Source organism: Aphelocoma coerulescens, chromosome 18, assembly GCF_041296385.1.
Source record: "Aphelocoma coerulescens isolate FSJ_1873_10779 chromosome 18, UR_Acoe_1.0, whole genome shotgun sequence".
Lineage (NCBI taxonomy): Eukaryota > Metazoa > Chordata > Aves > Passeriformes > Corvidae > Aphelocoma > Aphelocoma coerulescens.
Window position 1 is genome coordinate 11,072,475 of NC_091031.1, and position 284,667 is coordinate 11,357,141.

At 52.3% G+C, this 284,667-nt stretch overlaps 1 protein-coding gene across 1 annotated transcript; it reads right to left on the reverse strand.

Annotated features, from left to right (window-relative positions):
• Window positions 1–24,350: 24,350 nt before the first annotated feature.
• SHISA6 (shisa family member 6) lies at window positions 24,351–207,822 on the reverse strand. Its single transcript, XM_069032748.1, has 6 exons — window positions 207,140–207,822; window positions 196,418–196,578; window positions 168,328–168,423; window positions 42,811–42,873; window positions 32,111–32,263; window positions 24,351–24,901 (listed from the first exon to the last, which is right to left on the reverse strand). The coding sequence occupies exons 1-6, from the start codon at window positions 207,820–207,822 to the stop codon at window positions 24,351–24,353; spliced, it is 1,707 nt and encodes a 568-aa protein (XP_068888849.1).
• Between the last annotated feature and the right edge of the window lie 76,845 nt (window positions 207,823–284,667).

Sequence of the window (284,667 nt, forward strand, 5' to 3'; positions counted from 1 at the left end):
ATGGCAGGAGCTGGGTCGGTTCCTGGGCAAATGGGGCTTTTCCTGGGGAAAGCTCCCGTGCTTGGAGGCACACACAGGCCCTGCCTCTGTCCAACATTCAATGCTCCTCTCCTCATCCTCCCAGCCCTCACCACACGAGCAGCCCTGGGGTTTCACCTCTGAGCTGGTGGCAGGTCCCAGGGAGCCTGGCAGGAGGGACGGGGAGGTGCCAGGGCTGCAGAGGGTTTGGTTCAGTGGTATCAGCATCGATGAGCACCCCCAAACCTTCCCACCCTGACCCAGTGCCAGGGGTGTGGGGACTTGGCTGCTGCTGGGGTTAAACCTGGACAGCACTTCTGTGGGCAGCGTTTGGTTTCTCGGAGCCTCGCCTCAGACTGAGTGGTTTTAGGGCTGGCCTCGGCACATGGCAGGAGACGTGGTCAACTCTCTGCTGCTCCAGGGGATCAGCTTTGCTCCCACTCACTCATCCAGGAGGGTGAAGCCCTCAGGCTTTGCAGGAGATCCACAGGAACTCTCCTGCCCTGAGCAGCACAGCAGCTCTCTTCCTGCAGGGATGAGAACATCCAAAATCCTTGTCCTTGCAGTCCTGGAGAACAACAAACTTCTGGATGAAGGTAAGGAGGGAAAGCTCTCTGGTAAGAACTTTGTTTAATTGCCAGGCAGTGTCTCCAAGGCACAGCCCCAAAAAATTAATGATGAAGGAGCTAGTTATGGCTTAGCAAAAGACATCTGCAAATATCTAATGAAAGGCAGAGAGCTGTCTTAATCTGGCTTTTTTAAATTGCCTCTAACGCATAAATGAAGTAACAGAGTCTGTAGAGTATCCCACATAATGAGTACCTGCTAGAAGAGGTCTGTTAGCTGGGGAAAGATTTGCTATTAAATTAAATCCCTCCCAATTTAAATTAAAACCTGCCAATTAGATAGAAAGTATAAACTGGTCACTTCCCACAGCTTTGCAAAGTTGGGCACATTAAATTCCCCGTGTATTTCACCATGCAGGAGGTTTAGATGCATAAACAGATGCTGAGTTAAACACAAGAGAGAAGGATCAGAAGTGCGTGCTCCAGATAATCCATCATGCTGCATTAGTCCTTCACTGGGATGTCTTCAAAGCTTCTTTTGCCAGGAGGGGACCTTGTGGCTCTGCACAAGTCCCTGACAGGAGGGGGCAAAGGGGGGGTCGGGCTCTGCTCCCAGGGAACAGGGACAGGAGGAGAGGGAACGGCCTCAGGCTGGGCCAGGGGAGGCTCAGGGTGGACAGCAGCAGGAATTTCCCCATGGAAAGGGAGCTCAGGCCTTGGCAGGGGCTGCCCAGGGAGGTTTGGAACCCCCATCCCTGGAGGTGTCCAAGGAAGGGCTGGAGGTGGCACTGAGTGCTCTGGGCTGGGGACAAGGTGGGGATTTGGAACAGGTTGGACTTGATGATCTTTGAGATCTTTTCCAACCTCAGTGATCCTCTGTGTGATTCCATGTGATTCTCGGTGCTCTGGATGTGGGATTTCCTGCAATTCTGGAGACTTTTACTGTTCTAAACTTCATTCTTCTTCTCTTTCAACACCTTTCCTCCTTTTTCCAGCACACCAGGGTCTCTCTCTGCTCAGTGTTGCCCTCCAAGATGCCCCTGTACACGCAGGAAAGAGAAGCTCAGCAATTCCCCAGGCACTGCCTGCTCTTTCCAGAGCCCCAGCCTGGGCTGTTCTCTTGTCAGCTGAAGAAGAATGGTCTGTTGACAACAAAATGGATCCGATTGTTTTATTATATATATATCTCCCTGCATAATTCACCAGTTGGGCAGGCAGGGTAGTGGGGAGATATTTATAGATACTAGAAATGTCACCAGGGTGCTCATTCTTCATCCTTTGAAAATCATCACAGGAAAGAGTTGGCTGCAAAATGCTACAAGAGGATGGTGAAAAATTTGATGCTTTAGGGGGTGGAAAAAAATCTGACAGGCGTCAGATTTTCCAGCGGTATCTGCCCAAACCAGGCAATTAAATCCAGCTGGACAGGCTTTTCATTAGCAGTGATTCATTAGTCAAAGGTCAACGTTTTCTGTCCACAAGCTCTTGGAGACAGCTGCCCACGTGGCACTGCCATGTGCACCTTCCTCTGCTCCCCTGGGCTGGCGTGGAGGGTCCCAGCACAGGGAGGAGCTGGAGCTGCTGGAGAGAGCCCAGAGGAGGCTCCAGGATGAGCAGAGGGATGGAGCAGCTCTGCTGGGAGGAAAGGCTGCGAGAGCTGGGGGTGCTCAGCCTGGAGAGGAGAAGCTCTGGGGTGAGCTCAGTGTGGCCTTGCAGGGCCTGAAGGAGCTGCAGGAAAGATGGAGAGAGAGGATTTCCAAGGGCTGGAGGGACAGGACACAGGGAATGGCCTCACACTGCCAGAGGGCAGGGATGGGTGGGATATTGGGCAGGAATTGTTCCCTGTGAGGTTGCCAGGCCCTGGCACAGGGTGCCCAGAGCAGCTGGGGCTGCCCCTGGATCCCTGGCAGTGCCCAAGGCCAGCCTGGACATTGGGGCTGGGAGCAGCCTGGGACAGTGGGAGGTGTCCCTGCCATGGCAGGGGTGGCACTGGATGGGCTTTAATGTCCCTTCCAACCCAAACCACTCTGGGATTCTGTGATTTTCAGGCAGTTTGACAACAGGGAACATGTGGTTGCTCACTTTTACATAAAGCTGGAGACGCTGGGAAGTGACTTCTCCATCACTGGAACAAATCTCACGAGGTCATTGTCCAGGCCCAGCTCTGAGGCTGCTCTCTGCCCTACAGCCCCCTCCATCCCAACCCCACTCCTTCACCCCACCTTCACCACCAAGCTCCCCAGGCCTGCTGAACCCCAGCCCTTCCTTCACCAAGCCCAGCACTGGTCAAGCTGAGCAAAGAAAGTTTTAAACAAGCAGGTTGGTGTTTCTGGATGCCCAGGGGACCCCAGCCTGGCTCTCAGCCTTCCTCTGCATCCGTGGGGCTGCTTTGGGCCTGACTCCTCAAACGGTCTGTGGTCAATTGGTTAACTCCAGATTGGTGACATTTTCCAAGGAGATGAAAGCGAGAGAAGGAAAATTGTGCTACTGAGCACTCAGTGTCAGGTGAAACTGAACTCTCCCAGGACACAGAAATGGCTTTTCCACAGCCTGGGAATGTTGTACCTGCTGCAAATTATAATTGGCAGAAGAGCACAGCTCAAAGTAGAGTCTTCACAACTGCTTTGTAATGGTGTCCCAAATTTTGGGGTTAACCAGCTCCATTTTACTGCAACTGTTGCTCACAGAGCAAAGGGAAATGTGGAGTAGGCACATAAAAGGAGAGCCTGGCGGGTGGGCAGGAGATTGGCTCCACTGGGGCAAATTAATTGCAGCTATTCCTGGGCACTGGCAATGCCCAGGGATGCAAATTCTGCCCGTGTCACTGCTCAAGTATTTACAGCACAAAAGTGGCTGTAACACATCAGCAAGATGCATTCATTTTATAACGTGGCATTAATACATTTAATTAGCAATGGCTTATTAGATTCATGTCTGTTATTATGCATTGTTTTTTAAATGACTGTAATTGCCCAAACAAATCTACAAATGTATTTACCTTGTTCGTGGCTGTGAGCCTCATTTAAAAAGATTTTAGGCTGTACAAGACGTTCATGGAGTTGTAAGCAGCCCCTCTAATTGGAGTGCTGGTGCTCCTGTTAGTGCAGAGGGAGGTTTGAGGCTGGAAACACCTTGTCCAAAGGCCTTGAAACCCACTTATGTGTGCAGACTTTAGGGGTCTCTTCTAGGAAACCCCTAAAACATTCATTTTGATTAGGGCCAGAAGCCGCAAGGCGAAACCCTGAGCCTGAATTCGGTGTTTTGGTTCAATGTTTCTGAGAATGCACTGGGAGCTGGGATGAGGGAGCTGCCAGCTGTGAGAGCCCCGGAGCCTGAGCCCCTCTGGTTCCTGGGAAGGGAACTGTGCTCCAGCCTGGCTGTGGGAAATGCTGCCTTGGAAAAAAACAGAATATCTGTAGGACTGTGGGAGGTTCGATGAAAGCCACACGGGGAGAAGTGGCTCGTGTTCATGAGGGAAGTTTTGCCCACATCAGCAGTCCCAGAGACCCTGGCACATTCAGGGCATTTGCACGATAATGACACAGAATGAGAGGAGAGGAGAGGAGAGGAGAGGAGAGGAGAGGAGAGGAGAGGAGAGGAGAGGAGAGGAGAGGAGAGGAGAGGAGAGGAGAGGAGAGGAGAGGAGAGGAGAGGAGAGGAGAGGAGAGGAGAGGAGAGGAGAGGAGAGGAGAGGAGAGGAGAGGAGAGGAGAGGAGAGGAGAGGAGAGGAGAGGAGAGGAGAGGAGAGGAGAGGAGAGGAGAGGAGAGGAGAGGAGAGGAGAGGAGAGGAGAGGAGAGGAGAGGAGAGGAGAGGAGAGGAGAGGAGAGGAGAGGAGAGGAGAGGAGAGGAGAGGAGAGGAGAGGAGAGGAGAGGAGAGGAGAGGAGAGGAGAGGAGAGGAGAGGAGAGGAGAGGAGAGGAGAGGAGAGGAGAGGAGAGGAGAGGAGCTGGCACAGCACCACTGCCAGGAGATGTGCTGGGGGCCACAAGCTGAGAGCCGAGAGCCTCATGAGATCAGCCCTCACTTGCCAGCACAAAAGGCAGCACACAGGGCACGAGGGAATGAGGATGTGGATCTGATTACAGTGGAGAAAGATGTCAGCCCTGGAAATTAATTATCTCCTTTTCAAAAGGACCAAGTTCTCCAAGTTAATGACAACTAGGAAGAGAAAATTGTAGAGGAGGAAACGAAAATGAACAAAAAGTGAAACATTCTCTAAAGAAAGGTATTGGGAGGTAAAAAAGTCACAAGCAGAGAGGCAGTTCTGAGGAAAAGCCTGGAGGGTGGATGGTGTTGGCAACTGCAAATGAAGCTGAATGGAGAACAACTGCAAAGGGAAAAAAGGATTCTTCACAAAGCAGAGCTGGAAGATGTGGGAAATTGCTAAGGAGAGCTGGAAACAGTGGGAGAGAGCCTGTAACAGGCAAAATTGCAGTCCTGGGATTCCTTCCCAGTGGGTCAGGTCCTGCCATGGCACGTGCTCAGCTCTAATCCCTGCTTTGGACAGATGGACTCCAGAGTCTGGTGGTTCTGAGGTAGACTTTGTGTGCTGGGAGATGTTTACCTCTGTTCCCTAAAGAAGCAGAAGGAATCCTTCCCTCTGTAGCCAGGCAAAGGTGTTGGTGCCTCCTGGGCTCATTGCTGGTGTGCCCAGGGCTCCCAGAGAGCTGCCCTGGAATCCCTGGGAATTTCCAGAGCCCCCAGATGTAAAGGCCACATGGGATGACCAAACTGGATGAGGTGCTTACAGGAGAACCTGAATGAAAGGCCACGTGGAATCCCTCCAATGCTGGATCAAAGGCCAGCAAGGCAATTGCTGGTGGGGTTTGAGGCTTTGCAGCACTTGGGTCTTGTCAAACAAACGAATGAAGCAGTTCCAGGCTGGGCTGACAAAGGTAACTGCACAGTGGGCTTAGTCCAGGGGAGGCATTTCATTTAATAATGCATAATATGCTAATTATAAATAAAATCGATAAAACTGTGAAGGAAATAAAACTTTCCTTTGGGAAATGCAGAGGGAGTGGGTGGGGATGGCTGCCTGGTACTGGGAGGAAGGACTCAGTCAGGGATTGTGCCTGGTGCACCCTCCCAGTGGAAGGGATCTGGCTGTGCTGTCAGCACATCTGCCTGGCAGGGCTGGAAACAGATGTGCAGAGCTCAGCAGTGAGTTGGGAACAGCTCTGATTTTGATGGGATTCCTGAGAGCCGAGCCCTGCTCCAGGGCTGCTGCCTTTAGTTCATGGCTCAGCTGAGAGCTCCCCATCCCCGCAGGCACAGGGAGAGCTGAGAGATCGTCTTCGCTTCTGCTCCTTATCTTTGAGATAAGTCATCATCACAGGGCGATTTCCAGAGGCAAACCTCATCCAGAGATAGAGCCCATGGGGCTGTGAGTGCTTCCCTCAGTGCTCTGCCCCCTCCGCTGCAGCCCAAGGGTGAATCAACTCCTCGGGGAAGATGCTTTTGGGGCTAATTAGGGAACCAATCGTGGCTCCACTCGGAGATCACAGAAGAGCTGGCATGGCCTGGTGTTCAGCAAGCCCAGCTGCCAGCTTTGCCTGCCCACAGGTCCCTGTTTGCATCATCCAGGCCACCGTCCTCATCTGTCGCCTCCTGGGAGTCATTTGTCCCCAGCTTGTTTGGTGTAGGAACATCTGGGCTGTGTCAGTGCCAGCCCCTGCTGCTGAGCCAGGCTGGGCTGGTGGGACAGGATGGACAGGGACCTGTGGCACGTGACAGAGCGTCCAGAGCCAAGGGTCAGCCTCGCTGCTCGGTGTGGGGACAGCAACGAGCGGCATCTCTGCAAATTGATGAGACATTGGACTGCCAGCTGGGATCTGCTCGACTTGAGATGACCTCTGCATCTGGGAGCAGAGCCAGGAGGCAGGAGGAGGGAGCAATTGATGCAGATAACAATAAAACACCTCTATTAACACTGACAAAGGATGAGAAGGGCTTTATCAGGAGCCACGTCTTCCCCCTCCACGTGCGCACAGCGCATTGTCTGGTTTAGTTAAGCTGTGTCTAAAGAATAGGCTGAGATTGCTGTGAGTGAGAGCTTCCCCCCACCCTGGCCATCGCCTTTGCTGGTTCATCCATGGCCTTGTGATGAGCTGATCACAGCACAACAGCTGCCAGGGTTCCTCCAAACATCCCTGGTGGCCCCGTCTCAGACCATTGCTGCACCCTTCCAGCCCTCTGTTGTGCTGCACACGATACATGCATAAGCAATATTTATAATTATTTTAATAATGTATGATCTCAAAGACATCATGGCAGCCAAAAGAGTTGCTCTGGGAAATCAAGATGCATCCAGTTCTTCCCTGGAAAAGAGAACAGCCTGAGGCAGTCCCCTGCCCATATCCATCTTCAAACAAGGCAGCAAGCAAATGCTCCCAGTCTTGCTGGAAAATTGTTCTGTTGGTTAAACCTGGATTTCGGGGAGATGGATCAGCAAGACATGAGGAAAAGGGCAGCCCACAGAGAGATCTTCCCCAGGCCCGTTTGTACTGGGAAGGAGCAGGATGTGTGCTGGCTGGCAGGTCCAGAGGAAGGCCCGGCTCACTGGGAGGTGCAGAGCTGGCAGGAGATGGGTGCAGACCATGTGCAAAGCCCTAGAGAGGATTTTGGTGCTTCCCCAGGTCATTGCTGCGTGAACACTTGGTTCCCCAATATTTTAGATTCCACAGAAAATCAACCTCCCTTTGGAAAGAGAGGCCAGAGCAGCATGTGAAGGGACTCCTGGAGCACGTGGGGGTCAGCTGGAGCATGAACATCTCTCTGCAAGAGCTGTTGGGGAGCTGAGGAGGCTCTGGCAGTGCTCTGGGGCTGCTCCAGGGAGCAGAGTGCTGGGTGGAACCACGCTGGACCAAGGACACAAGTCATACAAAAGACATATCTTTAAATAATTAAGAGTGAGTTTATTATTTTTATAAGTGCTTGTTCCTGTCTCATCCTTCCTGGGAAAGATCTGCATGATTTTTCCAACTCTGAATGTGCCTGGCTTCAGCTCCCAGCCCCTGCTCCTGTTGCTTTTCCGAGTTTATTGAAGAGCCTTTCAGAACTTGGTGTTTTTCCACATCAAGCCGCTCCGTGTTGTGAGCACATTGTCTTTCAAGTGTCTCCTCAATTAGCTAAACAGGTTGAGGTTTTAAATCCTTCACTTCAAAGTGTTCTCTTCCACCCTCAAATCATTTTTATGGCTCTTTTTTGCACTGGCTCCCTCTTTATCATCCCTCTAATGTGTGTGGATGGCCTCAGCCCGTCATCCCCAGGGGCTGGAGTCACCTCCCTGCCCTGGGCCTCTCCTCTGCTGGAACATCTCAGAGCAGGGTTGGCTTCCTCGCTGCTGAGTCACGCTGAGGTACAGTGCTGCTCTGACCCCTAAATCCAGGTCAGTGCTGCTACTTTTGGGATCAGCTTTGGTCAGGGCTGCGTCAGCTGCAGAGCCCTGCCAGACCTCTCTGCCAGAGCACCAGGGAGCACAACTGGGACTGAACAAACCCGTGTGAGGTGTCAATGGGATCTTCTTGCACTTAAAGGTGCTCACCACCTTTAAGAACAGCTGCTCTGGGTTTGCTCCAGTGTCCCACAGCCCCCCAAAGTTGTCACTGCCGTTCTCAGTGGGGCTGAGCGTGGGGCAGAGCAGTCCCCACCCCCAGAGCATCCTCCAGAGTATCCTGGCTTCTGCAGGAGGACAAAACCCCCAGATGACCCTGCCACTGCCCCCTACAAACCCCCACGATGCCCAGTGACCTTGGTTTTGTCCTACCTTGGGTGTCACCGTGCCCTTCCCCCCTCACAGCTGACCCTGCAGGACACCTGCCCTGCTGCTCCCCGCAGGCTCTGTGACCTCCCACATGCAGGGACGTGCCACTGCCTCTGCCCAAAACTGATCCTCAGGGCTCCTGGGAGGTTTTCTTGGCAGGAATCAGGGAAGACCAAATGCTCTGAAGGCACAGTTAGTGCAGGAATTGTGTGCAGAGCTCTCGGCTCTCTGTACTGCCAGGTGTGGGTACGTGCTGGGCAGTCACCGCCCTCCAACACCTCTAAAGGCACCCAGAGGCATCACAGACCTGGAGACCTTTGCATTCCTCTGGGAGCAGAGCCCAGCTCCCTGTGCCCTGTCCTGTGAGCTGCCAGTGTGCTCAGCTGTGGTGCTGCAGAACAGCCTGGCAGGACATGGCCCCTGCTCCGTGTGCCCTTGAGGTGGCACCACAACTCCTGGGGCACTCTGGTCCCACGTCCCCACACCCAGCACAGAGGAGGTCATGTCCTGCAGCCTCCAGTGATGTCCCTCCAGGGCTGTCCACGTGGAATCACAGAATCATTCAGGTTGAATAACACCTCCAAAACCAACCTGTGCCCCATCCCCACCTTGTCTCCAGCCCAGAGCACTGAGTGACATCCAGGAATTCCTTGGACACCTCCAGGGATGGAGACTCCAAACCTCCCTGGGCAGCTCTTTCCAAGGCTTGACCACCTTTTCAGTGAAGAAATTCCTCCTGATGTCCAACCCGAACTTCCTCTAGTGCAGTTTGGGCCCATTTCATCCTCCTGTTCCCTGGGATGAGGAACATTTTACATGGGATGATGAACTTCCTTTTAAAAAGAGCCTCACAGCACTTGGGCTTTGCAGCATTCCTGGCAATTTGATTCACAGCTTGGGACAAAATACCCCGGAGAAAAACCTGGCTTCATCCACTTCATCTGGGGAGAACTTCAGCTGTGCCCAGGTGTGCCTGGGCTTGGGAATCTGTCCTGTCCGTGTCAGCACCAGCCTGAGCTTCCAGGGGTGATATGACCATTCCCACAGCACCACCATTGCCTGAGTATCTCCTGCCAAAATCCCTCATCATTTGGTTTAGGGCTACTCTGTTCCAAGCAGCCCTTCTGTGAGGGGAACCCTACTCTGAGACCCAGCAACCTGTGGCTGATGGGAAGAGGCAGCCAGCGTGTCCTGGAGAGCAGGGCAGGCTGTTCAGGCTTGGGGACACATCTGGATGTGGTGGCTGCATGTTTGGGCCATGTGGAGTTTTTTTTAATTACAAAGCAAGGAGGTGGCTGCCAGCTGAGACAGCGAGGAACTGTCCTGTTTCACATGGAGAGCCTTTGGATTCCAGCACGGGAAGCTTTTGAATTCCAGTGCAGCAGAGCCCAGGCAGTGACTAACAGGCTCTTCAACAGGTGCTAACTTGAATTTACTTTGGGAAAAATACGTGCAGTGGAAGGCAGTTAATCAGATAATCCAACATTTGGCTAAATCCGTTTCTTGAAGCCTTTGATCTCTTCAATTAGCTGCTACCAGGCTGCCATGGAAAAATACCTTCCAACATAACAGGGATGCGTGAGAACCATGAATTAGCACCCCCAGTGCTCAGAGCTGGGCCAGGAAGGGGGGCAGCAGGTCAGGCACAGCCTGGCCTGGCTGGGGGAGATCGCTGCTGAAGGCTCTCCCTCTTCACCCACAGCAAGGCTCTGCTGTTTTCCTGCCACCAGGCTTGGGCACAAAGGTGTCACCGAGTTGGTTGTGCTCTGGAAACCAGCCCAGCCTGGAGGGACGGGGAGAGCTGATGGATGATGACCTCGCTGCAGTGCGCTGACTCCAGCACATAAACAGCCTGAGGGGGCTGTGTTAGTGCAGGAGATTTAACCAAAATCCAAGCCAGATTCCCCTGGTGGCAAAGCTTTCCCACCACGGTTGTCTGGCCCTACATTTAAAGCCAGCTCTGCATGTCCCCAGGCCAACCTCCCCCAAACACGGGCAGAACAGGGAGACCTCCCCATCCCCATCCCTCCTTCCCAGGCAGCCCTCATTTACCCACTGCATCCTTGGAGACTCTGCTAAAAGCAGCTCTTCAGCCCCATGGAGGGGATGTTTCTGTGCAAACACAGCCTCGAGGAAAGCCTGGGTAAATGCCTCTTTATTTTGCTCACAGCAGGCAGCGCAATTTGTCTCTAATGAGCACTAACAGGCTCTCTGCTATCACTCAGAGCAGTTACTCTGGACTCACTGCTCGCACACAGAGCTCGGATATCCAGCTAAGGGCCTGTGCCAGGCACTGCCCCAGTGGCAGCTCCTGATGGACGCCGTGACCAGGTCACCCTGCAGGAAGAGTCAGCGGCTCAGTGTGACCCAGAACCAGGCCCAGGGACATTGCCTCTCCTCGGGTGAGCCGGTTCCACCTTCTTGGAGCACCAGTGACAGGGTTTGGCTGCTCCAGGTGTAGCTGTGGGTGGGCTCGGGCTGCCAGACAGAGGAGAGACCAGCTGGGAGCCTGCGCTGGCCACTGGTCCCTGTGTGGTGGCTTGCACAGATGGAGACTGGCTTTTGGGGTGTGGCAGGAGACATCAGTGGCCCTGCAGGCTGAGGGACAGGCACTCTGTCTTCCTCAGTTAAGGATTCCTCCCCTAAGATTTTCCTCCTCCTCCTTCATGTGTTTCTCAGCCTATGCAAAGAAATTCTGTGGATGCCCGGGTCTGCAGAGGAGCAAACACGAGCTGGGGGCTCATCTTCAGCATGGAATATTGAGAGCCCTTCCTGCACAAAAGGCAAAACTCTTCCTGTGAATTCTCCTCGTGCCCGAGGGTGAGGTAGGACCTGGAGATGGAAAGCAAGGTCCTGCTGCCCATGGCCACGTGCGTTTCTTCCCCTCCAGTCCATGCCCTGTGGCACTGCCGAGGAAGCAGCTCTGTGGTGTCCCAAGGCCCTGGCCCCGAGGCACGGCACTGCCCTGGCTGCAGGTGGGAGCTGTGCCTGCTCCAGGTCTCACGGGCAGAGCTGAGAGCAGATCCCTGTGAGCTTGAACAGCTTCACAGTCTCTGTGGTTTCACCTGTCCAAAATCACCGGCTTTGGGACAAATCCCTGCGGGAATGCTGCCTGCAGGTTCCTGGGGAGTTGCTAATGAGTGTTTGAGGGGCATTCTGTAAATCCAGGGCATTAACCCCACAGGCACGGCCATAGGGTGAGTGTGGGGTGAGCTGAGCAGGACTTTCAGCCATGCAAACAATCAGGAAAGTGCTCAGAATCCAACTCGAGTTGCATTTCAGAGGTTTTTCTGTTGGAATCTTCACTAAAGGTCAGTTCCACTCAAGTAAAAATAGTATTGGTTGGTCCAAAACCAATAAATAATAAATTGTATATAATAAATGTATTGCTTGTAAATAAGAAAGCAGTTGGGACTTCTCTCCCAACCTGCTGTCCTGCCCCACCTCACAAAAATGGGATATAAATAAATCTTCACACATCCTTTTCCACAGACCAGGCAAGGGGCTCCGCTGATAATCCCTGTTCTAGTCAGCCCGCTGCTTGGACTGGTTTTTCTGCCTCCCTCTACACTCCCAAAAGGACACATCTAAAACTTTGTAGAACTTCATTTCCTGAAGCTCTTGGTTGTACCATACAGAGGAATGAAAATAGGAATGAAGTTGCCTCCAGCCCTGAGCTGAGCTCAGCACAAGAGGTTAACGCCAGCCCTCCTGCCCGAGATTTTTCCTGTCAGAGAATTGCAGCCAGGGATCCAAAGAATCCTAAATTAATCTTAATATTTATAATGGGCTTCAAAGGAGGTGGAGCAGAGCAGCCCCATATCAAAGGTGGCTGCTTTAACAAGAGGGTTCCTCGCAGAAGATCCCAAAATTGAGCACACAGCAATTGGAACAGAGCGATGGCTCCTGGGCAGGGACTGGACGAGCAGTGTGGGGGTTTTGTTACTAATTAGGTGCTGGCTTATAGCAGTGATAGCTCAGGATTTAAAGCTCCCTCCATTTCTTTCTGTGCTGCTCTGGCTGCTCTGTGCTCTGGTGGTGTCAAGGCAGAGATGGGGTGGGGCAGAGGTGGGATCCTGGCATCCCTGAGTGGAGAGATTCTCTTCCAGATGTATCCCAAACTCCACTCAGTGACAGTTCTCAGCGCCAATTCTGCATCAAACTGAAAAACTGGGAGCTGACACGAGAAAAATAGGGCAGGGTTGGAAGATGAAGCTGGGATTGCACTTGAGGAGCGTTTATTGAAAAGAATTAAACTGATTTCAACATAGCTCCAAAACATTTAGGGAAAACCTGAATGGTGCAGCCCAAGGATCCATCCATGACTGCAGCTCACATTTGTTGTGGCCCCACCTCATTCACTGCAGAGCCAGACCTGCTCCGGGGCAGCCCTGGGCTGGCTGCTGAAGGGATCCTTCCACCTGTAGAGCCCCACCCCAAATTCAGGAGCAGTTTTGGGCATGGAGAAGGGAAGAGCTGCTGGCTGATGTTGGGTGGGGTCGTGGTCAGGATGCTGCCTGGGAGCTCAGCTCTGTCTCCACGCACTCAGGGGATGTTCACACACTAAAGATGGTGTTGATTCAGCCCCATTCTCTGCTGAAGGTAATTTCCAGCAATGCTCCAGATTCAGAGCTGCAGCCGAGGCTTTTCCTGTAAGCCCAAAGGTGCTGTGTGATGGTCAATCTTCTCAAAATCTGTTCCTTTCATGAACCCAGCCCTCAGAAAGCACCGACACATTTGCTCTTGCCTTCCCAAGCCTCAGTTCTTTGTGCAATGAGGATAACACGAGCCCTTCATCTGGGTGTCTGGAGATAAACTCAGCTTTGCACAGCCTCGTCCCTGCCCGTGATGAATGGCACAGAAAAGGCCTCTGGAAGTGACTCATCCCTGAAATGTGGACAGCTGAAAAGGCAGCCTCCCTCGGGACCAGGGCTGGGAATTTGTCTCTCATCTGCTGTGAATGCCAGGCTGGTCATGGAGGGAGGACAACAATGGATGGGGTTTGCTCCCCCAGAGAGCCCCCAGTCCCTGACAGGCAGTGACAGACAGTGGCTCAGGACCTGGCCATGGAACTGAGCTGGAGGGAGGAGGAACCAGGGTTCTTGTCCTTCCCAGGACTGCAGAGAAAAGAAGCATTAGCCCAGGGACCTCGATCCAGAAGGCACAAGCCCCACCATTTGAGATAAAGGGGGTCCTCAGCAGCATTACGGGGTTCCGAAATGTGCCTCTGCCCCAATGGACACAGCAGGGCACTCAGAGGGGGGAGAGGAACAGCTCAGGCACCAGGGTCACAAGGGATTGTGGCCAGTAGAGGTGCTGGTGACAGAGGCTGGACGTGAGCCCAGGTGTGCCCAGGTGGGCAAGAGGCCAGTGGCACCCGAGCTGTGCCAGCCCTGGGTGGCAGCAGGGCCAGGGCAGTGCCCGTCCCCTGTGCTGGCACTGCTGGGGCACCTCCAGTGCCGGGTACAGCTCTGGGACACTCAGGACAAGAAGGACATGGAGGGGCTGGAGCGCGTCCAGGGCAGGGAACGGAGCTGGGAAGGGGCTGGAGCCCCAGGAGCGGCTGAGGGAGCTGGGAAAGGGGCTCAGGCTGGAGCAAAGGAGGCTCAGGGGGGACCTTGTGGCTCTGCACAAGTCCCTGACAGGAGGGGGCAGCCGGGGGGGTCGGGCTCTGCTCCCAGGGAACAGGGACAGGAGGAGAGGGAACGGCCTCAGGCTGCATTAGGTTTAGATTGGATCTTAGGAAGAAATTCGTCATGGAATGAGTGGTCAGCTCCTGATCTTTGTTTTGAGCACTACAGGCACTGCCATATAACCCTGCACAGTCCCCGAGCAGACCCAGCTCCAGAGGAGCTCTGAGGCAGCAGTGTGGCACTAAATCACCTGAAGTCAGCCCTGGGTTGATTTCTGACCTGATGCAGTCTTGTGTCAAGCAAGGAGAGGCAGCAAGATGAGCAGAGAAACCCTCCTGGCCGTGTTTGGGTGACAGGGACACGCACTGCAGGTCACCTGTGTGGTTTGTCCCCTGCCCTCCCCTCAGTCCCCTGTCCCACAGCAGCCCCGCGGTCACTGCGGAGCCGAAGCTTTTTTGGCAGCGGCCGAGCTTTGTCGGCAGCGCTGAAGTTCAAGTTAAAATAAATAAAAAAAGTGCTTCCCAAAGCTGGAGGCAGAACAGAAGAGCTGCTACCTGGCATTCCGACAAGGAAACAGGATGGGGAACTGCATCGTATTCCCAGTGTGCTCCTGACTCACTCCGTGCCTGGGGTGAGTCACTTCCGAAGGTCTCTCCTTCCAATGTCCTCTCTGCTCTGCAGGGAATGGAAATGCTCCTGAAAGCTCTTCCAAGCCCCATTCATTATTAAATGCCTTTAAGTGTGTGACTGCCGGGGGAGAAACACCTTGTGGGCACAGAGCTCTGCTCCGTGGGCAGAAACACTCCCGGGTTTGAAGGGAGCTTCAAGTCTCACAGAGGGACTGCCGGAGCTGCAGGTTCTGATGGTGAAAACAGCTGAGAGAAAGGTGGATTCCTGCTCAGAGAGCTCCTGTGTTGGCAGCCATGCAGCGTTTACTGCAGTGGGACACCTTCCCCATTCCGTGTCTCCCTGACTGTTCCATGGCAGTGGGTCTGGCCCTTCTGAGCCTGGATTAAAGAGTCGTTTAACACCCTACGCTTTTCACCCCCTAAAAGTGCTTATACACACTGACCCTGTCACCTCAGCCTCTCACGCTGAATTAAAACGCTGAGCTTTGTAAAAACCTCGCTGAAAAGCATTTCCCCAACTCAGTTTTGAGCTGGAATGCTTTTCCACTCGGGCATCCACGTCCACCCCAGCAGCCCTGCTCTGGTTCCTGCAGGTCTGAGAGAATTGGTGGCATTAGGACACCTCATCTTCAAAGGGACCCTGCCCACCCCTGACTCAGAATTTCCCTCTTTTGTTGCTCTTTGCATCCCAAGCTCTTTGCGCCTCCTGAAACTTTCAGCAGTGTGAATTTCATCCCTATTTCTGGAGTGCTGAGCTCAGCGTTGTAAAGCGTGTGTGGCCTTGCCCTGAGTTCTGCCAAACACCACTTGAGGTGGCACTTCAGCGGGTGAAACCCCTCTCTGAGCTCCTCCAGTCCCTCTGTGCTGCAGCCCTTTGACACCAGCTCCCTCAAGGATGTGCAGTGATAAAATTCTCCCTCAGTTTATCCAGCAGCACAGGCTCCAGTGCTGTGGGAAAGGAGGAATCATTGCACCTCCCCATCATCCTGCCAGCCCCAGCTGTAAGAACTTTATAGAGAACTGATTTTGAGTTTGTTTGACAAGATCTGCTTTTTTTAAACCCATGGCTGACAGGTGTTAATTATCCCGTAGTCCTTAATTTCCTCATCATTTTCCAGCATCTTTCTGAGGCAACAGGGAGCAGTGCAAGTCCTTCGGCTTGGGAAACATCCCCGTGTGTTTTGCTGAGGCCCAGGAAGAGTGGGAGAGCTGCTGGGAAGATGGGATGGATGGAGTGGCCACTCTCGCTTCAACAGCACCTTTGGGGCCTCCCAGCAGTTTTAGTGGATTCTGCCTTTCAAGGGGTGGGCCCAACCCTCTCTTTTTTCATGCAGGAGGATCCCAAGCCTTCCCACACGGAGGAATTGCTGCTTTGCCAATGGAATGGCTCTGTGCCAGCACTGATGTGACAAGGTGACACCAGGCCCCTGCTGTACGAGTGGCCTGTGGCCGAGGAAAATGGACAAAAACCCAGCTTTGTTGCTCCTCAGGGGACTCCACAGCCATCCCATCACTCCCACCCTCCAGTCCTTCCAGATAAATGTCCATCAGCTGGTCCTGTTCTCTGCTGCCTCCAGGCCCGCAGTGAGGTCCCCGCTGGGTCGCAGGGCCCTGCTCAGCCCGTCCCTCTGGTCAGCTCTGCCCTGTGCCCCATTCCCCAGGGAGGGAACGTGGGACCTGCCCCACACAGTGGGGATGAGCTGTGATCCCACTGCACCTCCCAGGGCACTGGTGGTGACAGAGCTGCCCTGGTGCTGGCCAGGGGCTCTTCCTGTCCTGGGGCAGCCACCAAAGTGTCCCTCCAGTCACACTTGGGACGTCCGACCCTCATCAGGGGTGATGCCAGGCTGCCCAGGCCACCTGAGCCACTTCTGGCCACCACCAGGGCAGCTGAAGAGGTCACTCAGTGAGGCCAGTGAAGGTGGCTTGAGGGAAGGCTGCTCAACAAACAGTGAGCTCTGCACCTAAGTGCTGGCATCAATTAGCACAGGGACTGGGAACAGTGGGATTTGCTGTCTTTTGAGGTAGGAATTCGTCCCAGCTTCATCTCTGTCACCACTTGCTCTCAACACCACAAATCCTGATGTTCTCCTCGATACCTTTTATGGGAAGTGCAGAAATTAGCTAATTCCCCATTGCTCCATCCCCACTTATTAATGCTACATGGAATTGGGTAATTATGAATAGAACTGCCAGGCAAAACGAAACTTCTCCTTTAAAAATGCATTTTAATTAACTCTGCTGGGTTCATGTGCTCCTTAGGAAGAGCTGACTGTGCCTTACTGACTGAGCTGTGCTCACACAGGAGACCACAAGCTTGGCCAAAGGGCTGCAAAAGGGCTTTGCCTTCCCTCTGGTCCTACCCTGGAAGATGATTGTGGGGTGTTGCTCCTCAAAGCTTGTTTGATCTACTGAAGTTTGGTCTACTAAAGTTGAGCAGCAAAGAAACAGAAAGATACAGAATCATTGAATTACAGACTGGAGTGGGTTAGAAGGGACATGAAAGATCACCCAGTGCCACCCCTGCCATGGGCAGGGACACCTCCCACTGTCCCAGGCTGCTCCCAGCCCCAATGTCCAGCCTGGCCTTGGGCACTGCCAGGGATCCAGGGGCAGCCCCAGCTGCTCTGGGCACCCTGTGCCAGGGCCTCCCCACCCTCCCAGGGAACAATTCCTTCCTAATATCTGATGTAAACCTACTGTCTCTGCGTGAAGCCATTCCCCCTTGTCCTGTCACTCCATCCCTTGTAAATAGTCTCTCTTCATCTTTCTTGTTGGCTCCATTCAGACATTGAAAGGCCCCAGTCAGGTCATCCTGAAACCCTTTTTTTTTCCCAGGCTGGGCAATCCCAATGTGCCAGATCAAAGACTGAAAACAGAGCTGGGGCGTGGTGAGTGAGTGGTGGAGAGGTGACAACCTCTGCCCCGCACAAGGCAGCGGTGGGAAGGATCCCTGGGGCACCAGCAATGCGAAATATGAAATTTTACATTTCCTTCACAAAAGGCAAGGAAAGAACCCCTGCCACGTTTCCCAGCTGGACAGAGGGGCAAGGAAGCCCAGGCTCAGAGATGGCAGAAATGAAAATGCAGTTTGCCCCTCCAGGGTGGCAGTGGGGGCTGCTCAGTCACACCCACCCTGAGCTCCCTGGCACTTCCACATCCTGGAAGGGTGATGGGGAATCTCCTGTGTGTGCTCCACTGCTGAGAGCAAAAGCAAGGCCCCTGTGGAAGCCTCACCACTGTGGGACATTCCACAAGGTCCAGCTTTGCAATCCAAGGCTTTCTAGATGGAGACAATTTCATGGATTATGGAGGCAAACTTAAAGAAGGGCAACTTTAAAATAAAATCCTCTAGGCTTGTGAGACAAAATTTTACAGCAAATGGTAATGTGTCTCTGCTCCTCCTGATTTTTCCTGGCACGATGATGAAATGCAGTAAATAAATACATAAAAATAATGAGTCTTCCAGACCTTGCAGCATTCATTTTAATAGATGCTATTTAACTACACATAGAACCACAGATATCTACCTTTCAAACGCTGGTTACAAAGATTGGGAAGGCTGCCAAGAAAATGGCTTTTATTTGCCCCCAATAGATATCAAAAAGAAACAATTTATATGTTGAAATTGCCTTTATTTTTTAATCCATAAATAGTTGTTACTGACAAAAGTGGAAAAATCCTTAAGACTCTAAATTTTACTAAACTGATAATATTTTTGTTTACAGTACATACAGAATGTGCTTTTACAGGTAGGTATAACAACAAGAATAATACAGAGAAAAACAGTCAAATACTGCTCATCTTGAAGCTTGTTTAATGGTTAACCAAGAGTCTGTGCAAAGTTACAGATACAAATGTACTTCCTCTTCAGTACTACTGTATAATAAACATGGAATCCATAAACTGGGCTAAAGCACAAAAAATATCCACTTAACCCCTCTTAGGAAATATTGTCCCCCAAACTAAAAATATTACAGTAAGAAGTGTCTTTCTCAGAGCCAAGAAATTCTTGCTACAAAAATGTCTCAGGGGTTTGCAGGCGGGCGGGGGCGGCGGCGGAGCAGAGGGGCAGGGGGAGCGGCTCCTCCTGGCAGCGGGGCGGGATGGAGACCTCCCGGCATGGAGAGAGACCTCCTGGGACAGAGAGAGGCCTCTTGGGATGGACAGAGACCTCCTGGGACAGAGAGAGGCCTCTTGGGATGGACAGAGACCTCCCGGCATGGAGAGAGACCTCCCGGGATGGGGAGAGACCTCCTGGGACAGAGAGAGACCTCTTGGGATGGACAGAGACCTCCTGGGACAGAGAGAGACCTCTTGGGATGGACAGAGACCTCCCGGGATGGACAGAGACCTCCCGGGATGGGGAGAGACCTCCTGGGACAGAGAGAGACCTCTTGGGATGGACAGAGACCTCCTGGGACAGAGAGAGGCCTCTTGGGATGGACAGAGACCTCCTGGGACAGAGAGAGACCTCTTGGGATGGAGAAAGACCTCCTGGGATCGAGAGAGGCCTCTTGGGACGGACAGAGACCTCCCGGGATGGACAGAGACCTCCCGGGATGGACAGAGACCTCCTGGGATGGAGAGAGACCTCCTGGGATGGAGAGAGACCTCCCGGGATGGAGAGAGACCTCCTGGGACGGGAAGGAGACCTCCTGGCATCGAGAGAGACCTCCTGGGATTGAGAGAGACCTCCTGGGACAGAGGGACCTCCTGGGAGAGAGAGAGACCTCCTGGCATGGAGAGAGACCTCCCGGGATGGAGAGAGACCTCCTGGCATGGAGAGAGACCTCCCGGGATGGAGAGAGACCTCCCGGGATGAGATCTCCTGACATGGAGTCCCCCTGGCATGGAAAGAGACCTCCTGGCATGGAGACCTCCTGGACATTGTGTGGCCACAGTGGAGACCCGAGGTGCTGGGAGCAGAGATCTCCTTCAGACTGACACCAACACACTCACATGGCCCCATCCAACTCTCCCCTCGCCCTGGGCAAAGCACTGTTGGCTTTTCCCAGCCAGGATTTTGGCTCGGGGAGGGCACCTCTCACAACAGAGAGAGCTGGGAATGACCCCTTCTCCCACCTGCCTGTGGACACAGCACAGAAGTGGCTGCTCCCCAAGGAGCAGCCCCAACATGGGCTTATTGCTAACAGCACTCGCTAGGAAAATATTTCAGCCCCTTTCTCACACATTTCCCTTCTTTCACTCAGCTGAAATACCCCTGAACACAAAATCTGTTCATGCTAAAGGTACTTCAGCAGAGCCCCTCCTTCCAGATTAAGCACTAAATCTGAAACCAAACTAAGACAAGCAGTTTCTCCATGAGCTGAGGATGGCAAATTGATCACAAAGAGAACACGTATTTCAAACACAACTACAGTTACCCTGGTTCATGGCGATTTTGTTTGTGGTGGTGGAAGAAGATGAAGATGTCTTCCCAGCTACCAGGAGCTAACCATCTCTTACAAAAACCTGATGCCAAGCTCCTGCAGATTCCTGGTGGGAATGCTTCTGATAGAACAGAAATGTGCATGTGGGAAGCTCAGGTTCCTGGGAGCAGCTTTGCAGCCAGCCAGGCTCAGCAGACAGAAATTAAATCCAGGCCAGGGAAGGAGGGCTTACTCCTGGACAGCTGTCTCCGTTTCTTCCCACCCACCCCCATCCCCAAGTAACAGCTCATCGTTTATAAAAGGAACATTAAAACATTGAAAAATATTTCTTTTTTTTTTTTTTTTCCTTAAAACACGGTTCACTGGCATTCGAAGGCTTTTTATGACAAAGTCTCTGTTGCATGTGGTGCTGTGTGTGGTTCATTAAAAACAGTTTTCCACGTTTCAAAGAATGATTCAACACAGTTTGGAAGCTTCGATTGCGACAGGGTCAGTCAGAACGTGTTGATTGCGTTTTACAGTATGTATGTGTATATAAATTTGTATCTATACACACACACAGAGTTGTATAAAACCCAGTGCAGCCACCCAGGATGTGTCGCTGCTCAGGGAATGCAAATCATTATCAGCTTGTAGGAAATAATATAAACTTTTCTACATCCCCCTGCCCCAGTCCCTGCACATGCGCTCTGGGAACTGGACACTGCCCAGGTGCGGGCTTGCACCTGTGGGTGGAGAAAAAGATCAATTCTGCAGAGTATGTGACATTAATCAAGGCAGGTTATATTGTACTGTACAGAGGAATGTGGCTGCTTCCCTCTTTTCTCCTGAGTGCAGGGTGTTGTGGTGGCTCAGACATGGGGAGGAGGAAGCAGGAAGGTCACAGTGCAGGGAACAGCATCCCTTAGAGCTGCTGCCTGCCAGGAGCCTGGCCAGGAGGAGAGCAGTGGGAGACTGGGCAACCCCAGGCCGGCACTCTCGTTCTGGGCAGACAGTGGATTGTGACACACCCCACACGATGTGTCAGGACAATGACAAACAAGATTCACAAAAACACTTTGCTGCTCTACAGTTTCTGTTGTGAGAGGGTCTCAAAGCACTTCACAGCTGTTATGGTCTGATCCCTCCACAGAACTGGGAATTCCCATTATCATCATGTGTGGGCCATGGGGAACTGAAGTGCTGGGGAGCAGGCTGTGGGTCACAACACTCGCTCCCAGGGCAAGTGATCCTTCAGTGACAAACTCTCAGAAGGAGGAATAAGGAAAAAAAAACGACCTAAGGACAGCTGTGTGTGCTGAAATGCCACTGCCCCATCTACCAACCCATTCCAGCACACAGAGCGAGCTGTGGGAACACATGGTGCCCAGGTGGTATCCAGGGCACGGTTCCTTCCCAAGGAAATCTGCTGAAAATTTTCTGTGGTGGTGGCAGAGTCCCTGAAGAGATTTGGCCTAAAAAGGCTCCTTGTGGGACACATCTGCTTGAAACAGTCGAGTGGGTAGAAAAAAGACAAGGAAATGAGGCTAAGACTTCTCTGGAGGATTCTTGCCCAGGTAGGGGCAGCAAAGGGCCAGTGGTATTTGTTAGCTAGAACAGGAGAAGACACAGAGGTCAAATGGCCCAGGCACAGCTCAGCACCTGCACGGGCTACTTGAACACAAAGTTTCCAAATTTGCATCTGGTCCAGTAACTTCTTAGGTCACAAATGGAACATTTAGATGAGGACTAGAGCTTGAGACACACAGCTATGGACATGGAAAGAGGAGTGTTCACCTACCCACAGCCTCCCACCGTCACCTCCTCTCCGGCTCTGCCACCACAGCTCCTGGAGGCTCTGCAGTGGACTCTGCTCTCCCACAGTGTTCAGATCTCCCTGGCTTTGCTTGGGCCAAGAGAGAGCGGAAGAGCCCCAGAACCTCAGCAGCAGCTACAGCCACAAGAGTTTCTCTTCTCTTCACCTCGGCCTGTGGGAAAGTCAGCAAGGGCAATGTTTTCACAGGGATTGTCTTCTGGGAGGAAATATCCAGGGGCTGAGCTGAGGAGCTTGGAGGTAGTCAGGGGAGAGTAGTGTCCATCAAGGGAGGGGAGCAGGAGATGAGGTGTGAGCCTGTTCTCTGTCATCCCTCCCATGCCATGAACTGCCACCCTGATCCACTGACAGCCCTGGTTGTTGCCCAGAGTGATTTTGCCCAAGGCTGCAGGATCTGACCCTGGAGACTGTTATTAGATTATTCCTTCCCAGCTCAGTTTCCGTCAAACAAAGCCCCAGTAACCTCTCACTGACGGAGCCCTTCTCAACACAGCCTCCATCAGATGGGGCAGGATAAAGCTCTGGAAATAGGACCAGCTCCAGGACAGTCTGGGAAGGAGAAAGGCCACCTGGACACCCCGCTGAGGCCCACCTGTAAGTCCCACTGGGGTAAGGACACATGCTCCTCCCGCCTACCCTGCACCAGAAAAACCCAGTGCTGCACCAAAGCCTCCACAGGAGACTCACGCTCAGGCCCCAGGATCATTGTTTGCTACAGGACTTGACACGTTGGACTGGGAATGTCATTAAGGCCAGGAGGTGGGAGGTATTTGAGGGGAGGGAGAAGGGCAGAGCAAAGTTCAGTGAAGCCTAATGAAGAGCCATGTAGGAAAAGAGTCAGTGTGGGGAGGTGGGACAGGAAGAGAAATGCACAGGGATGTGCTCACAGCCTGAAGTCAGTCGTCATCTCACCCGGAGGAGGGAGCCTGCCCGGATCCACTGGGGGGGTGTGTGTGTGGTGGGGCCTCAAGGGCACACCAGGGATGGTGTCCAGCACCCACAGCTCCAGCACCAGGTCTGGCTGGCCTTCAAACCCTCTGAGACCCTTTCCTGGCCGCAGAAGTGTGTTCCAGTGGGAGTCGGTTCTACAGAATTTGGTAGGAGCACAAGTCAAAGGGAAAAAAAAAAGGAAAAACCAAACCCAAATCCAACAAAAAAAAAAACCAAAGCAAAGCCCAATCTGCCTGGAAAGCCAAAGGTAAAACCCTCACAAATTCTGGACCCACGAGTCTATGTTTTAAAGATTTTACAAATATACAGTATCTAATTAGTATTATATCAGATATACAACATGCCCATTAATTATAATTATGCTGGATATATAATTTATATGCATGAAATGTAACTGTCTTCATGGTTAGGATTGGGACTCAGTGGAATTGGAATTTGGAAGGTTTTCTTGGGAAGCCATTGCAGGGAGAGAAAACCACGGAAAGTTACCGACCTGCTTTTCGGTAAACAGACACCCTCAGCTCTGTGCCTCTGCTAAGGGCTGGAAAAAGATTTGCTACATATGGAGTTCTAGGCTGTAAATGGGAGGAGAAAACGTTCAGAAACAGGGGAACTGGGCCATGGAAAAGGCTATCAGGAAAAGAAACTTCTGGGGAGAAATCCTGGCTCGGTGACAGGCGTGGTGGCAGCCTTGGCTCGGGGGGGTCTCGGTGGGGTCAGGAGCTCCCCCAGCACAGGTCAGCAGTGTGGAGCTGAACGGGTTCTGGTGCTTCAGGTTCAGCAGTGGCAAGAAGCTGGAGGAAGAGTAACCCTCTTCTTCCTTCCTATTTACATGTTGGAGACACCAAGATACTAGAATGAGTGGAGAAAAGGGTCTAACAAGCATTTCAGCGTATTTGTGCTTATTGAACACATCAACCCCACTACTTCCTACACTGAGAGAGCAGGCGATTTGTAGGCACTAGTATGTTTTTTATCTTATGAGTATATTTAATATAAACTAAAACTTTATTTCTCAGCCAGGCTATTCTTATCCCTAGATCTGCCAGTCCCGTAGGAAAGTCTGCCCTTGAACTTGCTCCAAGGGTGACAAAGAACAGATGTGTGGGTGCTGACGGGTGTCGAGCAGCCTGGGGGTGACCCCAGCAGCCAGAACTTCCCTGCTTGCTACAGAAAGGCCAAACATGAGGACCAAGAATGAGGCCCCTTCCTGCATTTCCTCCTCCCCATCTCAGGCTGCTTCTCCTTGGAGCAACTGAAAAGTCCTGAATTAATGGAAACTGTGGGATAATGCAGGTGAGCCCTTGGAAGGAGCCATCGATTACTATGGCTTTCTTTGACAGAAACTGATGCACATCAGGAAATTTCCTCTGTTATCCCTCACTAGTGTCTGACTGCTGCTTCAGCTCTTCCTGTGTCACTGATGAAGGGGTGGCTTTAAAAACAACGTGGATGGGACTGTCAGAGAAGTCTTTGCAGACACTGAGTTAGTAGAGGTTATCTTGGCCTATAAGGCCACTGCAGAACGGGGTGCTGTGGCCACCCCAGTCCTTAAGGAGTATCTACAATGCACTGGGTCATGTCAAACAGTCACCTCTGTTTTGCTGGCGGTGCGGTAGTGGTGGTGGTGGCCGGGGATGTAATGCAGCTGTTCCACCGTGTTGTGCCGGCGCGAGGCGAACGCTTGGCGCTTGGCCGAGGTCGGGTTCATACTCAAGGTATTGTACAAGTTATTTGAGGCACTGGGATGGGAGTGCATTTTTGACATCCTGTAGCGATCCAAGACCGGTGTTGACACAAAGACATCTGTGTGTGACAATGCCCTGGACATGGACTGCTCGGGGTACCCCGACCGCTCCGGCGACAGCAGCGGGTCCTGGGAGTGCAGGCGCTCTGCCGACAGGAGCTGCTCGTCTGAGAGGATCCGTTCATAGGACATGCTGAACTCCTCGGGCATGATCCTCTCAGGGGACAGCACTCTGTCCTGGGACATGGCGCGAATGGGACGGCGGGGCCTGTCCCGGTGGTTGCTCTGCTGAGACATTTTGATGACGTTGATGGGCAGCGTTCCCCGGGCTGCCAGGTCGGGCAGGTGTCTCCTCCTCATGTAGTACTCGTCAGCCTCTTTGTCAGCTGTGGGAAGGGAAAGGGAGAGGTTAGAAACGTCAGAGTGCTGTCCCAGGGGTGAAAAGGGGCTGTGCACAGCACACAGCCCTGGAGCTGCCTCCTGGTGACACCCATCTGCCACAGGCACGGACACCCTGCCAGAGAGACAGCCCGCTGTGGGTGGTGTCACCAAGGGCTTGTGGCAGACAGAGGAGTGTGCAATGCACGGGGACAGTGTAATCCCCTGGGCAATGCATCCCATCCTCCTGCACTGTGGGACAACAGACTCCATGTGCTGGGGAGGCCAGACCGTGGTGATTTACATGAAAGATGAGTTATGGAGAAATTCCCAAATGTCACCTTCACGGGAAAGAACAGGGCAGGTGACACGAGCAGGCGAGGTCCCCGTTTGGGGACATGCACATCTCACCTCTGCCCTCAGACATGGGAATTCCCCGGAGCCGTGAGTGACCTCATCACATTTTAATTACCACATTTAAATATTCAGAAATGTGACCACAAAACAGGTTTGGTGGTTGTGGGATGGTCTCTGAGACACTGAATCACCTGCCCAAGGTTTCATTTCCCACTTTTTCAGTCAGCCTTGGTTGATATAATAGAATTTATCCCATGGAACATTTCTTGCTCAGTTTGCTGCTCCTGCATCTTAAACGATCTCTCTGTTGCTCTGAAATGCAGCACACGCCCCACACACACACTCACCCTCCTTTTATTTTTTTGGCTTTGAGAGAAATGCTGCAGTCTCAGAGAGGATGTTGGCTACTGCAGCTGTATCGTGATAGATCTCTGGGATCCTGCAGCAGCTGCAATGACCTGATTCAACCAGCTTGTGACTCAAAGAAGCAACTCCACAATTGTTCCAGATTTTTTAAAAAGCAACAACAGAAACACAAAACCTTTCTGGTTAATCCATTGGATGTTCACATGCTGGGAACTGGGGTACTGGGATCACTTACCTGGAAGGAGGCTGCCCAGAACAGCCGTCCTTCCCCAAAATCCCACTGTCACAAGTGGGAGAGCACAACTCTGGTCTCCGTGAGTCAGGGGATGGAGTCACATTTAATGCTCCACACTGATCATCCTTGTGAGCCTTCTCCCTCATTGCTCTGTGTGTTTTCCTGATGTGTCCAAAAGCATCCCCCTTCCTTTCTGGCTCATCTTAGAGCACCTCAGAGTGAGACCCATCCCAGACACCCGGCAGGAGCCCCCCTTTCCTTGGAGAAGACAGCACTGGTGTGCAGGAAGGGATTCCTCATGCGAAGGTAAAGGAAATTTCTCCACCTTACAGAAGAAACGAGGCTTGTTGCAAAGTAACCTCGTAGGAAGAGCTTGGCACGGAGCCCCCAGAGCTGGGAACACACACAGGACCCAGCAGGGACTTGCCCTACCAGGCTTGAGCCAAGTGCTGATGGGCAAAGACATCCTCTCCTACACATCCTTAGCCAGATCCTGGGACCTGACAGAAAATTCCTTGGGAAAGTCATTTGTAGATAAGACATGATATGATGATAGATACATGGTGATGATAATAAAGAGGAGCCTTGTTTATTTTCTCAGCTCCAGTATTTCAGTCCGTGGCAGGAGAAGGAAGATGGGAAAGGATGAGATGGCAGAAGATGAAAATTTCCCATGCATGGAGGTTCTGAGGAGGTTAGAGTGACAAAAAGAGCAAAGCTCTGTTGCAGGACAGTCTGGGGGATCGTGAGGCAGGCGAGGTAGGTGCTGCCTCTTCCCACAGGCCTTCAGCAGGCCTGGTAGTTAAATATGGGTGGAAATTCCCTCTTTCTTCTGACAGAGCCATCAACCTGTAGGTTTTATGTGCCACATTGGCTGAGAGTTGAGACAACTGGCTGCTTGTCCCATGAGCCAGAGCTCATGTGGTGGGTGCTGACAACATCCCAGAGCTTTGCTCACAAGACACCGGTTCAGCAAACCCTGCAGAGCCGTCACCACCCTGTGCTGGGCCATGTCCCTCACTTATCTCCTCGCCCCCTCTCCCACACCTTCCCTTCACTTCTCCCTGGCCCCTGTGCACACCCTGGAAGATCCATGAGGAGGTGGGGTTGGTTTCCTGTCTCACATCCAGAAGCAGGAGCTGAGAACATCTGTGCCGTGGCCTGTTGGCACCACTGCTGCTGCCAACCCCTTCCTCACAGCCCACACACCCCCAAGGTGTGAGGGCACCCACGGCTCCCCTGTGCTCGCTTCCTGCCCGTGGGATTTGCTCTCCAGAGCACACAGTGCAGGAATGAGTCTTGATTTTTCGCAATCCAACGCTTCTTGGAAGGATGTCTCACTGCAAATGTCAGGCAGCAGCTCTCCTGGGCTCGAGCTCTCGTGTCTTTAAAATCACCTTCTAGGAAGCCTGAGGGCGGGGGAAATTCCATATGGCCCCAGGAACTGGAGGCATTTTCATTCTATATTGTGGCCATAGATGGAAATGCCACACTGGGTGTGCACAGGCTCGGTAACCACGCTGGAGGCTGCCTGCAGAATGGGAATGAAGCAATTAGCACTCTGGCACTTGGCCTCTGCTCTGGATGAGAGGAGTTCCGCTGGATTTGCCCAAGTGACTCTAAATAGATGTAATTAAAGCACAGAACATCCCAAATGGAGATGTGCTTGGATGCTCACACCTGGCTCTGGTAATTGCCAGCAGGAGCTAAACCAGCTTATGTGAGGTTTACAGCTCCGAGGCTGCTAGAGAGGTGGCACAATCAGCTGAGTGAAAGTGGTCTGAAGTTGTTCCTTGCTAATTTCAAACAAACATGCAGCATGCTCTACGCTTTAAAACGTTTTGTCCATTAGGAGCATTAAAAATACCTTTTCCTTCCCTCTCCCACCCTGTGACCGTTGTACAGCGTTTTCCTGGACATGGCCAAACCTTTCAGGGAGCTGATTTAATTCCAGAAGTGCTTCTAAGCTCACTCAAGCCATGTCCCCCATGATGCTGAGGGGGAGGAACATTTCCAGGTGTGGAAAAACTTCTCATCTCCATCTCAAAGGAACCAGAAGAGCCGGAACAGCCGTGTGTCACACCCAACAAGCTGCTCGAGGCAGCACCAGACAGACATTTCCCAGGCTCTTGGCTCTGAGGGGGTGTCAGCCGGAGCCAGGGATGGGGAATGAAGCCTGGCAGGAATGTGCTGCATCACACACGTGCCTGGTGCCAAGGGAGAGCTCAGCACAGCGCTGGAACCGCAGAATTCCTGCACCCAGGGGCAGCAGTGAAACAAATCCAGCTCCAGGCTGGGGAGAGTGGGGCTCCAGGAGCTTCGCCCACCGGCTGGGAAATGTGGAGGCCTGGTGGCACAGTTGGCCAAAACCAAAGTTTCTGCAGGGACTGAAAGCTTGGAATCATAGAATGGTTTGGGTTGGAGGAGATCTCAAAGAGATCTTAAATTTCCAACCCCCTGCCATGGCCAGGGACACCTTCCAGGCTGAGTCATGTCACCCTCATCACACCAGCACAGTCCCTGGGACAGTTGGGATCTGGTAACCCTGCCCCTTATCTTGTCATTGATGCTCACATGAGAGCAGACATTCACAATTTCAACCAAAATAAAACTCCAATCCAGTGTGTTTCTCCATCAGGGTTGTGCTTAAAAATTCAAAAATGTGTCTTAAGAGGATTCCAAAAAAACCAGAAATCGGGAGCAGACAAAAAGGAATCACGGGTGCAATTGCTTGACAGGAATTTTTCTATTTTTAAATCAATCTCATACTTCTGGGTCTTTCCTCATGTTTTTCAAACATTTGGAACTGGAATTACTGGGAATTATGCTTTTTGCACACTTTTTGGGCTTTTTCTCATTGGTTTTGCTTGGGATTTTTCTGCCCTTTCTTTGGCAGTTTCTAGAACACTGACCTGGGCTGGTCTCACCAAACCTCAGGGATGTCTGAGTGCTTCAACTGCCTTGGCTTCAGACTCAGCTGATTTGCCCTTAGACAGCTCTTTTCTGTGGTTTTGGGGTTTTTTTTATTCCCATTTGGAGGGAGATCCCCAAATGAGTGCTCTTAACCACACATTCCACCTCAACCTAAGGTGCCACTGCAGAAAGGCGGAGCAGAGCTCCTCTGGCGCTGGAGGTACAGAAAGGAGGCACATCTGTGGTGCTCTGGGAGGAGAAGTTGGAAAAGCCACGGGTGCTTTTTGTCCCCGTTGTTTGTTATCATGGTGAGGAGAGGTGCACGTGTGTGTGCACGTGAGGCCCTCCCAGTAATTCCTCTGCTTTTCCTAAAGGTGATTTTCCCGGCTTTCTTCCTCTGCAGCTCCAGCACGTTTCCTCTCTGGGCTTGTCTCTCCTTGTTTTAATTGGCTTTAACATTTCCGAGCTGCCCAGGCATTTGTGATGATTCTCCAGCCAGCACCAAGTGGTTTAATATGCCTGAAAACACGAGCTTCCTTCCTGGCTGACCTTTCTCACTTAGCTGGGAAGAGCAATTCCCTGGAGCACAGCGCAGGACGGAATTAATCCGGCTGCTCTTGCTCAGCCACGCTCTCACGGCCTCCCATCACTGCTTTTCCCACCTGCCAGGGCTGCCAGGGGGTGCCCAGCCCCTCAGAAACCCTCCCACGACACCCCAGGTGGGTTCCTGATGTCTGTGCCCTGAAGGAAAAGCCAGGGAGATCAAGAGCCCTGGTCTTTCACAATCTGTCTCTGCTAACTGGAGGAAAGTAAGTAACTTTTCCCTGCCTGGCAAGCCCAAAGAAACCCAAACAAGCACCTGAAATATGGATTTTAAAAATATCTAATGCTTTTTATCCTACCTGAATAGAAATGTTTGTTAATGACCTCTTCATAATTTTTTGTTTTATTTTTTTCTAACCATGACAGGGAATCTATTGGAAAGGAATAATTTTAAATAAGAAAAATGAATGCACAATGAGTAATTTTCAAACTCCTGCATTTAGATATTGCACCTTTTTTGTGTTGCCTTCAGCTCCTTCATATGGAATAAGAAAATTATCCTGCTGGCATTTTGCAAGGGGAGGTTTGGGCACTGGGTGCCTCTTTTCCTTTGGCTCTGGAGTAGAGCAGCTGCAAGAAAGTGATTCAGTGATTCTGGAGGTGCTGAGTGTATTCAGTCCCAGCAGGAGCAGGGAGGGCTTGGCATTTTCAGAGCCGAGATTATTTGGCCACTCAAAAACACAGAGTCGAGCAGCTGGTTTGGCATTTGCCAGGTGCTGTGCAGAAGGCTGGGGTGGTGCCCTGCAGAGACCACTGAAGCCCTGGGTGGGTAAATAGGTGGAGATGCCCTGCTGGGGTTGGTGGGGTGGCTATTTAAGGGTTTGACTGAACCCCTCTCCAGCCAAGAGCCAAGGACGAGCTCAGTGTCCTTGGGTTCCTGGTGACTGCCAGGTGTCCACTGACTGGGACAGGGACTGCCCAGAGGGGCAGGGAGGCTCAGGAGCACTGACTACACTCAGGACATTTAATCTTGGCACCTTAACACAAACCTGGTTTTGTCATTTTAGACAAATATCTAGGAAATCATAGGATCACACTGTAGAATCCCAGACTGGTTTGGGCTGGGAGGGACCCCAAAGCCCATCCAGTGCCACCCCTGCCATGGCAGGAACACCTCCCACTGTCCCAGGCTGCTCCCAGCCCCAATGTCCAGCCTGGCCTTGGGCACTGCCAGGGATCCAGGGGCAGCCCCAGCTGCTCTGGGCACCCTGTGCCAGGGCCTCCAGAAATTCTCATTTTGATCACCTCATACTGGGGACAATTTAAAGCAGAAATATTACAATGCTGTGGTTTCAAGGGGTTTCCAGTCTCAGGCAGTATCATCCAAGCTACCCATGAACACAGACTGTTCATCACTGGGAGGCTGAGGGGGGAGAACTCTTTTGGTTGGGAATGTGAGATCCAAGTGTTTCCAGGGAACAAAGCTCACGGCAGAAGCAGAGCTGTGCACAGGGAACATGGAACAGGGAGGAAGGCAGGCTCCAGTCCCCAAATACCTCAGCTCTGGGATCCAACACAGCTCAGCACATTCTTACTTTTAAGCAGATCAGATGAATTTGCCTTAATATTAAACAGGTACATAAGTCCCAAGTTGAGGTGCCGAGGAGTGGACTGAGATTCTTTTTTTTGTGCTACATTTTCATTTCATTGTCTCTTTTGAAAAATCTTCCACAGATAGTTCTTATGGACAGTCCAAGGGCTTCCCTGCCACTTAATTTGGTGTCTCCCTTAGCTGGCTAAACTGGGAATGCAGATTTTGTACGGACTAAGTCAGATCTGCTTCTCATCCTCCCCTGCCCTCCCCTCAGTGATCCATTGGAACACCTAAGTTATTTCTCTAAGTTCAGCACTCTGATTCCATGGCTGCATCCAGAAACTGCTCATGGAAACCACAGAGCAAGGGTGAGTCTGCAGAGAGCATTTCCTGCACAAAAATCACTCATTTCAGAATCCCACTGAAGCTGAAGAGTTTGTAATCGGCAAAGGGGATGAACGGGAGCATTACAGAACCATTGGCAGAACAATGCAATCCATAAAACAGCAGCAAAGGAGAGATGCTAACGAGTGTGAATAGGGCAAAGCTGCTGGAATACCCAAAACACCCTGTGGATCTGAGCATGGAACAGGCCAGGAGGAGCTCTGGACACACAGCATGGAGCAGAGCATGGATCTGCTGAGCATGGAACAGCTCTGGACACACAGCATGGAACAGAAAATGGATCTGAGCATGGCACAGGTTGGGAGCAGCTCTGGACACACAGCATGGAACGTGTGGATTGCAGCACTGCCCAAGGCAGGCAGGGCTCCTCCTGGAAAGGATGCTCCCAACCACCTTAGCAGCTTTCTGCTGTCATTTGGTTCCAGCTGCCCCTGGGGCTGGTGGGATCCCTTCCCTGGCTGTGCCAAGGGCAGCTCTGAGCACCCAGCTGGGCTCGGCTCAACTCCAGCAGAGCGGAGAAAAGGATTCTCAGATGACTCCCTCAGGAGCAGATCCGAGTGGGACAGTGGGAGGCAGCACAGCAGGGAGGGCAGCAAGCAAAGGACCACATGTGCTCTGCCAGTAATGAAATGACTCTCTACACTCATCCCTGGTGGGAGGCGACAGCCAAAGGAGCCATCCCGGGGATGCCATCCCGGGGATGCCAACCCGGGAGTGCCCCGGCAGAGGGAAGGGGGTTGCTGCCTCAACGCCGTGCCCGAGGACACACGAGGTACAGAGGGAGGGAAACGAGCTGACACCTACTGAGTCTCTTCAGAGATGAATATTTACTCGGGTTCGTCTTGACAGCAGACTCGTAGGACGGCGGGAGGTGGGAGAGGTTCTGGAAGGAGCGGGAGAAGGACAGGTCGTAGGGCTCGGTGGCTGAAGTGAGGATGTTGTTCATTCGTGGCTTGTCTGCAAGGAAACAGAGAGAGGCAGGTGTGAGGGGTGCGCCGAGGCGATGGAGAGAGGCAGCCCGTTCCCAGGGGCTCCAGCCGGGAGCAGGGCTGGGTCCGAGCCAGCCTCGGGGACCGGCTCTCGGACACGGTTCCAGCTGGCACCAGCACATCAGCGAGAACCGGATCCCGTGGCGTTGTTTCCTTGTCCACAGTGGTTAGGGAGAGAAGCAGAGCGCTGCCTCACCGTCACCCGGAGCTGTCCCACTGCGATGGGGGCCGGGCTGGCACTCACCCCCCGGCCGAGCAGGGCTGTGCCGGGTGCTCAGGCAGCATCACTCACCTTCACCCCCCACACGGTGCTCTCCCCATCCTCAGGGACACAAAACCAGTCTGGGGGGTTCTGTTAACTGGGGCTGATGATCCCACTGCCCTCTGCTTGTGCCAGATTCCTCATTAGCGCTCTGAACCTGGGGGCTCCGGGGCAATGCTTGTCCTTGGCACTGGGGCTGTGGGGCTCTGGAACCCTTCATGCTTCCTCTGCATGCTGGAGTGTGTGAAGTGAGGCTGGGGGGGCACTCAGAGGACAAGGCAAGGTGCTGGAGAGGTTCCTGAGGCAGGAAATCCCTCTCCCTGAGGGGTGGAGGATACCCCTCCACTGATGTTCATTTTGTTGGTCACTGAGGCAGTCCCCAGGCAGGGTCTAAGTGCCCTCTCTCACAATATCAATGCTGAGGGCACTCTCAGTAAAGATTAACACTGAGCCCAGGTGCTAAAATTGAAGTCCAGACTATCTGCAGAGTTTTGAAACCTTGTTCCTTTGCTTCAGGCTGAAAAATTGCCTTTCATCAGCCCAGCCCAGGCACAGGGACCTGTTGAACTGCAGTTGTAACTCCCAGGTGTTCAGATATTAAAATGGGCAGATATGAAAATATTTAACAAAGCAGGAACTTCAATTATTGGAAGCAAACCTAGAACAGACACCAGTGGGCTCTGTCAGAGAGCAGTGATGGGGTTCAGTAGCTGAGGCAAAGGACCAAGGAGGTGGCCACTTCCAGTATGGTATGAAAATGAAATCAGAGGGGTAAATTCTCTGCAAGAGGAGCAGAACTTTCAAGTCTTGGGTTCACACATTCCTGCTGTACACCCCTAAAGCGTCCCCATGAAGAGCAGGGCATGGTCAGTGTGCACTCACCTGCCCCAAACCCTCCTGCTGCCTCTGCACCATGGGCTGGTTGAGATAAAAGCACAAATTCTGCCCCAAAGTGCCAGAGCAGCAGGGGAATCTTCATGTGGAACATGTGTTGCTTTGTGCAGTGTCCAGACATTTGCTAACTTCTCCCATTTCCCAGAAAAAAAATCAACCCAAAATGCACCCAAGAAGAGGGCAGATATTTCACAGACATTTTTCTAGACCTGACTCATAAGTGAATCTGCTCCCTCCAAAAAACATCTGGAAGAGTGAGGCCGTCCCCTCCCCTGCTGCCTTTCTGCCCTCTGGAGCCCTGTTTGTTGGACAGCAGAACATTTTCCTGCTCTCTGCATTTTTCATTTCACCACGTCCTCGGTGCTCCTGCTGCCTGGAAATGAACCCAGCACCTCCCCTGTGTGTCTGTGCACAGGGATCCAGAGCTGCTTCCTCAGTTGTTCTTCCCCTGGATATTTTAACGTTCCTGACACCCACCCTCAGCTCTGCACGGTGTCAAAGACAGGCTGAGGCAGTCCTGACTTCCTTACAGAATTCAGCACTGTGAAAAACTCCTCCCAACAATGCCATAACCACCTCGGTTCATAGACTCTCCCTTCCCATGGCTTCTGTTCCTCTCTGCTCTCCCAGAACAGGGCTCTGCTCTGGCAGAAAGAGCACAGCCCCAAGCGAGCTGGAGCGTCACCTCTCAGAGAGCATCATTTCCTTGCTGATGACTTCAATCCATGTCTAATAGACTGGCTGCAGGATCAGGGAGTGCATTGCATTCATCAGGGGGCTGGAAACAATTGATTAGATATTATCCAGTAAACAGAGACTGTATCAGCATTGAAACCATGTCCCCACTCCTACTCGTGCTTGTGTGGCAAGGACCCTGGGGTAACATCTCGTTGCAAATTCCTCAGCCAGAACCTGGAGCTAATCTCCATTTTCATGGGTGTTTGGACATGCTGCAATGAGCCCAGTCATATGCTTGGAGCTTGTGCTCGGTGCCAAAGCAGGAGCATTAATTGACTGCTTGCATGAGGTGTGTGAAATTAAGTGCCACACGTTTATCTGATGGGCTGGTGCAGGATCAGTTCCTCTCCTTGCTGCGTTTTCCATCCAGTCACTCAGGAGCAGAGCGGAATGATTCTGGCAAATGAGAAGTCACCTTGAAATCCACTGCCCATCACTCAGCAAAATAAAGGATAAACTGAAATGACCAAAGCTAATTTCAGATGTCTTTGCATAATGTGGTTTGAGGGGGAGATCAGGGAACTGAGGCGCTCTAGTAAGGAGAAATATCTCGTGCAATTTATATTCCGAGGTCAGTTCAGCACAAGTTTCTCAGCAGTTTTTCACTCCTGCCATATATTTGAGTCACACTTGTCTCTGGTCTCTCTCCTCTTTGTTTGTGGTGTTTGTGGGCTCCTATGGGAGCTGCAGGTCATAACCAATAGTTATTAAATCAATAATCAATAAAAAGGTCTCCCACTGCCTGCAAGGCAGCTGAGGCTGTTCCCTGCTGTGTTCCCCTGCATTCCCTCTCATCCCAGTCCAGCTCTACACTCTGGGCAGCTGGAGATGACCACTGGAACACGAGCTCTGGCCCACGGTTACTGGGATTACCTCTGCAAGCCAGGTTTAGTCCCCATTTTCCTCAGCACTATCCTGCAGCTCTGTGCCCATTTTCTGACACACCATCCAGTGTGGCACAGGGATTTTCAGAGGAACAGGCAGGAGATGGAGCTCACCCAGCCCAGAGAACACACAGCAGCCACGGGAACCTCCCCCAGCAATGCCATTTCTCTTGGGTTCTAAATTCTCCTTGCTACAGCCCCACCTTGGCACAGTCAATGCAACGCTTTAAAATTCTGCCGATGTCTCTGATTAATTCAGCAGGAGAGGGCTCAGCTCTGCAGCATTTCCTCATCCTCCAGGCAGCAGAGGTTGCACAGTGCTCTGAGCAGGGATGCTCCAGCCCTGGCAGGGCTGGTACCAGGCACAGCCCAGCCCAGAAGTCACAACGCTGGCACGAGGAGCTCAGGAAGGGAGCAGGGAATTCTGTGGAGCTCTAATCTCTCCTCCTAGAGCCCTACCGAGCAAGGTGGGTGCATTTCTTCTGCTCCACGAGCCAGAATTGCCAGGCCAGTCTGAATCCTGCTGTGTTTCTGTGGGAACCAGAGCATCCCTGGGCTGGGCTCTGAGAGGCTCCTGCCCTGCCCACAGTGCTGTGCAGAGGCTGGGGAAGGGGCTGCCCTGGAGGAGGGCTGGGAGCACTGCCCGTGCTCCTACTGCACCCTGATCTAAACAGGAAAATGTCCTGGGACTGGCGTGGCACCACGTGCCTGTGCGTCCTGCACTCCAGCTGTGCCTGGGCCATTGCAGTGAAGGTGGACACACGAATTCACTGCTCTGCTGGACCCATGCACTCGGCTGCTTTTTCATCTAACAGGGAAACAAAGCCCCTCCGAGCTGAGGCAGAGCCTCCTCTCTCTGCCAGTGCTTTGCAAACTCTCTGCAAGTTCAGGGCTCAGAGAAGTTTCAGGATTTCCAGAGCTGTGGAGATTAGACCTGAAGTCTTCTTGTCACATCTCGCTCTGCCCCTGTTGTTGGAAGACAGTTTCAAAGTGTGTTTACACGAGGCACAAAACCTTTCATGTGCAGGACGGGAGCAGATGATACCCAAAACAAAAAAAAAAAGGAAAAAAAAGAAAAAGTGAATTGATGGCAAAGTTCTAAACAAAGCTCAAGTGGCAAAAGGGATGTGCTGCAGATTTGCATTTGAGTCTGCACATATGTTGTGCGAATTCTGCAAGACATTTCAACAGATGCCTTTTAAAACATTCACCCAGAGAAAGCAAACAATGTCACCTAGGAGAAGCTGCTACAACCCAGCCTTCTGCTGCTCAGCTTCAGCTCAGCACAGCTCCAGCCCTCTGTCAGAGCACCCCCTGCTCCCCCAGCACTGCCTTCTGCTCAGCCCTTTGAAGGCTCAGACTCAAAGCCTCGGATTCTGACGCAAGTCCTTACAAAGGGCCCCATTCCTCAGGAAAATCTGGTAGCACTGATGACGTTCTGGAGCCTTCTGTGCCAGGACTCAGAGTTCCCAGGCCATCCTGAAGTGACACGCTGTCAGAGCAGGCAAATAAATGGATGTTCGCAGACTCAAATTAAAATTTATAACAGATATCTTCAGTGTTTGTGTTTTCACACTTCTGTTTCTCCGTGTTACAAACACTGTTATTAATAGTGCTTTGCATTTCTCATGACTAATCTCCAGGAGGTTTCTACATTTCCAGGTCAGGTCCTCTGTGGTGTAAATCAGAGCTCTCCTGTGAGTAGCTGCCCTCATTTATATGAGCTGGAGATGGAGGATTTTGAATTCAGCCAGTGCTGAAAACCCTGTGCCTGTCAGGATGGTTCTAGGATCGGGTCCTGCAGGGCTCCTGGCTGAGAACTGAGCAGCAGCCTGCAGGAGGAACGTGCAGAGGGAAGGGGTGCACCACGCACTGCATGGCAATGATGACATCCCTGAGCGCTGCCACACAGGGGGATGAGCCTGGAAAGGCTCCTGGGCACACAGAGCATTGCAGTCACACCCCACAACTGGGCTGAGAGGAGCAACGCTGCCAGTTCCACTGAAAGGGAGAGCTGCAGAAATGAGAATTGCACCGAGCAATCAGAGCAAAGGATCTGCCCCTTCTCCTGGAGTTTGCCGCCTTTGCATGGGCTGCAGAACACCACACCTGGCTCTGGCACCAGAGCCGCCAGCACTGGGGCTGTGTGCAGCTGGGGCTTGTTCTTACTGGGTTTGAGACCATTGCAAACTGGTGCCTGCCCCCACCTCTGCAAGCGCCTCATGCCCAGAGCTCCTCAGGGCAGGGAGAGGGAGCTGGTTCTGAAGGGAAACCACACAGCCATGGAATGGTTTGGTTTGGTTTGGTTTGGTTTGGTTTGGTTTGGTTTGGATCATAAAGAGCACTCAGTGCCACCCCTGCCATGGGCAGGGACACTTTCCACTGTCCCAGGCTGCTCCAAGCCCCAATGTCCAGCCTGGCCTTGGGCACTGCCAGGGATGCAGGGGCAGCCCCAGCTGCTCTGGTTGGAAATGGATGACTGTAAGGCCCCTTCCAGCCCACACCATTCCAGGTTTCTGTGACTGAAGGGAGGGCAGCACAAACCTCATCCGGGGCGAGTCCAACCTCCCTCGGTCCAACCACATCCCCAGCAACCCAGCACAGCCCAGCACAGAGCGGGGCCCTGCACTGTGGGCACGGCCAGCAGCTCTCAGGGCACGGCAGGTGGATGTGGCCCTGATTCTCCAAGGAGCTCCATTTCCAGAACTGAGCCTGTATTGCACCACAGCAGTCTGTGCACTCTGCTGAGCAGAGCAGGAGTCAGGCCCTGGCACCCCAGAGGGCACCGTGGATGCACCAGGAGCTGGGGCTGGGTGCTCCAGCCCTGGATCTCTCCCTCCCACTGCCATCCCAGCCCTGCAGAAGGTCAGGACATCAAGTGTCTGTCTGTTCTGTGGGTTCTGTGCTGCACATCTGATTAACTTCTCATTTTCTCCCATATATTTCTACCGGGGATAAAGCTAATTTAAACAGTCCTTAATTGTTAGGATTTTGTAAACAGTGTCTTAAACACAATAGACACAAAACTCTCAACAAATTGCTGGAGGAGATGTGACAGAATTGGGAATCATTTTCATATCTTCTGGGATTGCCCCAAATTGAAGCTTCTGGTCTGATGTTAGAAAATTGATGCAAGGATTTTTTCAGCAATATATCCCCCAAAGCCCTATTAGTATGTGGGAAGGAAGACAGCCTGGATTTTTGAAATGAAGAAAATGGAGAGGAGAGGAGAAGAGAAGAGAAAAGAGAAGAGAAGAGAAGAGAAGAGAAGAGAAGAGAAGAGAAGAGAAGAGAAGAGAAGAGAAGAGAAGAGAAGAGAAGAGAAGAGAAGAGAAGAGAAGAGAGAAGAGAGAAGAGAGAAGAGAGAAGAGAGAAGAGAGAAGAGAGAAGAGAGAAGAGAGAAGAGAGAAGAGAGAAGAGAGAAGAGAGAAGAGAGAAGAGAGAAGAGAGAAGAGAGAAGAGAGAAGAGAGAGAAGAGAGAGAAGAGAGAAGAGAGAGAAGAGAGAAGAGAGAGGAGAAGGGAGAGAGGAACGAAAGAAAGAAAAGAAAGAAAAGAAAGAAAAGAAAGAAAAAGAAAGGAGAAATATTAAAAAAACAAACACCTACATGAGTACAGAGAGGAATCTGGTAAAAGCTCACACAAGTACAGCTATAAAATGAAATTTGCCTCCATCAGAGTAATCCCAGGCATCATCCATGGAAAAACAAATTGGCCACATTAAAACCTTGAAGTAATTGGCTGCTCATGGTGGTTTACCAAGTATTTTTTGAGATGATTGTCAAATGCAATTAACTGACATAAAAATCGTGCTATGAACTTCCTTCTCGCTGTATTATTTGGAAATGCGCTTGGTATTTATAAAGATGTAAAAAAAATTGTTTATTAGGTGCTCTTAAGGTTAGGATAATTATATATGCACTAAATATAATGAGATGAAACTTCAGCAGCAGTGAAAAATAAAGCAATAAGCTGAGCAGAAACTGAGCCCAGGCAGTCAATGTGTATTTCTGTTAGAGCTGATGCTCAGTTCTCTTTTGTGCCCCCAGCTCGTTTTTTTTTCCTTCATATTTTAATGTTTTTATGGGAAAATCATTTTATGTGCTTATTTTGTGTGAAGGCTGAATATCTAAGCGAGATAAATTAATGTATCAAAAGATTTAGCTGCATTTCATATGTAAAACTTGGTTGTGCTTAGAGCCTAATACTTGCTCCCTCCCACTCACATTTTACATACAAATCACTACACTTCCTAAAACTGCTGTAGAGTTCTTCATTTGCAGCTCAAATCTGCAGCTGAGGTAGAAATAAAGTCTAGAGTTAAGGAAATCCACAGGAAAATTCTGATTTCAGTGGAATTGAGGTCTAAAGTCTGTCACTGAAAGCAGATTCAGGCTGAGGTTTCTAAAGGGCTGCAGGTAGCTCTGGAATGGGACACTGGGTGTCCTGGGAGGGAATTTGGGGCAGGAATAGTCTGGCAGCAGGAAAAAACCAAGGGATTCCTGGCAGATGTGGGATGCTCCGAGGCAGAGTGGTAAATTCAGAGCCCTCAACAGCAGCAGAATTGAAATCCTGGGATTGCAGACCCTGGCTTGGGAGAGTCATGGAACTGTGGAGTCCCAGGAGGGGTTGGGCTGAAAGGGACCTTAAAGCTCATCCAGTGCCACCCCTGCCATGGGCAAGGACACCTTCCAGGGGCTCCAAGCCCCATCCAGCTTGGCCCTGGACCCTTCCTGTGACTCACCTGCCTGTGGTCACTTCTCCTGATCCCGTTGGGAATTGTCTTCCCCAAGATATCAGACTTTCCATCCCTCTGTGCCAGCCAGGCAGGGAGGGAAGGGAGATTCCCCCTCACAGCTCTGCGCTAACAAGGTGAGAGCAGCCTGACAGAGCAGATTAACTGTGACCCCTCTGTTAATTAGTGGTGATTCCTTCCTGCACAGGAAGAGCTCAGGGTAATCCCAGCTCTGTGGTGGGCAGCCCCTTGGCACTGAGAAGTTGTGCCCTGAAAATGCCACCCCCTGCCAGGTTAAACCAGAGCCCCTGGGGGTTTAACCCTGGGGACCTGCAGCAGAACAGCTCCAAAACCTAAGGTCAAACCTTCTTCTTCTTTGTTCTCCTCCTTCCTTGTGAGCATGGATTGCTCTGATCCCCTGGGATTTGCTCCTTTGTGGCAGCTGGAGGCAGCAGGACATGAGGAGCTGCAGAGCATCTGCCATGGAAACAGATGTTGGCCACCCTCTGCCTTGCTCAGCTGAACCATGGCCCTGCCAGGGCTGCAGCAGGGTCTGCCCAGAACGCTGCTTGGTGGAACAGCTGCCCCACTGCACATCTGGATCTCTCCTGCACACTGAGATCCCATTATGATTCCCCAACCAGGGAATGGCTGCCCTGCTGCACACCTGGATCACTCTTGGATGCTGAGATCCTGCTGTGATTCCCAAGACCTTTGGGAAAAGAGCTGGGTTGGTGCACTTGGCTCTGCTTTTCCAAAGGCCCAGCCAGTGCAGGAAGGGGAAAGGGAACTTGGCTTTCCTTCCTTCTCCATGAGGAGCTCTCCTGCAGAGCCCTGGGCTCGGGGTCTGCACAGCTGGGTGTGGGAATCCTCTGCTGCTCAGGCCCAGCACGGAGGGAGCTTGGAGACTCCAGGAATTACAGGTGAAGGCAGAAGAGCTGTGAAGACACCAGCCCACAGCAGCTGAGCTCTCATCCTGACAGGAATTCCAGGTTTCCAGCTCACCCTGCACACCCATGGAGTGCACCCCTGTGGGGTGAGACCCTAGGGAGCTGCTCCAGGCACGAGAGGGATTTTTGGCTGCATGTCACCCACAGCCACTGCCCTGCTGGCTCAGGCTGGCATCCTGGCAACCTTCAGCTGCTCTTTTACTGCACTTAAGGGTGAACTGAGCCCAGGCCCCTCACTCTGCCTCCTTCAGAGGCTGTCACAGCACGGGGGGTGCCAGGGACAGGCTGAGGGAGCAGCTGGTGAACGCAGTGCTCCTGTCCACCTCCAAATCTGCATAACCACACAGCAAATGCACCCCGTGCCCCAGCCGGGGAGGGAATTAAATTAAACCTTGGTCACAGTTTCAGCAGTAATTCTGAATCCCACAAGCTCTTCTGATGTCTTACTTGAAAAGTCCAAATATCACTTCAGACTCGCCAAGCAATGGCTCACCAGCAGCAGCACACACGAGTGGAAGGAACAAAAGCACCCATGGCCATATGGAGAACTCAGGGAGAAGATGAACCTCTGAATCACACAGTTATTTGTAGTCAGCTCATCCAAGCCACTCGGAACAACCACATTATTAAGACACAGGAAGCACAAGGAATCCAAGATCATGAGTGTATCTGCCTTTGTGGTTTTGTCTCTTAAGTACATGGAAAAGCAAAGCATCTGTTAGGAGCAGAGGGAAATTTAATTGTCTTAGCACATTCCCTGGAGTTCTTGGATGCAATGGGACCCTGCTGCTGGGGCTCCATTAAAGCTCCTGGGCAGACACAGGTTAAGGGCACTCTCCTGGGGCAGCTCAGAGCCCAGCAGGGGCTGGATTTTAAGAAGGAGTAGCAAGACCAAAGAGAAGAAAACACAATTTCAGCCCTATTTCTCTGTTTTCTCCTTTTTTTTTCCTCAGGAAGGTGAAGAAGTAAACAGAACAAGGAGTCTGAGGAGCACTGGAGGCTGTCAGTTCAGGCTCAATAAATACTGCTGTGGCACTGGTGAGTTTAGAGCTGACACTGCTCCTCCTGGAGTTTTTGGAAGACAGAAAATGAAGCCCTAATAACACAGTCTTACCATGGAAGCAACTTGCAGGCTGAAGAGCTGCCTGCCTCCGCTGGGAAGGAGAAACCCCGAAGGTTTTGGGTGATCTTTCCAAGAGCAATTGTTCTCCCACCCTCCTTAGCAGCAGGGAGATCTCTACACATGAACACAACTCACAATAAATCAGCTCCAGAATAGTCAGGATGAGGTTTCAGAGTTCAAAACAAACGCCAGGACAAAGAGTAACAAATACAGAGATTCAGCACTGCCAGAAGTGTTTGAGATGAGATTTACTGAGTGCTTCCAGCAGGAGGAAGGTCCCAGCTGCCAATGCTGGAGGAATGGATCCCATTCCAAAGGCAAAGGGTGCAGGGAGGGACATGGACAGGACCAAGACAAGGCAGCAGCAGAAGAGGGAAGAAAGCAGAGGGGACCTGAGGGATCAATCAGAAATTGGTCTGATTGCACAGAGACTGGGAACAGGGGTTTGGGTGGCAGGGACTGGCCTGGGGGTGGATGGAGCCAGGAGCTGCTGGGGTTTGACTGGTCTGTGGTGGCCCCCACGGAGGGGAGACACAGCCCAGGCTCCAATGCTGCTCAGGGAAACCCAAAGGAGGGGACAGAAGGGCTGGAGGACAGGGCTGAGCAGAGAGAGGCAGGTTCTGGCCATGGAGGAAGCCAAGAAACCTCTCCAGGCTGGGGCGAGGTGGAGGAAACGAAGAGGGAAACAGAGGAGTATCTTGGAATTAGACACGAGGCTGATCAGCACACCTAGAAAAGACTGGGCCATATTTCCCTGGGCACACCATTGAAAATATGGTCCTGTGTTTAACGTTGATGGGAACCATCAGCCATGCAGCATCGCCAGAGGAATATTTCCATTAACATCAAGCACACTTTGGTGCCAGTAAACGTTACTGGCTGGCAGAGGAAAGTTACAACGTGTGTAATTTTGCTCTTTGCTTTCTCTTACCATGTGTAGGTGTCTGGGTGGCACTGTTTAGTATCAGGTGATTATAATTTTGTTCTTGGTCATCTGAAATTCACAGAAAAAAGACAAAAAAAATCCCTTTAAGAACCAGCTTAGCACCGCCACTGATCTGCAGATGATAATTACAGCTCACAGTATCGCAGGAAATCTCAGCGTGATTAAAGGAAGGAGAAGGAAATGCTTAAGAAAGCAGAAGATTCTGTTATGCAGTTCACTTAAAATTCCAGATGCAAGGAGAACACGATAATGGGAATCTGCTCCCCTTCTGCTGAGCCTGCAAATGAGGGTTCTCTGCAAAGGTGAGAAACACGTCCAGGCAGGAGCACACCCAGCTGTGCCCACAGGGGTGGGCTGTTCCTGAGGCCCCCATCCCACAGCTCCAGCTCCATCCAGCACAGAGCTTTGGAGCTCTGGAGCTTTTCAGGATGTGAGCCCCAACCACCCAAACCCAGCCTGGGCCACTGTGAGCACGAGCACAAGCAGCACGTCGTGTGTGAGTGCAGAGGGCAGCCAAAGGTGTGACCTCGTGGAGTTTAACAGCTGCCCAGGGGCTGTGGGGCCCTGCCCAGGAAGGGGAATCCTGCGAGGCTGAGGCACCCCGTGCAGGGGAAACAATCCATGGCAGAGTCACTGCTGGAACTGGGGCTGGGAACCGCCCTTGGCAGAGGGAAACAACTCTGTCTCCTTCTCACTGCAATAAAAGGATCAGATAAGGGACTCCTGATAAACCTCCACCAGCTTTAGTTTCCACACCTACTCGAGTAAGGAATGAGCTCTTTGTCCAGACCTTTCCATCATGGATGGAGCTGTAGCAGTGTAGGATGAGAGGAGATCTCTAGGAATCTTTCATGTCCTGCTCTCCTGGTGCAGGGGGTTAGTCCAGTGCCTCCTGTACTATTCCCAAACCTTTCATGGATAGCTCACTTTCTCCCCTGAAGATCTGTGTCGCTGGGCCTTTCTTTCTGCTTTTCAGACCAGTTCCTTCTCTCCTGTCTTCCAGGGATGTGGAGAGAATCCCCCTTATTTCTGCCACAGCTCTTCATGACCACAGCTAGCATGTGCTCCTTCATCCTTCACGCTAACACCATTCCTTTCCTGTTTCCCTATAAAACTGGCTTTCCCTTGGACCCCTGTCATTCCAGCACCCTCTGCTCCCACTGACCCAGATCCTTCTCAAGTCTGGGACGTGTTTCTAACCAGGACAGAGTGGAATGCCTGGATTGTCCCAAGTCAGCTTCTCTTGTTCACACAAACTTGAAATACTTTTCTTTTCCTGGTTTGTGTAAAGTTTGTGATCCTTTGTGATTCCTTATTACGTTTCCAAGGAACTCTCCAATTGTTCTCCAACACAGTCAAGGCTTTTTAGTATTCCTGCTTCAGCCCGAGGCATGTCATTTTTCTCCATTTAATCAATTTATTTTCAGGCTATTTATCCAATTTGTCAAGAACATTTTAAATTCTAATCCTGTTCTCTAATAGACTTACGGTCATGCAAGCTTCATATCACCTGCAAATTTAATAAGCAAATTCCTTTTCCACCAGGAACAAAGAGACCAAATCCAGAACCACATCAGCCCATCCTTCCCCTGATATTTGATCCCTGAATGGTCACTCAGCCCTCGTGGCCTCTACCCCAGACAGGTTCATTAACAACCTGCTTCTCTAATTAATCTCCCATTGCTTTGCTAGAAACTGCTGGAAATCTTGCTAAGGTCACGATCCTTAATACGAATTATTCCTCCCTGGCCATAAAACACAGCAAAAAAAAAAAAAAGGTTAAGTTTTTAAGATTTGTTTCTGAGTGTTGGCTGCTCATTTATCTCGGTGGGAGCTGCTCTCCCTCACTGTGGCGAGTGTCTGGGCACAAACAGGAATAAAATCAGAGTTTATTTAGGCAACTTCACCTGCTTCCTGCTCCATCCAGAATCCAGGCACGCGGTGTACCCCGGACAGATGGGGAAATGAAAGGGTTTTAGCCTGGCTGCCAGCACGAGATGAGCAAACCTTGAGAGAAGCCCAGGTCCACAGGAACACCTCAAGTGTCCTTGAATAAGTGGCCCACAGGCTTCCCAGCTGCTGGTCCCCGGTGCTGCCGGACGCCCTCCGTGCCCGCTGGCCCCGCTGCCGCGGGTGCAGCCCGGGATGCTGGTGGCCTCCTTTGCCACAAGGGCGCATCGCTCCCTCGTCTTCATCCCGTGCCCGGCGCGAGTTCCAGCGGTTATTTTTCCCCCCGGTTATTCCCATATTAATACGTTATCCGAGCTCTTTCTGAGGCTGCAAAGCAGGTAGTGAGTAACGAGCCTGTTTTATTTCTCGATGGCCTCTCCTTGACATTTGCAGCTGATAAGTTCATCGAGCATGACTAAATTGCTCCACAGACACTTCTGTCCTGCAAGCCTGGGAAAGATGAATTTCCCCCGGAGGTCTCCATCCTTCCACACACTTTTAGAGGAGCCTGTGGCTCCTGTGCCCGTCCCTCTGGGCTCCAGCCAGACGTGGGCTGCAGTCACGCTAAGGAGAGCAAGGACTTCCAGCGTGGCTCCAGCAAAGCTCATTTACAGACCAAGCGGCAGAAAACACCCAAACCCCAAAGTCTGTGTGCGCTGTTCCCTGCTGGTGCTGCAGGAGCTGCCAGGCGAGAGGGGACACAGAGATGGGGACACTCGAGGTGTGAAATGCCGGTGTTTGGAACAGGAACAGACACAGCCTGAACACACCAACTGCTCCAGAAGGGAGCCAGCAGAGGTTTCTCTCTCCTGCGAACACTCAGGGGTCACTTACTCCCACAACCTCACTCCTGGGGGAAGTTGGGTCTTCACTGAGGACAGTTGCACCTGAATAGGAACCACCGTCTTCTGATTCCGAGCAACTTTTCATTTCACATCCAATTTCCTTTCCTTTCCTTTCCTTTCCTTTCCTTTCCTTTCCTTTCCTTTCCTTTCCTTTCCTTTCCTTTCCTTTCCTTTCCTTTCCTTTCCTTTCCTTTCCTTTCCTTTCCTTTCCTTTCCTTTCCTTTCCTTTCCTTTCCTTTCCTTTCCTTTCCTTTCCTTTCCTTTCCTTTCCTTTCCTTTCCTTTCCTTTCCTTTCTCCCCTCTAAAATCCTCTGGTGTTTTGAGGCTCCTGCTGAAGCAATGGCATCCAACCCCGCCAGAACCCGAACTATTGGCATTTTGATGTGGCTGAGCTAATCAAGCATCTGAATGCAGCGCTGGGCTTCATTTACCACTTCTGTAGCCCTTTGTAAACACTTTCTAAGCAATAAAACGCTTTAAAATGATGACTGAGCCTTCCTACACCTCTTCAGGTTTAACAAGATAATGCTGTTAATTGTGAAGTGCCAGTTAGGCAGAAGCTTATCTATTGCTGAGACAAGGATCTGAGTTCAAAGCCATTTACCAGGAAACTCCATTAGGGGAAGAAAGGACCCACAGGGCTCTGAATTGCCAGACCACAATAGGAAATTTCTGAGCGCAGCTGGAGGAGCGATCAGATAAAATAACCAGCAGAAAGAATGAGATGTTTCACTGGAAAAAAGGGAACCGGTGCTCCCATGCCTTTGCAAACAGGGGAAGGCACGTGCGCGGAGGACACGTTCCTTTTCATTTACAATTTATTATTTTATTTCTTTTATTAAACTGTCTCCATCCACAAGTTTTCTCACTTTTAGCCGCTGTATCCTGCTGGCGTCGTGGGGGTAAGTCCCCAGCTGGGGTTAAACCACAATCGCCACCTGAATTGTCTGCACCAAGGTGCAAAACCCTGAGGAACTGTTAAAGAATACTTTAAATAGCCCCCAAAGAGTTCCCATTGCACTTCCTGCTGGGAAATCCTCCTGAGCCACAACCTTTTTTCACAGATTTAACCTTTCCTTTGGTACTTGGCCTCAGTCTTCTCCAGAGCCTATTTTTTTTTTTCAGTCTCAAGACTTTCATATGGGAATATTACTAATAAAATTTTGATTTATTGTGTTCTGTAATGGGAAAAAAAAAATCAAGTGTCAGAATATGAAAAGAAAATGCCATATTTTCCAGCCTGTCTTTCCTAATAAAATTCCTTATGAAAACTGCAAAGCAAGGATATTTTTAATATATGTCAACGGTATTACAGATATATCTGTAACTGTAACACAGATAGATGATCATTCTGATGGTCGTGCTGTACTTTGCATTCGTTTTAGAGAATTTATTAAAGTACTGGAGGCTGCTCTGAAATCTGTAGTTAACAGGACAAAAGAAATGGCCTAAAGAGGAGCCATCAGCGCCCAGAGCCGTGGTGGAGTCGCCATTTCTGAAGGGATTTAAAAGATTTGGGGCCATGGGTTGGTGGTTCGACTCTCTGATCTTAGAGGCCTTTTCCAATCGAGATGATTCCATGAAAAACAATTCTTTGCCTTCTGCCCCTCTGGTCTTTCCAACAGCCTCAGCATTTGCCCAGCCCCAGCTGAGATCTCCAGAGCACGGTGGAAGGAGCAGTTGTTGTGCAGATGACAAGAAACCTCCTTGATAAGGAAGAGAAACCTCCTTGATAAGGAAGAGAAACCTCCTTCCCTAATGAAGAGAAAATCCCTTCCCAGGGCTGATCTTACTCGAGGCTTTAGGAACGGAGGGAAATGCAGAGCCAGAAGGCAGGGAGGGCAGGGAAGCAGCCCGAAACCTGCTGAGGAGAATGGAAATAACTTAGAGCACAAAGCTCCTCGTTCATCACCCACCGGCCCCCTCCGGCATCTCCCGTTCACTATTTGTATTCCAGAGGGGAAGCCTGGAGCAAACGTCCTTCAGCTGCTCCAGGCGATGGTCAAGCAGAGCTGAGCAGGGAAGGGGAGCAAGCACCAACCCTTTTCCCATTATTTTGGGCAGTGAAAGCAGCAAAGTGAAGCCCAGAACCCCTCCCGAGCCAGGTCTGCCCAGGCGGGGCTCAGAGGTGATGAGCACAGGAATATTTAGCCTAATAGATCGTTAAACCCCAGCTGCCTTTGGTGTACACGAGCCAATAGTTAATTACTTTGGACTTCTGTGCTGTGAATTTCCTGCTTGCAGAGTGTTTCCACACCTGCCCAGCACTCCCCCAGCACACCGACCCCTAAAAATGGACTGTGGCAAGACAAACCCAGGAGTTAAGCTGCAGGCAGAGTCAGCACGTCAGTCATCAGAGGGGTTGGAAATGCCAAACGAAAGGTTGTCCCCAAACCCTCCATTTGATATTCATCATGTCAGGTTTTTGTTCTACCATTCCAACCTATTTTTCAACTGTAATCCTGTGACTCATTCATTGAACAGGATGCTCAGGGAATAAGGCAGCTATTCAGGAGTTATTTTAATCCTCATTAAGCGGTGAATGGCCCTGTTCTTTAGTACCCCACGCCATCCAAATCCTGCACTGCTTATGGAACTGTTATTTTCCATGCAGGCTTTTCCTCTACACCCATCCAAGGCGCACAAACAGCTCCCAGACTCTCATGGCAGGCAGGCTGGGGGCTGTACCTGAGGCCAGAACAGGTGTGCTCACACCTGCCAGGCTGTATTCCTTTTGAGGAACAGCCCTGGAAAACTCGGGTCAGAATTTTCATATCACACAGGGGATTTTTAATAGGATTTTGCAAGCACAAATCAGCTGTTAATTAATCATGTCCTGTTTGTGGGGGAGGAAAGGCAGGTGGAACAGCTCCTGGTTTACCTGGGGGAAAAATAATGAAGGCGGGTAGAATCAGTGGCCACACAATTAGAGGAGGGGGACTGGAAAGGCCCCCCCAGCCCAATTCAACCTCAGGTTTGTCACTCTCCATCCCAGCCAAGGTAGGGAGGGCACAAGCTCCTGGTGAGGGGCAGCTGAAGGAACTGGGAGGGCTGAGCCTGGAGCAAAGGAGGCTCAGGGGGGACCTTGTGGCTCTGCACAAGTCCCTGACAGGAGGGGGCAGCCGGGGGGGTCGGGCTCTGCTCCCAGGGAACAGGGACAGGAGGAGAGGGAACGGCCTCAGGCTGGGCCAGGGGAGGCTCAGGGTGGATATTGGGGAATATTCCTTCACAGAAAGGGTGCTCAAGCACTGGAAGGGGCTGCCCAAGGAAGTGGTGGAGTCCCCATCCCTGGAAGTGTTCAAAAACCATGTGGATGTGGTGCTTGAGGATGTGGTTCAGTGGTGAACGAGGTGGAGGGGCTGGGTTGGACTCGGGGGTCTCAGAGGTCTTTTCTGACCTGAATGACTCCATGATTCTGTGCCTGTGGCAGCCCTGGAGCTCAGCACTCTGGAAAACCATGCTGGAGGTGCTGGAACTTTGGGGAGCAAGAAACCAAAGGGACTTTGAAAGGCTCTGATCAACTCAGGTTCCTCCAGGCCTGTCCCTGCCAGGGGTGCCCAGCACCCTCCCAGCGCGGTGGGTGCTCTGGGAGGTGCTGGCACGGCAAGGGCAGGCTGGAGGTTGGTGTTTCTCACACCTGGAGCTGCTGCAGGCTCTTCAGCAGGATCTGCTCTCTGGATTTGGCTGCAGGAACTCCCCAGCAGTGCCGAGAGGGATGTCAGGGTCACCTGGACACCGCTCCAGTGCTTCCCCTGCCCCAATTCCTATCCTTCCCTTGGTGCCTCGTGCTTCTGCTACAAGCCCTGAGCCTTCCCTGCTCTGTCCCAGCAGTGCTCAAGGCAGGGATTTTACTTGCAAAATATCCATCGAGTGCCTAAAGGGCGTGAGTGAACATTGCACAGGAGACTTCAGCTCAGTCTTCTGCTGCTTTTTGACCCCTTGTTTTTCCAGCTTGGGTTGTGTTTGTTCCTTATTTTAAGGCTATGGGAGATGAAGGCTTAAATGAAATCTAAGAAATTAAGTAGGAGGTGAATCACAGGATCAAGGGAGTACCCTGAGCTGGAAGGGACCCACAGGGATCAAACCCAGGCCCTGCACAGACACCCCAACAACCCCACCCTGGGCATCCCTGGCAGCGCTGTCCCAATGCTCCTGGAGCTCTGGCAGCCTCGGGGCCGTGCCCATTCCCTGGGGAGCCCAGCACCCTCTGGGAAAGAACTTTTCCCTCATCTCCAACCCAACCCTGCCCTGACACATCTTCACCACGTACAGCTGCAGGTGGAGAACACTTGGCTGCAGTGGGCACTGAAGTTCTGGAGGTCGTGGCTGAGAAAAATAAAGAAAAAACTAAACAATCAGCAAGGCCCACTGAGCTGCGAGGTGGAAAATAATCCTTCTCCCTCAAATATCTGAGTAAAAACGGGAGTGTGAGGAGGATGTTCTCGTACAACAGGGCTTGGGGTTCACTCACAAAAATCTGTCTCCTGCGTTGAAAGGCTGCACAAATCACACACTCATTCACAGTGGATTCTCCTCCTCCCACACAGCCCTCGTATCCACGATGGAACATGGAAACCAGGCCCACTCACGAGCTCCCTACACACCAGCATATGTCTCCCTCCCAGCACATCCCTGCAGCTCCTCACTGCCAAAGAAAACTGCAGGGGAGAGCTTGGCGTGAGGAAAATGCAACTTCTGTTTTCAAGCCACTACAGCGAGAAAGGGCACTTGCAGAAAAACAAAGCCACGAGAACAATATTTCCCAATCTCGGCTTTAAAATGATATTTTTAAAAACAGCAGCACCACGGTGAAGATAAAGGTCACAGAGAGCTCCAAATCTCTCTCTCCAAGGAAGCTGATGCCTTCTGGAGTGTCTGGCTTGAAGAAGAAATGGTTTTTCCTCCTCACGGACAGTGGAGTGTGAATTCTGTCACAAGGTTAACTTTAAGCTTTTCCTGCTCTTCCCACAGCCTGGCTGGCTCAGCAGTGGGAGGCTCTGGAGAAGAGACACCTCCTTCCTGGGGATGCCCCCCAGCAATGCCCCTTCTCCAGAGAGCAGCAACCACGGTGCCCCTCAGCCAGAGGGGAATGTCTGAACTCACCTGGAGCCGGAGTTCAGCATTTTCCATAGCATTTCCTGCTTTATTTGCTCTGATTTTCATTGTTTTCAATGCTGCCCTTCCTCACGTGTTCCAGAACAAAGCAGGAGAAAAAAAGTGGAGAAAGGGCCAGAAGAAGTCCAGATGAAGAGAAAGAACAAGGACTTTCAGTCTGGGAGAGAAAGCTCTGTGAAGCCCAGGGCACAAAGGTGGCTGGTGCTGACCATGAGTGCCTGGGATCCCCTGTGTGTCTGAGAACTTCGCCCTGCCTCGGAAACACAAAGTAATTGGATAAATATGGACTGGTTTCATCAGGAATCCAACAGCTGAGCAGGCTGCATGACTAACATCAGCCAGCACTGCACAACAGCAGCTGGGGGAGCAGCCCTGGATGGCAACCTTTGGAAACAGGTCCAGAATGTGCAGCTCACGGGGAAAACATATGGCCAGGAGAGAACAAAATGTGTCCTTTAAAGGGCATTTCTGGAGATGGAGTTGATTTGAGAAGGTATAAATAGTCTGGGTTGCTAAAGCAGGATTAGTTAAATGCAATCTTTGGTGGAACACAGCCAGCTCTTGCACATTCAGAGAGCAAAGATAATTATGCAAATACCTTTGGAAGTAACACACGGTCCCTTTTAACCCCATGGTATTGGCAGGAAGGAGAAGGGAAGGGAACACAAAGTCCTCCTCTTGTTTTTCCCTCTTCCATGAAGTATAAAGAGAAAAAGTTGAGGATGAAATCGCTGTCAGAAGGGCTCTCCAGTGGGTCCAGGGGTGCTGGGCCTCAGATCCACTTGGAGAGCAGAAGTCCAAGCTCTGGTCAGTGCTTTTGCTTAGGAAACACCAGGGCCTGGCTGTCCCATCTCACTCTTGAGACTGAAAAGAAACAGGAATCAGCAGAGAGCCAAAGCCCTTGCCTGCTACACTCCAAGCACAATCACAGGAAAAATAATCTTAGTTTTTTTCCCATGGGACCAAATGGCTTTGGACCAGTCCTTGTCCTGTCACCAGGTCCTTGTCCTCTCACCAGGTCCTTGTCCTGTCACCAGGTCCTTGCAGGAGGAAGCAGAGACTCTGGAGAGGAGGGTGGGTCCCAGCTTGCCCAGAGCCCAGCAGGGCTTTCCCAGCCTCAGGAGTGATAAATGTGTGGTGTTATAAGCAACACGACAATGCAGATAAATAGACTGAAGTCCTTAACTGCTTTTAAATCATTCTGAAGCCACAGAAATCCACTTGCTCCTCATCTGTCACCAAGGCATGGCCAGCCTGGAGGTGTGGGGGCAGAGAAGCAAAGATCTCTTTATGTGACACAGCAACAAGTGGCTGTGAAGGGCCAGGAACGAGGACGTGTCTGTTGTGATGGTGTGAAACCCATTCCACCCTTCTGCTGGTTCCCAGGTTTCCTTTTCCCTGGATGGAGGCTCGTTTGCATGCCCCTCAACTGCTAACCATGGCTCTGGGCCAGTGCTTTCAGGACGAGTAAGATCCAGATGCAATCTAACACTGATCAGAATCTTATCTTTAAGCATATAAAGAAGTCACCAGCACTAATCAAGCCCTTAAAATGAGCCATGGCCTGTAAGTGCTTTATCAAGGCACAATGAAAGTGGCTCCGCGTTAGGGAAGAACGGGAGAGCTCCAGTTAAATCCTAATCCTATCAGCAATTAAGCAGATGGTTAACTTTAAGCATCTGCTTAAGTCTAACTGAAGTCACATTCAAGAGAGGCTTTCAAAATAGCGATTCCATAGAAAGATCTGTGTGTGACAGTGTCAAAATCTTGCTTTTTACTGAGAATTTCCTCTCCTGTTCTGGCACTGCTTCAATTCCAGCAAAAGGGAGAAGGTGGCACAGACTCTTTGAAGGAGATGAGGACAGATCATGGAATCCTGGAATGGTTTGGGTTGGAAGGGATCACAAAGCCCATCCAGTGCCACCCCTGCCATGGGCAGGGACACCTCCCACTGTCCCAGGCTGCTCCCAGCCCCAATGTCCAGCCTGGCCTTGGGCACTGCCAGGGATCCAGGGGCAGCCCCAGCTGCTCTGGGCACCCTGTGCCAGGGCCTGCCCACCCTCCCAGGGAACAATTCCTTCCCAATATCCCATCCAGCCCTGCCCTCTGGCACTGGAAAGCCATTCCCTGTGTCCTGTCCCTCCAGGCCTTGTCCAAAGTCTCTCCCCATCTTTTTTGAAGCCCTTTTCAGGTACTGGGAGGCCACAACGAGGCCATCCCAGAGTCTTTTCATCTCCAGGCTGCACAATCCCAATTTTCCCAGCTTTCCTAATGCTGACCACCAGCATGTTCCTGGTATGAAGCACAGATCCTTGGAGAATATATACACTCATATTATTTTTAAAATAAATATTTAATTATAAAACCCTTTTCCATATGTTGTGATTAGAAATTTTCTGTTTGGCCAACTCCAAACTGGCTGAAATTACAAACAACTTTTTTTTTTTTTTTTAATAATTTTAATTTTTTATGTTTGTAAGCCTCAGAGCTACTTAGATATTGGGAATATTGGATTACTGCTAAAGGGAAAAAATACAGTTTAAAGTTCAGCTTTTCCAGGAAAGCTGCCTTGATTCCAGTGTCCCAAACTGCTTGGCACAGCCAACATCGCTGGATAATGAGTCTGTCTCTAGGGACAATAAGTTACAGTATTTATCATTATTTAGGTTTGCTCAAACAGGTCTTATTTGGGAAAACTCTGTAAAAACCACTGAAGTAACACCTTTAAAACCAGCAGTAGTGCTTGTGGCATCCTGGTATCCCTTTCCATGGGAAATGAGCATCCCCTGGGGAGCTGCTTGGATGTCCAGTTGTCCCAGGTTTAAAAGTGAAGCAGTTCAGCATAAATCTTTCAAGGCCCAGGTTCTGGAATCCTTTGATTATGTGGGAATTTAATTGATCTTTAATTAACGGAGATCACTGCCTCTCTTTTGTGCAGAGACAGCTCTTGGCAGCTCCAAGGCCCTGAAGGCAGAAGGCAAACAAAAGACATCAACATTTATTTATTTTAAACCTGTAGGTTTGGGTTCAACCTCAGGGGTTTTTTTAAACCTCATTTTGGTTTCTTTACCACGTGTTGGGGTTGAAACCCCCCTGATAACTCATGGAATATTTACTGCCCTGCATGGAAAGGATCTGGCAGAGGCCAGGATTTACAGCAGAGTGAGCTCTCTCCTGTAGGCAAAGCAATTCCCGTTTATTTACTCACTCCCTGCCTTCCATGGGAATAGTTTCGTTGGCAGATTTGATCCTCAGCTCCGCTTGCTGGAACACAAATTTATTGGGTTTTATCAGGGTTTATTTCATTTTATTTCTGCACCAAACTCACCAAGGCCAAGCGAAGCAGCTCTGTGGTCAGATCCACCGGGTGCCAGGTGTGATGGCACTGGGGGAGAAGGTTCTGCTCCCTCCTCAGCCCTCAGGGAAATGATTCTCATTCCTCCCTTGTGCCTGTTTTTATCGGATCTTGCAGGAAATTCTCTCTGCTTTTTCATTTGCCTGGTTTTGTCATCGAGTTTCAGCCAGATCGGGTTCCTGATCTCACTTTTGTACAAAGGTGGGAGGCAGGGTGAGGGGATGGGATGGGATCAATGGGATGGGATGGGATGGGATCAGATGGGATGGGATGGGATGGGATGGGATGGGATGGATCAGATGGGATGGGATGGGATGGGTGGGATGGGATGAACATGGGGATGCTGACAGAGTGTCTTCAGTCCAGATGCAAAGCCTGTCCCCTGAGGAAGGTTCTCCAAAATCAGGCTGCGGAGACTCTAGGTCTCATTCCATGTGGCCATGCCCCAGTTCCATATCAGGCTCCCCTCCCTCGAACACTGCTTTTGTTTAGCCCCATACCCATTTATTCTGGTTTCTTTACCCAGATCACGTGCAGGGAATGTGATTCCAGGGCGGAGGGGGGGCAATCCCAGCATTGCCCCCAGCCCAGTTAGGCTGGGATCAGCACCAGCAATCAGGACCTCTTTCCCTGAGGACAACAAGCCTCAGAGACATCATTTCACGCTCTTGCTGTCAGCTGCCTTGCACAATTTATCTTCTCATTACCTCTTTAACAGCACTGCTATTCAGTGGCTGATCGAGGGAAATAACTCTTGTGATGGAGACGTTGGCTTTGGATATAAAGCAGAGATATTATTATGCTGCAATATAAATGCTAAGTTCCTGCAGCCAGTGCCCAGAAGAGCTTGGGAAGGTGGAGAACCACTGGGCTGCTGGTATCCAAAGGTGTGTGTCTCTGGCTTAGGTAAAGTCACCTTAAGGCAGGTGGTGTTGTCATGGGAGCAAAAGGTGGTGGGCTGGAGAGAGGAGAGAGGAGAGCTCATCTGAAATCAGAGTCACTCCGCCCTCACATACTCCAGACTGCCATGCTATAGCAGATAATTTTTAAGGGATTCTTGTCTTTTGGGTGCTCCCTATGTGCCCTGCTGCCCTCTAAATGGAGCTGGAGGCCCCACTGTGGTCTCTAAGGAAGAAGTGAGAAGAAATGACCCTAGGGAAGAACACTGGATCTGGATGACTGGGCAAATGAAGCTATCAAAGGGAGCTTGTGCTGTGTGCAACATTTCCCCACAGCCACCTACAGCCACAGAATTCACCTGCAAACCTGCAGGCATGGGGAGAGCTCCCCGTGCTGCTCTCTCAGGTGATTTTTCCAGTCTCAAAGACTCTGCTCAGCCTCACAGCTTCTTGCCTGAATAAATCCCCAGCTCTCCTGGCACTCCCGGGAGCTCGGGCACACCTCAGCTGTGGCTCTGGGGTTGTGTGAGGACTTTCTGCTTGGACTCCTCGCTGCTTTCCTCTCCCTCCCACTGAGCAGGAGTGCTTATCACGGGAGTTCGTGGCTGTGTGGTTTGGCAAGGCACCAGGAATTTTTGATTCCAGAGGCACTCTGTTTTCAGCAGGAGCCTCAGCACTTTCCCTGGGCAGTGTCAGACACTTTCCATGGTAAATTTCCCTTTGCTGGGAATTCGCCTTCCAACAAAAACAGTGTTAAGAGAACTTTTACCAACCTAGTGCACGTCCAAGGCATGGGGGCTGGAAAGGGACACCTGTTTCCAGTGTGGGGAGCAGGCCACCAGCTCTTGGAGCTGCTCATCTCCCTCCAAGGGCACAACCTCTCTCAGCACAGCTACACCCAGCTACTGGTAGAGAATGATTAAAAAACCCCAGCCTACATCCTATTTATGTGTTTCCAACTCAGTCACCACTGCTTTATTGAGGATATTTAACGCTAAAATTCAAGATTTTCACTTTCTCTGTTGATTGTCCTGGAGAACTTGTCAGGAATTCAGACCTAGTGATGTGATACTGAGATGTCAGCTCCTGATCCGGTGGCAATCCATGCTGCAAAGGGAAAGCAGCCAGCAAGGTCCCTGGGAAAAGGGTTAGGAGCAGGCCCTGCCAGGTCCTACCAGCCCAGAGGCAGCCGTGGGCTGGTCTCTGACCCTCCTCAGTGGCCACCTGAGTCACCAGGGTACCAGAGCTGGGCCTTTTGGCCAACAATGCTTTCCATCAGCATCACTGCCACTGCAAAGAGGTCTGTCCAGGAGCCCTTCCTTTTCCAGGAGAGTGGAGGTGTGTGGGACGTGCCCCCCATTGCTCCGTGCAGGGGAACAGGGATTAGTTACAACCTTAGCCCAAAAAGCCACCAGCAAATTGCACCAGGACTGTGCCATACCAACCTTCCAGCCCAGACTGGTGCAACAGATGATGGGGAGTGGAGCAATGAGGATGTGAGCAGGTCAGAAAACCCTTCTGAGCCCAGCAGCTGCTTTGCTGGGTCACCATCCAGGCTGCAGCAGAGAGCAGCAGCATTGCCTTGCCAGGAGGGACGAGCCCAGACATTTTATTGCCACGTGTCTGAAAAGGGCATTGTCTCAGTGCCTCCAGCTTTCTACTTTTAGGAGGAAAAAACATATTGAATAAAATATAGACACATCAGCAGAGATGCTGTGGGCACAGGAGCTCCCTGGGCTCTGCTGGCTCCCAGCTCTCTCCCAGCCCACTTTGCTGGATTTGCTGCCACGCGCTGCGCACACGCTGGAGAGTGTCGCTCCCTGGGGACAGACAGGAGCTGTCACAAACCATTACAGCAGCTTCTCCAGACCTGCCTGCATCCCTGGCAGGGCTCTGAGCTCTGCTGGTCACTGGGCAGGAGCCTGCCCGTGTCCCTTTGGATTTCCCTGCCCGTGCTCCGTGCAGCTGCTGAGGGCACGGCGTGGGCTGGGGGTGCTCGCTGGAGTGGAAAGGATGGTGCTGTGAGAACACCTCTCCCTCCCAGATCCTGTGACAAGGCTCATTCCCCACTGGTTTTGCTCTCATCTCTACACAGAAGCCTGCAGGAAAAGAGGGCCTTGCCAAAAAGAGACTTTGCCACCTTGGCACGGTGTCTGCCTCTGGCGGGGTTGGACGCGGTCTGGCCAAAGGCCTCCTCCCTCCATGCTGTCAGCTCTTATCTCAAACTCAATCCCCCAAGCTTTCACCCCACATGAGGGGTGGGATGTCCCCAGCAAGGTGGGCAGGAGTGCCCCTTGCCCTGCTCACCCCAGAGCACGGGCAGAGCCTCCGTGTCTGGCTCAGGACAGGAGGAGGCCATGCAGGGCCCTGGGCTGGACCATCACTGCTCTGCTCCTTGCCTCAGTGACCCTGGAAAAAAACCCTGCAGGGCTCAGCTGGAGGTTGTCCTGGAGGGTCTGGGATGCCCTCCCAAGCCTGGTGACCCAGTTCAGCGTGGTGCCAAAGCACTGGTGCAGGCACCAGCCCGGAATCCTTGGCCAGCACCTCCAGCATGATCTTGCCCATTAACTCTGCATAAACAAACAATCACTTATAACGTCAGGGAAAATAACCTCACCCGTAATCACTGATTAGAAATGTTTGCTTATGGCTGGGTATTTATAGCCTACAAGAGGTAAATGTCACCCTCATTGCCGGCGTTCATGGGAGATATTGTTTAATTAGTGATCGCAGCCTCTGGGCTGCAGCTCTTTGGAATGGGAGATGAGTTCTGCTGTGCTTGATTTACCCTTCCTTCTGCTTTCCCTGCTCTTGTGCAGGAGTGGGATCTTGTTGAGGAGCTGGGTCTTAGCTGCAGTCACTCACAGAACCTGCAGGGAGCTGTTCTGGGCTGCCATCCCTCACTCTGCTCTGATTTACGCTGCATCTCATGACCCCTGAGCTCAAACCCTCAAGCTGCTCAGCCACAACACTCCCACAGTCCTGTCCTTCCAAAGGAAGGCAAGAGGGTGGAGGAGATGAAAAGAACAGTAGGTTCATACTGATAGAAATGTCTCAACCTTCCCAAATTTGTGGTAGATTTAAAGGTAGGTCGTTCCTTAAGAAAGTCCAGCCTAAGACATCTGAGATCAGTGGTTAGAGCAGACCACAGAGGAGAATGAGCTGGAGCAACCCCTGCTCATGGGAGACCAGTTGGGATCTGTGCTCTGCAACCCCAAATCAGTGGAGGGATTAAGGGGACTGAGGGAGCCTGGCTTGAAGCCAGAGACAAAAATCCCAGGTACCTGAGCTCCTCACACATCCAGAGTGTGACCGGACCTACAAGAGCGGGATGAAGGACCCCTGAAATCTCAGGGTAATCTCAGTTTGACAAGAGGTCAGGCAGGGCCCGCACTTTGCACTCCACCCACGAGTGGGATCAGTAGTGAACAGGCTTTGCTGATGAGCCTTTTTTCCACATCCCAGATTCACTGTCCTTGATGTTTGTTGAACATACTCAGAGCTACTCAAATCCCCCAGCAGCCTGTGATTATCTCATCTCTGCAGACAGGGAGTTTGTACATGCTCTGACAAACCAAACACGGGAGCAGCAATCTGTCAGGAGGAGTCTGCTTCACTCTCCCTGCACCGTGGCAGGGCTCTGTTGGTACTGCTGGGATGTGTTGTACAAAACAAGAAGACATCCAGGAGCTCCTAAACCCCTCTGCAATTCCTCTGTTTGTCTGGAGCAGCCAAACACGCCGTCTTCCCACGCTGCTCCTGCCGAGCCAGACATGTCCTCACAGCATCCTTATCACCGGGGCAGTACCTCCCTCACACCAGCCAGCACCTGAAAGGCCACTGTGTGTGACAGTGACTACTGGGAAGTTCATGGCACTCTGTCAGGCACCAGGACAGGAGTGATCCGAGCTGGGCACGGGGGACACCATCCCTGCTGCCCTGGGCTGGAGCGCAGAGGGGCACAAGGACCTGCTGCTGGCACAGAGGTTGGCAAGGTGAGAGCACAGCTGTGAAGGTTTTGGTGGGCTGCAGGGTGGGAAGCAGCACCCCCCGTGCAGGAGAAGAGGCAAAGCACCACAGAGGTTACAGCTGAAAACCACAGGGAGCTCCTGAGTGCTCCGGCCCTGAGCACCAGGATGTCACTGCTCTCTCTTCCTCAATGCATTTGGGTGTCTCCTGGTAGACAACAGTTGCCTTCTGTCTTTTAAACACGCTCTATTAACTGCCATCACATTTTATCACTCCTCTGGCAATATCCAGCAACACCTCTATAATTTATTGTCATTAGTTTTATTCACAGCCGTCACAGAGGTCACAGCATGGGGGGAGAAGAGGACTTCACCCATTTCACCACTGAACGTGCTGCAATAATAGCTTTTCAAGCAGCTGATGGTAGAGGGATGTGAAAAGATAATGAATAACGAGGAGTAAAGGGACTGACCTTTTTCCAACAAGAGGCTCTTTCAGCATCGTGACACTTGGAATTTGGGTGAAACGAACCCTGACTCCCAAGGCTGTGCGTTCTGACACCTCAGATGCAGACATCTCCCTCGGAGCTGCTCTGCTCAGACTCCCTTTGCAGGCAGGGGAGCTTTTCTGTCAGAGGTGTGTGGTGAATTGTACCTTGCAAACGCCTGTTTCATTCTGGAAAGGAGGAACTGGAGGGATTGTCCTGGGTGGAGATACCTGCCCATGGCCCCGTGCTCACTGTAGGGATCACCTGCTCTTAGAGGCTCCCAAGCTCAGAGATGCAGGTCCTGCCCCTGGGGAGGAACAGCCCCAGGCTTGGGGAACGGCCATGTATTGCTGGGTTCCTACACATGCCCAGCTCCGGGGTGGATCTCTTCAGACAAACAGCTTCCCAACCAATACACTGGGTTTCCTTTGAGCAGGAATTGGACAGGGAGGTCCACTCAGTCAGACTGGCTCGGCCCAGCTGCCTGAGAGAAGTGGCAACTTCAGAGTCCCTTAAGGAATCCTAAAACTCGTGTTGTGGTGCCACAGCTGAGGTGACTGTGAGCCTGTTTCCAGCAGTCACAGCTGCCCAGTCTGCCAGAAAATCCCCCTGTGAGGAGCTTTTTAGCCTCCAGGAGGTTGGATCTCCCCTCCTGACTCCAAGCCCCACAGCCCAGAAGGGAGCACACCCCACTGGGCCCTTCCCTTGCTGGGACAGAACATCCGCCCCAGTCCAGGAGCCCTGATACAGAAGGGCAAACAGTGGGGTTTGGAGCCTGAAGGAGGAGCTCAGCTTGGTGCAAGCTTTGAAATAGATTTTGAAGGCAGAAGTAATTAAAGCCGTGGCTCTGAGTGGGAAATAGGCTGGGATGAAGCATGGCTTTATCCAAGGGAGATTGTGGCAGGCTAATCCGATATCTCTCCCTGATAAGGTAATGGAGTTCTTAGACAAAGGGAACATGCTCGATACCATCTCTGGGGGCTGCAAGAGAGCATTCGATACGGTGTCACATGAGGGACTCATTAGCGATGCCGAGGAAAACGAGGATTACAGGAGAATTAAAAGGGGAGGGAGGAACCGAATAAAGACAAGACAGAAAAGATCTTGTGTTAAAGCCAAGAGTCAGGCTGGGAGGAGATGCCAGAGCTCCTAAAGGGCTACCCCTAAGGCCAATATTGTTCAATATTTCTATGGAAAATCTTAATAAAAGTACGTAGCGTGCTAATAACTCATGGCTGGGGAGCACTGAAAGGAAATACAGCCCCCACCTGGCTCCTGGGGCAAATACCAGACAACCTTGAGGAGTGGAGAAATTAAAACTGGAAGAAACATTCTCGCAAAGCAAATTGGAGCAGAACCTGATTGCAGAGGTGCCCTGGTGACCCAGGAGTCTCTCTGTGTCCAGGTCCTTCCCTGGGTGTAACTACTTGTGGCTGCTTTGGAGTTTTCCTGGGTGATATTTAGTTTGGCTCATTGTTACTCACCTCGGGGTTAAGCTTTGTGAACTCCACCATTCAAGAGACTCTTTTTTCCCCTTAATGAGCTCCCTGTAGATATTTTCAAATTTATCAGCAAGTTAATTAGTTTTGTAGATGAGGCTACCCTGCAGTTTTCATTTCCATGCAGTTAACACGGTGAAACTCCTGGACTTTTATTCAGGATTGACAAGCACGAGAGCACTGAGTCCAGTTTTGGCACCAACAGCTCCAGATAAAGTGTGCAGGGGTGAATTTTGTGGCTGTGTTTGGCCATGGCCCCTGGGGCTGAGTGGCTCTGACACAACCCTTTGCCTGAGCACCAACAGCTTTTGGAAGGAGAAAGTTTTGTGGAGCTACACAAACCTCAGGAATATCAATTGCATGATCAAGAGTGTCAGTAACACTTAATTCACTTTTAATGTTCTGTAGAAAAAATTCTTCATATTGGTCTAAATTGCTGCAATTCTGGGGACTGGTACAACCCAAACCACTTGGAGTTTGTTCAGCCTGCCCTCCCCATTTCTGCCTCTCAGTTACAGGGACAGACAGGCAGATTCCCAGGAAGGAAAAACTCTGCTGAAGATGGATCAGAACAATCAGATTTTTCATTTACCAAACTGCCAAGCTTTGTGCCAGGCTCTCCTTTCACCCTGGTGCATGGGAGTGCTGGATTTGAGCTGGCAGCCACTACAGGAATTACCTGAGGTGCTCCTTTTCCCTGTGAGTACAAAAGTGTGATTGCTCTCTGCAGCAACAGCTTGTTTTCCTCCTTCCTCCCTCCCTCCTTCCTGTTGTTCACATGGAAACAAACCCAGATGTGTTTAAACCATTTAATCATAAATATCTCTTGAAATCTGTATGACTGCGTGTCTTGTACCTCCCTCTTTTCTACAGGCTTTATACAAAACAAAAAAAAAGTCATTATCTGGAATTCTGCATCTGGCGGAAATTCCATTTGTTCTCTCACGGCGCAGGTTTAGGATTTTCAGCCTGACCTGGCCACATGGGAATCACTTCAGCACTGGGTCCTGGACAGTTGCATCCTGGCTGCACCTCAAGGGGACATTCAGGATCCCTGGAGCCTGAAGCGCTGCTGCTGCTCCCAGACCTGTGGTTTGGGGTTGTGCATCACCTCCTGCAGTATTCTGCTCTGTCTCTGTCCTTCTGGTACCCTGGTCCACATCATTAAAAATGGAAGACAAGTCCTCCTTTTGTTTCGGAGTCCTGCTGAGGATGGCTGTAATCTCACACCCCGCTCACTTCGCAGTAGTCTCCTCCTCATCTCATTTACATAACCAAAGAGCTTTTTCTCTTTGCTTTAACGTGTAACTCACTGTGACACTTGACAGTTCTCCCCCTTCATCGCTGCACTCCTTGACCTCTAAGTTGTATTCCTTTGCTGATCAATCTCCTTTAGCTTGGTTTCCTAAGGGGGGAAAAAACCCCACCAACCACTTTTTCATTCCTTTCACTTCTTCTCCTGCAATAAGTTTAAAACCCAATGGCCAATTCCAACCCCACCTGAAAGGATGGTAGAAGCACCTGTGATAATTAAGATTCTGAAAGCTTTTTTTCCAGAAATTGGCAGCTGAGTAGATGAGAGAGATTCAAATTAGTGGCTGCACTGAGGGAAAAGGAAGCATCTCCAAACCATTATAGATTCCTTTTGGCAGCTGCCTCCTTGTCAGTCAGCACCAGCCTGCAGCCAGCTCTGCCTGCAGGAGCCTGCGAGTGCCTCCAGGCTCCCCCAGCTCCCCTGGGATCAGGGAAATGCTGTGTGGGACTTAAGGGTTTGATGTTGGGCTCTCTGTCACTGTTTTGTGGGGTTTTGGGGGTAAGTGGAGTGCAGGAAACACAACGCATCCCTAAGCAACCCTACATTCCTGGCCGGAGTAAGTTGCTCTCCTTCCTTCCAGGCTCCGCTTATTCCTCAGGTGTCTTTTCTAAATTCAGTCAGTTGTGGGACCTCCTCCCCTGAAAATCCCAAAAATCCAGATCCAAATAGTTTTACACCTGGAGGCTGAGATGCTGCTTCTGAACTCAAGTTCTTGAGCTCCTCGGGCTTTGCTGAACACTTCCCTGAGTTTGTAAGAGCTTTCCTTTTTGCACTGAAGAGATTTACCCACAGATCCATCCTTTGTCCCGGTATTTCATTTCATCTGAAGCCTTTTGTGCTCATTCCACCCAAGGTCATTTTGGGAAGCCTCACAGCTCCTCAGTGTAAGTGGTGCCTCTTGTTCATCGAGTGGCTGTTGGGGAAAGAAGCTCACGAGATGTCCAAGGCACCAGAGAGAGCTGGGAGTTGGTGTTGTTCTGCAAACTGTTATTTTCTAGAGTATTAAAATCCCCCTGATGACAAAAATTCCTCCACTAAAACTAAATTTAGGGCATTTACCCATTTCCAGCTCCAACCCTGCAAATCTTCAGCTCATTACAAACATTCCTCCAGCAGAACCTCTTTTACCTTTATACTCTATTATCTTTATTCCATCCCAGACTGGCAGCAGCCATGACACACTTTCATTGCCACAATTTCCTTGATTTTCTCCTCATTCCATCACGTTCCCACCTCACCTGTACAGCCCTTGAAGGCTGCCCACCCCAGGCCCAGCCTCAACCACTCCCTGCCCTTAACTCTCTCAGCTCTTTCACATCTCCACTGGTTTTTGTTGCTGCTGTTCAGACACTGATGCCCCAGCCCTTCCACACAGACCCATTTAGGTGCTCTGATGTGTTTTCACTGCTCTTCACACTCCTGCTGGCTCCCATTTGTCCTTTCCTTTCTTCACTGCACCTCCTTTCCCTGACAAGAAATTCTTAACCAAGACTCTGACCACAGGGACCTTTCTACTGTTCTGTTCTCCAGTTTTTGCCCTTTGTGTCCTGCCTGAGAACAGTCTCCTTTCTTCTCTCACATTTATTTTCCTCAAACTCTGCCCTGCTTAACTTGGACACCAACTCCTCTTACTTTTATTGCCCTCCCTGCTCCACCTCATCTCCATCTGTGCTGATTTCTGTTGCATATTCATTGCTGCAGCAATTCAATCCCTTAGATCTCTTTAGCAGTATCTGGCCTCTTCCTCTTCTATGTGGCCTCCAAATTCTCCTGATCACCTCATTTCTGCAAATCTGGGATTTCTTGGATGCTCATTTCTAACCTGTCATTTCCACTTTAAATGTATCCATTTTTAATTTTCCTGTCTGGTTTGTTTTCATCCCTTGTCTTTCACCAGCTCAGTGTGTGTTTGACCTTGGAGAGAGCAAGATGTGTCCAGTGTCTCCTTTCTGGTGCTACAATTCTTCTGGATATGGCTTTAATCCATCACCACTGCCTTCCTTTTTTTGCTTTAATCCATGGAATACAGACTTCCTGAAGTTCTCGGAGTGTTTAACTTCCCAAACTTTTCTTCCAGTGCCAGCCTTAACTCGTTTTGGCTGGTCTGTGCCCCAGTGTTCAGTTCTCCATGAAATAATTCATCAATGACACATCCTGCAAACTCACAGGAGTGGCCTTTTCCCACTAGGGACAATTCCAGCACAAACAGCTGGGCCTGGTCACAGCAGAGCCTTTTCCACTGCATTCTCTGTGGAACAAGGGCTATAAATTGAAGGGAACACGTGACAAGGATGTGACAACACAAAGGCTGGACCAATACTCTGCAAGCTACAGGGAAAGAAAAACAAACCTGAAAAAACAGCTCCTAGTAAAAAGCACTGTCACATTCCATGGCAATCCTGGCTTCTGAGGACTTCATCTAATAGGAATTGTCTCATTCTGGGAAAGTGATGGGACCTGACTGGCAGCAAAACGTCTGCACCGGGTGGCAATGCCTTGAGTTATTCAGTCATCAGCTAAAGATGTTTTTCCACTGCTCACAGCTTTGTGGAGGACATTTGTCTCCAAACAGTGCTCCCAAAACCCAACCTGTCAGAGCCTGTACCCGTAAGGGTGGAACATGAGCACTGAGTGAAAATGGGATTGGTACTGCCAAGTTTCTCCCTGCTGCAGCCATTCCCTAGGAAGCACTTCCCAGCCCCCCTGGAATCTGGGCTTGCTGGGACACAGGAGAGAAGCCCAGGGCACGCAGAGAGCTAAAAGTGCTGTACAAGCAGCCACCAGATATTTGCACCTTCACTGGGGGCTAGCGAAGTCTTTACCCTGGGATCAGAGTGAGAATCCGAGCCAGCCTCGGTGATGGTTCTGTTATCAGTGCACACATCAGAAGCTGCTCTCTCCACCTCCCTTTGGATGCACAGCCAGCGACTGGGGAGGCTCTGGCATCCCGAAATCCCTTCTGGGGAGCTGCTGGGGCTGAGGGGCTCCCTGAACATCCCATCACACCCTTTGCTGCCAGGCTGGAGGAAGGGCCAGGCAGAGCAGAGCAAAGCAAACAACAGAGCCCATTTTTCATATAAATTTGCCTAATTCACACGCAGGATTTTCAGCCTGGGATCTTGTGGGCAGATGTGCCCACACGGGCCTTTTGTGCTTTGCTGCTGTGGTTGGTGGTGTGAAACCCAAGCCCTGGAGGAGCCTGCTGCAAGTAACTGCTCTCCTTCCTTTGCTTCGGTTTTTTAATAGGTGCTAAAATTCCCCAGAGCAGCAAACACAACTTGGGGTTGTACCTCCCAGCCTTCTCTCCCGGCTTCCAATCCTTGCTTACTGGGTGAGCAGCATCCAATGCCTCTGAAATGCCTCTGGCAGGTACCAGACAAGCCCTCGGAGAATGGATCTCACTTTCACTCCTCCAGCAAGTGCTTTCCTGGTGTTGGGTGCATTCAGCAGGCGAACAAAAGTGAGAGATAGGGCAGCTGCAGTGATGCAGACTGGGGAGGAGAGCGGAGGCCCTTACGCTGGAGACTTGTGGGCTGTAATTATTTCCCAATTGGTAATTGGGGTGTGCAGCCTTGGGAAGCAGCAGATGGTAATTAGGTCCCGTTAGATGTTTGTGTTCAGCGTGGAGCTGGTTCAGCCAGGGCTGTGCTGGGGGAGCTGCCCAACACCTCACCAGGCTCTGGGGGGAAGCTCCTGGGTGCTTCTGAGATGAATGAGAGGGAGGTGTCTTTACAAACAAACTGTGGGACTGCTGGTCCATAAAACCAGATGCTGATAGGTGAAAGAAGAGTGGGAGGACCCATAAATTCCAGAGGAATTCCGCTAATTGACACAGACTGCTGCTCGCCCTGGGCAGAGCAGCAGGCCTGGTGTGTCAGCACCACAAGGTCACAGGGGAAGCAGAGGGCCTTCAAAACAGCCCCAAAATGAGTGAAGGACAAGCTAAAAAGGAGAGATTAAAGGAATTAAATTATGCATGGCTCGGACGGACAGTGATTAAGTAGCCAGGCAGGAGGAAAACTGTTTAGCCTAGTCTGATAAGGAAGAGCCTAAAGTTAAAAGGTGAGACTGATAATGGGAAATGGGGACTGCATAAGAGGGAAACTTTCCTAGGAAAAACTCTGATACTGCTTCATACTGGGTTTCTGAAGGGGGGTGGAAATGCAATTATTGCAAACTTGGCAAAGTGCTGGAGAACCTTCAGAGGGACAAGTGTGCCCTGCCCAAGGCACAGGTACCAGCCCTGCTCTGGGAGCCAGTGGTGCCACTGCTGATGTGGCTCTCAGTGCTCCTGTGTTTTGTTCATCCCATCAGTGGAGGCTCCTTTGTGTGCAGAGCAGGGAAGGTTTTCAGAACGTGCTGGGCTGAGTTGTCTCACAGTCACCAACACAGCAGCAGGGAGCCAGCCCTGGCAGTGCTCAGGTGTTTCTGGTGTTGTATGGGCAGAGCTGGGATGCCCCAAGGATGGAGGGTTCTTTGTGAAGTAGATACATAAATACAATTTTATGGTGACTCCTAGTGATGCCCATTCTCAAAAAAAAGGCTGTTAAAATGGCAATAAAAGGTCCTTTTCCTAGGGAGACCTTTGGAGGGGCAAAATGTCCTGGGGTCCATTATCACTGAGTGTGGTGCCAGAGTCACTGGCCTTTGCAGGATGTGCCCTGCACTGAAGAGGATTGGAAAGCCTGTGGGGATCCTTTCAGAACTAGCTTTCTTTCTAAGTGTAAAATATTATTCTCATCCATGATAATTATTGGAATAACAAAGATCTCATTACAGAAGCAGCAGGACTGTTCTCAGGTACGGAGCCCTCCCTGGGAAAGGCAGCAGCGTGAGATATGCTGAGGTAGCCTTCTAGCAGACACATTCCAACAACTTGTGCTAATTACCATTAATAAATACATGCTGAAAGCATGACTGGGAACCAGGCACAGACACAGCTTTGGCTGCTGACTGAAAGCTGTCCCACCAGGTTGTATCGTCTGCTCGCTTTCATCCTAAATCTCCAAGGGACTTTTATTGTTCATGACTGCAATCAACACAACATTTGGGTTCTGCCATGGGCCGTACCCCACCCCGTGCAGCTGTTGGGATGCTCTGGTTTAACACCCACCACACCCCCAGGCTGCTTTCCTGATGGACACAAAGCTCTAAATTCACCAGGATGTCCCTTCCTCACGGGAGGTCATGGCTGTGGCCAGTGCTGATCTCAGCTGTTCCCTGATTTCTGTCTCTGCTGTCCCTGGCACACAAAGGCAATGGACGCAGCAGAATTTCCTTGTGCCAGAGCCACCAAACCCGTGGGAGCACTCAGCATCTCCCTCAGGACAAGTTCTCAAGGCTTAGGCTCCTGTATGGATCAAAGCCTGGCCTGGTGCCCATTTCCCAGCAGATACTCCATGGGTGGGACATTCACTTCCCTCCTCATCCCTTCCCCTGTGCCCCAGCCCAGGCTGCCTGAGGTTTGTGAGGGTCTCCTGTGTTAGCAAGACACCTGTCCTGGGCTGTGGGTGCTGCCACAGCAGCAACACCCAAACTGGGATCCCACAGGCCCTCCCACACCAGTGATGCAGGAACTGCTCTCCTAGCATTACACAGAATGCAGTGATGGAAAAAGGCAAGGCCCACTGGCACACAAATGAGGAGCAGGAAATTGCACCAGTAAGGCAGTAAATCCAAGAAAAGAGTTAATTTCCATGGCAGGAAAGGCCCTGGATCTCTGCCCAGCGAGTTGTTCTCAGGCACACAGTTGCGTGAAAAGATATTTTTGGTTGAGTTGTCCAGCAGTGATGACCCTGACAGGACAAACACCGGGCCCTCAGTACTCCCATTTTTGGTGGCTGCTTGCAGACCGATTTCCTTGCTCTCCTGGAAGTGCCAATTTCCGTTCCCTGACTGAAGAGAGAACCTCTGCCCCTCACACACAACGGGCTGTCAGAGCCAGCCACTTCAAACAAAAGCTGGAAATGGATGGAGAGGCCTTGGTGCCCCTCTCTCCCTGGGTGATGTGTCCAGTACACACCCAAGAGGTGGAACAGGGAGAGCCTTTCCAGGGGCAGGAAAGGACCAGGGGTGAGAGGCCGAGCATCAGCTCTGCAGAACACCCAACCAGGGCAGTATTTGACCGAGATCCCATGGAAAGGTCACCCAGCAGTGCCAGGGCTCGCTCCTGCCTGCCCAGGTGGGACACAGAGCTGGGGATGCTCAGGTTGTCACCAGCCTGCCTCAGGCTGCTGCTGAGCGAGGCAAACGTGCCAGGGACAGCTCAGAATCCTCCTAATTCACAGAGCACACACTAAAAGTTATAACCGCTGTTAGAATATGACACATCCCTGGCATTAGGGCTCGTTGGCATTGCCATTAAATGATAAACGTGCCCAATAACAAACACAATAAGGTTTTCCTCTGGAACTATCCTCGTGCTTTTGTTTGCTTAAGAAAAGGGACACAGCCGTGTTTGGGGACAGCATCTCCTGCCTGATGCAGGATCTCACCAGGAAAGCAGCTTTGGAGCACTTTGGAATCAAACACAGACGAAGGAAAATGAAAATTTCACTGCGAAAACTAATGATGAACCAATTTATCCAAGTTAAAGCAGAAGCCTGAAAACAATTCTAAGCAGTTTAATGACAAAATACTCTAATCCAATGCTGGTGTAAGAGTTTCATTTGTGGCATCTCCTATTAGAGAAACTGAACCCACAGGAGTATGGATGTGAATAAAACATTTAATTTATGGCTGCAGAAAGAGGAAAAAAAGAAACCTTTGAGGGGTTTATAAGCTCTTTCATCATTATGCAATTGTTCTGCAGGGCTTAGGAAATCCTCTAGATTCAGAATAACTTTGGAATCCTGTATCGTGTGTATGGAGGTCTCTGGAAGTGCCAGGGAGGGGTGGTTTGGTGCAATGACTCAGACAGATCCTGCTCCCAGTGCCCTGGGAATCACCCTGTGGAGAGCAGGCAGGGAGCTGCACGATCAGAATGAACATCAGCAATTGATTCCCCAATTAATTAATGAAATACCAGTGCTAAGGAACCTCAGAGACGCTCACAGAGTCACAGAGCACTCGCCCAGGCTGGCTCCTACAGCCAAAGGCCTCTGGTGGCTGTGCCCCTGCAGCTGACACTGCACAGACACAGGGCAGGCAGAGGGACACTGAATCCCAAAATCACTGAGGCGGGAAAAGCCCTCCAGGACCACCAAGTCCCAGCTGTGCCCGATGCCCGCCTTGTCCCCAGCCCAGAGCACTCAGTGCCACCTCCAGGAATTCCTTGGGCACCTCCAGGGATGGGCACTCCAAACCTCTCTGGGCAGCTCCTGCCAAGGCCTGAGCACCCTTTCCATGGGGAAATTCCTGCTGCTGTCCACCCTGAGCCTCCCCTGGCCCAGCCTGAGGCCGTTCCCTCTCCTCCTGTCCCTGTTCCCTGCGAGCAGAGCCCGACCCCCCCGGCTGCCCCCTCCTGTCAGGGACTTGTGCAGAGCCACAAGGTCCCCCCGGAGCCTCCTTTGCTCCAGCCTGAGCCCCTTTCCAGCTCCCTCAGCCGCTCCTGGGGCTCCAGCCCCTTCCCAGCTCCGTTCCCTTCCCTGGACACGCTCCAGCCCCTCAGCTCAAGCTCTGGGGAATGTGCCCTGTGCCACCTCAGGGAACTGCCAAGCACCCCTGGGCACATTTGTGATCTGGAGCTGGCACAGGGCTCTGAACCCAGAGGATTTCACCAGGAAAGCAGATCTGGCTGGAAGTCAATTGTCTTCCTGAGGGACAAAAGGTGAACAGGAATGAGGAGTCAACACCGCTCAGAACCTTTTAAACATCAAAGGACACTCATCCCGAGGAGCTGAAGGATGCTTCACCCGCAGCCTCAGACAGCTCGAATTCACAGCCACTGAAGCCTGGCCAGATTCCCTCATGGAGAGAGAGCCAGGGAGGAGAGACACAGCTCTTCCCGTCCTCTTTGAAACTTCATCTGCATTCAGCAGCAGTGAGAAACCCACGGATATGCCTGGGCAGGGCAGAGCTCAGCCTTCAGAGCTGGCCTTCCCTCCTACAGCCCTGATCTGATCCCAAAACCCACAGAGACAGGAGCTCTGACTGGTGGGGGGGCTCTAAGATTGCATTTTTTTTCTTATTACTTTCCTCTTTTACAACTGTACTCCCAATTTTGTAACCAGGAACCCAATCTTCCTCGTAATTCAGATAAACTCCTGCAAGAATTCACCTGCTATTTCGAGTAAGTACAGCTGGAGGGATGATGTCTGCCTGAACACAATTAACCCCCATCTACAGGTGAATTCCTGGGCTGCTGGGCTCCAGGATGAGCTGGGAAATGTCAGGATAGGGACATGTTTGGTGGCAAGCAGCAGGGAACATCTGGCAGACTGCTTATCAGCAGTGGGGTGGCTTCTGGGAGGCATCTGCTGATAAGCAGAGGGGACAATCCGAGTGTGGCAGGGACACCCTGAGTGTGGAAGGGACACCCTGTGTCACTCAGGGCACCTGGGTGCAGAACCGAGGCAGTATCACTGCTGTGGGGCTTGGGACACACATTCCCTGGGATAAATAAAATCTTCCAGCACTGGGCTGGGTTCCTTGTGGGTCCCCCCCAAACTTAGAGCATCTGGGGTGGCCACAGAGAGAGGAAGGATTGTCTGAGTTCTCACTAACAAAACACTCCCTTCTTTCCTTTTCTTTGAAGCCCACGAGCCGCAGATCCCCCTGTGCCGGACCCTCGGGATTCCTGGAACCACTGGGCTCCTGCCAAAGCTTGTTCTGCTCCGAGGTGTCGGATGAAACGCTGGTGGATCAGTTAGTTCTCTGATTTCTTCTGCAAGCCTTTATTTCACCGGGACATTTACAACAGGGACTGCGATACCCAGCTCCAATTCAAATTAGCTCGCTGGGCTGCTCCCTGTGTTCCCTGAAATCCTTTGGTGACTCACAGGAACAGTTGCTATCGTGACCTTTTTACTTCATTTTTTTTATGCTTGAGAGTGGAGATCAGAGCAAGCACCACGAGCTCACCAGCATTTTGCTATTCCTGCTGTCACATCTGTCCTCACGCTCCCTTTCCTCCCTCTCTTTGAGCTCTGGTGACTCTGCACTCAGGCTGTCACCCAAGGGGAGGGGTTAGACCCAGCTCAACCCAGTTACAATCTGCTGACTTCTGGTCAGGGTCAATCATCAATCACAGAATCATTAAGGTTGGAAAATACACCCAAGGTCATCAAGTCCAGCTCTCAGCCCCATAAAATGATGCATAATACAGTGCTGCAGTGGGAATCTGATATTCCCATTATCCTTCACGTCTGGTGGAGCTGCAGCCCAGGCTGATGGCTCTGCAGCTGGGCCTCCAGGCTCTCACCTTCTCACAGCTTTATGGATATTCTCTCATTTTTCTTTAAAATCCTTCTTTGCACTAACCTGAAAGAATGGTCTCTCCTACAGCAGAACAGGAAGGGTGTTGGCCAGGTCAGACCAGGACAGGCAGAGAGGGATATCACCTGTGCCTGGTGAGCCAAGAATTTCCCAGAATCGCAGAGGATGGTCCAGAGAGCCCCAAGGAAGCACAGCCCTGAGTCACTGACTGCAAAATCTATCCCAGCCCCGAGGATCCTCTCCTCAGGGATGATTGTGTGCATTCAGGGCTGGTTCCAGAGGAGCAGGAGGCTCCTCAGGCTGCACACACAGGGATGGGGCAGGTTCTGCAACACCTCCCCCTGCGTGGTCCTCCTTTGGTCAAAGGTTGGACTCGGTGGTCTGGGAGGTCTTTTCCAACCTCAGTGTTTCTGTGAGTCTGGGATTGCAAAACTGTGTGAGATCAAACCCTGAGCAGAACCAAAGCCCTCAAGCCACACCAGAGATGTTCCCCAGGCAGGTGAGGTCAGAGGGATGGGCAGGGCACCAGGGGACAGATTTTAGGCAGGTTTTAGACAAAGAGCACCCAACACCAGCAGCAGGTGATGTTCATCCCCTTTTCCTCCCGTTTGTTTCCCTTTCCCCCCGTGCTTGGAAGCTGCTGTCGGTGACTGAAGGGAATAACCAGACCTCCTGAGCTTTGGAAATTGTTCAGAAATTGTTTTTTCTGGTGTCAGGCTGTCTGCTAACCCTGATTCAGAGCCTGGCCGAAGGGAGGGGTTGTCTGGGGCAGGCCCCTGAGTGCAGTTGATCACTTGGCTGTTAATTAGTGCTCAGTGCTGGATCCTCCCTAATATCCTTCATCCTGCTGGCTGACACCACGACTGTGACACCAGGATTGCTGCAGTGATAAAGCAGGTGAGGGACAGCACAGGGACAGGCTGGGACCCTCCATATCACTGATCCTGGTTTTGTGCCAAATATTGTGCTCAGAAGCAGGAGCAGGCAGGGACCTGGCACCTCCCACAGCACCTGAGTCAGGTATTTCCACTCCTGGGGGCTACCCAGGGAACTGATGACAGGATTGTAATTAGTGTTGGCCAGGTGTGAATTAATCTGATAACTTCACAGGCTGAAACACCCCATGGATCTCAGGAGGGATCTGTTTTTATGGAAGATCTCCACAGTTCCTCTCCCCACAGGAGCTGTGGAGTTTTGGGGACTCGTGGCTGTTCTGAGGGTGGTGGTCACTGATGGAAGCAGGGGAAGCAGCAGTGCTGGGTGGAACAGGCAGTACCAGGAGCACAGGCAGCTTTTAGGAATATTCTTCTGTATTTCCAGGATGTTTCCCACGGAAACTGGAAAAAGGAAGCAGCCACTTCCTTCTGAAGTTTGATTCTGCTCCCCTTGAGCCATCTCAATTTGCCCTACACATTGCCATATTTTTGCACCCAGTTTCCAGTGGTTCTTTCCCCTCCCAGTCCACACAAATAATCACATGTACATTTATCCCCTCATGGCAGCCTTTCTGGTGAATTTGCCTCCTTGCGACATTGTCATTCCCCCACAGCCCAAAATTCTGTATATTTTCCAGCAGCTCTATTTATTCCAAGATAGTTTTCTGTCAATCTCTATTTACGCTGCGTTAGTATTTTTCCAAACATCTGATTAAGTTTGCAATAAAGTTTGGAATGTGAAAGAGACTCAAAAGAGGCCAATATAATTTTCAGCAGCCCATGCACAGAGCCCCCAGCTGGTACTGGTGCCCTTCACAGGGCTGTGTTCCTCACAAGAAGCCACCAAAATACTCTATTTATTTTGACATGAGCTTACAGTAGAAAGAGGAAATGAAACAGAAATAAACTTGATAGGTGTGGTGATGGGAGCTGGAGGGGCTGATGAGAAGCAGCCCCACACCCCAAACTGCAAATCAGCCTGCACAGGGTTTCATCAGCCCTTCAGCAAAGGGACAGGGACGTGTGGCTGACACAAAGGTCACATTTGCTCAGGGCGAGTTGATATAAAAATATTCCAATTAAGACAATTAGAAAACAACATGAATAATTAGGCTTAAATATGGATCCATCCAGGCTTGTGTAAACACAGGAATTAATTAGTGCCTGGTGTGGCAGTGGACATGCTGCTCCAAAAGCTGGACCCTGCTTTGTCCAGTAAAATCCTGACTTTACAAAGATTTAGGCACTGGAGGCAGAACAACAGGTCTCTGCTCAAATTTACCCTCCTGGAAGTCGCCATCCCAGATCCCCCATAACTCTCCTGACCCCACAGCACAGCGTTTGTGGTTTCCAGGCTCTCTGCAGAGCTGTCCCCTGCTCTGCCTGGGCCTCAGTTCTGTGCCCAGAATTGCACTGAATGAGAGCTGGACCAAACCTGAGCCCTGTGAGCAACTCCCTGCACCGGGAATTTCAGAACAAACGATTCCTTCCCACTCTTCCCTCTCTCCTCTGGGTGCTCTGAGGCAGCCAAACCCCGCAGAGAGCAGAGAGCAGGTGCAGCCCCCCAAGCCTCCTGCTGAAGCTGCCACGTAAAAGACAGAAAACTTTTCATCTGACTTGCCATTTTCACCCTTCCTGTTTTCTTTCTTCACCAGCAAAGCCAACATCCAAAACCTCCCAAGGAGTCCGCGCTGAACAAGAAGCAAAACTGGGAAAAGTCTCGCAGCTCCTTTCAATCACCCAGATAAAGGAGAAGAAAATCCCTGCCCGTGTCTGTTGTGGGAGGAGCTGGCTTCAGGCTGAGGTCTGGTCCTGGCAGGACAGCCCTCCATTCCCAGACCTGAGACAGACTTTTGGGCCATCCAGCAAATCTCCCAAAATTGATTTCACAGCTCTGCCATTCCTCCAACACTAATTACTAATAGAGACTAATTATCAGAACAGTGTGATCGCAGGCGTGGAGCTTTATCCTGTCGGAGTGGTTCCAATTACAGTGGCACCAGCAGGAGCTGCTTTGCCATGAGTCATGCAGGAAATCCCAGGATGGGAGTTCTCAGTCTGGGTGTCCCTGAGTGAAAAACACGGTTTGGTCCCTATCCCTCCAGGAAATCTGGGCCAGCAACAACTGGAAATCAAATTTCCTAAGAGGTTACACTGTCAGCAGAGGCAGCTGGAAGAGTGAAGGGCTGGACAATGCCAGGGACACCTCCCACTGTCCCAGGCTGCTCCAAGCCCCAATGTCCAGCCTGGCCTTGGGCACTGCCGGGGATCCAGGGGCAGCCCCAGCTGCTCTGGGCACCCTGTGCCAGGGCCTGCCCACCCTCCCAGGGGGGAATTTCTTCCTAATACCTGATCTACATCTGCTCTCCTTCATCTCAAAGCCATTCCACTTGTCCGTGTCCTTTGGAAAAGTCCCTCTCCAGCTCTCTGGAGCCCCTTTAGGCACAAGAAGGTGCTGTGATATCTCCCCAGAGCCTCCTATTCCCCCGGCTGGATCAACACTGAGCTGCTGAGACTCTGAGCTGGGACTGAGGGTGGCCCAAGGCAGCTCCTGCTGCTGTCCCAGGCACACACAGACCTGTGACGCACAGACAGCGACCTCCAGGGCCCCAAAGCACAGCAATCCATGGATAACGGGCATCTGGAGTGTTCCTGTGCACTCAGGCTCTGGAGTTATGGACCATCCAGAGCTGTCTATTAAGAGATTCCCTGGGTTCAGTGCTGATGGCATCTCCTGCACCGTGGTGTCACACACTGGAACCACTGGAAGGCCACGTGTCCATCAGGGACAGTCCCCCAGCACCCATCTGCAAGCCCAGCCATGCCAGCAACCTTCTCCTCAGCTCAGCTGAGCTAACAGACTGCAGAAAATACATTAGAACTCCCTAATAATAATAATAATAATAATAATAATAACAACAACAACAATAATAATAATAATAACAATAACAATAATAATAATAATAATAATAAATTAATCCACTTTGATTAACAATAAAGGGCTTTTCCTTAATTCTTAGTAGCTGCTAAATAATTTCCAACCATTTTGGCCTTGATTTCAATTCCTGGTGGACGAAAGAAGAAAAAAAATCAATTCCAGCTTAAGGCTTATTAAAGTATTATTCTATCTGCAGATGTGATTAGAATGAAATGCACGAGGCTGGGTTTAATGGTCTTGCTCTCGTAACATCACTGGTTAATTAGAATCCCTTGGGGTCATGGCTGTGCTTATCCTTCACTCCCACCAGGAGACACCTCCCCAGTGTCTCGCACCTCAAACTGCTGCCCGACTCTACTCCTTCGTGGATATTGTCCCAAAAATGTCGATTTCCTTCAAAAATTGCATTTCAGGCTTGGCAGAGCGATGGTTGTACTGAAATCTGAGTTTTCAGAGTGATGCTCCTTGTTCTTCATGGGGCACAGAACACTGGGAAAGGATGAGGCGTTGCCAACAGGGAAAATGCACCCCTCGAAACCCAGAGCTGTCTGTGAGGCCAACAGGAGGCAGGGTGGGACCCCTGCGTGTGACCAGGGGGCAGAGCCCGGGCAGCCCCTGCCCATCCCAATCCCACAGGTGGAGAGGGGCTGGGCAGAGCCCTGCAGGGAGTTCTCCAGCTCCCCTGCCCAGGGGTTCCTGTTCTCCTGGAACGATGCCACCGATTCCATGCTCTGTCTGACTCTCTCTGTGCCCTGAGAGGCTCTGAGCTCAAATACCCCACTGATGGTTCCTCGTGGGGAAGAGGGATAACTCTGTCCTGCCCTTCCTGCTGTAAGATGGGGAAGTCTGGCAAGGGGGTGACAAGATCAGATTTTGGTAGTAGCTAAATACATCCCATAGGTCTGAGAGGGTCTTTGAAAGCCCCTTGGACTAACTCAGAGTTACCTGGACTATTTATACAAAGACAGCTTGGGTGGAATCGGGTTCCTTGGCTGGCAGGAGAACCAGGCTCCCACAGGGACCTCAGAGTGCCAAGGCAGCCCCGAGGGCAGGGCCAGAACTCCTGCACAAGGGACGGGACGTTCAGCACCTCAGACAGAACCACGCATAGAGACCAGCACAGGGCAGAGACCTCCCCGGGCTGCCCAGGAGGAAATGCTGCAGAGGTGGCTCAAACCATCATTCTCTTTGGGAGGCAAAGGCGAAGGACGCTCATTTATAGAGAAAACAGCATCGTGTGAGCTGAAAATGAGGCTGAAAATGAGGTTGTTTGTGGGGTTCTGTCCCTGTCTGAGTTCAGACACTGCTCTTCAAACAGCAGCTTTTAAATAAAGGTCTCTGCTCTCTGGTGTGGGTGGAACCACACATCGCTGTCCAAGGCACTAAGGTGGGAAGCAGTCGGATCATTTGGGACCAAAACAAGGTTTTACTCACGTCCTCCTCCTGCTGCCAAACACAGGAGTCAAGCTCACCTCAACTTCCTCCAAGTTTCCTATAAGAAATATTAAACTTTGATAAAATCTACATCTAAATAAGAGTCCCCTCTGAAGGAAGAAGACTGATGCTGATGTGTGGAGCTGAAATAAGATTGACATTTGGAGGACGTGAAATCTTTTGGGAAGCCCTAAAATATCCCCTAAGTAGGTCAGCTCAGTGACCTGGATCTGTACTTTTAATACAGGAGTAGCCTACATTTGCTCCCACTGTTTGCTGAGGAACGAAGGTTTTTGGGCTGTGGGTTTATTTTTAGTAGTTAAATGTGAGCTTTGTAGGAGATCCTATAATAAGAACAACGACAGAACTGTCCAGGGGTGAGTCACACCACATGCTTTGATTTAGAGCTGATGAACACACATCATTTACTCCCTGGTCATTTCTGGGAGAAACTCTGGTACAGGCAATTTTCACTGGAGGAATCAAGTCAATACTCTCAAATAGGGTTTCCTTGATGGCAAAAAATATCCCTTGTCTTACAGGGTAATTAGTCATCATTTCCATCAGTGGAGAAGAGATTCTTTAGGATCTAAAATGAAAGAAGAAACCTGGGCAAGGCCAGATGTTTCCCACTGCCTTGCCAAGCCTAGCTCAGATTTCAGCTATCCAGGAGTTTTTCCAGTCAATCCCATTATAAACTCCCTTATTTCTCCACTTTCCCCATACTAAAACAGTCCAGACAAAGAAGTACAGAAAGGGTTGAGCTTCCTTCCTCCTTTGGGGTGTTCCTTACCCTGAGCAAACCCGCCTGGATCAGCACTCCAAACCACACAACCCAGCCATGGGAGAAACTGCAGCCTGGGCTGGGAAAAGAAAGCTTTTATTCCTGTCTAACCACATCAATAATCCCCATATTTCCCTGGGAATAAATGTGAGTTACCATCCGCATCACCCTGCTGATCTAAATCCATGTGGGGTTCATGGAAAATCAATATTTGTGTGAATATTCTTCAGGCGAGGGATGGAATTAGTCACAAGATATGAAGTAAAAGATACGTGAAGCGATAAACGGAGTGGCTTCCCAAAGGACATTTTCCCTTCAGGCCCTCAGAGAAGATCTTGCTGGCCCAGGTTAAACATTCCAGCTCAGCCAGGGAGGCAGGAAAGTTGCAGGGACCACGGAGCTCTGGACCTGGCCTGGATCTCCAACTCCTCCAGTCCATAAAATCCCTGCTGCACAGGGCTGCGAGGAGCACATTTCACCCTCATTCGTGGAATGGTGGAATGGTTTGGGTTGGAAGGGCCCTCAGAGTTCATCCACTCCCTGCCCTGAGGCTGCTAATCCGACCTCCAGGGAGACCTTTCACTGCACCATCCAACATTCACTGCAGCTGCCATGGAAAACACAGCTCCCACCTCCTCAGCTCTGGAGAAGCAATCTGGCACTGGTTGTCCCTTTCCTAGGCCACAAGTAAATGCCTTGAAGTGGGATGGGATCCATCAGAACTGGTTATTTCCTTGGATGACTCTGCCAGCAGGTCTGGCAAGTTTGTGGCAGACCACACTGCACGTCATCTCCACGCTGTTTTCGGTGCTATCCAAGGACTTTGCCATTTCCCTCTCTTTTCCTGTTTTTTCATTAGCTCCAAGAATCTGCCCTCTTTTCCTGTCTTTCCTTTGTCAGCCAGCTGGTGGCTGCCAGAGGGATGATGAGTTTTAGGTAAGGAGCAAACAAAAATAATCCCTCCTTCAATGTGTTCCCACAGCACAGACCTGAAACGTGCTTGAAACCTCTCCCTGTGCCAGGGGCAGCACCCAGGGAATGGCTGGAGCTGTGTCAGGGCAGGTTTAGGTTGGAGATCAGGGAAAGGTTCTTCCCCCAGAGGGTGCTGGGCACTGCCCAGGCTCCCCAGGGAATGGGCACGGCTGTGGCTGCCCCTGGATCCCTGGCAGTGCCCAAGGCCAGGCTGGATATTGGGGCTGGGAGCAGCCTGGGACAGTGGGAGGTGTCCCTGCCATGGCAGGGGTGGCACTGGATGGGCTTTGAGGTCCCTCCCAACCCAAACCAGTCTGGAATTCTGTGATTATGACATCAGAGAGGGAGCACTGGTGCCCAGTGTCGCCAAGGAAGGATGGGATTTTTCTCCACAGGAAAATTCAGATTTCGGGGTCAGTGAGTCCCACCCAAGTGACAGGAGGCAAAGGTTTGGGAAGGAAACATCACGCAGGATCAAGTCCTCTGATGCCTCTGGCCACATCACCAGAAAGGGTCCAGAATGCCCTCAGCCTTGCTCTGTTCCAGCATGACTCCACTTTGTCCTCTTCTCCATAACAGCTTTTTAATGGTCCATCAATTATCTGGAAAATCTCACCCTTGCAAGCTTTGACTTGGAGGAAAAATGCTGATGTATTGATGTTTGTTAATAGAACACATCAGATGAGTAAATCAGTCTGTTAAAGGGATATTAAATGGGAGAACGGTTTCCCTCATACTTTAAATGAAAAGTCTTTAAATGTCAATAACATTATGCAAACATCTTGGGAGTTGACTTAAAAAATGGATTTATTTGTGTATTTGATAGAAATCTATCCTAAGGTAATACAACCAAAACATGAGCTTACATCTGGCTTCACTTTTTCATTTATCCATGGAAAGACTGACAAAACAGGACCCAAAAGGGGTGATAAGGTGTTTCTTCTTTCCCCTCCCTGCCAGGCTTTTTTAGGTTTGCCCTCAGACTGCTTTTATCTTCAAAGTGTCCCAGAAAAGCAGAGCAATGTCAGAACACAGACTCGGTCCCAGGTAAACAAAGGCAGCCAGGAGCCTGACTCACTTCTGGCTGTGATGTGCAAGGTTTGTATTTGTGCTGGCAAGTCCAGGAGGAGCAGTCCTGCTGGTTCCAGTGGCACTCAGGGAGTCTCGGCGTGAACTGTACCACCCAAACGCTGATGCCAGCGTGGTGAGCAGGGTCTGGCCACGCTCTGCTGCAGCACAGGTGGCTGTGGTGCCCTTAGGGCTTCATTGGAGCTAAAGGCCAAAAGAGGAAATCTTTTGCTCCAACAAACACCTTTCCCTAAGGTGGACTGGGAGTGGACATCTCGGGTGATCCTGCCCCTCTGCCCAGCCCTGGGAGGCACCTCTGGAGTGCCCAGCTCTGGCTCCTCAGCCCAGCAGGGCCAGGGAGCTCCTGGAGCGGGGCCGGCGGAGGCTGCGCAGCTGAGGAAGGGCCTGGAGCAGCTCCGTGCCCAGCACAGGCTGAGGGAGCCGGGGCTGCTCAGCCTCGAGAGGAGCCCCAGCTGAGAGGGGCCCTCAGCCCTGGGTGTCCCTGGCTGCAGGGAGGGCTCAGGGCAGGGCCCGGGCTCTGCTTCGGGGCCCAGCAATGGCACCAGAGCCACGGGCAGGGCCTGAGCCCAGGGAGTTCCACCTGCACAGGAGGCAGAAGTGCTGCCCTGGGCAGGGCCCGGCCCTGAGCAGAGCCCAGAGAGGCTCTGGGGTCTCCTCCCTGGGGGTATTGCAGAGCTGTGGGCACACACTGCTGTGCCCTGTGCTCTGGGATGGCCCTGCTGGAGCGGGGAGTGGCACCAGATGGGACTCACTGAGGTCCCTTCCAGCCTGACCCATCCTGGGCCTCTGGGATCTGTAGCACACCCTATAATCTCAAAATATAACTTAATTTCAGATCCTTCTAATAAGCAAATTTTGTTCTGAATTATACTTCCACGTCTTTGTGTTTGAGAAATCATGGAACAACACCGTGGCTTCGAGTTGAGCCCAAGGTGAGGCAGGAGCCACCTCACCAGGAACTGCCTCTGCCAGGGTCGGCTCTTGTTCTTGGGCCCTCCTAGACCCAACCTCTTGTGAGGACAACCTGGGCTTCATCCCTGTCTTTTGTCATCTAAAAGTGAGGTGTCTCAAGGCGGTTTCTGGATCCCTCCCACCATCCAAGGAAAAAGAGAGGCATCTCCAGAGTACAGCACGGAAAGCCTCAGGGTGTGGTGCATCACCTCCTGGAGGTGCCCAGCCCCTGATCACAGCAGAGGTGGCTGAAATCTTGGATCCTGCCATTGGGATGACAGCTTCAGCCTTGAGCTGGGGCCAGAATTTCTTCACATATGTGGGAAATTGTTCATTTCTTATCTCATTTCTTAATGAAATGCTGTGACCTCTGGGTAGGTGACATGAAGTCAGCACAGACTTTGATTCCATGCAGTGGAGAGGCCACAAAGGAGTTGTGACGGTGCCTAAGGATCCAAATGTGTTTGATTGCTGCATTCCTGGGGCTCAGCACAAATCTCTGTGTGGAAATTAGGAGACAAATTATATCTCTCTGCTGCATCTCCACGACAAACAGAATTTGTGAATTGATTGCACCTTGATTTTGTTTGATTCAAGAGTTTCAGGTAAATGGGATCTGTTTATTTAAGTAAATTATAAATTTTTGGGAATGAGCTCAGTTTAAGAGGTATCTAAATTTAGCTGTAGTGGTAAATACGTCTAATAATGCCCCAACAGAAACAATTTTCTTCTGTATTCCCCAAACTCCAAGTTAACTTCTTCAGGAGCTCTTTGGACAGCCAATTTCTCAGGAGTTAAGGTTGTGACAGCCTCATAAGTGTGTTGATCACTATCAGAACTACTGATTAATCTTGGAAGTGGTGAGCAGTTCCAGCAGTAAACAGCAAAGCTCTCCCAGTAATCTGCTGACAACCCTGCTGCAGTGGTTGGGAAAGTCCCCTCGGAAACTAAAGCTGGATTTCAAAGCCACGCCATTCACTGAGGCAAATGTGACTTTCAGCTGGTTGGACTCAAGCTCTGGAGCTGCTGATAGGAAGGAAACCTAATTAATGGGGAGTTAAAGAGAGTGATAACAGTTGAAGTGGGATTAGTGGTGTGGGCTTTCACCCTCAGTTCTCTGTGGTCATCCCGGAGAAATAATCCATTATTGGAGCAAAAGACAGGACCCAGGCATTCCATTTCATTTGAATGAGACAGTTTGGAGTCTGCCCTAAAGAAATATCTGAAGGAATAGCTGCCAAAACTCCTGAGAAAACGAGTGTCCAGTGATATTGAGCATCGCAGGAGCTCAAAGTACTCAGGACGTTCTCAGCTCCCAAACGACAAGGTGCTTTCTCCCAGAGAGGTGGCTGGGAATCTTTTAATTGCAACGAGGGGGAATAAAAATGTTATGGAGTCGTAAAGCTTGCAGCTCCAGATGGAGCAGCTGGCACAGCAGGGACGGGGACATCAGGCACAGCTGCCACTCCCCAGCGTCCTGTGTGTTCAGAACCAGAGCCGGGGACGTGAGGCACCAGCCCTGCACGTACAGTCCTTGAAGGACCTACAGTGCTTGAGCTCCTTTTAACTCCCCTCGCAGCCAGGATGGACACTGGCCTCTGCACTAGAGAATTCCATGACTTTTTTAAGTGATTGTGGCATTACAGAAGGATTTTATAAACCCATCAACCCTTCAAAACCAATGTCCTGCAGAGGGTCACAGCCCTTGCTGTGGCCATGTGGTCGCAGGAGGGAAATGGCTGAAAATGCTGCACTCAAACCTTTCTGAAAGCCCAGTGCCTGTGCTCACTCTGGGAAGGAAGGGCAGGAAGGAAAGAATTAAACCCATTCCACTGTTTCCTGTCCAAGTTCTGATGGGAGAAGAGATGTGGCAAGGAGTGAGCAGAGGGCTGGTGATCTGCCCGGCTCCAGAGACCTTCACACGTCCTTGGAGTACACAAAGCAACTCTCCTGATTATTCTGGATAAATCTAAATAAATCAATACCAAGCAGCACACAATGACCCCGGGCTGTGCCAGGAGGAAAATTAGCAGGAGTCAGTGGGAACAGCCTCATCTTTGCTCTTTGCTCTTGACAAATCTCTGACAGCAGGCACCAGGTCCTGCCTGTGCCTCGAGGGGAGGGGACTGAGAGGAGGATCTGCCTGTTGCTAAACCTTCTGCCAAGGCAATGAGAGGAAATATCAGCTCATTTTCCTCAGCCGTGCCCCTGTCTGGGAGCTGAACATTTGTTTTGCTCGTAGGCAGCACCATGCCATGGCTCCCAGGCCTCACTCCCACTGCTGGGCTTTATTGGCTGTACCCACCCACTGACACCGGGACATCCTTCCCTTCCCTTCTCCTGAATTTCGAACGAGCCGAGCTCAGGGGGCTCTTTGGGCTCCTGTGTGACGCTGCAGCTGCTGCCTCCCGCAGGAATTTGGGGACAGCCCGTGTGACACTTCCACAGCAGCTCCTGTCACTGCAGAACTGCCCTTTCCCTTCTCCTGAGCGCAGTTTTGGTTCCACTGGACACCACTGCCACGAGACCCTCCCATCCTGCTGGCTGGGCAGCAAATCCCTCATTTCTCTTTCCCTGCTGTCTCTTTTCCCAGCTGGGAACTCAGCCCCACGCAGCAGCGGGATGCAGGAGAGAATTGGAAGGGTAAAAGTGAGAAAACTTGTGGAGAAAGACAGTTAATGAAAGAAATAAAGTAATAAATTGTAATGAAAAGGAAAATCATGAAGAGAGGGAAATAAAACCCAAATGGAAGCAGTTGCTCATCACCAACTGATGCCCAGCCAGCCCTGAGCAGAGCCTCCTCTCCAACTCCTCCTTAGTTTTGCTCCTGAACACGAGCTCATATTGCCAAGCATTGGAAGGGGCTGCCCAGGACAGGGGTGGAGTCACCACCTCTGGAAGTGCCCAAAAAAATGTGTGGATGTGGCACTTGGGGACACAGCTCAGTGATGAACACAGTGGTGCAGCTGGGTTGGACTTGATGATCCTAAAGATCTTTTCCAACCTTAACATTTGTACGATTCCATGGGGTCTGGGGTCAGTGGGGGTCAGCTGGGACAGCTCCTTGTCCCCCCAGCCTGGTCCCTTGGCCGTGTCCACCCTGCTGAGCAGGGACTGACCCCTCCCAGTGACCAGCACTGCCCCAGGACAGATCAGCCCCAGCCTGGGGCAGCTCCTGGGGACAGCAGCTCCACCCCAGCCCCAACAACACCCACCAGCCTCCTGAGACACTCGGCCCTGTCCCCAGGTGCCATTTGGGAACAAAAGGCTTCAGGGTTTGAGACACACCCGGAGGGATCTGCGCGGATCCTCCCGCTGCAGCATCAGCACGTGGAATGACAGGTACCAGGGTAAATAAATTGCCTGAAGCCAGGGCCTTGCCAGGGCTGTTCCCTATCGTTCTTTCAGATTTTGTGTATCAGGAGCTCGCAACTCTCACCCATTCAGTGTGAACCTAATGCATGAGGGACAATCTCTTTTCTTCCAGACACAACCTCTCCCATCCAGCAGAGGTGGCGGGACAGATTTTCCTTTCAAACTAGTCCAAGCCTCATGAAAATTCCATGGAAAAAGAATGAAATCACCACAGAATGATAGCCAATGGCTAGGAATCAAGTCCTTGCCCAAGAAGACAGAGCCAGTGCACAGTGCCTGACTGACTACGTGCCATAAACCCACAGCACTACATAAAAATAATAATTTTAAAAAATAATAAAAATAAAAATAATAATAGTAATAAAAATAATACCAACATCCTCTGCCTGCATTATTCTGTCTCAGCTGTTACAGACACTAACGAGGACTTCCAGTTGTATAAATGCAACGTGTTCTCTACTAAGTATATTATTTGTAGGTTCTCTAATAAATCAATGTTTTATGCAAGCAGAACCCTCAATGTTAGCAAAAAGTGCGCTCTCATCCCCAGCAGCTCCCAAAACCCTGCAATGCAGCCTTTTATTATTTCTGTAAAAGGAAAAAAGGAAATCAATAGAGATTCCTCGTGCGTAATCCTCAGCGAGATTAGCACTTTGTCAACCTCGGGTATAATCTCCTGGAAAGCAAAAAGGAGAAGGGTGAGAGGGTGAGGGGGAGGGAGAAAAAGGAAAGAAGTCACAGGGAAGCCACAAAGTGGGGATTTGTTGGGGGTGTTCCCTGGGATTCTTGAAAAGAATATTTCGAAGGTGACTCTGGTCTGCTCCCCTTGGTGCCCAGAAACCCTGGAGATGCCTCAGGCAGCTGTTGGAATATTTAGATCGTCACTGGAGGAGAAACCTCCCAGTTTAGCAGTAAAGCAGCAGAGTTCCCTGTTTTAAAAGGGGATTTAGGACCTAAAGGCTAAAGTCAGCCCAGGCTGCGTAGTGCTAAGCATCGTTGCCTCATGCCATGGTCGAGGGTGGCCAGTCCTGGATGGGGGCCTGGAGATCTCCGTGGGAACCTGCCAGGAGCCACAGGGATGGCATTCCAGGTGAAAAATCCACAAGCAGTGTGCAAGCTGTGAGTAATGGACCAAGGGAAGGACAGGGAGGGACGGGAATGCACCAAACTCTGTGTGAGGGGCAGAATCTGTCGTGTTGTGTCGTGGCAGCTGTTCCTCACCCCTCTGCAATCACCCCGGGGTTAAATTCACACGGGAGCTGCACCCAGAGGCAACCCAAACGTGAGAAAGAGGGAGAAATAATATGAAAGCATCAAAGACGTGGACAGAAAACAAGCGGAGAAGGTTGGAATCACAACAAACAATTCATTGGGAATCATCACTCAATTCAGGCCAGAATTAAAGAATGCTGCAAAATTGGGGCAGGAGAGAAGGGTGGGGACAATGCTCCATGGAAAGAGCTGGAATCACTGGCAGAGGGAGGAGCAGAGCCCATGGATGGCACCACTGGCATCTCGCACAGCTCAGCAGTGGCAGCAGCAGCAGCTCAAGTGCAGGTGCCCACAGCAGCGGCTCTGCTGCCGAGGAAGTTCCCCCTCCCAAACTGCGGTTCCTGGAAAGCTCGGGAAGTGCAGGAGCAGAGCTCCAAGGCGGAGTTTAAACAAACAATCCAGCAGCTGCTGCTGTTCAGCTGCTGAGATCCTCGAGAGGGGCCGCTGCCTTTTAGCCCTGTCTTCCTGATGAAACCATCCCTGGCTCGTGCTCAGCTCCACCTGACAGCGCAGAGCCAGGAGTTTTATCACAATTCCCGCTTTCCATGCATAATTTATTGAGAAAAATGTAAATGAACCTTCAGTTTTTCCTTGCAGTCCCTCTCACACGAGCTTCCTTTCGCTTACTGCTGTGGAAATGGCCTCCCAATAAAGCCAAGTAATCTCTTTGTGAATAAATAGATATTGCCAGTAACTCTCCAATCTCTGGGGCTGATTTTCATGCAGTTCCCATTTCACCTGACAAATGTAAGGCTTGATGTAAAACAGTCAGGCAAAACTGAGGGTGCTTCATGAAGAATTTGCATTCTGGAGACCTTCCCAAGTTACCCCTGAGGAGCTGCAGTGAGCAGATAACGAATACTGCCAGGTAATCATCCATCCAAGCCTAAAACTTCTTTCCAAAAGTTACTACAGCCCATTAATAATATTTAATAAGCGTGACTTTTATTGTTGGATGGAACTCATTTGTTCCAGGTAATAATGGAAAAATGGCTGTGCTGGTTTTGCTTCCGGTGCCTCTGTGCTGAGGCTGGAGCTGAAGGTTTAACGCACTCCACGGAGTGCTGATGCCACAGAAATGAGGCTCCACTTGAGACCTGAATTGCTAAAGAGATGAGCTCCTTTCTCTTCAGTGGCTGTGCAGAAGAATAAGCTCCTCACTGTTAGACAGCCTAGTGGATGAGTAAATTCTCTTGTAATTTTTGCTCCAGATCTGTGGAATTCCCCAGACCAACAAACGTTATTTATTGAGCTCCTGACGCCGGGGTTCTGGACTCCTTACATAAAACTAGCAATAAAATCTTCAAAAATCTCATTAAAAGATTAGCCTGCTATCACCAGCAGCTGGGGCATTGCAGAGGAGTGTGCTGAGCTCCCAGTGTGAGGAGGTAGAGGAAAACCTGGGCAAAATTCCGCTCCCAGCACATTCCATCAACAAACGCTGCACAGCTGGGACGAGGCTCCGAAGGGATGCACATCACCAGGTACTGGCTGTCTAAAAACCAGGAGCTGATGTTCTCCTTACAGCCTCCCCCAGCTGCCACTTCTGATTAGATGAACATCCCGTTTTTATCTCCTCACTGAAGGGGGCACCTCGGCTGCTGATCCAGCCTCGGCTGCACTTGGGCACATTGGGCAAATTCCTGCAGTTCAGTGGTGATCAGGCAGGTCCTGATCCCTGAGTCCTGCACAGCTCTGGCTACAGCAGCTGCGTTTGGTGTTAGTTCTGAAAGCCTCCAGGGATGGCAGAACTTCCTGGTCATGTAAGGTTTATTTATTTATTATATTAATTAATTAATTAATTCATGTATTTATTATATACCAGCCATTCCAGTACCTAAAGGGGCCCGGGAGGAGCTGTTAACAAGGGCCTGGAGAGACAGGACAAGGGGGAATGGCCTTAAGCTGGAGGAGGGCAGGGATGGATGGGATATTGGGAGGGAATTGTTCCCTGGGAGGGTGGGCAGGCCCTGGCACAGGGTGCCCAGAGCAGCTGGGGCTGCCCCTGGATCCCTGGCAGTGCCCAAGGCCAGGCTGGACATTGGGGCTTGGAGCAGCCTGGGACAGTGGGAGGTGTCCCTGCCATGGCAGGGGTGGCACTGGATGAACTTTAAGATCCTCCCAACCCAGTCAGTTTTGGGATTCTGTGGTGCTTTCCTGAGCTGAGCTGGTTTTTCTGTGTCTGCCTGGGCTCAGCTATCAAAGAAACTCTTTATTAGATCTGTCATCTCAGCTCAGCTCACCTGATAAGTGTGTGCTCTATATTCAGTATTTTCAGTGCTGTCTGAATCCCTGATTTCTTTGTGGAATAAAAGCAAATTTTCTCAAATCAAGGAATTATTCAACTCTTATATTCACAATTTTCTCTTCCTTCATGGCTGATTGGTTGAAATTCAGAGCAGAGCTGTGCTGTCTCATTGGGGTTGTTTGCACACATCTCCTGATGCACCACTTCAAAACCACAAATGAAACAATGAAGTTTTTGTCAGCACTGGGGTACCTCGAGTTCAGCAGTGAATGTTGATGTCTGTTCAAACACTGTTCCTTGTTTAGTTTCCTGTCCAATACTCAAAACCAAATTCTTAAAACCACTTTCCTATGGCTTCAGCTGATAAAAGGCAGGTAAAAAGAACACCTGGAAAACTGAGGAGAAGCGTTGTCGTGAGTACAGCTGAAGAATTTTAATTCAACAGTTCAAATAAATACCTGCAGGCACTTTGCTGTTGCCTGTCATTGCTCCCTGAGCTCAGTGCCAGCCTGCCTTTCATCCCCCTGCTCTGCAAAGGACTGGAATTTCTCCTGGGAGGTGTGGTCACACTTTCCAAACGAAGTTAAAGTTAGCTTGGACAACTTTTGAGGCTTATGTAAGGGAAGAACTTCGTTGTCTTTTCCTTGTTCTTAGCTTCTGCAGGACACAAACCATATCAACACCAGGATTCCAGCAGCATCTGTGTTATTGGTAGGATAAAGCACTGTTTTGGTAGGAATCTCAAACTCCTCAGATGATCCCCAAACCTTTGGGGTACAAGATTCACACAGAAATGAGCACTGGGCATTGCAGCGTGTCCTGGGTTTTTATGGGGTCGTGGCAAAGTCCCCGTGAGTCCCCTCAGTGACCACTGGGGCACAGCGAGGCTGCAGCAGATGGGGGGAATTACCAGAGGATTTTATGAAGAGACATGAAAGGGGATATTGGTGTGCCAGGTGGCTTTGTCCAGAGGAGAGGATACCTAAAGCCTTAAAATAAGTTTTACAAGATAACCTTATCTCAAGATAACCTTGTCTTGAGATAACCTCGAAGGGATCTCCTCAAACTCCTCCTTTGTGGACCGGTGGCGAGTTCCCCAATTTAACCTCTCATTGTAGCTGCTCCTGGGTCACTTCCTGCCATGCCAAAAAAACACCCAGCAGAAGGAAAGCACAAAGTGAACGTCAGTTTCAGCAGGTTTAGCTAAATTCTTCCTTAATTCTCATGCTTGGCCTGAAGCCCCAGTGGAGAAAACTCCAAAGGTTCTTAAAACACTTGGTGGGAAGGAGCTTAAGGTTTTAAGGTGCTAATAAATGTGGGATAGCTCCTGGCAAAATGGTGTTGTTTGTCCCCTCTACTCCAGCTGACACTGGCACTTCAAGTCAGGAAGTTGATGGATTAAAATCAAGAAATGCTCTTTTTTCATCCTGAGCACCATACCCTGCCTGTGGCTCAAACATTTTACTTACCCACCCTCTCTGCCCTCAGACAAAACCGACCCCAGCTCACCACGGAGCCACATTCATAGCACAGAAACTTGAGCCCCTCTGGGCCACATCATCAATTTAATCTGCATTCAGATGAGGGCTGGACCTTCAAAGGTCGAAGCAAACAGCTGCTGATGTGACTGAACATCTGGCTCGGGTCCCTCATGTTCGAGGGACCTCCCCAGCTCGCTCAGAGCTGTGCTGGCACCAGTCCCTGTGGGATCCCCAGCACATCACCAAGACCTTCGAGACCAAAGGCACCATTTTCCCCTCCTGAAGGTGGCTGTGGCTCCAGGACTGTGACTCATGTCTGCAAATTCCAAATAAACAGCCCTTAGGTCACCGTGTCCCTGTGCCCCCGCCAGGCACATCTGCTGTCCCTCACAGTGATGTCACTGAGGGTGACATCCACACCCAGCTCAACATCCCCCAAAGGACAGGGCTGCTCTTCTGCCCTGCCACACCTCTGTCCCTTCAAATGAGCGAGTTATAGCCAGAGAAAACTCACTCTGTTCCTGGGTACTCAGCAAGGCTCATCCTGACCCAAGATTCCCATGGTTCTGCAGCCTGGCTGATGGAAAATATCTCGGGAGACAAAGGACCTGCCAGTCTCTGGGAAATGACAGATCCTGGCTTGTTCTCTGGGTTACAGAAGGGAAGATGAGAGAGCAAAAACGCAGCTGTGTGTTAAACTAGGCAGGGAAATAGAAAATTTTAATGATTTTCTTGTCCTCGTCGTTTCTTTGCAGTCCCAAAAACATCACCCTCCATTTTATCCCCTCTGCATAAATCTCTCCTCTCTCCATCACTCACGTTCCTTTGCATCCCTAAATCACAGAACCTACAGAATCACACAAGGTTTGGGTGGGGAGGGACCTTAAAGCTCATCCCGTTCCACCCCTGCCATGGGCAGGGACACCTCCCACTAGCCCGGGGTGCTCCAAGCCCCGTCCAGCCTGATCCTCTAAACCAGCTGAACGTTGTAGTATGAACTGTTTTCCACTGCCAAAATTACTTTCATTGAAATCTTCATTAAAAACCCCAAGATTGACTAAGATTATGTATTCTTAATGTGGGCTAGAGGGGTATTTTGGTGTATCACATTTGTGGGAAAAGGAAAAAGGGACCTTTGGGCAGCTCAAAGATCCACATTGAACAACCTGGAGTTAAGGAAGGGGGAAATGATCCCCTAAACATGGAAAGGAAAAGCTGAATCCTGGACTCCCTGGCATCAGCTCAGGTGAGAACCAATGAGGAGAGAGAAAGAACAAACTTTAGGAGATAACAGACCACTGCATTTAACTTTGGGGCTTGCTAATTGGTGAGGGAAATAAGTTCAAGTCTATCATTAATATCTAGAGAAAATAACTTGATGAACAACACCGTGGGTGGCAATCCTGTCAAAGTTTTGATCAACGTCGATCAAAACCAATTTGCTGAGAAGAAGCAGCCAGTGTGGGTTTAGGAGGAGGAACACACCGAGCCATCGGTTGAAATTATGCCAGAAAAATGAAAAAACATCTTTTAGAGATGCCAAGGGCCACTCAGCCCAGCACTGAGAGCCCTCTTCCCATGGCTCCGAGGACTGGCTTGTGCCACTCCCTGCAGTGCCAGCAAACCAGGGTGGGATAAAGGTTCCTGCTGTGGAAAGGGAGCAGGAGTCCCATGGCAATGCTTGAATTGCTCAGTGCCCTCGGGCTAGACCACATCACATGGAATCCATTCGGTTGGAAAAGATTTCCAAGCCCATCAAGGCCCAGCTGTGCCTCATGCCCGCCTTGTGCCCAGCCCAGAGCTCTCAGTGCCACCTCCAGGAATTCCTCGGACACCTCCAGGGATGGGCACTCCAAACCTCCCTGGGCAGCCCCTGCCAAGGCCTGAGCACCCTTTCCATGGGGAAATTCCTGCTGCTGCCCACCCTGAGCCTCCCCTGGCCCAGCCTGAGGCCGTTCCCTCTCTCCTGTCCCTGTTCCCTGGCAGCAGAGCCATCACCGGTGGCACCTTCCAAAGCCCTTTCTGGCCAGAGATGGGTGCAGGACCCCATGCTGGAGGCAGAGCTGTGAAGCAAAGGGTGCTGCTGGCCCAGCTCGTGGCAGGAAATGTCACCCAGATGGCTCCAGACTGGTGTGGGATCACAGCAGGGAAGTGAGCCTTCCCAGAAACAGCTTTTCCTCAAAAAAACGTGGATGCCTTCAAACTGATGCTGCTCGTGGGAATGTACCAGTGTCAACACATTCCCAACTGGGAAACACCCTTGGCACCTCCATGGAATCTCTCGCCAGAAGTCAGAGCAAAGCTGAGAGCTGGGACTTGAACCTGTGGTGAGGACATTGACCCTCTGTGGGGACATGGAGGTCAGTCCTGCAGGCTGCACTCCTGCTGCCCCATCCTGGCAATTCGAAGGAAATCACAAACCCAGCCCAGCCTCGCCCCCTTTTGTGTTCAAAGTGAGAACAGCCCTTGCCAGCTCATTCAGAGGCTGAGGTTGAGGAGCTCAAGACGGGTCCATTGGGGAAAATTCTTCCACGTTGTGAATTTACATTTCTCTCCATTAGCAATGCCAGCTTCCCTTCATTCCAGTTTAGTATTCCAGATTTATGCAACCAAATTTCTTTGATCTTAACCAGCTCACAAAAGCTTTCAAGATGCTTCGCCTTTGGAGCCTTTGAGTGGGAGTTGCAGCAGACAAGTTTGGGGGATGGATGTGCATCTTTGAGCAGCTGTGACCGCAGGGTCCCTCACTGCAGTGGCTGCTGGGCCACTCCTGCTCCTCTGAAGGAGATCTCTGTCACTGGGCTGTGCTCCCTGCGGGGACCACAAACTGCTCAAACAAAGCTGCAACATCTGAGGATTGCTCACCACAGGAAGAGGCATTTTTTCAAGGAGGAGCCGTGTGTGTTTAATGAAAACCCCTGAAGAGATCTGGGGTCATTCCACAGAATGAGCGAGTTCAAACCCGGGAATAAAGGGATTAATTCACCGAGGAGGAAGTCAGAACCTTTCACAGTGAGAGAGGAACCCTGCATCACCCCTGGAATGCTAATTACACTGGGATAACTAACTTGTCAAAACACTGGGGGCAGACAGATTTTCAAAGCCAAGAGTTGGCCAAGGTCAAACATCTCGAGCCAGGTACTTTGCCCAGAAGCTGCAGAGGAAATACAGCTCTATAAATGCGGTTATGGGAGTGTTTGCACAGAAGTTGCAGAGCCATGGGGATTGTCCCTGTACTGGTGGTGCCTCGGGTGCCCTGTGGCTGCACTGGAATTAACCCTGCCTGTCCTGATGGATGTGGATGGGAGCACCAGCTCCTTGCACTGGTTCCATGTCTGAGATCTGCTCTGGTGCTGTGGAAGGAAAAGATGGAAAATATGACTGATGAATTCATTTATTCGGAGTCAAACTCCACTGTCACCTGTCCAGTGGGGTCAGCCAGCACCGGGCTGCGATCACAGACCAACAGCCAAGGTTAAGGTGATGTAGGGAGGAATCTGAGCTCTCACATCTGCATCCTTCAAGGAGTGTCCAGCTCAAGAGCAGCTTTACTGCTCAGCCTGGGTCTCACCTGCGCTGCTTTACACGGCCCAGGGGGCTGGGTGTGCTCTGGTCAATGTTTCACCCTCTCAGATTTATGTCCTTTGAACCATCTACAAGGGTTTTGCTTACATCCTCTCAGTTCAAGGACATTTCCTACCAGGTCCTTGCAGGGAATTTAAAGCCACAGGTCATGGTAGCTGCAGGGCAAATGTGAGCATCCAAAAAAATTACAGCAACATCAAGGAAACTCTGAATATTTCATGACTTTCTATGAGCTGAACAACGGAAAATGGCAAACTGGACCTCACACCTACACACCAGTGTGCTTAGGGAAGGCATGACCTGCTGTGACACAGGATTGCTATTTTCTAAATATTTATTAATATGGGCTGGAGGAGAAATTGGAACAGAAGAGGTGTGAACCTGTCCTCACTACAGGATCTGTCCCAGACATTGCGTAATTTGGTTTCATAACAGACTCAAGAACAAGTGTGGGGAAGAATAATCGCCAAGTCATGTGGGAAGGGTGCAAAAATGTAAAAAAATAAATAAAATATCCATGTTGATGGTAATAGCAATGACAATGTACACCAGCAGCCACGAAGCTGAGGGTGCCTGGGAGTCCCAGGTGTGCTCGTGGGGGCTACAGACCCTGTGCTCCAGCCCCTCTAACTTCATGGTCGTGAGGCTTTGATGATTTCTGCTGTTTGGGGGACCTTTTGCAGCCTGGCACTGAAGCAGATGCTTCAACACAATCCAGTGTTTTCTGGAGTAAATCCTACTGTTAACAGAGAGCCTTTATTTTGCCAGACCACCTCCCTAGATCACGACCAGTTAATTTGGTGGAAAGCCCATTCATTTGCAAAATTAGTGGCTAAGGCACCTCAACAGAAAAATAAGAATGTGGGCAATGAACTAAACAAAATGCGGAGCATTCTGCAAACCAGTAATCAAGGGATTCTGGAGCCTACTTTGCTGAAAAAAAGCACTTTATCAGTCAGGATATGCTTTAGCAATAATGACACTCTATGAAGCTCACAATATATTCCCAATTCAGACCATCCTGGCCAGCAGAGAGCCAGAGTATTCCAGAGCTCAGTGAGATTAGAATCCCAGGAATAGGAGGTGCTGAACATTCATTCAGCTCCATCTCCCACTCCTGACTGTGATCTCTGCTCAGATCCTTGAAGCCTACTTTTAATTGAGTTGTTGCTTAATATTCAGCCTGAAATTTCGTTGTGCCTCCCTCTTTCCTTTTTGGAGGCAGCTGAATATTCACTGCCTAATGAATTTGCATTAATCCAGGAGAAGTTTTTCTCATGAAATGAGGCTGGATGTGGGCTGGCATCATAAAGTCATCCCAAGACAGAGTGGCAGTGAGTGGAGCTGTCTCAGGAATGTGAGTGTCCTTTATTTTCTTTCTCCAGCAGCCCCAGAGCTCTTAGACCCTCCCAAATCTCTCTCCCATGGCAAATAGATTGTGACGATCTCTACCAGAAGGGGAAGGAAGGAGGCTGGAAAGGTTTCCATAGTGACCAGTCCATCACCAGAGTCCGTGGTGGAGGTGAAATCCCTGAGTTTCCACCACTGAGGATGTCCTGTGGTTATTCATGTTCAGGTAGCTCCAGTGCTGGGTGACAGGGGGGACACTGATGTGAAAAATCAAAGAACCTCACTGTGGAGTTCACTTCCACCTCCACAGAAAGGAAAGATCCTCAGTGAAACCAGAACCTCTCAGAAGATTCATATTTTGGTGTGCAGGGAATGAGGGATGAGGGACACAGGAGGTGCTGGGACATGGTCTAAGCCAAGCCCCCTCTGAGAGGAGGAAAAGTCTGAGTCAGGACTGCCTGGAAAGGGTCGTGGCAGCAAACAGGACCATCTTTTTCTTCAGGAAAGGTGATCATGTAGGATTTCCATTCTCTGAAATCACTGGATGTGATTCCAACAGGACTCCCTCCAGCTTGGCTTCCTGTCCAACCCGGGGCCAGGAACAGCTGAGGAACCCCATGGTGGATAATTATCAAATAAAGTGCCGGAGGAAAATGTTCTCTTGGAGCTGCATCAATTATGGGGAGTTGGCTTGAGCTCTGAGAGATAACAGAGCATGACCCAGAAACGCCTCCCATGTGTGTCAGGTGCAGCTTACATAAGCTTCCCAAGGTAGCTTGTAAACAAAAAAAAAATAAATAGTGGACACACAACATGTGTGGGAAGCACGGGTATCCCATGGAACAGGAGCTGCGGGCCAGTGGAGGTCACTCAGCTTCCCCTAATTGCCAGTTTGATCCCAGAGTGCACTTGCAGGAGCTGGGATGTGAATGACGCTTCCTTTCTCAGTCCTGACTCTTCCTGCTCCCCGTTACCCCACTTTAGGTGGTTTGCATGGGAATTGCTCACAGAATAATCTCCAGGGAAGCTTTTCTCTTGTCTGTGCTGATAAAAACGCACCATCTGCGAGTGTTGTGATGAGTCAGTGAGGGAGAAGGGGCTCAGATGGGGCCAGCACAGCTCCACCTGGGAATGTGCTACCCCAGGAGCGGGGACGAGCTCCGTCTGCGTGCACCCCTGGCATTTGCAGCAGGAAGTGATAACAGGCTGCATTGACAGCCCGCCTCGTGAAACATGATTTGCTATTCCTCCTGCTTCTGTAAACCTGGCTTACTGCTACCCCTGGGTCAATAAAGCTGCGTGTTTACCTCAGTGCCTGTCAATATTTGTGCCATCCTAGCGCGGCTCGGGGTCAATAACCGCGGGCGCCTGGGCAGCACAAAGCGCCGGGTCTGGAGCCGGGGAAGCCGTGCAGGATGGATTTGTGAGGCACAGACTCTGCGGGAGGCTGAGCAGTGCAACGCAGGGAACAGCGAGCTCTGCTTGGCAAATCCTCCTCCTCACAGCATCCCACCATCAGCAGAGGTGGGAAAGACCTTCAAGATGATCGAGTCCAATCTCTGATCAATGCCCCCGTGCCCACCGAGCCATATCACGCACGGTATCATCAACCGCGTCTGCCTGGGATTTGAACACTTCCAAGGATGGGGACTCCACCCCCGGCAGCTGTGCCAATATTCACTCACTCTTTTGGGAAAGAAAATTTTCCTGCTATCCAACCTGAACCTCTCCTGGTGCAACCTGAGGCCATTTCCCACTTGTTACCTGGGGGAAGACCCCAAATCCCCCCTGGCTGCACCCTCCTGTTGTAGCAGAGAGCAAGAAGGCCCCTCCTGAGTATTTTCTCCTCTTTGTGTATTGATCGTACAAGTTTTATGATTATTTTACATTCTTGCCTTTAGTTCTAAGTTCACATCCTGTCTGAGCTTGGAGTTTGAGTTGTTTCAGGCAGAGAGCAGCACACAGGGACATCTTTGTGTCTCCTCAGAAGAGGAGAGGCTTCAGGAACAGTGGTCGTGGAGGACCCCGTGATCTGAAACCACTGGAGCTGATTCCAACAGGACTCCCTGCAGGCAGCAGGGGAGGGAGATGAGGGAGGAGGCTCACAGCTGCTCCTTGCACCGGGACAGTGGCTGGATTCCCACTCCTGCAGCTGGCCCTGGCCCTGGGCAAGCTGAGGGAGCCCTGCTCACCTGGGTCAGGGTTATTCACACCCACAGAGACGCCTCCTGTGTGTTTTGGGCGCTGTGAGGAGGGGGTGATGAGCAGATCCCGTGGCACAGAACCCCCTCCCAGACATTCACACCCAGCTCTGAGGTGGGGGATCACCAAGGCCAACCTGTGGCCCCAAGTCCTGCTCAGTGTCACCTGTTCCTGGCAGGGAGGGAAGAACCTTCCCTGATCCCTGGGCGCAGATGGAGACCCTCAGCTGCTCCAGGAGCAGAGCCAGGTCACTGCCTGCAGTTAGCGCTCACAAATCCCTGCTCCTGGATCCATCCTGCATCCAGAGAGGAAAAACTGAGCAGCTCCCTCTGTGCTGGAGGCTCAGGGTGCTGGGCTGGGGCACAGCTGGGATTTCAGACCCTGAAATTCCTCATTCCTCACTTTATTCAACTCAAACTCTTTTAGTTTTGGTGATTTTGGTGATATCTTGGAGAAGTGAACTTCTCTGTGTTGTTGTGTTACAACAAATGAACACTTCCTTGAAATTAGGAACTGGGGAGGCAAATTTTATGTCTATTTTTAACTTGACAGAATTACCTGGGTCTGATTGGCCAGGATATCCAAGCCAGAGTAGGGTTTTAAAGCAAAGCAGGTTGGAAGAGACTGATTTTTTCCTTGCAGAAGCTGAGTTTTCCTCCAAGAAAATCAGAGGGGGGAAAAAAAAAAAAAAGAAGAAAAGGAAGTCCAAAGAATTTTCAATAATAATTTCTTTTTCAATTTCCAAAATTTTTTGCTGGTTGAAAATTCAATTTCCCCTCCACACAAAGCTGCTTGGATAAATGACTGAGCATCTGCCTCGGTGACACCTTTACCTGTCACCATCTATCATTGACATTCCAGCTTTGCAATCTGGAAATTTAACCAGAGACTCTGAGCACAGCATTCCATCCCCCTCACTCCAGCCAAGGGTGGCTTGAGGGATCCACTCTCCAAGGCAGGAATCAATCATGAGCTTTATCAGGTGGTTTTGAGTATTGTAGGGGAACAGAAACACAATTATTGGTACAAAAGAAGCTATCCTAGACTGAAAAAAGAAAAAGAAAGAAGACAGTTCCAGTCATTGGAAAATAAGCAGTATGAACAGTTAAAAAAACCTAATCTCTAAATTGTCAAGAATCCCCATTTTGGCATCTCCAGCTGGGCAAGTTGTTGGGTTTTTTTTTTTCCTAAGTCAGTGTTCAGAGAAGTCAAGAGATTTTAGGTCTCTTAGTTAAAATTATGTATTCTGAGTCAAAAAAAAAAAAAAATCATAAAATCCCAGAATGGTTTGGGTTGGAAGGGACCTTAAAACTCATTTTATTCCAGCCCTGTGGGCAGGGACACCTTTCACTGTGCCAGCCTCTCACCCAGGTATGGGGCCTGCAGGAGCTGTCCAGGCCAGGACAAGGAACACAACTGTTGTTTTCAGGCCTCTGAGGGGAAATGTCTCTTGTCCAGGGCAGATTTCCCTCTGCTATCACCACTAATCCTGTTAATAGAAATTGCATCAATAAATCCAGCTCCTTTTGATGTCTTCCTCCCTAATCTTCATGGTGGATTACTGCAGTAGGTCACCTTGCATCCTCCCTTCTCCCTGCTAGAGCATCCTCCTTTGAAATCTGCAATTATCTCTCCGAGATAATTGCCAAAATCATTTGCAGTCCTGGAGAGATCTTCAAAACCTACTTGTTTATGAAAGCAAATAATTCAGGTTAATCAAATATTGTGAGGTTTCCGCTCTGCCTGCCTAGGAGTGTGCACGTTTAAATCCGCACCTCGGCTGCTCCAGGAAATCCACCTTCACTGCAGGAGAGGCACGGGCAGGAGGGCAGCTCTGCAAGGCTCAATTCCAGGGAAAAGCCCTTCTGCTGATGGATGGATCCCAGGGAATGCAGCGGGGTTGCTGGTGATGCCCTTTTGGGTTTTATCTTTTTTTCTTTTCTATGTTCTCTGTATCCTTTACACACATATCTGTAGCTTTGGAACTTCTTATCGTAGCTTAGCTTCAACGTTTTCCTGGGCAGAAAGACAAAACACATCCCAGGATCCCTGTGCTGTCTTGGTTCTCCTCAGAAACCAAAGCTGAAACCAGCTTCTCGAGACATATTTTTATAAACAGGGCCTGGGTCTCTTCAGAAGGAGGGAGAATCTAGAAGGTACTGGAACTGGGGAGATGCTTCACCAAGTGGGTTCCTAATTGGGGAGTTCTTGTTTTTAGAATGGATAGAGTCTGTAAAATTGCAGAATCCATAAAAATTTACAGAATCTGTAGAAATTGCACACGCGCCTTCGGCATTTCCCACCCGAGGGATTTGTGCACCTGGGGATCCTCATATCCCTTTTATCACCCCAACTGTGGCTGGCTCCTGTTTTTAGGGCCAGAGAAAAAGGCATCACTGGAAGAGGAAGTGGAGAGGTTTGGGGAAGCAGAGCTGAGCGTTGCCAGTGCCACGCTGGAGGCTGCAGGAGGGCTCGGGGGGGTTTTCTGCATCCCTTGCTGACAGCAGGAGCAGGTGGCACAAGGAGTGAGCTGCCCCTGCAGGGAAGAGCTCTCAGCAGGAGGAAATCCCTGCTCCACCCCAGAGGAAGGGTGACTCCAAAGGGGGATGGACGCTCCGAGAGATCCCTGCCGGAGCACAGCTACAGCCAGCAAAGGGATTTCGGGTGGCTGGGGCAGTGTGTGCTCCCAGTGACACCGTCTGAGCTCACAGCCTGCCCTGGATTTTGGCTCCCAGCGTGGTCCAAGCTCATCCTGAGGCTGCCCAGGGCAGCACCGTTGGTCTGCAGGGGGCACCTCTGTGACCCCACCAGAGCCACCAGCTCGCCCAGCATCCTCTCCCTCCGAGCACGGGCTCACCCTCAGCACCAGGGCAGCTGCACTGACACCCACCACTGAGGATTTCCAAGCACAGACACCCCAAATTTCACAAACAAAATGGGCTGATCTGGGTGGGCACTGCCCACATCCTCCAGGGCACCTGGTTGTGGGTTAGAACTAGAAATAGTATTTTTTTTTTTTTTTTTTTTTTTTTTTAGGAAGTGGTAATTAATTTCCAATTCATTTCCAGAGTTTCACATGGATTTCTACAGCTTGGCTTCAAATTCCAGATAAGGAATTCCACTTGCACCAGTTGTAACTCGTTACTTTTTAACAGTTTAGGGATAATACTCAGTGAGTCCAAATTCCTCTCTCATCATTTGCTGGAGGTGACAAATAAGAGTGGCCTGAAGGAATAATTAGCTACGAGAAGAACCTGGGATAGTGGAAGGTGTCCCTGGTGGGGTGAGATGAGCTTTGAGGTCCCTCCCAACCCAACCCATTCTGTGATGATTTCCTGACAAATCAGACAAATCCAGATCTCCCATTTAAAAGTAAATAACCATAAATTCTTCAAATGTCTCTCCAGATTTTGAAAAAGATCTGTGACCGGGGGGGTTTTTTTTGGTTGTTTGTTAGAGGTTTTTTTTTAAATTCTAAATGACATTTATTTTAAAATTTCACTTACAGTCTACAAGAGAAATCTTCAAAGATTGAAAGCGAAATGGAAACGTTGCAAGATCTGTCCCAAATTTCTGTTATCAGAGTGTGTATTTTTAAATATCTTTTTTTCTCCCCTGCTTTCAGTAAAGGAAAAACAAGACATCAAAACATCAGCATTTCTCATCTAAACTTCACTCCCAGCTTCAGTTTCCTGTCTCATCTTCTCTGAGAGCAGCCAAAATTGCAAGGAACGAGCTCCGAGAGGGGGTTTGTGGCTGTAACAGAGAGCCCCAGGAAGAGCAGCAATTCCAGCCTGGCTGGCCCATGGACAGGAATTTATAAAAACACTCAGCAGCTCTGGAAGCTCTTCTCTAATTAAGATGCCATAATATAAACTCTGTTTTTATAAGGCCTATAAAATTCATCCTGGGAGTGGACTTGGCATCCCCACGGGACCAATCTGCCGCTGTTTGTTTATTTTTTTATTGATTTATCAAAAAAAGTAATAGACATCGTGTTCTTCCCCTGCCATGCTGCTGCTTTATAATTGAAGGAGGCCCTTCTGCTCCGAGCCCCCATTTGCAAGCAATTAGATGTTGCTTTAAAAAAATACGTCTGGTGAAATTGATTTTTTGCCTCTCTCGTGAGTGATGAAATATAAGTTTCAATAAAAGGCCAGTCCTGAGACTTCCCAGCTCCAGTGTTTTCTCTGCCTTTAAGTAATAGCAGTTTGGGGTTGTCAGGCACAGGGAGGGGGACGCTGCCTACTGCAAACAGCTCAGGAGTTCAACAAATAACAGTGATGGTGTTGAATCCATTGATTTTTCCCAGTGAAATGCAGCATTATTTCCTGCTGCTTTCCAATACTCCGTTTTCCAGGCTCCCCCAGCAACCCAGCTTTATTAACAAATAAAAGTTTCCAGTGCTGATGACTGGAGAGAGAAGGCAACGTGCACAAATTCAGCAGATTTACGCAGCAACCCCCAAATATTTTAACATCTCACAAGTTTTGGAGAGCAGCTTTTTGATGTTCTAATGCTGGGCTAAGCGGTAACAGAAGGATGAAATAATTCCATGTTGTTCCTTCATTTCTCCTGCTCTGGCTTCCTCCCTGCTCCAGCCCCACAGACTGGGCTGCTTAGTCCAGAACACAAAGCCCAGAATGGAGTTTGCCATTGAATTTCCAAGGGATGGAGGGACAGGGGGGACTTGACTTCTCCTGTGCCTCTCGTTGGGAACTGAACTGTGCCCACCCAGGGTTATGTCACAGACCATGGAAAGGTTTGGGTGGGAAGGGATCACAAAGCCCACCCAGTGCCACCCCTGCCATGGCAGGGACACCTCCCACTGTCCCAGGCTGCTCCCAGCCCCAATGTCCAGCCTGGCCTTGGGCACTGCCAGGGATCCAGGGGCAGCCCCAGCTGCTCTGGGCACCCTGTGCCAGGGCCTGCCCACCCTCCCAGCCAGGAATTCCTTCCAATATCCAGTGTCCAGCCCATCCAATCCCCCTTGCTCTCAGGGGAGGTCATTCCACTGTGACCACATGGGAATCATCCCAACCCCAGGTTGTGCTCGAAGGTTTTTGCAGCCCAAAGTGATGGAGCTGAAGTGTGAAGGTTTTCAGAGGTTGGACACACAGCCAGAACATGGGGTGGAAAATGTCCTTTTGCTCTACAGCCTTTGGGATGTTCTCTCCCTGTGGGTTCAGCCTCCTCCCAGCTCCCCAAAGGCTGGATCAGGACCTGTGCAGTGGCCATGGCTTGTACCTGTGGCACTTTACATAACCCACAGGGTTTGCCCCCAGTCCTTTCGTGCTGGGCACAGGAACTGTCCCCAGGAAGGTCCCTTTGCCCGTGCACAGCCCTGAGGGAGCTGTCCCTGCCTCTCTTGCCTCAGGGCCCTGGCGCATTTCCAGCACCTTGTGCCATAAAGGCAGTAAATAAATGGGAATCTGCTTCCCTGGCACTCAGTGGGACCCTCCAGCTCCAGGATTTTCCATCTGGGACACGTGGGCACAGCGGGATGTGATCCATGCCCCGGGCTTGGTGTGACTGCTGTGTGCCACCCTGGGAGGGCACTGATGGCAAAGGGGCTCTCAGCACAGACCTGTGGTGTTTCCTGGACAGAAATCTCTGCTCTGCCATCCCCCGGCCCTGGGAATTGCTCCTTTCTCCTGAAGCTTTGCCTTTGTGTCCCGCTGCACACCCAGAACTTCCCCGAACCCAGGAGTGCTCTGCGTGTCCCAGGCACAGAGCTGCAGCAGCAGGGGCTCCTCTGGGGCTGTGCAGGTCTCTGGGAGCAGCTCAGGTCCCTTTGATTTGCTCTCTCCCAGCCCCGTTCTGCCTTGGCAAGGGTCACACCCCGATGATCCTCCAGCGCTTCAGTAGGAAGTGGGAAGTTTTTACCCTAAATCCAGGGTAAAACACTGGGTTTCCCATGCACTGGCCTCCCTGCCAGCTCTGTCCCCTCTGTCACTGCTCCCCAGCTGACCCCTCTCTGTAGCTGACCCATGAATGGCATTTTTGTGCCATTTTTGTCCAGCTGGTAGTTTGGAACCTCAACCCATGCCCACCTTCAGAGGCTGAGAGGCAAACACCCACCTCATCCCTCAGAGGGAAGTTTCTTCCAGCTTTCAGCTCATTTTCTGCATTTTCAGTGCAACCTCCCCAGTTTTACCTGACACTGGAGCCTCCCTCCCTTCAGACTGAGTCTCAAGTTTCTTTTCAATGCCAATTAACAGTTTTTCTCTTCCCCTCACTAGGATGCCCTTTACCTTGTAGTTTTCCTGCCCTGTCCCAGTGCTCCCAGCACCGCAGATGCTTCCTGCTGCCAGGGGAGAGCAAATTAGAGCTTGTCCTGTCTCATATGTCAGTGAGAAGTGTCAGGGGAGCCCTTGTTCCCAGCACACACAGGGCCATATGTTTGTCTCCCAAGCCAGAGCAGCAGCGAAATGCTGCTGATGGAAGCAAAGTTGGAATATATTTAATTCCCTCAGTTTTGTGCCTTGGCACCCCTGGATAATCCTTTGTGCTGTGTGCTCGGAGTCACTCCTGTCTTAAAAACTCACAGATCAAGGAGGGCAGGGCCAGGGAGAGAGGAAACCGCAAATCAGCACCAGGAGAGGAGCAACCCTGGTGAGTGTTAAGCACAGCGTGGGGCTGGCCTCAGGCTTTGGCTGAGCAAGGTCAAGATGCTCTGCAGGGAACCAGGGAAGGGAATCAGAGAATCACTGAGGCTGGAAAAGGCTCCGGGATCATCGAGTCCAAGCTGGGACTGATCCCCCCGAGCCCAGAGCACTCAGTGCCACCTCCAGGAATTCCTTGGACACCTCCAGGGATGGGCACTCCAAACCTCCCTGGGCAGCCCCTGCCAAGGCCTGAGCACCCTTTCCATGGGGAAATTCCTGCTGCTGTCCACCCTGAGCCTCCCCTGGCCCAGCCTGAGGCCGTTCCCTCTCCTCCTGTCCCTGTTCCCTGGGAGCAGAGCCCGACCCCCCCGGCTGCCCCCTCCTGTCAGGGACTTGTGCAGAGCCACAAGGTCCCCCCTGAGCCTCCTTTTCTGCAGAAAATAGGAATATATTTGAGGACAAATGTGAGCAGGGGGAGCCCCACTCGTGTCCCAGCTTCCTCTGCACTGCATTTTCCCCCTCCTGCCTGCAATTCCCCACCTCTGTTCCGCTTGGGGTGCACCACACCCTGCGCCTTTCTCAGCCTCATTTCTTCTCTCTTTCCCTGGCTCCCCATCACCAACCCGCACATGGAACCTGACACCACTCTCTGCTCTTCCTGGCTTTATCCCAAACGGGCTCTTTTACAGGAAGGCAGGAAGACTTTCCACAAGGAAAACCTTTGGGATTTATGGATTCTCCACGTGGTCTCAGTCGTGTGAGAAGCTGCACATCTCCGTGTGAAAATCTCTTAAAACCTTTTCACGCTGCTTTAAGGCCGGTGCTATGGAATGGAGTTCCCAGAGCAGCTGGGGCTGCCCCTGGATCCCTGGCAGTGCCCAAGGCCAGGCTGGACATTGGAGCAGCCTGGGACAGTGGGAGGTGTCCCTGCCATGGCAGGGGTGGCACTGGATGGGCTTTAAGGTCTCTTCCAACCCAAACCATTGCACGATTCCGTGACTAACAGCAGAAATTTTCTGTTTCTGCAGTCTCAGTTCAGACACTGAATCCTGAAAATAACCTGAATTTCAGACACTCAACCCCGGTTTCCAGGAAATAACTGGCTAAGAACTCAAACGAGGCACCTCAGTGCCCTCACACCACCCCTCTTCCAGGGTCATGTCTGCTAGCAGGAACCCTCCGTGCTCCACAGGGTGTCTTCCCAAGGCCGAACTTTTACTTAATCTGCATTAAAAAGAGCCGGAAGGCTTTGGAACACCTGCTGCTGCCCCGGGGCCGTGATCAGCTCATTCTCATGCACATCCACATCCCTCGGAACTGACAGGATGGCTTCCCGGGTTCAGCGGCCTCTGGACCAGCCTCTCACGGAACAAACGAAGCAAAAACTCCTCCAAAATACACTCCAAAAAATGATTGCCTCCCTCGTGTGAAATGGTGACGCTCAGGGCACTGTTTCTGGCTGGGTTCTGGCTCTGTACAATCACTCGTTATTGTTTTCTAATGAAATGCACGATCGAGTTAAATGAACATGAATGGGAGCAACAGTGCCGTAGACAAGAAAGCAGGAGGGATCTATAATTAATGTGATCATCGGAAAAAAGCTGTGTGATATCATTCCATCAATTATCAGCCTCTAATAATTCTGTCACCGAGTAAATGAAAGCATTTTATCAATTAGTGCCAATCGTTTCCCCATCAAGAGAGCTGAATGCTGCTGAAAACCAAATCATAACTGCAGCGATGGAAAAAGAGCAGGAAACAAACACAGGATGAGTCTGGAGACAGCGGTGACCCTCCCTGCAGACAGCACTGAACCAGCTCCAGCAAAGGGGGCATCAGGCAGAGCATTCCCAGCAGGTCAGGGGTGATCCTGCCCCTCTGCCCAGCCCTGGGGGCACCCCTGGGCTGACCAGGGACAGCACCCAGAGAACGCCTGGAGCTGGGCCAGGGCAGGGTTAGGGTGGAGAGCAGGGAAAGGCTCTTCCCCCAGAGGGTGCTGGGCACTGCCCAGGCTCCCCAGGGAATGGGCACGGCCCCGAGGCTGCCAGAGCTCCAGGAGTGTTTGGACAGCGCTGCCAGGGATGCCCAGGGTGGGATTTGGGGTGTCTGTGCAGGGCCAGGAGCTGGATCCATGATCCTGTGGGGCCCTTCCAGCTCAGGGTGTTCTGTGACTCTGAGATTCTGTGACTTCGTGTCCCAGAGCAGCTGCTCCTCTCCCTGAAGCCATGGAGGGATGGCTGAAGCTGCTGCTGCCCCTGCAGAGGTTTGGAGCCCTCAGTGGAGATGTTTGTGAGCACTCAGCAAGAAGCTGCCTCTTCAGAGGGATTTTCTTTGCTCCTCTCAGGATGGGAGGCTGGTATTTGACTACATTATCTCCTAACTTAAAGTTCAGGCCATCTGGCATCCCAGTGTGCAAACAATCTTGTAAATTAAGGGGAAAAATATGGGCCTGGCTCCCTTATGGCTACAGGCTATTAAATAGCTGGAGATGTGCAGGGTGTACTTGCAAAGAAGCAAAGCTGCTTCTCAGCATCCCACCCCCAGCAGGTAAGGCAGCAATTTAGGAACAAAGGAACTGGGAATATGACTGACCTTGTTCCTTTCTGGAATGTTTTCCCTACTGACTGATCCGTGGAGCACTGATCCTCCTCCAGCTGGATGCAGTGATGGGGCTCAGCCATGATTTTGCAGACATGGCCGTAGGGTTTTATGCCATCCCTTGGCTAGAATTCCCAGCAGGTTCACTCTTTACCTTAGCCCAGGAGTTAGTTTTGCTCTGTGCTGAACCCACAAAACTTTTTCCACTCCGTTTCCTTTCACTAACCTGGAAAACTTTCTTCACAAACGCTTTTAAATTATCACCCTCTCACTCCTTTCTTCGAAAGCCTCCCTGGTATATTTGGTGCATTTTTCACAAGGCTCCTATTTTATTTAAGACCATTAGCAGTTCCAAAAGTTATATAAAGATGAAAGATCCTCCCATGTTTTAATGAACCTCAAAATGAGCTTTAGAACAATTTGATTAGAAAGCTCTCAAGACGTCAAGTGCTCCCTCGGGACTGAACTGTAACGAAGGTAGTAATTAGCAAGAACAAATTTTAAAATGACTTATTCCATAAATATATGTTTTACTCCTGGTACCTGGAGCCCGAGCCAAGTGAGTAAAGGTCTGGAGAAGTGGAGCAAGGCTAAGAACATACAAAGACATGCAAGTACAGATGTCTTGCCTCCACAGGAAAAATAAAACGAGGTGGGAAGAGAGACAAGGAGAGCTCTGTGCCTGCCAAGGAAACCGAGGTGGGGCTGGGAGGAGAGGGGCATCCAACCTGGCACGGTGCTGAGGATGCAAACAGAGGTGGTGACCTGGCACTCCTGTGACAAAAAACACGATAAACAGGAGGGCAGGGGCTGCACGCGGATTTTGTGGGGTTTTGTCCTGTGGCCAGCAATGAGGTGGTTCTGACAGGAGGTTCAGGGGGCTGTGAGTCCCCAGCGATGGGGGCTGCACAGGAATCACCCTCAGACCTGTAGGATGGAGAGAGAAGTCCTGCAGGATTGGTTATGTTGGTAATTAAATCCCAAGGATTTAATGCCATAATTCCTGAACTCGCACAGGCTGCTGCTGCTGCTGCTGCTGCTGTAAACAGCCCTTGCAGCAGGAGTGGATGGAAATTTTTCCTGCACTCCTAACAGAAGTGCAGCTGGGAGGCTGAGCAGGTAGGATAAAACTGAAGAAAGCCTCTCTGATTGTCAAAGGAGTGATTTTTGAGTCCCTTATTCACGTAACAAGGCAGATCACTGTGCTGGTTTCCAGCGTGACTCGGGGCTGGAGCCAGCCTTTACCCACAGCTAGGACCAAACCAGGCTCACACAAAGCTTCTCCAGGCTTCCCACAACTGGTGGAGCTCCTTTTCTCCTCAGACATCACAGCACACGGCTTTTGTACTATCCCAGCCAGGTACCTTCGTACTTCCCACATTCTGGAGTTTTCTGGATGCCAGCAATGGAGGAGCACAGCAGAACCTCGTGGTTTTATTGGAAACATTCCCTATTCATCCTTCCACCATAATTTATACCACAGCATGCAAGATCCCTTTCCCCAAGCCACGTAACACTGCCCTTAATGTCTGGTTGTTTTTTCTCTAAGTTTGGCCTGGCTCCAAGGGCAGGTCTGTCCTCAGCGGGAGCTCAGCTCTGAGATATCCCCAGAGCTTCTCCTCCATGGAGCTCCACGTGGCAATTCCCAGCTGTGTGGATCTGATCTGGTCACTGTGGATGGGTCCTGAGCTCAGCTTTCAAAGGAAGGGGTTGCCTTTGGAGGCAAATACAGAATTATCACCCCTCATTCTTCGTCTTATTTCTACTTTAATACATTTCTCTGTCTGTCTTATCATTGTTTCCTTGGCACTCCCCACCCTGCAGGAGCTGGTGGGAGCCCTCCGTGGCCCTGTGTGCTCTGTTATTAAGCACAGAGCACAGAAATCTGCCCGTCAGTAATTCCCTTCTGCTGCACACAAAGTCAGCAGGAATGGTCCTTAGAATGACAGACATTTTTCCCTCCCTGTGAGCAACTGGAGAGAAAGGCAGGAGAAAGAGCAGTCAGGAGGGGACCTGGGAGAGACACAGACTGCACAGCTGAGCCTCAGACACCAGCAAAAAAAAGGAGTTTCAAGTAATTAAAGTGAAGTTTGTACTGCCCTGGGACTGGCTGAAAATCCAGCCTGGTTATTGCTGCTCTAACACATCCCAAATGACCTCCCTGAGCCTCCCAGGCTGATGACCCCTGCCAAAAAGGAAGAAGCGCTGCTGGGGCCTGGGGAATTTCCTCTCGGTGGCTCTGACTCGAGTTCTCAGTGCCTGTCCCTGTGGAGCACCCGGGCACCTGCACACACAACACACCCGGACTGGGGAGGGAATGGGAAAGGGAACAGCTCAGCTCCAGCGCTCCCTCACAGGGACAGCTTCGTGGAGACCAAAACCAGGCATTGTTTCAAAAATAGGATGATCCATTTTTGACATGAAAAAGGCTCCCTGCTCCATCTTGGGTTGTGCATAAAATTATCTTGGGTTTTTTTTTCGCTGCGTCTCCTCCTCATCAGAAAAAATCTCACCCCAGGCTATTTTGAAGCTCCGGCGTGTTCCTTTTCATTCATATTTTTCAGTGTACTACAGAAACATTTGCACTTCTGAAATCTCCTCGCTGAAACGTGTGAACTGCTCTCTGCTGAAAGGGAAGCCTGAATTTCCGTGGATCTTTTCCATTTGTCCTGTTTTGAGGTGAAGCAGTAAAGGAGAATGCCTGAGGCCTTCCCAGCACGGAGGAAATGTCTCAGAAACAAGCAGCGGGTGTGAAAGAACAGCATCATTAAGGCTGGAAAAGATCTCCCAGAGCATCAAGTCCAGATTGGCACCAGGACTTCTTAAGTGGGGATTTGATAACAAGGAGAAATCTGGAAAATCTCTGGAACCACCACAAAGAGCAGCCTGGGAGAGCACTTGAGTGGGAGATAGAACTGAGGAAGGAAATCTGGGAGAGCTTTGCTGAGGAGACAGAAAGGAGAGGGAGGAAGGAGCTGAGCGATGCCAAGATCAAAGATCCCAGTGACCAAAGTTTCCTGCCTGCCACTGGAGAGCCTGGCCAGCTCCCACCAGCTCTTTCTTTCTCTGCCTAGTGCATTAAACCCCTTTTTTTTAGCGGTATAAAATACAGGACAATTTCTGTTCCAGCAACCACGGTCTAGAATGAGTAGTGCTGCAAAGAGATTGCACAGATTTTAATCCATGTAATCATCTTTAACCTTTCCTGCCTGGCAAATTGGTTCATTTCCTTTCATTCATGTATCTCAATCGATCTGATGTAAATATATACTTTTCTTGGCTTCTTTGCCTGCTTATTTTATCTTTTTTGTTGTTGTTGTTTAGAAACAAAAGCAGCAATTAAAGAATGATAAAGCCATTACTAAGTGGATCACGTGGTGGGTTTCCTTTAGAAAGGAAAGTGTTACCACTTGGTGATTCAGGGGACTTCAGCCACAGGAACTCTGAGAGCGAATTCGATGTTTTGTTAAGCTGCTTGTATTAAATTTCCTGAAGCTCCTGCTCCAGGAATTCCAGCTTCAGGGAAGGGAGGAGTGTAAATAGAAGGAAAAGCAAGCTCAGGGCTGTGCTGGGAGCAGGGACAGTCCCTGGGAGTGACAGAGCATCGGGGGGAGCAGGACTTTCAACAAGAAAAGCCCTGACCCTCATCCCCAGGAGGGTTTGGTGACCGTGACCCTCTCAGGGGCAGCAGGACCAGCCCTGGTTATGGGCTGTCACAACAAGCAGGGATTGTCCTCGATCCCTGACACACTCCAGCGGGAAGCTGACCGGTCCAGTGCGTCCCACTGCCAGGACATGTCGATCTCCAAGGGACAGTGCTCCACAAACCCAGAGCTGGAGCCCCCAGGCTGCACCCACGGCCCCAGGATGGGGTGTTATCCAACCTTTCAGCCCTGTCCCAGCCCCACATTATCCCATGGCCCAGCTCCTGTGTCCGTCAGGTCCCCACAGCTGCGTTTCCTGGCTCGCTGTGGCATTAGCCGAGGACAGATGACGTTCTCCAGTTCCCGAGCTGTGATTTATGGGGTTGATTGGGACCCTACGTTGCAAGAAGTTCTCTGCACGGGCCCGCCCTGGGGAGGCAGGAGCAGGGGCTCTAAAGCAGTACATGACAGAGGAGGACAGATTATTCACACTTTGTCAAAGGCAGGCGTGAGAGGCCACCCAAGGCAGGGATCGCTGCGGGCGAGCTTAAAGAGCACGGAAGGAAGCATTTTCTCAAGCAATGCCTGATTAAACTGTGAACCTCACTGCCATGGGAAGGGAAAAAATTAAAGAAAGACAAAAAATCCGCAGGGAATTGAAAAGCAGATCAGACAGGCGAGTAATGAAATGACACAGGAGTCCAGGTGCGGAGTCAGGCACTCTCAATGCCTTGTGAGAGGGTAGGAGTGAGGAGATGGGAGAGAGAATTCTGTGCTTTCAGGAGCCTTTTTCCTGAGTCTCTGCTGTCCCAGAGGAGCTGTGGGGCAGGATGGGACTGGGGGGGTCCATGGGAGTTTTCTGACCAAGGCAAAGCAGGGCTGGGTAGGAAATGGGGCACCCAGAGAGCTCCCAAAAAGGGAAATGCTGTCTGCAATACCTCAGGAAAACCAGGTCTCTGGGTGGGTGGTTTGTGCTGACAGCAACAGATCTAAATTTGATGATAATCTCTATAAAGAAATCACAGACCTAAAATTACCTTCTGTTCACATTCTGGCGTATTTTTGATCCACACTGCAGTTGGAAGAGTCACCCACAGGGAGCTTGTAGAAATAGTAACGTGATGATTGTGTCTTGACACCCATTTGTGGGTTGAGTAGAGACTTTTAGAGCTGAAAGTCACTGCTGAGAGACAGCAGGGTCCCCTCCCCACAGCCCTCATCTACCCCTGCTCCCAGCAGGGATGGTGCCACAGGCAGGGGACAAAGTGACGCTTGGACAATGTTATCTGTCCTAAGTTTGGTTTGGCCACTAAATCATCTCATCCAGGCATTGCTGGTGCAATAAAATCCTGCTGAGTGCTCCGGCCTCCTAACCAGACTGGAGTTTGGAAATACAAAATCCACTCAATTCTGGTGTGGGAAAGCCGGATGCTATTCCAGAAATGGGATTGTGGGAAGGTTGGTGAGGGCAGCTGCCTGCAGCTGGGGCTTACACTGGTGTCCCACATCCCTGTCCTTAGTCAAACACCCCTCCAGCCCCACAAACTCCCCACATCCCCTACACTTGGCTTCCACACCCAGGAGAGAGGGAAATCAGAGGGATAACTCTGCTTTCCCAAGCGAGAGCTGCTGGACAATGCATGATCGGATATTTGCAATGAACAACTCCTGCTCCTCAATATCTAAGCCAGAGCCACCTAATCAATACCTGGCTGGGAACTGCTTAAAGAGCTCGTCAGGCCTGGATTGTTGTTGTTGTTGTTGTTATCCAGGCCGATGTGGCCAGTGGCATTTTGGTGGCAATAATCACAGATTGTGTATGAATTCTGTGAGACACTCCACTAATGAACGTGAGACACTCCACTAATGAACGTCTGCAGGCTGGAGAGGGAATCACAGAGCAGAGAGACAGACAAGTGGATCTCTAAAAGAGTCCCCAAAGTCCTTAGCAGGCTCTGAGCACCAAAACAGCCCTTGAATGGATGGGTATAGGGAAAAGCAGCAGGTAATTGAGGCCTGATGGGCTGAGGAAACACCAGCAGGCTCCAGTCCCTGGCCTGTCCCACATCGGGGAATGTGGATTTGGGTTGATTTTGCACAGATTGGTGCAGATTCCCTTTGCTGGATTGGGACCCAGGGCTGGCAGTGCCCACCCAGAGGGGCAGCTTGGCCAGGAGTGGGTGAGAGCCCAGTTACACTTTGGGGCTGGACACCACTGACCCAAACTCCAGACTTGTGCCACAGCTCACAGGGTGAAGGAGCTGCTTTCTGTCCCATTGCCATTGCCCAGCTGGGTTTCCCAGGGCGTTGGGAGCACAGGGAAAGGGTGGGAGCCAAACATTCTGAAAAACAGCACTGAAATCTATTTCCATTCCCACCTGCATCAGAGGAAACTGGGAGGGCTTTGCCCTGGCCAGAGAAAGAGAGGTGTTGGGGAAGATGAAACAGGAAAGCCTTATAAATATGATTGCCTAACAAAAGATTTTGGGAATATGAAAACTGTGAGCGACATCGAAATGAAGGCCATCTTTGAGATATAGAGTCTTAGTTACTGAACAACTAGAAAACAATGGTATAGCCGGCTGAAGGTAATCCCCTCTTGATTGAACAATACCCTCTGCTTGCAGACAGGTCCAAGGGTCAGAGCAGACCCTACTAGCTCAGCAGAAGGGGTCCAAGGAGTAGTTTTTAGAAGTTAAAATGTAACACTCTATGGTAATGTAAGAACTCTTATAGGCTGTATGTAAATGCTATAGGATTTGTACCTTGTATTAGATTGGCTAGTGAGAATTAGAATATTCACTACAGAAGATGATTTATTGTATTGTAACAAGGACCTCGCTCTCTTAGTAACTCTCTTAGTAACGCTCTTAGTAACTCTTCTTAATTCAGCTCTCCTCTTAATTAATCTCTCTTGCTCTTTACTCTCTTAGCTCTTAGCCTCTTGCTCTTGATTCATCTCTCTCTCTCTTACACCTTGGGCCTGCTTGGAGCTGCAGCTGGCAGCTCTAAGCAGTGCCTCTGTACCCACGCCCTCTGCAATAAACTGCATGCTCCAAAGACCCGCTTATAGAGACGTCTCCATCCGTCCATCTCCAGCCGGGCCCGACCGAACCCACACCCTCATCACCATCATCTCGCCTTCAGTTCCGACAAACTGGCGCCCAAACGTGAGTGAAGGCCCGATTCAGCTCCTTCCACCTGTGAGAGACTTCGCCATGGACGGTAACTAAAAGACCAGTTATAGCCACCTGGAACGTGTCGTGAGCACGGCATACCGTTGCTGCGCAGCGCAAAAGCCGGAGCTCTATAACTCTGCCGAGGCAGCCCTCGAGCACGGGGAGCCGTTACTACGTAGCGATCACCTGGAGCTCTCGGAGGGAGGAAATTGCCTGGCAGTCCTCGAGCACAGACGGCCACTGCTGCGCAGCGGTTACCTGGAGCTCTTTGAGGAAGTTTGCCGTGGTACCCCTCGAGCACGGACACGCTGCTAAGCAGTGCAGACCGGAGCTCTTAGGAGGGATCCAGCCGCGCGCCCGAGCACAGGCGGGTATTGCTCAGCACCGCCCGCACTGGAGCTCTGAGTGGAGACACCTGCGAGGTCCCGAGCACGGAAAGCCGTTGCCAAGCGACGCCTGAAACCGGAGCTCTGAGGAGGGACCCGACAGCAGCGTCCTGAGCGCCGTGTGGAGAGCCTGGCCAGCCCCCCACGACGGACCCCTCACTAAGGACCCTGCCCCCTGCGACATCTAGGTGAGTATCATACTGGTCAATAATGGGACAAACTCACTCTGCCCATGACAGACATCTCTATAAGCAACTTAAGTATTTACTAAGCTCCGGTCCAAGTCAATTACCTAAACAGGAGCTAAAAAACCTCTTAGAATATACTCTGATTAATTTCCCAAATGCTGACCGTTCAGCCGTCTTTACAAGAGACTTCTGGGACACAGTTGGGGTTAAACTCTTTAATAATATCTCCCGCCGGGATTGGGCTGCCGCGGAGCTGCTCCCGGCTTGCAGAGCGCTCGTGGAGCTGTTTGCTGCGAAGGCGCCGCCCGCAGCAGCCACCTCGCCGGGTCCCGCTCCTGCTGCGAGCCCGCCCCTTGCCGCCGCGAGCCTGCAACCGGGCACGGCCCCCGCCCCGCAGCCGGACCCCACGGCTCCGGTACCCGCGGTCCAGCTGTCTCGTGCCGCCCCGCCCCACCCCCCCGCGGTCCCTGCACCGGTCACCCCTGCCCCACCGGACCCCACCGCCCCCCCCACCGCCCCTGTCATCCCCACCCCCACGGTCCCGTTAGTCCCTGCTGTCCCGCCTCTCGCGGCTCCGGTAGCCGCGGTCCGACTGACTCGTGCCGCCCCGCCCCCCGCCCCCACTGTCCCGGCACCCATCACCCCTGCCCCACCGGACCCTACAACCCCCCCCACCGCTCCCCCCATCCCCGCCCCCCCCATCCCGTTCCTCCCTGCTGCCCCGGCTCCCGCGGTCCCCGCCCTCGGCTCCAGCGCCTTCGCGGCCCCACCCCCCACTGCTGCCCTCATTGTTACCCCACCCCCCGCTGCTGGCATCATGGTGGCCCCGCCCCCCGCCGATAGCCCCGCGGGGCCAGCGGCTGCTCCCCAGCCACCTACGGGTCCTACCGCTCCCCCAGCCGCGCCTGTTATGGCTGTAGCCACCATCATAGCCGGCCCCCCGCAAAGCCAGGCGGCGACCCTTCTTCCAGCCCCCCAGGTCCCCCTCGCCGCCACCGACACGGCGCCGGTGGTGGCCAACGTCCCGTCCGCGTCCGTGGGACACGGAGCGCCCCAGCCCCGCCAGCCACCTGGTGCCGGCGCTGCAGCGCCTACACAGATGGCTGCTGCCTCTCCCGTGCCTGCCGCTGCTCCAGCCCCGTCTCCCGGCACCGCCGCGCCGGCAGCCACACCAGCCCAGCCTGCAAACTCCCAGCGGCAGCACGCCGCGGTCCAGCCGCCGACTGGCCCACCGTTCGCCATGGCCCCACCGCAACATACTCCCGCCGCCTCCACGCCGGCCCTCCCGCCTCCCGCAGCCCCGGGATCATCTCCTGCCGACGGGACAGCCCTGCCACCTCCCGCTCTCCCCGACACACAGACAGCGGCCATCACAGTCCGCCACGCTGAGCTGATGGCGCAACCCACGCACGCTCACACTTCTCCAACCACAGCACTGCTCACGGAACTAGCTCCGCCACCGCCCCCCACGGCTTTCACCTCGCCTTCAATAGAGCCACCCGCACCCCCTCGCCCGCTGCCGCGGAGCCGGTTCCTCGCGGCTCCCCCGCCTCCTCGCCCGCCACCGCGGAGATCGGCAGTGCCATCGCCGCCCCCGCCGGGGCCCTCCGGCACCGCACAGCTGTATCCCTCGGCTACCGCCGCCCAGCAACATCCCTCCGCGCAGCTCAGCCTCGCCTCACAGGCCGCAAACAGAGGGGGAACGGAGGGCAATGGTCCAGCTCCGGTGGCAGGGAAGACGGAGAGCCGCTCTGCCCGAGCTGATGCTTTAAATCTAACACCAGGAAACCCTGAAAAGCAGCCAGATTTGTTTGCAATGAGCCCCAGAGTCCCGCCAGCGAGCGGCTGGGATCTTGCAACCCATAAGGAGAAAACGAGTTCTGAGAGTTTGTTAGTGCTACTTTCTGAATCAAAAAATCCTCCAAAGTGCTCAGATTATTCTCAATTAACAGATTGGCATGAAATAAGACGCCAAATCTGTAAAGATGAAAGTCTTAGTCTATTAGCTAAGCCTGTGATAGCTAGCCAACAGCCTGACAGTCCTAAAACGTGGGTTCCCATCCCCACTCACGAAATTAAAGAACTAAGAAGGGCTGTAAGAGATAGTGGTATTTGCTCACCGTATCTTAAACAATTGCTAAAAAGTACCCTAAAAAGAACACATCAAACCCTAAAACGCATTTTAGATCAACAGAAAGGGGGAGAAGCCCAGGACACACCTCAAAGGAGGTTGAACAAGGCTTTGTATGTTTACAATTTTTTGAATAGCTCTGCAGAAGAGCCTGATCCCCCCATTTATAGACATTTTTTGAACAACAAAAAAGCAAAACTGAAAGAACGTCCCCCAGTTTTGATTAAAAATCTAGATTCAGGAAAAATAGAAGGACCATACAATCTTATAATGTGGGGGAAGGGGTTTGCATGTGTTTCCACAGGTGAAGGAATCAAGTGGGTTCCAGCAAAAAACGTGAAGCCATACCTCGCATCAAAGCCTGCTGATGCCACCACACCAGCCAGTGACCCTGCAAGTGGAAGCCAGGAAGCAAGCACCCAGACCTGAACTGCGCAGAATCACCAGAAGAAAGTGATCTGCCAAAAACAGCTCAAGAAAAGAATGGAGTTTTCTCATTTGCGCGCGTGCATGTTGCTTTTATTCTTTTGTTTTAGTTTTTGTAGTGAAGCTTTACCTGTGAATCAACCAAAGACAAATGTCTGGGTTGCTTTAGCCAAATCTGCAGGCTCCGATACCATCTGTCTATCTGAGACAAGCCCTGACAAACCTTTTTCAACCTGTTTAGTTGGAATACCTCTTCCAGAAGGTTTTGATAATATTACTCTTGATAAGTATTGGCCATATGACGATCATCATGTATCTCCAACTCCCAGCCATAGACACCAAACTTATATTGATAATTCTAAAATTGATAAATCTGACCTAGCTAACCAAATTACAACAGATGACCATCTTGGCTAGACTGTTTGATGGTTGGAGCTTTGCCCCTTGGCTAAGGGAACTCTGTAAAATAGGCTTGATTATTCTAGTAGTAATAATTATAGTTTTAGTAGCAGTACCTTGTATACTTCAGTGTGTGCAAAAAATAACAAGTAGGACTGTATCTAATATCTTAGTTGTTCATCAGAACGGGGGAGATGTTGGGGAAGATGAAACAGGAAAGCCTTATAAATATGATTGCCTAACAAAAGATTTTGGGAATATGAAAACTGTGAGCGACATCGAAATGAAGGCCATCTTTGAGATATAGAGTCTTAGTTACTGAACAACTAGAAAACAATGGTATAGCCGGCTGAAGGTAATCCCCTCTTGATTGAACAATACCCTCTGCTTGCAGACAGGTCCAAGGGTCAGAGCAGACCCTACTAGCTCAGCAGAAGGGGTCCAAGGAGTAGTTTTTAGAAGTTAAAATGTAACACTCTATGGTAATGTAAGAACTCTTATAGGCTGTATGTAAATGCTATAGGATTTGTACCTTGTATTAGATTGGCTAGTGAGAATTAGAATATTCACTACAGAAGATGATTTATTGTATTGTAACAAGGACCTCGCTCTCTTAGTAACTCTCTTAGTAACGCTCTTAGTAACTCTTCTTAATTCAGCTCTCCTCTTAATTAATCTCTCTTGCTCTTTACTCTCTTAGCTCTTAGCCTCTTGCTCTTGATTCATCTCTCTCTCTCTTACACCTTGGGCCTGCTTGGAGCTGCAGCTGGCAGCTCTAAGCAGTGCCTCTGTACCCACGCCCTCTGCAATAAACTGCATGCTCCAAAGACCCGCTTATAGAGACGTCTCCATCCGTCCATCTCCAGCCGGGCCCGACCGAACCCACACCCTCATCACCATCATCTCGCCTTCAGTTCCGACAAGAGGGAGAAGATCCCTGTGGCTGTAGAGGCTCAGCAGGGATGGAGGTGAGGGGAGGGGATGGAACCAGGCTCTTCTCATCAGTGTGCAGTGAAAGGACACCAAAAAGTCAACACGAAACTGAAACGTGATTTAAATTCCATTTAAACACAGAAGAGCTTTTCTCTTGTCCTATCCTAACCCCACCTGGACACAGGCCTGGACAATGAGTGTAAGAGCAGCCTGCCCTGAGCTGGGTGGGACTGGGTGGTCTCCAGAGGGGTCTCTGTTCCCAGAGATGCTGAGTTTATAGAATAGAATCCCAGTTCATTCAGGTTGGAAAAGACCTCCAAGAGCATCGACTCCAACCTGTGACCAAACCCCACCTTGTCAACTAAACCAGAGCACATCCAGTCCCTAAACCTGCAGTTTTGCCAGAAAAGCCACGTCTGCTGTCCCATTACAGGAGCAGAGGGAAATGGCATTGGTTACTGGGGCTGCATCAATCCCAGTGTCAATCCCTCCCTTTCCCTTCACCTCCCAGTTCCTTCGACCAGTCCCTCCCTTTATCACCTGGCAGCTCAGATCAGGGTCTCTCACAGCAGTGGTGCCCCACAACAGAGCTGTAGAATCTTCCAAGCAGCCCAAGCCCTACTTGGCAGCCCCTGGGGAGGGAATCCAGACAAACTGGAGCACTCTGGGTTACTCCATGCCCAGGTTCTGCACATGGGAAAAAAAATGGGAAAAAAAAGGAAGAAAAGGGGGGAAAGCCCCAGAGGAGGTGGAGGTGGGTTATGGAAAGCTTCCCATGCTCACGGAGCTCAGCCCTTGCAGAGACTCTAACCTAAATTAATAGATCCTCTGGGGTGTGCAAAACTGGGCTAATATTTTGCAAGAATAGCTCTCCCCTGCCTCTTGCCCTCCAGTATGATGAAGACAAAATGCCTTCATTATTGCAGCATTTAACAGTGTGCAGTGTTTATGAAGAGGCTGGAGGATGTGAAGGAATCCAAACCAATTACATTAATCTCCCAGCAAATAAAGCTGCAAATATTTACCTTCACTACACTGCTTTATCTTATTGGACAAGCTCTGGAATTAATCTAAATCCAGTCCTTTAACCTTGCTGGATGGATTGTTCCCACTGACATCAGGAGGTGACCCAGGTTGTGCAGCTGGGCTCCACAGGCAGACCCCAGCTCATCCATAAATTGCATTTTGGGCACAGGAGCCTTGTTTAAATCTCCTCCATCCATTGCAGAGCTCCAAGAGAAGCTCTTCCAGCCCCCACTGAGTTCTTGGTGGTTCAGGAGGATGCTGCAGTGCGAGAGAAGTGCAGAACAACCCATCCCATGGCTAACAAGCAGCACAGCAGTGTCAGATTTTATGCAAGACTGTTCTGGAGTGATGTCAGTTCTTCACCACAAAACCTTTCCTCACAGGGATCCATTGATCCAGCCCAAGCTCTCCCTGTGCCTCAGGCAAGTCCCATGTCTGCTACAAATAACTTGGTTTGCAAAGCTCCAGCTTGGGGGTTCTTTCTTTATTTTTTTTAAGTTTTTTTTTCACTGTGACACCAAATTCAGAGCTTTGGCTTCGGCAGCAGCACGGGAAGGGGTGAGTAGAGCATGAACTTATGGTGGCCACAGGGCAGGAGCAGCCAGGACACAGCAGGGAGGCACAGGTTCGATCTGTGCTGTGAAGTACCTGAGTTACTGCTTCCCATGCCAGTCCAGTCCCAAACTGCAGCCCCAACCCCCCAGTGACCCCGGCTCTCTGAGCTTCTGCTCCGCCCAAAAACGCAGTGCTGGGTGTGTTCATCCAGCTGGGCCAAAGCTCTGCAGACAGATCACAGGTTTGGAGCCCTCCTGCCAGGGATGGCACAGAGACTTCTCCTACCAAAGAGGTGAAGTGATGGAGTCTGTCAGGCTGTCCTGACTGCAGGCCAGGAAATACATCCCTTCCCATCCCCAGCAAAAATCTCCAGTCTTTCTTTTGATCTCAGGCTGCTCTGGATTTGTCACAGAATCACAAATTCATTAAGGCTGGAAAACACCTCCAAGCTCATCAAGTCCCACCGCTCCCCCAGCACTGCCAAGGCCACCATCAGCCCTTGTCCCCAAATGTCCCCAAGTGCCACATCCACTCGTGTTTTAAATCCCTCCAGGGATGGGGATTCCATCACTGCCCTGGGCAGCCTGACCACCCTTTCAGTGGAGGAATTTGTCCTAATATCCAATGTAAACCTTCCCTGGTGCAACTTGAGGCTGTTTCCCTTTGTTACCCAGGAGAAGACTGACAAGTACATATCAGAGAGCTTCTCTATAACAGTTTTAACTGTTTTATTAATTAGGTTTTTCTCTGCTAGGCTTTTCTCTACCATGTAGACATTTTGGACAAGTAGACTTTTAAATCCATACCCTGAATTCTGAGTCCTGTGTGCATAAAATACAGCAAGGTCCTTTTGCCCGTCACAATCTCTGAGGGTGATGCTGCCCTGTCTGTGACTTCAAACTCCCCAGATGTGGCCAGGTGTGTGCAGCAGTTCCTGGGATGGTCTTTCCATAGAATCACAGAATGGTTTGGGTTTGGAGGGACCTTAAAGCTCATCCAGTCCCACCCCTGCCATGGGCAGGGACACCTCCCACTATCCCAGGCTGCTCCAAGCCCCATCCAAGCTGGATTTTGGTGCCAGACCCTGGGGTACCTTCTCAGGACAGGCCTTTGAATGCTCTTGTCTAAAGCCCATCAGCACAAGTTGTCCTGAAAAATGTTACCTGAGTGTTCTGGAATATGAGAGTTTCCTTCAGCTCAGCTCTGCCAGGCTGTGGAAGTCAGCCCCTGGAGAGCTTTTGAGTTATTTTTTGTAAACACTTTCAATCTCCAGATCTTGGCAATTGGTGCTTTATTTATTTAATGTCCCCTCCTTACACCTTGGAACAGCATTTTGCTTACACAAGTCCCAAAGCAGAAGAGGGAAAAATCACTCCAAAGGTGCTGTGTAACACCTCCTTCCTGCCCATTTAGGCAATTTACAGTGAAACCAGATAGCTCTGAGTAGACAAATCCATTCCCTCAATCGTTTATATCCCATAATAGTTCCTTCCTCTCATAAATTTAACTCACATAAGAAAAATCACACAAATGCTCCAAATAGCCTGTGAATTTCATTGATGGTAGAAGAGTGATTTGAGCACAATGGGGAAGCTCCTTGGAACGCCAGGAGCATGCAGGGAAGAGAAGCAGCGATGTCCTGCTCCATCCCTGGCCCTCCCTTGGCAGAGGGTGCTGGAGGGGACTGTGAGACCAAGCCAGGGGCACAGCCTGCTCTGAGAGCACCCCATGGTCAGGAGGACACAGTTCTGGTGAGAAGTGGGATCTGAAGCACTGAGTTTACCAAAGCAGAAGATTTTCTGTGAGACAAACAGAATCTACAGACTCCCACACCAAGAGGAGAGCTTGGGAACTGGGATGTGGCTTTGTCAAGTCAGAAAAGGCTGCCCTCAAGGAGGAGCTGAACCTGGAGCAGCCCTGGTCCTACAAGGTGGGTGCAGATATACCCGAGTGAAGGAGACTCCCAGCTGGAATAAATAATCTGGGCATGGTGTCGAGTCTCCATCAGATGAAACCTTTAAATTAAACCCAGATCACAGAATCTCAGAATGGTTTGGGTTGGAAGGACCTTAAAGCCCATCCAGTGCCACCCCTGCCCTGGCAGGGACACCTCCCACTGTCCCAGGCTGCTCCCAGCCCCAGTGTCCAGCCTGGCCTTGGGCACTGCCAGGGATCCAGGGGCAGCCCCAGCTGCTCTGGGCACCCTGTGCCAGGGCCTGCCCACCCTCACAGGGAGGAATTTCTTCCCAACATCCAATCTAAGTCTACCCTCCTTCAGCTTTAGGGTGCTCCCCTTTGTCCTGTCCCTCCAGGCCCTTATCCAAAGTGCCTCTCCAGCCTATTCTGCAGGAATATTTGTAAGATATCCTTGCAGAGCAGCGCTGCAGAGCTGTAGGGAGAGTTTGAATGCAAGACTTCAGGCTGAGGAGTCGGTGTGGTCCCCGTGGCTCCTGGCAGTGCCTGGAAATGCTGATCCAGCACAGCTCCAGCTGCAGGGCTGGGAAGATCCAGCTCCCAGCACAGCTCTGCCGGCCCTGGTGGCTGCAGGACAGCCTGGCCATGCTGCTGAGCTCCCTGCAAGGAGCACAGCGAGCTTTGAGGTGTTGCACTGAATATTTCATGTGCTGCTCTGAGGTGCTGGGTGTGGACTTTGAACTGAAGAGCGATCACTGCTGCCGGCTCTCCGGGCTCTCCGGGCTCTTACAGCCCTATCCTACCCAGGACTCTGGGAGAGAGGAGCAGTTCATCCTCATTTCCAAGGTCACTGCAGGGCACGGCACCCTCGCCTTCCCCACAGAGCCAAGGTGCCACGGTGCAGCAGGGACAAGGCCCTGCAGCATGTCCTGTTGGGAAGGAGCCTAAGTGTGACCTCAGACCTGCACAGGAAGGTGCCAAGCTGCTTTCTGCCTCAACCACAGAGTTTTTAGTCACCCTCTCCTCCTCGGTTCGTGCCAGACAGCCTTTGCCCCTCGTGGGGTTGCCTCTGTTGTCCCCCTGTGGTTACACATCCCAAGGGGCAGCTCTCAGGGCGGCTGGCTGGGGCTGTGGTGACAGCAGCTGAGCGGCCTTTGGAGAAGAGCTGGGCAAAAAGGCACAGAATCTTTGGAAAAGTCCCCCAAGACACAGCCCAGTCCCACCAATGCCCACTAGAGCAAAGCATGGAGGGCCACAGCCACTTGGGTGTTGAATGTGATGCCTTAGGTTTGAACTTTCATGTTTTTCCAATCCTGCACTGCCTGCTGTGTAACTCTGGAGTTCCTTGTAGCCCGTTCACTTCTGCTCTCTCATGCCAAGCAGACACAACAAAGCCTCTCCGGGCCTGCTCTCCAGGGACACCCAGACCATCCCAGGCCCAAAATGTGTAAACCAAAGAGCGTCTAAAGGGGGGCAAGCTTGAGGAAACAACATCATTAACTGAAGCTTTAATTGGAGAATTAACCCTGCTATGCAAATGAACCAAACCTATAAAAGTGTGAAGAACTCATGACCTGTTGTCCACCTTGGGGTCCATCTGGGCAGTGGCCTCTGGCCCCCAGGGGTACCTTTGAAGGCCTTTCAAATAAATCCCTGCCTTATTCCCTTACTCCTGTCCAGTCTCTGTTTTTAGGTGGCCTCTTCAGGCATCAAATGTTCCAGGGATGGTGACTCCACCCCATCCCAGGGCAGCGCCTTCCACTGCTGCGTGAGACGGGACAGAATGTCCAGTCCTGGGAGGGATGGGTGGATTCCAGAGAGGTTTGGGGGGGAATGAGATAAGAAATGGCCAGAGTTCACAATTAACCTGCGGGGAGTCTTGGGGGGTTTCTGGAGAGCACAGAGCAACAACATCCACAGAACCACATTTATAAAATTATGTCTGGCCAAGCCTACCCACACCTGTCTCAGAAACAGCAGATTTTGGTGCAAAACTGGCACAAATGGGGAAACAGTAACTAGCACAAGGCTGTGAAATCGTCATTGCTAAGGAGAAATTCCTGATTTATACTGGTGTGAGGATGATCCCTCTGCCAGAGAAATGCATGTTCAGCCAGGGGAAGCACAGCCCCACATCTGCCCCAGCCCATAATTCTCTGCTGAATTATGGGTGGGTACAGCTCCAAAGGGAACTTGTCCTGCATGGCACACGGGGAAAGCTCATCCCTGAGACTCTTCCAAGTCACCAAGAAGGAGCTCTGAGAGGTGGCAGAGGAACTGGAGTTGTGGAGTTGAGGAACAGGAAGGAGGAAATGCATCTGGAATTTAGAAATCCCTAGGAAGTGTCTTTGTTAAGTGCACTGGAGCTGCAATTTTTTTTTTATTTGAAGCATTTTGCAAATGCCTGAATTTTTTATTTAAAAAAATGGCAGAATCAAAACCATTTTATTAACTCATCTTTGTTTTGCTGATCTGTTTAAGGCAAAGAAAAGCAAAGGAGACATTCCCTCCACTCCAGATGAAATGTTTCATATCGAGGTCCTTCAGGGGAAGTCATTTGTATTTTCATTCAGAGCTAGCTCATTATGAAACATCTTTCAATTGTCATTTAAAGGGAAACAGAATTTGCAATGAAACACGTTGTTAAACACAGGCCAAAAATCTCCCAGCTGGAAGTGAGGCACTGATTCCAGGAGGGAAGCCCAGCCCAGCCCTCAGCTCCTGCTGGAGCCCTTCTCTGAACCCACATCCCGGGAAATGCCAGTCCAGGGGCAGCTCCTGAGTGCTGACAGCCCAGCAAGAACCACAGAGCCCACCTTGGGTCACATCCTTGGAAGGAGGATCCAAGGAGGGGTTAAATCCTACAGGGAATTGCACACGGAGTAAGCCAGGCCTGGGTTGTTAATTCCTCCTGATCTGACTCCATTCAAAGGCTCTGCAGGGACATTCTGCTGCTTTTTATTTTACTGAACCCAAACTTTTCCCTGAGGCTCCCATCGCTGTTCTCTCCAAAAGGCATCTTAGTGCCATATCCCCAGCGAGCTCCATGTTTTCCATGGGGTGACAGGACAAGGGGGAAATGGCTTCCCACTGCCAGAGGGCCGGGCTGGATGGGATATTGGGAAGGAATTCCTCCCTGGGAGGGTGGGGAGGGACCGGGCTGGAATTCCCAGAGCAGCTGGGGCTGCCCCTGGATCCCTGGCAGTGCCCAAGGCCAGGCTTGGAGCAGCCTGGGACAGTGGGAGGTGTCCCTGCCCGTGGCAGGGGTGGCACTGGATGGGCTTTAAGGTCCCTCTAACCCAGACCATTCTGGGATTGGGTGAGTCTGAGGTTCCCCTCTGCCCCTTTGCAGTGCTGAGCAGTGTTGGGCCACATCCCCTTTGTTGTGCCTTTCCTGTTCCCAGTGAGCACCCCCAGGTGTGAGCCCAGCCCAGGTACCCCGAGCTCCCCAGTGAGCACAGACTCACTCAGGGACCAGGAGGAGAAATTCAACCCCAATTCCATCCCAAATCCCAATCAATTCTGCCACCAAGGCTCCAGCCAAGCCCATGAGGGGCTGATCACACTCAACACCAGAGGCCCCTCTCCTCACCCAGAGCACAGAAGCTGCAGATTCTTTAATTGCAGTATAAAAATGACTGAAACTCCCTGTCCTCACCACCAGACACCGCTGCCATTCCCAGCAGCACTGACTTTGAATCCGCAAACTCCGGATTCCCACACTTTCAAAACATAAATCCAAAAATCCCCATTCTTTTCAGAATGACCTTGACTTTTCAAACTGCCCGATATCTTCATTTTATGTCTAAAAATGCAATTCATTCAGCCATAATAAATATCCAGGATTGTCCTGAGAGCCCCCACACATTTGGATCCAGGCAGTGAATTTCGGTTTAATATTGCAGGCCTGTTTGTTTTGCTATTAATTCCAGTAAGGACAATTGATCAATTGTTTTAATTTTAAATCAGAGAGCTAATATCTGCCTTTGGCTTCCCTTGTGGTCGTTCAGCTGCTGCCTCTGAGCTGCAAAGATCACTTTTGATTATTCTGTTTCATAGGTAATTCAGCTGCCCCGTGTGGGGAACATCAGCTGCCCTTTCCCTGTTAGGATGGAGATGATGCAGCATTTCAAACCAGGGCCGATGTGGGATTCCCACTTTGGGAGGTTTGCAGGTTGCAGACCTTTCCACCACCCCTGACCCTTCTGCCCCATTCTCACCGTGTCTCTGCAGGCCATGGCCAGCACTCAACACTTTGGAGCAAAGATTTCTGGCTCTGTTCTCTGGGATCATCTCCTGCTTTCACTCTCCCCTCATCATTTTATGACCTTCCACAAAATCCTCTTGCTGTCTGCACTGCAACTTGGCCCTTCCCCATCTCAGGGTTGGTGGAGGTCTGGAGCTCCCTCCACCTCCTTCGCTTCCTTCTCCTGCTCTTTTTTTCCACCTCAACCTCGCAGAAACCAGCCCCCACATTCAGCCCCCAAGTCACAGAATTCCAGGATGGTTTGGGTTGGAAGGGACCTTAAAACTCATCTCATTCCATGCAGGGACACCTCCCACTGTCCCAGGCTGCTCCCAGCCCCAATGTCCAGCCTGGCCTTGGACACTGCCAGGGATCCAGGGGCAGCCCCAGCTGCTCTGGGCACCCTGTGCCAGGGCCTGCCCACCCTCACAGGGAAGAACCTCATGGACTTTTTGCCAGCTCCTCTACAGATACAAAGTCAAGGTCTTAGCAGAGGTCACACCATCACTCTCTCCCCTCCCCCTTTTCTGTGAAGTGGTGTTTCCAAATGGTGCTTTTTTGGAAGCAAGAATGTTCCGCAGAAAGGAATTTGTTGGGCTTTGTTTGCTGTGTTCCTCTCTTGGAATCAATTATTCTTGCAATTCTCATTTGTTAGCAGATTCATTGCTTTGATTCCTTCCTGCATACTGATATCCCAATCCTGGTTCTCCAGGTACCTGGAATGGTGGCAAAATGCCTTTGTGGGGCAGAGGCTGCAGCTCTGATCCTCACGGCATCGCTGGAATGTTGTGGTTCCATTCTAAGTTCTGCACATTTTAAGCTCAGCCTGTCCTTTCCCTTGACACTTTTGATCTGGTCTAATTGCAGTCCCTGCAGCTCTGCTCTGTTCCATTGAAAAGCTCATTTTCTGAGCTTCATTTCGCTGGAGTCCATTCTCTGTAGCTCGTTCTGCAGCCAGAGCAGAGGGGGCTCTGTGCTCCTGCTGATCCTCTCCAGGCAAACCAGGCCAGGCTGGGGCAGGAGCATCTGCTGGGATGGGGATCCCCATCAGTGCTCCAGGTGGGTCACTGGAGATGACCCACAGACAAAGGGAGAGGCTCTCAGGGGTCATTTATTCTCTCTGGTGACCCCAGGGAGTGGCTGGAGCTGGGCCTGGGTTGGAGATCAGGGAAAGGTTCTTCCCCCAGAGGGTGCTGGGCACTGCCCAGGCTCCCCAGGGAATGGGCACGGCCCCGAGGCTGCCAGAGCTCCAGGAGCGTTGGGACAGCGCTGCCAGGGATGCCCAGGGTGGGGTTGTTGGGGGGTCTGTGCAGGGCCAGGGGCTGGATCCACGTTCCTGTGGGGCCCTTCCAGCTCAGGAGATTCTATAGAATCACAGAATTATTCAGGTTGGAAAAGTCCTTCAAGGTCATTGAGTCCAAGCTGTGCCCGATCCCCACCTTGTCACCAGCCCAGAGCACTGAGTGCCACGTCCAGACAAGGGATGGGAAGACAGTGTGGCCTTGCAAATACTGAAATGAAGGCTCTAATTCATCTGGAAAACGCCGGTGTCACCCTCCTGCCCCCTCTGTCCCATCACTGCTCCAGCTCACTCCAACCACTATCACCATGCTTGGGATGCTGGGATAGATCTGAAATCCTAAGGATGGGGGCATGTGACATAAAACCCAGTTATAAAAGGGTTTGCAGGACACAGACAAGGCAATCACATCCATCCATCTCCCTCCTGAAAATCCAGTGGATACCTGGAGCAGGTGCCAGGTGCTCAGGACATGGCACAGCAGCCTCCTGCCGTGGTACCAGCTCTGAGCAGGATAGAGATGCTGCTGGGAGTGACAGCTTCTGTCCTCTGGCCTCAGCTCTGACAGCTTCTTACAGCAGTCTGTGTTTATTGCAACTCCAGTGAGCCACGGGAAACGGGCAAGGAGCCCCAGGCAGGAGCTGGAGCGTTTGCTTTGCTCTCGCTGCTCTGTCCTGCAGGCTGCAAGCTGGGAGAGATGAGATAGAGAAGAGATGGATCGTCTCCTGGGCTCACTCTTTCCCTGTCATTAATCAGCCTCTCTCCTCAGATAATTTGTGTAAAAGTACAACTTAGAGCAAAACAAAGCCCGTGGAATGATTTCTGCCCTTATGAATTCTTAATCCAAGCAGGACAGCAGATAATGTCTCTCAAAACGCTGCTGCTGCGCTTTCCAGCAGCGGCCAATTAATTACTGCAGGGACGGGGTTCTGGGGCCGCCTCATCTCTTCAATAAATCTCCCGTGTCCAGTGACAGGAGGAGTTCCCAGTGCACAGGCATAACACAGAGGGACAGCTCTGCACTGGGTCCAGCAGAGATCTCCTGCTGCCAGGAAGGGCCCAGCCAGACCCAGGAGAACAATTTCTGCTGGTTAAACTGGGGTTATGTGTGGCACTGCTGGCCCTATTCAGCATCCTGTGCTCAGAGAGACTGGAATTTGGTCCTTGGCACCCCCTGGAATATTCCCTGCCCTGTCCTCATGGCTGGACCCTGTGCTGGAGGAAAGCAGGGGCTGAACTGTATCTAAAGACAGATTCCCAGTGGACCAAACAAAGCACATTTGCTGTTGGGCCTTAAAATTTACTTCCAACCGAGGCATCAAAATATTGAGCCCATTCCTCAGTGTCCTACAGAAGGCCTGGCCACAGCTATTGATGTGGAGCAGTAACTCAGTCACCAGCACCCTTGGGTCAATAAACTTTCGACATTATCTCAACAGAAATTTAAATCTCGGGTTAATTTCCCATCTGTTTATTTAATACCAATGCATTAAGAATGTTCTGCCCTTGGCAATCAATGAAACCAAGCCTGCCGTGGGGTTTGGGCTGAGCTCTACTCTTTGAAGTTAAGTCAGGTATAGAAATCTGCCTGCAGTTCCCTCTGTAACAGTTTGTTCTAGGGGGGAAAAAAAGTTTGAATGTTATGCTCTGATTCTGATAGAGAATTCTCTCTAAACCCATTGTAGTCCAAAAAACCCCCCTTGCAGCTGAAAGCAGTGCTCAGCTCGGGGATTTGGCAGCTTTTACAAATGGGGATTAATGAACAACCTCGTGCTGCCCTCGGAGCCTCCTGGGTGCCAGCCTTTGAAAATGTTCCAGTGCACTGCAGGCAGTGGGAGCTGTGGGGTTGGGGTTGGAGCTGCCAGAAGAAAGGTGCCCATGAATAACAATCTGTGCCAGCTGCAGAATTCCCGGCCCTTTGCTTGCCCAGCTCTGCTCCGGCTCTTTGGATGGATTATGTAAGCCTGGTGCAAGTCTGGAGTGCTTGGAGCTCTGCACCCACTTTGCAAGGCAGAAAATTGCAAAGCACAGAGGTCAGGCTCAGCAGTCTCCTCCAGATCCCTGGGAGACACAGGGAAAGCGCCTGGGGGTCCTGATTCACTTCCAGCTGAGGAGAAGGGAATAATGAATGGGGAGAAATGAGATAATAATAATAAATCTTGTTCTGAAGTCTTTAATAACGAGGCTTTCTTGTAAATCCATCCCAAAGAAACATTAATATGGAGCCACCAAATAGGTCAGGTTAATTACATCATCTGCAAATGCTGTGGTACCTCCAGCCCGCATAAAAAAAAAAAGGAATCAAATCCCCCCGGAGTGGGAGAGATGGATTTTTTTTTTAATTAGTTGAGTATTAAAATCTCTGTGCTAACATCTCCCAGTGTTCCTCTGGCTTAAGTGAGATGCTACATTTTACCTCCTGTTTGACAAAACCTGATCTTTACAGGTTTTAAACCTGTAAATTTAGATATTATTTAGATAATTAGGGCTGATTATCTGTGTCCCAGTTTGCATCCTGCACTGCTGGCCCATCCTGGAGTTATGGAAAAAGCTTCCAGGCTGTCCAGGATTTGTGCCAGGAGACATTTGGGGGGCCTTGGAGTGAGCACCTGCCCTCCCTGTGCTCCGTGTGCAGCCTGTGCGCCCATTCCCTGCTCCAAAGCTGGGAGCACAAGCCTGCCCTGGGGGGATTCACCGGGATGTGCTCTCAGCTCTTCGCTGGGCGACTGCAGGGAAGGCTCTGAACTCTCCCTCACTCCCTCCCTGCCCACGGTGCTGCCACTTCCCAGGTTTTCAAGGTCAGCTTGGCTCCCAGGGTTTCCCAAACTCTTCCCCAGTCCTTCCTTTCCAGGAAAAAACCCCAAAAGTTGCAAGACCCTTGAGCTCCCCAGCTCCAGGAGGACGTGGTCCATGTCCCAGGAGTGCCAAGCTGAGAGCACAGAGCCAGGGATGCTCCACAGGTGGAGCTCTGGTTGGGTACCCAGCAGATGCAGTTTTAGCTTAAAAATGGGAATATTCCCACAGCCAGCTGGAAACAGGAACACTCCCAGGCTGGGCCGTGCTTGGGACCAGCCCAGCTCCCCTTCCTGAGCCTCCTTTGGTTTTTCTTTCAGCCACAACCAGCTGGACAGGGCTGCCCAAAACCAGTGTTGGAAGGGGAATAATCTTTTCAAAGGGAACAAACATCTCCCTTGAACAACTAAATTCCTTTTGAAATATCCTCCTGTTGGGTTCCGTGTTTTGAAAACTCAAAACATTTTTCAATTCTCAAAACACGTTTGTTTTTTTTTTCTTCTCACTTTTCATCCAAAAATACACTTTTCCCAGGAACTGTTATTATATTATCACAATATATTATCCCTCCTCGTCTGTAAAACATCAGTGATGTATTACTGAGTTATATTAAAATCTCTATTTATACTTTTCTCGCTTCAAGCCACGGCATTTTTACCAAGCAGCAGTGACTCCAGCAGACCTGCACTCACTGGCAAGGTGTCACTGAGCTTCCTGCACCCAAAAAAAGGTTTGTTTAAGGCTTCAGTAATTGTTTTGAGCTTATAATTGCCAGGTGGGAGAACTGTGAGTCACCAAAGCGCTGGAATCCTGTGACCTGCAGAGCTACCTGGAGGAGGCAGAGGTTATTTAAAAAAGCAGCATTTTCCCCTTGCTGGTTAAAAGCAATTTCTTTGTGTTGCCGTGCCAGTCACTGCGTGGCTGACGGAGGAGTGCAGAGTGTGACATGGGAAAGTGGTAGGTGTTGTTACTAAGCACATTACCCTGACAAGAAAAACACAGGGCTCAGAGACAGCTGAAAGGCTCTGCTGAGGCTCACCAAGAAAAACAAGCTGCTGACAACTCCTGCTCGCCCCGAGGAACCTCCAAGTCCAGGGAGGGCTGAGGAGCACAGCTCTAAAATGTGGGTGCAGAGCAAGGCTGGACAACTGGCCAAAAGCCAGGCTTTGCTACGGTAAGGAAGAGCTTAAAGGGTTCTGTGGGGGAAAAGAAATTAGGTAGAAAAGAAAGAAAAAAAAAAAAAAAGAGGCAAAGATTGCTTTCTATAAATAAATGTGGGCAGGGAAAGTGCTGGGGAGGGAGAAGATCTAACAGACAAACTTGGCACGAGAACAGAAAGTAGGCACTAGCCATGAATAAATTCCGAGTGGAAAACTGAAGGAAGTTTCCATCCAACAACGGAACAAAAGCCTGGAACAGGCTGGCCTGGGGAGAGGAGAAGTGACTGGAGTGAAGCTGAAGGAGAGAGGTGTGGGGAGAGGCAGGAGCTGCCCAGGTCAGCCTGGGAGTCCTACACAGCACCCGGAGCTTTTGGGGATGCTGCTGCACCTCTTCACCCTCGGGGAGCTGGATTTGGGGGTCATGGATATTGGGGTGCCCACAAGGACCCCTCCATCCCTCGGGATCCCCTCCCTCAACCACTGCCGGGACATTTCCTCCCTGACATTCCCTCCCTGCAGCTCCCGGCTCAGGAGCACCCTGCCAGGGGCAGGGCCCCTCTGGGCTGCCTTTGCCAGCTCATTGTGATGCCCTCGGTGTGAGGGGGGCTGGCTCTGAGAGCTGAACCCCAGAGGTTTTATCTGAAAGGAGTTTCTCTGAGAAATCCCTGTCCCTTACCCAAAGCCTCTTTTTGTTCTCCTTTATCCCACGGCCTGGGGCTCCTCTCCTCATAAGATAATGGGGCAAGGGAAGAGGGATTTTTGAACTGGGAATATTTTTTTTTATCACTGGAGAAAGCTCAGGACCAAATTAATAAAGTTATTTTGCAAGGATCTGAAATGGTTTATTTGGACTATAAAATCAAAATAAAACTGTCTGGGATCAAATGAAACACTGATGGATTTCTCTGCTTTAAAAATTGAAATTAATTATCTGCCTTGTCCTGCCCTCAGCATTTAGATCATTAATGGGATGGTGATTACTGTTATTGCTCCTTTTAATTTTTTTCTTTTATGCAGGTGATTTATCTGATGTTTGCAGCAACAACCAACATGGAAACCTGGGAGACAAAAGATGTGGATCAGAGCCTCTGAAGGAGGGAACAAAGGGAGCCTCTGCAAGACTTTTTTCCTGTGGCTGTTCAGGATTCATCAGAAGAACAGAGTTATAACCAAAATCAACCCTTCAGAGCTTAGATGGACACGGAACAGCACTGAAGATCCATTTCCCACGGACTTGCAGCTGGGGATGCTGTGGAATGGCCTCTTAGGTATAGAAACAACAGAACAAAAGCTAAGCTGAACATGAAAATGTTCACAGATCAGAAAAGAAAAGAAATTCCCGACAAAAGGAGTCTGGAGGTGCTGATTTGTTCAGTTTGAGGTGATAAGGAACTCACACCTGGGACCTGAAGGCTCTTTGTTGCATCAGGCAGGTTTGGCTTTGAGGCTGAAAACGAAATTGAAAGTAAAAGATTTGGAACAAGAAGTGCAGAGAGCACTTCAGAGAAAGACCAAGGGAAATGTTTGTGGAACACTCAGCGAGAAACTCCCTGAGCTTTTCCTCAGCCCCTCTGCTAAGCCTCGTGCAGAGCCCAGGGTTAGAGCCCCCCAGAATAATGAGCCCAGGGTTAGAGCCCCCCAAAATAACGCCCCGAGTTCAGTGAGGGCCTGGAAAAATGTTCTGCTCCTTTTCTGCAGGAGAAAAGCCTCCCCTTGAAATGCACAGGGAGTCTTCAGCTCAATTTCCTGATATAAATAGGGCAGCTCAGAGTCACAGTGAATACAGAGAATGTTTTCTTATATGCAAATGAGAGCTCACATTATTTCATAGAAGGAACTATAATAGTTGGAAATTAGCAAATGTTTCCAGATCCTTGTTAAAGGCAAGGAAAAAAAAAAAAAAAAGCAGCTCATCTAATGTTCCCGGATAAAAATGACATTAATTGAAAGTTTGATTCTATTCCCTAATGAATTTTCCTGTTGCATTGTAATTAATAACTACTTACATCCAAAAGAACTCGATATCCCTTCAAATTAGGGCATTACTTATAAATATGGTAATGTTTTAAGAGCAGTTCTGAGAACGCCAGGCACTGCTCTTGGAACAGCTGTGAGGAACGGGAACAAACCCTTAACAAACCCTGCATGGGCTGCAGGGCTGCAGGGAGCCACTGCAGAGCCTGAATCTGTCCTCTCCCAGGAACCCAAATCCATCCTCTCCCAGGAACCCAAATCCATCCTCTCCCAGGAGTTCTCCAACCCAAGACCTTGCAGTGCCTCAAATGCACCTGGTCCTACAGCAAACCCCACAGGGGAGTTTCCACCCTGAGATTTGGGATTTGTCCAATACCTGCCATGTTTCATCATTCCAAGGCCAGGCAGGATGGATGGAGGCAGTACCTGTCCCTCTGAGATTTCCCTCTGGGTCACCTCTGGGACATCCCAGAAATAAGAGAATCACAGAATCATAAAATCTTTGGACAGGGACACCTCCCACTGTCCCAGGCTGCTCCAAGCCCCAATGTCCAGCCTGGCCTTGGGCACTGCCAGGGATCCAGGGGCAGCCACAGCTGCTCTGGACACCCTGTGCCAGGGCCTGCCCACCCTCACAGGGAGGAATTCCTGCCCAATATCCCATCTAAACCTACAGTCCTTCAGTCTGAAGCCATTCCCTGTGTCCTGTCCCTCCAGCCCTTGGAAATCCTCTCTCTCCATCTTTCCTGGAGCCCCTTCAGGCCCTGCAAGGCCACACTGAGGTCACCCCAGAGCTTCTCCTCTCCAGGCTGAGCACCCCCAGCTCTCGCAGCCTTTCCTCCCAGCAGAGCTGCTCCATCCCTCTGCTCATCCTGGAGCCTCCTCTGGGCTCTCTCCAGCAGCTCCAGCTCCTCCCTGTGCTGGGACCCTGGAAATGCTTTGGCCAGACTTGGCCTCTAAACTTCCCCTTGAGGCTGCTGTTAAAGCATCACTTGGATGCTTGAGACTCTTTAAAAGGGGCCTCAAGGATATTTTTTCCTTGTTCCTGGAAAAGAAGGAAAGGAGGGGAATGCGAGCACAGCGAGGAATGAGCTGACACGTGCAGGCGCCTTCCTTGCACGGTGTCTGTGCCACTGTTCCTGCTAATGCCACACACACCCACGGCCAGCATGGTGCTGCAGCTTCCAGCCTCGTTCATGTGCTGCAGGATCCAGGCCATTCCCATCCCAGGAAAGCTGATTATTTGGATTAACCCTGTTTCCTAACAGCTCCCGCATTCTTTACTCCCTTTATTTCAATAACCGATCTGAACACGAATCAATAACCTCAACCACACCCCAACCAAAACCTCCACCACGAAACACCAGGGCTTGGCCACCTTGACTTGAAATAATTCCTGTGAGTGCTGGAAAGAGAATTCCCACTCGTCCTGCCTGGCTGGGGAACTGGGAACCACTCACGTGTTGGGATTGGCACCTAACGGGAGTGACCTTGTCCCTTCCTGCACCCAGCACAGGCAGTGGGGCTTTGAGGGGAGCTCTGAAGTCCAAGGGAGAGGGGGGTGGAGAGGAGGGGTAGGGGAGTGCTGCCATCAATCCTGGGATGCTTCCAGAGGGAAAACAGGTTCTGCTGCACAGGAGGAACTCCAGGGGCCAGCACTGGGAAAGGGACAGCGTGAAGAGCTTGGATGGAGGTGACAGCCATAGAATCATGGAAGGGTTTGGGTTGGGAGGATCTTAATGCTCATCCCATTCCACCCCTGCCATGGGCCTTCCACTGCCCCAGGCTGCTCCAAGCCCTGTCCAGCCTGGCCTTGTCCTGGCATTGTCAATGCCCCTGGAAAAGGGCTGGAGTCAGTCCTTGGTGAAACTGGTTTTATGTTAATGAGTGGGGTTTTTTATTTCTTTCTTTTTATGGTTACTGATTTTGGAATTACTTTCTAGGTGAAAGCAGCATTATGGTCACATTTTCCCTCCATCACAGGGACAAAATTTTAGAATTTTTTTTTTTTAAACAATAAAATTTACACAGAATTTTAATATTCTGTGAATAAAATTCACAGAATTTTTTTTTTTTTTTAACTTGCTGCTCCCTTGACCCAGGGCATGAAGGTCTTTGCCGAAACACCTCCTGTTGTGAGCCTTGGTTCACATCTAAAACTCGCCCTGTGTATCAGTACTTCTGGATTAGCCTTCCTCTCCTTCCTCTATCCAGAAACCTCCACAAATTTCCCTGCTCAGAAATGACGTCAGCCTTGCTTCTCGTGGTAGCTCAGAAACCCAGCGAAGAGCTTTTTCCAGAGCAGCTTGGGCTGAAATCCCTTCTCCCGCCCCAGCACGCACACCTTCACACTCGTGTATTTACGGATCGGGAACTCCCAGTGCAGCAGCAGCTCCACACCCGCAGCTCTCAGCCCAGCAGGGTCCCGGGATGGTCCCCCCGGAGCGCCGGGAGCCGGGGCAGAGCTCATCCTGCTCGCCCAGGCTGCAGAGCCTGGCAGCGGGATATAAAAAGCTGGGCATGGATGTGTGCCAAGAGGTAGTAAACAAACCGGGAGCTCTGTTTTTCCTCTGGCTTTCACTCCACAGCCGTGTCTGTCTGTGGAGGAGAGTGCCCGGCTGCGCTGGGCGGATTTTTTCGTATTCTAAGCCTGGCGCTTTTTGGGGGAGAGACGAGGAGGGGCTGTCATTAACCCTGCTCTCCAGAGGGCCAGGCGAGCAGCAAGAGGCTGCCTGGACTCTGCATTCAGGCCACAGACGGTGAATGACACAAGAACAAAGTTCAGACCTGCCCTCAGATCTCATTGCCATCCCGAAAGCATGAAAGCAGATGCACACGATGGATGAAAAGCCAAACATATCGATCACTCCGTACATCGCTGGCAGCCAGCTGTGCTGGCAGCAGGCAGCCAGGGCTGTGCTGCAGTCGGGCTCAAGGTAACGAGCAGGGAACACAGGAGCTGGCACCGGGTGGGTTTTATTCCCGGGGAGGTCCCCACAGCAGCGGTGCCGCTCCGAGCCTGCTCACGCTGCCCGCGCTGCCCACGGTGCAGCCTGCCCGGCAGCCGTGCCCGTGTCTGCTGTGTGTCTGCAACCTGCTGCACCTCTGCCGGCCTGTGACAGTGTCCCTGCCGCCGGAACGCCGGGACAACGCCGCTGCCCTTGCCCACGACCCCCGGAGCAGGTGCAGGCAAGGTAAGGCACGATTCCCGTTAATTCTCGGCTGGGCAGTCAGGCAGGAGGAGGTGGAGGAGGCAGAGGCCTCTGCAGGCGCAGGGAGCCGCAGGAGGGGAGGATGTGATGCTGCCGTGGGAGGGATGCAGGGATGCTGTGAGGAGAGGGGCGGATGCCGGGCAATCCATCCTGCGCTGCGCCGCCGGCCTCCTCCTCGCGCCGCTCCTGGCTCAGCCCGAGCTCCTCGGGCTCTGCACGCTGCCTGCTCCCTCCCAGCCCGCCCAGCTCCCCTCCAGCCAGCTCTGGTGCCCTCGGGGATGCTTTCAAACCTCTGGCCCATCTGTCTGCCTGGACCAGGAGCCAATTCCCCTGGCAGACGGGGCCCCAAATTGGGCTCGCCATCCCCTGGGAACCCACACAGAGCCCCAGAGGGCACAGCAGGACACGGCCGCTCCCCCACCCACCAGGACAGGGACCCTTGCCCTCATGGTCACCCAAAGCTCCCTCTTCCTTGTGCTGCAGCCCTACAGAGAAAGGGAACACAGGCACACAGCTCCTGGAGGCTGCTTTTCCCATGGGACCCCTTTCCCAAAGCCCCGTTTTGCTCGTTCATCTGGGAAATTGTGCAGACAAAAGAAGGCAAAAGCAGCTCATGGCTCCTGTGACAGCAGGGGGTTCAGCCTTCCTTTGGAAGCACCAAAGTAGAGACAAAAATAACGCCAGACAATGCAGAGGGGCTGTTTGTCCCTGCCTGAGGCCGGGGCCAGGCCCCTGCCCCTGCCTGTCCTCAGAGCTGCTTTTATGGGGCCTCACAGCCTCCTCCAGCCGCTGCCTTGACCTTCCATCTGCACATGTAGAACCGTCCTCCAGGGCCAGCTCTTGTCCTTTTGGTCTGGTTGCCTCCCTGCAGGGATGTTTTAGAGCTCGTTATCCATGTCCTGCCTGGCTGGAGCCTCCCCCCTCCCCATGGCCGAGGAAGGGTTAAGCCTCTCCCTGGCTCCGGACCAGCGTCCTCCAGTCCTCACTTGGTTTCAGATCATTTCTTCTGGGGGAAACGTGTGCCCTGCGAGTGCAGGTCCTGAGGCCTCTGTGCAGCTGCTGGAGCAGGCAGGTTTGACTCCCACGGGCACACAGTGCTCCCTAAAGCAGGGCTCCTGCACGTCCCCCCGCTGCTCTGGGGTCACTGCGGCTGGGAGACGTCGCTTCCATTCGGGGCGGAAGTTTGAAGGAGGATAACAACAGATGCAGGGACTGCAGGCAGACAGGGATGGGGTTGTGTTTGAGGAGCTGCTCTCCAGACCTGGAGCCTGTCTCCAGGCCAGATTCCTACGTGCTGTCGGATGAATCCTCACACTGTCACCACATGGTCACTTGTTTTCCCTTTCTTCAGCTTTGGGCACCTGCAGATTCATTTGCAGAGCCTTTAATGCTCCCAGCTCTGTTGTGTGAGGTTTTGCTTTCACCCAAACTATTCCAGACCTACAATGGCATGAATATTTTCCTTGGAGATGCTGATTTTTCCCCTGAACCATGCAGGCTGTTCCCCAGCCAAGCAACTCCCTCCTTGCCAGCCGAGGCCAAGAGATGGATTGTCCCTGCTCTGCCACTTCGGGGATGGGGATTTTTCACTCTCTCTGCTCTGCAACCTTATTGTCCTTTGCTGTCACCGAATGATTATCCCTTCAGTGCCAGGGATCTCCATCTCACCGAGTACAGTTCATTGAACATCACAGAGCTCAAAAAAAACCTCCAGTCCAAGTCAACAAATAAATGACATCAGCAAAAATCACCCCTGAACAACCAAGAGCAAAACCAGCCAAAGAAACCCCAACCCTGAATGAAAACTGAGTTCAGCTTTTGAGTCCAGAGCTGGGGGGTTTTGAAGGCAAAAAAACTGCAGGGAATTCTTGTGAGAGAATCTGGAATCATAAAATCCCGGAATGGTTTGGGTTGGAAGGGATGCTAAAGATTATCCAGATCCAGCTCCACCCCTGCCATGGCAGGGACACCTCCCACTGTCCCAGGCTGCTCCAAGCCCCAATGTCCAGCCTGGCCTTGGGCACTGCCAGGGATCCAGGGGCAGCCCCAGCTGCTCTGGGCACCCTGTGCCAGGGCCTGCCCACCCTCCCAGGGAACAATTCCTGCCCAATATCCCATCTAACTCCACTCCCCGTCAGTTTGAAGCCACTCCGTGTCCTGTCCCTCCATCCCTTGGAAAGTCTCTCTCCATCTTTCTTGTAGCTCCCTTCAGGCACTGGAAGGCCACAATTAAAGAGAATCCCTTAATTTTAATCTCCTTTGTTGTACGTGTTTCATCTACAGAATCCATCAATAATTATCAGTATTAATTAATGTCCCACAACATTGCACGGTTCTAAATCTGCCCAGAAATGCTTCTCATCTATAGATGTGCAGAAAGGGACAGAAAGGAAAGAGCTGAAATGATCCCAAGGAGAAACACCACAAAAGAAAGGTTTTGCAAAGGATTCCTTTAAAAATAAGAAGGAGAATGAAGAGTGAGGCTGGGCCTCAGCTGTACCCGCCGGTGCCTTGGGGGATGGTGGCTGGTTGGTTTGATCTGCTTGTGGTTTAATGTGCTCTGTACCACAGCTCCCACCACTAATCCCAGCCAGTGTCTGGGGAATTGCAGCATCCTACCTTGGATTTGCTTGGAATTCCACTGCTAAAGGAGCCCAAGAGAACAGGGCAGGCTGGAAGAAAACCGATTCTTGGAGATTTTCTGAAGCCTCTAATGAGAGGGACAGTTCATCAAGGGCTGTTTTTACTGGAGAGAAGCCCCATCTGGTACCTTTTGTAGGATCAGTTCCCTACAGAACTGTGGAAGGGTCCTGGATCTCTCCAAGACCTCAAGAGCAAAGGCTCCCTGAGCCTGATTTCATCCTTTAGGATTCAGGACTGTGGCAATAATCAGAAAATACCAAGTACAGAAATGTCCATATTCCACCAGAAACAAGATTTCCATCCTTAAGGGCAAACTGTGTCTCCAGCTCCCTGACAGGGTTGGAAATGTCCAGCTAGGAAACTCTGAATCCTTCATTTTCAACAATTTGGGCTTCTTGTAGCACTGTGAGGTGATGGGAGGACTTTGAACACCTGCTACAGCTCCATCAGGAAAAGCACCTCTGGCCCACGGCTGTGGCCGTGTCAGATAAAAGCAGGGAGGAAGGAGCGAGGATCAAAGGCTCGGGATGGAGCATCCCAGTGCTCTTCCTTCAATCTCACACGTGGGAGACTCCTCACAGACCTCAGGGGCTGGAACAATTTTGGTGTGAGCAGCAAAGGAGCAACACGAGGATCCCAAAGGTGTGGGATGCGCTTTATCCACGGTGATGCTCCTCATCGCCGTGATTTGTGCAGATATGGAGCACTGCAGGAGGGAACAGAATAAGCCATAAACTTCATCTCCTTCATGCCTGTCCCCAGTAGGAAATGCTCAGTAAACAGGAACTGGGTCATTCCCTCTCTCCAGAGAAGCTGGTGTGAGAGAAACAGTTAAAAAATAATTATGCCACATGAGCCACTAGAAAATGCCTTTTCTGAGCAGCTTCTGAGGACGCATGGGAACCTCTTTGGCTTTTCAAACTCAAAGGGACTTCGCTTAAGTTGCCTTCCAAAGGAAACTGCTTCAGCTCATTATTTGCAGACAGCATCTGTCACTTTTCTATGCCAGTGGCTGCTGATCGTCCTCAAAGAACATTGTACAAATGTGCAGACTGCTGTGTGCTGAGAAAGGACCACTATTATATCAATTTTCCACTTGAAAGCAGCAATAACAGCAAATAAAGCCGGAGCCACATGACTCTGCTGGATCTGGGGCACTCACGGAGCCATTCACCCTCCCTGAAAGCTGAGAGCCTCCGAGGGGCTGTGTGGCAGCCACAGCACTGCCCGGTGCCAGGCACAAACTGGTTGTACTGGTGGGCGAGGCAGAGCCGGGAGGTCTCAGCCCCGTCCCCTTGGGGACCTGCCCAAGGAGCTTCTGCTGCCTGCAGAGCCCCAGGTGACACCTGGAGGTGTCTGCTCTGTCCTGGAGCCCAACCCACCCCGAAATGCAGCTCCCGTGGGATGTGGGTGTGATGGACACGGCCAGGCCTTGGCAACAGAGCATGGGAGGTGTCCTCTCCTGTGGGATCAGCAGGAGCTGAATCCAGAGCTCCTTTTCTGGGTCTGGGTGACACCTGGTTGTGTCTGCTCCCTCTTGGCAGGCCCTGGTGAGGAGGCTCTGCCCATATGGGAGAGGTGGAACAGCATCACCCCACAGACTCCCAGTTTGTGCTGGTTCCCAAGGATCTGTTTGCACCCACACAAGCAGGGAGGGCAGCAGCCTGGGCCAGCCCTGCAGCTAAAGGAAGGACAAATCTGAATAATCCTCTGAAAAAGGCAGCAATGGGGAAAGCCGAAGAAATTGTGGGTGAATTCTGACCCCGTGACCCTCAGCACTTCCTGGCAGGTTTGAAAATTCCTCACATTCCCCAGAGCAAGGTACAGAGCCCTCAGAGTGATCTCTGCAGTGCAGCCCTGTGTTTTCCCTATGGAAGAAACATTGGAGCTTTCCCGTGGAGCAGACGTTTCATTTTTCATCAGTTAAATTTCAGATTGCTGAAATAATGGGGCTGCAGGAGGAGGAATGAACCTTCTCCTGTGACTGCCTCGTGCAAACAAGTGATGGGGTCCTGATCAGAATCCCCAGCCTGGCTTTGCCTCAGATATGGGAAAACGATGGGATTGCATGAAATGCCCCCTCTGCAAGAAGCAGCTTAGAGTGAGCAGGGTGTGATACCCAAAAAAACCCAGCTGAAGGACATTCCCTGTCACCCCAGCAGCTGCTGAGCAGGGAAATGACCTCCCACGGCCCAGGGAGAGGTGTGAGCTCCTAAAGGAACCCTTGGAATGCTGTGTGTGTCCACACCTGCCCCAGGAGCAGCTCATCCCATCCTGCTCCCAGGAGGAAAGGAAGGGAGGGAGCTACAGCACCAACGAGGTTTGCCAAGTTGTGATTTTGCAGCAGCGTGTTTCAGACACAGTGCAGGGACTCTTTAAAAATGCTTGTGGAATGTTTTTTAAAAGGTTGGTTTGCTCAGAATTTAAAAAGTGCATTCCAGTGTTTGCACACCGAATGGATTTCACACAACATCTCAAGTTCATTTAAAAGGCCTTAAATATCTGGATGTTTCTCAAAAGTAGAAAATTCCCGTTTCCGTTCTGTCACAGCTCATCTTTTCCATTCATTATGTTTTGCTTAACCTTTTGGATAAAAATGCCGTCATTCTCCCAGGGCTTCTGCAGCATCCTAATGGAAAGTGGCAGATTTGGAGAATATATACGGATTTCAGGGAAAAATAATTCCAGCTCTGTTGTATTCAACTGCAAACAGCCACTCCATGTGCTGGACCTGCTCCAGAGGGATCCAGATTGAGAATTAGATAGTCCCTTTTAAAAATCCAGCCTAATTCTGCTCTTACTAAAACCGGTATCAGCTGTGCTGCTGACTCCAGCAGGGAAAAGATGGGATTAGTGGTCCCAGGATCTCACACTGGAGGGACGTGCTGGAACATCCAAAGGAGTGTGGGCAGCAGGGCCAGGGAGGGGATTCGCTCTCTGCTGAGACCCACCTGGAACAGTGCCCAGTTCTGGTGTCCCCAGTGTAAGAAGGACAAGGAACTGTTGGAACAGTTCCAGAGGACACCTGGAAGTTGATAAAGGGACTGGAGCACCTCCCCTATGGAGCCAGGCTGGGAGAGCTGGGAATGTTCAGCCTGGAGAGGAGAAGGTTGAGTGCCGACCTCAGAGCCCCTTCCAGGGTCTGAGAGGGCTGCAGGGAAGCTGGAGAGGGACCTTGTGAGGAACTGAGGGACAGGACAAGGGCGGTGGGTTCAGACTGAAAAAGGGAAATTCAGGTTGGGATATTGGGAAGGAATTGTTCCCTGTGAGGGTGGGGAGGCCCTGGCACAGGGTGCCCAGAGCAGCTGGAAGTGTCCAAGGCAGGTTGGACATGGCTTGGAGCACCCTGGGACAGTGGAACTTCAGCAGGGCTGGAACTGGATGGGCTTCAAGGTCCCTTCCAGCCCAACCCGTTCTGTGATTCTGGCACTGGCATTCCCAGAATCTGCTGTTTCTGTCCCCAAAGGGGAGCTGTGAGGGCCACCACACCTGAGATCCCCTTGCACCGCTCTCCTCAGGTCCTGGCAGTGCACTGGGTGTCCACGTGGAATCCTCTCGGGAGGCAATCTCTCCTCGGCAGGGTTCTAGCAGTTTATCCATGTCAGAATTGGACATTGAGGTGACACCAGCCCTTCCCAGAGTTTGCTCCTGGAGCTGTGTGGCAGCAGCAGCAGCTGAGCAGTCGCTGCTCACAGCCAATTCACCTGAGCAAGGCTCTGGGACAGCTTTGTGACAAGTTCCTAATGATACTACGGACATGGCTGGTGGAGGAGCCCTGGATTACCAATGTCCACCGTATCCCAGTCACGGAAAAGCCTCACAGAAGGCAGAAATGAGCACTGTAGCTCTTGACTCATCCATCATTTTAAACGTTCACCTTTTGAAAAAGCTTTGAAACAGCAAAATCAATGGAGGCTCCAATCCTGGTGTTGAACCACGTTGGAGTTATTGGAGGAATTTGCAGAGAAATCAGAGAGCCAGGCATGGGGCTGGGTTAAAGATCCAGCTCCAGAGAGATGTGAAAGCCCCTCTGGAAGAGCCTGGCTCTGTGGGAAGGGGAAGGAGGAGACCTTGGAGGCAGGGCCTGGCCATCAGCAGTGCTGCTCCTCTGCCTGGGCACAGTGAGCTCAGCCAGGGGACCCTGCAGTGGGATGGGAGCCCCTGGCCAGCTCTGGCTCTGGAACACGGGCACTTCCCAGAAACTGCAAGGTCAGGAAGAGCCTTCCATTCTCAGCAGCAGTTTGGAATCATGGAAAAAAGCCTTTAAAATCATCCAGTCCGACCACCAGCCCAGCCCCACCACCATGGTCACCACTAATCCATGTCCTCAAGTGCCATGTCCACACATTCTTTGAACATTTCCAGGGATGGGGACTCCAAACCTCCCTGGGCAGCTTCTTCCAGTGCTTGAGCACCCTTTCTGTGAAGAATTTTTCCCAATACCCAATCTAAACCTCCCCTGGCCCAGCCTGAGGCCGTTCCCTCTCCTCCTGTCCCTGTTCCCTGGGAGCAGAGCCCGACCCCCCCGGCTGCCCCCTCCTGTCAGGGACTTGTGCAGAGCCACAAGGTTCCCCCCTGAGCCTCCTTTGCTCCAGGCTGAGCCCCTTTCCCAGCTCCCTCAGCCGCTCCTGGGGCTCCAGCCCCTTCCCAGCTCCGTTCCCTGCCCTGGACATGCTCCAGACCCTCCATGTCTCTTATTCTCAACATCTTTCTCCTTAAGCCATTTATTTATAGCCTGGGATTTCTTAAAATTGCATTTAAGTGAAAGGACACATGTCAGGGAGATGAGGACAGGAATAAACAGGGTAAGCACCTGCCTGGCTGTGTGAGTAGCTCAGGAGTCATTAGGAAAACAACACTGGGATACCAGGCATTGGGAATGTTGGGAGTTCTCCCAAATCTTCGGGAAATCTGGCAAAGTGACCTTGAGTATCCTGAAGAGCAGGGCTTTGCTCCTGAAGCTGCTGGTAGACGATGATGATGCCAGTCTGTCTGCTCTAATTAGGTTTTTAAGTGCTTCAGGGTGAGGGCTGACTTTTCACAGGGGATGTGGCAGCAACCAGCACGAGGGAGCTCTGAAGCAAGGCAGAGCATCTGGCTTTGTTATCTGAATAATGGTCACAACAGAAACAGCATAATAAGGAGACAAAAACGCTGTGTCGGAACAAGAATAATGCCAGTAATATGATAATAGCAATAATTACAGCCGTGGTGTTAATTGGGATTATGTGAGGGTGCTCAGCAGAGCCGAGCAGAGGGCTGGGATCGGGAGGGGAACACACTCCTACAGAACAGGTCCCGTCACCCCTGTGGGCACCAGGAGCCCTGGGCAGGAGGCGGTGGCTCTGGAGGCTGCAGTGTCCCCAGATGTGCCAGCAGCTGGATTGTTTGTGGGTGGGACAGGAACCTCAGCTGGGGTCACAGCTGTGGCTGGGCGGAGGAGGGGGTGACTGGCACTGGTCACCGGGGGAATTTCCCTGCCCACGTTACCTCGCTGAGCACGAGCAGCCCCATCACGGATAATTCCAGATTTTTCGGCTGTAATGGAGGAAAATGGGCCAATTTCAATCCATCCCACCCTGAGCAGAGTGTCTGAACTCAGACTCCGTGCCTGACTCTGGGGCCATTGCAGCTCTCACATGTCTCAGATGTGTGTAACCTTCTGTGTCATCACCACCGAAATTCTCAGCACTTTGGGGAGTAGCTCCCTTTTCCTGAAGCCACACAGTGCAGATCAAAGAAAGCTCTGAGCTTGCTTGGCTTCTGGATGTCCTACTGATTTCCAATAATAATAATAATAATAATAATAATAATAATAATAATAATAACAAATGAATCAGAGAATCACAGAATGGGTTGGAAGTGACATTAAAGCCCATCCAGTCCCACCCCCTGCCACGGGCAGGGACACTTCCCACTATCCCAGGCTGCTCCAAGCCCCGTCCAAGCTGGCATTGGACACTTCCAGGGATGGGGAAATCTTCCTTAGACACATCCTGAGTGATGCCAATCGCTGGTTTCTGCTGGATGATGCAGATCCCACCCTCTGCAGCCCACCTGAGAGGCCTCAGCTGCAGTTCATATCCATTTAGTACATGGGAAATCAGCTGCCACTGCATCCCACTGTGGGTACAGCACCAACCCTGGCACAGGGGCAGGATCACTGCAGAGGTGCCTCCAGGGCTGGGGGGATGGGATCTGCCATGGGGTCATTGTAAGGGCTCCCTGACCCTAGCCAGAGCACCGAGGGTGCAGAGCTCAGCCTCAGCCTGGTTCCCTCGTCTGGCTTTGCCTCAAGTGAACCCCACTGACCTCAGACTGAGGCATCAAAACTCACAGGGCTTTTTTGGAGACCATCAACAGCTAAACTGGAGCTGTGCCAGTTATTCCTCCTTGGAATCTGGGTAAACTAAGAGCTTGTGGTGTGGCTCTGGAACGTGGGCATCATTGGCAGCCTGGGAAATCAACTCCTCTCTGATACAGGGATAATGTGGAAAGGCAATTTTTCCTCTGAAAGGAAATTGAGACTTAGATGAAAGCCACGCATTTTTTATGCAAATGATATTTTCAAGGAAAAAGTGGACATTTTCTATGCTGAACTTGTTGCTATTTCCATGGTTTTATCCCCCATGTCTTCTGGCTTGGTGTTTTCATTCAGAAGAGTGTTTGGTGTGTGAGTGCACATGTGCGTGCATGAATAATAGATGTTTTCTTAGCGGGATTGTTCATCACCCTCAGCCTCCTTTGTAATCCTCTAATTTTGGCATAAATGTGTTTTCCCTCAGTGCTGGATCGGTCTGACCCCAAATTAATACAGAGCAAGGGTAACCTGGGGACTGAATTGAGTGATGTCTGTGGAAATGGAGAATGTATTAGTTATGTTAGCGGGCACGTTCCCTGACAGCAGCTTAAACCGAGCACTTAAGAACCCTCTCCAGCGTTTTATTGTCTCTGATGAGATCATGATTCAGACCACTCCAGCAGTATCTCAAGAACAAAAGCCCTCGGGGAGCGGAGCTGGATCTGAGGGCAGGGTTTGATGCATTGGTTTGAAAGGAATGCGGGTTTAATTCTCTCTTCCAACAGAAGGAAAAGTGTCAAACGAGCCCCCAAATGGGGATGGAGACAGTGACAGCCTAGCCAGGGAGGAGCCTGAGGGACACAGAGCATCCCCAGGACACGGAACAGCCTCAGGGAATCCAGTGATTCACTCTAAAGGGTTTTACTGAGCAAACTTGGGACGTTCAGAGTTTTGCTCTTTGGTCTAAGACTAAAAGGTGCAAGAAAAAAAGACTTCAGGACACTCTGGGTGCCCTGCCAAACCCTGCTTTAGAGCAATTAAATAGTTAATAAAATACAGGCAAACCCTTTCCTTGCTATTTCTTACTGGGAAAAGGATGAAGCTTTTTTTTTCCTGAGAATTAAAAAAGTAAAAAGAAAAAATCCACCTTGAGAGATACAAGGAGCATGGAAGGGTTCAGCCTAATTAATTCTGTTCTTCAAGTCATTATCACCTAGCAGCAGGTGAAGAGGAGCTGCTAGACAGACTGATACTCAGGCTTTGGTGTTAAACTGACCCTAAAGATTAACTGAAATCTCCTCTCCAAGAATTCCCCCCCCCAGCACATGGAGAAGCAGAGGCCAGGAGGAAATTATTCTGTGCCCTGGGTTGAATCCTGCGCCGCAGCACTGCTGTGTCCGTGGCACTGGAAATGGCACTGGAATGCTCCTTTTCCAGATCTGCTTCATATGGATGGGAACACTTAACTTGTTGCATGGGTTTTTTTCCTTCCCGTACCTGAAGGAGCTACAGGAAAGATGGAGAGAGGTTATTTACAGGACAGGATGGGGGGAATGGCTTTAAATTGGAGGAAGGTAGATTGAGACGGGATATTGGGAAGGAATTCCTCCCTGGGAGGGTGGGCAGGCCCTGGCACAGGGTGCCCAGAGCAGCTGGGGCTGCCCCTGGATCCCTGGCAGTGCCCAAGGCCAGGCTGGACATTGGGGCTTGGAGCATCCTGGGACAGTGGGAGGTGTCCCTGCCATGGCAGGGCTGGCACTGGATGGGCTTTAAGGTCCTTCCAGCCCAAACCATCTTGGGATTCTGTGATTCTCTGTCTGCCCATGTCCTCAGAGGACCCAGCTCAGTGCACAGCTGCCCTCCCTCCCCTGCCACAAGGTCCTGCTGCCTCCTGCACCCCAAACCTCACACGACCTGCGGGTCTGCTCAGAGAACTCACTGAACGCAGCTCCTGCAGCTCCTGCACGGCCCGGGCCAGCCCGGTGTGGGGCAGTGCATGGCTCAGCTCTGAGTTCCACGCCCACGGCTTTGTGGATCCTCCGCAGCTCCGTGACTTTGAGCTGGGACTCTGGAGGGGGCTGGCTCCATTTTCCATCTCGTGGCAGCGCCAATGTCATCCTCAGGCAATGATCCAAGGCCTGGGGAGGAGGGCTGGATGGGTAATTCCAGCTGCAGCTGCTTTGTCCTGTGTGGCTGCAGGACTCACTGCTCATCCAGCCCCTCGTGGAGCTGCCCTGGAATCCCATCAGGATGGGGCTCATTCCATCCCCCTGCTCTGCTGGAGCTGGGGATAAACCCACGCCAGAATGAGCAGAAGCTGCTGCTGGGACACCCCAGAACCCCATCCCCACCCCAACAGGCTTTATTGGCCTGAAGAGCTGCTCAGTCCCTGGGAATTGTGTTGGGAGCCTTTCTACCTTGTTTATTTATGAGATGACCTCCCGTGATTCCTGTGCACAGCAGGTTTGTTATCTGAGACAATGCTGATAAGAGCACTGGGATAACAGGGATGGCAGCACCCAGAACGGATTATCTCCCTTCTCCTGGGACAAGGGATTCCTCATAAAAGGGATTTTGCACTCATACAATATTTATTCTTGAAAGCAAATCCCAAAGTTTCAACATCAGGACCACACAATTCCTTTCCCTGCAGCAAAGCAGGGCAGCCCCAAAGTACAGCTGGTCTCAGTTGTGCTGAAATGTGATAATTCCAGGGGTGTCTGGGGGACTCGAACCCCCTGACTGCTGCTGAGAGCACAGCGAGCCAGGGAACAGAAATCTCCCGAAATTCCTCCACGCTGCCTTTGCCTACAGCAAGCACTAGGAATTTTTTATTTTCCTGCTTTCCAGCCTAAATTTTTCTGCCCTAATTTGATGTATTTCCTGCTCACATTTGCCTGTATCAGCCTGTATGTTATGTAAATATGACATTTATTGTTCAAGAAGCCTGACACGTGTACAGTCATCACTCAGCCGTGCTAATGAGAGAGAACCACCATTTGTGAGCTGCTGCTGGAATTCTGGGAATTCTGTCAGTGCTGTTCCCTTTTTCCTTACCCCACGAGCCGTAGGGTGGTCACTAAAGAGCTGGATGCCTTCTCCACAAAGTGGGAGTGCTCCTGAACTGGGATCAAGCTGGTAGAAGAGAGACATTTCCTTTGCCCTGCAACAACCCTGATTCCTGATCCAGGCATTTTTGAGGCTGTGTTTGCTCCGTGAGCTTTGCAGAGGGCAACTTAAGCTCTTGGGATCTCTTGCAAAAAATATTTGGGATGCAGAGGGGTCTCAGATTTCTCTCAGCACTGCTCAACAGGTTTCTACCACCCTTTTTGGGAAGGACACGAGGGACTCTCTCCTGGTCTCCATCTCTCCAACGCTGCCCCTGAGAACACCCCAGATTGCCTCAACTGGGCTTTGCAGACTTGGCTGGAGTGAAGTCCCCACTGAATTTCCCCCCACAGCCCAGGAGTGAGCGTGGCTGGGCTGGTGGCATGTCCTGCTGGTGGAGAGCACCTTTCCCAAAATGCCCACCCCACGAGCTCATTCCCTGCCTGTGCGTGGAGACACAGGACCCAGCAGTTCCCTGGAGCCTGCTGGGCTCCTGGGAGTGGGGCACAGACCGAGGTGAGGACACCTGGCAGTGGCACCAGTGGCACCTTCTCTGTACCAGCACGACTCAACCCACACGTGGCTCTGGTGTCACCAGCCGTGCCCAGTTCGTGCCTCACCAAGGGCCACGGTGGAGTCACCATCTCTGGACGTGTTCAGGAGGCACTTGGGGAGATGGCTTAGGGGTGATTATGGTGAACCTGGGTTGATGGTTGGGTTTTATCTTGAAGTCCTCTTCCAACCTTAACAATTCTGTGGGCCTGGAAAGGCCACCAGGGCAGGGATGTTTTAGCAGCTTTAAGGCCTCAAATGTTGGAGGCCCCCTCAAGGTCTTACTCTCCCCTCAACAGGACCTGCTGTTCCCATTCCGTGCCAAAGGACCTTACTCAGCCAATCCAGAAAGCTCCTCAAGGAACCATAAACCAAGATTTGACTGGAGCCTTCAGAGAGATGAGAACTGTTGAGTCTTTACCCCGGCAGTGAGGCCGAAATCCAATTCCTGCCCCCAGATTTTGGGGTGGGTGCCATTAACTCATGGCCTGCCCTCATGGGATGGCTCATGGGAGAGCGAGAAGGGAAGGGAGCCAATACTGGCACTTTGTAGGACTTTTCTGCAGCTCCTTCTGCTCTCTGAACTCCTGCAGGGGATCATGATCTGGTGATTGCAGGCTCTGCCCAGCTTTTGCTCTTCCCGGTCAGGATTCATCTCCAAGGCAATGGGAATGAATTGTGTGGAGGATTTCACCAGTCCGGAATGTTGGGACACATTCAGCTGAAATCAGGGCAGAGCGGGGCTGACTCTGATCCCACAGGGGACTGATGGGGTTTTGTGGTTGCTCAGAAAAGCCTGGTTCTACTCATGTCTGTGCCCAAACCTCAGCGTTTTATCAGCAGAACATCTCTCTGGTGGCTGCAATTTGGTTTTTGGAGATCTTTCTTTGTCCTATTTTGTACCGTCTGTAAAACCATACATTTTCCACTGTTTTTCCCATAAATTCTGTTGTTTCAACTCCCTGCCCTAAAAACGAGGCACATCCTGAGGATTCAATCAGCCCTACCAGACCACCACACAAATAGAGCTGGGAATCTTCTCTTCCCCCAAGGAACAGCCTCATCCACCCAAATGCCACTTTCTGAACCCACCTGCCCTCACCACCATTCTCCTTATCTTGTTGATAACCATGTAGATAATGATAATAATCGTGATGGATAATAACCATGATGGTGACAACAGTAACAATGAGGATCTTTCTTTGACTACAGTCTTAGGGATCCTTATTTCCCCATGGCTGCCTCCCTACCCAAAACAGGGGCAATCAAACCAGCTCCAAGACAATTCCAACCCCCAAAAAGGGAATCTCGGTGCCAGCTTTTTGGATAAATTTTATTTGTATAAACTTTCTACCCCCTCTTCTCTCCCTCCTCCTCTCAGTTACACAGCATCACCCTGACCTCAAGGTTCACACACCTGAGAGAAGCAAAATAACTGAGTGTCAGCACGGATTAGAGACTCCAGTCACATCTTTGGCATGGACAGGCAGTAAATGAAGTCTGAAGTAATTCAGATTCATCATTCAAAAGCGTACTAGACTCAAACTCGAGTTTGAAAGAACAGATCTGAGCAAAAATCCCCATTAAAGCTTGTTAGCAACAACCAGGGTTGACTTTTGTTTTAATCAAAAACCAATTTCCTTGACTAATATTACTGACTAATATTACTTTCTAGTGCACAGCAGGATCAGATGTTTTTTAAGGAGCAAAATGAATTTTTTCTAAATATTCTTCTGCCTCAAGCTTGCACTTCAGCCCTCTGTGTGCACAGTTCAGTGGAGTCTGTTTGCACTTGGTTTAAAATCCTTCCACTGAGCCACCTGCTCTGGATCGCACTTTTTATCCCAGATGTGAACCTGGACTGAGCCTCCTCTGCTGCTCCCTCCTGGAAAGCAGCTCCAGAGGCAGCAACGGGGCAGGAAGACCTTTCTGCAGGAATTCCTAAATTGTTGTAGCTCTGTGTCCGCCCCGGGGCTGCTGGAGCCTTTCAGGTGAGCGCAGCCTGCAGCACGAACTCCCTGCACTCACCCTGTGAGGGATCCAACAAACTCCGACTCCCCTTGGACTTGCCTGGATAAAAACGCTTTTGTTTTAACTACTCTTTCATTCTCGGGGGTGATTAGCTGCTTTAGCTAAATGAATCCTATTATTCAAAGCCTTCTTGTCTCCTTCTCTGTGCGCTTCTGACTCACAGAGCTATTTTCACATAGACATTATGGAAAGAAGGTGGATTTTTGCCTTTTAAAAAGAGCAGCGGGCAGGTTTGGGGACTGAGCCTTCTCTCTGTGGAGGGCCAGTGGTTGGTCCTATCTTAGCAAAAAAGAACAGATGCTCAAACCCCTTGGGTAAAGCTTGCTGGTCATGTTTGACTCTGCAGAAGAAGCTGCAGTGGAAATAGAATCATGGAATCACAAAATCATGGAATGATAGAATGGTTTGGGTTGGAAGGGACCTCAAAGCCCATCCAGTCCCAGCCCCTGCCATGGGCAGGGACACCTCCCACTGTCCCAGGCTGCTCCAAGCCCCAATGTCCAGCCTGGCCTTGGACACTGCCAGGGATGGAAAGTCCTCAGTGTCTCGGGGCTACCTGTGCCACGGCCCCACCACTCTTAGAGTAAAGAATTTCTTCCTAACACCCAACCTAGCCCTGTCCTCCTTCAGCATGATGGTCCTTCAGACCACTACGGATCCTCACCCATATTTTTAGGACTTCAAATACCAGAAGATGCATCTTAAACCAAAAAGTGCATTCCCAAACCCAATCCAATCCAAGCTGAAGCTCCTGGAAATCCAGAGGACACTGGCACCAGGAGCAGCTCTGGAGCTGGAGGGGCATGAGGGGTGACCCAGGGGTCACAGGCTGCAGGATCAGGGTGTGCTGGCACAGGGGGGGAGGAGACAAAACTCTTTGCTTCCTTCAGCTCCTTAGAACTGGTGGGAGCAGGGCAAGGCTGGAGGCTGCAGCCCCGGGAGCATCGAGCCGAGGTTTTCCATGGAAACAGCCCTGCCCTCCCTGGTTTCCCATGGAAACAGCCCTGCCCTCCCTGGATCAGCTGCATTTCACTGAGCTCCCCCTGCACCCCCTGAGCCATGGGAAACCATTCCCTCTGCCTCCCTCTCCCAGCCCAGCCCACGCTCCTCTTGAACTGGTGCTCCCTGGCCAAGGTCATTTTTAGGTTCCTTATCCCCCAGCAGGATAAAGATCTCCTGGAGCAGGATCCAGTGCCCCTTGGACACAACTTCTGCAACCCAGAGTGACTGAGAGCAGCTGCAAAAAATAACCACATGGGCCTGGAGTCAACATCCAGAAAAGATCAATTGAGGAAGAAGCCAAACACAAAGAGCACGGGGAGGGAGAAGGAACAGGAGCCAAGAATTTGCATTCCCACGATTGAGGAGATTTATCTGCATTTCTAGTTAACAGAAGACATTAATTGATTCTTGTTTTTATGGCTGCACACTGAGCTATTTCTGTCTGGAAGGAGACACTCTTAAATGGAATGAGTCAGACCAGACCTGTTATGTCACCCTGGGACCCTGGAAGACTTGGTAATAGCTTTGAAGAAATCAAGTTGCTTCACAGGGCTATTTTCTCTTCAGACATCAAAAGCAGAGCGAAAGGAGAGTAGTTCTGAAGGCTGAAAATGATTTTTTACACGGTCCTTTGCATTTGACAAATAGCAACAGGATAATCAAAGAGCTTTGCTCTGCACAAGACACTTCCACAGACATCCCAGCAGGGTTTGTCCGTCCAGCTGAGCATGAGCTCCTGAAACGTGGCTGAGGGAAGTCCTAGCAGGTCCCAGCTCCTCAGTTCACTTCCTTCCAGATTAATTTTGCAAATCAAAAGAGAAGGAAAGTGTATTTTTCATCCTTAAAATATTGAGAAAAACATAGGAAGGAATTGTTCCCTGTGAGGGTGGGCAGGCCCTGGCACAGGGTGCCCAGAGCAGCTGGGGCTGCCCCTGGATCCCTGGCAGTGCCCAAAGCCAGGCTGGACATTGGGGCTTGGAGCAGCCTGGGACAGTGGGAGGTGTCCCTGCCATGGCAGGGGTGGCACTGGATGGGCTTTAAGTCCCTTCCAATCCAGACCATCCTGGAATTCTGTGACATTGTTCCTCCAGCCCCTTCTTCCCTACAAAGGCACCTGTCCTCTAGACAGCAATAAATAAGGCTTTTTATTCTGAAGTGAAGCTGCAATGCCCCTCCAGATGCCACAAGGGCTGCTGTGACACATCCTGCTGGCTCTGCCCAAGGAGAGGGGGACAAGTCCTGGGATGGAGCCAGCCCAGGAGCTGAGCAAAGCCGAGTCCAAAGGGACAAATTCCATCTCTAAGAGGCCCCACCTGTGCCGTCAGCCCACTGCCAGCATTGCCACCTCTGGTTTGGAAGGGCGGTCAGGTGGCGTGGAACTCAAACCCACCAATGCTTTGTTTTTCACCATTAGGCCAAAAATATCTGTAGGAAACGCTGACAAATCGAAAGCATTTGTCATTTCTGCTTCTGTTTCCCTGGTGACAAAAAGAAAAGACCAAAACAAAAAAGTGAACCCCCCCTGGTTTTTCCAACCCTGTGGTTCACGGCCTTGTCCATTTTATGCTGATATTTGCCTTCCTCTCTCTGGTTCAAAGCAGCACAAGGGTGGCACGAACCTGTGGAATGGGCCTCAGCCTCTCCTGGAAAGCTGAAGCCTCTTTACCAAAACCAGCTGGAATCTGTTTGCTTCCCTCCAGGTGGGAAAATGCCACCTGGCCCAGGCTGTTCATGGCACAATAAATGTCTGTATTGGCCTCATCCTATTTAGGAAGGGAGAGTTGTGCTTCACTGCAGCTTTGCCAGGCAGGAACCATCCCTCCCAGGGCTGAGGATGGGACATCTGTTGTTTTCTCCAGCCTTTATTTTGGTGTTGCTGCCTTGAACATTTTTGCAGCTCGTGGACAACAAAGGAGCCCATCAAAGGGCTCAATTCCATCTTACAAACTGGGACCCTGGGTTTCTTCTGAACTCTGGCACATCGTGGTGATGGGGTTTGTCCTCATCCCGTGTTTGTGACACCCTGAGCAGCCCCGCAGGATTTTGGGAGCTGGCCCAGAGTGTGGGGAGTGTAAAAGTACAGGCAGGTAAAAATCCTCACAGTTCAGACAAATCTGCCTCCAGCCACAGGCACGCTGTCATCTCTCCCAAAGAAAAAGCCTGAGAGAGGAGAAAGGTGCTAATTGGGCACCCCTGGAGCCTGTGGGGAGCACGGCTTGGGAGCCCTGCTGGGCTGGGAGGGTTCAGTCAGAGAATCACAGAATCCCAGGATGGTTTGGGTTGGGAGGGATGCTAAAGATCATCCAGTTCCACACCCCCTGCCATGGACAGGGACATTTTCCACTCCAAGCCCTGTCCAGCCTGGCCTTGGGCACTGCCAGGGATCCAGGGGCAGCCACAGCTGCTCTGGGCACCCTGTGCCAGGGCCTGCCCACCCTCCCAGCCAAGAATTCCTTCCTAACATTCAATCTAAATCCACCCTCCTTCAGCTTAAAGCCGTTCCCTGTGTCCTGTCCCTCCAGCCCTTGTCCCAAGTCCCTCTCCAGCTCTCCTGGAGCCCCTTTAGGCCTTGGAAGGGGCTCTAAGCTCTCCCTGGCTGTTCCAGGAAGGGTCGGGGGGTATTTTGGGGGGTATTTTGGGGGTGTTTCCCCTCTGTGAGAGTCTCCTGTTGGCAAATGCAGGCACCGAAGCCTCACCCTGGGTGCTCTGTGCCCAGCACCCTCCCAAGCTCCATCTCTGGGGCTTGCAGCCTCCTGGCTCCCCAGCACCAACTCTCCAGCTGACCCACAGCACCCCGTGCTTTTGCTGTCAGTTCTTCTCTGCCACTGAAGCCCTTCATGAAAACCCCCAAGAACCCCCAAAGCCAAGGGACGACTGTGGCAGAGCAGGGATCGACCCAGGCAGGATAAACGCAGGCTGTGCTAGCTGGAGCTCGTGGGCTTCGCAACACAAACCTCAGGATGCGACACCAGTTGCAGATCTGGGGGATCCTTCTGTGCTGTCGTGCTCAGAGACTCTGCTGTGGCTCTGCTCTGTGCTGTGACTCTGCAGAGTGGGTGGCCTTCAGCTCACGCTGGAGTTCACGCTTGGTTTAGGGAGCAGCGCTGCTGAAACAGCCACAGCCCCCTCCTACTCCTCCTCCTCCTCCTCTTCCTCCTCTTCCTCCTCCTCCTCCTCCTCCTCCTCCTCCTCCTCCTCTTCCTCCTCCTCCTCCACCTCCTCCTCCTCTGCCCTGTGCTGCTCCTCGCTGTGCCCATCCCCAGGCCAGCACAGAACCCCAGAATCCCAGGATCACTGAGGTTGGAAAAGCCTTCCCAGCCCACTGAGGCCACCCTGTGCCCGATGCCCACCTTGTCCCCAGCCCAGAGCCCTCAGTGCCACCTCCAGCCCTTCCTTGGACACCTCCAGGGATGGGGTCTCCAAACCTCCCTGGGCAGCCCCTGCCAAGGTTTGAGCACCCTTTCCATGGGGAAATTCCTGCTGCTGCCCACCCTGAGCCTCCCCAGCCCAGTCTGAGGCCGTTCCCTCTCCTCCTGTCCCTGTTCCCTGCGAGCAGAGCCCGACCCCCCCGGCTGCCCCCTCCTGTCAGGGACTTGTGCAGAGCCACAAGGTCCCCCCTGAGCCTCCTTTGCTCCAGCCTGAGCCCCTTTCCAGCTCCCTCAGCCGCTCCTGGGGCTCCAGCCCCTTCCCAGCTCCGTTCCCTGCCCTGGACACGCTCCAGCCCCTCCATGTCCTTCTTGTCCTGAGTGTCCCAGAGCTGTCCCCAACACTGGAGGTGCCCCAGCAGTGCCAGCACAGGGGACGGGCACTGCCCTGGGGCTGTGGCCACACCATGGCTGAAACAAGCCTTGGCCTTCTTGCCCACCGGATCATCTTGGCCACCACAGCATCCATGAGGAGACTGCTGGACTGATGTGGCTTCAAAGCAGCCTGGCCTTGCTTCCATGCTCTGGCTCCAGTGTAGGCACAGCAGTGGCTGGAGCAGGCAAGGTGCCCTGAGAGGTGCAATGAGCGGGCTGGGCTGATTCCCTCTCCTGCTGCAGCTTTGGGGATGTCATTTTAAACCACACCCAAACCCCCTGGTTTTAGCTGCAAACCTCGTACCCAAATTCCAGTGTGGCACCTCAGCCCGTAGGTACCCCCAGGAACTGCCCTGAACCACGGCAAAAACACCCGCTGACCCTTCCCTGCAGAGCCCCAATGACTAAAAGCCAAATGACTCAGACTAAAAGCCCCGGTTTTAGGTGCTAATTAAGATGAATCCCATCTATGTGGGATCTATATGACCAACGTGTGAGTTGTGAGCTTTGCAAGGGTTGGGATCACCTGGGAAAGGAGGATGAGTGGGATAGGGTCCCAGGTGTGGGCTGCCCCCCTGTTTTCCCTGCCAGGATTTTCTCCCCTCTCTGCAGAGCTCTGACATTTGAAGCACAGGACCTAGCTTGCAAGAAAAGCAGAGGGTTTCGAGGAGAGAAAAGCAACGGCCTGATCTGTTTATCTCGGAGTCAATCAATTCCTGCAGAACGAGGATGTGAACAGACACAGCTCAGGGAAGGGCTGAGCAGCTGGAAGCTGATGGACTCAGAGCTGCTTCTTGAGGGATATTATTTGTGCTTTCAGAACAGAACTACAAAGGCACAAATAAATCCACCTGCTCTGGGAAATTGTCCTTTATTCTGCTCCCCATCAGGTACTCGGAGTTGCTGGGACAGGTTTATCACAGAAACCTTGTCCCTGCTGGGCTCCAAACCTCCTCAGGGAGTGCCAAGGGAGGAAAAGGGATGCATCCTCCAAGCCTTGTGGCAGAGCTGCTGGGACACAGTGTTCGTGTGGGGAATGACCAGTCCTTGCTGCAGAGCTGCTGTGCCTGCACGGTGCCTGCACTGATGGGAGGCTGCTGGAGAAATTCCCAGCTCAGCCCTTCACACCTCCCTCACCAAATGCAGCCAGGACAAAGCTCCACACTCCTGCCTTTGTGCTGGGGTTGTCCTTCCCTTTGCCTGTGCTGAGCCAGCCCCCTGATGCAGGATGATCCCACATCTCCCAGCCCCCTTTTCTGGGCGGAACAAGCTAAACTTCAGTCCCATCTTGTCCAGCAGGACAAGCCCTCCCCGGAAAATCCTCTTTGCACACAGTTCTGTGCCTGCTGCAGGATGAATGAACCTTCCTTGAATGCAGCAGAGGAAGAGAAACCTCTCAGTGGCTCCTGCACCTCCTGTGGGTGATTCCTTATCCAGAGAGGACTAAAGAACAGCCCAAGGGCACCGAGTTTTGTGCCTTCTCTCTGTTCCTGGTGGTGGTTCACATCCATCCTGAGAGCTGGAGGCTTCTGTCCCAGGGGATCTGAGAAATGAATTTGTCAGGAGCTGGGGATCCTGCAGCTGGAGGCCCTCGAGAGGTCTCCCTCTGGGTCAGTCACCCTGGGAGTTGGTGGGGGAGTCAGATATGGTTGAGATGAGTCTGCTCTGGACTTCTCTGGGATGTGGGATGTGGCCCCAGCAGGGCCCTGGCTCCCGAGGGCACAGAGGAGCAAAGTCACCAGAGCTGCCACACTGCCCCTGCTTGGTCTGTGCTGCCTGTCTTGGAAAGAAGGGCAGGGAAGGAGGAACCACGAGACACAGGAGGGGGCTGGGGGCTGCCAAACCCCTGCCAGGACCTGTCTCACTCTGCTTTGCTTTCAGAGGGCAGGATGGGTTGGGCTGGGAGGGACATTAAAGCCCATCCAGCTCCACCCCTGCCATGGGCAGGGACACCTCCCACTGTCCCAGGCTGCTCCCAGCCCCAATGTCCAGCCTGGCCTTGGGCACTGCCAGGGATCCAGGGGCAGCCCCAGCTGCTCTGGGCACCCTGTGCCAGGGCCTGCCCACCCTCCCAGGGAAGGATTTATTCCCAACATCCAATCTAAACCTGCAATCCTTCATCTCAAAGCCATTCCCCCTTGTCCTGCCCCTCCATCCCTTGTCCAGAGGCGTGGATGGGAGGGCAGCAGCCTGGCCTGCCGTGAGCGCTGCTCCCCCAGTGAGAAATCCCGTTTGCAGTGGGCAGGGATCAGAGCCCACACAGGGATTTAACATCTGAGGAGAGAGAAGCGGCGTGGGTGATGTGACGAAGCACTGTGGCTCTGTGGGCTCCTTTGTGGCACCTCTGGGTGCTCAGGTTCCTTTGGGCTCTGTGTGGCACTGGAAGGGGTCCCACATTTGTCTTCTCCCCCCTGCCCTGCTCAGACTTATTTCCTTGCTGCCTTGTGCCTGTTCACAGCTGCAGCTGCTGGAGCCAACATCACCTGGAGTCGGAAGGAAATAAAACATCTCCCTGAGAGGCCACTGTGGCTACCAGGGACCACCATGGACTCGGACTGGGGTCAGCTCAACAACCTCTGAGCACCCCTGACTCGTTGGGCTCAGTCTCTGGGCTGGGAGCTCTCAGGAGCCAAAGCTCTGGGCTTGTGCGGGGCACAGGACAAAGCTGGGCCTGCACCTGGCACCCCATGGCCCTCGGGCAGGGCCCTGAGCTGCAGGAAGGTCAGGGAGCCCTGAGAAGGAGAGGGTGAGGGGTCACCAAGCTCGGCAGCAAAGCTGCGTCCCCTCGCCGGAGCCGCAGCGCTGTGGGGGTGTCGGCTGTGCCCCCAGCCCGGGCACAGGGAGCTGGTTCTGACGGGGACCCAACCCCTCCCCGAGCCGCTCCCGCTCCCCTCAGCCAGGGTGTCCCATTTTCACTGAGGGCACAGCAAACTGGGGCGAGATGAGGGTATTTCTGGCAGCCTGTGGGTGCACAGCGTGAGCTGCTCCACGGGATAAGGCCCTGCCCTGGAAGCTGAGGGACAGCAGGGACTCGGGGAGGTTCCTCCAGTCCCAAGAGCCTGGAGCGCTTCATCCTCAGGCCTGAACTCTCCTGTGAGTTCCCTCACTCCTCTGGTAGCTCTGGCAGTGGCTTTGCCTGTCGCCCTCTCCACAAAAGCATCGGGACCTGTGCTCTGTGTCCTGCACAGCCCTGACCCCACCACACCCCACGGCAGTGACACCCAGGGGTGACACCCTGAGACAGAAAGCACTGCCTGCTCTCCCTTCTGAATCCAGCACTTCTCAGTCCATGCCTTCCACACACAGAGAGGAGCAGAACTCACCAAACTGCCTTCTCTGGCCCAAATCTACCTCACAAACTTTGATCCACAGCTCCCTCCAAGCACAGACACTTCACCAGGCACTTTCAAAGTCTTAATTCCCATTCTACCTCCTAATCCGAACCTCAGGTTGTTCTCATCACCTATATTTGAACCGGCTCTATTTTTAGTTTCCTGCTTTAAAATGAAGATGAGGACTTGCCTTTTATAGCTTGTGCACTCCTTCTATCTGAGCAGGTCTGAAATTACCACCAGTTACTTATACCTCGGAATAAAACCTGGTGTAGCATTCGAAACAATAGAGGCAGTGTGATGACAGAAAAAGGAGAGACAAGAGTGGAGCACCTTAAGGAAATGTTGAAGGTCTGCGTTTCCAAAGAGCAACCCAGGAACTGTGAGCACAGATCTGGCCACACACAGAGCTCAGCCCTGCTCAGAAATGGGGTTTGAAGGACAGTTGTACTCAGCAGATCTGCAGCTCTTGGCTGCACAGACATTTTCCTGTCGTGGCTGGAAGGTGATCCCCGAGCTCAGTCTGGGTCCTGCACTGATCCCGGGATTTGAACAAGCTCCCACCAGCAAAATCTGGGAGTCAGGGAGCAATTATCACCCTGCCAGGACATTCCTTTGGGGGCATACTGTACTTGCATTTCTTCTGGGTACAGAAACTAGGGAGGGAAAGGGAAAGGGAAAGGGAAAGGGAAAGGGAAAGGGAAAGGGAAAGGGAAAGGGAAAGGGAAAGGGAAAGGGAAAGGGAAAGGGAAAGGGAAAGGGAGAGGGAAAGAAATGGGAATGGGAATGGGAATGGGAATGGGAATGGGAATGGGAATGGGAATGGGAGGAGAGAAGAGAAGAGAAGAGAAGAGAAGAGAAGAGAAGAGAAGAGAAGAGAAGAGAAGAGAAGAGAAGAGAAGAGAAGAGAAGAGAAGAGAAGAGAAGAGAAGAGAAGAGAAGAGAAGAGAAGAGAAGAGAAGAGAAGAGAAGAGAAGAGAAGAGAAGAGAAGAGAAGAGAAGAGAAGAGAAGAGAAGAGAAGAGGAAGAGAAGAGAGAAGAGAAGAGAGAAGGGTTCTAACATGTTTTCAGTCCATTCCTGGTTCAGAGGGGAACTGCAAACCGCCTTCTCTCCAGGGGCAGGTGTGCAGCAGCACCATGGGCTGCTCTGCATTGCACACACAAGTTCATTTTCTGCAGCACATCCAGGCAGTGCCATTGAAATCCATCACAGACTCCCAGCTACTGGCAGGAAATGGGCTCGGGCTCAGCTCTGTGCTTGAGGAGCTGGGCTCAGCTCCAGAGGCGGTGTGGCACCACAGGAGCCGCTGGCAGTCCCCCAGCTCTCTGCTCATTCACTCGCTGGCAGGACTCTCCAACAGGCAGAACTGCCATGAAAAATCTGTCCCCGGCCCAAGGCTCCCTGCTCCATGGATCCCCTCTCCATGGGCTGGAATGCTGCTCCCTGCCGTGCAGCCACTCACTGAGGAGAGGGAAAGAGCTGCTCCTTGTTTTCACCTGCCAGACAGGAAACCCCAGGTTCAATCCAACCCCCAGCCTGCCTCAGGTCCGGGCTCTGGCAGCTCTGCTGCGGGAAGGACTTCATTCAGTTCCTCCCTTCCTCTCCTCCCTGCTCCTTGGGAATCCTGCACTTTGCTTCATGGTGACCAGGAGCAAATGCTGCCCTGCACAGGCTCCCCTCACCTCTAAAACAGATCTGCTCCAACCTGGTTTCAGACCCTGAACTCAATCTCAGCTTGGCATGGGGACATTGCTGAGCTCTGCCTCTCCCTGAGCACACAAAGAGCAACTCAACAGCTGGGAATAAATTCTGGATAAAGGCAGTTCTTTCATGAGTGTGCCAGAGAGAAACTGCTCCTTCTTGGAGCAAAAATCAGGGCTCTGCTTCCAAAGGCCTGGGCAAACTTCTCCTCCAGCATCTGCTGTGCCCATCCAGGATGGCAGAGCCTTGGCTCCTGTGGGCACTGAGCCTCCCACAGACCGAGGCTGCAGCAGCCCAGGGGTATCCTGACATTTCATAGACACCAGGAGGGCCACAGCCATGGGGGTGCTGCTGGTGACCCTGTGACATCAGGGGGATGAAACAGAATCATGGAACCCCAGAATGGTTTGGGCTGGAAGGGACCCCAAAGCCCATCCAGTGCCCATGGCAGGGACACCTCCCACTGTCCCAGGCTGCTCCCAGCCCCAATGTCCAGCCTGGCCTTGGGCACTGCCAGGGATCCAGGGGCAGCCACAGCTGCTCTGGGCACCCTGTGCCAGGGCCTGGCAACCTCACAGGGAGGAATTCCTGCCCAATATCCCACCCATCCCTGCCCTCTGGCACTGGGAAGCCATTCCCTGTGTCCTGTCCCTCCAGCCCTTGTCCCAAGTCCCTCTCCAGCTCTCCTGGAGCCCCTTTAGGCCCTGCAAGGGGCTCTGAGCTCTCCCTGGATCCTGGAACCCAAACCATTCCATGATTCCAGGAATCATGGTTACCATCTTCAGCCTGTGGCCTTCAGACACTGCCAAAACACAACCTGGCCATGGGCAGGGCCCCACGTGCTGCCAAGAGGCGAAGGGGAACCTGTGCCAAAGAGTAAAACCAATCAGTAATCTCAAGTCTGGCTCTCCTGGACTGTCTGCAGTCACTGCTGTGGCGTTTGCTGGGCACACCCCTGCAGTGCCCACAGTCTTGTCCTGACTATTGAAGGATGAACAGAAGCTCCTAAAACCAAATAACTCCCCCAGGAGCAAGTACCATCCATAGAAAGTCAATCTGGAAGGCAGACCTGAGCCCTGTGTCTCCAAAACCACTTTCCTGATGATGAGTTCATCCCAAGGAGTCCCTCCCAAGGAACCCTGGCAGATAAACGGCACATACCACACTGGCTTTGCTCTAGCAGTGGATTTTTGGGAGTGCTCAAGCTCCCCATGTGCCAAACTCTGACCGTGTTGTTCTGGAGAGGTCACAGATGCTTCAGAATCACAGATCTCTCTGCAAAGTCCCCTCTCTGCTCCCAGGAGTCTCCAGTTCTTTTCATAATATTTGAATTTCTTATTTACAACTGGCAAGCAGGATTAAGAGTGAATGCAGCCCTGCCAAAGGCACATCAATCCAGCGCCAGGGTGAGCCTTCATTTAGGTTAAACTCCCTGTTTGAGGGAGAGAACCAGCCTGAGATACTCAATGACACCACAGCAAGAAATCCAAAGGGCTTTTTATCCAACAGTTCTTGATCATAAATAGAGAAAAGCACGTTCTTCAAAGAGGAGCTTGTGGCAAGCAGCTGCAGCTCCAGTTTCACAGACAGCTGGGCTGTACCTGCCAGCTCTTCCCCAGCTTTTGGCTCAGCTTTCAAAGGCATCTGCCAAAACATCCCAGAGAGTTGACAGACTCTCTGAGAAAGGGCAGCCAATAATAGGCAGGGCTTCTTTCTTCTCCCCTCAGCCATTGTCATTTATTTTGTTATCCTGCTAACGCACAGCAGAAAGAAGAGGGATCCATTCTGGAGTTCCAGATGATTGAAACCCATCCATGGAACTCAGCAGAGGATGAGTTTGTAGGGCTGGGCAGCAGATGGAGAATCAGTGGAGTGATAACTTGTGGGATTTACGTCAGCATGGGAAGAGGAGGTCCTCAGCAGTGGCACTGAGGAAGGAAAGTCCCAGACTCTGTCACACACAGAGCCACGGATGCCCTGTGACCTCCCAGCTGCCCAAACACTCGGCTAATCCTGGGTGTGCACACACAGAAAGGCCCTGGTGGCCTTTCCCTGCCCCAAACACAAGATTCTGGCTTTCACTGAGAGAGAAACAAGAGACAATCCCAGCCCTGTCCTTGTCCCCCAGGAAGCCCCTTTGATCAGGCCAAGTTAAAAATGCCAAAACCAATGGATGGGTGAGCAGTGGGATCTCCAAGTGACCCTGTCCCATGGGAAAGGCTCCCTTCCTTGCTGCAGGCAGCAGTTTCCATGTCCCAGCTGGCTCTGGAGCAGCCTTGAGCTCCCGGCATGGGGATCTCCTGGATTCCTGGCTCAGCAGGGACCCATGTGCTCCATGCCCAGCTCGTGGCCACTTCCCTGCTGTTCCAAGGAACAACAAGCTCGAGGGAGGCTCTCAGATCAGCTGCCAGTCCTTGTGCTCAGTGTGGGACACGCTGGCTTGGAAAGCCACATCCCAAACACCCTCTGCAGGTTCCTGCCCAGTCTGGGGACAGAAGGACACCTTCACCTCTGTTATCTCATTGCTCATGGCAGGAGGTGACACCGGGCACCGAGAGGGTTTCACCGGTGTCCCCCCATCCCTTGCCCACAGCAGCTGCAGCCACTGGAATGTTTTCCACGCCCTCCCCCTCTCCTCCCACCCGGCCATTCCGAGGGCTATAAAAACCAGAGCTGTCCAGACTCTGCTGAGAAATGGACCGGCCATGTCTGAAGGCGATTAAATAATTCAGAGCAGCTGGAAATGTCCGATTGCGTCATGGAATCTTTCTGCAGAGCTCCCGGGCCCCTCTCCACATCCCAATGATCCTATTTCCGAGTCAATACAATTAAGTGTCAGGATATGCAAGGCTTGGAATTAATCTGGAATCAGGATGCGAGGGATCTTTAGCACACCCGCCGCAAGACACCGTCAAAATCACCCGAAATGATCCAGGATAAACAGAAAGTGATTCACTGGGATGAAGCGGGCTCGGGCTCCACAGCTCCCCGTTGATGGGAGGTCTAACAAGTGTTTAGCAAGCAAAAGGACCCAGCACACCCAACCCTCAGTTTTTGCAAATCTATTCACAGCGAGTTACAGGTGCAGGTATGAAAAAAATGATCCTCAAAGTTCTGCCTTCGCCTGTATTAACGAGTCTGCTGCAAGCGTGGATTACTAATGACGGGGGCAGGCAGTAAATCCCAGCTTGGAGCTGATTCACTGCGTGTTTTGTAGCTGTGCTGGGCTGAGGAAGTTGTGACAGATGTAATATAAGACCCCAAAATAACAAATTAAGGGTATGAACCAGCACTTTGGGAAGGAAACTGGAACATAGAGCTGCAAGCCAAGCAACGGGGAACCAGCCATGACAGCAGGGAACCAGGGCAGTGTTGGAGGGAGCAATCAGAACTCTCAAACTGCTAATGAGGAGCAAATTAATAAATCTCTTTCCTCCCATTCATCTCTGAATCACATTTACGTGCCAATGGAGCAGCAACGCTGCTGGTCCGAGTCGGTGGCTGTGAAAGGGGCTCAGTTTGGGGTGTCCCAAAGCAGCAGAGGGGGCAGTGGGTGTGCAGGAGGAGGAAGGGGTGCCAGCCCAGTGTCCCATCCCGCTCTCCCATCTCAGTGGGAACGCGCAGCCTGCAGCAGCTCAATGCTCTACAGCAGCTGAGGTGTCTGCACCGAGATTCGTTTGCATACAGATCTGTCAGCGCTGAGACACAGAGCCCGTCAGAGCCACTCCTCAGCCTGCAGCAAAACCACGGAGGGATGTGCAGATGAGGGAACACGACGGATGGGGAGATCAAAACATCTCAGGGAGGAAATGACCTGCTCCTGGTGCTGACACAGGATGTCCCCAGCCCTGCCGTCAGTGACAAGCTGTTCTGAGAGTCCCACAAACACAGCCCCAGCCCTGAGGCACTGACTCCGGGCTCCTGTCCCCACACACAGGGAAGGCATCGCTCCCTCAGGGAGCAGCAGAGCTGGGAAAACTCTGGAGCTTCCAGAGGAGGGAGGGGTGAGGCAGTGGAGCTGGCACCCAGCTCAGCTGGAGACACAGAAGCAGTGCAGGAAGATTTGCTTGCTAAGTGTGTTCTAGAGATGCCTTTGCCTTTCTGTGGCTGCTTCTGGAAGTTTTATGTCCAAGCCCAGAGGCTGAAGTGGCAGATGAGGCTGGTGCTTTACCTGTGGCTTTGCCTGAGTGACCCTTTGGACACCATGCCCCCTCTCCCAGTGCTGACCTGTGGGATCTGACTCTCCAGGAGGCTGCAGGGGGAGGTTGGCCAAGGTGCCAGCTCAGAGATGAGGTGTTTCCCTCAGCCCCTCAGAGCCACTGCCAGACAGGCAAGGGGAGAAGCCACCAGACTCAGCTGCCCCCTCACTCCAGTCTCTCTCCCCCCCCCCACCCTCGTGCTTCCCACAAATTCCTGCAGCTTCCAAACCCTTAACCCACAAGGTAGACACCTTCCACTGCTCTGGCTCCAGGAATATATGGTCTCTCTGCCCTCATGCCCAGAGAAAATAATTTCCTAAGGTGGATCAAGAACAATCTTCTTTTGAATAAACACAAAGCCGGGAAGGGGGATGTTCACCAGGAGATGTCAGGGGTGATCTGAGGACTGGTGTCTAGCTGGGTGTGAGGTCCTGCTAAAGCACAAACACCCCATTTCCGCCCACCAGGCACAAATCCTGTGCCCCCAAAGCAGTGCCCTGAGCCATGTGCCCATGCACGAGGTGCAAGAGGAGTGAGAGCAGAGGCCCAGGAGGCAAATCCCACATTTGGGCTGCAAATCTGCCGGATCATCACAGAAAATGTGCTGTGGGGAGCTTTTGCTGCTCAGTCACCAGGCTGGCTCTGCCCAGCAGCTTTGCACCTTGCCCACACTGAGGGTGATGCCAGCACACAGGGCTGGGGCTGCACAGCCACTGCCCTGCACACGTGGCTCATCCCTCCCTCTTTTCCCTGCCCACTGGCACTGCAGGACATCCTCAGAGCAAATTTTAGTGGGATACTCCAAGAAAAGAGCCTCCTGACTCAGAGCACACCTCCCAGGGAACCCAGGCACAGCCTGGAACCAAGAGGGAGAGGTTCCATGTCTGGAAGTGTTGTTGGGTGGGCTCTGGGGACATTTGACTCTTGCTGAGTTTCCCACATGGCCCTGCCTCTGCGGTTCCTCCAGGATCTGCCAGAAGCTTGCAAGGAACTAAGATTATAGGAACAGTTCTGGTTTTCCCTACAGGGTGACCCCATAGCGTTTAGAAGAGTCTAAACCTCCCTCTTCCGCCTGCCTCACTGCCCCGACCCCTTGCACTCAGTTCAACTGGGAAATCCTGCTTTTTCCAGAAAATAACCTCACTATTTTTCACACTCTTGCAGAGTTACCAGGACAAGAAAGAAGCTGTTGAGTGATGAACAGAGATTATCATCTGCTCTACAGAATTCCTGCTGCTGTCCCAGACTGCTGAAACTCGAGGGGCTCAGTTGCTTTGGGAAACTATTTTCAAGGTCTGAGACTGAGAGTAAAAAAAAAAAAAACCAAACAACCAAAAAGCAAAATAAAAGTCGTGGTTTTACCTGAAAACTCAGCACTATGTGTTCCCTCTCTGGAATGTTTATTTGTGTGGGGGCAGCTGTAAATCCCTTCCAGCCTGGGTGAGTGCCAGAGCTCTGGGGAGCCCTGGCAGGACCGAGGGCACAGCCCAGGCCAGGGTGGGACACTGAGAGTGTCAGGATGCTCGGGATAGGCTGAAGAAGGTTTTATATTGGGTCAGTGCACAGAGAGGTGAGCTGGCTCCTGTCTCCCGTGTGTGTCCCTGGAGCACCGAACCCTCCCAGCACCTCCCACAGCGCTGGAGCTGCTCCTACACAGGAATGTGGCATCCACCCTCCTTCTCCGAGGGCTGACAGACCCCCTCTGGCTGGAGGGGGGCAGAGGTGCCCTGTGCTCACCCAGTGAACTCCTCAGAGGTGCTGGTGTCCCCCAGCTGCCTCTGCATGGAATTAAAAGCTGCTTCCTCAGAATCAACCATCCAACTTCCTCCTACCTCACGAGAGATGAGATCAGCCCTGCCTTGTGCCTCACCATGGGGCCTTCCATGGCCTAAAGAGCTGGGATTCATCCCCGGATCATCCTGACAGACTGGCAGCAGAGTCTGTGCCCGTGGTTTGAGGAACACACGCTGTAATGCCTTTAGAGCCTTCAGATGCCGGGCAGTGATGCACTGCCCAGTGGAATGTCATGGAAGAGCCGTAAATCCCGATCCTGCAAGATGTCAGACATGTGGATACGCTGATTTGGTATCCATGGTACTTTGGCATGTCTCACATCTTTGTCTTCTGCCCAAAATAGATGAGCTCTTAAATATTACTCAGCACTTGGAGTTCTGCCACGGCACAGAAGACAGTTGAGAAAACACCAAAACTGTGTCTCCCAGTGCTGAGAAATATTGAGAGAAACTTCACTGGCTTTGTTCAGCCATGGGGCAGAACCCTCTCCACAAGGCAGGGTGAGGTTATCTGGCTGAGGTGGAGGTGGTAACACAAGGGCTGGGACTGAAATAGGACAGAACCTGCTCATCTAAACAGGAATAGGACAAAACAGGACAGAACCTGCTCATCTAAAGCCCTGGCTGAAGCTCTCATCCCTCCTTACAGGCACTGAGTTGTCACTTCAAGCTGACCTCAGGAAATCTGTCACACAATATTTCCTAAAATCCAACCTTTTTAGGCACGATCCTAATGATAAAACCCCTCAGTCCTTCGTGACACCCGAAGTCCCCGCTGTCACAGCACAGACGGACAATCAGATCAGGTCACAGACAAAGACAAAGCCACACATGAGCACAAGCAGGTCCTGCAGCAGGTGTGAGAGGCTCATCGCCCTCACCACTCAGCAGTGGGGGAATCTGCCATCAAGAAACTGGAAATGAACATTAGAGCACTGTTCGAAACCCAGGTGAAAGGTAAATTCTAAGGCCAGTCCATTCTGATGTCTACAAACAGCCACAATATTGTTTAATTTCTTCAGAGAACAAGAGCCTTTTATTCACTTTGGAAAGCACCCCCTGCCTGGTGGCTGTGGTGGATGAACAGTCTGCACTCCCACTGCCCACTCTCCCACCTTCCCAGGGATGGGAAATGTGCTCTGGAAAAGGTGTGGAAACCCCCGGCCCACCTACAGGAGGGCAGAGCCCCCGAGCCTTTGCAGCTAAAGAAGCAAAGGAGGTTTTGTTCTCAGCTGGGAAGGAACTGGGAAAAGCCTTTTGGACAGCAAACTGCTGGGAGGTGCCTCAGGGGTCTGAGGTGAGGATAATTCACCTGTCTGAGACAAAGGGCTGGATTTACAGCCCTGCTCAGGGTTCTCCACGGCTTGGTGGAGGCTATCAGGACACCCCACTCCAGAGACCATCGCTCCTGGGGTACGTTTGCTCCCTGACCTTAAATACACTCCTGACGTGGCAGGACATGACTGTAAAACTTTGGGATGGGGACACCTTGTGTGAAATGCCACCCATGGGTCCTTCCTTGAACCATTGCAGCTCCCAGCCCACCTGGGGTTCCCCTGCTTCCCTTCCCTCGGTGCAGAGCTGGACTGGAATTGCAGGGTACTGGATTACAGATCTGGGATTGCAGGGTACTGGATTACAAATCTGGGATTGCAGGGTATTGGATTACAGATCTGGGATTGCAGGGTATTGGATTACAAGGCTGGGATTTCAGGGTACTGGATTACAAATCTGGGATTGCAGGGTATTGGATTACAGATCTGGGATTGCAGGGTATTGGATTACAAGTCCCACGGGTGCTGCCTCAGCCTCAGTAAACTTTATTTAAGCACACACAGACATACACAGACAATATACATATATTTGTTTCTTGTCTGACAGTTCTACAGGACCAACACTGCTTTGGATGACACTCGTGGAGAACTGGAAAAAGTGCAGGAAATGCAGGAAAAAAAAAAAAAGTCAAGGTCTTTTAATCATTTGTGAGTCATGGTCATCCACAGAAACAACACAGGAGCGTTCAACCAGGCGAGCACGAGGACACAGCTCCACATACAGTACATTGTCTATAGAGGAATCTCCATACATTGTGTCTAGAGGGGGTACAGCAGTCTCGGGGGACACAAAAGGGGACAGGAATGGCACATGCACCCCCAGTGTCACAGCCAGGGCACCGGTGGCACTCGGGCAGGGCGAGGGGGACGGGAGGACACTCCAAACACATCTCACCGTACACTAGAAAAACTCACCAAACAGGCAACAGCGTCATCAGTGAACAGTGCCCGGGGTTCTGGTGTCACCAGGACACGGCTTTGGTGTCACCAGAGCCCCCTGGGTATTTGGGTACTTGTGTTAAAGAGCTACAGCTGTCTCTCCACAGATATTTATATACAGTACATGTACACAGAGCATACACAGAGCAGCATATGGATATTTTTGTGTTTTCCTGTTTGTACATTATATCACAGATTATAGGAACACAGAAAATATAGGCTTTAGGACCTAAAAAGAAATAATTTTATAAAATGTTCATCATACCCCCCCATCAAAAATAAATAAAGAAATAAATAAATAAAAAGAAAAGCCCAGAAGTCAAAGGAAAGAGCTCCAGACCCACAGTCTGGACGTGGTCACCGCCTGCCCTGGGCCAGCTGGACATTCCTGCCCTCCCCTTTGGGAGCACCCCCGCACCCAGGAAAACACAAAGCTGGAGGAACAGTCCCACTGCAGAGCCTGGATGGAGCCTGGCATCCCCCGTGCCCGGCCCCACCTCCCCTGCCAGGACCCCGCAGGTCCTGCCCCAGCCCAGCACTGACCCCGCCGTGGTCAGTGGCCCGGGCTGGCCCCAGTGCCAGCTCAGGGCACCCAGAGCCCAGCTGCCGGCCCAGAGCTTTGGATTTAAAACAATCTTTTCATTTAGCAAAAAATGGTTTCCACTGTACCCTTCGTGTGTCCTCTTCCTAACGTGACAAACCCGGAGGAGATGAAATTATGGAGATCTGGCCCTCCACTGCGATAAATATCCTTTCCATAGTGACCTGCCGGGGAAAAGGAAACAAAAACACCTTCAGTCAGTCTGTCTGTGTGGATATACATAGATCTGGATATTTATATATTTATATATTTATATATCTATATATTTATATATTTATATATTTGTATATTGATATATTGATATATTGATATATCTGTATATTTATATATTTATATATTTATATATTTGTATATTGATATATTGATATATTGATATATCTGTATATTTATATATTTATATATTTATGTATTTATACATATATATTTATATATTTATATAGAGATATATTTTATATAGATATATATATATATATTTATATATTTTAATATATTGATATAGTTTTATATTTTTATATAGATATGTATATATTTATATATTGACATATTGATATATTGATATATTGATATATCTGTATATTTATATATTTATACATATATATTTATATATTTATATAGAGGTATATTTTATATAGATTTTTTTTTGTATATCTATATATTTATATATTTTAATATCTTTATATAGTTTTATATTTTTATATAGATATTTATATATTTATATATATATATTTATATATTTATATATTTATATATTTATATATTTATATATTTATATATTTATATATTTGTATATTTGTATATTTATATATAAATATAGAGATATGTTTCTATAGGTATATCAATATATTTTATATATTTATATATTTATATGGATATATATTTACATCGAGATATATTCATATAGAGATATGTTTCTATAGATATATATTAATATATTTTTATATATTTATATAGATATATATTTATAGAGATATATACTTATATAGAGATATATTAATATATTTTCATATATTTATATATTATATATATATATATTTATACATTTATACATGTGCCATGCAGCCCTGCTGTCACCCTCACACCCGTTGCATAATGAATGGCACCCCGAGGGTGGCACAGAAAACACCACCTATGGCAACACCGAAGCCTTAATTCTTCATTGGCAAAGATCTGTGGAGAAGAACAACTGCACGTTTTGGGAATTGCCGAGGAATGAACGGGATCTGCGAGGGGGAGCACCCACGTGCCAAACGAACCAGCCCAATCTTCAGGACATTGCCTCATCCCTGGCTCAGAGCCACCTTTGCTCTCCCAAGGGCCTGGTCTCACTCAGACCTTCCAGACTGAGGAGATAAAGGAAATCAGAAGAGATTCCTGAGGGCATCCTGGTGGCACAGGTTTTGTCCCAAAAGGTGCCAGTGTCACCCCTGTCCACGCTGGGCCCACGTCCCCATGAACAGCAGGACAGCAAACTTGGATTCTAGCTTTGGTTTGCTCTGCTCCACGCATGGCAGCCCTGCACAGTTCCTCAAGTGCAAATATCTCCTCAAAAGACTTCCTCGGAGCTTTCTCAGTCCCTGACAAGAGAGTAGGTTCAAGAGACACCCAGCTTTTTAATATTTTAATACATTAATAAAGAAAAAAACCCTCCTGCCTCCCTGTTACCATGCAAAGCTCTGAAATGAGGACACAGATAATTTTTCAGATACTCTTTATCATCTCCTCCCTTTTTCATGTTGTTAATTTTTCTGTTCCTATTATTTCAGGAAGAGGCAGAGATAAGATAGGTGCAGGGGGAGGGAAGGGGAGCAGCCTCGGGGGCCACGAATGCAGCTCAGTCCCTGGGAAATTCCACTTCTGCCCCGTTTCCTGCACGAGCTGTGCTGGCACATGGTCCTGGGCTGGAGCAGAGCCGGGTCAGGCAGCTGTGGGCAGCACCAGGAGGGCATCCAGGATCCAGGTGGGAACAGCCTGTCCTGCCTGGCTCACACTGGCACCCCAGCCCTTCTCTGCTTTTCCAAGACTGACCCCAAAAGCTGTTTGTTCCCACCCAATTTCAGGCTCTCTGGCAGCACCGTGTGAATTAAGACAGACTTTGGGATCTCTCAGTCTGGAAGGTCCCTCTCTTTCCAGCCGGTCACTGTCCCCCAGTGCCCAGCAGTGGGGTCTTGTTTATAATAACCTGAGGGGAAGCACCCACCTGCCCCCCCAAGGTCCCCAAATGTCATGGAATCGCTGAATGGTTGGGATGGAAGGGACCTTAAAGCCCACCCAGTGCCACCCCTGCCATGGCAGGGACACCTCCCACTGTCCCAGGCTGCTCCCAGCCCCAATGTCCAGCCTGGCCTTGGGCACTGCCAGGGATCCAGGGGCAGCCACAGCTGCTCTGGGCACCCTGTGCCAGGGCCTGGCACCCTCACAGGGAACAATTCCTGCCCAATATCCCACCCATCCCTGCCCTCTGGCAGTGTGAGGCCATTCCCTGTGTCCTGTCCCTCCAGCCCTTGGAAATCCTCTCTCCCCATCTTTCCTGGAGCCCCTTCAGGCCCTGCAAGGCCACACTGAGGTCACCCCAGAGCTTCTCCTCTCCAGGCTGAGCACCCCCAGCTCTCGCAGCCTTTCCTCCCAGCAGAGCTGCTCCATCCCTCTGCTCATCCTGGAGCCTCCTCTGGGCTCTCTCCAGCAGCTCCAGCTCCTCCCTGTGCTGGGCCCCGGGGCTGGGGCAGCTCTGCAGGTGGGGTCTCACCTGAGCCCCCCTGCTGTGCCCCAGTGGGTCTGAGCAGGCTCCAGCCCCGTGTCCAGCAGGTGCCAGGCCAGGAGAGGCTGGCACAGGCTCTGCCATGCCAGGGATAGTTCTGGAGAGCCTCGGAGGAGCTCCCAGGGCAGGCGGGAGACGCTGACGCTTGTGACAAATGTTTATTCCCATCTAATAGAAAACCCTCCCCACCCCCTTCCCACACGGGGTTTTTTCTGGTCAAGGTCAGCCAAGCGCTCCCTGGAAATGTCACCAAACACACACAAAGTGTTTCCACAGCTCTGGGAGTGGTGGCAGCTCCCAATTTTCTTCTCACAGCTGTGGCAATGAGAGGCGGTGGCAAAAACCTCCAACTGCTGAGGCGTCCCCCAGAAATCCCCTGAGGAGAGCGTCCAGAATAAAGAAAGATTTTCTACTTCCATGGGGAACATCCCAGGCTTTCTCTTTTCTTCCTGCCTCCCTCTTGCAAGCTCTGGCTTCTGGATTCTGGGTGCCTGGAATTATTTGTGCTCCTTGAGATGTTTGTGCTGGTCCTGAGGAGCCCCCAGACATGCTCTGTGGCTGAAATGCCCAACTGGATTTCCTTTATCACTCTTCTAAACTATGCTGCTTCATTGCTTTCCAATGAGCCGATTTTTGCTCCCAGCCCAGGAATTTCTGTGCACTCAGGCCCAGCCACTCTGGCCACTGCCACTTGAGCAGTGCCATAAATTCCCTGTTTTAAACCGGGATAAAAGAACCCCACAAACATCGCTGCTACCTCCAGCTGAAATCAGCTGCCCTTTACAGGTCCCTTCGGAGAATCTGCTTAAGACAGAGATCAAGGAGGGGAAGTTTATATAAAAAGCAAACATTTACTGGCAGATTGAGGATTGTTCATCAGCCATTTGCTCTCTGAACCTTGCTCTGCCCCTGCTTATGGAACACTGTAGTGCAATTAAAGCATCCCTGTGAGAATGAGCCATTAGCATTTGAACAGGAGTTACATTTTCCCAGGAGAAACTCGAATTTGTAGACTTCGGGTAGCATGGCTTTTCCCTTTCCACGGATGTATTACAGGATGCTATGTTTGCTTTTTGGGTTTTTTTTTATATTCCTGCTCACTTGTGAGCATTTCTCTCAGCTTTGCAAAATTCTGGGATATGGTTTTTCATTTCAGAAGTGCCTTGGGGGACGCTGGGGGACCAAATCCAGGTGTTGTTATTGAACTCATTTGCCATAATCCCATCCTGAGCTGGGTGTTTCCCACTGGAAGTGAAGGATCCCTTGGAGCAATCCCAAATGCAGGTGCCCAGCAGAGCAGTGGGAGCACAGACTGGGCCATGCCAGATCAGGAAATTCCCCATTTCCATCTCCACTGGGGCTCTTTTTCTCCTTTCTGCCTCCAGCTGTGCTCTCCCCGAGGTGCTGGGAGTCCTTCTGGAGCTGCTGGAGTGGGATCAGTGATGCCAGAGGGGGTTCAGCCACGAGCTGATGGAGCTGCCTGTGCCATGGGCTGGGAAGGAGCTCCTGGAACTCATCCCAGGTGCTCACCCTGACCAGGCTAAACCTCCGGTGTTGCCCTCTCCCCTACAGTGAGAGAGCTAAAAAATGCAGAATTCCTTGAAAAACTGGTGTGAATTGAGTGATTTGCATTTCAGATTTCAGGGATTTTTCACTGAATCACAACATAGTTTGGGAAGGGACATTAAAGCCCATCCAGTGCCACCCCTGCCATGGGCAGGGACACCTCCCACTGTCCCAGGCTGCTCCAAGCTCTGTCCAGCCTGGCCTTGGGCACTGCCAGGGATCCAGGGGCAGCCCCAGCTGCTCTGGGCACCCTGTGCCAGGGCCTGCCCACCCTCACAGGGAGGAATTCCTGCCCAATATCCCATCCATCCCTGCCCTCTGACAGTGGGAAGCCATTCCCTGTGTCCTGTCCCTCCAGCCCTTGGGAATCCTCTCTCCCCATCTTTCCTGCAGCTCCTTCAGGCCCTGCAAGGCCACACTGATGTCACCCCAGAGCTTCTCCTCTCCAGGCTGAGCACCCCCAGCTCTCGCAGCCTTTCCTCCCAGCAGAGCTGCTCCATCCCTCTGCTCATCCTGGAGCCTCCTCTGGCCTCTCTCCAGCAGCTCCAGCTCCTCCCTGTGCCGGGCCCTGGGGCTGGGGCAGCTCTGCAGGTGGGGTCTCACCTGAGCACAGGGGCAGAACCCCCCCTGCCCTCCCTGCTGCCGACCCTGGGGCACGGGGAATTTCTGAGTCCCAGTTCTCACCCACAGCACCCCAAATCCTTCTCCCAGGGCTGCTCTCTCTGCTCATCCCCAGCACTGTCCCCTCCTGCCACTCACAGCCGGGCAGTGCAGCAGCCCTGGCCCCTCCCTCGTGTCCTCGTTTGCCCAGGGGTCCCTGCCTGCACATTTTGGGGGTCTGGGAATGAAACCCCCGGCCCAGAACTGCTCCTGCCAGGGTCCCACAACACAAACAGCTCCCAAAGCAAAGCAGCCACCCCTGCCTGACCCCTGGCACACACGTCACTCACTCCCTGTCCACGCTGATTTTGTATCTCTGTTTCTCCTGGGCAGGATCAGATTTAAAGTGCTTCTTCAGAGCGCTGTGTTTGACCTCCTGGAAGAGGCTTTTCCTGCTCTTTTGCTCCCTGTTCTGGCTCAGGCTCGGCTCCATGTGCTCCAGTGCCTCTGAGCCCCTGCACTCAGCACTCGCTCCCAGGCTCTGGGGCTGGGGCAGAGCTGCGGCACCCCAGCAAAGGAAGATCGGCACTTCCACAGCTCCAAATTGCCAGCAGAGACTGAAACAAGGCAGAATTTCACTTCTTTCCCCCCTCTCCTCTGGCTGCACGGCCAAGCAGAGAGCAGAGAGCTCTGCCTGCCACACAATAGAGGCAAATTCTCCAGGGCACGGAGCTCCGAGGGAACATTTCGTTACAATGGCATCCTACAGAACACACATATGGAACAGCCCCGGCCACAAACTGCAATTACAACCCCGGCTCTGCTTTAACAGAATTATTAGAGCTGAACTAAAATGCTGTTATCCACCTCTTGGAAATGTTATTACTGAGCACAGATTACATCACCCTGAGAAGGGCAGACAGGGACCTGCGTGGACAGACTTTTGCAAGAGGCACAGAGCTCTGACCTCAGCCTCGACACAAATTGCCCTGGGGAAAAGAGCCCTGCACCCAGAGAGGAGCCCTCACATCCAGCTCCTCAGCACAGACATTACTGTCAGACAGAGCTTTGCAGGAAAAGAAAAAACCCTTTCATCTTTGGGGGGTGGATGGAGGATCCACCCTGCTCCTGGTGCTGCTCATTCTGCTGGAGGGATTCTTTTGGGGCTGTTTCCCACATAACAGAGCTGGAGTGATCCCTTTGGAGCTGTTTTACACGGAAAACCAAGGGAGGGAGATGTTTGCAGAGGGCTCTGCACCACCCCTGTCCTGCCACCCTTATTGGGGGGTCTTGGAATGCAAGGTAGGCTCAGCTCCGGAGCCAAAACAGGAATTCCTGCCCCCAGAGGTGCCCAGGGCAGCCAGAGACACCCCACCCATCCCAGTTTGGGGGAAGCCTCAGGAATTTGGGGGTGTCAGACATGGTGGAAATGTTTGCAGCCAGGTCAGGCACCTGGGGGGCTTCTCTTGGGGTGCAGTTTAACAGAGATTACAGTGCTGAGGGACATCCCAGGGATGCCACTGAGACCTCAGACATCCCCATTTTCCTTCTCCAAACAACCCAAAAAGCAGGAGCCAGCTGGCACCTCTCACACGTGTCAGAAACAGCTCAGTGACGGCTCCACCAGTGAGTTTTGCCTGTTTAACACCATCCTTCTGGCACTGCTGCCTGTCCAGGACACAAAAATGTGCACAAAAAAGCAACTGGAAGGAGTTCAGTGGCACTTGGGGTGAGCTGTCGGCGTTGCACAGGCAGACATGAACGGGATGTATTCCAAATCAGTGCAGGGAAAATCAGATTTTTCCATGTCCTACAGATATTCTGTAGCTTAAATCACACTGGGTGGGCTAAGGAGAGCCAAGTTCCCTGTCCCAGGAATCACAGAATCACAGGAATATTAAGGCTGGAAAAGACCTCTGAGACCACCAAGCCCAACCACTTAAACCATGGCCTCAAGTGCCACATCTGTGTTTTTGAACCCCTGGGGCAGCCTGTCATGGGGCTTTACAACCCCTTCCATGGAGAAATTATCCCTGTTGTCCAATCTTAACCTCCCTGGCACGGCTTGATGCCTTTTCCCCTTGTCCTGTTGCTCTGGGGGAGCAGAGCCCCCCTGGCTGCAGCCTCCTCTCCAGGGGTTGTGGAGAGCAGTAAATGTGACAATCCACCCAGAATTTCACCCTCTTTCTGAAGAAGTTCTTCCTTTCTGTCCCTTTCCCTCCTGCCAGGCCTTTGTAACATCCTGCCCTGCCTCATCCAGGGTTTGGGATGTTCCTGCGGGAGCACAGGGGCAGAGCTCTGTCCCCAAGGACACCGAAAACATGGGAACAACTCAGGCCAGGGTCACTCCCGAGCCAAGAGGGAATTGGGGTTCAAAACAGAACAGGAGGACGGTTCCAGCTGGGAAATGGAGAGATCTTTGCTTTGCCTTTTGATTCATTCCAGTGTGGTTTCTGCATTATCAGCCTTCAGGGGGCATTTGTGTCACTTCTTCCACCCTTCCCTGCAACCAGGCCCGCTAAAAGCTCCCCGTTCACAACCCCATCCTGCAACTCTCAAGTCAAATCCTCGGCCAGGAGCTGAGCTCTGTGGAAAATGACGCATCCTGGAAGACTTCCCGAGACAAGAACGGGAAGCAGTTCCCTGGCACAGGGTTTGGAGCAGTCCAAACGGGCAGCCCTGCCAAAAACCTGCCCACTTACAGCACAGCAGAGCCAGACCCAGAGCACTGAGCTCGGACTCCTGGATCTGCCTGGCACTGGAAAAGCTGGAGAAGATGAAGCCCAAAGCTGTGCTGGCTCCAGTGACCCAGGGAACATCTCCTTCATTAATTGTTTACTCCGTTAACTACAGCAGCTGTCCTTGAATTTGAACCCCCCTGCGAGCTGGAACAGGCTGGAAGAGGCTTTGGGAAACAGCACTCTGAGGTTCTGTTAACTTTAAAAAATGACTCTGGGAAAGCAAAACCCAGGAGTGCAGCGCTCGAGGGTCTCGGCAGCAACGTGGGATGACAGAAATGCTGTGATGAGCTCATGCTCTGCTCAGATAAAAGCACTTTCAAAAGGAGGGGATTAAATGGATGAGAAAATAAAGCACAGCCCCTCTCCAGCTCTCCACAAGCAGCACAAAACCCATGAAGGACTGGAACAGCCCCGCTCCCATGGGCTGCTCCTCCTCCCCAGGGACACACGCATGGCTTGGAGCTCTGATGCTCCCCGAGGAGCAAACTTTAAAGCCCCTAAAGCCCCTAAAGCTGCCCCTTTGCTCTGCAGCACAGCAGAGGAAGGGGCCCTGTGGATGTTGCCTTTTACAGAATCCCAGAATGGTTTGGGTTGGAAGGGATCCCAAAGCCCATCCAGTGCCACCCCTGCCCTGGCAGGGACACCTCCCACTGTCCCAGGCTGCTCCCAGCCCCAATGTCCAGCCTGGCCTTGGGCACTGCCAGGGATCCAGGGGCAGCCCCAGCTGCTCTGGGCACCCTGTGCCAGGGCCTGCCCACCCTCACAGGGAGGAATATTTTCCTTACATCTGCTCCAATCCTGCTCTCTGTCAGACCTTCTAGAGCTGCCAGAGTCACCCAAAAGCTCCCAGGGATGCACAGGCTGGGATCGTTGGGGTGTCTGTGCAGGGCCAGGAGTTGGACTGGATGATCTTTGTGGGTCCCTTCCAGCTCAGGAAATTCCGTGGCTCTGTGGTTCTGTAGAGATCTTTTACAGCCTTGATTTGTTTGTGCTTTCACTGCATTTTATGTACGGCCTTCTGGGAACAGCAGGAATTCCGTCCATGGAAAAGGCACCGAGGGAAGTGCCCGGTGCTTCCCCAGCGCTCTGGGATTGGGTTTAGCGAGGGGAAGCAGCAGGAAGGAGTCACTGCTCTGGGACAGCTGGAATTCCATCAGGAACCTGCCCCCTGCAGAAAGCCACTGTGCAAAGGAGATGGGGGTGTTGGTGGAAAATTCAACTGAAAAGGAGAAGCCTCCAGAGGAGAAGGAGAGGCCAGGATCAAACCTGTGAGTCTGGTGTTGGCAATTTGTGCAACTGCAGCCCTTAATTTCTGAGTAATAACATCTCCTGAGATAACTCAGGGAAGCTGCTTTATCCCAGCATCCTTAACTGCCTTTAAAGCAGAGCTTGTAATTCAAGATGAAGATATTCATTTCAGAAGTGTTGAAAATTTCTGCATTCACATTCATCTTCCTGAAGAAAGAAGCTCCAAAACCTCAGCTACATTCCTCAAACGCATCTGGCTCATGAAATGACACCTCAACAAACCAAAGTTTTAGGGATCCATGTGCACGTTAACTGCAGCCTGCACGTTGTGGGATGACTTTCAGGGGAAAAGGATGATGGTGACTGAATTTTCCTTCTGGATAAGTGAGGAAAAGGGGATGGAGCTTCTGCTGCCTCAGTTCACTCTGAAAGCACAGGAGCTCAGGAAATCTCTGGAAAAGCAGGGATAAAAGGAGAGGAAATAACTGTGTGTGTCTTAGGCACCTTCTGAAGGGACTGATCCCCCCAGGAGGAGCAGGAAGGGCAGAGGATGGAGAAACAGAGGTTTGCCAATAAAAAATGAGAGTTGGTTGTTAATTATTTGCACTTCTTTTTCTGATTAAGATGGGGGGAAACTTTCCTTTGAAAAGTACAACAGAATATAACTTATTGAGGAGATGGGAACAAGAACTGGTGAGGGAGACAAAGTGACTGGACACATTCCCAGCCAGAGGGGCCACCTGGACATGTCCCCAGCCCAGGGTTTCCCAGAGCAGCCGGGTGTGGAAAGCTGCTCAGCTCAGCAGGGAGAAGTGAGGGTTTGGCAGAGCTGCAGCTGCACCAACACCCAGAGATTCCTGCCATGAGCCCCCCAAAGGGGCTTTCAGGAAGGGTGGACAGGGATTTTTCGCAGGGGCACTGAGAGGACAAGGGGAATGGCCTTAAGCTGAAGGAGGACAGGATTAGAGTGGATATATGGGCAGAATTCCTGCCTGTGAGGGTGGGCAGGCCCTGGCACAGGGTGCCCAGAGCAGCTGTGGCTGCCCCTGGATCCCTGGAGTGTCCAACACTCAACACCCACTTTTATTGGGGTCAGGGATAGGACAGGGAGCATTCCCAGAGCACGCTGAAGGAATCTGATGGCCCAACCTCTGCTCTTAATGAGACACTCAACAGCAGCAGTTGCCTGTGTCCTGCTTTGAGATGAATCCCGGGAGTGGCTCCAGCAGGGGCTGCTCCAAGCCCCATCCCCTCCCCGTGCTGCGACCCCGAACACTTTGTACCCCTGGAACTGAGCAGCTGCTCGGGGGCTGAGGAGCAGCAGAGCCAGTCAGGCTGTGCTGCTTCTGCTGGAGCTTTGCTGATCTCATTTAGAGAGGGCCTAATATTCCCCTCCTAATTAATTTGTTCTGTTCGCCTGCGACCGAGCTGGCTTTTGTTCTTTGGGAGCTCCTCAAAAATTAGCTGCAATACCTGATGGAATTTAATTATATAGGCTAAGGAAAGTGATTAAGGGCAAAGGGAGAGCTGATCACACCTCAGAGGCTTCAAGGGTATCAGCAGAAGGGAGGCAGAACCTGCTTTTCTCAGGTGGAGGGAGAATATGGAGGAGTGATTGTCCCAGCAGGGATTTGAGGTTGGGGATGAACATTCCCTGACATCAGAACGCCTTTGCAAGGGTCAGCTGTGAATGACTAAAGCTGTCGAGATCTGCCTCAGACACCATGCCAGGGAAATCAGGTCTGCACATCAGCCCTGGCCCTGTGCAGCAGCTCTGGATTTGGATGCTCTTCAATCCCCTTGGGAGCTGAGTGCTCCATAACGGAGACCAGGCTGCAAGGGGAGCATCCCCCACGAGAACTTGGGGGAATTGCTCCTGATCCCTGCCAGGATTAGCTTGATCCAGAGTCTGGGACCACACATCCCAGCTCTCAGTGGGAGAGCTGAGCTACCCGAGCTGCTAGACATGAGGGAAGGCAAGAAGCTGGGATTCTTCCAGGGCATGGTTTAGCTCCTGGAAGAGTGGTACAAAAGCAGTTCTGCCATCCAGCCTGGAGCCTCCTGTAAACTGAGCCAGCAGAGTGTCCTGGGGGACACCGAGCTGTCCCTGAGCCTGCAGAGTGTCCTGGGGTCCTGGGGGACACCGAGCTGTCCCTGAGCCAGCAGAGTGTCCTGGGGCCAGGGGCCAGTGGGGTCTGGGGCAGGAGGAAGAGCACTGCCAGCAGGTCAGGGAGTGATCCTGCCCCTCTGCCCTGCTCCTGGAGCTGTGCCCAGCCCTGGGCTGCCCAGCTCAGCCGGGACAGGGAACCACTGCAGAGGGTCCCGTGAGGGCCACGAGGATGATGAGGGGACTGAGGAAGGGCTGAGGGAGCTGGGGCTGCTCCCCTGGAGAAGAGACAGCCCAGAGGGGACCTCGTCCCTGTGTCCAAACGCCTCAGGGCCGGGGGCTGAGCGGCCGGGGCCGGCCGGATCCCAGCAGTGCCCAGGGACAGGACAGGGACACCGGGCACAGAGTGACACCCAGGAGGCTCTGTCTGAGCAGGAGGAGAAACTTCTCCTCTGTGGGGGTGCCAGAGCCCCGGGACAGCTGCCCAGAGAGGCTGGGGGGGCTCCTTCCCTGGGGATGATCAAACCCACCTGGATGTGACCCTGTGCTCCAGGTGACCCTGCTGGAGTAGAGGGGTGGGAGCAGAGGATCTCCAGGGGTCCTTCCAACCCCAGCCATCCCGGGATTCTGTGGTCTCCAATCTCAAAACCTGCTTGGTTTTGTAGGACAAGTGGAGTGTCTGCCTGTGCTTCAGTCTGAGAACTGGGAAATGGTGATAATCCTGATTTTCTCAGCTGGGCCTTGGGAGCCTCCTTATAAATATTTATGAAGTGCTCTGTTTATAATTGAGAGTAAATAAATGGGTGTATGGAATTCACAGTCCAAGCATGCAAGTTGTTCTCTTTCACACCCTCAAACGGAGTCATTTATGGTTTCTGCTTTCCTCTGGAAGCAAAGGATTTGGGAAGAACAACTTCAAAACCTCCCATCTCAAAGGGAGCCGCAATTAGGAAAGAAAAGCCAGGATTTAAGGGGCAAATCCTGCTGACGTCAGGAAAGGCAGGGAAAAGCTCCTGGAGGTACTTCCTGTGCCTGAAGATGGAGATGGTGCCTGCTGAAGTTTGTAAAGTGCTGAAGTGTCCAGATCCTTTCTTAAATCATTTTGAGAGGGGACATCCCACTCAGAGACTCCGAATCTTTTGGGACCTTGTCCACTCATTCTGCTGTGACGCCTGTAGGGGCTTTTGGGGACCTTCTGGGAATCCTCCTGGTTGTCTTTTTGCATCTTCCCACCCCCTTTGTCCTGAGCAGCAGCTGTCCATGGCCTTGTCCTTGCCCTTGTCCCTGATCCTGTCCCTGCCCGTGTGCCCAACTCAGCAGCCAGCTAAAAGTGCACATTCCCAGTGAACCCACGGGGTGCTGCCAGGGGAGCTGGAACTGGACAATCTTTAAGTTCCATTTCAAGCCAACCATTCCAGGATTCCATGACCCTTTCCTGGACGCCTGTCCCAGCAATCAGGCCATGCTGGCCAGAGCTGGCCATGGCCTGCAGCTCCTCCTGTCCCTGTTTGCACCCCTGGTCACACCCAGCCAGCCCAGCAGTGACAGCTCCAGGTAACTCCTGTCCCCCACATGGTCCCACCACCTTTTCCTTCACCTGGAAAATGCCCCTGGCCCTGCCTGCCATTACCATGGGAATGCTTTCCTGCCCGTGCTGTCAGGAGGTGGCGAGGAGCTACATTGCACCAGGCAGCCACTGATGGATGATGGCACCCAGAATTAACCAGAGGGATATTTATATTTTCCCTGCCGAAGCCTTGGAATGAGTCCCTCTGTGTTTGGCAGCTCTCCCCCAGAGCTGCTGAGGGCTGAGGCAGACGCCTGCAGAGAGTGAGTGCTGGCTTTGTTTACGAGGGAGTTACTCTCACAGGGAGGAGCTCAGCCAGTTGCTTTCATCTTTAAGGTGACACCATTATTTTTGTGCCTCTCTGGAGCGAAAGTGAGCTCAGCCTTGGCCCCTTCTGCTGGCGTTTTTGCTGTGGGACAGTTTGATTTGCCTGAGTCATAGAATCGTAGAATCATGGAATCACAGAAACATGGAATTATAGAATCATGGAATCATGGAATCATGGAATGGTAGAATCATAGAAATATGGAATCACAGGATCATGGAATCATGGAATGGTAGAATCATAGAGTGATAGAACTACGGAATCAGGGAACCACAGAAACATGGAATCATAGAATCATAGAATAATGAAATCATAAAATCACAGAGTCCCAGAATCATGGAATGGTTTGGGTGGGAAGGGACCTCAAAGCCCCTCCAGTGCCACCCCTGCCATGGGCAGGGACACCTCCCACTGTCCCAGGCCGCTCCAAGCCCCAATGTCCAGGGATCCAGGGGCAGCCACAGCTGCTCTGGGCACCCTGTGCCAGGGCTGGAATTCATTCTCTCCTGCTGCTCCAAACAAGAGCTCCGCAGTCTTTCAATCTGAACACCCATGGGAAGCGACAGTGGTTTAACCCCTGCAGCTCTGTGAGAACCTCCCCCAAACTGTGAAGAGCAGCACAAGCCACACACAGAGCTGGGACACGACCACTGTGGGCAGGACAAAGCTGTGTCCAGCTGCCCCTCGGACTGGCCCTCACTGGACAAAGCTGTGTCCAGCTGCCCTCCAGGGCTGGTTTTGCTCCCCTCCCTGGCAGCCAGCAGAGAGCCCTCAGGGCAGCCACAGGCCACCTTGCTTTTTTGGACTATTTTCTGTTTGGCTGGATTGCTAATGCCAGAGTAATTACTTAGGAAAATTCCTTAATCAAAATCACGTTTGGGGAGGTAATGAGCAAATAGGTCAAGGAGAGCAGTGTGCCTTAGGAGCAGGAGCTGCCTCCCTGAGCATCTGCAGAGCTGGCGGCCTGCAGGGGCCAGGGCTGAGCTCCAGGGCCTCTTGGCAGTGCAGAGATTCAGCCAAGCTGCTCTTTTGGGTGCTCTGTGCTCTGGGGAGCTGCAATCATCTCCCAGAACTTCTCTGACCTGGTTCTGAGTGTTCCAAGTCATCCTTCCAGGAGCACGTTGCTTTCACAGGGATGTGTTCAGACTCTGGATGGATCTGGCCATCAGCACCCAGAGGTTTTAGAGGAAACCTGGATGATAGAATCTGTCCTGGATTCTTGGGAGGGTGGGAACCGTCAGAGACTCGGACAGTCCAAAGCATTGCAAGCACAGAAAAGGTTTGCTCCGAGATTTCACATTTTAACCAACTAAATGCCACGATGAACAGGTGCTGCTGAGCCCCCAAACCCCAGCTGGGAGCTCAGCTGTCCAAGGCACAGCTCACTGGCCTCCCTGTCTCTGGCACTGGAAAGCTTCTCACCACATTATTACCCTCACCCACTTCAGTCCCTGCTGCCAGCCTCAGGTTGGAGAATTTGGGAATACACACACACAACCTCTGGCACCTCCCTGTGCCTCTCAGGGAGATCCTTCAGGAATTCACTGAGCAGCCACAACTCAGAGCAGGTCCTGCACGACTCTGATCGTCCATCCACTGTGAAACCCAACTCTTTGTCCTCATTCACTGCCTGCTGTCATGGAATATGTTACCAACTCTTGAGCAGGCCTTTCCTCTTAGCAGTTCTCCAGCCCTGCTGATGAAAGACTTCCCTGGCAATTCCCAAAGAAAAAGGCTCTGCCTTGATGGCATCACTGCCATGCCCACGTGAGCCAGGCTCACCACGGGCCACCTTTCCCAAAGCCATGTGCCTCCCCCACTTCATTTCACTGCAATCCCTCAGGATGCACCTGCTCCCCCAGCTCATCTTCCACAGCCCCAGCACCACCTCCAGAGCCTTCCTGAAGGTGGGCATTGCCACCCTCACTCACCAGGGGAATGGCTGGGCTGAGCTCAGGGCAACTCAGCCCTGATTTCAAACCTCTTCACTGGACATTGTCCAGTCCAGGTTACTTTTTACCATTTCATTGATAAGATTTTGTACAAAACTTCACTGGTTCTTCAGTTTCAGGGAGGTGATCAGACACAGCCCCTACCCTGCACAGGAATCTCCTGTCCTCCCCCTCTACAGGGATTAACAGTGCAAAGAGAAAAAAATTGGGGTTTTGTCTTCCCTGAGCACCCTCAGATTCTCACTTTGCCATCATTTTCTAGCAAACTCTGACTAAAAAAATTTTCCCTCCTCTAGATCAAGACATCAGACTGCACAGGAAAAACACAACACTTTTTCTGTTGAAAAATCTCCTTTCATCTTGAGGTGATTTTCTGGATGAATCTCAACGGAGGAGATTCCAAAGCACATCTGGGAGGGAGAGCACAGCTTTGTCCAAAAATCTCCAGGCAATTCCAGATTTGATCCTCTGCAACTCTGATAGTAGAAAGGAATTTTGTTAGTTTTACATCTATTTCTTTAGGAATTGGCAAAATTCACCAACAGAAAATCAAGAGCAAAAGGAAAAAACCTCCCCAAACCTATGGAAGCCAGACATTGCATGGCACATGCTTCCTGCTGGGAGAGAAGGAAACAGATTCCAGCCCAAACTGAGGTTAGGCCTGGTCTTTAAAGCTTTGCTGCAAAGCCCAGAACACCCCTTGGGACCTGAGCTCTATTCCAAGCTCAGCCTTGTCCTGGGGAGGATTCACATCCTCCAAACGCAACATCTGGGCTTTTTCCTGTGTCTCTGCCCACGCTGAGCCGAGCCAGCACCCCTCAGCGAGGCACCCCCAGGGGTGCCAAGATGAGAGGAGTCACCCTCTGAACGCTGTTGCTGTCCCCAAACTGGATGCAGCATCCCCAAGGTGTGAGCTTGGCCACAGCACCACAGCAGTGCCAGCGTGCCCTGAGCCTGTCACACAGCAGGGTGGCACTGGAGCCCCCAGGCCACGCTGAGGGGGTGGGATGGGGGCATCTGGGAGGGCTGGTGGAGGGTCAGGGCTGTGCCACCACCTGGTCAGTGGCCAGGGTGCCCTCAGGAGCAGGGCAGAGGAGTTGCTGCTAATTGCAAGTGCCCCTGATTGAAGGAGGGCAGTGCAATTAAACCTCATAAACAATTCAGGAGCGTAAATCAGGAGCGGGCTGGTAGCAGCCAGTGAAACATTAATGGCCTGACAGCTGCTCCAAGGTAAATATTTCATCAGCTCCACCAAGTATCATCCTGACAATTATGTTCAACGATGTTCACAGGTGTCACCTGCGACTGAACTCAAGGCTGGGAGCGTGTCTGTGCCAGCAGGGTGAATCCCCATGGAGTGACCAGGACCTGTCAGCTCCTGAGGGATGAGCCTGGACACTCGAGGAGGTGTGAGAGCAGCAGCACAGCCCAGAGGTGAGACCAGGGGCTCAAGGAGCGAAATTTGTTCTTGTGGGAAGAGCTCAGCACTCCCCAAACTGCCAGAGCCTCACTGAGCACCACGGGCAGGAAAGCAGCTCCTCGGGGGAGGCTGGATAGAGGATCTTGGAGGTCTTTTCCAACCTTAATTATTCTGTGGTTCACATTGAATTCAAGGCCGAGCATGGGAGGACCAAACTTCTCAAGATCTTTGGGTTCTCCTGCAGAGACGGAACCAGAACCTTCGTTCTTCTGGCTATGGAACTGCCGAGCTGGAAAGGAGGCTCCTGGTGCTTTTCTCTGTTCTCACTCCTCCACATCAGCCACACTGGGCACTGGCACTGCTGCCCATCCCTTGTCCTGCCTGCTCTCCCCAGCCATGGGCACAGAGCTGCTCTGCTTCTGTGCCACTCCAGACCTTGCTGCCTGGACCTGGGAACGATCCCGATGCAGATCCAGCCCCTGCCAGCTGCCCTGGGCAAAGCCCACGGGTTGTGTGCCAGGTCAGGAATGCTGGGGCTGCTCCTCAGGGCTGCTGGCACTGTCCTGGGTCACTGACAGCCTCCTGAGGGACAGGGTGACCTCACAGATGTGGAGTGACAGTCTGCTGCATTCCAGAACGTTCCACAGGCAACTCAACCTGTCCAACCCCCACTGCAGCTCTCCCTTCCAGCAGTCAGAGAACATTCAGCGCTGGTCAGATCCCACACTGATGCTTTGGCCTGAATCCTTTGATGGATGAGTCCACTCAGAATCCTGTCAGGCAAGTGGAGAGCTGAGTGGAGTCATCCTTCCATCTCCTGGTGCTGCCCTCTGCCCCAGCACAGGGACCGAGGACACAGAGCAAAGGACAGCAGTGCAGGTGTGACAGGAAAGCTCCTCCAGCCATGTCACACCCGGAGTCCTCTGGGGTCACTCCTGTACCTCTCAGATGGTCACCAAGGAGGAGAAACACACAGAGAGCAGCCTCAGAGAAAGAGGACACCACTGACTCTGTGCTGCTGGGTCTGCCAGGGTGGGATGCAGTGAGGGCAGGCAGCTCCTCCTGAGGGGCAGCTCCGAGCTCTGCTCCCTGGGACAGGGACAGCACCCAGGGAATGGCTGGAGCTGGGCCAACAGAGGTTTGGGTTGGATTTTGGAAAAGGCTCTTCCCCCAGAGGGTGCTGGGCACTGCCCAGGCTCCCCAGGGAATGGGCACGGCCCCGAGGCTGCCAGAGCTCCAGGAGCGTTGGGACAGCGCTGCCAGGGATGCCCAGGGTGGGGTTGTTGGGGGGTCTGTGCAGGGCCAGGGGATGCACTGGGTGATCCTGTGGGTCCAGGTCAGGAGATTCTGTGGTTCTGTGCATTCCTGCAGCTGGCAGACTTTGGGTAGAAAGCCACGCACTGGAGATTTCGTATTTATCTCAGTGCTTTTGGGAGGGGCCACTCTGAGCCCTGGGGCAGCGCTCGGGACTGGCAGCAGTGGAACATCTGTGGGGGGGTTCTTTTAGAGAGCAGCTCTTATCCACAGAAGTGATTTCACAGCAGAGATAGAGGTGTTGGCACAGCTGACAAAGCCGGGACAGATTTGGGGAGAGAGCTGCAAAAGGCCAGCCACATATTTTAGAATTATTTTCCTGAGGAGGATTTGGTGAGATGTGAACTTCATTATTTGCTAATGTTGCAGCACAGAGCCTTGTCCAAGGCCCAGGAGAGTCAGAAGGAATCTTTCCATTAACTTCCCTGATTGTAAGTGAGATTGTGACAGATGTACTCCCTTTCCCTTCCTCTGCAAATATTTCAAATCAAACAGCACGAGCAGTTGGATGTGTCCTTCTCTGGAGGAGGGCATCGCTCCTTCCTAGGGCTGCTCACATAAATAACCCCGGAGGAGTCTTTCAGGTGCCCAGAACAAATCAGATGGTCTGAGGGTAATAAAGCTTCAGGGAAGGGGAAGTGAGGCAAGAGCCACTCCATTCCCAAAGTGGCTGAAGGGCCAGGAGCAGCAGGGCCTGCATCAAGGATAGGAGGTGTTTGCAGACAACAGTGAAATTGTCTTCAGCATGAGCCAAACCTTCCTGCTGTGTGTCAGCCTAGAGAAAAGCCTCCTGAAAGCCACCAGAAAACACCCTTGGCATGTCCCAGAAGGAGGGAATGCCCTGGAGATGTGGGCTGTGGAGAAGCTGCCTCAGGTAGGGAAATTTGCTGGAAGGAAGGGGAAGGCAAAGATTCAGCCTCAGCTCTTTGCTCTGCCTGAGCAGAGCCTGAGACAAGGCAGGGAGAGGCACTGGCTGAGCCCTTTGGGATGTGGATGCTAAACCAGAACCTCCTCAGTCAGGTTTTCAGAGGCTTCAGCGCCGTCTCCTGCTGGTAATCACTCCCACTTCCCCTGTGCAAGGCCTGCGAGAGCTCCTGAGGCACTCGCCACACACCCAAGGACTGGCTCGCTGGAATTTAACCAGGTCACTCCTCCAGCATCACCTGCACCCTCTGGAAGCTGAGCTGCTTTCCCATGGCAAGGGTCACTTGGAGCCGTGCAGAGCCCATGGCCACTGCTCTCGTGGGGGCTGTGGCCAGTGGGCAGCTCTGAGTTCATTGCTCCAGGCAACAGTGCTGAGGCTAAAGCAGAGAACCTTTATTCCAGTACATTTTTGTGCAGTTTAAAGTAAAAAAAAAAAAAAAAACCCAGCTGGGAACTAGAGGAAGCTGATGGTGATGGAAGCAGGGCATAGATTGAGTTGCAATATCTGGGCAGGGGTCCAACAAGAGGGGAAGGGAAGTTTACTGATTCTGGCACGCTCTTAATGGAGCTTTGCTTCCAGCTCCTCACCTCTGTTTACACTTCTGTGGAGTGTGATAGGATCAGCAATCAGGAACCAGGAGAGGCTCAACACGCACAATGTGCTTATAAAGATTTCATTCTTCACAGTGTCAAAAGCAACTTTCTGGAGGCCAATTTAAGTGTTGTCAATACCGGGTGCAAATTGGCCTTAACATTTTAAATTGATGTTTTCTGCAAACTGCTCTGATTAATGGAAGAAAAAGATTGTGTTTCTGCCTCTCCTCTGAAGATCTAATGGAGGTAACAAACAATAATTGATCCGGCGAGACCCAGAGAGGCAAACAGGGAGAGTCAGAGCTGCTACAGAAATGATTTTACCCATCCACAGAAGGATGGCACGGGGCAGAACAGCTGCTTAGAACGTGGGCTTGCTTGGGTTTGTTCCCTGAGGAAACTCTGAGCAGCTTTAACTAAAGTGTCTGAACTTCAGGCAGAAGGGTTTGACTGTAAATTGCCCCCACGGTGTCCAATCTGCACCCTGGAAAATCCCAAACCTGCTGGCCTGAGCCTCAGCCCACATCTCACAGTCCCTGGAGCCTTGAAGATGCTGAGACTCAGTCTCCCACCTGGACACCAAGTTCCCAGAGCATCTAAACAGGGGCTCCCTGTGGACTTTCTCACAGGCAACCTCTAAAAGCCCTGCTCAAGTCGGAGGGACTCAGCTCTGGGGTACCAATCTGAGCAGGGCCATCCCTCTCAGCCTTGCTCCTGATGGCACTCCTGCATTTCATCATTTCACCTCCTGGTGAACGAGCCAAAGCAGCTGATGGAGGAATGGGAGAGCTCCAGCGAGGAGAGAGGAGTGGCCATGGCAGACGGGGGGGATGGAGCCCTCAGTTCCATCAGCAGAAGGGACATTGGTCTGACTCAAGCTCCTGGGAAGCTGGAGCTTGGGAAGTGTGACAGGACAGGACCTGACCTTCCCCTTTTAGGTGTTATGGTCCAAAACTGTTCCCATTTCTGCTTCTGTGTGTTTTGAGAACAGCACTGCTCTGCCATTCCCAACCCCACTGTACAGATCCAGGAACTGGGAAAGCAGCCAGATGGATCAGGCTGGACCTCCTACACACACAGAGTCTCCATGCTCCCTGACTCCATCCCACTGCTCCTTGTCAGTGTTCCTGTGACTCCTGCATCCATCCATCCATCCATCCATCCATCCATCCATCCATCCATCCATCCATCCATTCCTCCATCCATCCCACTTCCCAGGATCACATTATCCCATCAGCCCCAGGATTTGCTCTTAAACCCAGCAGCTGTTACAGATACCTGGCAGACAGTGGTATGACAAGGGGAAATGGTTTTAAACTAAAAGAGGAGAGATTTAGATTGGATATCAGGATGAAATTCTCCCTGGAAGGGTGGGCAGGCCCTGGCACAGGGTGCCCAGAGCAGCTGGGGCTGCCCCTGGATCCCTGGCAGTGCCCAAGGCCAGGCTGGACATTGGGGCTTGGAGCAGCCTGGGACAGTGGGAGGTGTCCCTGCCATGGCAGGGGTGGCACTGGATGGACTTTAAGATCCCTTCCCATCCAAACCATTCTGGGATGTGTTGGTGCCAATCCCTGGCTCTGGGAATCAGGCCTGGTGCTCCCAGCCGAGTGCAGGAGGGCCTGGGAGCTGCTCTGGAGCATTTTGGGCATCACTCAGAGCATCCCCAGAGCCCCTCAGTCCCTCCAACGTGTTGGGTACAGCCTGCACAGGGTTCCCTGACTTTTTCCACCTCGATGCCTCTTCTCCACCGGAGCACCGTGCCAGACAATCCTGCTCCAGCGCACTCCCACGTTATCCCCGAGTTTGGTGTGGAGCTCACAGCAGGCCGAGTCCCACGGGGAGGTTTTGTTTCAAAGTAAATCTGTTGGCTCAGCCCTCCCTCCTGCTCCTAACTTCCATTAGTCCGGCTTAAAAAATAACAATTTTTAAAAAGCTGTTGCCATAGTAACCCCCAGTTTGCAGGCACCGCCCGGCTGAGAAGCACCCGCTGGCCCCGTGGCTCCGGGCCTGCACCCTGCCCAAGGAATGCTTCATTCCACAAAAACACTTGGAGCAGGCACCTGCTCTTTATCCCCGGGGCTCTGGATGCTGCTGCTGAGTCGTGGCTGCGTGGATCCTGCGAGTGTCATTACCCTCCCTGAGTGTGCACACTCACACCCTCCTCCTCCTCCTCCTCCTCCTCCTCTGTTTCCCCACAACAGCCAGACTTCCTGATTTATTTTTTAAATCTTTCTTTCAGATGTGTCGCTCGTTAGCTGCTGTAACACACAAACCCCTGACATAACCCACGGGAGATGTTTGGGCGTGAGACACAAGGAACGGCTGCAAAAGTTGCTGCTTTTCAGCCCCCACCAAGTTTGCTGGCAAATAAATTTGCACTGGGGTGTTTTGTTGTCTCCTGTGTCTTGTTAGTGGGGCAGGGTTTTCCCAGAGGTTCTTTCACACAGACTACCCTAAAATACTGGTTTATTCTGCTTTCCAGCTCAGTAAAAGGCTCAGGAGAGCAGAACAAACCAATATCCAGAGGCAGCAGCCAGTGAGGCCCCGGTGTAGTTGGGGGAAGGAGGAGGCTCTGGGACCAGGGGCAGTGCTCCTGGGCAGCCAAACCTCTCGCAACTGAACGTCCCCCAGCCTCTGGCAGCCATGGAAGAGGGGGGTTGGATGTCCAAAGCAGCAAGATTAAGAAAAGACAAGCAAAGAAATATTCAGCAGTTTAACAGATCCATTTGGACGAGGGCAATTAAGCTGTTTGCACTCCAGCTCCTTCTCCTGGCTTTCCAACCCCTCCCTTCTCCTGTGTTTCTGGGTTCTAAAGCTGTTTGGGGCACAGGCTTTGCTTCCCAGTGCCCGTTGGAAGCTGCTTTCCAAGCTCTGGCTGAGGACACAGGACTGAAGGAGCCTTGTGGAGATGCAGGAGGAGCATCTCTGTGCATCCAGGGTGGAAGTGAGGATCCTAAATCCTCCAGCCCACAGAACAGAGCAGCTGGTGTCCATAGTGAGGATCCTAAATCCTTCACCCCACAGCACAGAGCAGCTGGTGTCCATAGTGAGGATCCTAAATCCTCTACCCCACAGGACAGAGCAGCTGGTGTCCATAGTGAGGATCCTAAATCCTCCACCCCACAGAACAGAGCAGCTGGTGTCCATAGTGAGGATCCTAAATCCTTCACCCCACAGCACAGAGCAGCTGGAGTCCTCTCAGCTCCCCCACCCCAGCAGCACCCAGCTCTCCCCACTCTGGGCTGATCCTCCCCTTGGCAATGATATTCCAGGTGCCAGGACACCGAGTAACTCTTCCCTCGGAATGTTCTGAGACATGTTCTGACATTTTCGGGTGGCTCAGAAAATGCATTATTAACCCTTTGGGGATCTTCCTGGGAGGGAAGGCACTGGGGCCTTCCACGACGTGGGATGTGCCGGCAGGAAAAGCAGATGGAGTGGCACTGACTTGCCTCAGCTCCTACAAATCCTCAAGGTTTCATCGCTGGTCCTGCTCCTTTCTTTTCAAATGTCAGGGAATGGCAAGAGGAGCGTGGAGAAATGCAAAGCCCCGTTCCTGGAGCACTCTGGGTGTTTTCCAGATGGTTTCCCTAATTCCTCACCCACCTGCACCTTAAGTAGTTTCCCAGAACAGAGCACAGGGGCTGCCAAACGACCGGGGGATGGTTTTACACCTGCTTTGTGTTCCCCTGAACAGCTGTAAATGACAACACAAACTGCGAGCAGCGGGGACTGGAACGCCCTCCACACACATCCCTGCACCGATCCTCGGCAAATTAATTACAATAATTGCTGCGGATTTGGGGGAGAAGCTCGCTAATTCCGTGAAGGAAGAAAGGAAGCAGAGCCCAGCTGATCTGGGGGATGGGAGAGAGGGGAAAGGGGGAAGGATGGATGAGGGGAAGGCATTGATAACCTGCAGGGAACCTGGATCCCCAGGTTTTGGGGAAGGCATTGATAACCTGCAGGGAACCTGGATCCCCAGGTTTTGGGGAAGGCATTGATAACCTGCAGGGAACCTGGATCCCCAGGTTTTGGGGAAGGCATTGATAACCTGCAGGGAACCTGGATCCCCAGGTTTTGGGGAAGGCATTGATAACCTGCAGGGAACCTGGATCCCCTGGGCTTTCGGAAAGGGCCAGAGCCCTGCTGAGCCCGTGGGGAGCTCAGAGACCCCCTCCCGAAGTGATGCTGGGGTGGAAGTGCTCCCCACGCTGCTGTGCCAGGGTTTGGCTGGTTTTCTGCCATTTCCATAAAGATTAAAGGCCTCTCCTGCATTTGTGCACATTCAGAACAAGCTCCGAATGTGCCTCTGGGTGCGAGGCACTGCTGAAAGCAGCACTTTGAATGCATCCATCTCTGGAACATCCTGACTCAAACGGCTTATTAAAGCCTTCCCCAGATAGATCAGGCTAATCAGAGCGCTGGCCTGTGTTGTTTGCTGCATTCCAAGTGGTGATCCTGGCAATGAGCTGCTCTTCACACCTGCAAGTCCCCCTGTCCCCAGCACAGGTGAAGAGCAGAAGATTTTAACTCTGGGGAAAGTCTCACACTCTCCCTGTGGGCAGCCCTTCCCTGGCAGCTCTGGAGCTGGGTCCAGACCAGTGCATTCCCTTGGGGAGGCAATTGGATATTCTGAGAGTGAAGAGGCCAACAGAATATAAATCTAGGCTGGAGTCTTTCCTCCAACAAAAGGAGTCTTCTCATTGCTCTCCCGGCTTCCTGCTCCTGGGGGAGGTCAGGGGTACCAGAATTCCAGGCACAGATTTTACCTCCCTGCCTCATGCTGGAGTAGGGGACAGCTGGGGGCCCTTCAATGCTGCAAGAATTTCACAGGGATGGTGTCCCTCCTTCACAGGGATGATGCCCCTCTGTCCTGAACAGATTTGGAGAAACCCTCCTCCCACATCAGTCCAGTGGTCCTGAATATCCCTTTTCTCCCAGGCTGGGATTGATACCAGGGGAGCTGTATGGGGAAAAACGAGTCCATGTGGAAGAGCCAGGAGGAGACTGAGGATAAAGGAACACCTCATGTGCTGTCCTGCAGGCTCAGAGATTGGCACCAGCTGTGGGGCAGGATTGGAGTCCCCCTGAGCCATAGGGATTTATTAAACCCAGCACTGTGACAGAACACTGATCACACCAGCCAAACCTTTCAAAGCCTTCCTCGGGGTCATCTGTGGTTTGTCCTTGCCTTGGAGAACAACCATGAGGTGACCCTGCGTGGCTGCCACGCCTCTGTTCCCAGGGCACTCCCACAACTCCCACGGGACCAGCTCTGTGCATCTTTCAGGGCTTTGCTTTGCCACCTTTGGAGAAAAACAAAGCAACCCTTTGCATCTCAGTTCCAAAAGGCCTTCCAGCATCCCTTGAAGGCCAGGAATATTTCAAACATTTTGAAAGCCAAAAGGCCTTCAAAAACATTTGCAGGCTGGGAGAGCTGAGGGTGCTCAGCCTGGAGAAGATTTGGGGTGACCTCGTTGTGACCTTCCAGGACCTGAAGGGAGCTACAGGAAAGATGGAGAGAGACTGTTTACAAGGGATGGAGCGACAGGACAAGGGGGAATGGTCTTAAGCTGAAGGAGGGTAGATTTAGATTGGATGTATAAGGAAATAACTCCTCCCTGTGAGGGTGGGGAGGCCCTGGAATAGAATTCCCAGAGCAGCTGTGGCTGCCCCTGGATCCCTGGCAGTGCCCAAGGCCAGGCTGGATGGGGCTTGGGGCAGCCTGGGACAGTGGGAGGTGTTCCTGCCCGTGGCAGGGGCTGGGACAGGAGGTTTGTAAGATCCTTCCCAACCCGAACCCGTCTGGGATTCTGGGATTCTGCAGCAGCAGCTGGCAGGTGGGAGATGGACTCCTCCCCAGCCTGCCCTCGGCTGCTCTGCCAGGACTCTGCAGCCTCTGGCTCAGCCCACCTCCATTTGTCACTGTCACCCACAATCATCCTGCTCACTGACACCAGCCCAGCCTCATGGAAAAACTAAGCCAAGGTTTATTTAGCAGGACTTAGGGGCACCCTTCCAGTTACAAGTTTGGAAACAAAAGTTCCAAGTCAAACAAACACAGCTCAATCAGCCGCTGTGCAGCGAGGACAATCCTTGCTGGCTGCTTAACCTCTCCTCCTCTGGGCTCCTCAGCCAGGCCACAGCCACCAGCCCTGCAAGGACACCCTACAGCTGTGGGCTCCTTGAGCCAATTTGCAGCACCAGTGAGCAGTGCCTTGCCTGGATCCTGCTATTCCATATTACTGCCTCTTTTTCCTCCAGCTGTCCCTATTTCCTTCTTTTTTTTTTTAATTTTTTTTCCTCCCCTTCTCCCCAGAAAACAAATATTGGTGATTTTCTACTCCCCACCAGGGCTGACCAGCTTTATTCCATTTAACAAGCTAGGCCACATACTTGTTTCACAAGTTTTACTTTTTTCCCAACTAAAAGATTTTAGTCCATCAGATTTTAGATTTAGGGTTTTACATCCACTTGTACAATTTCCTAATCCCAACAACAACCTGGAGTTTAGCTCAGTAACCGGGTACAGACCCCACAGAGCATTGCCCTGCGCTGACCATAAAACATTACAGGAAAACATTACAAGAAAGCATCCCCTGTAAAGCTGTTTTATGAGCTCATGATTTCTGTCAGGGAGCAGCTTTCTGTCTGCCACGATCTGCGAGGGCCTCTTAATGCTGGCCACAGCTGAGCCAGGAACAAGTTCTTTTGGGCAAATTCTCCCTTCCCAGCTCTGGCAGGGGCTGGGGAGGGCTCGGTCCAGCTGGCTGCCCCGAGGCAGCAGGACCAGTGCCCTGCACTGCCAGGGAGGGAGGCTGAGCTGGGAGTCCTCTCCTTTATGCCTGGCTTTGGGAATATCTCCTTTTGCTGGACTCCTGCCTGGGATGGCTTTTCCCCCTCACACAGCCTGGCCAAACATCACCTAAGCAAAAACCGGGTCCAGTTAACATCCTGCCTTTCCCTTCGGAGCCTCTTTGCCTTGATCTCTTGTCCCAGCCCTCAGCAAGGACCAACAGCTCCTCACTGGGTGCTGTCACTCTGCCATGAGGCCGTTTGGTCACGATTCTGTGCTCTGGTCCTTGCATCCTTCTGTGCCTCCATTTATGCACTAGGAAGTCTTAAAATTCTCTTGGAATCCTCAGCTCCCCACAGACAACAGGCAGGGATTCTGCAGTCAGCAATTCCCCTCCAAACATTCCCATTTATCTCCTCTCAGTGCCTGAACACAACACCTAAGCCAGGCTTGCAGCACCCAGCTGGTCCCCTCAGCTGTGAGCAGAGAATTCCTTCTGCACCTTCCTTCTGGATGCCCTGACTGAGCAACGGGAGCCAGTGGGAAGAGACAGAGCATCTTCAGAAAGGATTAATGGCACAGAATCCCAGGATTACTGAGGCTGGAAAAGGCATCCAAGATGATCGAGTCCCAGCTGTGCCCAATCCCCCCCTTGTCCCCAGCCCAGAGCACTGAGTGTCACCTCCAGGAATTCCTTGGACACCTCCTGGGATGGGCACTCCAAACCTCCCTGGGCAGCCCCTGCCAAGGCCTGAGCACCCTTTCCATGGGGAAATTCCTGCTGCTGCCCACCCTGAGCCTCCCCAGCCCAGCCTGAGGCCGTTCCCTCTCCTCCTGTCCCTGTTCCCTGGGAGCAGAGCCCGACCCCCCCGGCTGCCCCCTCCTGTCAGGGACTTGTGCAGAGCCACAAGGTCCCCCCGGAGCCTCCTTTGCTCCAGGCTGAGCCCCCTTCCAGCTTCCTTAGCCCTCAGGACTCATTCTCTGGACCCTTGTCACCCTAAGGCTGATGTCAGAGCTGTCCCCTCATGGTGGCTGTCCCTGCTCACCAGGCAGAATCCCTCATTGCTCGTGTTTCTGTCCTGGGGCAGAACCACAAATCCTCTCCAGAGCCAGTCCCAAGGCTCAGATGTGCAGAAGCACCTCCCTCTTCCACACAATTCCCCTCAAGGCTCTTCTCCAGACCGAGGTTTTATCTCCCAGATCCAAATTTACACACAGGATCACAGGGCTCCCTGGCTTCGGGGTGAAAATGGGACAGCAAAGGAATCCTTCTCAGTTCTCAGGGAAAGTGTTTTGTTCCCAGCAGCAGGGGAGGCTTCAGAGGACACTGTCACCAGGGCCTGTCTGCACAGGGTGAGGACATTGCACCAAAACCCTTCAAGGAGTCACAGACCAGCCCTGCCTCAGCCAAGGGCCCTTTCCCTCTGAGCTGAGCCCACAGCTCCCACTGGCTTACTCCAAAACCTTCCCCAGCAGGGACCACGAGCAAAACCCGGTGACACAGGGCAGGAAATGCCACCAGAACCTTCCACGTGCAGCTGAGCAGCTTGGGAGTGAATGAGGGCACATCTTTGTGGAGAGGAGTCACACATCCAGCCCAACAAGGATGGAGAATCTGCCACACCCCACTGAACAAAGACAATTACCCATCCATGGAGCATTAAATAAATCAGAACAATGTCTGTAGCTAAAGGCTGCAATCCCTGGGCCACGGGGGAAATCAAGACCAAAAGAATTCAATTTTTTTAATGGAAATAAGCTGAAAACAACCCAACAAACCCTAAATTCCCAGGCCAGTGCTCCTGGAGCAGCTCTTTGAGCTCCTGGGATGCCCTTCGGGTCACCTCCCACACTATCCCAGCACATCCCTGGAGTTCACCTGCATGAACCAGAATTCCCATCCTGTGGAATCCTCTCCCCTCAGCTGCTGTGTGCAGGAGCCCGGCGATGCCTCCCAGCAGACGTGTTTTGCAGGAAACACACAGCTCCACACCAGCTCCAGGTGCAACCTGCATTTACACCTCAGCAGCCGTGAATTTTTAAAATGCCTGGAGAGAAGAGGCACTCTGCTCAGCAGAGACCAGCAAGAATCATCACCACTGATCCCTGCACTGCCCTGCTCTGCCTGACTGCCTTTTAAAGCCATTTGCTATCCTAATTTTAGGTTTACACAGCCTGCTGTGGTAGGGGCGATGTTCTGCTGCTTTCTAACACAGCTCTGAGGGGAGAGAGGGAGCAGCACTTACCTGGGTTGCTCTTGGAGGTGCGCACTGGGGTGTAATGGTTTTTGGAGGAGGTCCTGACTGGGGTGTTTTCTTTGGGGGAGGTATCTATGGCCGAGATAGTCTCTCTTTCACAGTGTCCGATTGGGATTGGTCCCTGCTGCCTTAGGATGTCAGCCAGAGCCCTGGGGAGACAGGGAAAAAAGGGGAAAAACAATGTATTTTCACACAGCTAGAATTCAGTGTTTGTACTTGCACAGTCCATGAATCCAGGAGCAGCTGGATTTCTACCATAAACAGGAAAAAAAAGCAGCAATAGTAATAATAATAAAATTTAAAAGTATGGCTTAAAAGCTCCGTTTGTTTCCGTGTGTCTGCTGAGAGTAGTTCCAGGCTTGCCTGGCTGTTGTTTGGGTTCTCATCTGCTCCCTCTAATCCACTTCAGCCCAGGGTTATGGCACCTCTCCATCACCTCCAGAGCAGACAAACTGCTCCTGGCACACAAAGCACCACCTCCATCAGGAGCCACTGCTGCCCACAGCCCTGGCACCTCCTAAAAGTGACACCAAAACTGCCCTGCCCAAGCCAAACTCCTTTAAAACTGACTCACATCAGGACTGTGATCTCCACACCCCAAAATCCCTGGGTTTTCTGCACTCAGCTCAAACCCCAGCAGTGCTGGGAGAGTTTTTTAAAGGAGAGCCATGAGCCAGAAAAAAAAGATTCACCAACAACAAATTGAAGCCCTTTTTGGTTTTCATCCTGAAGGGATGGTAACAACAAGAGCTGCTCTCTGGGTTGGTTGCTGCTCACAACAAGGAACTGATTTCAAGTGCCAGACACCTGGAAGGGAGGAGACCTTTACTCCCAGACAAAGTGAAGAAATCCCAGGAAAGTGATGCCATGCATGAGATAACCTGGACATGAGTGTCCAAAGCTGCCGTGGCTGGTTTGTGTGTGGGCCTAAAGCCCCAGCCTGTGATCCTGAGTGCTCACTCCTCACCCTCCTCATGTCTAACAGAGGGAAAAAAGACTGCTCAGGAGCACCAGGACAAAACATTATAGGCAGAGGAGAAAGTCCAACTCCGATGGAGCTGGTTCGTTCCCTGCCAATCCAATCATGGCGCTGTGTGGGATCCAGTTCATTTCCTAAAGGTGGGATCCAGTTTATTTAAATAAATGTGGGATCCAGTTTATTTAAATAAATGTGGGATCCAGTTTATTTAAATAAAGGTGGGACCCAGTTCATTTCCTAAAGGTGGGACCCAGTTTATTTAAATAAAGGTGGGATCCAGTTCATTTCCATAAAGGTGGGACCCAGTTCATTTCCATAAAGGTGGGATCCAGTTCATTTCCATAAAGGTGGGACCCAGTTCATGTCCATAAAGGTGGGATCCAGTTCATTTCCTAAAGGTGGGACCCAGTTTATTTAAATAAAGGTGGGATCCAGTTCATTTCCATAAAGGTGGGACCCAGTTCATTTCCATAAAGCCCTGAGGTGTTGGAAGGTCAGTCCCACTTTAGTGAGGAAGGGTTTGGTTGGTGTGAGTCCCTTGGGTCCAGCTGGCTCACTGCCCACTGCAAAGCTCCGAGAGAACAGAGCCACTGCAATATTTGGGTCCCGTGTGTGCAGCCATTTGGGTACAATTAGTCCCACTGATGTCACCGGCATCCTTATCACCTGCACAAGGATATGAGACACTCCAGAAACCTTCCTGTGACAGTACATCTCTTATCTGAGGGAAACAAACCTCCCTGGCTGCAGCGTGTCACCCGTGGCGGCGGCGGGAGCAGCCGGAGCAGCACCGGAGACAAGGATTTGTGACACCTTTCCCTGGCGTCATCTCTGTGACAACGCTGAGGCTTCGTTCTGCCTGAACCCACAACAGCCACAGTGCCAGCACAGAGGCTGTTCCACAGTGCTGCACTGGCCCGTGGGAGGGAAAGCTGTGGATGTGTCCCGTGGCAGGACAGCCCAGGCCCGTCCTGCTCCCAGGAAAGGCTCTCGTGGGACTCTGGACAAGCTGAGGACTTTGGGAAGAAAGCCAGCAGGATGAACTCAGGGGCCACAAGGCAAAGAAGGAGCTGCGGCCGTTTTCAGAAGGAAAAATCCAAAGGGCTTGGTGTAAATCCAAAGGAACCAAGGGGGTGGGTGGAAGCAGTGGGGCAGCAAGGCTGGGCATCAGCTGGGGCCTGGTGCTGGAAGGGGAAATGACAGACTTTGATCCCAAAATGTGGCTTTGTAGTGAAGAAGAAGAAGCTGCAGGGCTGGGAGGGAACAGCTGCAGCTCACCCTGCCCCTCTAACCCAGCCCAGAACCTGAACCTGCTCCCTGAATTTCCCACGAGGGAACAGCAGCAGTGCTGTGCTCCCCAAAGCCTTTCTGGGAAAGTCCCGTTTTCCCGATATCCACAGATTCCCAACACTAACTGAGAGTCTGAGTGTGGGCACAGGCGTCCCTTCTGCTGAAGACAAGGGAGCTTTGGTGACAGCTCCACCAGGCAGGGATGTGGCTTGTGGGAAAGGAGATTGGAGCAGAGGGGTCTGTAGATGCTGGATGGGAAGGGTCTGGGAAGAGCTGTCCGGCTCCAGCAGCACAGGGGGAACACGCTCAAAACCTCACTGACTGGCCTGCTGAAAATGCCCTCCTATGGAGGCCTTAAAAACAGGTGCTAGAAAACAGAATTTCCTGTTCCGAGTGCCTACGAATTTGGGGAAGGATGGAAGGAGAGTGACCAAATGGGTCTGGCAGAGCACAGTGAGAAGAGCAGTGCCTGGCCGAGCTGGAGCTGCTAAAAGCAGAGCAGAGATGGAGTTGGTGGCAGAACTCCAACCACTTCAGCACAGCCAGGATTTCACTACATTTTCTTCAAAAAAAAGCGAGGTTAAAGACTCCCCTATGCTCTGTAACTAACTCAGAAAGGAAGAGGCAGCTATTCCAGGAGATGGATTTATCCAGCCTGGAGCCAGCTCACCGGGAAGGGACGGCTCTCTCCGAGGGACAGCATTTCGGACACCAGCCACTCTCACAGAGGGCGGCCGTGCATTACTCATGGCTCGGCTCCTGTCCCCACACCTGCTGTGAGCCTTGGGAAGCTCCAAACGCTGACCACGCCCGGGGCTGGACAGTTCTGGGAGGCTCCCGCATTCCGGGACCTGCCAGCCGGGTCCTGCGTGCCCGGGACATCCCCCGGGCTGTGGCACACAGCAGCTGGCAGGGCAGAGGTGGCCTCAGCGATCCCCCTCTGCTGCCTGCTGGGCATCACCCTGGCCGTGCCCAGGTCTTATCTCCACGAGGATGGGGCGTTAATCGATGGCAGGAGCACACTGCAAACTGATCCATCGGGGAATTGCTGCTGCTGCTCCCCACGGGAGGCTCTGCCGAAGCAGAGCTTGCTTGGTTTGGAAGTGCAGGGGCTCAGCAGAGCCAGAGCTGCACCAGTCCCAGGTCAGCAAAAGAGAGAATTGGGCTCTGCACTGCCGGGAGCAGCAGCAGCCCGTCCCTCAGAGCAGGAATTCCGGCGAGGAACACCGGGAATTGTTTCTCACATGCCTGAAATGTGGTGGATGCCCGGCAGAGCTCCAGGAGCGTTTGGACAATGCTCTCAGGGATGCACAGGGTGGGGTTGTTGGGGTGTCTGTGCAGGGCCAGAGGCTGGAATCTGATGATCCTTGTGGGTCCCTTCCAGCTGGGGATATTCCAGGGTTCTGTGATTCCAATGCCTCTGTGTGTGTGTCCAAGAACGGGCGAATTCACCCATGGAGTTAAGAAGGGAAAACACTAAACATTGGGACACCTTTCCAAGAGGGAAGCATTTGCACCCAGCATAAGTGAGGAGATATTCATTCTTACAAACACACATTGCAAGGAAAAGCCAGATGTCTCCTGAGAAATCTTAACGCCAAGGACAAGAATTATTTGGGAAGCTCCTGGAATTTAATCCGGCCCTAATGACAACCACTTCACACATCTCACACCAATGTCCAAACTGAATAATTGTTATTGCTGTGATGTGGGCAAGGAATTCACAGCAGTGACTGAGCTCACAGTGGGCCACACCAGTTCCTGTGAACACAGCAGGCCCGAAGAGAAACAAACTGTTACGTAAAGATTTGGCAATTAAAAGCTTCAAATGAACCTTGCTAAGGGATGCTTCCCTGCAGAGAGATGCTACCTGAGCAGAAAGCATCCCCAGCAAGGGCAGGACCTGCACCGGAGCCGTGGTCAGGCTGTTGGGGGCAGGAGGGGGTTGGTACCCCCAGGTACCGCCGGGGCTTGGGCTGGCTGCAGGAGGGAGCAGCCCCCAAGCCCTCCCTGCCCCTGCTCCCACCCTCAGCCACCCAGCTCCAGCCCCTTCTCTTCCCAGAACACATGGGAGGCTCCCTGGAAGGAGATGCACCCAGGAAAGGCATCGGGGGTGCTGGGGAAGCTGTGCAGAAAAGGAACAGAGCACCGCTCCTGATCACGGAAAGGAGAGAAAATGAAACCAGCAGCTCTTGCTGGGTGTTCCCCGGGCATGAGGGGGAACGATGTTCTGCTGGCCCAGCTCTGTACCCTGCTCCTGTTTGTGCTGTGCATCCTCAGGCACAAACACAATGACAGCACCAGTGCTCACGCGGCTTCGGGAGCACACGGCTGCACGTGGTTCGTGCACAAAGGGGCTGGTTTTACACCAAATCCTCCGCTGTGAGCACAGTTAAGGGGCTTTGAACTCACTGAAGAAAGCTGCACTCTCTCTGAAGAGCCCTAACCCTGAAGAGCCCTCACAACAAAGGAGGTTGTGCTGAGAGCTGCAGCACAGCACAGCGTTTATTGTGGGAGAATTCCGTGTTTATCTGCCTGGGGAAGGAGACATCTGAGCCCTCCAAGCAATGCGGTGCACACAGATCTAAGGAAACACAGCCAGCCCATGTGAGCGGGGGCAAAGGCAAGCAAAAAGCAGCCTGATCTCATCTTCCTCAGAAAGTTCAGATCTTATGTGAAACAGAAATTTTAAAAGGCATCTGATCTCCAAAGGCGCAGAGATCAACTGCTACTTAAGGATATAAGAGATTACAAAAGTAAAAGAAATAGAAGTTCAGAGCTACACTGGATTCCCTTGACACCTTGTGATGGAACTGGACTAATAGAAGAAGTTAATTAGCAAGCAGGAAAATCTCAAATAAATGGGAATTAGAGACACTGAGATGATTTGGCGGAGGCAGCGCGGTTTCTGGGCCTGGCCTCTCATAATGGGAGAAGTTCAAAGGGAAAGGAGCAGACCCAGAAGCATGCAGAGGAAGTCGGTGGCCAGGCAGCCTCTGTGCTCCCACAGAGTCAATCTCTTCACAAAATACACTCAGAGAAGAAAACACGGCAAAAAACCCCCAATTATCAAACTGCAAACCACGAGCAGAGCTCCAGACTGGAGCTTTCCCAGCCCATGGAAGTGAAACAAAAGGAGAAATATTTTATCCAGGTACATGCACACAGATGCACACCTGCCCTGGGTTTGGCCAGCTGGGTCTGGACAATTCACCCTGCAAACAGGACAAGATCCAGGTGTTCTCCCTGCTTGGGAGTTACCCCAAATCCAGCAGGGTGCAGGGTTGGTTGGAAACAGAACTAGTTCTGAGTAACTTCTCTGAGGTCACCAGTGGAAGGTGTCCCTGCCCATGGCAGGACGAGATGATCTTTAAGGTCCCTTCCAACCCCATCCATTCCCTGATTCTGTGATTGTGATTCTGTGATTCTGTGATTTTACAGCTGCACCTTTTTCTGGTTTATCTCAGTCCAGTCTGACCCGTGCTTGTGGCCCTGTACTCTGTGCCTGTGAGAGGGACAGGGCACTTCAGAGAAGAGACTCAGAAAGCATCAGGATTAAACAACACAAAGCAGGGCAAAGAGCAGCTGAAAGGCACCCGAGTGAGTCTGAGCAGAGTGAAAAAAGGCAGAGCATAAAAACACATCAGTGGAAAGAGAGTGGAAGCAAGAACAGCATCCAAGAAAGAAAGTCTTCTGTAGCGTCCCCGTGGCCAGGTGTGCTCACAGCACTCCCTCCTTGCCCTGGGGACGGGTGGAGTTTGATTGTTTGGCTCCAGCAGCAGAGCAGAGCTGAAGGAGCTGCCTGTGATCCCCATCTCAAACAGCAGGGCTGGAGAAAGGCACTCCTCGTAACCTTCCCACCTGAAAGCAGCTCCCCCTCAGCAACCCCTCAGCAAGCACAGGGCCCCGCAGCTGTGGGGAGATGCAGCCTGCAGGAACAGAAACCCTCCTGCATGTCAAGCCAGGCTCACACAGACCAGCAGCCTCCTCGGATCCGCGGGCAAACAGATCCCCTGCCTCTGGCTCCCGCTGGAATTCAGAGCCACGGAGTAGGAACGACAAGGAATGGATCGGTTTAACTGTGGTCTCTGCGTGGGGAAAGGATGCTCATTTATAAAAGCTCTCAGTTATCACTCACGCAGCAGGAGATGCAGAGGCCAGAGAGAAGAGGAGCACAGATATCTTCCCTCTTTGCAGCAGCACAGATGCTGTGGGAGGAGGGTGAAGCGAAGCACTGGGCACACAGAGCCCGTTTCCCTTCTCCCTTTCACACCCCTCAGACGTGCTCCATGTAAGGCCAGATAAGGCCTTTGAGCAGGATACAGAGCTGGTTTGCTGGGAAAAACCCCGCTGCTGCTTCCCAGGAGAGCAGCTGGGCTCCCACCAGTGCCCCAGGGCCAGCACTGCCACTGTGTCCCTCTGGCTCCGGCTGCCCAGTGGGAAGCACTTGGGATATTTCAATCCCGAGCTGCAGACCATACCCAGGTTCCAATCTGTGCATTCCCAGCTCAGCAGAGAGTGCAGCGACTGCTGCTGAGGCTAAACAGGGGTCATGGGGCTGCGCTACATCTGTGAATTATTTATGTTCTGTAGCGTGGGGATGCAGGGTCACGGCCACGGGATGACAATGTTCTGTGTCACCCCCTCTTGCTACAGAAAAACTCACCCAGCTTTGGAAAGAACCAGCTGGTATTCCCTGTTCAAAGATTCCCTAACTCATCCCCATCCTGAAAGTAAAGCAAATACTTCTTAAATTTCACTTAAGAAATGCTCAAGGAAAGAAAACAACCCTGGCAATGAGATGAAAACAAACCATCCTCACCAATGCAGGAGAGAGCATCAGCACACACAATATTGCCGGGTGTAATCCTGAGAAATCAGCCCCAGCCTCTACCTGGAGCCCAGCACGAGTCCTGGCTGTGTAACCCCAAAGCAAGAGGCAGCTCTATGTGGCCAGGCTGCAAGGTCCTATAATTAGGAAAAAAATCAGTTCCATTGAAAGCATTACAAGAGTTTCTGTAAAATAGGAATATTTCAACTCCTGCTTTTCAAAGCACTTCTGCTTAACTGCTCTTGGAAACGACTGTCTCAGTTACTGCTGCTGCTGAGCCCAAAATCACAGCAGTGCCTGTGCTTTAAAGGGACGTGGCAGTGCCTGGAAACAGGAGCTGATTCCAGCTCGGAGCTGCACATGCAGCTCTCCGTGCACAGCCAGCCCTCCCTTCCACGGCACAGTGACAGCTCTCCCGTGAATTTGTAAACCCTCCTTCCATCAAAGGACATTAGATGAGCCCTGCCTCCCTCAAAATGCTCTCTCTAAGTGAGTTAATAAGGATTTTCTGTAAAAGCTGGGTGAGAAACGAGCAGAGGAATAACATCCACGCACGGCACTGCTCAGCGAGCGTTTACGAGGAAGTAAAATTTCCAGTGTGATCCTGCTCGTGGTGGAGTGCAGGGAAGTCCTGATTGATCCTCCCTGGCTGTGGGATACTGGTCCCAAGAGGCTTTTTCCAGCCCCCTGTAACAAGTTCTGTTCATGCTGCTGCTCTCCTCCTCCCCGAGGAGGTTTAATGCACTCGCCATCACTACAGAGAATCATTCTGGGTGATACACTTCACTCCAATTGACACGAGCTCAAACAGACAGAAATATCCAACCCCATCCTGCTTCCCTTCATCCTGGAACTCCTCAGCAGCTGTCAAAGACAAATTCCTCTCCTTGTATTTACATTCTGCTTAGAGCACTGAGAGCGTTCAGCCCAATGCAGGAGATGCACTTCACAATATTGAAACCCTCGTGTGATGTTGATCAAGTTCAGGTAACACAGCTCTGAAAGGTATAATCTTTTACCAGCTACCATATTATAGAAGTCAATCAACTCCTTAAAATGCTCTGGAAGTCAAGCTTCCCGAGCACTCAATCTGCCATTCATACTTCCACACACAGGTGAATCATTTCACCAGAACTTATCCAAATAAAGCAAAGCAAGCATCAAAGAAATGAAAACATCAGGAATAATGAAGACAAGTCTGGCAACACTGGCTCTGATTTGCAAGGGTGAAGGATCCAACCCTGCAGCAGGCTGGAGCTGGAGCAGAAGTAACATATGGACATCCAACCCAGATTTCCAAATTTAGTGTGAAGATAAGGCCCAGGCAAAGTTGCCTTGAAGCCAGAAGAGCTGGGCAGCTGGGGAACCATCCCTGAGTTAACAAAAGACTTAAAAGAGCCGATTTTCTGGCAAAGCCACTTGCAGGACCCTTTCCTCTCCACAGTTGTGTGTAGTTTTTAACACTGCGAAGTTATTTTCTTGCAGGGACCAGGGGCAGGTGGGATTTGGGATGGAATACATGGGCCAGACCCTCAGCAAATGTAAACCAGCCTTACTGTTTGTCCTCACTGCAGGGAGGAGTCTAAATAAAACACATCTTCCCAAATAAATAAAAACTGTGTCACTCATCTCTTTTTCCTCGTAAAAAACTAATATTTCTCCCCCCAGTCTCTCTTGATTGCAGCTGAAGTTCAGCCTTTAAAATTTGGTCAATGATTTCAAGAGTTTTGATTAAAAAAATCTTCATAAAGATAAATTTTAGGAGGTATTATCGGCTAGAGTTAAAGTCTTTCCCCCTGGTGCTCACTGTTCTTCCAAAGAAGCCTCTCACCAATTTTTATGTTCAGACACAGGCAGCTCTCGGATTCGCGGCACGCAAGCAGCACTCATCGTTTGGAGGGACTTTTTCATCATAAAATAAATATGAACCAAGAGAGAACGTGCATTTGTCCAAAAGGAGGATTGCTACAGACGCCCGAGCTTTTGCTTTGAAGCAGATTTTCTGTGCCACGCCGAGCGTTCCCTGTCATTACAGCGCGGAACAACACCACTGCCGAGGGGACACCGAGCCGCCTCTCCAGCCAGCAAGGGCAGAGTTCTCGGGATTTGGAGAGGGAACCAAATACAAAAGGGAATGTGCAGAGCTCTGCCTGCCACCGGCGCTTCCCCACGCAGCCCCAAGCGCCGCACGGCGAAGGCACCACCCAGGGGGGTTCAGATCCATCCCCTCCACACTTCCGAAACTTCTCCCTGGCCGGGCCGGGCAGGGCAGGACCCGCGGGGGTGCGGGGCTGTCCCCGGGGGGTGCAGGGGGAGCTGAGGGAGGCTTGGAGGGGAGCAGGGGGGGTCTTGGGGGTTGCTGAGGATCCCGGGTGCAGGGGGGGAGTGCCGGGGGCAGGAGGGATGTGTCGGGGTCCCAGGGGGCCGGAGGGGGCTGCCGGGGGCAGGAGGGACGTGTTGGGGTCCCAGGGGCAGGAACAGGGCACAGGGAGGGCGAGCTGGGTGCTGGGGGAGACTCCGGGGGGCAGGAGGGGGGTTCTGGGGTGCGGGAGAAGAGAAGGGGGCTCCGAGAGGTAAAAGGGCGAGCCGGGGTGCAGATGGAGGTTCCGGGGGGGAGGAAAGGGGAGCCGAGGTGCCGGGGAACAGGACGGGGCTCCGGGAGAGAGAACGGGGATGCAGGAGGGACGTGCCGGGGTGCCGGGACGCCGAGGGGCAAGGGGGGCGTGCCGGGGGGCGGAGGGGGTGGCGGGGACAGGAGGAGGGTGCTGGGGACAGGAGGGGTCGTCGGGGTGCCGGGGGCGGCTCCGTGCGGAGCTCCGGGACGGGCGCTCGGCAGCGCGGAGCTGTCCAGGAGCTGTCCGGGAACGAGCCGGGAATTATCCGGGAGCTGTCCCGGAGCTGTCCGCGGAGCCCGTGCTGAAGGCACGGGGAGGCTCCCGCAAACGCAGCCACGGGAGAAGAGCCACGGGGCACCAGGAGAGGCCCCGAAGTGGGCAGTGGGATGGTCAGAGGGGTGCGGGTGCCCCTGGTCAGACCGTGGAAAGGAGGAACTCCTGGGCAGAGGATGGAAAGGGAAAATTCTTTGGCGGGTGGTGCAAAGAGGGAACCCTTGAACAGCCCTGGCACAGGGGGGAACCCTCGGATAAATGACTCGGGGGGGGACCCCTCGAAGCGGCAGCACAGTGGGAAATCGTTTGGACTGGTGGCACAAAAGGGGAGCCGCCGGAGAGTCATGGCACTGGGGAAATCCTTGGAAGGGTGGAGCAGGGGAAACTCATGGTGGGCCAGAGCAAAGCATAGAGGCTCGAGTGGGCAGTTCACAGGGACACTCCGTGGGCAGAGAGTGCGGTGGGACAACCCCTGGGCAGTGGTGTAAAAGCTGAGCCCTTGGACAGCGAGTCTAAAGGTGGAGTCCTTGGAGGGGCCATGCAATGGGAAACTCTTGGACAGGCTGCACACTTGGGAAGCCCTTGGCTGGGCAGTCAAAAGGAGAACCCTTGGCTGGGCAGCGCAATGGCGAAACCCTTGAGCAGACTTTGCCAAGGGGGAACGCTCGGAGAGGGGCCGTCCCTGGGGACAAGGGGCGCTGGCAGCAGGGGAAGGAGCGCACCTGTGAATGTTCATCTCCCGGGGCGGGCGCCGCGCCTTGTCGTAGGCCACCTTGGCAAAGACGCCAGCGATGAGCACGAAGGCGATGGCCCCGCACGAGATGTAGACGGTGGCGTTGGTGCTGTCCTTGTCCGGGTCGTACTTGTTGGCGTCCCCGTCGCCGCCGTCGCCGCCGTCGGCGGGCAGGGCGCCGCTGGCCGTGGTGGGGTGGGCCCACTCGGGGCTCTTGTAGTTGCGGCACAGGCTCTGGTTGAGCTTCTCGGCGCGCTTGTTGCAGCAGAAGCGGTAGAAGCAGGTGCCGCAGCAGTAGCGGAAGCCCGTGAGGCTGTTGTTGCACTCGAACTCCTTGTCCCACTGCCCGCTCACGTCGTAGTACCCCCAGCACGTCTCGTGCGCCGGGGCCGAGCCCCCGCCGCCGCCCCCGCCTCCGGGGGGTGCCTTGCCGCCCCCCGCGCCCTTGCCGCGCCCGGGCAGCGCCGTGGGGGCGGCGGCCCCCGGGCCCGCCAGCGTCTGGTTGAGGAGCTCCTTGCCCGGTTTGGGGGTCCGCCGCGCCGCCGCCGCCCCCTGGGTCCGGTTGCCCTTGGCGCGGGGGGGTCCGGCCGCCTGCGCGGGCAGCAGCAGCAGCAGGGCCAGGAGCTGCAGGGACAGCAGGAGCAGCGGCAGCAGCAGGTGCCGCGGCCCCATGGCGAGGGGCGAGGCGGGGGGCGCAGCGCGGGGGGCGCGGCGCGGGGGGCGCGGCGGGCGGGGTGGGGGCTCAGCGGCCGCGGCGCTGCCCCATGGAGCGGGGCGGGGGCGGGGGGGGGTGCGGGCAGGGGGTCCCGCTGCTGCCGCGCTGGCTCCTCAGCGGCGGCTGCCCGGCGCCGGGCGCTTCATGCCGGCGCGCAGCGAGCGGCGGAGCCCGGCGGAGCGCGGCTCGAGGCGGCGGGGTCCCGGCGCTGCTCCGGCGAGGGGCTGCGAGAGACGGGGAGAGGGTGAGAGCGCGCCGCGCCCCGGGCACCCCGGCCCGCCCCCGCCCGCCCGCCCCCCGCCCACGGCCTTACCATGCCGGAGCGGGACTGCAGCGGGGCCGCGGGGCTGCCCGCGCTCCTCGCCGAGCCGGGGGCGGAGCGGAGCGGCGCCGAGCCGGGCGCGGAGCAGGGGCGGGCGCCGAGCCGAGCCGGGCGCCGGGGAAGGACCGCCCACCGCTGCCGGGCCGCTCCTGACATCACCGGGACCGCGCCGCGCCGCTCCGCCGGCACCCCGGCACCGCCGCCCGGGGCAGCGCGACCCGCGCCGCGCCCACAGCCCGACCCGCCCGCCCGGGGCAGCGCCGGAGCTCGGGGGGCTCCGGAGGGCCGCGGGGGAAGGGGCCCGGGGCGGGCGGTCCGTGTAGGTGTGTGTGGGATGCGGACCTTGTGCGTGTCCCCCGGGATGTGGCCCTGGCAGGGATGTGGTGAGTGGCCACTGTAGCCATCCCTTGGGAGGTGGTCCTGGCAAGGATGAGCAGGGATGTGGTCCCTAAAGGTGCCTGTGGTGTGTGGACCCTCTGCCTCTCCCCGGCGCTGTGGTTCTGGCAGGGATGGGCAGGGATGGGGTCCCTACAGCTGTGTGTGGTGTATGGCCACTGTGGCCGTCCCTGGGGATGTGGCCCGTTCAGGGATGGACAGCATGCAGTCCCTAAAGGTGTGCGTGGCCCCTGTCCCTGGAACTCGGTCCCTGCAGAACGGATGTGGTTCTGCTGGATCAGTCCCCATGGAGGGGCAGGGACAGCAGCGCCCCACGGGCAGACAGGGGCTCTGGTGGCTGTAGGTTTGCAGGCTGTACAGTCCCTGCCGGTTTGTGCACTGGGGATTGCTCCTGTAGGTGTGCACGGGTTCATGGATCACTGTGTGTGGGGAATAGGGTCCCTCTGGATGTTTGAGGGCTGCACAGACCCTGGGGGGGTGTGAGTGCCAGGGATGCCACGGGCACGTGCTGAGATGGTCCCTCTCGGTGTGTGGGAGGTACAATCCCCACGGATGTGCATGAGCAGCACCTATCAATGTGCACAGATTGTTTGGGTTGGGGCTCCTGGGGTCGATGGAGTGCAGGGTCTGTCCCCGCCAGTTCAGGGGCAGAGCTCCCTCCCCTCTCCAGAATCACAGAATCACAGGATATTCTGGGCTGGAAGACACCCACAAGGACCATCAAAGTCCAGCTCCTGGCCGTGCACAGGACACCCAACAACCCCAGACTGTGTCTCTAGGAGGTTCCTATCCCGGGGCAGTGCCCGCAGCACAACCTGGTGCTGGGCACACCCTGCCATCCCTGCACTGGGACGTGCCTCCCAGGCTTCCCGGGGATTGCTGGTCCTGCCCGGGGCTGTTGGCACCTCTCTGGGAAGGTGCCCTGGGTCCGGCTGAGTCCCAGTCCCTGCTCCCTGATGTGCTCGGGGTGGAGAGAGCAGCACCCCCACCCAGCCTGATACACTCCCCACTTCTTCCAAATGTTCCCCCTCCAGGAGAGCTCTGGGATGCTGCAGGGATGGGCTGGCACTGCCCTGGGCTGCCCAGTGACCCGGGCACAGCCACCACAGGTTTGTTCTGGGCAAGATCCCTTCAGGCACAGCAGCTTTCACTGCTGCGAGCCACGGCCACCAAGGCAGAATTTCCTCAAAGTCCTGGTGCTTCCCCCGTGTCCCACTGCAAACCCAACTAAAGCCTCTACAAACCTTTCCTGGAGACAGGGAAGGTGCTGCCAGCTGTAAGGACATGCAGAGGACAGCGAGGAATCCCGGCAAGGAGGAGCACACAGAGATGGGAACTGAAGGGATGCCCTGCAGCTGCAGGTGGGCAGTTTTCAGGAGAGCAGGGAATGTGGTGTAGGAGGAAGAGAGCAATGGAAAGGGAGAAGCAAAAAAATCCTAAAAATCCTCTGACATGCGCCCTTGTGGGAATCATTTCCTCAAGCTACGAGGTCTGAGTGCCCACAGCTCGTTTGGTAACTCCCGTAGGAGAGCCCACGGACTGTGAGGTTGGCAAAGAAAGCTTTAGCTCTGCTGTCTAAAGCTGCTCTGGTGCTGGGGGACACCTGGGGAAATGGAAAATCCCCTCATTCCTCATGGAAGAGAGGCCTGTTACCCTGCCATGGCCTTGGAGTACCCGAGTTAAGGGAGGTGCCCAGGTTAATCCACACCATGGGATCCCCAGGCCTCAGCAATGCCTGACCCCAAAATCAAACCTGGGGCAGAAGGAAGCAGCCTAAGGCCAGGGTGGTCCCCCAGGAGGAGTTAGAGCTGGCTTAATGCACCCCTCTGAACCTCAATACCCTGAGCCCAGCTCCTCTGGCCTCCCCTTGGGGATAATTCTCCTGTTATGAGGGACCTCCAAACCCTGACACCAAAGCTTGTAAAGCAGATTTGACTGATGTAGGGAGGCCATCTCCACACACTGGGGGCCTTCCAACACGTCCTCATCAATCTCCCCACAGAAAGCATCTTCAGCCCTGGGTTAAAACTCTGTCCCTGCTTCTCCAAAGCTTTACAAAGTGTGGGAGGCACCGGGATGGAACAATCCATGTCCTTCCCTCACCTGGCTGATCCCTGCACACCCACACAGGAGCGGAGGTCTCTGCAGTGGCTCTGCTCAGGGGGAGGGGAGCTGCCACCAGGAAAACCCAGCGTCCTCTCCCAAGTGGGCAAGGCTCCCTGCTGAGGCAATCCATGGGGACAAATCCCATGTTTCTGAGACATAAACAATTGGCAGACCCCCTTCCTTACACCAAATGTGACAAGGGCACAGAGGATGCCTGGTGAAACATGAGTGTCAGCTTTTCTGCCCCACAGGATATTTGGGGCTGAGATTGGCTTTTCCTCCGTGCCTGCCCAGCCTCCAGAACTGGCTGAGCCTTGGTCTCCATGTGCTCCTGGGATGCCACCACGGCTTTATCACACCAAGGTGATGGTGAAACCCCACCCAGGTGCCTCTGCCGCCTCCTGCTCGATTTATCAACACCACCGAGCATGTAAAGGACAGAGCTTCCCTGGATCCCCGGTATAATCCCATTGCCTTGCCTGGAGCCAAAATACAGGAGAGAAAAAGCTGAAGCAAATGTGAAAAGAAGGAAAGAGTCCCTGAGGAGCAACGCCGGATTTCTGGGACTTTCCTGGGATTTGGAGCCGCGTTGCTGGCTGTGGAAGGGAAGGACAGAGGCTGAGATGCTTGTGGGGGAAAATGCCTGTGCTGCACTCCCCCCATGCCCGCGGAGCTGTGTGACAGCGGCTCGGTGACAGCGGCTCGGTGACAGCCCCGCTCCCCAGCTCCATCCCCACCTGGATGGGGGAAGTCACTCCCAAATCTCCAGCACTTTCTCTTTTATCTGCCGTCCCATCCTCCCCAGGTTGTTTTTGGCAGCGTGACTGTTCCAGAGCTGTTTTCTTGTTTATCTTCTTTGCCGGCTGCTTTCATCTCTGTGCCGGAGCTGCCGCGGCTGCAGGCAGGGAAGGGAAGTGCAGCTTCAGAAACTCCCGAAATCCAATTCCTCCCCAGCATCGTTCCCCTTTAGCCCCTTTTCCTGCCACCCCTGGTCGGCCTCTGATGACTTTGTGAGGAGTTTCTAATGAGCCTGATGTGCTCAAAAGCTGATTCCTCCTCATCAGGGGATTCGACTGTGACCGTGAATCTTCATTAAAATGAGCCCAGCACTCAGGACCTAATTTTTCTTCTAAAATTAATGTAGCTACAAAAAGCTCCTAATAGGAGTTTGGGGGATTGCTTCTGTGGAGTTGGATTCCTTCTTGCTTGAATAGGAATGGGTGGATCCCGAGCTTGTTCCAGGCTGCATATTCCAGGTACGAGGCAGGCTGAATAGACAAAAAACCAGACAGAATAAAAAGCAGGGAAATGCGAGGGGAACAAGCAGGCTCAGGGACGGCAGGGCCTCACACAGGCAGGGCCAGATGTGATCAGCTTCTCCTGCAGCTTCTGAGCAGCTGCCTCAAAGGACAGGACAAGAAACCAGAGCAGAGCAGGGACATTTCACCAGCTTGTCATGGCTGGTTTCTTCTCTGCTGCCTGAGAGGATTCTGTGGTTTGTGTGGTTTTGTACAGTTTGAGGAGCTGGGATTCTCTTTCCCCATGGGAGCATCTTGTTTCTTTTTCCCTGTCCCCATCCCCTCAGCCCAGTGGCAGTGACTGTCCCAGCTCTGTCCTGCAGCAGTGACGTGTCCCTGTCTCCTGTTCCTCGGTCAGGGGCTGCGGGAGGAGGCTGCCAGGCCAGGAGCAGATGTGAAGTGTGCCCAGCTCTGCAGACAAGGTGCCCACCTGTGCAGCAAAGGTGCCACCAGCACTCCTGGAGAGGTGCAGGGATGTCACTGAGGTATCCCCAGCACTGTCCGGGCACTTCAGCAATGCACTCCCTTCAAATGGGGCCATCTGTAAGCGGAAGACAAAGAAACTTCTACAGCAAATGAGAAATTCCTCAGTATTTATCCAGCTCTGCTCACAGAGAAGTCTTTAGAAAGTGCTTTTACCCCTGCAGTTCTGCAAACCCAGGGGTCCTTCCACTGTCCCAGGCTGCTCCAAGCCCCAGTGTCCAGCCTGGCCTTGGACACTTCCAGGGATGCAGGGGCAGCCACAGCTGCTCTGGGCACCCTGTGCCAGAGAAGCACCAGCACAGGGAAGGATTTCTTCCTAATATCCAACCTAAATTTCCCCTTTTTTGGTTTGAAGCCATTGCCCCTTGTCCTGTCACTCCATCCTTACAAATCATCTCTCTCCATTTTTCTTGCAGGCTCCTTCCTGATATTAACAGAAACTCCAGCACAAGGGAACCCTCCAAGTATTCCCTGCAAACTGTGGCATCCCCTGGGGATCCAGGGAGAAAGAAGGGAATGCAGAGACCTCAGCCTGGGCTTCCCCTTTGCTGGTCTCTCCTGTGCAATGGTTCCTCCAGGCCTGCCAGTCTGGGAAAGACATTTGGAACTGCTTTGGCTTCCTGCCTTTGTCACTGCAAATTTGGGGCTTCTGCAGAGGGTGGCTGTTCCTCAGCCCGTGAAGGGCAGCACACACCTGAGTGTGGCACCAGACTGGGTATCAGGGGTTCATTTCCTTTATCCTGCTGCATGTGCACAGAAGGGAGAGCAGTGTGAGCTTTTCCTTTCCGTGTCATTACAGTCCCTGTTGTCATTTCCATCCCTGTCATGGCACAGCCTGTCACTGACACCGGGCAGGCTTCTTTCCCAGCTCCCAGCCAGGCACCGCTCCATCAGTGTCTCTGAGAGCCGGTTTTTCCCGGGATCTGGCACACCCAGCAGCGACTCTTCCATCCAGATTGCCCTGCAGCTCCAGGCACTCACCAGCAGCCAGCCTGAGCCAGGAGAATCCGGCCCAGCCAGCGGAGGAGCAGATGGAAGGAACCAGGTTCAACATCCACACCTTGCACGGTCATTACCCAGCCAGGCCTGGATGCAGGTGATAACAGCAGAGAGATGAGAGCAATTAGCACGGATTTGATGATCCCAGGCTGCCTTCAATGTGATGCAGCATTGTGACACTCAGAGAGCTCCCACGCTGTAGCTCAACCATCCTTGTGTCCACACCCACCTCAACCAGGCCACCCTGGACAACCCTGAGGTGATGTGAACAGACATTTTCCTTCTCTCCAAACATCTCTTCCATCGGCTCTGACTCTTTTATCTGGATGTGTTCATCTAGCAGCAGAAACCAGGCACTCAAGGCCATGCAGGAGTGCATTTGCAGCCTGCCAGAGCCTGGCAGATGTGTGATCCCAGACCTCACCGTCTCACAGCTCACCCAGGGCTGCCCCTCGCCTCTGTCTGGGCAGCCTAAGGGACATCGATGCCATCACAGCCCTGGGGCTCCCGAGGGGCAGCTCCGACCTCTGCTCCCTGGGACAGGGACAGCACCCAGGGAGCAGCTGGAGCTGGGCCAGGGCAGGCTCAGGCTGGAGAGCAGGGAAAGGTTCTTCCCCCAGAGGCTGCTGGGCACTGCCCAGGCTCCCCAGGGAATGGGCACGGCCCCGAGGCTGCCAGAGCTCCAGGAACGTTGGGACAGGGATGCCCAGGGTGGGGTTGTTGGGGGGTCTGTGCAGGGACAGGAGCTGCACTGGGTGATCCTGTGGGTCCCTTCCAGCTCAGGATATTCCTGCATTCCAAGTGCAGGGCTCACGCCGTGGCCCAATAAAGACACAGGAGTTTTCCAGGAGAGCTCCTGCCCGGTGCCAGCCCCTCCCTCAGCCCCGGTGCCAGGCAGGCAGATTTGTGCAGAAAGCAAATGAGTTCCTGAGGCATGACAGGGATTTCAGAGGGAGTGACACATCCGCGCCCAGGCTCCCTGAGTCCCTCTGTTTCTCTTTACAGGTGAATTTTACACCTTTTCTAAAATCCCCAGGGACGAGCCAGTTCTTCCCAGTCATTCATGGGCCGGGTGAATGACTGGAAAATGGGAGGATTCAAAAGTCTTTTGAAACGAGCTGAGAGCTCTCTGAAATTAGGATATTTTTCAAGGCTGAGAGGGAGACCAAAGCAAGCTGAACCCCAGGCTGGCACAATTGAGCAAAGAGTGTGGGATGGGAGCACGGCGTGCGCGGCAGGGCGGGGCGGTCCTTGCCTTGGGCAGGAACAATCGCAAATCCCGAGCAGGGGGCAGTGGGAGGAAGGGCTCCGGCGTGCTGGAGGCAGGCACTGCTCAGGCAGGGTGCCCCTGGCTTAATGGGAATTCTTTTCCTTAGATCTTTGTGCTGCTGCCAATTCACTCGTCTGGGCAGACAAAGGAGCACTTCAGGAGCGCGATCGCTGCTGCCTGCAGCCAGCACAGTGGCTCCGGAGCAGCCCAGGAGAGGAGGAGAGAGCATCCCAACGGGGCAAGGAGCAGGTTCTGTCAGGACTTCTGGCCCTGTGGACACCAAAATTCTTCAGAAAACTGGGTAATTACAGGAGAAATTATCATAAAATCATGGAATGGTTTGGGTTGGAAGGGACCTTAAAACCCATCCAGTGCACCCCTGGGCTACATGAGGTGCTCTCAACCCACCTGGGCAGCTCTTAGAAGAGAGGGTTGAGGGAAATAAACTTGGTGGGGAAAAACCAGACCCTGTAATAACAGAAAACTTGAATGGAAAAGTGAAGGATTCCTGGACAGTGTGACCAGCAGCAAAGAACTCAGCACAGTGGTGAGGTAACGTGGGATCTCTTGGAGATGAGGAGTCCCAGCTTTGGTATTGGGCAGAGCTGGTTGAACTGCCTCTGGCAGCACAGGAACACTCGGAATGCTGGATAGATCCCTGCTCTGCTCTGCAGTCACCATGCAGGCAGGAGGGTCACCACCAGAGTCACTGCTCCTGCCCTGCCCAGGACACAGGGAACTCTCAGGCCCCTCTCCCACCATTTAGCCAACATCTGAGACTGGGTTTGTGCTGGAGACTCTCCCCTGCCTGAATCCCCTGCTGCAGCTGCCCCCTGATGTGGGATAACCTGCACTGATTTATCCTGGCTTGGTTTGCAAGAGCCAGGACACCCCAGAAGCCTTTGGGCCCCTCACTGGAGGGATTCCTGCTCTGGAGCACTGGGGAACCCATGGACACATCCCGTGAGTGAGTGAAGTGGGGGAACACCAAGTGGCATCCACAAATTCGGGGCTGGAGGGCCAGGAACCCACACTATGTAAAGGTTTTTCTTTGCAGAGCTGTGTGTGGATGGGATCACGGAATTCCAGGCGCTCCTCACTCCAGCGGCTCCCTCGTTCCCACTGCACAGCCCTGAGCAGGATCTGCACCTCCCTGTTTCTCTGTGGAAGCAGAGAAGGAGGTGCTGGGACCACAGGCTGCTCTCCCTGTGCCTGGGAAACGATTAGCAAACATGCCTGGATCTGAAACCTCCCCATTCCGCTTTTATTAATTCTCCCTTTGCAATAATCCTCAATATGCTTCGTTTACATTCAACGAGCAAGAGGGGAGCACTGCCTTAGTTAATTTAACTCCCACAAATTCCCATCTCTGCTGGGGAGAGATTGTGCTTCCTCGCAGATAAAGCAGCTTCTTCATATTTCAAAAGGTTAGAGATTAGATCTGCTTACTGCTACACTTTTATTAAAATTCCTATTTACATTTTTTTTTTTACATTGATACAATTACAGAAAAGGTAGAAGGAAAACGTTGGAGCCAGAGCAACCCCTGCACGCCGGAATATCCCTCAGCCTGTACATCCATGGATGTGGCAGGGGAGAACCCTGATTGCTGTTCCTGCAGATGGGCAGGAGGAGCTGCCTGTCCTTCTCCTCCTGCTCCTCCTTCTCCTCCTCCTGCTCCGTGTGCTGAGGGCTTGGAAGTAGCACAAAACCTGACCACAAACCTGATAGAATCCCTCGGGCCTGTAGCAAGAGGGAAGCTGGACAAGAAGGCTCCAGAGTGACCTCATTGAAGCCTTTCAGTGCCTGAAGGGGCTCCAAGAGAGCTGGAGAGGGACTTGGGACAAGGGATGGAGGGACAGGACACAGGGAATGGCTTCCCACTGCCAGAGGGCAGGGCTGGATGGGATACTGGGAAGGAATTGCTCCCTGGGAGGGTGGGGAGGCCCTGGCACAGGGTGCCCAGAGCAGCTGGGGCTGCCCCTGGATCCCTGGCAGTGCCCAAGGCCAGGCTGGACATTGGGGCTGGGAGCAGCCTGGGACAGTGGGAGGTGTCCCTGCCCATGGCAGGGGTGGCACTGGATGGGTTTGAAGCTCCTTTCCAACCCAAACCAGTCCGGGATTCTGTGATTCGATGGCTGAGAAGCAGCAGCAGCTTCAAGTCCCTTCTCCAGGGGCTGCATCCTTGGCCACCCCACAGGGCCCTGGGCAGTGCCCTCAGGCCAGAGCACACTGGCCTGGCAGGGGGAATGCAGGGCTGGCTCCAGAGCTGGCCATGGCTGGGAATTGCCTCCCTGGGCTGGAGGAGGAAGCCTTTAAAAATGCAGGAGCCTCAGTGAGGCAGCAGCTGCTGCTGGCCCGGGGATGTGCAGAGCCCCGAGGCCGCAGGGCCCCTGTGTGCTCTCCACGGCTTCACTCGAGGTGTCACCCACAGACCTCAGGATCAGCTGGTTGGTGGTGTCTTGGGGACGTGGAGATGCTGCTGTCAGGCCCTTGGGTGCCTTGGGGGGTGGTGTGGGGTGGCCAGCAGCCAGTGGCTTCCCTGGCTCCTCGTGGCTGGTCCTTTCAGCTGGGTGTCACCAGCCTCAGGCTCACAGAGACTCTGCAGGGACAGCGTTTGGGACAAGTGGCTTCTCCTCCCCGCTGGCCTCCCCTGGCTGTTCCCCAGAGCTCTGCCTCTCCCCGTGGCCTTTTGGCAGCGCCCAGGCAGTGGCACAGGGGGAATTTGGTGCCGTTTGTCCGTTCTCCATCTCCCCAGAAGAAACAGCTGGAATATCTTGAGCTGCATGACAATCATGAAATATCCTGGGTTGGATGGATCCCACCAGCATGCAGGGAGGTGTGGCTGGATTTCATCTTGGTGGACGTGAGGGTGGGCTACAGCTCCACAGCCTCCATCCTGTAATTCCCCTTTCACCTCCACAGCAGCGTTCCTGGGAAAGCTCCCACGGAGGGATCCGTGCAGATCATTTTGTGCCTCATCAAATGGGAAGGACGGGAACGTCTGAGGACTCTGCCTGGGATGCTGTCACAGCACCGAGGACAGGAGGAAAGAACAACACATTTAATTGACTCAGGGGGAGATATTTAGGTCGGTGGATCTGTAATTACCTGTGCTGGAGGCTGGCCAGGACTCCGGCTCTAACAGCCCTGCTTGGATGAATCTTGTGGAACGTGAGCAGGAAATCACAAAAGAAGCCCCTGCTCTCCTTTGTGGGGTTTCAGAGACATTTCCTGCAATTTGGCTCCTCAGAAAAGGGGTCAAGATGTCTCCTGGCTTTCATCAACAACAAAGAAGCCCTTTGCTCTCTGTGAGGGAAGATCCTGAGTTCTTGGGAGCAGCACAAGCCTTCCAAGGCATTTTGATGTTTCCTAAACAAAGTGGGAGGAGGTGGATCTGTGGGAGCTGTGCCTGTCTCACCAGTGTCACCCCACCTGGCATCGCAGATTTCTCCCAGAGAAACTCCTCTGGGTGAGGAGAGGGGAGAAAATGAGGTTGAAACTGCAGCTGTGTGGAAGCTTCTGCAGACCAGGAATGCTGGGTGGGAGTCAGAGGAGCTTTGTTGAGTCTTTAGGATTGAAAATCGAGGGTGATGACAGCCAAAAATCACGGGAAAGGTTCAGATCAGAAATGGAAAACGTTTGGAGTGGATGTTGGGAAGAAATTGTTCCCTGTGAGGGTAGGGAGGCCCTGGCACAGGGAAGCTGTGGCTGCCCCATCCTTGGAAGTGTCCAAGGGCAGGTTGGAGCAGCCTGGGATGGTGGAAGGTGTCCCTGCCCATGGTAAGGGGTGGAACTGGACATGCTGCCAGTGGGGAGTGAGGTACCACCTTCCAACAGCAGCTCAGGTTTCTCCCCTCCTCTTAACCCCCAGCACTAAGGGAATCTATCAGGAGAAAAGTGGGTGCTTGGCATGGAAATTTCCCGAGGAGTGCTGAGGTTTGCTCTGTGATGTGAAGCCAGCAGGGAAACAGAACCAGCGGAGCACGGCAGGCTCCAGCTGGGAGCACGTACTGAGCACTGCGCTGGTGGGGAACTCGTTGCCACAAGAAATACAGCCAGGTTGGAAAGGCTGTCAGGCAAATCCACCCCGACTAACACCCCCAGGGCTGTTAGGCACTAATGCAGCTCCTGTCTGAGGAGATCTCTGAGGCTCAGCCTGCCCGGAGCCTGCAGGCCCATGAGGAGCTGTGGATTTCTTTCCTTCTTTCCCTTCCCTAAGGACTGCAGCTGGATTATGTCAGAAACTCCCAGGATTTTGTTGAGCCAGGGCTCTCCAATGTGCCAGTCCTGCCCAGTGCCGAGGGATTTCATGCTCGAGAGGCAGCAAGGCACATCCAGGGGTCTGCAGGCTTCCTGCAGTGTGTCCTGTCCTCCTGTGACATGAAGGGACATTTGAAAGGGGCAGGAACCACCTGAGAGCTGTGTTGGGACCCCTTTTCCCAGAGACTGGAGATCTTTGTTCCCCCAGGGGTCCCCAGGCCTTTCTGCCCTGCTCTGGGCTCAGTCCCTGTGCCCTGCTGGCCCTGCCCTCTCTGAGCAGCGTTAACCCACAGCCAGGCTCACAGGTAGCAAACACCACTTCGTTAAGTTCTTTGGAGGAGGATTTCCTTGGGCTGGGAGCTCTCCTTAGTGAGAGCAGACAGGGGCTGGGGAGAAGAGCCCATCACACAAACCCTGGCCCTGGTGAGCTCAGCTTTGCCCCTCAGGTGTCAGAGCCAGACAGTTCCAGGCCAGACAAACCCTGTGCCCCAGGACAGAGCAGCTAAAAGGCTCCTTCATCCCCCAAAGAACGGCCTGGCCATTTCTTTCCGCTCTGCCACCTGCAGGAATAAAAGCTTTGACCTCAGCTGACAAATCCTTTTTCAGGGAGAACAGCAAAACACCTGAGGCCGAGGGGGGACGAGCCGTGCTGAGGGGCACTGCCCACTCCTTGAGTCTGCAGCAAGCAGAGCAAAACTGTTGGTAAATGTTATAAAACACAGAAGCTATTGGAGTAAATCTGAGCCGTGATGGAGTGATCAACTGTGGGATGAGTTCCAGGGACAAAATGCCATCAGCACAGGCAATGTGTTTCTGCTCTTCTCGGAAGAGCAAGCACGAAGCTCCCTTCCCACCCCCAGAAATAACCAGCTGGATTTTTCAGGATGCACAAGCAATAGGTCTTTTCTAGCTTTACTAACCCAAGGATAATGATGGTCTCTTGATCTTCATTTTTCTCCGGCAAAACAAACAAAATTACACACGTTTGCTGCCCTCCCTTAAACTCCCAGGCTGCTCTTTCTCCTCCACCCTTTCCCCACCAGCTCCAGCCTCGCTCTCTGCCTGCCTGCCTTTATTTTCCTATTTATGTTTTAAGGAGATGCATTAAATTTTCAGGGATTCTCCGGGGCGCAGCAGAGGTAGTAATTTGATTTATGAAATTCATTTGCCGGCAGTTGCGTGCCAGCAGCTCGTCCCCAGTGCTGTGTCACAGCTGCTGCCCCTCTGGGCTGCAGGGACACATGGAGAGGGGCAGGTGTGTGGGAGCAGCTCCACGCTGCTGCTGCTGCCCAGTTCCCGCTGCATTCCCAGCAAAGATCCCGCTTCCAGCTCCGCTGCTGGATCCCAGACAGGTTTGGGTGGGGGGGAAGAGCACAGGGTGACAAGGCTGAGGGACAGAGCCCTCTTCTCCCACAGGGAGATGTCTCTGCTCTGCTTTCAGCACAGGATCCTGCTGGGGAAGCCTCCCCAGGAGCGTTGTCCACACGTGGCTGCTGCTGGACGAGGCTGAGGTCACAGCGAGCCACCTCTGATGGAGTTTCAGCAGGGCAAAATTCAGCTGAGGAAAAATCAGATGTGGCACTGAGAACGCTCCAGCCCATGCCCAGAGGCAGCCCTGGGGCTCCCAGAAGTATCTCCTGGAAGTGGCAATCCAGGAGCTCCAAATGCCCCCACCAGCAGCAGCTCCCTGCTCACAGAAGAAAGGAGTGTCCTGGGACAGGCTGAAAAGCAGCAGCACTCCCCAGTAACACCAGAACGCTGCTGGAACACCCAAGCTCGGCAGGCTGAGAGCTGGGAAACACCTGGAGGGATCTGGAGACAGTTTGGTATCTCCAGCTCTGGTTGAGCACAGCACAAAACATCTGCTTCATCTTGCAAGAACTGCGTCCAGCCTGGGCATCCTGAGAGGCTGGGAGAGCTGGGAATGTTCAGCCTGGAGAGAAGAAGGTTGTGTGGAGACCTCAGAGCCCTTTCCAGGGTCTGAAGGTGCTGCAGAGAAGCTGGAGAGGGACCTTGTGAGGAACTGAGGGACAGGACAAGGGCGGTGGGTTCAGACTGAAAGAGGGGACATTTAGGTTGGATATTGGGAAGGAATTTTCCCTGTGAGGGTGGGCAGGCCCTGGCACAGGGTGCCCAAAGCAGCTGTGGCTGCCCCTGGATCCCTGGCAGTGCCCAAGGCCAGGCTGGACATTGGGGCTTGGAGCAGCCTGGGACAGTGGGAGGTGTCCCTGCCATGGCAGGGTTGGCACTGGATGGGCTTTAAGGTCCCTTCCAACCCAAACCATTCTGGAATTCTGTGATCCTCACCCACCCAGGGGAGGGTCTGCTGTGAGCATGAGCCCCTGCACAGCTCTGAGCAAGGGAGAGCCAGGGCTGGGCGGGGACAGGTGACCCGTGTCCGTCTCTTCTGCTCTTTTCAGGGCAGAGCCAAAGCCCGGGTGGTACCTCAGGAGTCTCTGCCCTCTGGAATTTCCTCCTCACTGAGCTCCCAGCTCCCAGCCAGGTCGGCTTTGACCCTCCCGGTGCCACCAGGCACCCACAGGCTCCCCCCTCTTGAGGCCCGGAGTGTCCCCTCAGCTGGATGCAGGGGTTGGGGTCAGTGCTCTGTAGGACGGTCACTGGGTTTGTTAAAGCACAGCCGATCGTCACTGGGAAGGTCCCCTCGTGCCCAGGGACAGCGAGGGGGGCAAGGCTGGGTCCCTCAGCAGCTCCCCCCATCCCCTGCCCTCATTATTCAGCCATTAATTAGTCCTTGCCGTTATTATTTACTTATCAGCTCCTTATTAGTCACACACAGCCGCGTCCCCTCGACACTCGCTTTGTTCTTGGAGGAGATTAGATCAGGCGGGTTGTTCCCTTGTTTACAGACGTGCTGTAATCCCAACCGCCTCCCTTCGCTGCTTAATGAAGGTATTTACTCTAAATTGTTTGCCGGGATTTTCTCCTACAGCTGAGGGAGAAGAAGGGTTTGGAGCAGCGTTATTTCATTCCAGTGGTTTGTATTAATTGATATTTTAGATCAAATGGAGGAGACTTAACTGGCCTGAGTGGTTGCTACCTCTGAGGCTGTGGCTTTGCTTGGAAAAATGAAACTGATGAATTTTGTTGCAGACGCCGACAGGGATTTGAGCTCAAATAACAAATCCTCAGTGCAGCCACAACAACGAGCACCAGGGAGATGGGAATGAGCCGCTACACCCCTGCCATGGCCTGGAGATGGGAATGAGCCATCACACCTCGGAATAATCCACCCAGGGTCTCCTTCCCAGCACCGGGAAACATTTGGAAAAGTTGCTGCCATCATGAAGCTCGGCTGCCAAGAGCCAGTGCTGCTTCCTCAGCATGACCTGGGGACAGCAGGTGCCCACCCGTGGGGACACCCAGCCCCTGGCAGGAGGGGTGGCGGCTGTCCCTGCTCAGGGGAAGGTGCCCCAGCTCCCGACCAGCCCTGTCCCCTCCCAGCTCTGCCTGAGGGCCATCCCTGGGAGCAGCCCCAGCCGTGTGGGGGACACCAGCTCTCCCCCGGCTCTCAGCAGCTGCGACAGGGTCGCTGTCCCCAGGTGATGATGCTGTGCCACAGCCCAGGAGTCCTCGGCAGCTCCTGGAGGATGGAGCAGAAGCTGAAGCGCACGCAGTGAAAAAAGGATCAATCCCTGCTTCTCTGGGCTGCAAAGCCAAGCCAAACCGCTCGCCCGGAGCGCAGCACTCCAGGGGAATTGTCACCTCCCCGCAGCTCCGGACACCTCCGGACAGGTGTCACCGCAGGCTTGGGAGAAGGAGCAGATCCAGCCAAGCGCCAAAACCATTGCCAGGCCAGCCCCGAGCCAAGAGCAGGATTCCATGTGCTGCTGAGTAAATGCCTGTGCTAAGAATAGCTCCTTCCAGCCCTGCTGCTCACCCACCTTATCCTGCTCCAATTACCTGCCTTAATTTACTCCAGCTGTTCCTCCAGAGCTCCATGATCTATTTTCTACCCCCTCCCGGTTCCTCCTTGATTTCCCTGTGTATTTTAACATTCCCCATTCGTTTCTGTCTGGAAGTGCCTCTCCTGACAGGAAGGCTGCTTCCAGCGCCTCTGTATTCCTGGTCCTTCCCTTTCCCATCCGCTCTCAGCAGGCTCTGCAGCACATCCAGCTGCTGGCAGCGCGCTGGATCCCTGCGGAATGCATTCATCCCAGGAAGCACTTGTTCCTGAATGAAGCTTATTGTCCATTCCCGTCGCTCTCAGCAGACAGGTTTGAGGAGGAAAATCGCAGTCTGAGTTCCTGATGCTCCACTGGAAACCTGGCTCAGCCGTGATTTCCCAAATAAGGGAAATTTCTCCTCTCCCAGTCCTGTCTGGATGGGAATCCTTGTTCCCAGAGCAGGGCCATGGCACTGTGGCTGTCACTTGGAGGGGCAGGGCCAGCCCGCTAATTTCCCTAATTTCGTATTTTGAGAGGGAAAAAATGGTGACAGGGACAGATTTTGGTACAGCTGGAGCTGCAAAGCTGCTCAGCTCCATGGATGATTCCCAGCATGGATCTGATCTTCCTTCCCTCTCCACAAGCCCTTCACTGCCAGGACTGCGAGCAGGAGGAAGTAAAACAATCCAGATTCCAGATGGAAGAGGCTGAGAGCAGGGTGGGATAGGGATGGGATGGAAAAGGGAGCAGGTGGGATTGGGTGGGAGCAGATGGGAGCAGATGGGAGTGGGATGGGAGTGGGTGAGAGTAGGATGCAATCAGGTGGAAGTGGGATGGGATCGGTTGGGATTGGGGGGGATAGAGATGGGATGGGAATGGGATGGGGTGAGATTGGGTGGGAGCAGATGGGAACGTGAGAGCGGGACGGGATCAGGAGAGTGGGATCAGGGTGGAATGGGATCAGGTGGGGTCAGATGGGATTGGGATGAGACTGGGTGGGACGGGGATGGGTTCAGGGATGGGATCGGGTGGGGTCAGGGGTGATGGGTTGGGATCAGGGATGGGCTCGGCCGTCCTGGAGCAGCGGCCGGAGGCGGTGGCCCGGGGCCAGCACCGCTAGGGGGCAGTAACGCACCGCCCGCGGCACCGAACGGAACCGAACGGGACCGAACGGGACCGAACGGGACCGAACGGAACCGACCGGCACCGGCCGAGACCGAGCGGGGCGGGACCGAATTGGATCGAACGGGACCGACCCGCACTGGCCGGCACCGACCGGCTCAGACCGACCGACACCGACCCGCAGTGTCCGGCACTGACCGGTTCCGACTGACCCGCACTGACCGGCTCGGCCCGGCCCCGCCGCTCCTGTCCCCGCCCCGGTTGGAGCATCCCGCTCCCGTCCCCGCCGCGCTCCGCAGGGACCGCGCCGGGACCGGCTCGGGGATCCGCGGGCTCAGCGTCCCGGGGCGGGCACGGCAGCGGCGGGAGTGACCCCGGGCAGCGGCCGCAGCCCCGCGCTGCTCCGGCCACAGCGCTCCCGCTGCCCTCGGGACACCGCGGGGACCGGGGCACGCTCGGCTCTGCCCTGGAGCCTCCGCAGCGAGGGCGGGACCCTCCCGGGGCGGGACCCTCCCAGGGCACCCCGAATGCGGGCACCGGGGATGCTGCTGGGGACCGGGGATGTGCCATGGGCGGCCACTGCCGCCCTTTTCCCATTGGGCTGTGACTCCTCTGGCGTGACAACCCCCCGGTGCTCTCCTCCGAGCCGCTCCCGATGCTGCACCCGAGCAGGAAATGCTGTCCCTGATGCCAGCAGATGTGTCAAGGACTTCATTTCCCTGCCCTGCAGTGGTTTTGCTCACAAGTCCCACTGGTATCCAAAGCTGGCAGAGACAGCGTGGCCTGCTCCTCTAAATGGGGTTTTTTAGCCAGTTTGAGGCTGTTCAACCCCAATTCCCCCATCTTCCTGCACCCTAGAGCGTGTTCCAACCCAGGGCACCTGGGTAAGCCTCCACAGCCTCCACTGCAGATCCAGAAATATTTATTATTCCTTTAAAGGCATCTGCTCCACCCCACAGCTCAACAACTCCCTGGGCAATGCAACAGCTCATCCTCTGCAAGGGCTGTCTGGGCTCATGTTCTTCCAAAGGGCAAAGAAATGGGAATTTTCTAATGGAAACCTGGTTATCTGGGACAATCCTATCCAACTCTGCAGGCTGGAGACATCGCTTGCTGCAAAATTGGCAGCTCCCTGTCAAGCAGCCAAGGGATTACTGCTTCCCTTCCTGCTAAAGCTCCCCGGTGTTTGTTCCCTCTCCATCCCTCCTATCTGGAGCTTCACACACTCCATGCCTTTCGTCTCCTGGTGATCCAGGTGCCTTGGAGCCTCTCCAGGCTCAGCAGGATGGCAGCATGATGTTGGGCATTGCTCCCACCTCGGCAGGGGTTTCCTTGTCAGCTTTGGACAGCCTGTCCCACTGCACCCACTCAGGGAAACGCATCCCTAGCCTGGTGGGTGACTGTTATCCTCAGGAATCCCCATTTTCCCTCAGTGAGCAGCTGGATAATGTGGGTTTCCATCCTGTCCTTCTGCTGATGCTGAGGGAGATGCCCAGGAGGGCACAGCCACAGCAGCACATGGAGGGAGCTCTGCATTCCAAACTGTAGGAAAGTCCTTCCCAAACCTCACTCTCAGGGTGCTGCAAATGGAGCAAAACCCCCTTGGGTGGATGAGGACACTGAGCCAAAGGGGTCAAAAGTCCTCCTGGAGGCCCTGCCTGCAGCCTCCTGCTCAGGGACACCCTCGCTGAGCCGGCTGACCAGGAGGCCAAGGATTTAGAAGTCCTGAGCCAGAAGTTCAATCCTGAAGCACAGCAGAGCTTTCCAGAACAGCCAGCCCTGCCCTGACCTTCTCCCATGACTCTCATCCCTCCCATCTGCTGCCAGGAGCTGTTTCCCATGCAGAAAGGCAGAGGTGATGGTCTGTCACAGCCCAGTCACAACTGGGAAGAGCTGGCGAGGGCCTGGTGACCCCCTCAGCACCTGGAGCTCCTCATTGAGATCAGGGCATGGAAGCAGAAGCAGAGATTTTAACAAACAAGAATTTCAATCTGAGGGGAAGGTGTGGGCAGCAGGGAGGGCAGGGGGGACTGTGCCCCTGTGCTCAGGTGAGACCCCACCTGCAGAGCTGCCCCAGCCCCGGGGCCCAGCACAGGGAGGAGCTGGAGCTGCTGGAGAGAGCCCAGAGGAGGCTCCAGGATGAGCAGAGGGATGGAGCAGCTCTGCTGGGAGGAAAGGCTGCGAGAGCTGGGGGTGCTCAGCCTGGAGAGGAGAAGCTCTGGGGTGACCTCACTGTGGCCTTGCAGGGCCTGAAGGGGCTCCAGGAAAGATGGGGAGAGAGGATTCCCAAGGGAGGGAGGGACAGGAGACAGGGAATGGCCTCACACTGCCAGAGGGCAGGGATGGGTGGGATATTGGGAAGGAATTCTTGGCTCTGAGGGTGGTCAGGCCCTGGCACAGGGTGCCCAGAGCAGCTGGGGCTGCCCCTGGATCCCTGGCAGTGCCCAAGGCCAGGCTGGACATTGGGGCTTGGAGCAGCCTGGGACAGTGGGAGGTGTCCCTGTCCGTGGCTTTAAGGATGAGCTTTAAGGTCCCTTCCCACCCGATCCATTCTGGGATTTGGGTTCTATGAAAAGCCCCACAGCAGCAGCTCAGGGTGGCCTCATGCCCTGCAGGGGAGGACCAGGGGACCGAGGGCTCCCTCCTGGTGCCCCTGGGTTGGGATGTGCTCCGGGTGTGCATCACAAGGAGCTGAAGCCTGCACAGCTTCGGGAGCAGCACAGGAATCCCAGCCTGAGCTAATCCAGCCTCTGGTCAATATTAGACCTTTGCTCACCAGATATTTTAAAACCCCATACTCCAAATATTCACTTCCCAGACCTTAAAGACTTTGAAATGACATGAAAATACACTTACTTGGGAAAAGGAACCACGAGAAAGGTCACTTGTGTTTAAAAGGCACAAGTCACTGTTTTGTTTAACTCTTAAAGGATCGTTTAAGAACACACAGGAGGAACCTGGATTTGCAAGAGCTTGTTTGCTAACACAAAGGATTTACTCTGAATTCCACCAGCTGCACAGACTTAACCTGTTCCTGCCTTGTGGTTGTCCAGGCTTCGCCAAAGGCTCTGCACAGAGATTCACCCATTTTCCCTGGCTTTTCCAGGCACTGAGCACGATGGTGGGTAGGAATTCTCAGTGCTGGAGGGCAGAGAAGAACAGGTCTTGTTTCTAGAAGGATTCCATAACCTTTGCTTGTGTCTCACTGGGATTAAAAAGTGTCAATTTAACAATAATCCATGAAGAAAATACCCTTTTTTAACTTCCAGCTTTCCTGGATTTTTCCCTTTTTGCTCCTTTGGGTGCAGTGCCACTTTGCTAAAGCTCATGTCATGTTCTAAGTAGAGAGGATGCCTCCTGTCACTCCAGGCCCTGAGGGTGCTGCGGAGAGCAGAGTCACCACTCCAAGGGCCCCACCCTCCTCTGGTGCTGTCACATCTGCCAGCCCCGTGCCCATGTGCCAGCCTGCCCTGGGCACTGTCCCTCGTGGGTGACTGAGTCCCTCCCCGAGCAGGCAGGCAGAGCATTTCCACGTCACCAACTGCACTCCCAGCAGACTGAGCCCCATTTCATGCCTCGCCTCGGCTCTGGCCGCGCACGGATGTGAGGGACACTTCAGTGTTTCATCCTCCTCCTGGGCTTGTATTCTCAAGACACTCTCCTGCTGAAAGTCCAGAGTGTGGAGTTTGCCCAGGGCAGCTCCAGAGGCCGTGGCTCCAGGGGCTGTGGCTCCAGAGGCTGTGGTTCCAGGGACTGTGGTTCCAGAGGCTGTGGTTCCAAAGGCTGTGGCTCCAGGGGCTGTGGCTCCAAAGGCTGTGGTTCCAGAGGCCGTGGCTCCAGAGGCTGTGGCTCCAAAGGCTGTGGTTCCAAAGGCTGTGGCTCCAGAGGCTGTGGTTCCAAAGGCTGTGGTTCCAGGGGCTGTGGCTCCAGAGGCTGTGGCTCCAGAGGCTGTGGCTCCAGAGGCTGTGGCTCCAAAGGCTGTGGCTCCAGAGGCTGTGGCTCCAAAGGCTGTGGCTCCAGGGGCTGTAGCTCCAGGGGCTGTGGCTCCAAAGGCTGTGGTTCCAAAGGCTGTGGCTCCAGGGGCTGTAGCTCCAGAGGCTGTGGCTCCAGAGGCTGTGGCTCCAGGGGCTGTGGTTCCAGAGGCTGTGGCTCCAGGGGCTGTGGTTCCAAAGGCTGTGGTTCCAAAGGCTGTGGTTCCAAAGGCTGTGGTTCCAGAGGCTGTGGCTCCAGGGGCTGTGGTTCCAAAGGCTGCAGTTCCAGAGGCCGTGGCTCCAGAGGCTGTAGCTCCGCGGTGCTGTACCAGCAGTGTCACACTGCTGTCCCTTGGCCGCAGCCCAGTGTCCTCAGCGGTCCCAGTGTCCTGGCAGGAGCTGGATGGAAACACAGATTCCAACACAGCCTCCTGCCCCCCCTCAGGGCTCCACCTGGAGCTGGGGCTTTGTGCCAGGTTTTAGCTCCTTTGTCATTCTTAGAAAAGCCTTTGAGAAGCAGCAATCAGATGCCCGGGAGAATTAGAAGTGGGCTGGGCCAGGCAAGGCAATTCCTGTTGGGATTCTGGGTTATAAATGGGAGCTCTCTCCACCGATTAGCAAAGCACAATGGATGAAGAAATATAATTTCCCTTCCACTTTTCATTTCAGAGGCAGAATTCCCTCTCTATTAGCGAGCAGGGCCCGGCCCTTGGGCAGGACTGGGTGACAAATGCTCTGTGCAGAGGTCCTGGCAGCGTGGCCAGGCCTCCTCCCACCCTTCCTGGGATGGCTGGGATGCTGCAGGGTGAGTGCTCTGGGGCACTGGGGGATGCCCGGCTCCACATTCACACAGGGGGTGACAGCCAGCCTCCCTCATGGGTCACAGTCTCTGGACAAATCCAAAATGCCTCCACCAAGTTCATCCCTCAAATCTTTGCTTGGTACCTCTGGGATTTCCTCATTCCATCGCATCTGGCACGGGGTGGCCCCAAGGTCACATCTGTAGATCCTGTTCAGGAGGAACTTCACCCTTTGATGTCCTTGCAAAGGTGCAGCCCCTTCCCCTCCAAGCTCGGTGGCCTGGCCAGCTGAGCTCCTTGCCCTCCCAACAGTCACCCCGGGACAGGACAGGGTCCCCCTTTCACACAGGAGGTGACACAGGCGGGTGGCCAGGCTGGCCCGGCACCACCAGCTGGGGAGGCCCATGGGGGGCCAAAATCAGCCATGGTCAGGCCCAGGACAGCCCTCAAAAGCTCAGGGGGAACCACTTGGGAGTCTTCCTTTCCCTAAAATTTGGAGCTTGGCCAGCCCTGCCCACCTGTGGCTTTCTGCCCTCTGCCCCTGGACTCTGGCCTGGCTCCCCAAAAAAGGGGCTTTGTCCCCATGGGATCAGCACATGGCAAGGGGACAGTGTTGGTGACAAAGCTGCTCGGTGGATCCAGGGCTCAGGGTCTGGGAAATCTCCTGGGGAGCTGGGATTTGCCCTCCATCCATGGCAAAGCATCACCAGGGCTGGCCCCCACCCACAGAGCCCTCTGAACTGGAAATGCCAATATTGCAAGGGCCACCAGTAAGACTGGAAATTTAAAGGCTGCCAGTGCTTCCCATTGCACAGCCCTGCCCTCAGCTCCCTCCTCCTCTGCCAGACTTGGATCTTTGGGCTGAAATTTTCCACGTCGGGGTTCTGGCAGAGGCTGAACCGCTCTGCTGTGTTTCATCCACACAACTCTGCTATTTCTGAGCCCAAGCTGGAGACAAAAGGCCTCGTTTTGATAAGACAAGGAACACTGGAAACTCATTCTTTGAATAATTCCAGCTCTTCTGTGCTTTGGAGCAGGGGCTGGAAATTTCACAGAAAGCTGAAATATCTTTCTTTCATTTTTTTCTGTGAGAGAAAAGCGTTGACTGAAGTGTTCTCCAAGGAGCTGGTGTTTTGTAGCTGGACCTCCTCTGCCTGGAGGCAACCAGACACACCTCTGGTAGTGCCCAGAATATTCCCTTCCTACTCCTCTAAATTCATGCAGCACAACATTCCTGCTGTGGATGCAGGGCCTGGAGTTGGATTTGATGATCCCTGTGGGTTTTTTCCCAGCAGGATTATGTGGTTCTTTTCTGTTCCCTGATTTGGATCCCTGCTGCTCAGGGGTGCAGGAGCCCAAAAGGAATGAGTAAATCCTAAGCCTGGCGGGGAGGGGAGCAGATTTGGGGGATTTTAACCAAAACTGATAATCCAAGGAGTGAGGGCAGTGGGAGGCAGGGAAGTTCTGACTCCAGCTCCTTTGCTGAGGGAGATGAGGGGCAGGATGAGGTGACAGAGTCAGGAGGAGCCCATGGTTTGCACTGACAGCTTGGGAGAGGCCTTGGGACCAGACTGAGCCACTGGGATGGAGCAGGAGGGAGGTGGGAAATCCAGTGGATCCCTGGATTTACAGCACTTGGATCCAAACTCCAGCTTTGGCCCTTCCCCAGGAGCTGGGGAGTGCCCCGGGCTGTGCTGTGGGGCTGCTCTGGGCTCAGAGGGACAGGCCAGGGACTCCAGGGACACCAGGGCTTTGCAGGACATCTCTGATGATGGATTTAAGGCAGCTGTGCCTCCACAGCTCTGGAGAGGTGTGAACTTCCCAAGGCCTGGGAAAGTGTGGGAAACACGGATGGTGTCCAGTGCCTGGTGAATGCCCAGGAACGAGGTGAGATTAATCTGGGATGTCTGGTGGGAAATGCTCCCACATCCCTGGATTTCATACTCTCTGCAGAAGTGGCTGCCACCACGAGCAGGGGAGATCCCACCACATCCCACACCTCAGACTCTCTCATTCCTTGGAAAAATGTCCCTGATGGCAGCACTCCCACGCAGGGCTGAGATCCTGTGCTGCAAACAGCATTTCCCTGTCCCCACGCTGGGCTGTCACCCTCCCTGTCCTGCCACTGTCCCTCAGGGCTGGCAAATGATGGAGCAGCTTTTTCCCTCCCCATTCCTGGGACGAGGCTTTCTCCCTGCAGGACAGGTCTTTAGCTAAAGGTTGCTGGAAATGCCTGTTTATTTTCATTAGTGGTGCCAGCCCCACTGCCCTTAATCCCCAGAGAGTGGCTTTTATTGCTTCATGATAAGGCCTGTCAAAATTGTGCCAACAAGAAAAGAAAAATTGGATTTTCAGCTGCACTCTTTTAACAGATACTGTCAGGTTTCTAAGGGAAAAAAAACCCAACCCAGAGAAAACTCAAAGAAGCTTTCTTGTTACTGAGCATAGCAAAAATACATCTGAGCTATATAAAAATACATGGCTGGATTCCAGCTGAACTGTCAGATCCTAAAGGTCTGTGATTTCCACTGGGGTGGGGATTAAAAATCGAGCCTACTCATCCCACACCTCTGTGATGAGCAAACACCACCTGGAGGGAGGGATTTGGGGGGAAAATGGCAGAAATCCTAAAGGCTGATCATAGCAGAAGTGTGTGTGAGTGTTTGTGGAGGGGACAAGGGAGGAGGGAGGAGCGTGAGGAGAAGGGAGAGCGGGGAGGGGAGGAAATTTGGGTGGGAATGGTCACCCCAAGAGCTGAGAAGGCAAACAGGACCCCTCACCCTGCCTATCTGCTGGAGGTGGCCACAGGGAGAGCTCTGTGTCCTCACACAGGGGACTGTCCCCAACCCCAGAACTGGCAGGGGTGTGGGCAGGGCTGCTCCTGCCTCTCCCCTCTCCTCGTGCAGAGGCAGGAATTGAAGGAACGTGCTGCCAACCTGCTTTGATGTCCCCAGGAAAGGGAGCCACACGCCCAGCCAGGACATGGGACCGGCCACCCTCGAGTGCCACAGGTGCTGGCACCTGCCCACGGACAGGCCCTGCCTGCTGCCACAGGGTTCTGTCCCTCTGGGCTCGAGGCACGGTCTGGGAGGTGACGCCTGCAGCGGAGGACACCCCATTCCACAGGAGCGGTGCCTGTGCCACATCCCGCTGTTGGATCGGCCCCAGAGGGCAGGGAACAGCCCAGGGCCGGGCTGGGGCTCTCTGCCTTCATCCCACAGACTCTGGAACTTCTGGAGAACCCAGACTCCAGTGGGGCTCTCAGACCCCCAGAGCGTACACAGGCCAGCCTTGTGCCTCGTGTGGGACCAAAAGCAGAGGGGAGGTGACAGCAGGGGCCTGTGCAGAGCTTGGTGTGCCTGGAGGAGTTTGTCCCGCTCTCCTGGAAAAGCCAAGGCCAACAAGGCTTCTTCCAGGGCCGTTCTGCTCCAGCTGCGTTCAGGAAGGGTCATCCCTGGATGTTATCATTCACCTGCTGGCAGGGCTGGGAGCTTTGTTTGTTGAAAATAAAAACACTCACACTGCTTAAAGCACCGGGCAAAGGTGAGGCTGGGCCAGAGCGCTTCGAGCTCTCCTTGATGAATTACCTTTCAGCAGCACCTCTCTGCTGCAACAAGCACTTAATACCAGAGGTGCTGCAGCACTCTCCTTAAGAGAAAGAGAGAAAGAGAAAGAGAAAGAGAAAGAGAAAGAGAAAGAGAAAGAGAAAGAGAAAGAGAAAGAGAAAGAGAAAGAGAAAGAGAAAGAGAAAGAGAAAGAGAAAGAGAAAGAGAAAGAGAAAGAGAAAGAGAAAGAGAAAGAGAAAGAGAAAGAGAAAGAGAAAGAGAAAGAGAGGAGAGGCTTTCAGAGCACCACAAAGCATCCACCTCTCGGGACTTCACTTCCTGGGCTCCTCTGGCACAAATTATTAAAACCATTTTTCACCCAAGCTGTGGCTTAGGCGACCTTCAGAGCCCTGGCTGCAAACAGAACCTGAGACACACTTGGCAAAAGAAGCACAAAGGAGGAGGGGGGGTGGAAGGGAAATTAGAAACATGGAAATGTAATAACTTTCCATTATGCAAATTTGATTTAATCAGAGATGAAGTTGAAGTGCAATAAAAACATACTTTCATTAAGTTTATGACTTTCAGACTCCATAATCCCCCAGAAATGTCAATTATAATGTTACCATAGCGATCCATGGCTACAACATCCCAGGGATCCGTTTTCCCACCAGGAAGGGCCAGGACCTGGTTTCTCAACTCCTTGAACTGGTGAGGGCCAATGACAAATGCTTTTTTCAGCTTGGATGAGTCTTAAAAGTTAAGCTCAGCTCAAGTCATCTGAGGGAGTGATGGGATCACCCTCCTGGCCATGGTGGATGTACCAGGCACGGATTTCAGTTCCTGCTGCTCAGGGTCTGTTGTAGTTGTGCAGTCCCTGAAAGGAGCAACCCAGGAGGGGCCCTTGCCCAGGTGTGGGCAGAGCAGGGGGTGGTCAGGCTGCATCCTTGGCTTCCAGGACCTGAAAGGGGCTACAGGGAAGCTGGAGAGGGACCCTTCATCAGGAACTGGAGGAATGGCTTCAAACTGAAAGAAGGAAAATTGAGGTTGGTTATTAAGAAGGAATTGTTCCCTGGGAGGGTGGGCAGGCCCTGGCACAGGGTGCCCAGAGCAGCTGGGGCTGCCCCTGGATCCCTGGCAGTGTCCAAGGCCAGGCTGGACATTGGGGCTTGGAGCAGCCTGGGACAGGGGAAGGTGCCCATGGCAGGGGGTGGAAAGAGATTATCTTTAACATTCCTTCCCGCCCAACCTGTTCTGGGGTTCTGGCATTCCCCAAACACTGCCCCTGTGGCAGGAACTTGCTGTCCCATCGCTGCAGGGCCCCTGGGGCCGGGTGAACGCTGCCTTTCCCCAGCCTTTGCACAGGCTGTGATTTTGTGCAGACACAGGGAGCAGGGCACTGTCTGCAGGATTAGGGCCTTGATATTTCTAATCATACCCTGCCTCATCCTCTCGGAGTGCTCAGAGCCCCATTCAGTGGCATTCAGTGGCTTCTCTGGGTGCTATTTCAGATGCAGAGTAATTAGCAACATGCAGGAAAAGCAACAAAGCCATGAATGGTATTTAGTGACAATTATCCCACCGAACCATTCCTTACCATTATAAATGGAGCTTATTAGCACGAAATTGTTTCCATAGGAAGCAGCATCAGCACTAAAAAGAATGGCTGCAGGCGGGCTCTGCAGCACGGGAGGCAGCACAAAGGAGGTGCCATCTCCTCCTGGCTGCAGGGCACGTGCAGGGACAAACCCACACGCCTGGCATGGCTTGGGGAGCATCAGCTTGGCACTGCCACCCCCTGCCCCACGCCTGGCATGGCACGGTGAAGCTGCTCCCTGTGCGGGACAGGGCTGGCAGCACTGGAGTGAACTGGTCTGCAGTGGGGAGGGAGAGCTGGGGGTATTCACCTGGGGAAGGGAAGCTTCAGAGTCACCTTAGAGCCTTTTCAGGGCTGAAAGGGGCTCCAGGAGATCTGGAGAGGGACTTTGGACAAGGCCCTGGAGGGGCAGGACAAGAGGGAATGGGTCCAGACTGAAAGAGAGGAAGTTTAGGTTGGACATATGGAAGAAACTCCGCCCTGTGAGGGTGGGCAGGCCCTGGCACAGGGTGCCCAGAGCGGCTGGGGCTGCCCCTGGATCCCTGGCAGTGCCCAAGGTCAGGCTGGACACTGGGGCTGGGAGCAGCCTGGGACAGTGGGAGGTGTCCCTGCCATGGCAGGGGTGGCACTGGATGGGCTTTAATGTCCCTTCCAAGCCAAAACATCCTGGGAATCTGTGATTCTACATTCAAGCTCATAAAATCATTTGCCTCTCTACATTTAATTCACAGGGAACCCCAGATGTCAAGGAGAGTATTTGGTCATTTGTGTGCTTTGATGTGATATTCAGCCCTGGATGAATAAATCCTTCCTGTACCATAAATACTCATTTGCTTAATGGATTTCCCCTAAATCCTGCAGGATGAGGTGGTCTCTGTGCACTGCTGGGCGTCTGTGGGTGTGAGGTTGCCTGGACAGGCTCCTCAAGCCCCCTGATCCTGATCCATGAGTGCCCCTTCCCCTGTTAGGAGGAGTCTGATATGTGGGAGGTGATCCAGGCTCAGGCATTGACAGAGCACTCAGCCCTACTAAACATAATCCTAATCCTACACCAAACCCTAAAACTAAGATTAATCCTAACCCTGACACAAACCCAAACCATAATCCTAAACCTAAACCTCCTCTAACTGTAACTCTAGGCCTAAACCTCCCCTAACCCTAAAACCAACCATAACCCCTGTGCTAAGCCAAACACTAACACTAATCCTAACCTCAACACAAACCCTAAACCTAATCCTAATGCTAACCCTAACAGTCAACCTAACCAGCCCTAACTCTCACCCTAACCCTAAACTTAATCCTAAATCTAGCCCTAAACCTGCTCAGCAGGACAGAAGCAAACGAGGCTCCCCCAGCAGAGCCTTTGTGTGAGGGCCTCCCTGGCTGGACATGCTCTGCGGGCCCCTGGAGCTGGGATCCCAGAATTTCCAAGGGAGAAAGTGGAGATTTAAAGCTCCAGCCCACAGAAACGGAGGCCCAGCAGTCACTCAGGCATAGCCCCCCCCGATAGCAGAGCGTGACAGCCCCGGAGATTTGTGACAGCGTTTGTTCCACACTTCCCGCCTCCTCCTCCTCCTCCCTGCTGATTTACTGGGTGCTTCTGTCCATCCACCGCTCAGAATTTGTGGGAAATGCCCTCTCCCTCCCCAGAAAATAGCACTGATGCTATTTTATAAATATTATCTATAAAGTGTAAACCACGCACTTGTGAGAGGCCACAGCCACAGCAGTAAAATCAGCGCTGCTGGTGCTGCCCGGGGAGCTCAGGTGTCTGGACAGGAGAACATTCATTTCCCTTCATTGGAAATTTGATTTCCCTGCTCTTTTAGTAACAGCACCAAGTCCTGCAGAGAGCTCGAAAGGCTCTGGATGAATCTCCCCCTTCGGCTTCGCGATGTTTGGGATTCTCTGCAGGGCCTGCCCTGAGCCGTGAGGGATTTCCCCTGGCAGCCCCTCAGTTCTCCCGCTGGGATGTGCAAAGTGCTCGGCACTGCTTTGCTCTGATGCGTTCAGCAGTTGGGGGCATTCATGAGTGACAATTTTTGGCCGTGGCAGATCAGGGGCTGTAACCCTGTGTCCCTCACTGGTGGCCGCTGCCTGACTGAGCTCATGGATCAGCAGCTTCCTGGAGGAAATTCTCATTGCTCCAACAATTGCACATTAACATTTGCCATCCCTTCAAGCTCTGCAGATGAAGAAACATCTTTGGGAAGGGGCAGAGGGAGTCAGGCCAATTACTGGTGTCTCAGTGAGTGGAAGGAGAAGGAGCTCCATGGGTGGCCAAGGCTCCCCCAGCGCTGGAGCAGAGCCCTCGCGAGCAGCACAGAATTAATTAGAGCTCAAGAGCGGCAGCAAGAGAAACTCCAGGAGTAAATGTCACTTCCAAAGTAGGGCAGGAAGGTAACTGTGGACTAATTATCCACATCTTCACTGCGGGAAAAGGACACGACTGCCAGTGCAGCCTCCTGTGGGCACCGCAGGCAAGGCCACCAAAGGTTAGCATGGACTGAGACGAGCAGGGATCGCTGCTGTCTCACAGGAACAACTCTTCATCATTCCCGAGGAGCTCTGCTGGTGACAAAGCACAGCGGAGAGCCCTGCACATCTGTCACACGTGCCGTGTCCTCGTGGCTGTGCAGGGCTGCTGTAAATAGTGCTCATAAATGCTGTAACCACGTGGATGTTTCCCTCGCCCTCCTGTTTGCTATCGTGCACAGGTGAAGCTGTATTCAGGAGTCAGAGCTGTCTGCAAAGGCCCCTGGCACAGAGCAGCTACCCCCAGAGCTGTGCCAGGCTGGGGGTGCCGTGGGAGTGCAGCCTGGCAGGGGCTCCGTGGCATTTGGGATCACTGCCGTTCCCGTTTGTCCCCAGGACCCTCCTGCTTCGGCACGTGGGAGGTTTTCCCACAAGAAATCTGTGCAGAGGATTCCTTCCAGACGGGGCTGGCAGGAGCAGCCCAGCGAAGAGCCCACGTGCAGAGAACACCCACTGGGATGGCCACGAGGGCTCCTCCAGGCGGGGATGTTCCTGCCCAGTGTCCCTTCAGCCGCCTGAGCTGGGCTCAGTGACAATCTGGGAAAGCTGTGGAAAAGCAGCATCGTCCCCTGGTGCCGTCCTGCCAGCTGGGAGCCAGCACAGAGCTCCTCTTCTCCCTGCTGCCACCTCTGAGCACCGTGGGCTCACAGGGACACGGGGGCAGCTGCTCCTCAGGGGAGGGGACAGGGGGGCAGCAGTTTCTCATGCCTGGGCCGTACAATTTTAAAAGGAATGATGGAGAGCTCATTCCTGACTTTTTCCTCAGTTTTTTCTGCCGTCAGGATGGGTGAGCACAGCCCTGAGTCCCTTTAAAACTGAGCCTTCCCTTCCCAGCTGCCTCGGTGCTACAATTTCTGGGAGAGGTTCTGTTCTGTATGAACCTAAAAGGGGTTTGTCAGTAGTTCATGCTGCTTTAACAAGTTATTCTTCAAAGTGGGGGGTTTGGCTCTTACCCTTCCTGGTCTTTGAACACCTCTCTGTCCAAGGGAGCTGGAGAGGGACTTTGTGGGGACACATCAGATCCAGGCTTGGCTGAAGGGCACAGGTGCTCCACTGAACCATGGACAGCCAGAGATAACCACAGATAAGCCAGAGATAAACCGTAATAAAATCATAAATAAACCATAGATAAAACATTGATGAGGCAGAGATAAACCACAGATAAGCCAGAGATAAACAATAAATAAACCATAGATAAACCATAGATAAATCATCGATAAACCATGGATAAATCATCGATAAACCACAGATAAACCACAGATGAACCATAGATAAACCACAGATAAACCACAGATAAACCATAGATAAACCATAAATAAAGCATAAATAAACCATAAATAAACCAGAGATAAACCACAGATAAACCATAGATAACCATAAATAAAGCATAGATAAGCCATAGATGAATCATAGATAAACTATAAATAAACCATAGATAAATCATAGATAAACCACAGATAAACCATAGATGAATCATAGATAAACCACAGATAAACCATAGATAAAGCACAGATAAACCACAGATAAACCACAGATAAAGAGCAGATAAACCATAGGTAAAGCACAGATAAAGCACAGGTAAAGCACAGATTAACTATAGATAAACCATAAATAAACCATAAATAAACCATAAATAAACCATTGATAAACCATAGATAAACCCCAGATAAAGCCCATATAAAGCACAGATAAAGCACAGATTAATCATAGATAAAGCCCAGATTAACCATAATTACCTGCTGAGGGATTTCCTGTCAGACACTTTTCCAGGGGCTGATGTGATCCCAGTAGCTGCTTTCACTCTTCTGCAAAGACGCTCTGCTCCGCTTTCCCTTGGGCTCGCGGGGCAATATTTGACCTATAGCAGATGATTTCATTTCCTTGTTCAGACTGAAGTGCTTTGGATCAAATTAATTCCGAATCCTGTCAAACAGGATTTCTCTGCTGCTCGGTGTCTGCCAGGAGCTGCTCTGCACCGAGCCCCCGGCCCCTCCTCGCAGGACCCCCATGGGCTTTTCGGGAGCCAGGGAAGAGGTCTGCAGCCCTCATGAAACAGGAATTTACTTGGAGCCAATGGGGTGATCTTTTCCATGGGCAAGGGGGACATTTTCCAACTTCAGGAGTGCCATAATCATCACAAAGAGTAAAGGGTGCTCTGGCATTGGCAGGGTCCTGATAGGACACAGAGAAGTAGCAGGAGGTTCTGCTGAGTGTGGACGTCACTGAGAACCAGCACAGGGAGCTTCAGGCTGGCTTAGGAAGGTGATTGGAGCTGTAATCTTTGCCAGTGTGGAGTCTCAAAGTGCTCAAAGCTTTTCTCCTGACACGTTTGTGAAGGTCTTGGGTCAAATTTCCCAGGAATCAGTGCAAATGCAGCTTTTGCTTCCTTCTGTTTGAGAGGCTGAAAAGCAGCTGGCACACAGCAACCCAAACCTTGGGGTTTTGTGCTGTACCCTGAGCACCCCCAGGCTGGGCTGTCTGCACTGTCTGGGCCTGGATCCTTAATTCTGATCCTTCCCTGGGGGTGACACGGATGCATCAAAGCACTCAGAGCCATCAGGGAGAAGCTGAACCTCCTGCAGGTGCCTCCTGGGATCGCTCTCCCTTCATTTGAGATGGTAAAATGGGACCCAGCTCTGCTCCCAAGCCCAGAGCCGTTTCTGTGCAGCACGTCCCACAGACCTGGGCAGGGTCCCAGCACACCCAGCAGCTCATCAGGGGTTGGGGTTTTGTGTTAGAGTCGGGTTTAGCGCTGGGTTTTCTCTGCCAAATCAAACTCTGGGTTTGGTGCGGTGCTGCGGGCACCTCGTGCATTCCACACGGCTGGAACTTGCTGCAATAAAAGACCTGAAACTCTTGGGGTCCTGCACCCCCTTTGCAAACTGATCCTTGAAGATCTACGTGAAATTTCAGGATGCCAGAGCCCCCCATGGTGATTTCCAGGATTGATTTCCTGGCTTTGATTTACAGAGATGGAGGCAGCAGCATCCAGGTAGGTTTTTTCTGTTTGATTTAATGTCACAGTGCCAGGAACTGATCCCAGGTGAATTATAATCAAACAGAAACGAGGGTGTCTAGACAGGGGTTTGCATCATTGAACAACACAACTCCAACTAACTGGATGCTGGTTTGAGCCCCGACCCACGAGGAAGGACAGGCACAAACAGTCCCTCCCAGCAGGAGTGACATTGCACGGAGCAAAAATCCTGGAGATGGAGCAGAACCTCGGGAAGGGTGGCTGGAGGGACAGCAGGGAGCTGGAACAGTGACGTGAGCTGTGTCCCTTCAGGGTGTCCCATCAAACACGGGGAGTTTCCTTCCTGGACTCTGACATGGCTCTCTGCCCATCCCTTCTCCAAGGAGGACACAGATCCATCCTTTCCTCCTGCCTCACACGTGGAGGGAGGGGACAGGGCCTAGACAAGCAAAGAAATAAATCCCACACACACTTAACAGGGTAAAACCAACCTCGGCTGCCAGAGGAGCCTGCTAATTAGCTTAACGAGATTTCTTGGAATGAGAAAATATTGCTTATTTCATTAGCTGCATGATAATTGTGCTTCAGAATGAATCGAGAGACGAATCTGAGAATTAAGATGTGAAAAAATGAAAAATAACCACTGCCAGGAAAGTGCTTTAAGCCAGCAGCCACGTTAGGTTTAATATCCGGGAATATTGTGGGGAAGGAATGACGTGGAGCACCTGGAATGGGATTTTTTGCTTCCATGGCAAGTGTGGAGAGCTTCTCCCCCATGTCCCTGGGGGTCCCAACACCAAGGATTTCTGCTGTCAGAGCTGGACCCTGAGCTGAGCCTGGGTAACCCAAAATGTGGGGCCCTGGGAGCTCTCGGAGCAGAATTCCTGGGATTTCCAGCAGCACAGAGCTGAGCACAGAGCTGAGCACACGCCTTGGGCAGGGCTGTCCCAACAGAGCCCTTGGGACCTGAGATTCCAGAGGGGTGTCCAGAGGATCAGAGCCCTCCCCGGGTGGGTTTGTGCAGATGGGATCATTTTTTGGACAGCGGAGAGCAGCAGGAGCTGCCAGGTTTGGGATGCAGCTGGTGGGCCAGCGGAATGTGGGGAATAATGGGAAAATTGCTCCATGGATAATGGGCATATTGGATGAATAATCCCTTGGCAAATAATCTGGGATCTGCCGGAGCTCTCAGCAAGGGTCAGGTACTGCCTGCATGTGCTGGGGAAGGGCTGAGGAGGCTGCAGCTCCAGATCCAAGCTTTGCTAAACAAAGCCTAACAAAGCCCAGATGGTTTGTGAATAGAAAAGGTTTTCATCCTGTGGAAAAAAATGCAAACGTGGAATCGAAGGTTCTGCTGAGGTGGGAAAGGGAGTGAAAATAAACCCAGCAGTCCAAGTTCACTCTGTGGCAGGGCTGGAAGGAAAAATGCAAACAAACAAGGTCAGGAGCAGCTCTGGGGTGAAGCAGAAGGTGCAGAACATCAGCAGAGCTCAGAGCCTCCCTGCAGCTCCAGAAACGGGACCAGTGATGATTTATCTCTCTGTGCCACATCCACCCCTTTGTGCCACACCCACCCCTTTGTGCCACATCCACCCCTCTGTGCCACACCCGTCCCTCTGTGCCACACCCACCCCTCTGTGCCACATCCACCCCTCTGTGCCACACCCGTCCCTCTGTGCCACATCCACCCCTCTGTGCCACACCTGTCCCTCTGTGCCACACCTGTCCCTCTGTGCCACACCCGTCCCTCTGTGCCACATCCACCCCTCTGTGCCACACCTGTCCCTCTGTGCCACACCTGTCCCTCTGTGCCACATCCACCCCTCTGTGCCACATCCACCCCTCTGTGCCACACCTGTCCCTCTGGTAGGTTTTTAAACCTTTCCCAGATTCCTCAGAGCTGCCCCAAGCCAGGCTGAGGAAATGCTTTTGCTGCTTAGGACCAGAGGAAGCAGGATCTGTGCTGGGAAGCAGGGATCTCCACCGTGGTGAGGTGCTCCTGAAGGGGCTCCATGTTTGGGGGTGGTCAAACTGGTTTCCAGGCCAAAATTAAAGCCAAATTCTGGTTTTTCCCTGACAGAGCTTAGAGAATGGAGAGAGCCCTCCCTGGTGTCACAGCACGTCTCAGTCTGGGGACATGAGCTGGCTTCTGTCCCCATCTCCTCCCTCAACCAAAACCTTCTGCCAAGTTCACTTCCATTGGGAATCCTCCTTTCTGGATGTGTCTCCAGCACAACCCCTGTGCAAGCTCTGAGCTCCTCAGCCGGGGCTCTGCAGGATCCCACAGGATCCCACGGCTGGAACACAGGAGCCAGGGGACAGTTCCAGATACTCTGGACTCCAGTGCCTCCAGTTGTGCTGAGCCTGTCTGCATCAATGGTTCCATTTCTGGGCTCCTGAGCAGACAGGGATGAGTTCCCCCCTCTGCATCTACAATGAACTGCTCTGGGTAATGTACACTTGGAAATTGAGAGCCAGCAGCTGCAGGGTTTCTTTGGTCCCCTGAGCTCCCAGCTTGTTTAATAAACTTGTATTTTTGTGAGCAGCACAGGCAATTGTGAAGGTGAGCTTAAAGGGAAAACTGCCTGTGAGCAGAACTGATTAAATATCAGGAAATACAAAGCACCCTGAGACCCAAATGACACAGCCGCCCAGTGAAAAATCCACAAAGACATTTTAATTAGAATTTATTACAACATGCAAAAATAAACATCTAAAAAGTCAAGATTAAATCCTTCAATCAATACAGAACTTCACAGAGAGAGAGGACTCTTCCTCTTTTCCAGCATCAGCCCAATCCCTTCTCTGAAGGCCCCTGGAAACAGAGACAAAGAAAAAAGGGTTGATGCAGCAGATTTGAGACCCAGGTGTTACCAAATAATCCTCACCCCACCAGAGCGTCCTGGTGTCCACGAGCTCCCAGTTCCACCACAGCAAAGCATTTTCCGTGTGCCCAGCCCAGGTCACAGCACATCCATGTCCTGGATCAAATCCACGTCCTGCATCCCATCCATGTCCTGCATCCCTGTTTTCCGATGTCCACCTGCCACTTTGCCACAGGAGATATTTGCTCCCCCTGCACCCAAGGTGTTGGGATGCCTTCACTGAGGGCATCATTTCTGCCAGATTAGTTGCAATAAATTCTCTCTTCTCTATGTCAGCAGCGTTTGCCTCTGCTCCCAGTGCCACTCTGACTGCAGCAGTGATTCCAAACCCTCCTGCAGACGGGGAAGAATCCTTCCAGGAGGCCCTTTGATGTCAGCTCCACTCCAGAACAGAATCAATCTGCTGAGCAGCTTGGTCCTGCCCTGGGAATGCTCCCGGTTTGCTGCTTGCCAGGGGAAGTGAACAAGGTGTTAACAGGGGCAAGGAGCCCCGAGATGGAAGGCAGCAAGCGCAAGGCAGCGTCCAGAGACAGGAGCTGGTTAAGGTCAGAGTTTTAAGTGTTCCCAGCCCAGCCCAGTGCAGGGCAGGCTGCTCTCCTGGGCTCTGAGGATCAGCTCAGGCTGCTGGAAGGGCAGCTCACCTTGGATTTAAGGTGTCAGTCAGGAGAAGGCGACCATGGTTCGAGTGTTTGCTGTGCTGTGGGTGCCCTGGATGACTCTGAGCATTTACTGATCCATGAGGAAATCTGCAGATGACACCAAGCTGGGTGTGAGTGTGGATCTGCTGGAGGGTAGGAGGGCTCTGCACAGGGATCTGGCCAGGCTGGATCCAAGGGACAAACCCAATAATGTGAGGTTCAAACAGGACCAAGTGCCAGGTCCTGCACTTTGGCCACAACAACCCCTGCAGCGCAACGGGCAGGGGACAGAGGGGCTGGACAGCGGCCAGGCAGAAAAGGACCTGGGGGACTGATGGACAGCAGGCTGGACATGAGCCAGCAGTGTGCCCATGTGGCCTGGATCAGGAATGGTGTGGCCAGCAGGACCAGGACAGTGATTCCTGCCCTGTACTGGGCACTGGTGAGGCCGCACCTCGAGTGCTGTGTCCAGTTCTGGGCCCCTCAGTTTAGGAAGGATGTGGAGATGCTGGAGAGTGTCCAGAGAAGGGCAACAAGGCTGGTGAGGGGTCTGGAACACAAGTGCTGTGAGGAGCAGCGGAGGGAGCTGGAGGGGCTCAGCCTGCAGAAGAGAAGTCTCAGGGGGGACCTCGTCCCTCTCTACAGCTCCTGCAGGAGGGGGCAGCCAGGCGGGGGTCGGTCTCTTCTCCCAGGCAGCCAGCAACAGGACAGGAGCACACAGCCTTGAGCTGTGCCAAGGGAGGTTTAGGCTGGACACCAGGAGGAATTTCTTCACAGAAGGGGTGGCTGGGCACTGGGATGGGCTGCCCAGGGAGGTGGCGGAGTCACCGTCCCTGGAGGTGTTTAATGAAGCCTGGATGTGGCACTCAGTGCCGTGGGCTGGGTGACAAGGTGGTGATGGGTCACAGGTTGGACTCGATGACCTCAAAGGTCTTTCCCAGCCTGGTTAATTCTGAGATTCACTCTCCCCTGTCCTGTCACTCCAGGCCAGTGTAAAATGTCCCTCTCCATCTTTCCATCGGCTCCCAAGCAAAGCTCAGCAGCACATGAAGGACAATCAATGTCTGGATGTTTCAGAGGCACACCAGGTGACCCAGCAACTGTTGGGTCACAGCTCTGACTGAAACCAGGGGCAACCTTCAGCCCAAGCAGCATTTCAGGTCCGCCAGCACCTCTGCCTGCTGCCCAGAAAACCCAGCAGATCCTGTCAGCAGCTGACAAAATGTTGTGGTGACAAATTACTGTCAGGTTTTGCAATGAGCCAAAATAGGGGAGGAAAAAGACAAATGAAGAGAGAGGGAAACATTTCTAATGACATTTTCCTTATTAATCAAACAGACTCACCCAAGGTCATTTTGTGCCTTTGACCTGGATACTGAAGGATTGTTTTAAAGCCCCAGATCTTTGCTGTGGGTCAGGCTGGATCAGCACGTGGGGTCAGGATTCGCTGCTCATCCCCACCTCACTGGTGGCTTCCCCAGGTCACTCCCAGCCTTCCTTTGCTGCAGTGCCACCTCTCCCTCTGGGCCACGGCAGGAGGGACTCTGCTGCTGGAAGCCTGGTGGCATCTGGTGGCTTCCAGAAGAATTGGGTCATGTTCAGTCAGCTCACAAAGGTCAAGAGCAGGCAGGGTTTTCTTCTGGTGAGAAACTCTCCGTGGCATTGGAGAGGGGCTGATTCCAATCTGGGCACTACAGAAGAGCTGGCTGCAACATTTTCCAAGTCCTTTATTTTGCTGGGAAGCAGTGAAATGGATTTTGAAGCAATCCCTCCTTTGACCCGCTGATTCTTTGCTGGTAACATGTATTTAATTCCAGAGCAGCGTGTTCCCAGGGTGGCTGGAAGGTAAATGAGAAACTTTTGCTATTCAGAAGGAAAAAAAAATGTCTTTCACAGCTGCTGCCTATTCTTACGATTGTTGCTACTCCAAACAAGTTTGCCTGCAATGTGAAATAAATGTCCTCATTTATAATGCTTGGAAATCACAAGAGAAGCGGGTGAAGACTTCCTTGGAAAGAGAGTGCAGGAATGAGAGGGACAGCAAATACAGAGAGCAGGGACTCTTTGGGATGAGTTTGTGCTGGGAAAATGGAAATGGCTGTAACTGGAACATCTCAGGAAGGGCATGACCCTGGAGATTCCCTCCTGACCCGATGCAAAGGATGCCAGCAGGGATGGAGGAAGGGCAGGGCTCTGAAAGGCCATTTTTGGACCTATTGTTCCAAAGGGGAAGCATCAGCATTAAAAACTGGGATGAAAAGTCACACTTAACATTCAGGTCCCTCCCAACCCAGCCCATTCCACGATAGTGACACTAAAGGCAGCACTGCTGAGCACGGGGGCAGTTTGGGATGACCCCAGTGCTGTGTCAGCACTTCCCTGCCTTTCCCAGGAGTGCTCCAAAGAGCTGGAAGTGCCCTCAGGGACACCCCCGACACTCTGCATCTGGTGCTGTAATTGCAGCAAGATCTGTGGCAATTCCTGCTCAAACCTTCCCCCTGTTCTCCTGAGAATGGAGCATTTTTAATTAACACACAATTTCAAAGGCTGCAAGACTTCCTAAATCAATGCAAATTCTGTGTTTGTACAGCAGGAGGAGGAGGGGCATTTCAGAGCCCACTCTGTGAGGAATGAATTTCATCTCATGGCCGGGTTCAGTGCACAAATGTCTGCTCAGGAATGGATTTCTGGCCATCAAACATTGTCTTTGATGCTGTCAGACAGCTGTGCAGTGTTTGATCCCGATTACCCTGAGCATCCCACCATGGGCTGGGGTGTAATTAGATGGGAAAGGATCCCAGCAATTTATTCCACAAAGCAATTGTCCCATGAAGTCTTTCTGTGGATGAAGGTACAGCTCAGCCAGATTTCAGTCCATAAACATTGGTGTTTCAGCTGGTGGCTTCTGGGTCTTCTCCCTTGAATTCCTAATCCTGGGCCTGCTCCATGTGCCCCTGCCTGCCAGGGTAGGACAATTGGATCCCCAGAAATACCAAAAATCAGCAGAGGAGGAGAAGTTTCTCTGCTAAAATTCAGTGAGAGATCCAGTACAGAAGCGGCTGAGCATTCATGGTGCTGTCCACAGACAGAGGGAAAATCATTTGGATTGCTCTCCTTCCTTTTCTCCTTTCTCCTTCTCCTCCTTCTCTAAAGGAAGTTAAGAAAGAGCAGCTCAGACCTAAACCATCAAAGCCTGAGCTACACAAAGTGACGGCACTGGGATCCTCCAGCTGCTCCAAGCTGCTTCCAAAGGTACCTCCTGCACCCAGCTCTGGGCTCTGGGCACTGCAGGTTCTTCCCCTCTTTTCAGAAGCAGAAGTCAAGCCCCACTCTGCAGGCCCTCACCTGGGACATGGAACAAACCTTGCTGATGTCACAGAATCAAGGAGTCCTTGAGGCTGGAATGGAACTTTAGGGTCATCAAGCCCAACCACATTCACCACCACATTCACCTCTCAGCCATGTCCTCAAGCTGGGTTTCGAACACTTCCAGGGATGGTGACTCCACTCCCGCCCTTCCAATGCCTGACATCCCTTGCCACACAGAAATTTTCCCTCATATCCAGTTTAAACTTCCCCCGACTCAGTCTGAGGCCATTTCCTCTCATCCTGTCACTGGGGGAAGAGACTGGCACCCCCTCACTGCAACTCCTGTCAGGGACTTGTGGAGCCACACCCGAGGCAGGAGGTCGGAGAGGGATGAGATGGGCTGCAGACACCTCCAGTGTTCCCCAGAACCAGAGAGAGCCACGGCACCTTTGGGATGAAGCTGGAGAGGTGGGATGCTCCAGGCAATAAATTATGGGCTGATACCTCCATCAGTTTTAGCTCCTGCTCCAGGAAAGGCCAGAGGGCTATGGAAAGGTGGTGTTTTAGGGTTTCTTGGCTTGTTCTGAGAGAAAGCTCATGGAAAAGGCACAGGGTGGGATTGTTGGGGTGTCCTGACCAGGAGCTGGACTCAATGACCCTTGTGGGTCCCTTCTGGCTGGGGATATTCCATGATTCCATGAGAAGGATCTCTGGATGTCTCTGGTCCATTCTTCCCCTCAGAGCAGGAGAATCATCAACAGCAGATCAGGTCCTCTGTGGATCCCAAAAACTTCCAAGGCCTGGCACATGCCCTCCCTGGGTGTCCTGCTTCAGGGAAGATGTTCCTTATTAAAAAGAGGGAAGACAGCAAACATTGGTGTAAAGAGGCTTCCCAAACATTGGTTAAAGCAGTGGATGAAACCCACTCCAGCCAGATCCAGCTGTTCCTCACAGCTGGGACCATAAAATCTCACGTGCTGGTTTTCCAGCATGTCCCAGTCAGACCTTGCCCAAAGTTTAGGAATATAAAATTTAGGAACTCTCACCCTAAAAGTGAGCAGTTCTGGATGTTTGGAACTGGATAAAAGCAGCATTGAAGGCATCTCGTTTTTCTCATCCCCAGTTCTTCATGAGAGAGAAAATACAGAAAGCAAAGTTCTCCTCATCAGTCTCAGATGAAGGAATGTATTATCCATTAAAAGTCCCAGATTTAATGATCCTGCTTTGGCTGCACCTCTTTGGCTCATCACAATATTGTCATTTATATTTATGAGATTAGAGAGAGATTTAACATGTTATGAACTTCCCAAATCCTCGTATTGAAAAAAAAAAAAAAAGAGGAAGAGCTTTTTATTTTGAGTTTATGAACAAAACAAACCAAGCCAAATACCAAGGTGGGGGGCAAGAAGAGTGAGTCCTGGTGGGCAGAGAAAAGTGGGAAAGCACAAAAATTCCATCCTGGCTTCAGTTTGGGAATGCCTTTCAGGAGACCAGTTCATCAGTGCCAGGCGAACTGCTGGGATTAAATGTAGCTATGGAGAGATGTCCCTTGGACAAAACACCTGGAAAGCCCCAGGTGGTGGCCTCCAGGGCAGGCATGAACATTCCTCCTAACTGGGTGATTTCCCCCCTGCCTGATGTGTCACCAGGATCTCCTGGTCTGCTCCTTTACCAGAGATCTCTGCCAAGGAAACTTCCCGGGCCTGTCACACGCTGCTTTGCTTCTTCCCACTAATCCTTTGGTCTTTTTCCAGTTTTTTTGGTAAAAAGTATTGGAAAAGCCTAACAGCTGCTGGCATGGATATCTCAGAGCCAGGCTTGTACAAAAGACAGGGGCACTGAAGGTCCCAGCCTTGACTTCCTTGCTTATTCATCCACTACATTCTAGCAAACCACCCTCTGTGGTTTTGACCAAAAGTATCTCCTGAAATCCCAAATCTTGGAGATCCAAAGCCTTGAGTGAAACCCCCAAGGAAGGTCTGCCCACGTTCTCCTGGCTGTGCCAGGCGCAGCAGCCATTCCTGGGGAACTCAAGGCAGATGAAGATCCCCATGCATCCTGACAAGTCTTCCCCCACCAGGACCTGGGACAGGGATATTTGAAAGGTTCTGAAGGGCTGATGGATACAGGATTGAGGGACAAGATGGTTGAAGTCCCACCACTCACCAAGGTGTCCTGCCAGGCCTGGACCTTGTTCATCCTTTGCCTTGTGTGGGTGCAGCAGCCATGATTCCCCTCCAGACCTGCAGCTCCTCACCCTGGCCCAGTCAGTCCCTTTCCCAACCATGGCAGTGGCAAGGACATCTCCAGCCATGCTGCTCCTGGCCTCTCCTGCAATCCCCGGTCATGGCATTTTTGGATCAGTCTGGGAAAGCAATGGTTCAGTTTCTGGGTCAGAACCTGTGGAAATCAGCATCTTCCACAGTCATGGCTTTGAAACCTCGGCTCCAGCTGGGAGGGGAGTGACCTTTCCAGAGCAGATCCTTCCTGAAGCTGCCAGGAGAGCATTTTGTTCTTGCCCTGCTGAGCCCTCTCACAGAGGGCTCTGGGCTGACTTTTCTCCTTCCCCTACTTTCATTATTTTCCTCACCTTGAAATGACAGCCAGACTTGGAAGAGAAAAGCAAACCAGAACTTTTGTAGGCAAAGTATGAAAGCAAACGCAGTGAAGGGGTGCAGAGCAGGCCTTGCCCGTGCAACCAGACCCTCCTGAGGTTCTCCAGCGTTTCCTGGAGGGACATGGAAGGGAGCAAGGAGCCTCTGTGAAGAATATTCCTTCTCTCCATCTCCACAGGCACATGGACAATGCTGTCCTCACCTGCAGTGGCTCCACAGGACACGTGCCCCTGCCACAGTGACAGCTCTATTTTGCTCCCACTCCGAGATGATTTGCAGCCAACAAAAAAAATGTTAAGATGCAAAAGCAAGAAAATTGTGTCAATGGTGTTTGGCTGTGGCCCAAGCCCAGGAACACAGCAGGCGTGGGAGCTCCCTTGGATGTTTTTGCTTGATGAACTCCCACTTGAAACGGCTGAGGAATTTCAATATTTGGACAGATGGCTGGATTCCCAAAGCCGAGTTTAAAATACATATGGAAGCTCTTCAGAAATCGCAGTCTCTTCCTTTGCTGGGAGTTATTTCTTAGAAGAAAATATTCTTCCTATTTTGTTGTTTGAATGACCGCAGTTGGGAACCTCTTCCCACCACAGACTGTGCTGGACCCAGGATATTTTCCTTACTTATGTCCCCTTCCAGGATATTGGGAAGGGCTGTCCTTGGGATCATTGCCTTTAAAACAGACTGGATTTTGTCTGCAACCAAGGAGAGCTCTGGTATCAGCAGGTAACAAATTCTGATAGGCCCATTTCCACATAAATCCTACCCAAACTCTCCATTTTCCAATAAATCCTACCCAAACTCTCCACCAGGCTGCACTTCCAAAGCAAGGAAGAAAATGATATCATCACAAAGGGGCTGAAATGATGAAAAGGGAGGTTAAAAAAAATTATGGCGTGAAAATAAAATCATGAACATTTGACCTTCCTCCAAGTCAGTGCCATTCTCCTGACAACAGGAAAGAACAACAAAACTAAAAGGAAGATTAACTTTTTAGGTTAAATCTGTTATTTCATGAAGAAGAGGATGAGCAAACCCCCCAACCTGTGCAAACCAGACCAGGCCCTGGGGGTTTCTCACCCTGCATGGCTCAGTCTCATTGATGGAATTCTTTGCTTGGTTTGGCTTTTTTGGTTGAAGTCCTCTCAGAGATTTGAATTGCCAAAAGAAAACTGGGAGATGTCCCATAAATCAGAGAGCAAAATGAGCTTCAACAGAATGCACTTAATCAGAGAATCCCAGACTGGTTTGGGCTGGAGGGGACCTTAAATCCCATCCAGTGCCACCCCTGCCATGGCAGGGACACCTCCCACTGTCCCAGGCTGCTCCAAGCCCCAATGTCCAGCCTGGCCTTGGGCATTGCCAGGGATCCAGGGGCAGCCTCAGCTGCTCTGGGCACCCTGTGCCAGGGCCTGCCCACTCTCACAGGGAGGAATTCCTTCCCAATATCCCATCCATCCCTGCCCTCTGGCACTGGGAAGCCATTCCCTGTGTCCTGTCCCTCCAGCCCTTGGAAATCCTCTCTCCCCATCTTTCCTGCAGCTCCTTCAGGCCCTGCAAGGCCACACTGAGGTCACCCCAGAGCTTCTCCTCTCCAGGCTGAGCACCCCCAGCTCTCGCAGCCTTTCCTCCCAGCAGAGCTGCTCCATCCCTCTGCTCATCCTGGAGCCTCCTCTGGCCTCTCTCCAGCAGCTCCAGCTCCTCCCTGTGCTGGGCCCCGGGGCTGGGGCAGCTCTGCAGGTGGGGTCTCAGCTCTGCCCCCCCTCCCCTGCTGCCCACTCTGTGGCTCAGCCCAGGGCTGGGGCCGCCCCAGCTCTCACCCACAGCACCCACAAGGTGCTGCTCCATCTGCTCCCCCCAGCCTGGATGGATCCTGGGGGTTGTTCCAACCCAAGTGCAGCCCTTTAACGTGGCTCTTGGCAGGATCAAACCTCAAGCAGCTGCCTACAGATCCTGTAGATCCTACAGATCCTGTAGATCCTACAGATCCTATGGATCCTGTGGAGCAGACGGAGCCCTGGAGCCAGCCCTCCCTCCCAGGCAGAGTGGGACACTCACAAACCCCCTGCTGCAGACAGAATCTCACTGAGGATGAAGACGTTTGCTCTGTTAGCATGGAAAACATGCACTCCAAGTCTTGTTGGAGTGTCAACTGCCTGGGAGCTCTTTCTTCCCAAGGAATGTATTTATTCGATCCCTCTTTGATCATCCAGGGATAGAAGCCTCAGCTATGTCTGTGCACATAAAACAACTATTTTTTTTGTTGCAGAGACCGGAGCAGGTTGGTTTGGTGACAGTGATTTATGGAGAGCTCCCTTTTCGGAGGCTATAATGTTAATTAATTGCTTCTGGATGACTTGGATAAAAAGCATATTTACTCCTGCCACTGTCAAACGCTCCCGTATTTCGTGCATTCCCCAAATCTTTCCGATGGATGTCCACAGAACAATGGCTCAGCAAATGAAGCAGCTGCAGGAGGAGATCAGACACACTTCTGAAATAGTCAATTATTTAGATTAATTAAGGAGTAATGCCTCTGCATGCATTTTGCATGTCATTTGAATATTCCAAAGCCAGAGCTTTCAGCTGTTACTGTGCCTCTGGCAGAGCCACATTCCTTGCAGCGATCACAGGGAATGCTGCTCTACAGAAACTTCGGGATTTCTGTGTGCCGGGAGTCCTTGGGAAACCCGGCAGCATCTCTGAGGAGCGGCAGTGACTGGTGTTGAAACTGGTTCCAGGGCAGAAGCAGCTCTGTAGGTATCTCACCGAGTAGGGAGGCATCCCTTGGGATGGGTTCTGTAAATGCCTGGAACCTACAGCCAGATCCTTATCTGTATTCAGGCACCTCCCTCCCACAAAATTACCAGGGATTATGTGCTTTTAAAAATCCTACCGGGTGCTTATTTGCATTTTTATATGCCTGGCTGCCTTTGAAAAAAAACCATTCCTGGCTGCCAAGTCTGAGGGAATCCAAGGGGAATCCCCTGGTCTCTGTTCACTCCAGGACTGGGGACAGATCCTTGTGTTCAGGGACACTCTGCTGCTCATTTCTGGCCTGTGCAGCCTTTAGGGGTCATGGTCCAGAGATCCAGAGTCCCAGCATGGTTTGGATTGGGGAGAAACTTAAGGATCACCCATGCCACCCCTGCCATGGGCAGGGCACCTTCCACTGTCCCAGGCTGCTCCAAGCCCTGTCCAACCTGGCCTTGGACACTTCCAAGGATCCAGGGCCTCCCCACCTCGCAGGATGCCACTGAACTCCACAGGAAAAAGCTCCTTGGGACTGGGCTCTGGTCCATGCTGAGCCCTGAGCACTGTCCAGGAGACTCGAGGTCAGCACAGCTCAAACCAGGCCGTGGAGTGTGCTGATGAGCAGTGTAATAACAATCAGTGTAAGAGTGATCAATTCCCAGACAATTTCCTGCCTTCACCGAGCTCCTTAGTCTGGATTCAGGCTGAAAGTCCCCAAACCAGGCTGTTTTTTCTGGGTTTTTCCCCCATCCAAGCCTGAAGAGCAGTCCAGAGAGCCAGGAGAGAGAGAGGCTCCTCCAGGCTCCTCCAGGCTCCCTGCTTAGAATCACGGCATTGGCAAGGTTGGAAAACACTTCTGATTCTTCATCAAGGCCAACTGTCAACCCAGCACTCTCAACCAAGCAATTCCTTCCCTCTGCCTCATCAAGACAGAGGAGGAAAACATGCCAGGAGATGTGGGAAGACTCCTTATGCCAAGGCAGTCCTCAGCTCTCAGAATTCTCGTTCACAAGGGGACCGAAAACAAAATAAAAAATAATTCGGCTTAAAAATGCCTAAGAAATAAAATGGAACCTGCAGGAACCCAGCCCAGAAAGCTCTGCAGAGGCTGAGGGAGCAGAGAGAGCAGACCCAAGCTGTTTCTGGAAGCACAAATGCTCTGCCTTGACATGGGAATGTCCTTCAGGAGCAAAACACAAAGCTGAACATCGAGGCCTCATCTTCTTCCACAGGAGCTGCGAGGGGGAGGGTGGCACAACCCCCCAGCCCCTCAGTGACCCCTTCCCCTCTCCCCTGGCTGCCAGGGAGGAGGTTTATCCACGATGGAGCTGAAAACACCTGATACTCTCAGAGGAATGAAGCCAGTATAAAAAATCCTGCTGGAAGTGTGTCCCTGAGCTGGAGTGGGGGGTGAAGCCCTCTGAGGCTTGAGCCAGGGGTGAGGAGCGCAAGTACAAGACAGGGAGTGCCACAGAAGCCCTGAAAAAGTCCCTTGTCCCCTCTCCCTCTACAAAGACAGCTTGGGGACCTGCTGTGATGTTTCAGAGGACTAAAAGGTCCTTTGCTGTTCCCAGCCCGGGGCAGGTTCAGCACCGTGTGACCTTGCTCTGATGCCTTGGCCATCCCTGGGCTGTCCCCTGCTCATCTCTCTGTCCCAGAAAGTTGATTGGGATCAAACCCTTGGGCCGATTTTCAGTCAAACCATTTCTTCCCCTGCAGACAGAGAACCTTCAGCAGGTGGAGGTGGTGCTGAGCCGAGCAGCACAGCCAGAGATGCTCCTGTGAGGAGCAGCAGGTCCAGAGCTGTGCCTGGAGGGGAAATTCCCAGCAGGGACCGGGCTCTGAGGCTGATTTCCCACGGATGCAGAGGTGGGTGAGAAACCTGGGGGCTCCTGTTGGCTTCTCCCCGAGAGCTGTCACGCCTCCAGCTGCTCCAAATAGCCACCGAGTCCCTTGTCCCTGGATCCTGCTCCATCCCACTGAATCCACAGGGCAGGAGCCACACTGGGCTTCGCTCTGAACCCCACACAGGCAGGGAGGGAAGCCAGAGCTGGCAGCCCCCAAGCTGGGCTCATTCCTGAGTGAGCCCTGCGCTCCCTCCTGAGGCTCTTCCCAGCCTCTCTGCATCTTCTGTTATCCCCAAACTGTTCCTCAGGCTGTGTCTGACCAGTGAGTGACCGCTGCAACCAGTAGAGAGGCTCTGGCACGCACTGGTAGAGTAGATTTGGGATATTTGCCATAGATTTGGGATATTTGTAACAGATTTGGGATATTTGCAGTAGGTTTGGGGCAGCCCAGGCCCCATCCAAGCACTGGGCTGGTCACTGCATCAATTGGGCCATGAAGATCTTCTAAGCCTATCCATGGAAAAAGCCTAATCTGATGGAGAAAAAATAAATAAATGGTTTAACAGTCTTGCCCAGATTCGGTTTGGGTTTATGTCTCCTTGGATTCACCTGATCCAAAGAGAAGCTTAAAACTCCATCCAAAGCCAGTGTGTAAATCTAAGAAGCCCCTCCATAGGCTGCAATTAATTGGAACAAAAATAAGAACCCACCCGGTCTCCCTTGATGACCTGACACATAAATTCCTATAAATGGGAGCTGACAGAAGTGGAAAAAGCTGATGAGGAAGTGGAAGAATATTCCTGTATTGAGGCAGCCAAGTCTGTTTGGAAGGGTCACCTCCAGAGGACACTTTTCAAGGCACAGAAAGGTTAAATTTTGAAGTCCAATCCTCTGATAAATAAAATATTCCTGAACTCTGCATGACTGCAGGAAGAGCTGGGGATTAGCACAGCCTGAAATGAAAAGCCAGCCCACGTGTGGGTGTGCAGAGGGGGCTGTGCAGAGGGGGCTGTGCTTGGCACATCCTGGGGATCCTGGAAAGGCTCCGAGAGAAAAGGCTTAAGGAAAGCCTGAAAGACTGAGGAAATCTTGAGCTGGACACGCCTGGGATGCTGGATTCAGGATCTGTCGGATATATGGGAATGTTTTGAAGGCTGAAAGGCAGCCTTAGTGCTCCCTTTTTAACTAGAGGAACATTTCCATGGGCTGGAGTTTTCCAGGGGTGTCCTGGGGTGTCCAGCAGTCCAGAGTGGCCCTGGGGCAGCTCAGGGGCTGTGGCAGCACCAGTGGAGCCACTCAAAGCAGGTTCTACCCAGGAGCTGCTTGATGCTTCACAGGCTCCTCCTCAGCCCCATCCTCTGCCAGATCCCCCCCAGCGACCCTGAACGGGACCAGTGCAGCAGGGTGGGCACAGCTCCAGGGCCTCCTTCCCGCTGGGATCTCCTGAGAGGCACTGGTGGCACTGGCACTTCCCGTGGGGACAGAAAATCTCCTTCCCATGAGCTGACCCACACTGCCCACACCTTCAACTCGTGTTTTATTGCGCTAACAGGATGAGCCAAGAGCTCAACACTGTCTGCAACCCTCATCCTGCTGAGAAGGAACTCATTAGAGGGGATTATGGCAAATAAAGTTTAAGGAAATGAAGGGAACTCATTAAAACAGGATGATTTTTGCTGGCAGCTTGCACCCCTCGGAGCTCTGCAGAGCTGCACGGAATTCCGGGAGCCCTGGGCTTTCCAAACTGCTCAGGGACACCTGGGGAGGCTTTGAGGGTTTGGGGGTTGCTGCTTTTCTTCCCAGTCAATCCCTGTGGGAACACAGTGCAGGCTGAGGGAGAACATCCCACTCCAGTGGAAAACAGGGAGAGTCCTGCCTCAGGAGCTGCCTCCTTGACCGACTGGAAGAAGAAAAATTCCACCTTTAGCTCATTCTGCAGCGCCCAGCGGGATCTCCTGCTTGCTGCCCACAGCACAGCAGTTGCCCGGTGCCCTTGCTGGGATGGCTCCGAGCTGTCCCTGCACAGTATCCCAAGGAAGCTGAACACAGCAGCTGCCTGCAAGCCAGGAAACTTTCAGCCTTTTGTGGTTTTTTTTTTAATCTCCTTGAAGGTTTGGAGCTCTGTGCCAGCCAGAGAACGCAGGTGCTGCGGCAATTAGGAGTGCAGGACTTCCATGGAGCCATTGAACATCCCAATTATCTGCTCTGACAAAGGCTCCATTCTCCCCACATCTGTCATCTCCATTTCCAGGAGCTCCTTTGTAACCCGACCCACGGATTGCTCTTGGCTGGCTCCTCTGGGAGATCTGCCTGTGTCACTTCCAGCTTTCTGATTTTCCAGTTACTGCCATCCCTGCCTTTGCCCTGTCCTATCCTATTGATTCATTCCCTGCTGCACGGGGCGGGGGGGTTATCCAGCCCCTCAGCGTGGAATGGGATATCCCTGCCTGCAGCAAGATGGCAAAGCCAAGACTGTGGAAGCAGGTGAGCTCTGAAAGGAGAAATGGAGCTTGCATCAATCCCCCAGGAAGAGAGGGATAAAATCCCAGCTTGGAGAACACCTCCAGGGAATGTTCCATGCAACACAGACAGTGGGGGCCAGGACAGAGGGAATGGCTTCAAACTGACAGAGAAAAAACAGGTTTAGATTGGATATTGGGAAGGAATTGCTCCCTGGGAGGGTGGGCAGGCCCTGGCACAGGGTGCCCAGAGCAGCTGGGGCTGCCCCTGGATCCCTGGCAGTGCCCAAGGCCAGGCTGGACATTGGGGCTTGGAGCAGCCTGGGACAGTGGGAGATGTCCCTGCCATGGCAGGGTGGCACTGGATGGGATTTTAGGTCCCTCCCAGCCCAAACCAGTCTGGGATTCTGTGCTTCAACACTGGCCTCAAAAATGCCTCAGGAAGGAAAGAACTGAGCTCTGGTTTCCTTGGGTTTTCATTTTGTTTTTTCATAAACTTCCCATTCCCAGAATTTCACTCTCATTATATACACCTGCTCCTCCACCTGCTGATACCTTCTGGTAACAGAGGCATCTCTCCGTTTATAAAAATGCCAGTTCAGTGGATTTCTGCACAATATGATGGGACTGGAATTGAATCTCCTGTTTGTTTGGGTTTCCATTTCATTATCGAGCAACTTGGCAAAACTAAGCACATTTATTTTATATATTTAGTGTCACCACACCTCCATTTACTTTCCTCCTCCCAAATGGGGCACGACAGGACTATTTAGTTATTTCCCAGGTGGATTCAGCCCTTTCTGGTGGGTCCTGGGGCAGGAATTCAACATCTTCACCAGCCACGGTGGGGCTGTCACTGCTTAAGGACAGGGATGTGCTTTGTTCCCAGCACAGTCATCTCTGGTGTCACCTTAGAGACAACAAACGTGGCAGGACAGAGAGGAGAAGGAGGGGATGGGAGGAGGATGGAGTTTTACAGAATTCCATGAGCAGGACAGACCAGCAGGGACTGGGATTAAGGGCATTCTCCAGGATTATTCCCAGCCCCCTGTGCTGGTGGCTGTCCTGCCATCACACACCCGGTCCTTGCATTCCCTGGGGCAGGACTGTCCCCTCTCACTGTCCCTGCCCTGTGAGAGATGGATGTGAAGGACAGGGAAGGTGCTGGAGAGTGAATTTCACTGTCCCTGCAGTGAGGGGCTGTCACAGAGGGGACAAGGAAGGAGTTGGACAAGGAAACCATTGTTCCTCAGGCTGCCCTGCCCTCCTGCACCGCGGGAGCGGCCCTGGGGAATGCCTGACCCTTCTCACAGCACTGGGATTCCCTGAGCCCGTGGCTCCCAATCCCTGCTCAGCCCAAGGGCTGCTGTTCCAGGGAGGGAACACCAAACGGGAAGGAGAGCGCTGGCAGTTCCTTTGGAGGATCCTTCCTTTCTCTTGGCTGATGAGCAGAGGGGGGAGATTGAACAGGCTTCCCTGGCACTGGAAACCTGAAGAAGAGCCTTGGAGCTGGTTTGCACAGCTCCTTCCTCACACCCCTGACCTGTTCCCTTCTGCAGGAATACGGGAGTGTCCAATGGACACATCCAGAGCTGGAGCCTCCGCAGACCTGCCCAAACACCCAGAATTGGGCTGTATTTTTTCAGACTGACACAATCCCTCCTTGACATGATTCCAGGGCTGTTCAAACCCTCCCGTTCAGCTGCATTCCCAGGGAGCTGCTCCAGGACTTGGAGAGATAAACTCCTCTCCCCTCCGGCTGCCTGGTTGTGGGTAAGGCTGTGATGAGTCACAGAGATGCAGGGAGCTCCTGGGGGCTGGGAATCCATGGGAACAGCTCATTTCCAAGGGACCAAGCTCAGGTGTTGTGCACATCATGCAATTCCTTCTCCTCTGCTGACTCATTTCCCTGGGTGAGCAGTACGAGGGCCAGAAAAGCCCTGCCTGCGTTGTTAGGTCAGTCCCTTCCAAATTAATGATTTCTTTCTCCAGCTGACACTTGCTGTGAACACCTGGAGCTGCCAGAGGCCCTGTCAGGCTGCCAGAGGCTCCCGGAGCTGCCGGGGAACTCAGGCACTCCCAGAGCTCCCGTTAGACCCTGCCCAAAAGGAGCAGCTCAGGGATAATCAGCCAGAGCTTCCTGCAAGGAACAAGCGCAGACAGCTCCAATTGCCCTGGATCTGCTCAGCGCTGCAGGAGGCCTGGAGACTCTGGATGCTGCTGCTGATTAGCCTTTCGTTTGTGATGCTGGAATTAAGGACAAATGTGGGGAATTCCTAACGATGCCACAATCCTCGAGACCCAGAGATGTGAGGATCAGGATAGTATGGAAGGCAAAAAACTCTCGTGCCAGTGCCAGGGGAGCGGTAGCCCAGGTCAGGGACACTCCAGGCTGATTCCCTGTGGGAAGAAAGGGGAGCTGCTGGTGCTGAAGGATGAATTAAGCTTTGGGTGTTTTCCTGCACTGAGCAGAGCAAAGCCACTGCTGCCTCAGGTGAGCCTGGCCATGGGCTCTGAGCCAGGACTGCTCGCCTGCTTGGAATGACGCTGGAGAATCCTGGAGCACAACACGGGATTGGTGTTATCCTGGAAAAAGGGGTCACTGAGGAGCACAGCTCTGAAATGGGGCGGGATGGACCCCTCTGCTCCTGGAGATTCACTCAGGGATTCAAATTTAGGGGAGCTGGTTCCTCTCCTCTCTTCACCCTGGCCAGGAGGAATCCATCCAACAGCTCACCCCTAGCCTTGGATCAGGGATGTGTTTGCCTCAGTGAGCTTTTACAGGTTTTTTTAAGCATTCAGCTCCCTGTAAGTAGTATCTTTTAATTTCTCATGAATAATGATTAGTCTATAACTCCAATCAGTCCTTAAGATCCTGCACCTCATCAGGAAGTTAATTACACTTAGTTAGCAATTGCAACAAAAGACGTGCTTCTTGTTGACTCTGCTCCAAATCCTCATTTCTTCTCCTGACAGGCCTTGTCTCATCTCCCTGGGAAGCGTCTTGGCCTCCATTTATTTACAAGGCTGTCTTTATTTCAAAGAAACTCTGAAGTGACCTGACAGGGAGAAATCGGAGGAAATTATGGGAGGCCTAGCTGATGGCAACAAAACGAGCTGAGATTTCCAGCAATAAGTGTCAGCTCGAGCAATGAGATGTCAGGTCAGCTCATTAGAGTGCAAGAAAAGCCTTCTGCTCTTCCCAGCCTGGCTGCATTCCCCAGTTACTCAAGGACTGGTTATGGGATTGCTTTTGCTTCCCTGATTTGCACGGGGCACTGAGAGCAGGTTCCTGAGCCAGCTCCTGAGCTCTGATCCCTCCTGGCTCAGCCTCCTCCTGGAGCATCAGCAACCTCTGCATGAGCTGCTCCAGGCCCTTTCCCAGCTCCTGGGAGAGCAGATCCTTTTCATACCCTGAGTGAGCCTGGAGGCCTCCAAGCACTGGGGACAAACCTTGGGCCACCACCTCCACCCCTGCCATGTGTCACACACATTTATCACCTATAAATGTGTCACGTTTATTCCCGAGGAGCTGCTGCCACTGTGCTCTCTCTCCAAGCCAACAGCTTACAAGGGAAGAGTCATTTCGATCCCTTTTATTCCTATTTATTCCTGTTCATTCTATGCCCTTTACAGGTTTGATTCACCCATGCCCTGTAGAGGTGATTCCCTCCCTTACATTTCAGGTGTTTCCCACCACAGTGACTCCCATTTCTCCAGCAAATCTGCATTTTTTGGCATTCCCAAGGGGCTGCTGATGGGCTGCAAGTCTCTGTTTTCCTGTCTGGAATTCTCCTAAGGAGCTCTGAGGGTGATTTATGGCTACCAACACTCTGTGGTGGTTTTTCTCTTGAATTAAGGATTGTTCTCCACAGAATCTCCATCTGCAAGTAGTCCTGTGGCTTCTGCCTTTTTGTGTTGCTAATGCTGATCTTTGTTTCATTTGCATCTCATGCTGTGCTGCCACAAGAAGTGCTTTGTCTTCACCTGTCTGGTGACAAAGAAGAGCCAGAGAAAAATCAGATAAAGCCTCCCTTGATGTTCCTGAGCATTGGAGCTGTCACAGGGGGCTTAAAGATGCCGTGTCACAGGGGAAGGTGTGTTCTGAAATGTGTGGAATGCTCCTTTCTTTCAGTACTTCGATTTTCTATCCCTATTTTGAGACCTGTTATACTCATTATGGAGCCCAAATGAGATTGGCTTTAAAGCCATCAGCCTTCCCTGGGGTTGTCCCCAAACAGAGAGGTCTCACCTGCGTTCAATGGCCTGTCTGTGCTTCTGATTTTTAGTGGAACAGGAGAGCACTCATCTTGCTGAAGGTTTTACAGCCCATCCTTCCCAGGATGGAAATTCATGGCAGATTTCCATGGAGACTTTTAGTGCCTCTTGGGCTGCATGATATCCATGGATAAACTGGTCAGGAAAGCTGGGCTGAAACCAGCAGATAAGTGGTCAAACGAGGGGAAATCTGCATTGCAGGCCAGGAGCTGAGGATCCTCAGAGGATTTAGGATTTTGCTGATACAGGAGCGGTGTTTGATGCGTCTTTAGGTGATTGCACTGAAAAGCAATCACCTAAAGCAACCACCTCCAGGCTGAGGAGCAACCCCTGGCCAGCTGTGGAGTGGGGCTGGGGGCCAGCACTGTCCCGTGGGGTGGCTCTGGGGGCACCTCCCATGGCTTTGGTGTCAGTGCCGCTGCTCAGCCTCTGCCTGGTGGGCTCAGCACAGGGCAGAGCTGCCCGAGGCCTGATTGCAGCTGCTCTTGAACCTTTTTTGGTGCTTCATGACCCTCAAACTGCTGTGTGTGCTTTGGGAATGGGAGCTGGCTCATGGCCCTGCACTCTGGTTTGCCTCTCCTCCCTCTGCCTTCCCTTCCTGCTCTGTGCCCACCAGGGCAGGGTGCTGATCACATCATCCCAGGAGCCTTTTTTGGGAAGTGCCACCACCAAACCTCCTCAGGCATCACCCTGGTTGGAGCCCCTCCAGCTTCCTGCTGCTTCCAAACCCCGTGGCTTTACCTGGGCCTGGCCCTGGAGCCAAACCCAGCTGTTCCTCCCTCCCAGCCTCCTCCTTCTGTTTGTTTATAAAAATTCTTGATGGCTTCCACATTCATTAGCAGTTTGCCATCTGCTGTCTTAATAAAGTAATAAATGAGTGTCGTGGTGAGTTTCTTGACGGGCTTGAAAGCTTCATTTGCATAAGTATTTTCATCCATCTCTTCTAATTCTGCTCCCTTTCATCTGCAATGTGTCCTGACTCTTTCTGTTCCTGGAGGTCTCTTCCAAAACGCTGCTAATGCTGGGACAGGTGTTTATAAAACATTAAAAAAAGCCATTGCAGGATCCCAGGTTGGGCTGTCCTCGATGACTTTCAGAGCAGAGCCGCTGCTTTCGGAGTGTTTTTCTTATTAAAGCAACAAGAGGCTTCTTCCCACCACATCTGCACCTTCCCAGGCCCCGGGGCTCAGCCTGAGCAGGGTTTTTCTTGGTTTCAGAGCAGCACCAGGGATTTGTTCACTGGGTGCTGCTAATTTTAGTTCAGGTATGTTAAAAAAAAGCCCATTTTAGCTGCTGTCATTCCTTCCTCCATGCGGGTTTATGCAGCAGGGAGGGTTGATCTGCTCTCACAGCGCTCCTGAAGGAGTTCAAGGGCTCAGCAGAGGGTGCAGGACTGTTCCCTGCTGGCTTTCTCTCTGCTTATCAATCACTCCTCACTCATGGCCCTGGCTGAGGATGGGCTGCAGTGTTTAAACATTCAGCTCAAGGCTCCCCCAAGCCTGCACTGAGCCAGGAATCCACTTTTGCCAGCAGGTTTGGCCTCAGGTGTGTGAGGGGCAGGTGGGAATCAACTGCAGCTGGAGAATCTTCCCACACTCAGGCTAAAGGAGCTGCACAGTGCAGGGTCCCTCCCTGCACTCCCGTTTAAAGGCTGTTCTCATGGAATTTCCTGAGCTGGAAGGGCCCCACAGGATCACCCAGTGCAGCTCCTGTCCCTGCACAGACCCCCCAACAACCCCACCCTGGGCATCCCTGGCAGCGCTGTCCCAACGCTCCTGGAGCTCTGGCAGCCTCGGGGCCGTGCCCATTCCCTGGGGAGCCTGGGCAGTGCCCAGCACCCTCTGGGGGAAGAACCTTTCCCCAAAATCCAACCCAGCCCTCCCCTGACACCACTTCAGGCCATTCCTCAGGTCCTGTCCCTGTCACAGCTCAGTGCCTGCCTCTGCTCTTCCCCTCACAAGAAGCTGTAACTGGGATGAGTCTCCCCTCAGTCTCCTCCAGCTGAACAAACCAAGAGCCCTCGGCTGCTCCTCATGTGGTTTCCCCTCTAAAAAGGCCTTTATCCCCTCGTTTTGGGGAGGCTTTTCCAACAGAAGTGCCACCACCCCCTCTCTCTGCTCCTGCCACCCCTGCCCTAGCTGTCCTGGCGTGTGTGACCCCCTGAACCCCCTTGTTTGATAAATTTGGGGGACATGAATGGGCAGCATCTCCCTCAGGGCACTGTCTCCAGCAAGATCAAGCATCCTCTGCATCTCCCTCGGAGTCATCCATCAGAGAGGTTCAGTGTCAGGCTCCGAGGGGTGGGAACAGCCTGGCATCACCAGGAGCTCCTGATCCTGCTCTTCAAATGCACCCATCGGTGCCAAACAGGGATTAAAAACATCCCCATGGCCTGAGAATCGATCACAGGGTAAAATCTGCCCTTCAGGTGCTTCAGGGATTTGGCCACAGAAGCCACGTGTGACATGAACCCCCCAAAAAGCTGTGGTGGCTGTGGTGGCTGTCCCAGACCAGGCAATTCCAGGTAGGGGCTGAAAGCAGAATGTGAGCCCAACAGCTGGCTGGTTTTTTGCATTGGTTCTGTGGCTTTCTTTTTCTTTTTGCTTCCCCTGACAAATAGTGGATGTGCTTAAAAAGTGCATTTTCAGAACTTTTTGTGAATCAGTAAATAGTTTCAGCTGGGAAAAAAAATAAAAGAAAGTAAAAGAGAGCGATGAAGCAGCCCGAGTTAAAGGAGAGTGGGGAATTAAGCTTCTGTTTAGTTTCTGACATCTTCCTTTTCTCTCGGGGAAGCAGAAGCTTCCTGTTTTCCTCATGGACATCCAACACCTGGCAAGGAAATGTGGGAGCTGCCAGGATGGGCCACAGGCAGAGAAAGCAATTCCCTGACAGGAGCAGAGTGCCTGGACCCCCACTTCATTCCCAGATGCTCCCAAGCCAACATTTCCCTCCCCTGAACATCCAGGGGACTGGATTAGAAATGCCAGGTCTGCTTTCCCATCCATTAAGTGCTGGGCTCTGGGAGAGCTGACAAATCACAGAGGTTTGCAGTGCACACGGATTTCTGCTGCTTCTGCAGACTCCAGAAGGATAAACAAGGACATTTTTCATCCACTTTAGGAGCACTGATAGGAACTTTTGATTTTAATTTGAACTGGGATTTTCCCTGTAATACAACCTTTGACTCCTGCAGCTCTGGCACTGCCTGGAAGGGCTCTGGGAAGCTCCGTTCAGAGCATTCATCCCAGCAGATTTTGAATTCCCAAATGTAGTCCCAGGTTGAAAGGTGATGTAGTCAGGAGATAAATGTTCTTCAAAGACTCTCCTTTTTCCAGGGTTTCAGGCAGTTGCACCTTCAAACCCTCTCAGTTACAAACCACGAGTCAGAGGCATCCCTGCATTAGTGTCCGGATGGGAACAGGCAGGATTTAATAGAATTGACAGAGTTTAATAGAATTGACAGGGTTTAATAGAATTCTCTGTCACCTCAGGCAAGAACAACTCAGACATCTCAGATATTTGAAAACAATTAATACCCCTGGCTGAGGACAGGCTGCTAAAAAGAGCAGCCCACAGCAGGGCTGCGATGTTTCACTGCAAGGTGCACCCGTGCAGCCTCTCCCCACTGCAGAGGCACTGGCACAAGGATCCAGGTCCCAAATCAACCTGCAATCAACATTTCTTCTCTCCTTTGCTTGATGAAAATGATGCAGATTTATCTGGCCTGCACAGCTGGCAGTTTCCAGCAGTGAGGCAAAATCTTGGAAGGCGGAGCGAGGAGGTAAAAAGGTAAAATAATGCAGGCACACCAAAAAATAGAATTCAGAGTTGTCTTTAGAGGGGAGAGAGGGCTGTCCCTCTGTTCATGGAACCGTGGAATCTCCTGATTTCAAAGGGCCACAGGGATCACCCAGTGCATCCCCTGGCCCTGCCCAGACACCCCAAATCCCACCCTGGGCATCCCTGGCAGCGCTGTCCCAACGCTCCTGGAGCTCTGGCAGCCTCGGGGCCGTGCCCATTCCCTGGGGAGCCTGGGCAGTGCCCAGCACTCTCTGGGGAAGAATCTTTCTCTTTTATCCAACCTAAATCTCTGCTGGCCCAGCTCCAGCCATTCCCTGGGTGTTGTCCCTGTCCCAGGGAGCAGAGATCGGAGCTGCCCCTCAGAATTCCATTGATTCCTGTTCAGCACCTTCTGTGAGGGTGCCAGGCCCTGGCACAGGGTGCCCAGAGCAGCTGGGGCTGCCCCTGGATCCCTGGCAGTGCCCAAGGCCAGGCTGGACATTGGGGCTTGGAGCAGCCTGGGACAGTGGGAGGTGTCCCTGCCCATGGACAGAGGTTGATTTTAAGGTCCTTTCTACCCCAAACCAGGCTGGGATTCAGCTCAGGTAGGAAGGTCCCAGCCCCCACCTGGCTCTGGGTCGCTCCCTGTGGGAAGGAGTCTGGCTAAAAGCGATGCACATTTTCCTTGGCTGTCTCCTGGAGCCATCCTGAGCACACACTCCACTCCTCTCTCCATTCAGTGCAGAATTTGTCTCCCAAAGCTGCTCTTACCCCGAGTTTGAGGCCGGCCAAACGCCAGAACCTCGCAGGGGGAGGGTGCAGGATGACCTTGGCCACGGCCCCAGATCCAGGGAAAAAACCCTTTTGCATTTCAAGGCACGGATTTTCATCTCCCGAAGAAAAGCAGACTCACATCCTGCTGCAAATGGCTGACACACAGCTTCCAAGGGCTAATGAATTTCCCAAGAACTCATTTGTAAATCCAATAATTAGTTTATGAATAACAATTAATTAAAACTTGGATCCCCCAAGAAATGCAGCATGTCATCCTGTCCTGGGTTCTGATTGATCTTCCCACAGGAACATTGCCAAGGCCTGAGACACATCTATGGGAAAAATTAACTGGAATCTGGCACAAAAGCTATATTTTAGTAAAAATTGATTGAAGGGAAATGCAATTATTAATGATTGCCATGTGTAATTGCTGTGATTATGGGCTGCATTCTGGGGGAAGGACACATCATTCAGACAATCGGGCACATCAGAGAGCTCCATTTGTCACCAGCTCCCTCCAGGGCTGGACAGAGGAGGGGTCCTGCCAGGACACCCTGTCCCAGCCAGTCCCCAACGGGTCAGGATGGACCTCTGGGAAGGGACCTGAACTTCCCAGCCTGGAGCTCCTGCTGGGGATGTCTGGCGCTGTCCTGGGCTGCTGTGGCCACAGAGATGGTGTCACTTGGGGACTGGGGTCACCCTGACCCAAATCATCCTCAAACATGGTCAGACTTAATTGTCCTTGTTTTAACAAGAAGTGAAAGTACAAGAAACCTGAAATACTCAGGAGCAAAATCCATTTGAAAGTGGCAAAGAAATGCTCCAAAATTTCCCACCCCCCCCTCCCACTGAAGGAAAAACACCGAGCAGGAGGCCCAAGTTCTGCAAAGGAGACAAACATTTCACTTCGTGTCAATGGGAAATTTTAGTTGACTAAAAATAGTGTTTTTAAAGGGAGTCTTCATCCCACTTACAAAGAAGCAGCACCAATCTCGTTTCAATGTGACATGTGCCATTTTGCTTCTGAATTTTTTGGTGCAGCAGCTGAAGCAGAATATTCATTATTTCCCCAATCTCTATGCAACTGAGTGTTAGTTAAAAAAATTAAATCTGAGCTAGACCAATACCTTTTGTCTGCTTCTCAGTAGCTGAGATAAACCTAGACCAGCTCACAGCTGTACTTGCTCTGCTTTTTAGTCTCTCGCTGAATCTGCCTTTATTATTTTCACAATGATTTCAGGCTGATTCTGCATTTCTTCCCATGCTTAAAAAGGAGATAATTTGGGTTCTTGATTGGTTTTTGTGTACAAAATTTTAAATTATTTCGAGTAAGTGAGGCAATTCCCACAGAAACAAACAGTAACAAGTGAGAAGTGGCTGTAGCAGCAGTCAGGCTTCATCCCTGCTTCATCCTTCCCAGACTGGGAGCTGAGTGCTCTGGGCCCTGGACAGGTCAACAAGTCCCTGTGAGGGATGTCTGATGTTGATCCCATCCCTTTGGGGCCCTTCCCACTCAGGATATTCCATGATTCCGGGATTTTCTGACCCAAAGCTCTCCTGTACCCCAGACACTCGGGACATGGCCTCTGTTACCAGGACTATTTCAAAATTCCCTTCCTCCTTACAAACTCCTTTCTGTTCACTGTCCTCAGCCTTCTGAAGCCTGAGAATTCTAAAACCTCACAAAAAGCTGAGAATTCCCATTAGCATTATAGGACTTTCAGTGTCCAGAGAGAGCCCAGCACACAGGGATGTGCTCAGAAATGAGGGCTGTGCTCACCCAGGGCCAGGCTGGGGATTGCTCCCAGCAGGAATTGCAGGGAAACTGCACCTGGGGGAGCTTTTCCTTGCCTTCCAAACCAGTGTTATAAACCCAGAAACTCCCAGTTTCATGCTCCACGTAGGAGAAATGCTGGTGTGCTGCAGTCCAGAAAAGCACTTTTAAACACTAAAGCAGTTTTAATTCTGCCTTTCAGTAATGATGAGGAATAACATGTTATTGTCAGAAGGCTTCTGAGATCACACACAGCCAGGTTTGAAAGTTTATTTGATCTTCTCCTTATTTTTCTCCCAATCCTTAAACTTGGTGCTCCTTCCTCCATGTGAAGAATTCTTTGAACTGCTTGAATAGGACGGGCCATGCCCTCCTTCTCTGATGCCAGTGAAAAACATCACCCCAAGATTCAGCCCCTCTCTGATTGGCTTCTTAATGACCTGGAAAACTGTTGCTCCAGGCATCTTCCATTTCTCCCCACTCAGGCTGGAAAATAAGAAAATAAACACTTGTCCATCAAAGGAAGAGAGAGGAAGATGAACACAAATTATCCACAGGGGTTACTGGGAGAGTCACCTGAAACCAGACAGGAGGTGAGACCCAGACACAAGAATTCTCTTACCTGGGCATCTTTTCCTTCAGCTCCACAGCTGAAGTTTATCAGTTCCCAGAAAACTTCTGAGCTGTTTGGGGAAAAGATGGCACAGCCCAGAAAGGTAAACAAATCCTGGGCTGCACCCAAAGGAGTGTGGGCAGCAGGGCCAGGGAGGGGATTCGCTCTCTGCTGAGACCCACCTGGAACAGTGCCCAGTTCTGGTGTCCCCAGCGTAAGAAGGACAAGGAACTGTTGGAACAGTTCCAGAGGACACCTGGAAGTTGATAAAGGGACTGGAGCACCTCCCCTATGGAGCCAGGCTGGGAGAGCTGGGAATGTTCAGCCTGGAGAGGAGAAGGTTGAGTGCCAACCTCAGAGCCCCTTCCAGGGTCTGAGGGGGCTGCAGGGAAGCTGGAGAGGGACCTTGTGAGGAACTGAGGGACAGGACAAGGGGGGTGGGTTCAGACTGAAAAAGGGAAATTTAGATCAGATGTGTGGAAGAAGAGCTGAGTTTTTCACCAGAAGGGGTGTTCATCCTGTTCCTTGTGAATTTTGTGCTTAAATAAATCTACTTCTTACTTATCTCTGAGAAATCCAGCTTTTCTTTTCCTTTCCCTAAACACCACACATCCTCTCTGAGTGCCAAATTAATTGTATGGGTGTTTAGTATTAAATATGTTAATTGGTTTATGATTTTAAATTAATTAAAGAGTGGTCTTCTGGGAAATTTAACATCTCCTGTCAAACCACTCTGTGGTTTGTAATGAGTCCAAAATCAAAATATCCCATCCTTCTTCAACTTTCTGTGGAGTTAAAACTCATTAAATTGTATTAATTTCTTTATTTTTAATTTAGCCATAGATTGACTCTTTTTTCCCATCAGTAATTGGCTGCAGCTGTTTTGTGCCTTTGCCACCAAAACCAAGGATGTATTTACGTAATTAGTGAGGAATTCTTTGTCCTGGTAAATCTGTCACCTCGTTTTTGTCTGGATGGAGTTTGAGCTGTGGGTTCCCACTTAAATCCCTGTCTTTGATCCCCTCCAGTATTCCTTTGGGAGAGAAAAGTGCCCTCCATCCCATCCTGCGGCAGTTTTCTGAGGGGAGTTGTAGGGGTAAAGCTGAAATGAGTTTTCTCTGCTGACTAAAAAGGAGATTCAGTGGCCCAAGGGGTGAAATATCAACAGAGCTGATCGAGATGAGCCCATTCCTGAGCCAACGGAGCAGCATTCCCGTAAAACCAGGGACTTGGGATGGATCTGTCCACACATTTTTCTTAACAACTCAAAAACAAAACAAAACCTTGAGCTCTGAGCTCTGTCTCGTCTGAATGTAAATTAGAATACAAAATCAAACAGCAAACTGAACTTGAATCCCAGAAGTTCTGCTCAGTGGCAAGGAGCAATTCCTGGAAATGGCCCAGCCAACACCCTCAGCATGGGAGGGTGGAGAGGGGCCCATTCCCAGCCTTGCTCTCAGCTCAAAACTCTGCCCAAAAACCTGCACAGCCCAGGTCACCCCTTTTTCCTACCCAGGGTGGAGCCACCATCCCTGGAAGGGTTCAAAAAACATCTGGATGTGGCACTTGAGGAGAGGATTGAGTGGTGAACACAGTGGGGCTGGATGATCCTAAAAGCCTTTTCCAGCCTTGAGGGTTCTGTGATTCTGTCCCTGTGTGCTGCTCCCAGCTCCTCCCAGCTCCTGCTGGTGCTGCTGGTGCTGCCTCGTTCCCTCTGCTCCTGCCTGTCCGACCCCAGCTCCAGGGCAGGGCTGGCCCAGGGATCCTCTGGATGCAGCACAGAGCAGCCAAGCTCCTCTGTGCTCAGAAAAAGTGGGAAAATGAGCTGCTCTTCAGATATTGTCCAGTGGAGAAAGCAATCTTTCCCTTGCCCAGGTGAATACCTCAGAGCTCTGCCAGCAGAGCACCATCTCCCCACCCAGGAGGATCAGCTCTTCTGGCACAGAACAGTTCTCCCTCGCGGAGGAGATAATGGAAAAATAACAAAAAAAAGAAGCGTTCCCAAGTGGCAGCTTCCTTTATTGCCTGGTTTATTCTCTTCCCCCAAATCTGAGAGTGTGAGAAGCTCACAAAGCTGGATTTAAGTCAAAGTGTGTGAGGCTCACAGACAACAGCAGTGCCCCGTGCTTTGTCCAGGATCTCCTCCTCCTGCCGTGTTTCAGAACCAGGCTCAGAGGTGGCTCTAAAGCTGAGGTCCAGAGGGGATGAAACAGCACAGGATGGGAGGAGGAAGGATTTAGGATTTACCCTCCTCCTACAGACACCAGCCCTGGTCGGGGCATGGGGTAGGTGTAGGGTGGCTGGAGCCTGAGCCTGTCTCGTCACTGCCCTAAGCTGAGCCTGCTCAGAAGCCAGTGGGTCCCTGAAGGTCCCAGCCAGGGCCTGGTGCCCATCCCACCACGAGCTGAGCTCTAGAGGAGCTGCCAGTGCCTCCCACATGGGCACAGCTCCTCTCTGGCCCTGTGAACTTGGCCAGCACCCCAGGAGGAGGGGATGGCTTTTCATCTCCTTTCCCTCAGCCTTGTGGGGGACAGAGCAGTGAATTCCAAGGCAGAGTGCACAGTTAATTTCCAGGGGAATTGTCTTTTCCCGTGGTCGGTTTTGTCTCCTGGCAGTGCACAGAGGCAGCTCCATTATCTGTTTGTGCCAGCGCCTGTGGTGCTGAAATGTCTCTAATTAAAGGCAGGCCGAGCTGTAGATCCAGGAGATCTTAATTACATGTGAGTGAATAAAGCACTGAACGAGATGTGAGGGTCCTTCCCTTCCCCTTGGAGCCAAGAGATCAAAGAGCAAACCCTCTTCTTGGAAACAAATCGCTGTGTGCTCCCTCCAGGGCTGGTTTGTCACCAGGCTTTGCTGGGGTTGGTGCCAAACTGGGAATAAATCAAAGAGGGATGGGGCTGATGCTGCAGCAGGGAGAGCAGCTCAGGGGGAGCCCAGGGATGAAAGTTCAGCGGGGCAGGGGGGTTCAGCCTCTCCCTGCACAGGCCCAGGAACCTCTGTGACCTCCCAAGTGCCCAACTTGCAGCCAGCACTGCTCAGGTGGATGAGCTGAATGGTTTCATTCCTTGGCTTCTGTTCCCAGCTGGGAGGAGGCAGCTCTGCCCTGGTTCTGTCCCCCTGTGCTGGGGCCAAGGGACACCCCAAACCCTGTCAGAGAGGCACCATTCCCTGTAATGGTCCCACACTCACAGCAAGGGTCCCACTACCAGGTTCCTCACAGCTCCTGCCCCAGGGAGAAGCTCGTGCCCACCCCAAGGGTTGTGGTCGTGCTCCATGGCCTGGCACCGCTGGAATCTGGAGGTTGGGATGAGCAGGAGAAGGGATTCACCAGCAGATTGTTGGCCCTGGGGCTGTCCTTGCACCACGTGCTCAATTCCTGCTGAACATGAGGGGTTAAACATGTGTGGGAAGGTCTGCCCACAGCTGTCCCCAAACACAGCTGGGCAGATGTGCTCTCCAAGGGTGTTCTGGAGGGACAGAGTCCTTTGGGGTCTTTTATGGGATTTTTACCCCTGGTACAGCTGAGGAGGGAAGGAGACCCAAGGTGCAAAAGCTGGAGGGTCACTCTGAGATGAGTGAACCAAAACCACCCTCAGCCAACTCCACCTTCGGGAACTCGTTACTGCAATGCTTTTAGGGCAGCTCCAGCGCAGCAGCCAGGAGCAGAATGGGACAGGTTTGTGTGGCAGCATCTCCAGAGCTTTGTGACTCTGGACAGCCCAGGAATGTCACCCTCCCTCCAGAGCAGCCTGGCCAGCCAAAACCAGTTAAATATCACCAGGCTGCTTTTCCTGCAGGAAGCTCAGAGTGGCCCTGAGAGGGTTTCCAGCAGCTCTCAATCATTTGCTCTCTCCTGCATTTCATTTCCAGCTGAACACAAGAGCTTGGGAGCATCCCTGGACTGAGTCTGACCTGGAGATGTGTCCGGGGCAGTTTATGGCACAAAGGGAGTTTGAGTGAAAACAGCATCTAGAATCTGCCTCTCTGTGAAGTGCAAACATTCCTGTCAGCCAAAGGCAAGGTGAACCAGATTTTTAAAGCATTTAAGAGACTTTTCAGCTTTTCAGAATGTGTTTACACAGGGAAAGGTGCTCAGGCCACAAAACCTCTCTGGAATTTGAAGAAATAACACAAGGAAGGTGTAATTCAAGCACTTTGGGAAGTCTCAGCTCAGCTCCCTCCATCTCCAGCGAGGGAAAAGATTCTCCAGCGCCAGCCCTGCCCTCCATGAGAGAGGCAAATCAGCAGCCAAGGTCACTCGTTCCTCAGCTTTGCTGCATCCCTGGCCAGGTGCCACCCCAGTGTCCCCAAATGCGTCCTTTGCGAGAGGGGAAGCACACTTGGCTTGCAAAGCCTTGGTCTTGCCAGAGGGAATCCACTGGGAATGAGAGTTACTGGGAAGCTCTGGGAGCAGGGGAAGGAATAAGGACAAGCTTCACGTGGATGTTTAACTGCTCTGATTGCAGCTCCTGGGATTTTTATGGACACAGGAACAACTCAGACCTCACCAGGTCTGTCAATCAAGCACAAGAGCAGTGAGGTCTCCTCATTTCTTCTACCTGGACAAGGGAAGGGGAGGAATAAACCCACCTGGGCTGCTGGGATTTCCATCTCCGCTTACCGAGGGTGAGGCTGGCTCCTGGCAGAGGCACAGAGATCTCCACTCCCTTCTGGCAGCAGCCCCACCAGGATGGCCTCAGGGGTGGGCCAGGAATCTCCATGGCCATGGAGGTCAGACAATCCCCAAAATCAAGGCATGGCCTTGCCAGTGCCCAGCTCAGCCTGGACAAGCTCCCAGGAACTCCTCAGGATCCTCCCCATGCCCTGCACCATGTTTTCCATCCCAGGCCTGGATTTTGGAGCTGCAGCACCTTCCTGGAATGCCCAGTGTGAGTGGAGCTGCTCAGCCTCTCCCTGCAATGCTCTCATCTTTCACCAATATAACAAATAACAGCCGCCCCTATTTCCCCAGAGTTTGGATAAGCTTTCCCTCTTCATGCCATTGCTGTTTCCTCACAGAGCAATTTCTCCCCCGTCTTGGCCCCTTTCTGCAGTGGCTGAAGTTGTTTGGATGAAATGAAAATGCTGGATATTACCAGGGAGGCTCAGGGCTCCTGGATTATCCAAACCCCCTGCAAGGAGCTGGGAGGACGCTGCGAGCTGGCGAGGGTTACACTGAGCATCCATCCCTGCACTTCATTAGCTCATGGCCATAAATTCCGTGCCTCTGCTCTCTGTTTTATTGCCATCCAACATTATGGACTCTTTCCAAGCCGAAGCCGTGACGTTGGGAATAATCTGGCCAGCAAGCAATAAAGCAAGGTGCTTTTAAAAAATTTACTCCGTTGCTTGCAACCCAACAGAAACAACTTTTTCTGGAATAATTCAGGGAAGCAGGGGCTGGGAAGTGATGAGTCAGCTCGGGGTGCTGGGGAGGTTTCAGGGCACGTTCGGGCTCTTCCTTTCCTCTTGTGAGACGCAAAAAGGCAGAATATCTGTTGCCATAGTTACCTGATGACCACCTTATAATCATCGATAGGTTTGTCCTCCTGACGCAGCACCGTGCTCAGGGATTGATGCCACCCCTGTTTGATGAGAGAAACCTCAGGCAGAGAGTGCAAGGACACTCAGGAGCTGGGAGGCAAAGGCAGGAGCTGGGAGGCAAAGGCAGGAGCTGAAATGCAGCTGAAGGGCTTTGGTGGGCTCTAAACACAGCCCCGAGCTCCGAGCTCCGGCCTGGCACCCTCTCATTCGTGGCTTTTCCTGCTCCCAGCACCTCCAGTGACTCCCCAGCCCTGGAGGTGTCCCAGGCCAGGCTGGACAGGGCTGTGGGACAGTGGAAGGTGTCCCTGCCACGGCACGGGATGGGCTGTAAGGTCCCTTCCACCCCAAACCCTTCTGGGATTCTGTGCAAATTGAACAACCCCCACTCATCAGACCCCTCCAGGGTTTAGGTCCGTGGCAGGAGGTGGGACTGGACAATCTTTAAGGTCTCTCCCAGCCCAAACCATTCCATGGTTTTACGATTCTCTGGCACTTAACTTGGCCCTTCTTTGGTGCTGGAAATGGGTTCCCATTTTCCCATCCCACTTGGGAAATCCTCTGTCCTCCTCCTTCGCCGCCTGTTGCAACAAAGAACGAGTCCCTCCCCTGCTCAGGACAGGGCACAGGCAGCTGAAGGCCTTCAGTGAGGTGTTTTTCTCCCCAAATCCATCTCTGAGCTCCATCTGGGAAAGTCACACAGAGCACATCATAAATCACGTTTTAAATATTCCTGGCTATGCCATCTACAGGGGTCAAGGGAAAGGCTACCAAAGCATTAGCTCTGTCAAGAGCAAATATCACCACCACTAAATCATATTTGTCTTGAGGTTTCTTAAAAAAAAAAAAAAAGAAAAGAAAAAAACCAATCTTATTTTTGTTGTTGTCTCACCTGGACTTTTTACAGCAAAACAAGCTAAATTTTGCCATCCAGAAGATAAATTGAGCTCAAAGCCTATTGCAAAGTTCAGCCTGGAGAGGTCTATTTGCCATAAAATTCTGTTCCTTAGTGGAAGTGGTGAATATTTCTTCTAACCTCAGATTAATGCATCAAGGAAAAGATCCTGTTTAACACACACACAGAGAATTTTCTTACAGATAGGATTTATTCAGGCTTTTTAATTGCTCCCCACAATTGCAAACTGACACTTGCAGCACTGAGAGGCCATTTCTGAGCATCTCTGGCATTTGCAGAGAGTGAAACCCTTTGAAAACCCTGCTAATTCCCAGCTACATTTTGAGACCTCCAGATAACTCTGAAAGCCCCATTTCCACGTCTGTGCACAGCCAGGGGCTACTTGAGCATCTAATTACCGAAGCAATTCTGTAAGAGCTGTGGGGAAATCATTAATTGACTTTGGACTTCACTTCCATTATTTCCTATTCCCTGAGATGGTGCAAACCCAAAGCAGCTTCGCTGAAGCCGCTGGAATTCGGGATATGGAAGCGAGGGGCTGGAGGAGCCACACGGGACTGGAGCAGTGGGAGAGTTGGGACCACGTTCTCCAAAATAACATCCAAAGTTCTGCATGGACACGGGAAAGCTCCTGCCTGGCAGGGGCAGGCTGAGTGAGGAGGTGACCTGAGTAAAAGGAGAAAGGTTTGGGAAAAGAAAGCTCAGGGAGAACTTTCTCAGATAAAAAAATGAGTATAAGACTAAATATTACAATATATAGTATACTGTAGATACTAATGATATATTAATGTCCTGTATAATAATTATATATACTAATAATGTAGTAATAAACTAAATATAATACTAATCAGTAGTATAAAGATGCAAAATAAATAAAAATAAAACGAAATAAATAAAATAAATAGAATAAAGTTAAATAAAATAAAATAGAGTAAAATAAAATAAAATAAAATAAAATAGAGTAAAATAAAATAAAATAAAATAAAATAAAATAAAATAAAATAAAATAAAATAAAATAAAATAAAATAAAAATACAATAAAATAAAATAAAATAGAAATACAATAAATAAAATGAAATAATTGTATTTAGGTTTTGTTCAAGCAGCTCTTTCAGAAGTGAGAGCCCCCTGTGATAAGGTGCAGGCCCTGCAGGCGCTGACCAAAGCAGAATGAAGATCCCTCCAGCAGCTCCTTGGCAAAGCTCCATCCCCCCGGTGTGATCCCCATCCCCTCCCTGTGCTCCCTCCCCTCCATTCCCATGCCCTTGGCAAAAGAGGGACGCTGTAAATACAGACCAGCATGGAATAAGGCAGGAGGACCCAGGATGAGTTACTGGGATCTACAAAAGAGGCCATAAAAAAGGTCATTAAAAACCCCCTGCCTTGACACACGAACTGGACACTGCCTGTTGTTGCTCCAAAAACTTGGCAGCTGGAAAACACGAAATAAATGGGAAGAAACCTCATCCAGCCCATCCCTCCCTGGGATTTACTGCCCCTGGGGAAGGGCAGCCCGAGCTGGAGCTGAGAGCAGTCCATCAGTGGCCAGCGGTGGCCACAGCAGACGGGACCTTTTCCCTTTTCCTCTTCACACGAGGCTTTCCAGGGAACCAAACCCTGGCCAGGCCTGGGAACAGCTGAAGGAGTCAGCGTGGTGGTGTCACCAGCAAGGAGGGGACAGAGGCTGAACGTGCAGCAGCACCTTTATGTACCTGCCAGGACCTGGCCAGGAGCCCTGGGAGCAGAGGGGGTTGCACAGGGATGCGGGGCTCGTCCTGGCCACTGGGATGCTCCCGTTTGTTCCCCGGGCCGCCACTTCCCTCGCTTAGCAGTTGATTTAAATAAGAACATCTATCTTCTAAATTGTGTGTATCAAACAATCAATCACGGGGAGGCTGCAAACCTCCCCAAATCTGTAATTATGGTGTCACAGCTGATTGTGATGAAAGTGGAGCTGTCAGGGAGGCATTTGGGAGACAAACACACTGCTCCCAGCAGCTCTCCCAGGAGTGCTCGGCAAAGCTCTGCTGCCATATGGGGCCGTGATTAATAGCCCAGCCTATATGTAAATATTTAGCTGTTTAGGAAGCAACAGGATCCAATTACCTCTCATCCCATCCCTCTCCTCGTGACAGAGCACAAAGCAGAATTTCTGCTTGTTTTTTTTCCTTGGAAAAAGATAAAAAAACCCAAATGCCCGGATGAGTCATATTCCAGCGCCGATATTAAAGACATCCTGCAGCCGAGGTGGCACCGGCTGAGCGCTCAGCTGGGCCAGGCAGCTGGAATCTGGGAATCTGCTAGAATGTCCCTGTGCCAGGAAAGGGACGCTGGCACCTGCTGCTGACAGCCCCTCGTGACTGTCGCCGTGAGAGCGGCCTGCGAGCAGAGCCCTCGCTGCTGCACCATCCGAGCTGAAGCAAAGCTTTCATCAGAGCCTGGCGCCTGAGGATGATCCTTCCAGCTCGCAGCTGCTGGGAGGAAGAGCAGCCTGAGCACCTCACGGTCCGCAGGGGCACGAATCGGGCATTTGTGGCTCTCACAGCAGCAGGGCCACTTGGAAGCTCAGCTTTAGGAGGGCGAGAGAGGAGGAAAATGAGCCTCTGCAACAATTTCATTCTTTTAAAACAATTTTATGAGTTTCCTGACAAGGTCGACATCTTTGACTGTGTTCTCCTTCCCAGCAGGGCTATCCACTCCACGTTCCGGCCTTCTCCACCCTCTCTTCAGAGCTGCAGCATGTCCCCTCCTCCAGGAAATGCTGGAACCTCGTTGGCAGGCTCCAAGTGCTGTTTGCAGCTCCCTTGGCTCGATGGATGAGTATCGCCACAGCCTGGGCCACCAGGCTTCTCCAGCCCCCAGTTCTGAGCACAGACTCCTGACTGGACTGCCTGGAAATCCTCCCTAGGGGCAGAATTCCCGATGGAGCTGCCCAATGGAACACGGCAGGGACACCTCCCACTGTCCCAGGCTGCTCCAAGCCCCAATGTCCAGCCTGGCCTTGGGCACTGCCAGGGATCCAGGGGCAGCCCCAGCTGCTCTGGGCACCCTGTGCCAGGGCCTGCCCACCCTCACAGCCAAGAATTTCTTCCCAATAGCCAACCTAAAATTCCCTTCTTTCAGTTTGAACCCATCACTCCTTGTCCTGCCCCTCCAGGGATGGTCTCTGGTTGTCTGGTAAAGAGTCCAATCCCGATTTTACATCCCCTGAAGAGGAAGTTCCTGTTGAAATGAATAAAACCATAAACCCTGTCCTGAAAAGGGCTGCAATGAGTAAAACTCACCAGCACCATGCCACGGCCTCAAGTTGTGCCAGGGAAGGTTCAGATTAGATATCGGGAGAAAAATCTTCATGGAAAGGGATTTAAAGTGCTGGAACAGGGTGCCCGTGGCAGGGGTGGAATTTGATGGGCTTTGAGGTCCCTTGTAACCCAAACCATTCCATGATTCCGTGATTCTGTGATCACCAGGGTTCAGGTACCACGAGAGGTTTGATGGGAATTATTTTCAGCAAAGCCTGGCAAGTCTGGGTGTGTCCCCTGCCAGGTTTGTCAGCTGGAGAAGGAAAGTGCAGCGTGAAAAGCTGGTCCCACCAAAGGAAATCCAAAGAGGAGGAGCCCTCTGGCTGGGGCAGGGAGTGTGGAAGGAGCAAACCCAGGGATCCAGGATCCAGGACCACTCCTTTCAGCACCATCCCACTGGACTGAGCTGGAAAGGAGAAGAAAGGACTCTCCCCAGCACAAGTCCTTCTCTGCTGCTGAGCCTCTCCCAGCCCCCAGGACTGGACCTGCTGGCCTGTCCTGTTTTGGACCAGAGCTCCAGTGACAATTCCTGTGCCAGCAGGAGCAGGGCCCTTTGCCAGCGCTCCTCATGCTCCATTCAAAGGAGCAGCAGGAGGCCTTGGCTCAGAAAATGCTGATTTTGTCAAATCCTTTTGCAGTGGCTGTTCCCTGCCTGTGGTTATGAATAGTCTGATGACATCTCCACCTTCTGCTTCTCCCTCTGTAGCTCCACAGGCTTGGATGCCAAAGTTTTAACTTTCCCAAGCGGGAATTGCTCAGTGCAGCAGGATTTCTGTCACACAACCACCGTTCCCTCGCTCCTCAGGGTGACAGGGTGGCATTCCCTGTGCCAGGCTGCAGGGAGATCATCTCCCCTGCCTGCCACAGAGCACCTGCACTCCCTGCCTGGGCAGCCTGTGTCTGTTTGCATTTCCAGCTTTTTGCATGGATCCCCTAAGCCAGCACCAACTCCATCAATTTTAACAGGGCAAAGCCATCTCGGGTGTGAGTTATTCCTGAAGATAAGTGACTCCAAGTTGGACTCTCTGCTCCAAGGCATTCTCCTGATAAATAAGCAACAACAGCATCGAAGCTTTATTGCAGGGAAATGCAGAACGTTTTCCCAGATCCCCATAATTCAAAAATAGCCTGTCCAATTCCACACTTCCTCATGGAGACAAAGCGCTCTGCTCTGGGCTGAGCCCAGACATGAAAAATCAGATGCAGGTTGGAGCTGTCATCGGAAATTTAGAGGAATGATGCATTTAAAATTAACTTGCAGTGGGTTCTTCTACCCCTGACAAGAGCAGTGACAGTGGCTGTGGAGCACTTTGGGGTCACCTGGTGAGGGACAGGGCTGCTGAGCTGGACACTGTAGTGCTGCAGGCAGAGCCAGAAGGACATTGCCTTCGTTCAGCAGCCACCAGGCTCCTGCTTCCTCAGGTCAAACTCTGCTTGAGCCTTGTGCTCCTTTGGTTCCCAGAATGAGCTCAAAAAAAGAGATATTTCAAATAAGGAAACGATGTAGGAATTAGCAGGTGAAAATAAAAAGGGTGAGGAATGTGTGAACAGCAGCAGAGACCAATCCAAGCTTTTCCCATCGTGCAGGTCTCCATGAGGGAATCCAAGCTCTGTGTGACTCCCAGGCACTTATCTGTGATTATTCCCATGGGATCAGGTGTCATTCCAGCCTATCCTATCCCAGCCTTTATTGTCCCTCAACCCTGCCAGGACCTCACTGCCCCCGAGCTGCTCTGTGAGGCCTGGAGGCACTGGGGCAGGTGAACAAGTTGGTGACACCGAAGGAGGGTGAAGTGTCCAAAGGAGGGACACGAGGGTGGTGAAGGGTCTGGAGGGGCCACACGAGGAGTGGGTGAGGCACCTCCAGTGCTGGGGACAGCTCTGGGACACTCAGGACAAGAAGGATATGGAGGGGCTGGAGCGTGTCCAGGGCAGGGAATGGAGCTGGGAAGGGGCTGGAGCCCCAGGAGTGGCTGAGGGAGCTGGGAAAGGGGCTCAGGCTGGAGCAAAGGAGGCTCAGGGGGGACCTTGTGGCTCTGCACAAGTCCCTGACAGGAGGGGGCAGCCGGGGGGGTCGGGCTCTGCTCCCAGGGAACAGGGACAGGAGGAGAGGGAACGGCCTCAGGCTGGGCCGGGGAGGTTCAGGGTGGACAGCAGCAGGAATTTCCCCATGGAAAGGGTGCTCAGGCCTTGGCAGGGGCTGCCCAGGGAGGTTTGGAGTGCCCATCCCAGGAGGTGTCCAAGGAAGGGCTGGAGATGGCACTGAGGGCTCTGGGCTGGGGACAAGGGGGGGCTCAATGGGCTTGTAGGGCTTTTCCAACCTCAGTGATCCTGGGATTCCTGGGAGCAGGCAAATGACTCAGAGTGGGACAGCAGTGCTCTGCTGCCCAGGGAAGGTCAATCACACCTGGTTTATCCGAGGGGATGCAGGAGTTGTGTTTTCTCCTAAGATATTCTCTCCAAGAAAAAAAAAATGAATCAGGCAGGATCACACATAAAGAAACAGTGATGACAAGCAGAAAATTGCAAAGCTTTGGAAAGTTATGGCCGGCTAGAAACCATCCAGCACAGAAGTCTTTAGGTGACCTAACCCAGCTGCTGCTAATGTTCCAGCAGTAATAAACAGGAGCCACTTCCCTGGCTCCTCTCCTTCGGGATTCTCCGCTGCAACACTGGTTGGTACTTGAATTCTGTCGTTTCTAGCAAAGCTCTTGTCTGTTATCACAAACACGGGGACATTATTACAGAACTCCCCCCGCAGCAAGATATGAATCAGAGTTAACCTTAGCAGACACCAAATATTTACTTTAGAAAAGGCAAAGATATTATTTCATAAATCAAAAATTGTTCCCTTGGCCCTGGAAGGAGGCTTCAAAGCAGACTTGTAATTACGAAGTGCATCCTAGGATGCCAAAGCAATTGAATCCATGGCTGCCCCGTGGCTCGTGGGCTCCCAGCTCGGCTGGATGGGAATCCCTGATTCCACTCCCTGGTGTCGTGCAGTGACACAGGAGTGGTGCTCGCTGAGAGGCTGAATCGCTGTGGGAATGCAATGAGGTGGCTCAGAGGTGGTGCTGGATGAGCTATGAGCGGCCTCTCTTGTGAGCTGGGGCTTCCAAATGTGAGACATCCTCAGAGTCGGGCTCCAGACCCCTCCCTGTGCATGCCTGGGCAGCAGAAGGGACAGAGAGTGGCTTTCTGTCATCACACTTGTCTGCCCAGTGCCGCTCACATGGGTGTCAGACCAACAGGGACAGCCAGATCCCTCCTGCCTGGCCTGGGAGCTTTCCAAGGGAAAACCTGTCCCTTTCCATGGGAATGGCCCTGCCAGCGCCCTTCAGGACCCGTCACCCTCGGCGGGGGGATGAACAACAGAGCCAGTTCTGGGAGAGGGACACACCAGGGGAAGGCAGAAAGCCCAGCCAGGGACCAGCCCAGAGCAGAGGAATTCCCCCAGGCAGAGTCCAGCCCTGAGTCCCACTGGATCCTCCCCTCCTGCTCCTGCCCAAGGAGGGAAGCAGCAAGGTTCACCACAGCGCCTTGGAATTCCCCCTTGGCACTCCAGCAGCTCTGTCTGGGCACCACAGTTTCCCAGGGGCCGCAGGAACCTGCATTTAGACCCCAAACCACAGAGCTGGGTGCACAGCCCCGGGCAGGTGGTGCCCCCTGAGATGCCTGGACGCTGCCACCTGCGTTTGGGCATTGTCACCTCACGGTCATGGTGAAATCCTACCCCAGGGGCTCTTGCAAGCCTCTCCTCGTGCTGCTGGGAACATCCCGAGGGAGACAGGCACGTTGGCAAGCTGAACTTGTGTCCCTCTGCAGCAGGACCCTCCCTGGGGCTCCCCTGGTGACACAGGAGGAGCAAGAAGCCACCAAACAGCCCTGTGTCCCCAGGAGACATCAACCCTGGAGAGAGGGGCTCCCATCCTTTCTGGGTCTGCATTTCAAACTGATTTTCTGCAGCTCTCCACATTTTTCCTGTTGCTTATTATGGTTGGAAATATTCAGTTCCAGGCTCTGCGTGTTAATTCCTGCCTGCCACACTCTCCCCGCTCCTGTGGCCCTGGCCAGAAGATCCCAAGGTACAAATCCTTTGTTTCCCAGAGAATACTCGCTGGTGGAAGCTCATCTTTATTTATCAGGAGTTGTGTCAGCAAGGCTTTAAAAATCCAGCTGATCTCCATTGCCTGCTCACTGCAAATCAGAAGAGCCTGCAGGAAATCGGGCAGAACAACCATTAGATTAAATAAAAGCTGCCCCTCCGCCTCCTGTGCTTCCCTAATCCTCTTCCCAGCAAGTGTAATGCCCACTGTGCTAATCCATGGGACACGAGGGGCTGTGGGATCGTGGGCTGGAATTACAGCAACTCCTCTATGGGATAATTGAGCAGCACATTTTATTGTCCTCATCATTCTCACAGCCTGCGGAGTGTTCAGAGAGAGGTGGCACGAGGGGACGGGGAGGGGGGATTTTCCACAGAGCTGGAATTCCAGTTCCACCCAGGGCCACTGGCCTTCCCAGGGAGCCTGGCCCGTGAGCCCAGGCGCTGCTGTCACTCCCTGTCAGGCACAGCAGTGGTTTGGGTTTTCCCTTTGGACGCAGCTCCCCCTCCACCTGTGCCACGGGAGCTTTGTCCACACTTCATCCAGAGGGTGCCTGGTCCCTCGTGGGGGAAAAGCTGAAAGGATTATCCAGATCTGAGCAGTGCTGTGGGCACAGCCTGTGGCCACGTCTCCCTGAGCCAGCCCCTGATGCCCAGGGAAGGGACGAGGCGCCAGCCCAGCACAGCGCAAGCCTGGATTTCATGGAAAAGAGGGCTCTTTGATGGGTCTGACCCCTGTGCTTCCTCCAACTGCTCACTGCAGATGCCCGCCCCAAGCCCTGGCAGATGTACCCAGCCCTGCTCCGTTCACCAGGGCAGTCTGGTCCGTGACATTTTCCCTGGCACGGCACCAAACCGGTCTCAGCTGCGAGCCCCTCGTGCTCCTCTGCCCTTCCAGTGGCCGAGGGCAGGCCGAGGGCAGGGTGCCCAGCTGGCTGCAGCAGAGCCCCAGGGCCAGGGCTGTCCTTGAGGAGCCTGCTGGTGTTGGCTGTGCCTGGCTGGGCTCGGAGCTCAGCTGCAGCCCTTCGGATGCAGAGCGAGCTGGCACCCGCTGCCTGCTCCCTGTGCAGAGGCAGGGATTTATCCCTTTGCCATGGCTCGGGGTTTTTATTTCTAAACGCTGAGAAGCAGCCCAATAAACCCGGCAGCCCTGCCTCAACCACCTCCTTTGGGACCCACACAGCATCCTCAGCTCAAAACGGAGCTGGGTTTCTCTTTTAGCCCTTTAGCCAAGGATGGCGATTCCAGAGTGACTCCAAGGAGGGCTCTGTTACCCTGAGGGCTCTGCCCCTTCTCAGGTGGGTTCAGGGCTGTGAATCCCTCAGGTCTCAGAGGTTCAGTCCCTGCTGCCACGAGGTAAAAGCACTTTGCGACGAGTTCATTACTCTGGCTCAGTGTAGTGGCAGAGCTCGTGAGCCACAGTGGTTCCAGTCCCAGGGCTGCTTGCTCGATAGCGTGGTGTGATCAGATTCTTCATCTGATAGCACTGAGCAACTTCTCTGCCTTGGAAATGAGCCCGAGCTCACCTCAGTGCTGCTGCTGGCTGAGGATGAACCAGCGCCCACCAGAGCCGAGGTTCCTCAGCTCCCTGTGCCTTCGGGCAGGGCTGAGGGGCTCAGGGGATGAACCTCCTGCCCTCTGAGATGATTTGCAGCTCCTCCTGGGCTCCAACGGCAGCAGTAAGTTCTCAGTACTTTATTTTGCTTTGTTTTGCTGGGTTTTGTTTTGTTTTGTTTTCAAAGGCAAAGCTCTCTGCTGGAGCTTCCTCTGGTGCTGCCGCCCCAGCTCCGTGCCCAGATGAGATTTTATTTGTGTGAAACGGCTTCTGGGGGTTCGTTGTCGCTGCTCAGGTCTGGGAGGTTTGTTATAAAACAATTTCTCCAGAAACTGTGACGAATGAAGATTTCCATTCCATGTATTTCAATGGGAAAACACTGGTGAGAAGAAGCCAAGTATAATATTTATTGGATTTTCTCTTTTTCTCCCAATCTTAAACTGGAGAAGGCCAGTTTTTCAGCTGGAGAATGAGAGTGTTTGCCTCAACTTTCTGTGCCCATGACAATGTGAAGAAATATTTCTTGCAGAGAGAGAGCAGAAGGGTTGAGGATTTATTGGGAATCTTCCTTTTTATGAGGGAAAACGTTGTTATTTTTTCAGCTGCTCTCCCTGTTTGTTGTTTCTGTGGCTTTCTCACAGAGGGAAACACGGAGGAGGCAAAGCAAAAACGGAACTTTTCCGTTTGAAAACAGAGCTGACAAAAATAATGGAAAATCCTGGTTTGGTTTCAAGCTGCTGCCTGGAAACTTAAATGCAGAGCAAATGACAATTTTGTCTCACTTAGAAATTTCCCTGGGGAAAAACTCCCAGTTCTCACTCAGCTCCGCTTTTTGAGCTTCCCAGAGCTCTAAAGCCTCCCCTGACGAGTTGTTCCTGGAGGGGTTTTCATAATCCTGGCTGTGGATTGTCCCGGGCACACACCAGAGCCACCACTCCCTGCACTGTCGCCACCAACAAAGGGCAGGAATCGATTCCTGGCACATCCCACCCAGGGGTTGTTTCCAGCCCTTTGTGCCAGAGGTTGATTTCAATGAAACCTTCCACCCTCGCACACATGAAATGGAGCAAATTAAGTTTTTGAACGTGAAATAACAGTTACCAAATCCTGCCAAACCAGGCTGGCCCAGCAGCACTGAGGGAGCCTGGGGGGTGCAAAGGGGACAAGGACCCCTGATATCCCCAAATCTGCACATTTTTATCCCAGCTCTGAGTTCTGCCTCTTTTTCTGGCTTTGTAGGGCTTTCCTGGCCATGGGATTGGCTGAGAAATGATTCCCCTTTTCCCCAGGTGCCCTGTCTGAGGTGCCAAATCCTCCTTTCCACCTCAGCTTAATGACATCGAGGTTGGTCCCTGCCCATCCCTGATTTCACAAAGATGGTTTTATACAACCTGGGAGAGCAGTTGGATACTGATGGGAAATTTGCTGCTGCTAGTGGGGTTTTTAGGAAATCCTGGTTGGTTTAAGGTGATGAACAAGGGCTGAATAGGGAGAATTGCAGAGATTTGTCGTTGATCAGTGGAAATAGCTGCTGAAATCCTGGGTAAATAATTGTAGGGGGAAAGTTGCTTAAGGAAAAATGATCCTAAATGTACAGGAAGGAAGGAAGGAAGGCCCCCAAGTCTTTCCCTGTGTCCCACTCTTTGCTGTCACTCTGTACTTCAGGCAGGTTTTGAACAAGGCACTATAAATTACAATTTAACAGGTTTTTAATTGCTTCGTGAACCCATGCACCATTTCACAACTCAAAGCATCTTGTAGCAAAGAGTTCCACAGTTTAATTAATGAGAAGCTGAATGGAAAATGCCCCTTTTTCTTTTCCCTCCGACTCACTGGTGTGTGTTACAAATTATTCCTTCTTGGTTTGGGGTTATAAAAGCCAGGCTATTCATGCCCTTTTCACCTGTTTGGTGCCAGTCTTAAGGACTGTTCCTGTACCTCCCAGGATATTTTTTTCCTGATGGAACAGTTCCCTTCAGTTCCACCTTCCCCCTGTGGAGATCACAGTGCCCTTTGGAGCGTCCTTCTTGCTGTTCCCTCTGTTTTTCGAGTTCTGCACCTGATT

Coding starts and splice junctions, on each gene's coding strand:
- SHISA6 (XM_069032748.1), bottom strand. CDS start 207,822: ATGGGGCCGCGGCACCTGCTGCTGCCGCTGCTCCTGCTGTCCCTGCAG. Junction 168,424..196,417: donor CACCTCCAAGAGCAACCCAG/GTAAGTGCTGCT, acceptor TTTCCCCGGCAG/GTCACTATGGAAAGGATATT. Junction 32,264..42,810: donor CACCCAGACACCTACACATG/GTAAGAGAAAGC, acceptor GTTTCCTTGCAG/ACAAGCCACGAATGAACAAC.